The sequence below is a fragment of the Diabrotica virgifera genome, chromosome 1 (assembly GCF_917563875.1).
Source record: "Diabrotica virgifera virgifera chromosome 1, PGI_DIABVI_V3a".
Classification (NCBI taxonomy): Eukaryota; Metazoa; Arthropoda; class Insecta; order Coleoptera; family Chrysomelidae; genus Diabrotica; species Diabrotica virgifera.
Genome location: NC_065443.1, coordinates 35,580,285 through 35,825,952, shown reverse-complemented (window position 1 = coordinate 35,825,952; position 245,668 = coordinate 35,580,285). Strand labels below are relative to the sequence as shown.

At 33.0% G+C, this 245,668-nt stretch overlaps 2 protein-coding genes across 12 annotated transcripts in view; both read right to left on the bottom strand.

Moving 5' to 3' along the window:
* Nucleotides 1-14,915: 14,915 nt before the first annotated feature.
* Nucleotides 14,916-136,669, bottom strand: LOC126883082 (zinc finger protein 585B-like). Of its 10 annotated transcripts, none has more exons than XR_007697497.1 (5): nucleotides 136,124-136,669; nucleotides 129,068-129,115; nucleotides 49,498-49,545; nucleotides 17,916-20,540; nucleotides 14,916-17,859 (listed from the first exon to the last, which is right to left on the bottom strand). XR_007697497.1 is itself a non-coding variant. In XM_050648351.1 (4 exons), the coding sequence occupies exons 1-4, from the start codon at nucleotides 136,464-136,466 to the stop codon at nucleotides 19,171-19,173; spliced, it is 1,809 nt and encodes a 602-aa protein (XP_050504308.1). In that variant the 5' UTR covers nucleotides 136,467-136,669; the 3' UTR covers nucleotides 14,916-19,170. The 10 variants fall into 10 exon arrangements, 7 of the variants coding, with proteins under 7 accessions (XP_050504308.1, XP_050504433.1, XP_050504569.1 ...); XR_007697517.1 differs by lacking the exon at nucleotides 129,068-129,115 and adding an exon at nucleotides 62,248-62,398 and having other exon boundaries at nucleotides 136,275-136,669; XR_007697537.1 differs by lacking the exon at nucleotides 129,068-129,115.
* A 38,194-nt stretch (nucleotides 136,670-174,863) lies between these two features.
* LOC126882878 (sex peptide receptor) overlaps nucleotides 174,864-245,668 on the bottom strand; it is a 1,311,932-nt gene continuing 1,241,127 nt past the window's right edge. For both annotated transcript variants that reach the window (XM_050648043.1, XM_050647973.1), the window contains one exon: nucleotides 174,864-175,593. In XM_050648043.1, coding sequence (XP_050504000.1) covers nucleotides 175,000-175,593 — 594 coding nt within the window. In that variant the 3' untranslated portion in view covers nucleotides 174,864-174,999. The remainder of the gene's footprint in view (nucleotides 175,594-245,668) is intronic.

Sequence of the window (245,668 nt, the reverse complement as noted above, 5' to 3'; positions counted from 1 at the left end):
AGCCGAATGTTCCTAACTGCACCAATAGCTATTAAAAAATCTGAAATTCAAATCTGATATATTTGGATCATTTCTTCTTATATCTGCAATAAGAAATTGACCATCAGCATAATATAATACAGCAAAAAGTAATGGCCGTCAGTTCCTTTATAATTTCTATAGTATCCCTTCTGAGAGGTTGAAAGTTCACCATGTTTCCATCCATAGCTTCTAGACAATGTGAAAACTGCCATTTGTTATTAAATTTATTGCTAATTTAGAAAAATTATATGCAATTGTCGTGGAAAAGCTTACCCTTTTTAATGTGAGACCTGTGCCTACATAGCGTAAAGCAACAATTAATCTGTAAAGAACAATATTGTTTAAATATAAATACATACTGTTAATTCAATCTTTGATTCGTACCTGTTCGCACTGTTGATGCTTTCACTCATAGATGTATTTTTTCCCAATGTCTTCTTGTACACAATTTAGTTTTTATTAGGGCTTTCATTTCATGGAAAAAGTCCAGGTCTAGCCTACATTCTTTCTTTTCTATTTTTTCTGCCTGATATGCCCGAACAGTGGTAATAGGTGCCCTACTTAGTACTTGACAACAAAGTAAAGTCACAACTCCCTTCAGCACTCCTCACTCCAGCCTTTTCATTTCATTTTCAATTTTCATTGTGGATTAGATTAAGTTCAAACAAGTTAGACAACTCTTAATACAGAAAATTTGATCAAACTAGACTGATCGTGAGAACACCGATTTTTAGAATTTCAACAAACTGCAATTGTGACGTCACTTTGACGTACTTCCTCTCGTACGTCAAGTTTGCTCAAACTGTTTGATCAAATTATTTGATGGTGAGACGCGGCCTTCAAGCTGCTGCGGCCATTGACACAAGGAACATTACAATAACAATAAATAATTAAGTAAATTTACAGTAGGTGGTATACTTTACAATATTTAAGGAACTCTATCACATTACACAATTTGTTTTTAGAGTTTAAAGTAGTACACAAATTTCCGTGGATGCCATATTTGGTCCGTCCTGCTGCGTAGTGGTTGCACTCCACAAGTAAGTGCAGTACACTTAGTCGAGTGTTGCAGTGTTGGCAGTTTGGAGGTTCTTCGGGAACCATCAAATATCCATGGGTTAGGCGAGTGTGCCCAATTCTGAGCCTTCTGATGATGGCCTTCGGTTTCCTTTCCATTTTTACCAGTCTAGGTCCTAAAATGCTTGGTTGGATGGACTTTAATTGAGTAGTGCACTTGCTCCACTGATTTTGCCACATTGAGGTAGATAACTTTTTGATTTCAGTTGTTATGTCTTGAAACAACTGAATATTTTCATCTGTAAGATCATAGCGACGTGCTTCCTTTGCTGCGTGGTCAGCATTCTCGTTTCCTTTGATACCAACATGTGACGGATTCCATATAATCGAAACTGAAGTATTTGATTTAGCAAGTTTTTTAGCAACATTTTTCATAGATTTTAATAACTATTGGATTTGTTGTATAAATTTTTCTAATTGAATGTATGGATGATAATGAGTCTGTGCAGATTGCTAAATTTTTGGTACCCTGCATTGGAACCTCTAGAGCTTTGAGTATGACGTAGAGTTCAGCTGTGAAAATACTAGTCATCTTGGGTAGTCTACACATGGCTAGTGTATTATTTGTGGAAGTAACAGCACATCCTACACTTTCTTCATCTTTAGATGCATCTGTGTACATTATGTTATCAAACTTGCCTCTATTAATTATATCGTTAAAAGTTTGTCTCATGAGTATCGTGGAGGTTTCCATTTTCTTATATCTGCACAAATTTACGTTAAAGGCAGGTAATATTTTTAGCCAAGGTGGAGTATTGGGCTGAATAATGGGGGTGGTGAGATTAAGGTCAATATTTTCTAAGAGTGGCAATAGGAACTGTAGAGATGAATTGGAAATAGCTGAACTGTGTGTTCCCGTTAACTGAATATTTTTAATGAGTTGGCAAGATATATTATTAGGATTTGCAGAGACCTTGGCAAAATAGGAGTTTAATAGACGTTGTCTTCTAATATTTAAAGGGGGTTCACACGATTCGACATATACACTTTCTGTAGGACTAGATCTAAAGGCTCCGAGGCATATTCTTAATGAAGTGTTTTGAACTGTATCTAGTGACTTTAAATAAGTTTTAGGGGCAGTCATATATAATATAGATCCATAGTCTAACTTAGATCTTATTAGGGCTCTGTATACTCTTAACAGTATTTCTTCTCCGGCTCCCCATTGGCTTTGGTTTTTTCTATATGCCTCTTCCATGTTAATTTTTTGTCAAAAATTACCCCTAGAAATTTGTGGTTTTCAACTACTTGTAGTGGATACCCTTTTAACGTTATGTGTGGAAGAGTTTGCTTATATTTTTTGCTAAAGTTAATTACTTTAGTCTTTGTTGGTGAGAAGCTAAAACCAATTTTATTAGACCAGTGACATATGTTATCAATGGTATTTTGCAAAAGTGTACTAATGGAGCTTGTTACTTTACCCGAACAGTAAATGATTAGATCATCCGCATAGATATTATGTTTGACAGGAGCTTGTATTAAGGAACTAACGTCGTTAAGAAGCAGTAAAAATAAGGTTGTGCTAAGGACTGATCCCTGAGGCACTCCTGTCTCCAGGATATATGAGGGAGACATTTTACCATTAGCTGAGACTTTGAAACTTCTGTTAGTTAAAAAATTCTCAACAAACAGATATATGTTTCCAGATAAATTAGACTCTTGCAGTTTTTCTAGAATTGCCGGCCTTGATGCTGTGTCGAAAGCACTTTCTATATCGAGAGAGACAGTTACAAGATTATTTCTATTAGAGAATGCCTCTATGATGTCGAATTGAAGAGTGATAAGATTATCCATTGAGCAACGATTCGGACGAAATCCTGATTGGGCAGAACTGATAATGTTACGTGTTTCAAGATACCAAAGTAAGCGTTTGTTGACAATTTTCTCCAGGAGTTTGCAAAGTGTGCACGTTAATGAGATGGGTCTAAATGACGTAGTTGTATTGGTAGAAGTATCATTTTTTTTGAGTGGAATAGTTATAGCTTGTCGCCAAAATGATGGAAATTGGTTACCTAGCCATATGTTGTTGTAAAATTCTAGTAACTTTATTAGGGAATCTTCATGAAGATGTTTTAGAAATATCGATGGAATGTCATCCGGCCCTGCAGCACTATGTTTTAGGGAATTAACAGCTTCGAGTAATTCGTCGATCGTTAGTGGGAGATTGACAGGATGCTCATTGGAATAATTTGAATTCTTATGTGCAAAACATTTATTTGATATATTTATAGTTCCACACGCGCTGGTATTATGTTTTGTTTTACTTGAGAAGTATTTGGCAAGTGTATTTACAATCTGCTGATCATCAGTTATGACATTATTATCTTCTATAACGGCTGGAATTTTATGTGTTGTATATCTACCTTTCATCTGTTTTATTTTAGTCCATATTTGACTAGGAGGTGTGTCAGAAGTTATGCTACTGATGTATTTGTTCCATGAGTCCTTTTTGCTTTCTTTTACAATTCGCTTAGATTTAGCTCTTAGTTTTCTAAAATTTATTAGATCCGCTTGGTTTCTAGTTTTACGGAATCGGTTTAATGCTATTTTACAATCTTTTACAGCTAGTTTACACGATTCATTCCACCACGGAACACATTTTTTAGAGGGATCGATATGGTATTTACCGATACATTTTTCAGCAGAATTTATAATGCAATCAATCAGCATATTAAGATCTTCATCAGCAGAGTTCATAAAAGACATTTGATCTGTCTGTTCCTTGACAGTTAAACTAAATAGATCCCAATCAGCGTGAGCAATTTTCCACTTAATTTTGCTTTGTCTTTGTGAGTTATCATTGTTAGAAATTAAAATGGGAAAATGGTTGCTGCCATAGACTTTCCAGTGTTTTCCATGTAAGATGTGTAGATAATTCTGGATTACAGATGCTCAAATCAATGGAAGAGAGTGTACCCGTTTGGATATGAAAGTATGTGCTGCTTCCAGTGTTTAGAAAATTAAGGTTGGAATTGATTATGATATTTTCGATCATTTTACCTCTACCGAAAGTATTACCGGAGCCCCACATAGTGCTACGTGCATTAAAATCTCCAACTAGGATAAAAGGTTCAGGAAGTTGGTTAATTAGGCTTGTAATTTCCAGAGCAGTTAGGGTGTGATGTGGAGGAATGTATACGTTACAAATTACAATTTTATTTGGACACCAGGCAGTTACGGCGACGGCTTCTAGAGTTGTTGTTAAGTGGAATTCTTGGTGGAATATATCTGTAGAAATAAATATAGAGCTACCACCACTAACTCGTGCATGTGATGTTCGTATAAAGTGATAGGAAGCATAATTTTTAAGGTATGGGTTATGGTTACTAGTAAAATTGGTTTCTTGCAAACAAATGATATCTGGAGAAGTATCAGAAACAAGTAGTTGAAGATTTTCTAGATGAGGGTAAAACCCATCACAATTCCATTGAATTAAACTGAATGGGATGTATTAAAATGGGAGATTTGTGAGTGCTGCGACCTTTGAGATCGATCGGAAAGGTACTCATCGTCAGATTGTTCGCATGATGAACTTAAGTCTGCTAAACTTGCGGTTTCAGAGCTATCCAGTTCTAGTTGCTTTTTGATCTTTTTACTTAAACGGGTAAATCGGTTTTTTACGGTTCTATCTGAAAGGGTTGGGTATATAGCATGTAGGTTTAAAAGTATACTTTTTACATCATCCGTGAGCTTTTTCGCTTCCGAATAAGGATCAGGATGTCCGAAAGTATTTTCAAGGAAGAAAATGAAATTATCTATGGGTATCTTAAAAGTTTGTGGATTTTGTTTGTATGCTTCTTGGATTGTTCTCTTGGTTATTCTATATCTATATTCTATATCTATATTCGGTTGAAATTGTATTGTCAGTTGAAGGATTTGGGCAGTTGGAGGCTATATGTCCGGTTTGTTTACAGATAAAGCAATGTACTTTATCTGTAGAAAAGAAGATTCTGTGTTCATAATCTTCAAAGGAAATAAGTACTGATGTTTGTAATTCAAAATTTTCGGAGGTAGGGTAAACATAGACTTGGCGTCTGAAACTTAATACATGTGAATATTCGTCCCCAGGAATGCCTGCTCTTAAATAGGATAAAGGAGATGCGATGCGAAGTCCAAGATTTTTAATGCTATTTTCAACTAAGTCATGTGGTATGAACGGTGGAACGTTAGATATAATTATTCTTTTAGCAGGGGAAATTAGTCTTCGAATATTTAAAGAAACATTTCCTATCTGTACTAAGGGATGTGAATCTATAAGCTGGTCGACAAGGTTAGAGCTAGAAAGATAGATACAAATACGATTGTTTGGTATCCTAGATGCAAAAGAGACGTGCTTAGGGACTATAATATCACCTATAACTTTAACGTAATCATGCAATTTCAGGTTGTCTTCGGCATGCATCACAATGGCGTCATATTTGCTAGGGAGTGTTGGCCGCGGAATAGCTTTCGCAACTGCAGAATAGGATTGGTTTAATGTTTGAAACTGAGACATATTTTCTGTTAGTGTGTTTGCTACGCCACTGCTCATGTAGTCAAAAGCAATTGCGTTGTTAGCTTGAAATTATAATTTAGCTTCTATGTGTTACGGTAAAAGTTCGGTTTTTCATCCATTTTAAAATAAAAATAGATTGCCGCCTGTAAGGCAATCCTATTTAAATTTTTCTTTTATGTTTTTAACAGTAAAAACAAGAAATAAACCTCAACTAATAATGAATGAATTATACATACATCAATTTGTAGAAAAGGTTCACTAATGACACTGTTTTTTGTACTACGTTTTTAAAAGCACCATAAACTACACAACCTACTCGTTCAACGACTCGTTGTGGAATCCTGGAATGATTTAATGTGGGTATAATTTCATGTTTCAAAATGTGACGTCATCGAATGTGAAATGACAAGATAAAAGTTAAATTTAGTTAAACGAAATGAAATAGACTACGAACTAAACAATTAATGTACTGACGTGGAAGAATAGGAAGCTAAATAAACCAAAAATCGGAGTTTTGAGAGATTTTAATTAAAGTACTGTTGGTTGCCTAACAAGATGCTAGTGGTTGGAGTATTTAAAGATAGCAGTAGGTATATATATATATATATATATATATATATATATATATATATATATATATATATATATATAGTGATTTTTTGAATAACGGTCGAAAATATTTGTACAAATATATATATATATATATATATATATATATATATATATATATATATATATATATATATATATATATATATATATATATATATGCATAAAACAACTATTTTAGAGTTTAGTGTGATAAATTTATTAGCATACTATTGTACTGATTAATTATGTCTGTTAAAAGTGGGAGAGGAATTGTGGAAAATTAAAGTAACTAAGAATATAGATAGTGAATTAAATGTTGGTGTCAAAGATAAATATGATTTTAATAAAATGTAATGGAATAAATAAAAGTATGTAATACATTTCATAAAGGAAAGGGGAAATAAACTATGTGACAGCAAAATCTAATTGACTTTATGTTGTTTCGGATGGACTGAAAGAATTCGAGGAAATATACCTTGATAGGCTACCAGACGAAAAGATTAGTGAATGAACAAAGGAATGAGAGCTACTAATGTAGGTCAAATTGTGGGTTGATGTCAATATGGAAAGAAGAATCTAAATTGAATGAGTATCAGAAATAAAGAACTATGAGTTTGATTTCTATAGGTGGTAGTGGAGTGCACAGATTGAACCAAATGAAATGTATATAAGTACAGAAGTTTGTGAAAGTATATGGTAAATGTGTCCAACTGCATTAATAAACAAATGTAAAAAGCAAGATACTAATGTGAAATTTAAATTAGGATAACTGGATAATGGTGGTTGTCTGATATGAATGGAAATAAAAAAAAGATAGGAAAGAGATGAGAAGGATGGTATATATATATATATATATATATATATATATATATATATATATATATATATATATATATATATATATATACAGGTCCAGCGATATTTAAACGGATCATAGCCAATACATGTATTTCGGCTCTAGGCGGTTGGCCAACAAAATATTTTCAAATAATTATTATATTATACAAGTACAATACCTCAGTCGACTGCTGGATTCTGAACTAAGCTACGTAAATGCAAAAGCCCGCCTACATTTGCCATTTCATTCTGTTTTAAATCAACCGAACGAGTCTAGAGGTGGGCTAATTTACGATAGTGATATTTTATTCATTGTGATTTTTGTCTGTAACTGAATCAGTCATTGTGAAAACAATACATGTTACAATGTGTAAACTTTTAAGGAAACGTAAAAATATTTTCATTAATAGTTGGATATTCCGAGATAATACAATATTTTAAAAGTGAGCACGTAAAGGTTGGAATAAATTCATTTTCTCGAGAATGGACGATTTTGGTAAAAAATCCCAAAACAGGTCAATTTTTATTTTCAAATTGCGACTTTTTGACATATGTATCATACTGGTGACGTCACCCATCTGTACGTGATGACGTCATCTATAATTTTTTTAAATGAGAATAGGGGTCGTGTGATAGCTTATTTGCAAGGTAATTCAATTCTCTATTCAGTAATATAAACATTAACTAATTATTTATACAGGGTGTCCAAAAATTTTTTTTTTGAATTATGTAAATTTATTGACAAAAAGAAGAATTTGTGTAATATATTTAACTTAAAATACATTTTACTGCTGTCAGAAAAAACAGGAAAAAATGTTTATTTGACAAATAAATATTGTTTTTTGAATAAACTCAATATTAAAGCCGCCACCCACCTTCCTCTTAACAGTTTGAACATTTGATTTAAGCGAAAAGGAATGATTATTTTCCAAATAAACATTTTTTCTGTTTTCTGAGAACAGTAAAATGTATTTTGAACTAAATAATTACATTCATCCTTCTTTTTATGTCAATAAATTTAATTCAAAACAATTTCTTTTGGACACCCTATATAAATAATTATGTAAATGTTTATATTACTGCATAGAGAATTAAATTACCTTTCAAATGAGCTATCACACGACCCCTATTCCCATTTAAAAAAATAATCGATGACGTCATCACGCCCAGATGGGTGACGTCACTAGTATGATATATATGACAAAAAGTCGTAATTTAAAAATAAAAATTGACCTCTTTCGGGATTTTTTTCCAAAATTGTCCATTCTCGAGAAAATTAATTTATTCCAACCTTTACGTGCTCTCTGTATAAGTATTATGGGTTATAAATGAATCTTTCTGAAAGGCAAAACAAGTTTAAATGTTTATGTATATATTTATATGTAAATTTAATGGCGTTGAAAAGCGTCGTCATTTTACCCAAAATATGGTCTTAGATTGTTTTCGCAATGACCGATTCAATTGTGATTTAACAGAGCAACGAAATATTCGTATATTAAACTCCTAATAAAAAGTGTTACCACTGTGGACCATCGTAAAATTCTACACGTATTATTATTTTGTTTAGGTCACTATTACAAAATTGGGTTTGCTATTAGAACGCATACCATGCCATTAGTGCCAAACAAAAATAGAAAAATTTAGTAGTTTATGGAACGTTTTTATATAAGTGGATGATAATTATGCATCATGCAATATTTGTAAGATAAAGCTTTCTTATCAAACTTGGAGAACGTAGAAAACAAAATTTTAATACGTTATTGTTTCCTATAATGCACAAAATGTGTGGTACAAAATGATGTGAAAATGAAACATTTTGGATGCTTTGCACACACAATAAATAAACTTTATTGTGAACGATGCCTTAAAGGATGAGGAAATCAGCCACAATTTAACTTAAAAAAATGATTTTATTGACGTTTCAACTTCTACCTCAGATGTTGTTATCAAAAGTGATATAAGAAAATCATTAAAAATTTAACCAAAATAAAAAATACCATTAGCCACTTTAAAAAGAGTTCTACAAGCAACTGCTAAACTTTTAGATTTTGAAAAAATCCAGGAAACGGGAATCCTCTCAAATTACTGCAAGATGTTTCCACATGTTGTAATTCGACATTTTATATGTTGGAAAGATTTATTCAGCTAGAAGAAATTGTTAAGGCTATTATAAGCATAACAAATATGTACGTAAACACTAGTTCAACAATGTATGAGTATTTTATTCAACTGTCGATTTCAACTTTTCTTGGCAGAATAAGGTTTCGACTAATTCCTTTTAAGGATCCAACAAATGCGAAAATAGCACAGAAAATAGAATCGCTCTTATTCCAGAAAAACTTGGAATGGAACAAAAAGATAAAGGATTTACGACTCAAATTTTATTAGAACATGAGAAAACATCTGCAGATCCGGATGATATTATGGGGTCGCAGGATCAGCCACGAGGCACTACGACAAGCAGGGCAATAATAGAAATGCAAAGATTTAGGGAATGCGATCGGTTGCCGCGAAATGAAGATTCGTTAAAATGGCGGAGAGAAAATAAATATATATTTCCTTATCATGCACAAGTAGCTCAAGAACGAATTAGTGTCATTGGAACATCAGTGCATTGCGAACGGTTATTTCCAAAGCTGGTCTAATTATTTCTGATTGAAGGACTCGAGTTAATTATAAAAAGGCTAAAAGGCTGCTATTCTGAAATTTTAATTTAAAAGTACCAAATAGTAACTAATAAGTATTTGTAGCAAATACTGGTATTTAAAGTTTACTTTGTATTTCGTTTTTAAGAGGGTAGGCGCAAAATTTCGGGACAATGCTATTTATTTCTTTCGAATCCTAAGAAAACTAGTAAGTATTTTTGAAAAATTTAAAAGCAGAATAAAGAATTACATAATTACCGAGTGCTAAAAGTCCCTGAAAACTTCTATAATGTGTATTTTAATAAGTTACAGCGGTAAAAAGAAGAGAAAATTGAGTGTGATTTTTAATTTCAAATATCTCATTTAAATGACACTTTTTTATTCTAATGGACTTTCGGCCCTCGATAATAATGCAATCTTTCATTCCGCGTTTATATTTTTCAAAAATACTTATTATTTTCTTAAAATTCGAAAAAAATGAGAAGCATTGGCCCGAAATTTGGCGCCTATGCTCTTGTTAGATTTTCTAATAACAATTAAGACAATGAAAAAAATATGAAATTATTTATTAATGCAATATTATTTTCATTACAAAAACTACTTTTTGAATAAAATTGTTTCCTACCTAGACAAAATAATAACACCTGTTGAATTTTTTTGAACATTTTTAATTAGGAGTTTAAAATACGACTATTTTGTTGCTCTGTTAAATCACAATCACAGGTAAAAATTACGATGGGTTACCGTCACATGATTGCAAATACTTCTAGCCCACCTCTAGGTCAGAATCAGGTATAAGAATTATTATTACACGACCGGTTCCTATTTAAGGGTCCGCCTCGCGATCGCGCCAAGGAATAGAACCGAACCGACCGGCGCCGGCGACCTGACTACATGTAGAAGGCGATTGCAGAATTTGCAGATCCTTCTAGCTTTTTGTGTATACGCGGTACGAATAGATTATTTTATTTTTATAAGTTTAAGTTCATGGATACGTACCTATTTAAAACATATTTTTTCACCTAAAATATTGTCTGAAGCTATTTCTTTGTGGCGTTTATGTAATTTATTATTCTAAATACGAAATAAGCCACAATTTAACTTAAAAAATTATTTTGTTAACTTTTATTTCGAACGTCGTTGTCAAAATACAAAATATTAATAATTTAAACAAAAATGTTGTTGCTTAGTAAAAAAAATCTTCTAATAATTGCCGATATGAATGAGTTAGAATAAATGATATTATTAGAAGATATTTTTTTTACTAAGCAACAACATTTTTGTTTAATTTATTAATACTGTGTATTTTGACAACGACGTCCGAAGTGGAGGTCGAAACGTTAACAAAATCATTTTTTAAGTTAAATTGTGGCTTATTTCCCATTTAGAAAAATAAATTACACAAACGCCACAAAAAAATAGCTTTAGAACAATATACATAATATTATGTATAATGCCAATCATCATTATCCATAAATAGATACACATGAAATATTTAGCACTATAAATATTAAAAAAAATATTTTAGGTTAAATTATACGTTTTAAATACATATCCAAAAACTTATAAAAATAATAACCCATTCGTACCGCGTATCTGCAATCGCCTTGTCTGTGCATGTAGGTAGTGGGTTCGGGTCGGTTCTATTCCTTGGCGCGGTGCGGACCCTTAAGTCCGATTATGTACTTTCGGCTCATTCGGCTGGGCTCGCTATTTTAGTAAACTCCCAAAAAGAGAGATAAAAGTAGGAGGTTCTAGTTCAAAGATATTTTCTACATGCCAATGTTAATGTTGCTATGATTTCTGGTTTTAATGTCTGGAACTTTTATATTGGTCCACTATCTCAAATGCAGTTCAAACACTGTGTCTTAAAAAGCTATGTTCCATATTTCTTTCATTTATACTGTATATATATATATATATCTTTTGTTTTTTCATATATATATATATATATATATATATATATATATATATATATATATATATATATATATATATGGATTAAACTGAATTATTACAATCTGAAAGAACTTAAAATGAATGTGTGCTAATGGATTTTGGTGTGCAGTACCCTATTGTTAAGTAAAGTCTAAACAAACTAAAAAAGATGACAAGAATGTTAAGGAGAAAGGAGAGTGAGATCTGTCGCAGAACAGAGTAAATACAAACAAAGTGTTGTTTTTAAATGGAATGAATGAAGATGTAATTAACATAACAGCCAACAGGACAAAATGATTAGTGTGTTAAGGTACATTCTAACAAAGGACAATAAATCAGATCAAGAATTAAGGGTTATTGATAATCATAAAGAAGCAATCTAAATAAATTGTGAGAGAATTGGTGAGTCCAGATCTGGAGGACATGAAACTACAGAGACATGAGGCTCTTCTGCTTTCCATATTGACATCAACCCACAACTTGACCTATATTAGTAGCTCTCATTCCTTCGTTCATTTACTAATCACTTCGTCTGGTAGCCTATCAAGGTATATTTTCTCGAATTCCTTCAGTCCATCCAAAACAACATAAAGTCAATTAGATTTTGCTGTCACATAATTTATTTCCCCTTTTATGAAATTTCTTACATACTTTTATTTATTCCATTACATTTTATTAAAATCATATCTTTGACACCAACATTTAATTCACTATCTCTATTCTTAGTTACTTTAATTTTCCACAATTCATCTCCCACTTTTAACAGACATAATTCATCAGTGCAATAGTATGCTAATAAATTTAACACACTAAAATCTAAAATAGTTGTTTTATGCATATACCTACTGCTATCTTTAAATACTTCAACCACTACCACCTTGTTAGGCAACCAACAGTACTTTAATTAAAATCTCTCAAAACTCCGATTTTTGGTTTATTTAGCTTCCTATTCTTCCACGTCAGTACATTAATTGTTTAGCTTGTAGTCTATTTCATTTCATTTAACTACATTTAACTTTTATCTTGTCATTTCACATTCGATGACGTCACATTTTGAAACATGAAATTATACCCACATTAAATCTATAAAATCCATAAGTTTTTCTGAAATAGAGAGTTGCTAATTGAGACCTTACAATAGATTATAATATTTAAATAATTTAAATCGCATTTTCAGTTATTTAATAACAACTTTTACATTTTACTACAAATCCAAAACCAAACTACACTTTGTAAGCTTTAACCAAAAATTGGCTTTATCTTGTCATGTCATGTCAATCTTGTCATATTGAATGTCCGTTTCCTAATTTCTCAGTTGGTCTGTGCCCACTGTACTGGCAAGTACCTAGCACTTTCGAGCAGGGAACCATGTTGCCCTTTGAGCATGTGTTCTATTATATCTAATAACATCGACTTGTAGTCACCATGTTTTGTTAAAATAACATATTTAAACCATATATTATGGGGTTACCACTTTTAATGGTGTGCTAGTTTCAAACTACTCTGCAGTGTCCTAGATTTTAACAATATTTCAGATAATTTCAAATATCTTAAAATTATTCCACTGTAATATATTTAAATATATTAGTAAACAATCAAGCATGCCGAATGTTTAAGTAGTCTTGTAAACAAAACTTACACATGTAGGTATTAGTGCAAGATTGCATTTCTGTATATTATTATTGAAATAATAATCTTGACATACATATACGAAAGTATTACAAACATAGGTAATCAATAAGTATTCATACACAGAAATATTTAGGGCAGTCTAACAGTCTAATATTGGGGTTACTGTAGAGAGTGCCACCTCGACTAAGGACGTTCATTCCATCGTCAACTGGGTACTATTAACGAGTATTAAATGTACCTATAATAATAAAGTATTAATGGGAAATATAGTGTCTTCCAGTTAATCACCCCATCGTTAGGGTAGTAAAAACACGTTACCACCATAGCAGAATGTAAGTATTCCCACAAGTTTTTTCATTTTAACAGTCACAATTTTAACCTTTTTCTTTAGTCTAACGTGGAATTACTTCATTCTAGGCACTGAAGATGTTCTGAATTAGAACGAAAACGTTTTGCAATCCATTTGGATGACTTTTAGATAGTTTTTAAATAAACGATTTTATACCAGAATACAAGTTGAAGTTTTTACTTCTGTATGAGTTTTTTATCTTCTTCGATGTCTGCAACTATGACAGTATGGACGAACTTTTCTGCTCCAATCCCTAATTGTATCTGGATTTCTCCGTGGATGTTGGCATTTTCACCTGTGGTAGTCCGCAGTCGCAACCGAGTTAGCTTCTTACGACTGTTTATAACTGACGGTCGTATAATGGTCCTGGTTGCTCCGGTATCCACCAACAATGTATACTTTTTACCATTTATTCTCCATCTACATATACACTATCTTCACGACATTTCAAAGAAGCTATTAGTATGAGAGGGTCTTTAGAAAAGTTGCGGGTCGAAGCTGCCCCCTAAGGCCGACCCGTTCTTGTTTTCCTGCTGGTGAGTCTCTTGATTGCTATTGTACCTAGGGTACTTACATGAACTTCGTACGTGTCCTATTTCACCACAATTCCAGCACCTTATGGTCTTCGTTTTCTTGGATGCAATGTCGTTCATCATATTAACAAGCTGGTCAAGTTTGTCCTCATCCTGTTCCTCTTTCACAGTCCTAACTTTACTGTACCCACCAGAGGCTTGGGTAGCTGATTCGTATTCGAGGGCGGCTTTGATCTATGGGAACACTGAAACAGGGGAAGTATTAATTGTGGAACAGGTTAAAAATTTGGAACGTCAGACTACAAAAACATTCCATGTATTTTGTCGGACAGAACTTCCAATTGATTCGTTACCATTTGATTAAACTCTCATGCAAAAATCGGACTGGTGTTTATCACCAACTGGGCATTTTAATCGGTGAAACACGAAGAACATGTCAAATGACAGGAATAATGTTGGTTAGTAATATTTAGCAGTCTGATTTTTGCATGAGAGTTTAATGAAAGAGTAACAAATCGATTGGATGTTGTGTCCGACAAAAAACATGGGGCTTTTAGTAATCTACGTTCCAAATTTTTAAACTGTTACACAATTAAAACTTCCAGTGTTCGCGTACATCAAAGTTTGTCCCACTAGACACCGTTAAGCTATTAACAAATTTTCAACTTGCTATTAATCAACTTTTTTCGGTACGCGGGATCCAGGCCTAGCAGGGTAACATTCCCTGGTACTTACTGTATCCTGATGATGTAGTGTTAGTAGGAAATAGTAAAAGCTACTTAGAACGAAAACAAGAATTCATTTTATGATATAATATATTGAGGTACTAAACAACTAAAAAATCACTTAAAAAGTAAACTAAAAATACAAGTCTGACACACAAACAACTTGGTTTCACAAAATAATTATTAATATCATAACGATGGTTGCGTTCATCAAACACAGAGCTTGGAATCGGATTGCAATCGGATTGGAAGCTCTTTTACTAGTGAACGGTGCGCTGAATTAATCTGATTGGAAGCGCTCGCCATTTTATTCAGCCTTAAATTTGTTATTGTGCTGTGATAGCTGAATCCCGCCAACTTTAAAATTAAGTTCAAAGTAAAATGGACAATTTAATTAAAATTGAATATAAATACAATAATTATTGTATGTAATTTATTGTAAATATTTGTAGTTCTTATTTATATGTATCCTATATATAGTTATTATCTAAATTAAGTTAGAAATATTTGTGTTTTTTTATTTATATAGTTACTAGAAATATTAACACAATATGTGTAATAGTAAGTACCTACCTCATTTATTTTCCAACAATCCAGTTTTTGATTGATTCACAAATCTTATAAAAATTGGTATTGATTGCATACCAACTATTTGTAATTAATATTTACCTACAATAAAATTAAATTTAATATAGGTAGGAAGGTACCTATACAATAATACTCCATATTAGTTATTTTCAATATTTCCAATTTTTTATTCTTCTTCACCCACCGTTATATTATTAATTTCTTTATTTAGCATACCTACTCAGTATTGCATTTATCCAGAACATTATTGCCTTCTATATTATAAAATTGTGTAAAACACAATGTTCGTTAATCGAATATTTTCTGTATCAAATTTTAATCCTCTAAATTTGCATTTTATTAGTTCAAACCTTTCTACAGCTGACCGAATCTTTAATTTATTATCAAAATTTTCTTGTTCTTGTAGTAAACGTTTATTATTCTGGTAAGATTTCATTAAGTTAAGTATCTAGATATGCCGAATTTTGAATGAGATTTATATTCGCTGGTAAAATGGAATCTGCTCGAGTTAAATAGTTAATAGGCCTGGATCCTGCATACCAGAAGAAAGTTTATTAATAGCAAGCTGAAAATTTATTATTAGCTTAACGGTGTCTACAAACTTTGATGTTTTAATTTAAAACAAACACTGGAACGGGAAGTTTTAATTGTTGAACAGGTTACAGGTTTCGAACGTCAGACTACAAAAACGTCTCATGTATTGTGTCGGACAGAACTTCCAATTGATTTGCTACTCTTTCATTAGCATGCAAAATCAGACTGCTATTTATCACCAATATAATTCCTATCCTCTGACATGTTCTACGTGTCGGAATTATTAAAATGCCCAACATGGAGAGACATACTTTATTGATACAATGTACTAAAAGGCCATCGACCAAAGTCTTTCAGCCAACTGCCCAACATATTTTTCGGACAAAAATTTTTTCATATATTATAATATACAAAGTTTGCTATTGAATAAACTTAAAAACAACCTGCTAGTTTTCACAATCATAAACTTGTCAGGATGGCACGTTCCACAATTAAGGCTTCCCCTGTTCCAGTGTTTCTATACATCAAAGTGTGTCCAACTAGATTAAGCTATTAACAAATTTGAGCTTGCTATTAATCAACTTTTTTTTGGTATGCGGGATCCAGGCCTAGGTACGAAATTTTTAAAAGTAGACGTTTTAAAAAAAATTTAATTATAAACAGCTTTTTCAAAACTATTTACAATCATATTATTTGTTGTCATTTCATGGAATTAGGCATACTCCAAATTTAATATAAGTACTATGAAAAAAGAACTAGAGGGAGATATAATCTATTTTTTAATAAGATTCTTTGATCACAACCAACTAACTCTTGAGATAAACTGGGAATGCAGTAGACATCCCTTTATGATGCTCATACAGAAGCACATTTCCAAGCAATCTTACATTACAAAGTTGTTGCTGGCATCCTATAAAGGGAAAAAATAATTATTTTGCATGGTTACGTTATCTTGAAGCTATATTCGATAAAAAATTCTGAAACGAGAAAGCTCACTTTAATACTTATCCGGGTAAGACATTTTACTTCCATATAAAAGACATGGCGTTTCGGGCCTATTGAGACCCACTTGCCCGGATAAGGGTTAAAACAGTAAAAGAAAACGCAGCAGCATAAGGTACTGTCGGTTGGGAGCACTCTGAAGACCACCATGTGTTCGTTGTTCTCTGATAATACCATCAATACAGATAGAATTATTTCTACGAGTATGGCTATGTCAATCGAAATAAGGATTGAGAGACCTTTTAGATGCTCTCAGTGAAACAAATGCAATTTTAGAGCCACAACCAAATACTAGGAACGCTAAGGAAGAAATTCCTCTTATTAAAAAAAGAATGGAGGGACAATTCTTGTTAACAAATTCTGCTTAACAATGGAGGAGGAAGATATATGAAAGGTTGTGTTACAATACATTTAGTTTTTATCTAAGCATGAAAATAAATATTATAACCACATTTGTACTACATTTATTTTCAAACAAACCAGTTTTTTATTGATTCACAAAAAATTTTTATTGATTACGATTTACAATTAACCCATTCGCAGATACGACTATATATGCATGTACTTACAAAGGGAAATTACTGTCTGCATATGAAAATGTGTCCACAAATGTGTTAATACAATATTTACAATAAAATTATATTATAGAATATTTACAATAAAATTAAACTCAATATACACATTGATATTCAAGATTAGTTATTTCCAATTTTTTGTAATTCTATATTATTTGGGTGAAAATCTTATGTCCAGAGCTCTTTGGCAAACCAAACGTATCCCCAGCAACAAATTATCTGGTTTACTTAGCATCCACATCATAAACATTAATTTTTTCCAATAGAATTATTCCGTTCTCAAATTGGTGGATATGACCAATACAATTAAATAGTTCCTGGAAATATAACAATATAATATACATGATGTTATTAATTTGTTATACAATTTTACCTGGAAAGTAGTTCTGGACATACGAAAATGTTCTCTAAATTGGATATTGAATTATGGTTTATATATATTTAATTTCATCTCATCCTTCTGGAATAATTTGAGGTAGGTACATCTGCTAAATGTATAACGGCATTTGCTAATTTCGTCCCCAAACAAAAGTTCTTCAAGAATATTATCCATTTTAGTTTAGACAGTTTCAGTTTTATTTAAAATAAAAACAAAACTGTCTAAATAGGTTATAAATTATATAAACAAAGAATAAAAACATAAACAAATGGAACACAGAACACTCTCAATCGAATGTCAAACGTCAGTCGTTCACTAGTAAAAAAACTGTCAGCGTTTCAGCGCAAATTAATCGGATTGCACTCGGATTATTCTGGTGAACGCGACCAATAATAAACATAACCTAACTAAACGGCAAGTAATTTTAGTTTAGAAAAGTTTAAAAATTACGTTTAGGCGTGCGTTTACGTAAAAGATATTACATACGAAAGTAGGCAACCAGTTGGATAACGATGATACATCATACCGATTTTATATACATGTGTTATTGGAGATTACAGCCTGTAAATCGAGTTTACCGTACGTAATCACTTTACGTAAATGATACATATAGGGCCAATTTCTCATATCGAGTTCAACTCCAGTTTAACCTGAACTTTTAGTGAACGTCAGTTTAAAATCAGAATCGTCTTTCTCAATTCACGTTCTACCGATGGCAGTTAAAACTTGAACGATGCTTGAACGCTGGAATTCGGCCGTTCAAAGATTTCAGAACCCAGTTCAGATGATTTCATGGATTACGCATGCGTTGTATCAACACGAAACGCTGTCATAATATAAATATATCCTATTTTATTATATTAAGCCTAACGATACACGATAACAATATTTTTGTTTTTATAACATTTATTTATAATTATTAAAATGACTATTTGACTATAAATACTTAAATTTAACTTTATTCAAAAACAGCATAAAAATGGTCGTACAAAATGGCGATAGTTTTTTACCTTTTGCCATCTAATGCATTCCAAACAAAATCGAAGTTCACCGGTGAACTGCGGTCAGCTGAATCATAGATTAAGGCAGGTATGAGAAATCGACCCATAATAGGATTCAATATCTTTCATATAAAAGGAATCTTTAACGGGCCCCTTAAGACAGCCGTGCCGTCCGCGTCCTGTCCTGGGGATTGTAATTTAGTTAATTTTTTCCGATTTGCTTTCTGATATTTCAAGAATAATGGATATTAGAGATGCTCTAGTTTTTGGTCTTTGTGAACTCTTTCAAAATGGGCTATTAAATCGTCTTTCTGGATATATGATTTATTACACAATGCACAAATGTAACGTTTTCCTTCATGAGCACCTTGTACATGACGACATAAATTAGAACGGTATTTAAATACTTTGCCACAGTGTTTACATTCATGCTTCACGGTGCAGATATGGTTTTTAAAACATTTTATTCGATTGTATGATTTACTACACAAATTACATATATAACGTCGACTTTCATGATCTTTTATATGACGAACTAACATGTTTTTGTAAAGAAATTTTTTGTCACACTGCTTGCATTCAAAAGGATCTTGTTTATCTTGCATCATTAACTTCTTTCTTGTACATCTAGCGATATGTTTTCTTAAATCTGTTTTTCGTGTACATGATTTATTACACAAGTAACAAATATAACATTTTTCATTTTCACTTTCCTTTCTTACATATTCGTTGTTGTGGCTACGAAAGTATCTTACACCATTATGTACCGTACGAATGTGCACGTACAGACTCTCCTTCCTTTGATAACTCCTGGTGCACATGTTACATTTATAATTTTTGGACCCTAGCGAAACATGACCCTCTATATGACGATTTAAATGCCCCTTCTGTTTGAAGACTTTATAACAATGGTGACATTCAAATAGTTTTATTTCTCCACCCGTGTGACTATGCATATGTCTATTCAAATCTTGTTCATATTTGTACGATTTTAAACAATGTTTGCAATCATATTTCCTTTCACCGGTGTGAGAAATTAAGTGATAGCGGAGAGCATGCTCAGTAGCAAAAAACTTTGAACAAATATGACAGATTACACACCGTTTTGAATTTTGATTAAGTTCAAAAGTCTTGTAATCTTCTTTATGATTGAGCATATGAATCATTAGGTTTTTTTTCACACGATATTCTTTAGCGCAAATTTTACATTTGTATTTCTCATGGGTTTGATAATGTTGGTGTAACTCTGGTTTACTTGTAACTGATTTGCCGCATCTTCCACACGTCCTATAGTATCGTATTGGACTTGCAAATGAATTTTTGTTTGAAATTTTACTAGAAGATAATCGACATCCCAACAAATGCCTGTCACTGTTATCTACTTCAGTTTTTAGTTTCACTTTACTTTTAAATACATCAATGTCGTTCAAAGCACTATTAGATTGTGTTCTATTATATCCAATATTTCGTCGAGATTTAACATAATACTGTTGGCAATGACTTAAAATTTGTGTTTTGTTAATATGCAACTGCCCGCAGAAACCACAAACGAATATTTGTTTTCCAAAAAATTCATTGCTAGATCTGCTTTTTCCACTTTTCGTTTTCACTGGTATATCTGTAAAACAAAGTAAATCTTATATAACCTATATAGTCCGATTAGGAAACACAAAATTTTACGAAAACCTCAAAAAAAATAAAGGAAGGATGAAAATTTTAGGAATAGGTAGTTGAAATTGTCTATTATTATATAAGAAAGAGTTTACAATTCTACATCGGTGAATGGAGGGGAATACCCCTTCTCAGGGTGAAAAATATACATTCAAAATAAGTCCGAATTTTGATAAAAATAAACTTTTTTTAAACACTTTAAAAAGGTGTAATGAGTTTTCCAAGAAAATTGCTCCGTGTTTTGGTTATTTCACGTTAAAATATTCGATTTGAAATTTGACGAAGAAGAACCTACTTCTCACTAGCTACAACTCTGCTTCTACTGGGTCAACAGACTTCATGCGTCCACTATGTGCTTCACTTTTAATAGGCTAGATTTTTGTTAAGAATATTTTGTAACGTTTCAATCAGCCGATTGAACGCTACACCAAGCTCCGCTTGGTATTTGTCCCTCGGATTATATATTTCTAGAAGCGACCCTACTACCGTCAAGTCAATTAGTACATCTCTTCGAAGCTATTTAATGCGATAAAAATTTGTACTAGCTCCCTTTTGCCATTGCCACGTAAATCAGGCACAATATTGGCATACATTATCGTGTTTGTGTGTAGGCCGTTAAACAATGGCCCCTACCTCGGGAAGAAGATTTTAATCAAGCACCTGGAAAAGAAAACCTTCTACCGCTACCTTGGAGAGCGAATTAGCTTACAACCGTATCCTGATGCAGTAGAATAAATTAAACAAGACAGCCCTACAGAGACAAGACAGCCCAACAACGTAGCCCTAGACTTCCCTTAACTGGCGGCGACGACAAATTCTACAGGGATTGGGGACCTCCTTTAGGAACTGTGACGGAAGGACTTAAAGCTGAGTAAATTTTTACCTTTATAACTTTTGTACCGATTACCAGCGGGGTCTCGGTCACGGGCTTAGAAATTTAACTTGGTTATCAGTATACAATAAAAATGATTTTTGTTAAGTTTTTTTTATATTTCAATAAATAGCGTATTTAAAAATGATTAGGTAGACTTTTTATTTCCTGTACCTTTTCTGGGATGGGTGTGAAGGAAGAATGAATAGGGAACGAACCCAGGGCTAAGCAGTCGGGCAGAACACCATTCTGATGGATGGAACGGTGGACGTTTTTCTTTTGAATATCCTAAGGGATGTTCGAGGAATTCCTCCCATCGTTTCTCCCAACAGTGTGGTGTTGCTTAATGTCCTGGTCTTGTTATGATCAGGATGTTACAATTTTTTTCGGTAAAATACTTACTTAAGTTATTTGCGAAAAACCATCCAAAAACATGTTTTTTTTCTTAAAAATGAACACATTCACTCGTAAATAACTCGAAAAGTATTAACTTGGTGAAAAAACTCTATAGAACAAAAGTTGCTTAGAATTAGACATTTTATCCAAATCCGGACTTATTTTGAATGTATATCTTTCACCATTGAGAAGGGGGTATTCCTCTCCATTTTTGTAAAGTGGAGGGGGTGTCGAATTGTAAACTTTTTCTTATACAGGGTGAGTGGGGAGGAACGCTCCAAACTTTAAGACTGTATCATCATCATCATCATGGCTTATTCACTCCTGGCGGAGTGTTTGCCGCCCTTTTGGGCTCTCTGATTCATTTGTTGCGGAGAATCAGTCCGCTGTTGTCTTTTATTATTATAGCAGCGTGTGTGACTTGGCTTTGTCTACAACTTTTCTCCATTCTTTCCGGTCCTTACAACGCTCCTTCCAATTGTAGATTCTCAGCTTCTTTATGTCTCCTAAGACTTGATCTCTCCATCTTGTTTTGGGTCTTCCCTTTGGTCTCCCTGTTGTTGGTCTCCAGCCAGTTACTCGCTTTAGCGTAGAGTCTGGGTTAGCTCTTTCTGTGTGTCCCAGCCACCTGAGCCTCTGCGCCTTCACGAACTTGATTATGTCTTCACCCTGGATGACTTCTTTAATTTCTTCATTTGTTAATCTTCTAAATTCGCCTACACTTATCCTCACCGGTCCCATTATTCGTCGAATTATTTTTCTCTCTAAGATTTCTAATCTCATTTCATCTTTTTGTGTTAGGCACATCGTCTCTGCACCATAGGTGATCACTGGCCTGATTGTAGTCTTGTAAATTTTTAATTTGGTTGTCTTACTAATGTGTTTTTCTTTCAAGAATTTTTGGTAGTTCCAATAGGTTTTATTACCCAGTAGGATGCGTTCATTTATTTCATCCGTTCTATCATTTCTGCCATTCACCATCACTCCCAGATATTTGAAACGGTGTACTCTTTCAAATGTATATGCTCCAAGCTTAATTTCTTTCTCGATGTTCGTATTCTCTCTTGAGCACTTGAGGTATTTCGTTTTGCTTTGGTTTATTACTAGCCCTCTCTTCTTTGCTTCTTTATCTAGTATTAATATTATATTCTGCATGGTTTTTAAATCTCTAGTAACCAGTGCAATATCGTCTGCATACGCTATCAGTTGGGCTGAAGATTCGATAATTGTTCCCCTAATTTTGGCTGCTCTTACTGCACCCTCTATGGCAATGTTAAATAATGTTGTTGATAGGGAGTCTCCCTGTCTGACACCTACCTCCATTTGTACTTCATCTGACGGGCCTTCCCTTGTTAAGATTTGTGCTTTGGATTCCTTCATCGTCATTTTCGTGAGACTTACTAGTTTTTCTTGAATGCCTAGTTGCTTCATATCATTAATTAGCTCCTCCCTTATTACACTGTCAAAGGCTTGCTTGTAGTCAATAAACAGTATATGTAGATCTATTCCATGCTCGTAACTTTTTTCGACGATTTGCGTTACAATGTGTATTGCATCTATTGTTGACTTACCTTCTCTGAATCCATGTTGGTATTCACCTATTTTTGTTCTCGTTTCTTTTTCTATTCTTTGTCTGATCAAATTAGTTAATATTTTGTACATTGTATTTAATAGCGTGATTCCCCTGTAGTTACTGCATTTCGTCTTGTCACCTTTTTTAGGGATTGGTGTTATCAGACCGCAATTCCAGTCGTTCGGCATGCGTTTTTCTTCCCATATTCGTTCTATCAGCTTGTGGATTCTGTGGGCTAGTTCCTCTCCCCCTTTCTTGAAGAACTCATTTATAATGTCGTCTGGTCCTGCTGCTTTCCTTGTCTTTAATCTGTTTATGGTCGCCAATGCTTCGTTGTATGAGGGAGGCTCTGATTGTTCTTCATTCCTATTTACTATTTGTTCTTCATTTTCTGCATTTTCAGCATCGCCTTTCTTTTTGAACAATTCTCTATAGTGTGTTTCCCATTCCTTTTTTCCAATATTTGCCGGAATCTTGCCAAAAGTATTTTGATGGATCGTTTCTTTTCCTGCGATTTCTCTGTTCGTGCCTGCTTTCCCTATCTTTGCGTTAAAGTCTCCTAATAGGATTAGTATGTCGTTCTTTGGTATTTCTTCGTACAATTCTTCAAGTTTTGTCATAGAATTCATTCTTTTCTTCTTCGGGAGCATTCTCTGTAGGTGCATATATATTAACAAATGTTAAATTTGCTTGTTTATTTTTCATTCTTATATATGATATTCTTCCATCAACCGCTTTAAAGTTAATAATCTTGTCTCTTACGCTATTACTAACTAGAAAGGCGGTTCCATTGCGACCCTGTTTGCTTTCTCCTGCGTAGTACATTGTGTGGTTTCTTCTATTGATCATCCCTTCTCCTGCCCACCTTATTTCTTGTAGCGCTAGTATTTCCATCCTGTATTTTGTCATTTCTTTTGCAAACTCTTCCATTTTGCCTGGTCTTAGAAGTGTTTTAATGTTCCACGTTCCTATTCTTATTTTCCTGTTTTTGTCTTTTATTTTATTTGTTTTTGTTTTGTTTTTGCGTCTTTTCTTACAAATATTTTCATGTCCGTATTCATTGCCAACTCCGTTATACTGTCGCCGTCTTTTGTTATATGTTTTGTTAGTTTTTTGACGTCATTTTTATCAATTTTCCGCGTGGATCTATATCATCAGATAGGGGGGATCTGTCGTTTATTGTCCTAGCGTTACTCTTCTTCTCTTCAGGTTTCCTCCAGTAATTTACATCCATGCCTTCTAGTTGCTCCAGTGAGAACAGTTCACCATTTATCCATAATTTGTTGTATTTTAGTGCGGCTGTGTGTCCTTCCTGGCGTACCATTTTCATGTGCTGGAGAAGATGCTTCCTTTCTTGTAGTATTTTTTTCGGGAAGTCCTCATTGATATATATTTTAGTTCCTCTTAGGTTTTTAGCAGCCTTCAGAATTTCCATTCTCGTAGATTCCTTTTTCATTTCTAATAAGATGGGTCTGGGTACATTTTGGGGATCACCTTGTCTACCTATTCTTCTCATCTCTACCAGTTCTTCATCTAGGTTTGGTTGTACGTCGATTTTTTTCATTATCCCCTTTATCTTATTTATCATCTCTTGTTCGCTTTCTGTTTGGTTTTCTTCGACCCCCTGTATTATTATGTTTTTTCTTCTGGCTTGTCTTTCCAGTAATTCAATTCTAACTTCTTGTTCCGTGATTTTAGTTCTCATTGCTTGGTTATCTGCTTTCAACTGCTCGTTTTCTTTATTTAATTTATCCAGGTCTACTTGCATTTTATCTATTTTGCTTTCGATTCTTACATTTCTTTCATCCATTCTCTCTAATTTTTCTAATATCTGCTCCATTGTACCGCGGTAAGGGGGTCAGCCCAATCGACTTGGCGGAGCGTCAACCCTTCTCAGCACTTTAAAGTTTTACTCAGATATAGATTTTCGTATTAATGTTTCGGCTTTATTGCAGAAATTTTTCAATAGCCGGCAACGTCGCTTTTATTTTCGACGGAACTTCACCTCTTATCGGAATGTTTTTGTCTGTTGTTTATTAATTGTTTGAGAGGTTATTATGCTTTTTGCAATGCTTACTCACTGATTTCTGCTGAATTTTGACGAACTATTTTTATCGGGAGCACTGTCGTCTGTCTAAATTCACTATAGTTTGTTTGTATTAGTTTATTTTTCACTTTGTTACACTAAATTTTTATATTTTAATACGGAACGTATTTTGACAATATCTTTCAAGTTCAAGCCTCGATGCCAAGTCCTTAAGACTGTATAATATACGTAAAAATAATCAAAAATAACTCGTATGTTATTCGATTTTCATTTGTTTCCGAGATACGGGGTGTTAAAATTTTTCTTACAAACTGTCGGTTTATTTATTGTTCTAAAACCGATTGAGTTGTGCAAGTGAAATTTGGTGGTTTTTAAGACATAACTATTGCGCATGTTTTGACAAGCAATTAAGAATTTTACATTTACCATTGGCGCGTGTGCGGGTAATGGTCTGAAATTTTTTAAAGATAAAAATGGTACGCCACTGAAATATTCCAAATTAAAAATCTTTCTTGAATTCCTCGTTCAATTTGTGACAAAAATCTGTCTTCCTTTTTTTTTCATCCGACGCGACGCTTCGTTCTCATGCAAAATATAAAATATATTAACGCTTACAAAGTTTTCGACGAAGTTTCTGTATGAATGTGTAGAAACTTATTTCGAATAGAAAGGTAAAGTTTTCAATCCTAATAGCAACATTAATAACATTGAAAAATATTAAAAATATTACTAAAAGATTTTTAAATTGAAAACTTATTGGTCCATTTCCCTGGTAATACCTCCATGGCTTCTAAAATTTGCAAGCCAGATGGATGCTGCAGTGAAGACAAGAGGGAATTCTAAAAAGTTGCAATTCACAACCCCCGTCTGCAGCTTGGTAAAGTTCCTAAATTATTCTTCTATCTATAAGGCGACGCACAGTGGTTCCAAATGCCGAAAACGTGGTCATGAACTTTTAAAAGCGTATATTGTTTATACACTTTGGAATTACTTTCGTTCCTAAGGGTTTTTGGCATCGCTGATTACGAATCTGGCATTATTTTTTCTGAAAAACAAAATGGCGGATCCAACATGGCGGAAAGAAATTGAAAATGTCAATCAAAAAGAAAAATTTTTTGTCAAATTTTGTTGGTTAAGATCTCTGATTACAAATCTAACATTACTTTTTTTTAAACAAAATGGCGGATCCAATATGAACGAAGGAAATTCGAAAATTTTATTTTAGCCGCATTTTTGTTTAAAATTTTATATTATAAGTGACTTTTGAAACTGCTGATTACCAATACATTTTCTGTATGAAGTACAATATTCAAAACCTATTACTTATGTACGACTGCCCATACATACTGAACAATCGCCAGAATCATGTTATATACGTCATTTCCCACATTTGTATTCAAACAACTGCCAGCAATGCATAGGCAGTTATAGGCAGCTAAACCAAAGTGATTCTGTATCTCCTTACTATATGTTTTAAGATTAATAAACATTTTTCGCAGAATTATGCAGAATTTTGTACTTTTTGAATGCATCTTTACAAAATTTTAATTATTTCAAGTATATTTTTACTATTTATGTATTAACAAATTTAAGGCATTTGTTGTTAATAAATGTTGATTTAAGTTACATCTTACATTACTACATACTTAAAAAAAGAAGAATATGCTTTACAGCGATAAAATTGATAAACTAAAAAACGTTTTACAGCGTTTTCAATACACGCGTTCTTTTTCACTTTCTCTGCCGGCCAAAATAACCCCGGACATGGCCCACTTGTTCCTGAGTTGTGAATCAGAATACATCCAGTCTGATCCTCATACCTGCGTATTAGGACTCTACGATAGTATAAGAAAACAACTGTTAACATGAAAATCCCTAAATAGGGACTTTTTTTTCGCCTCATGACCACGTTTTCAGCATTCGGAACCACTGTGCGACGGTACAAAAAATTGTAAAGCGCTTTGAGGAAACTGGACGAGTAAAAAATAACATTCGGACAGCTAGACCAAAAACTGTTATAAATTACAACAAACTCTATAATGAAGTCACTGAAAGTTTTCACCTCCGATTTCGTTGAACCTTCATCGATTTTCATGAAAATTGGTGAGTAGTTAGCGGATACTACAAGGAACAAAGGTGACATGATGCCAACTTGCGCTTTTACCCTGGGGGTGGATGCCACTCCTTCTCGGGGGTAAACATTATTTTAATAAAAATAATACTAAATTCGACAGAGGGACAAATTTTAAGCAAAACTTGTTAGATAAAGTTATTAATGTAAATCAAGACTTTTTGAGTTATTAAAGATCAAAAATTTTATTTTTTCCTAAAAAAATGCATGTTTTAAAGCCGTTTTTCACGTATAACTCAAAAACTATAAGCTTTTACAAAAAAGTTATTATTGTCAAAATTGAAAATAATAAAAAATTAAATACACTCCTTACTTAAACAACTAAACTAATGTTAATTCAAAGTCAGTTATGGATAATTTAATGTATATTTTTTTCGACGAGTACTCAAATCTAAGTATTCACGCTTAAATAACGGGAAAATGATGCAATTTATAAAATATACCTTCTAAACACTTGTCAAAGCACTTCAAATACCTATCAAATGAGCTCCAGAAGAAGTTAATAGCATCAAAATTAAGCAAGTTACGATGAAAATAAGAAAAAACTTTCGATTTTGTAAAAAATGCAAAATAAAACATATGCCATTTCCACGAAAATTAAAATGTATAGTAATCCGTATAGGAATTTCTTTATATTAGCATAAGTTAATTATTTTAATAATTTTGATCGGTTTAGAATGCATATTTTTGAAAAAAAGATGTAATTTAAAAGAATCAGAATTTTTAAAATTATTGTAATTCGCATATTCTTTTGATAATAACTCTAAGAATACTTAATGTATGTAAAAAATGATATACATATAACCAAATTTTAGTTTTTTCTGTAGCAAATATTTTACTGTTTTTACTATTTCTCTAGGGTAAAAAATAACCGAGATAGAAATGTTTGAAACTTAAATTTTGCTGCGAGAATCATGCAAGCGGGGCCATTTAACCATTTATTATTAAAAAAATAAGGGGTTTAAAAGGTTAAATTCAACGCGGTTTAATAGCCCTTGGAATTAGTTTTCAAATGTATTTTAGGTGAACCTAATGTCATAAAAATTAAAGTTATTAAAAAAAACAATTTTAAAAGATAAATTTTTGAAAAATTTTTGAGTTTTAGTTTTAGTGCTTACGACTCGTTCGGGTACTCATTTTATAGATATTTCCAAATACTTTGACAAATGTTTAATAAGTTTATGTTATAAAATGCATCGTTTTCCCGTTATTTAAGCTTGAATACTTAGATTTGGGTACTCGCCGAAAAAATATACATTCAATTACCTATAACTCACTTTAAGTTAACATTAAAAGATTTTTTAGTAAAAGGTTTATTTCATTTTTCATTAGCTTCAATTTTGACAATAACAACATTTTCGTAAAAACTTATAGTTTTTGAGTTATTTGTGAAAAATCGGTTAAAACATGCATTTTTCTCATAAAAAATAATTTTTTTTTATCTTTAATAACTCAAACAGTTTTGATTTATTTAAATAATTTTATATAATAAATTTTGCTTAGAATTTGTCCCTCTATCGAATCATGGGGTTATTCCTAATAAAATAATTTTCACCCTCGATAAGGGGTGGCATCCACCTCCAGGGTAAAAGCGCAAGTTCGCACCATGTCACCTTTGTTCTTTGAGATATCTTCTAACCACTCACCAATTTTCATGCAAATATGTTCAACGAAATCGGAAGTAATAGTTCATATCCACTTTCAGTAACTTTAATGCAGAGTTTCGTCGAAGACCTATATACATCCTTACACAGACCTGCACAAATACTTGATGTTGGTTATTCTAGGGTATTACATAAGAATTCATTTAAACTCTACAAAAGGCAGCTGTTGCAAGAAGTAAATGATGATTGGTCGTCGATTACAGTTTAGTGATGTAATGATGAATAAAATAATAAATGACGGGAGCTTTGTTAACCCTTAAGATCCTGAATAGAAAATTTTATTTTATTTTATTTTGATGTATTCAGGAGAAGATTTTAAAAGAAAATACATATATTTTTTTTCTTAATTATTTTTGATTTTTTAGAAAATTGCCGTTACATATATATAACGCTAGGAAGATATAGGAGCAAACATATTTAAAATATTTACGATTATAAATTTCAAAATAACAAACAAATACAAAACTAGATAAATGAAAAATCATAATCAAGTTATTGTAGATGAAAATCTATGTTGCACTTGATGCACACTCCCACATTGCACTTGCATGGTACGCACATATGAACTACAGCATTCATCGGCAAAACGTCTCCTTTTCTTATCAGGAATATAGGTCAGGAGATGATCAATCTTATCATATTTTATATCTACGACTACTTTGGACGAAGATGGCCAGTCGACGAGATCTTTTGGTTTGATACCATATTTCGTAAGATACGATGTTTCGATACCTTCGAAATTCTAGTTGTAGGATCTATTATGTCCAGGTATGTCCAGCATAATGTAAATAGACCATTATGTCCATAGTTATGCCCAGCATCAATGTAAATAGACACCACCATAATTTTTTAGACCAAATTCCTACTTGGTATGGTATGGCACTACATTCTGGTCCATAAGATCAACTTCAACTTTCCTTTCACTAGTTTTTTAGCTTTTGCTGATGATCTGGAAGGCTGAGCCTCGTCAATACCATCATATTATATTTCGAAATCTTTCACTATTCGTAAAACAAGTTCAACATATGCTTTTAGAATTCTCTCGGACAGCCTGTTAAAATCATTATATTCCTCATCACCAAACTGCTCGTCTGTAAGCACATTCAATTCTGGGGTTTCAGTACCTATATGTATATAGCATCAACGTCTAAAGTTTCGACGGCATCAATCATCTCCAGCGCTTCTTGAAGAGAAAACCCCTTTTCTGGAACAAATAAAACGTTACAATTCCAAAAGTTCCGAGTTTTGCTCCCATATGTTCCTAGCGTTACATATATGTAACACCAAAAATTAAAGGCATTTTTTACAAAACCAGGATAAAATTTCTAAAAATTTATATTATCAATAAGAAAAGACATTAATTTATTCTCAATTGAAAACACTTTAAACAAAATATAATAACAAAAGAATAGTAAAAATATACTTACTCAAACTTGAGATCCATTTTTACCATAAATAACAAAAACCGTCACATAAAATACTCAACTAAACAAACAGGTTAGATCAAAACCTCGAACCCACTGCTGAAAACTAGTAAACAAGTGTCCCTTGAAAGTCTTGCATTATCATCTAGTTAAAATTAGAATCACTTCCCGAATTTAAGGCTTAAGATTTTAGCGGTTTCTGAGTTACATATATGTAACGCTAGGAGCTTAAGAGTTAATACAATATGCTTTCCGGTTTCCGACGAAGCAATATTTACACAGTGTGGGAATGTAAATCGCCAAAATTTAAGGTACTGGAGTGAGGTAAATCCAAACTGGATACCTGAAAACCATACTCAAAGACCAACAAAACCAAATGTATGATCGGGCATAGGGGTACTCAGTTAATTAAGTCGAAGACTATAGAAGGAATTTAATAAGCGATATTATGAAATGCTGCTTAGAAATAAAAATAATTGTACCTGTCGTGAAAAACAAGTTTGGAGCCAATTTCAATGAGATATGGTTTCAGGTTTCAGTAAGACGAAGCTCAAGCAGATTTTGGTGTAAATGTTCGCCGTTATTTAGATCAGACATTTCCCCAATTGGTAGATTAGGTAGTATTGAAAGGCCTCCTTGTTCGCCCGATTTGAATCCTAAAGATTATTTTATTGGTGATATTTGAAAAGTAGAATATATAAAATTAACCACCAACTTTGCAGAGCTAAAACAAAGAATCATCGATGAATCCATAATAATTTCTAGAAAAAAATGGAGAAATGTAACAGACGCATTCTATCATTTAGGATACTGTCAAATTAACAATGTAGGACATGTCGAACGTTTTGATTAGGTAGGCTATAAGCCTTGTAGTAAATTTTTAATTCTTATAAATGTATAAACATTCTCAATTTCTTTGCAAAACGAAAATGCAGCAGCTGCATAATACTCTGGTTAAAGCGGAGAGTGCAGGAAGAGTCTATACCGGTTTCGGAGATCTTTTCCCCTCATCAGTAAACCCATATCCTCTTCTCTCCGCTTTAACCACTTACCATAGCTTAGGGCCTTCCCGAATTGCAAAGAAAGAAATGTCACGGATGAACTAGGGCCATCTACCGGAAAACAAACTAAGTTATCAATCGAAGCAGCGCAGAAAACGACAATAAATATCGCCTCCGTACCACCAGATTGACAACAGGTGGAATACTTTCTTTGGTTACACCTCCTGAGACTTTTACAATTTATAAGTCATACAGATGCCGAGAAAATTAAGATGAGAGAATTTTAAATAATTCACAACTCATCTACTCAGCATGGTAAAGCTCCAACAAGAAAGATTCCTTAACCCGCCATTACACGCGCTATGAGGAAATCCCTCACCATATTTGTTTATAACCAATGAAATTGTGTAAACTAATACGATAACCTTAAGCACCCAGGAATGCCTTTAGCATGGTTTATGAGAGGGTATGAAAAAGTTATAGAATATTTCAGGCGGCCAGTGTGCTGTGTGATAGTTGAAAGAAGAGACATCCCTCTTCAAGTGAGGGAATTCCTCACTGCGCGTGCAATCACAGTGAAATCACGTTTCTATTATCTCAAAGAAACTTTTAGGTTTTTATTTAATATTTAGGTAGGTTTAATTAAAATATTATTGTTTGGATTAGGTTAGGAACAGTGGCACACCGAGGGGGGGTTTGGGGGTTAAACTCCCACCCAGAGCATATAGAAATATATATAAAAGAAAGTAGGAAAATGTAACTTGTCTTTCACAAATAATACAAAAAACTTTCGGTGCCTAAGCAAACCCCCCCCCCAGAGGAAAATTCTAGGTGCGGCACTGGTTAAGAACACATTTTTAAATTTACCTATTCTAATTGGGAAATAAGCTACAATTTAACTTGAAAAATTGATTTTATTGACGTTTCGAATTCCACCTCGGACGTCGTTATCAAAATACAAAATATTAATAGTTAGTTACATAAATGCCACAAAGAAATAACTTCAGAACAGTTTTTAATTTTATTTTGTATTTGTAGTTAAAATGAATTCGCGTAAAGAATGTTAATTTCTTCAGTGGCTTGCTGAAATTGAAAATTAAGAAAACTTGCTTTTGATCTATATTATTTTTACTTTTTTGTTAAATTAATAAAAAAAATTGGTTTACGAGACTTTCTATAATATGTGAGTACAACCCATTTTATATTTTTACATGTTGACATTCATTCTTCCTCGAAATAAGTCGAATTTATGTAGGTGAGGGCGACGCTCATACGCGTGCAACCACGTCACAATAGAAGACGCGTGTAACGGCGGGTTAATACTCAAAAGAGTAAATGAATTAAAAATGTATAAACATTCTCAATTTCTTTGCAAAACGAAAATGCAGCAGCTGCATAATACTCTGGTTAAAGCGGAGAGTGCAGGAAGAGTCTATACCGGTTTCGGAGATCTTTTTCCCCTCATCAGTAAACCCATATCCTCTTCTCTCCGCTTTAACCACTTACCATAGCTTAGGGCCTTCCCGAATTGCAAAGAAAGAAATGTCACGGATGAACTAGGGCCATCTACCGGAAAACAAACTAAGTTATCAATCGAAGCAGCGCAGAAAACGACAATAAATATCGCCTCCGTACCACCAGATTGACAACAGGTGGAATACTTTCTTTGGTTACACCTCCTGAGACTTTTACAATTTATAAGTCATACAGGTGCCGAGAAAATTAAGATGAGAGCATTTTAAATAATTCACAACTCATCTACTTAGCATGGTAAAGCTCCAACAAGAAAGATTCCTTAATACTCAAAAGAGTAAATGAATTAAAAATGTATAAACATTCTCAATTTCTTTGCAAAACGAAAATGCAGCAGCTGCATAATACTCTGGTTAAAGCAGAGAGTGCAGGAAGAGTCTATACCGGTTTCGGAGATCTTCTGGGATATGGGTTTACTGATGAGGGGAAAACGATCTCCGAAACCGGTATAGACCCTTCCTGCACTCTCCGCTTTAACCAGAGTATTATGCAGCTGCTGCATTTTCGTTTTGCAAAGAAATTGAGAATGTTTATACATTTTTAATTCATTTACTCTTTTGAGTATTAAGGAATCTTTCTTGTTGGAGCTTTACCATGCTGAGTAGATGAGTTGTGAATTATTTAAAATTCTCTCATCTTAATTTTCTCGGCACCTGTATGACTTATAAATTGTAAAAGTCTCAGGAGGTGTAACCAAAGAAAGTATTCCACCTGTTGTCAATCTGGTGGTACGGAGGCGATATTTATTGTCGTTTTCTGCGCTGCTTCGATTGATAACTTAGTTTGTTTTCCGGTAGATGGCCCTAGTTCATCCGTGACATTTCTTTCTTTGCAATTCGGGAAGGCCCTAAGCTATGGTAAGTGGTTAAAGCGGAGAGAAGAGGATATGGGTTTACTGATGAGGGGAAAAAGATCTCCGAAACCGGTATAGACTCTTCCTGCACTCTCCGCTTTAACCAGAGTATTATGCAGCTGCTGCATTTTCGTTTTGCAAAGAAATTGAGAATGTTTATACATTTTTAATTCATTTACTCTTTTGAGTATTAAGGAATCTTTCTTGTTGGAGCTTTACCATGCTGAGTAGATGAGTTGTGAATTATTTAAAATTCTCTCATCTTAATTTTCTCGGCACCTGTATGACTTATAAATTGTAAAAGTCTCAGGAGGTGTAACCAAAGAAAGTATTCCACCTGTTGTCAATCTGGTGGTACGGAGGCGATATTTATTGTCGTTTTCTGCGCTGCTTCGATTGATAACTTAGTTTGTTTTCCGGTAGATAGCCCTAGTTCATCCGTGACATTTCTTTCTTTGCAATTCGGGAAGGCCCTAAGCTATGGTAAGTGGTTAAAGCGGAGAGAAGAGGATATGGGTTTACTGATGAGGGGAAAAAGATCTCCGAAACCGGTATAGACTCTTCCTGCACTCTCCGCTTTAACCAGAGTATTATGCAGCTGCTGCATTTTCGTTTTGCAAAGAAATTGAGAATGTTTATACATTTTTAATTCATTTACTCTTTTGAGTATTAAGGAATCTTTCTTGTTGGAGCTTTACCATGCTGAGTAGATGAGTTGTGAATTATTTAAAATTCTCTCATCTTAATTTTCTCCGCACCTGTATGACTTATAAATTGTAAAAGTCTCAGGAGGTGTAACCAAAGAAAGTATTCCACCTGTTGTCAATCTGGTGGTACGGAGGCGATATTTATTGTCATTTTCTGCGCTGCTTCGATTGATAACTTAGTTTGTTTAATTCTTATATTCATATTTAGTTGTAGGTACATAGTTTGAATCAAAACATTTATTAAGACGATGAGGCCTTTTTAGGCATTTGTTTTAAGGAGTCTTTTTACGGAGTTCCCGACAAAATCGAAAGTATTATATATGGTTGAACTGGTATTGAACATTCGTGTCCAGCCGTTGACTTGATATCACCAGTCCATTTGGTTTGAGGTCTGCCTCCACTTGTCTTATTTGCTCTTGGTCGCTATTCAACAATTAGCTTTGTCCAACACTTGTCTTTTCAGTTACATTACAACGCAGCAATCCTTTTGAATACATCTACTACTTCTAGTCTAAGAGCTGGGAGCGGATTTTGTGCGTGATAATTAATATGGATAAACTATACGGGGATATGTTGAATTAGTTGTGTACAGTATTTCTCATGATCATCTTTCAGTGCGTCACAGTTTTTCGATTTCTTTCTAACGCATTAAATTGTATGTGACAGAAAAAAAGGCACGTCGGTGATTACATTTCGTCGGTGACATTTTTATAACATTTCTTCTAGTTATTCTAGTTGTCGATAGATGGCGCCATAATAAAAAAATATTTTTTTTTTAATTAGATAATAATACTACAAATATAATCTGTATAATTTATAAGACTATACAAATCAAAGAAAATACCATTTTATAAATGCAAGAAACACATTTGATTTGTTTTTATTCCAAATTGAAAATAAAATGTGACAACTGTCAGATTTAACTAAAATGTCATGTTAGAATAAATGTCATAAATGTGTATTATCACGGACTTACCCTTTTTCCTATCATTTGTTACGCACTGAAAAATGATCATGAAAAGGACAATACATGACTTTCCCCAACGGCCGGAAACCAGAGTGGGGGACGAGCTCAGTTATAAGGGGTCAAAGTCGCGGTTTTTATTAATTTTTTTGTGGCGCTCATGATCAAGATAGTGCACCAAAATTTGGGAATAAGTAGGTCATGACGTAACTAAGTAAAATCTCTAGGGGCGGAACGCTGCGTGGCCGACAAAGGGGTGGGGGTAGGGTTGAATTAAAAAAATATAAAGGGTATTTTGCGACGTTTGTGATAGTGCACCAAAATTTGGGAATAAGTAGACCATGACATAACTAAGTAAAATCCCTAGAGCCGGAAACCAGAGTGGGGGACGTGGGTAGTTATAAGGGGGTCAAAGTCGCGGTTTTTACAATTTTTTTGTGACGCTCATGATCGAGATAGTGCACCAAAATTTGGGAATAAGTAGGGCATGATGTAACTAAGTAAAATCTCCAGGGGTGGCACGCTGCGTGCCCGACAAAGGGGTGGGGCAGGGGTGAATATCACAGGGGAGCGTCACAAAAAAATTTGTAAAAATCGCGACTTTGACCCCTTATAACTACCCTCGTCCCCCACTCTGGTTTCCGGCTCTAGGGATTTTGCTTAGTTATGTCATGGTCTACTTATTCCCAAATTTTGGTGCACTACCTCAATCACGAATGTCGCAAAAAACCCTTTATATTTTTTATATTTACCCCTACCCCTTTGTCGACCACGCAGCGTTCCGCCCCTAGAGATTTTACTTAATTATGTCATGACCTACTTATTCCCAAATTTTGGTGCACTATCTCGATCATGAGCGTCACAAAAAAAATAATAAAAATTTTGACCCCTTATAACTACCCTCGTCCCCCACTCTGGTTTCCGGCCGTTGGGGAAAGTCGTGTACACAACTAATTCAACATACTCCCGTATAGTTTTTCCATATTACTTCTTCTTCTTAACGTGCCCTATCAAGTCCCCTTGACGTTGGCGATTAACATGGCGAAACTGTCTCTGTCTCGAGCTATTCTAAATAGGTGTTCTGCTTTCTTTATTCCTGTCCACTCCCGGATATTCTTCAACCAAGAGGCCTGCTTTCTACCAATTCCTCTACGTCCTTCGATTTTACCCATCATAATAAGTTGAAGAATATTATACCGGTCTCCCCTTACTACGTGTCCAAAATAGGCCATCTTTCTATATTTGATGTTATCAAGCAGCTCGCGGGTAGCATTTGCTCTCTTAAGGACTGCCACATTCTGTGCAGCCACATTTCAAAGGCCTCCAAACGGTTAATGGTGGATATTTTTAATGTCCATGCTTCGACACCATACAAGAGGACTGACCAAATGTAGCATTTAATTATGCGCTTTCGAAGTTGAACTTATATACTAACCATATTACTTATCACGCACAAAATCCGCTTCTATCTCTCCGACTATTCCGTTCCATAGTTGTCTGAGTCTACTAAAAATTATTTGGTATTTGGTTGATGGTCAGTTTTTCGCTGTCTATCGTCACATCTTCATAATATTCCCATTCTAAAGTTTGAAATAACAACATAAATAATCTGCTATGCACACGATGCAATACCAATCTCTCAAAGTGAAGATGATTTACAAAGTATGCTGCACCAATTTAATATAACCGCTTGAAAATTTAACATGTTAATTTCTCCAAAAAAGACAACTGCGTGGTTATAACAGAAAATCTAATTAAATGTCTAGGCATCACACTATCCAGCTATGGAAAGGTCCAGGTTCAGTGACCGTTTAAGACATCATGGGCTCCTAGGCGGCCATAAGAAGAAGGCCCCTTTATATCGACCATTTACTTAGAACAAATTTACGGATATTTATGTTGTTTTGGGAAGTAGTCACTCCAAAAATAAATTACGACAATGTAAAGAAGATCATTTTTCTTTTTTTTTACATTTCGCAACAACTTCTCATTAATATTCCATAGCTAATATGCCAAAGAAAAAAAGGGATATTGTGTCCATATGTGATTTTGTCCTGGATATGAGTGCCACCCCTTCAGGGGTGAAAAAACATACACTCAAAATAATGGATAACTAATTAATTCTAAGTAACTTTTCTTCTATCGAGTTTTTTCACTAAATCAATAATTTTTGAGTTATTTGCGAGTGAATATGTTCATTTTTCAACAAAAAAACACATTTAAAAAAAAATTGAGTATTTTATCGAAAAAATATAGCGTATACACAATTTAAAAAAATGGTGTATGTATGAAGTATGTAGACCCAGTATAAGCATAACTGGAGCTAATGAAAAGTAGATTCTTATTCGACAAATTCTAAATCAAATATGTCAACGTAAATTACCAAAAAATGTAGCACTTTTCGGTGAAAAAGCATTACAACTTTTTTAAAGTGTTAAAAAGTTTTACTTTTGTTTTTTTTTAAACAAGTTTTAAGTATCAAAATTAAGCAAGTAAAGCTTAAAATAATGTTGATTCCTTTTTTTGGCACAAAAATCTTGAAAATTTATGAAAATCTTGAAAAAACCTTTAACAAATTTTTTTTAAATTTTGAAAAAAAAATGTCTTTTTTTTAAATAACTATGAAATTATTAGTGGTACCAAAAATCTTAAAGAGTAAAAAATATAGGTTTTGATTTTCTGAACATTTCAGATTTTTTGCTTTTTGGAAGATAAAAATTGGTGAAGATATGACTGTTCAAAATTTGCATACCCTGGGTAGAGAATTTTTCATTTATTAAAAATTAATAAATGAAAATAGTTTCCATCCTTGTGCGATCGGTACTCACCGGAGGGACCGCAGACGTTTGGATACAATTAGCGCCTTTTTGCAAAAACAATGACGACTTTGCTAAGTAACAAGACATTTACTCAACACACACACTACCCACTACACTAGGTACCTGATTGGGAAAATCCACTGTACCAAGCAAATGGCCATTAGTTGTCGAGTTAAGCTAAATATAAAAAAATGCATACACTCGTGATTAGTGACTTGTTCAAGCCCTTTCTACTACAGCCCTTTTATAAATAAACACTTTATACCGACAAAACTTACAGAGCATATAAACAATACATAAGTAAAGTAGCTTGTGAAGCGGTAAGGATTAATTTCATTTGGGATACTAATGGAGTTATTTTCACCAGTTGTTTTTACCCAAAAATGGGATCAACTTTATTCTGAGCGTATCTTGCTTACCAAGTCATACAGACCAATAAGTCTATCCTCTTTCCTAGCAAAAACGCTGGAAAGATTGATAGACAGGTATATTAGGGACGATGTGCTGATGGAAAAACCACTTAGCGATCGTCAATATGCATACCAGCCAGGAAAGTCAACTGACTTGGCACTGGATGATCTTAACAGACTGCTCTCAAAGTCGCTAGATGACAAAGAGATAGCGGTGGCGACGTTTCTGGACGTGGAGGGAGCGTTTAATAACGTCTCCTTCGAGTCTGTAACGGAAGCGCTTAAAAGGAGAGGAGTTCCTGCCTTCATATGCGAGTGGACAAAGGCGACCTTAGCAAATAGGATCATGATGTCCTCGTTAGGTGAAGCCACCATTGAAGCGAAGGCAGTAAGCGGCTGCCCACAAGGAGGAGTTCTATCCCCATTACTGTGGGCTACGCTTATGGACGACCTACTTAACACGCTCTCCAGGGAGGGTTTTTACTGTCTGGGATATGCGGACGACTTGGTAATTGTAGTTCGAGGACGCTGTACCAAAGTAATGTCAGAGAGACTTCAAGTCGCTCTGAGGATGGTGGACAGCTGGTGTGAGGAAGAAGGCCTGAAGGTTAACCCTCAAAAAACATCCGTTGTTCCCTTCACCAGGAAAAGAGCACTGCAAGGCTTACAGCCACTAGCGCTCAAGGGAGTAGAAATCCCATTCACAAGTCAGGCCAAGTACTTAGGTGTAATATTCGACCAGAGGCTGACATGGAATGCACACATTCAAAAAGTCACACAGAAGGCCATTATGGCCCTGAACAGATGTAGACGAATGTGTGGCAAGAATTGGGGGTTAAATCCTAAAATGAACCTCTGGTTATACACAAGGGTTATAAGGCCCATGCTAACTTACGGTTCAGTGGCGTGGTGGAACAAAACGCAACAGTCCGGGGCGATTCGATTGCTCAGTAGCAAACAAAGATTTGCATGCTTGAGTGTTACATGAGCCATGAGAACAGCCCCAACGGATGCGCTAGAAGTTCTACTAAACCTACCACCTCTACATATATACTATTGTGTTTTCAATTTATCAATCAAAGGCAAAATGAAAATTAAATTAAATTTTTTTTATTTAATAACGCGGGCACATAAATTTGATACACCCTGTATATTGAGCTGTAAATATTTATTAGAATTTAGTTTGGATGTAAGTGGATTTCTCTTTTAATGAGCTTTCCGATGAACCATTAAAGACTTTTGTGAATAATTAAAGTGAAAAGGACGATGTATTTAGATTTAAAATGGAAATAGATTGTTTATTACGAGAACTATAGAACCCACAGGTAGATGTAATTATCACTTTCTAGAAAAGGTGGTTTAAAAGAAAGTTTGGAATTTTAATATTTGTTTCAACCCGAGTGAATGTTGTAGAGTTTCCCCGAAAGTAATTAAGGATGGTCGGAATAATTTTGAAAATGACTGTTTGTTTGTCGAATGGAAAAGATTGTTTCTGATTCTTGGCAAGTTGGAAGGGGAAAAGTGGGTTGAATGATTGAGAGAGTTTGAAAAAGAAGTCATTATGTTTTTGGCATCGCTGAAGAGCAGTTCGACGTTTTCGTGGATAGATAGTTAGCAAGTACCAGTGGCTGTTTGATAGTGGAGAATAGTGTTGAAAAGTGGAACGAGAGACAGATCAAATAGAGACGAAATACCTCTTTGATTCTGTATTATTGTGAGAAGGAGAGCAGAGAATTTTTGGAGTTTTATTTGAATCGAGTATGTGTCAAAAGAGGCCCGGCTTGTTGGAGAATTGGTGCTGGTATGCTGATAGTTTTGAAGCTGGAGAACGGAGAGGGCTTTGATGAGTAGCCTTTAACATAGTCAACGAGGGAGAGCTGTTTTGGGTCACGAGAAGACATCAGAGTGAGTGAAGCAAAAGGTCAGTCAATTTATGTGAAAGATATTTTTATGTTCGGAAACTAAAATTTTGAGTAAAAAGCATATGAATTAAAATTCCAATATTTCTAAAAGTAAATAGGAAGTATAGCTAATCTTGCGAATACATAAATTTGTTTTGTTTAGTTTGTTTTACCAAAGTCATCGGGAACAAACCGATAAATTGTTTTTTTTTAACTATAATAAATTTAAGTGGTAAAGATTTCATTCGGACATCTGTGTCCACAGGTTTTAGATTTGATAGATTTTAGAGTATTGATTTTGACAAATAAAAGACAATTCTGTATGTTTATTTTAATATTTTGCTTTATTTCTTTTCCCTATTTTATCCCGATTAGGATCAACTAAGAGATACTGAACCCACGAGAGAAGATAAGTATAACGTGAGATAATTTAGATTTTTTTTTAATAGTATAAAAAGGCACCCTGAGATTTTTATTCATTTTTATGTATGATTTGCGACAATTAAATAATTAATCAGATAAATAATAATTAATATAAAATTAATAAAAAGCAGATCATAACAACACGGCGCCCAACGTGGGGCATTAAAGTATCTCTGGTTGTGAATTTGAAGGGAATGGGAAACGGAAAAACAGGTGAAGGAAAATTTATTTGTCCGTCGGAAAAAGTTGATATATTTAAAATTTTTGAAATATTTGTTTGACTTAATTTTTTATCTAGGTACAGTTTACATGTTTATTTTATTTTTGATTGATTTGAATTTGAAATATTTAAAAATTTGTGGGATATATTGATTATATTTGGGGAGGAAAAAAATGTTTCGTCTCGACAGCATACAAGGTATTTTCGAATTTCATATTAGGCGGGGATAAAATTTTAACTACATGTCGATAACAACCAGAAGCAAAAGCAAAGAAAACAAAAAACAAGAAGAACATTTCGAACAAGAAGAACATATAGAACAAGAAGACATTTTCGAAACAACAATCATGGCATCAGAACAACAGGAATTATCAGGAATAGATAAACTATTACAACTGATGCAACTCCACTCACAAAAACTGGATGACAATCAAAGAGAAACAAAACAAGCAATGGATGAAGCAAAAAGGACAATGGATAAAAATCAGGAGGAAACAAAACAAGCAATGGATAAAAATCAGGAAGAAACATCAAAGAAAATGGATAAAGTGGATCAAAAAATGGATGAAACACAACAAAAATTGGATCAAAAAATGGATGAAACACAACAAAAAATGGATGAAACACAACAAAAATTGGATCAAAAAATGGATGAAACACAACAAAAAATGAAACAAGCAATAGAAGAGAACAACAAGAAAATGAGGAACGCATAGGAAAGTATGAAATGAGAATGAAGGACCACATGAAAGAACAAGAAATGAAAATTCAAAATAAAATGGAGGAGTTAACAAATTGCCAAAAAAAGGAACTAGAAAATTTGGAAACCAAATTTGAAAACGCATTACAAGAAGACAGGCGAGAAATAGAAAGACAAATGGAGGAAATCAAGAATCAACAGAATTTCGGAGAAAGAAGAGAAACGATTATCCATAGTACAGAGGATGTGAAAATAAGATTTGGCGGGGATGTAAAAAAATTACACCCAGTAATTTTCATAAACAATTTAAAAAAGAAAATACGACACATCGGTAACTTCGAGACAGCCAAACAAACGATAAGGAACCATCTTAAAGATGAGGCAAGTTTATGGTTCAATAGCAAAGAAGAAGAATTGGACAATTGGCATAAATTTGAACAAAAGTTCCTGAGTTATTTCTGGGGAAAAATACAACAGCTAGAAATAAACAAGGAATTGCAAAATGGGAGGTACCATGATAGAATGGGTATTTCAGAGAAAACATATGCACTACAATTATATAATAATGCAAAACATCTACAGTACAATTACTCATCCGAACAGCTAGTAGAACTGATAGCCAGACATTTTCAATATACCTTAGAAGATCACATAACTCTACAAAACTACAAAGATATCGACAGTTTGTGCCAATTCTTACAAATACGAGAAGCAAAAATGAGAGAAAGAGAAATAAGAAGATCGCAAGATAATTATAGACAACGCGAAAATCGAGACTATAGAGATAGAAGTCAGAACTTTAGGAGAGATTATACAAGAAGAGAAAACGAAAATAGAGACAATGGAAGAGGAAACTATGAACAAAGAAATCGGCAATGGAACGAAGACAGATATCGAGAAAACCAGAATAGAAATAACACCCGCACAAATCAAGAGGACAGAAATGATAATAGAAGGAATGAACAGGAAAATCGTGGAAACCGATACGGTTCCGACAGACAAAGAGAAAACAGAAGAGCGGTAAACAACACGCAAATATATGAATATGAGGATGAGAGACAAAGCGACGGAAGAAGAAGCGAAGAAGAACAGCAAGCGTTTTGTTCACGAAAGCGATCACTAAAAACAAAAGAACAAACAGGAATTTTTTGTCACCCGAAGGAATTTATTAAATTAGCAGGAAAAATTGATAAAAGTTAAAATTTGTAGATGGTTTTATCAATGAGAAACCGATTAAAATTATGATTGATACTGGGTCAGAAATTACTTTGATTAACAGGAAATTAATAGAAGAGGTTAATTTGACGAATTTAATTTACAAAATTCCCAGGGTAAAATTAGTGGGCGCAAATAAACGGACTTTGGCAACAATAAATGAAGGAATACGAATAAAGGTTCGATTGGGGAAGAAATTTTATGCACTACAATGTGCTATAATGCCAAACATGATTCATGATATGATCGTAGGAGTGGATGAATTGTCAGAAAAACATGTGGTGATAGATTTCAAAAATAACACGATGAAAATCACAGATGAAAAAGAAGAAGAACCGAACATTCTGGAAATGGACAAGGAACATGAGAAACGAAAAAAGGATAATGCAGACAAAAAACAAACGGTGGAAATGAATGTGGCAATGAAGCAAGGACATGGAAGAAAGAGGAGAAAGCAGCAGAAGATAAGTAAAAACAATGAAGCCTGGGATTCCTCGAAAAAAGAGATGAGCCCAGATGAAGAAAAAGAAGAAAAAAGAGCGACAAAAGAAATTGACGATTGGGATTCCTCGAAAAAAGAGAGGAGTCCAGAAGAAGAAAAAGAAGAAAGAAGATTGATAAAAGAAAATGAAGATTGGGATTCCTCGAAAAAAGAGATGAGCCCAGAAGAAGAAAAAGAAGAAAGAAGATGGACAAAAGAAAATGAAGCTTGGGATTCCTCAAAAGAAGAGATGAGCCCAGAAAAAGAAAAGGAAGAAAAAAGATTGACACAGGAAAATGAAGCTTGGGATTCCTCAAAAGATGAGATGAGCCCAGAAGAAGAAGAGATCAGAATAGAAAAAGAAGGCGGAAAAGATACAATTGAGACTGCGGCATTTAAAGAGGAAGTATGCAAAATGGAGAAGACAGAATACACAATAAACATGTGTAGAGAATTGGAGGAAAAAGAAAGAAAATTGATATGTGGAGAAGAAAAGGAGAAGGAACTGCGTGTAATATTGAGGGAATGTGAAAATTTAATAAATGAAGAAAACAGAGTAGCCAAAAAGTATGAAAATTCATTTGAGACTAAAGACTTAGGAAATTTTCGATCGAAAACTTACCCTATCCCATCTAAGTACAGACACTGGGAAAAAGAAAGCACTTGTTTTTCAGGTGGGACTCAATATTTTGACACAATAGAAAAGTGTTGTTGTCGAGAGAAAATCATATTTTTGTTGCACTTATTAATACTGATTTTATCTCAAAACAAGGCGGGAATGTTATTGTGTTTTCAATTTATCAATCAAAGGCAAAATGAAAATTAAATTAAATTTTTTTTATTTAATAACGCGGGCACATCAATTTGATACACCCTGTATATTGAGCTGTAAATATTTATTAGAATTTAGTTTGGATGTAAGTGGATTTCTCTTTTAATGAGCTTTCCGATGAACCATTAAAGACTTTTGTGAATAATTAAAGTGAAAAGGACGATGTATTTAGATTTAAAATGGAAATAGATTGTTTATTACGAGAACTATAGAACCCACAGGTAGATGTAATTATCACTTTCTAGAAAAGGTGGTTTAAAAGAAAGTTTGGAATTTTAATATTTGTTTCAACCCGAGTGAATGTTGTAGAGTTTCCCCGAAAGTAATTAAGGATGGTCGGAATAATTTTGAAAATGACTGTTTGTTTGTCGAATGGAAAAGATTGTTTCTGATTCTTGGCAAGTTGGAAGGGGAAAAGTGGGTTGAATGATTGAGAGAGTTGGAAAAAAGTCATTATGTTTTTGGCATCGCTGAAGAGCAGTTCGACGTTTTCGTGGATAGATAGTTAGCAAGTACCAGTGGCTGTTTGATAGTGGAGAATAGTGTTGAAAAGTGGAACGAGAGACAGATCAAATAGAGACGAAATACCTCTTTGATTCTGTATTATTGTGAGAAGGAGAGCAGAGAATTTTTGGAGTTTTGTTTGAATCGAGTACGTGTCAAAAGAGGCCCGGCTTGTTGGAGAATTGGTGCTGGTATGCTGATAGTTTTGAAGCTGGAGAACGGAGAGGGCTTTGATGAGTAGCCTTTAACATAGTCAACGAGGGAGAGCTGTTTTGGGTCACGAGAAGACATCAGAGTGAGTGAAGCAAAAGGTCAGTCAATTTATGTGAAAGATATTTTTATGTTCGGAAACTAAAATTTTGAGTAAAAAGCATATGAATTAAAATTCCAATATTTCTAAAAGTAAATAGGAAGTATAGCTAATCTTGCGAATATATAAATTTGTTTTGTTTAGTTTGTTTTACCAAAGTCATCGGGAACAAACCGATAAATTGTTTTTTTTAACTATAATAAATTTAAGTGGTAAAGATTTCATTCGGACATCTGTGTCCACAGGTTTTAGATTTGATAGATTTTAGAGTATTGATTTTGACAAATAAAAGACAATTCTGTATGTTTATTTTAATATTTTGCTTTATTTCTTTTCCCTATTTTATCCCGATTAGGATCAACTAAGAGATACTGAACCCACGAGAGAAGATAAGTATAACGTGAGATAATTTAGATTTTTTTTACTAGTATAAAAAGGCACCCTGAGATTTTTTATTCATTTTTATGTATGATTTGCGACAATTAAATAATTAATCAGATAAATAATAATTAATATAAAATTAATAAAAAGCAGATCATAGCAATACATACAGAGTGAAGCCAGATCAACAGTACATCGGTTGATCCAGGGCCAAGCTCCAATAAGTATGATGCAGGGAACTGATAACTTAAGGCTATACCAGGACATAAAGGCAGACCCCGTTCTAGGAATGCCTGTAGACCGAATGGTTACGAGGTATAGCTTTAACAAAAATTTTCAAGTCACAATACCAAAAAGAGAGGACTGGGAAACTGGTCCGCCGATAACGGCAAACTCAATATGGTATACGGACGGCTCCAAAACCGATATAGGTACAGGGGCTGGAATATATGGCTTAAAACCAAGGACGGAAGTCCGGGTATGTCTAGGGACATATGCGACCGTATTTCAAGCCGAAGTAGCTGCTATACAAAGGTGCGCTATGGAACTAATCAGTCGAAATCTAGATAACGACTCCATCGTTATCTATTCGGATAGTCAAGCGGCTCTGAAGGCTCTCAGTTCGGTACAGGTCGATTCATGGCTGGTATGGAACTGTTTGAGTGTCCTCTCTCAGGTGGGAAGTCGAAACAGATTGACACTTGCCTGGGTGCCGGGACATAAGGGTTATCGTGGCAACGAGAAGGCCGATGAATTGGCCCGAGAAGGCGCATCTACGCCACTGGTTGGTCCGGAACCCGTCTTTGGAATCGCAAATACGATAAAAAGAGCAGCTATACAAAAATGGGCGCAAAAGAGGTCTCTTGAATGGTGGAACAACTCCCCAGGACAGAGGCAGGCCAAACAGTTCATCAAAGGACATTCGGCTAAATTTACAACAGACTTACTTTCGCGCAGTCGAAGCACTGTCAGAATGATAGTGGGTCTGCTGACTGGACACTGTAGACTCAATAGACACTTGAGTCTCGTAGGCCTGACAGAAGAGGACACCTGTCGGTTCTGTCTGGAAGAAGAGGAAACCGCTCTACACGTTCTGTGTCATTGCGAAGGTCTCGCACGAGTGCGGTTTCTAGAACTCGGTGAGGAAAAACCGCAAGCACCAGGCTACATGAAAAGGCCACTATCAAGGCTGTTAAGTCTCATTAAGAGGACTAAGCTAGATGAAGTGCTTTAAAAGAAAGGGGAAACACAATAGATCTACTAAGGTCGCAGTGCATCAGGCTCTATTGGCCGCCCCATTTTCTACATTCTACATTCATTCATCTTGCTTACTTTTTATGATAGAATTTTTTTTTAAAAAACAAGAATAATGCTTTTTTAAAACATTTAAACAAGTTATGATGAGTTTTCCATGAAAAGTGCTTCATTTTTTGATTATTTCACGTTGAAATATTCGATTTGGAATTTGACGAATAAGAACCTAATTTTCCTTACCTACAACTCTGCTTCTACTGGGTTTACAGACTGCACACATACACCATTTTTTCAATTTTTTAAAATCTATATTTTTGCTAAGAATATTTTTTCGATAAAATAATTACTTTTGGAGTTATTTGCGAAAAACCGTCTAAAAACGTATTATTTTTTGTTGAAAAATGAAGATGTTCACTTGCAAATAACTCGAAATGTATTGACTTGAGGAAAAAACTCTATTGAACAAAAGAACAAAAGTTGTTTAGAATTAGTCAGTTTATCCACTTCCGGGCGTATTTTGACGGTATATTTTTTCACTCCCGAGAAGGGGTGGACTCAACCGTAGAGCATAAACACACATTGGCACAATATCACTCTTTTATTTGACATGTTAGCTATGCGTATACCAAATTTAAACACACATTGGCACAATATCACTCTTTTATTTGACATGTTAGCTATGCGTATACCAAATTTCATGTCAATCCAAGCTCTTGTTTCAAATCCAAAGGTTCTTTAAAACCCGGAGGTTTTGCAATATTTTACCGTGAGTGAATAATGCTTTTTTAAAACATTTAAACATATAAGGCCCATCGGTGGGTAGAAATTGAAAAAAAAAACGTACCATACCAAAATAATTACCAGCTTTTATCAAAATTTGCTTACAAAATTGATTACCATATTGAGGGAATGATTATAACATGGAATATAAAAATGCCTTTGAAGATAACTGCTTAATTTGTCTTGAAGTCGGTTGTATTTTTCTGATATTTGACAAAAGACAAAGGAAAAAACTGAGTTTGATTGAAAATCATAAATTAACCATTTTCTTTTTTTTATCTCAGTTAGCCCTATTTGATTTTTTTAACATTTTAATTTTTTTTTTAATAACTGCTTAAATAATTAAATATTAATTAATGCATTTGTGTGGGATACGGGCCCCATCAAGTGCCCGGGCCCTAGGCGGCCGCCTAGTCCGCCTAATGGTTAATCCGGCACTGCGCAGGTTGCCTTAATGAAGCAATATGGAGACAAAAATATCGGAAAAGAGGTGAAAGGCGGAATTTAAAAAACAATCATCATATCAATATGTAATGACATACGCGGCAGAAACACGACCTGAAACAGAAAGGGCAAAAAAATAATGCTAGAAAGAGCATAGATGAAAATACTTCGAAAAATTGATGGTAAGACACTATGGGATAGAGTTAGAAGTGCAGATATACGATGGAGATGCAAGGTGGACAACATTAATAACTGGGTGAAAAACATAAGAGTAGAATGGAACAACCACATAAGCCGAATGACAACAAATAGAGTAGTAAGGACGGAAGGTTCCCTAATACGAAGACGTTCAGTGGAAGACCACGAAAACGATGGAATGACAACTTACTGGAGGCCCATTGAAAAACAGACAGTCATGTCTACACAAAACGAAGAAGAAGAAGAGAAATTTGAAGTTCTAGGTCTGAAGTAAAGAGCTTGGGTCAGATACAATCTACTTGCTTAATTCTTTTCCGCAGTTTTATATTTTGTTTTTTTCTTGTGGTTTTACTTGTGATATTGCACCGTTGTATAAAGAGCGATGAGCGCGCTAATAACCGGCAAAATAACAAAAGATGGAAAACATTGAAGTTGTGAGATAAAAGAAATGAAACTAGTGGAGGTGGCAGATTTAGCGATAAAAACCTACAAACTTACATTCTATTTATTGTTTCCCACCTTTAGACGTATCAGAGGAGTATGTCAACTAAAACTGTCACTGTCACAGTTGCTAAACTCCTCCTATACGTCTAAAGGTGAGAAAGAATAAGTATAATGTAAATTTGTAGGTTTTTATCGCTAAATCTCCCACCTCCACAAGTTTCATTTCTTTTTACCTCACAACTTAATTTGTTTTCCATCTTTGGCATTATTTTGCCGGTTATTAGCGCGCTCATCACTGTATACATACATTATTTTGTATATTAATTGTTAACCAATAATGGCAAATTTAGAAAAGATACGAAATAATTCTTGATTTCAAATCATTTATCATTAGTATGAAAGGTTAGATGTTTAACAAACTTACCAAAATGTATACGTAGATGATTATTTCTTCTTCTTGTAGATGGGAATTCTAAAATTACAAAATTGTTTAAGATTATGTCAAAAAATGGGTTTTAAAATGTAAAAATTACCTTGCTGAAAACTTTAATACCTATCTGAAAACAGTTCAACTGCAGTAATTCTAAAGAATGGAGGGGAAAAACTACAAAAAGGATGCATACTATACCCTCATTAAGAGTATAAAATTAAAACGATCGAAAATATCTACCAGAACAACACAATAAAAGTAAAAGTAGATGAAGAACTAACTCACCCAATTGAAGCTGGCAATGGGATAAGACAGGGAGATTCCCTGAGTCTGCTGTTGTTCAACCTGATCATGGACGAAATAATAAAAAAAGTAAGAATAAAAAAAGGATACCAAATGGGAGAAAAACAACTTAAAATAATCTGATATGCAGACTACGCAATTCTAATGTCTCAAAGTGAAGATGATTTACAACGTATGCTGCACGAATTTAATATAACCGTTAGAAAATTTAACATGTTAATTTCCCCCAAAAAGACTAAATGCATGGCTATACCAGCAGATCTAATAAGGTGTAGATTAGAGCTGGAGGGTCAAATAATAAAACAAGTCATGGAGTTTAAATATCTAGGCATCACACTATGCAGCTACGGAAAGCTCGAAACAGAAGTGGAAGATCAGGTGAATAAAGCAAACAGAGCCGCAGGTTGCCTGAATGAAACAATATGGAGAAATAAAAACATCGGAAAAGAAGTGAAAGGCAGAATTTACAAAGCAGTCATCAGACCAATAATGACATACGCGGCAAAAACACGACCTGATACAGAAAGGACAAAAAGAATGCTAGAAACAGCAGAGATGAAAACATTGCGAAAAATCGATGGTAAGACGATGTGGGATAGAGCTAGAAGTGCAGATATACGAAGGAGATGCAAGGTGGACAACATTAATAACTGGGTGAAAAACAGAAGAGTAGAATGGAACGACCACATAAGCCGAATGACAACAAATAGAGTAGTAAGGACGGCAAGAGACGGTTCCCCAATAGGAAGACGATCAGTGGGAAGACCACGAAAAAGGTGGAATGACAACTTACTGGAGGCACATTGAAAAACAGACAGAGTAATGTCTATATAAAAAGAAGAAGAAGAAGAAGAAAGTATATGGGAAGAGGAAAATATGCCCAAAGATTGGACCAAAGCTTTTGTGCCCCCTATATGAAAAGGGGATAGATTGGCATGTGAAAATTACAGAGGTGTTACTCTGTTGGATATGTGTTACAAGGTATTAGTCAGGATGCCACGATAAAAATTCAACAGATTTGCTGAAGATAAACTAGGTGAGTATCAGACCAGTTTTAGAGTTAGAAGAACTACAAAAAAGGATATATAGCTTTTGGACCAAGAGGTAGCAACGTCGGAAAAACAAGTATTTTAAGACAACTGGTTTTTTAATATATTATTCCTTATGCTTCCTGGAACACCGTACCGGCCATCTGGCTACTGATACAGGTGCGTTCATTACTGAGCAGCACACTTGTACAGGTAAATATATTGAATTTAAAATTATTTTAAGACGATACATTTTTTGTCATAACTTTTTAAACATTATTAGAAATGAAACGACGAAACCCAAAAGACTCCATTTTCAAACAAATAAATATTTAAAAATAAAATCTTTGGATTTCTTAATTCGGAAACAGATTCTCTCTTATACAGGAATAAAGGGTGATGAATGCAGAGACATGGGGAGTCTATGTAGTTGCACTCCACAACACATCAATTCATGTGTTGTGGAGTGCAACTAAATAGACTCCCCATGTCTCTGTATTCATCACCCTTTATTCCTTGCAAATTTTAGAAGGATGGGTAATAGGTATAAGAGAGAATCTGTATCCGAATTTAGAAATCCAAAGATCAAAACAAAATAAAAAGAACAAAAGTTTGAAATGGTCCATAGAGAGATGGTAATTAAAATGACAACAAATTTTTCGTCTTAAAATAATTTTGAATTCAATATACAGGGTGATTGATTAGTGTGATAACGCTCAGTAGATCCGCTATAGTAAGAGATAGCAATAAAAGTTATAACAAAAATTGTAGCCAACTTTGAGCTTCATATTACAAAATTAGTTAGAATGTTACAGGGTGTTCGATAACATAGTGATAGACCAAACTTATGTTTTTTTTAATGGAACGCCCTATATTTTATTTTATATTCGAAATCCTCTTAACTTCCCCATCACAAAAATATAAAGGTTTGTTATGTTATGACCAAAGGGCTTTTACAAAGTTATAACCAATTTTCTACGAAAATGGTAACAAGTTCAGCTCCCTGTATCAATAAAAATAAGCACAACAGCAACGGTTTATTGGTGCCATATTTTTTTGCTGATTGTGAACATTTTTTAGAATTGTTGATATTGCTAATTTGCTTTATATCGAATACAGGGTAAGTCTAAATGCAAGTATATGCTTTTCTCGTAAATTTTAAATGGAACACCCTGTATTTTATATCACTATCGAAAAGTACTATTCCCATACTTTAATTTTTGTACAATATTCCCTATGTCTAAATTTGTTAGTTTTCGAGATATTTTCATTTTTCAGAGCAATTTATTAATTAGGGTGTTCTATTTATAGTTCTGAGAAAATAATGTACTTGCGTTTTGACTCACCCTGTATTCGATATAAAGTAAATTAGCAATATCAACCATTTTTAGCAATATCAACAAAAAAAATATATGGCACCAATATACCATTGCTGTTATGCTTATTTTTATTTATACAGGGAGCTGAACTTATTACGATTTTCATAAAACATTGGTTTATAAGCATTTTGCTTTTTTTCGCTTATAATTAGGATTTTTAGTAAAAATGGTTCTTTTAAAGATATGTTGCTTATCTTTGTTTATTTTAATTCTTATGATAAACTATAGTTCATGTAGTCCTGTCTTAAGTAAAATTCAATGAAGTATACAGAGGTATAAAATTGTAATAATTCAATAAACCATAAGAATTTTAATCCCTTATGCTTAGGAGCTAAATGAGAAAACCCATCCTTATACCTGTCCATGTAATAAACTAATACTTGTCTGCAAACAGCCCAAATTTATTATACTGTTTTGTAAAATACTTTTCCTTGTAAAATCACATATGTAGATGTTGAAAGAAGTTTTTCTACGTATAAATATATGCCTACAGATAAAAGACATAGCTTTATAAAAGAAAATTTTGAAAAACATATAATTGTTTTGTGGCCTAATGGCCATAAATAAAAAATATATTAATATGATAATTATTTTTCGATTTTTTTATTATATTATAGTTTAACACTTTTGTAATTTTTTATGTTAATAATACGATAATAAAAATAAATGTAATTTAATGTTAATGTCCGACTGGTATATTATTTGACAAATAATGACATTATTTCGAGGTCTGTTAAGTACGATATAACGCCCTAGGGCGTTATTTTGAAAAATAATGCCCTTGGGCATTAAATTTAAATAACGAGTTAGATACTGCCAAGTTGACAAATATCAACCTAAGTAAAACTATGGTTACCACAATTATTACATTACTACTGTTACTGGTAAATGTACTTATTTGAAAACTAATTAATTCAAAATTCATTGCACATAAAGAATAATTTAGTCGGGCTTTAAACGTTGAAGGCAGCACGGGTATTATAATAATAACGCTTTTGGTCAACGTATATCCCTCGGGCCGAAGGCCCTCGGTAAATACACCATTGACCTCAAGCGGTATTATCCTTATAATACCTTTGGTACCTTAATAACTATTATTCATATTTATATCATTATACCCATGTTTATTTACAGGTTTTTTTTCTTGAATGTTGCGTGTTTCATAAAAACTTTGCTTATTTTTGCGATATGTTTTGCTTATACGCTCTGAGCGTCGCTGGTGTCGCTCCTAGCGGATTACTAATGCAACTTTCACCGGTAATTTTTAAATTTATTATTTAATTGTTATCGCTTAATATTTACAACGCAAAAAGGTAATTAAATTGTAATCGATTTTTTAAAGATTTTGCTAATCATTTTAACGCTCTATTAATGAAATATTAATTTCTTACTTCAGATACTTTCACAATTATAGTGTAGTTGGCGCTAAGATTTATGGATTAATTTATAATTACATAATTACCGAATATTAAAAAAACTTAAATTCAGTATTTAAAACGTAAGTATATTTAAAGTAAAAATATACACCAGAGCTTTGACCAACTAATATTATTTCCTATTAATGTTTTTAATTTTAATGTTTTAAATTAATCACTTTGACATTTATGTCAAATTTCCGGTAAAGGTTTACAGACTTGTCACTACTCGCACTCGCGAATTTTTAATTATCCCCTTTACCTACGAGCTCATAGCGTATATAGTGATGAGCGCGCTAATAACCGGCAAAATAGCACAAAAGATGGAAAACATAATACGTTGCGAAACAATAAGAGATCAAACTAGTGGAGATGGAAATGATCGTTATAAACGTAAAAATTAACATTACATTACATCCCACCTTTAAGGCGGCGCCAGACATACGGTATTTGGCAAATACTGAACAAGTGCTTGCTAAATATCAAATATTTGACTGCTCATGAAAGTGTTCGTTAAACGGCAAGCACCTTGCACCACATATTCGAGATTTTTCATGTATAGAATCATTGTGGGAACAACAAATATATTGTAAACTAACAAAAAAGGTAGGTGTAGGTACATAACGGTCAGTGATACAGATGAGCTTTTTATAAATTTAGCCGCTTTTGTCATTAAGTCTGGTGGAAGTGTATTATCAAATAACAGAACAAAAGCCAAGAATGAGAAGATCGTGGATGGTGTCACTTAATCAAACCACTTTTTAAGCTTTGTTTTGCTTTTTGCGAACGGGCTCTAAATATGTAATGCCATTAATGATTCCTTTTTCTTTTTTAACTCGCTTATCGTGTATTTCTCACCGATCTTAACGTGTATTCGTTTTCGTGCATCGTAAACATCATTTCGATTTTTATGGTTTAAAAGATTCGCATTCCATATTATAGGTTCATTTTCATATATGTACATCCAAAAATTGTAAAATAATTTCATTGGTCTACTCTATATTTACTATTTTCAGTATTTTCTACATTCTGTAGCAATAAGTAAAATACTTCAATAAACGATATAAACTTTAACCCAACATTTAAAAACTTGCTTATGCTCAGGGGCGGTTTCTCCATTGGTTCACTTGTGCAGTGAACACCCAATCAAATTTCGTTAAACTACATATTTTTAAAAATCTCATAAATATCATTAAAATATTTTTTCTTAAATCTCATAAATATCATAGTACCATTAAAATATAACTGTATTTATTAATCACATAATTTGTTTGCACAACACCGCTACGCTAGATGCACGTGGTAAGTGCAGAATTCAAATTGAACCCAGCCACTATACAGTAACCCTATAGAAGAATGAGAGCTCTTAAATCCGTGAACCACGGATTCTCCTATCTTAAAACATTGACGATTTGTGCACTGCACACAGAGACCGGGGCGAAGCGTTTCGATTCACAGTTTGGCATTTTCTGTTGTGGGATTTTATTTAATACAATATTGGTAGGTAGTTTTTTTAGGATGGTGGAGCCTTATTCAGTGAAGTTTATAAAAGAAAATGCAAATAGTTTTGAAAATCGATTTCTTATAAAAAGAATGGACTAACTTGGCCGGAGATAAACTTGGTACAATAATGTGCAATAAGAAACAAAAAGTTTAAACATTGTTTTAAAGTTGAACAATATAGAAAAACTTAGTGATTACGTGGGTGTGATAAGCTACATTCTTTATTTAGTTTTCCATGTTTAGTATTTTCAAAGAATAAAACTATAATTTCAATCTCGGTCTTTGGATGCCGTTAAAATAAACGGATTTTTAAACAGTTTTGGCAAAGCCATTTCATTATTCGTAACTTCTGCCTCCACCTTCACCACCGAAGAAGCGCCATCATTCAGTAAGTATCATATTCTGCACAAAACAAAAAAGTGTGTGACATCCTGACTAATCGGGTCAAAAATAGGTTTCATTTTACAGAACATCTTTTGGCGAGGCCCCAAAAATTTTTCGCCTGCGGTGCTTATTCACCGTTTGTATAATTACATTCTTTAATTGAACACCCTCCTTAAATTACCACGAGCCGCCACTGCTTATGCTTGAACGAATATGTAAATGGCAATAAAAATATTCAAACGGCAAATATTTGTTTACTTTGAAGTGTTGAAAAGACCGACAACGTACGGGAACACGACAAATATTCGAAGTACTAAAATTGGTCAATGCCAAATAGCAAGCAACCCCTCCAGACTAATAGGCAAATAGCGAGCACTTGTTCAGTATTTGTCAAATACCGCATGTCTGGCGCCGCCTTTAGATGTATCCGAGGAGTATGACAACTGTCACTGTGACGGTAGAATTTTATAAAATACTCCTGTCACAGAGGTCTGAAGGTAGGAAACTATGTAATGTAATGTTATTTTATATGTTTATAACGATCATTTCCACCTCCACTAGTTTCATCTCTTTTTGTTTCGCAAGGTATTATGTTGTCCATCTTTTGCGCTATTTTGCCGGTTATTAGCGCGCTCATCACTGTATAAGTGCTTATTTTGACCTTTCTGTCATGCTTATAATCTGGACTTTAGTTATAACTTTGTAAATACCCTGTATAACATAACAAACCTTTATATATTTGTGATGGGGAAGTTAAGAAGATTTCGAATATAAAATAAAATATAGGATGTTCCATTAAAAAAAAACAAAAGTTTGTTCTGCCACTATGTTATCGAACATCCTGTAAAATTCTAACTAATTTTATAATGTTGGCTACAATTTTTGTTATTAACTTTTATTGCTATCTATTACTATAGCGGATCTACTAAGCTTTTTCACACTAATCAATCACCCTGATTTTGTATTTACCTGTACAGGTGTGCTGCACAGTAATGAACGCAACCTGTATCAGCAGCCAGATGGCCGGTACAGTGTTCCAGGAAGCATAGGGAATAATATATTAAAGAATCAGCTGTCTTAAAATACTTTCTCGAAACGTTGTTCTTAGACCATGTATCAAGAGGATATGGGAAGAGGAAAATATACTCAAAGATTGGACCAAAACTTTATTATGCCATATACACGAAAAGGGGGATAGATTGGCATGTGAAAATTGCAGAGGTGTTGCTCTGTTGGAAACTCGTTACAAAGTATTAGCCAGGACCTTGATTTTTGACCCTTTGTTTCATTATTGATCATTCGCTATCTGTACACTGTATGTGTTTACACTGTAAACAGATACGAAGCACATACGTTTGATAAGGAAGCGAATGGTCAAAAGTCGAGGTCCAGTATGCTAAGAGAGAAACTCAACAGATTTGCTGAAGATAAATTAGAGAGTATCACGCTCGTTTTAGAGTTAATAGATCAGATTTTTACACTAAAAGAACTCCAGACTACCGGCTATAAACATAAGGTAACCCTTCATGCATTGTTCATAGATTTGAAACAAGTGTATGAGAGAATAAGAAGGAATTAAATGTATAAAGCACTGAGCTCCTTGAGCATACCAAAACTGGTTAGGTTAGTAAGAATTACTCTGAATTGCACACAAAATCATGTAGTATGAAGATTTTCACCAAATGAATTTGAAATGAACAGTCATAGACAAGGAGACCTGTTATCCACGGTGCTTTTTAATTTAGTACTAGAATCAATAACCAGAAATCACTGGGTTAAAGCAACTGGATCCATCTTTAACAATGAATTTCATTGTCTGGCCTTCGCCGATTATCTTAATATTCTAATAAAAACAAGAAAAGAATTAAGAGATATTATAAAACGATTAGAAAGGGGTGGCAATATATTTTGACCTAGAAATAAACCAGGAAAGGTCAAAGCACATGATGCTCATATATACAGAGCAACAAAGAGGAGGAATAGTTTACTTTCATATCAAGGGCCCAATCAACAAAAGAAGGAAAGGACAACCCAGACAAAGATGGTTTGATAGAGTAAAGGAAGATTTCAGAAGGGCTTGAATTGATTACAAGTTTTGTAATATATACTCACGGACAAAAATATTTCATATTGCATGTGGAATGAAATTTTTTGTGCTGCCATCCTTAGCCCCCCTGTATCATAGGAATAGGATTTCTTTTCCGAATGCGATGTTTTAAAGTATCATTTAAATGTTATACTCGGATTTAAATCAGATCTGGGCTATATAAGGCTAACATGGAATAAGCACATCCAAATCAGTATCCATCTCTGTGATGAGCTAAATTAACACACATCACAAACATACAGCGATTTCAATCGAAAGTCCTTAGATCAATTATTGGCGCATCCCACTGGCGAAGCGTCCATGTAACCATTGGTAACAGTTAAAAATCTTGCAAATAAATATTTTATGACTACTATGAAATAATTCCATTTATATTTTTTACTAACAGAAATGAGAGAAGGTGATACGCCACTGTCAAGACAACAGCACAAATATAGGTGTTGCGATATTTAATTCGTTATCGGGTAATATCGAACTAAATTGGTGTAAAATTGTAGTGAAAGTGGTATTTAACGGGTAATGTATACTCAGAATTATAAATGGTTGTAAAAGAAACTGTTCTACGACGAATAACTTGATTTTTTAACAGTGGGTAGAAGTTAGTTATCCACAAGGTTGAATTGTAACTAACTTCTGCCGCTAGCTGTGCTCAGCTGTGTAGGCAACCAGTAATTCACACCGGACCCAGTGGTGTGGGAACTAGTAAGTACAAATTGTGAGAGTACTTCCTAAAGATTAGGCAACCAGTATTACAGTAGCATCCGTTTTAAATTGAATTTAGCACAGAAGCAAAATGGAACTAGAGTTTTGTAAAGAAATACTTGGCGAATTAAAAAGTATGAGAGCTGATTTCCAGGAATACAGAGAAGAAATGAAGGCAATTAGAGAAGACTTAAAACGATACAGAGAAGAACAGAGATGTTAGAAAAGAGAATGCAGAGCTGAAAAATGAGATCATGGAATTATGTGGAAAAATTGGTGAAATGACAGGTTTGGAACATACAATAGAACAAATTGAAAAAGAGAAGAGAGCAAAAAATATAATCATAACAGGTTTCAAAATTGAACCAAATAGTATAGAAAACAGTACGAAACAAGTTCAAGATTTTCTTCAGCAGAATTTAAATATAGACACAAAGTATTACAAGTGTTACCAAAATAAACGAACATAAATGTATTGCGCAAATTGAGAATGCAGCGCAAAAAAGGGAAATTATGAAAAATAAGCAAAAATTAAAACTAAAACGAGGAAAACAGATTTAAATCAATAATTACCTTACACAGAAAGAGAGAAAAATACAAAAAAGCATAAAGAACCAAGCAGAGGACGAAAAGAAAAATAAAAAGGTAAAAATAGGTTTCCAAAAATTATTTATAAATGATGAGAAATAAGTGTGTCAATTTAAAAACTTACAATGGCTATATCTCACGAACAAAAGCTGTTATCAAAAAATGCTTGAAACCGTTTCTAGGATAGTAAGGGGGAACTAAAATGACATGAAAGAGAACTCACCCCCATCAACCCCCTAGGCCCCACCCATCACAACCAAAAAAGTTTAAATTGCAAACCCCTACTTGTGATACATCATTGAAAAGGCTATAAAAAATGCTATCCAATGGTATAAATAATAATTATACAGGGTGAAGCAATAATTGTGAAACTTTGGCTTAAATGAAAAATTTACTAAGGTTTTGTTGAATTACAAATTGATTAAAAATGTCAATTAAGTAAATATTTAATGTGAATTCCGTTGTTTGGTAAACAATAATACAGCCTATTTTCAAATTATGCACGAAATTTGGCAAATGTTCTAGTAATAGGGCGACATGCTTGAGTAATTATTTCTCGCAATTCCCCAAGTGATGTAAGTTGAGTTTTATAAACAACTGATTTAAGGTAACCCCATAGAAAAAAGTAATATACTATCCTACTATAAAAAGTACCATCCAATGGTATAAATAATAATTATACAGGGTGTTAATATCAGCTGGCTTACTATGGCTTTTGTATTTGTAATGCTATCTCCCGGACTATTATTTTAAATGGTAAATTCCCGTTCGAACTTTTTTTGTTGAATTAAAACTTAATTTGCTATTTTTGCCTTAAATCAGTTGTTTATAAAACTTAACTTGCGTCACTTGGGAAATTGCGAGAAATAATTACTCAAGCATGTTGCCCTATTACTAGAAAAACATTTGCCAAATTTCGTGCAGAATTTGAAAATAGACTGTATTATTGTTTACAAAACAACGGAACCCACTTTGCACATTTACTTAATTGACATTTTTATCAAATTTGCAATTCAACAAAACCTCATTAAATTTTTCATTTAAGCCAAAGTTTCACAATTATTGCTTCACCCTGTATAATTATTGTTTATACCATTGGATAGCATTTTTTATAGCCTTTTCAATGATATATCACAAGTAGGGGCTTGCAATTTAAACTTTTTTGGTTATGGTAGGTGGGGCCTAGGGGGTTGATGGGGGTGAGTTCTCTTTCATGGCATTTTAGTTCCCCCTTACTATCCTAGAAACGGTTTCAAGCATTTTTCGTTTTCAGCTTTTGTTCGTGAGATATAGCCATTGTAAGTTTTAAAATTGACACACTGTATATATGGAATGATAAAGAAAACAAACTGATTAGAGATCATGAAAATCCTCCACGGGGGTCAAAAAACTGGCAAAAGTAGGCCTTTTACCAACGCCACAAGGAAATCTGACAACAAACCCGAGAATGGGTACATGGAATATAAGATCTATTAATGGAAAAGAACACGAACTTATTTATGAATTTAACAATGCTGAACTTGATATCTTAGTAATCACGGAAACAAAGAAAAAAGAAAAGGGAATCGTAGAAATGGAAGATGGACATATATTAATTTATAGTGGAGTTGCTGAAGGAGAACGAGCTGCAGCAGGTGTAGGATGTATAGTTAATCACAAATTGGCAGACAGTATCCAAAATTGGGAAGCGTGGTCAGAGAGAATACTGACAATAGAATTAAAAACTGGAGAAAACCAAATAAGTACAATTATAGCAGTATATGGCCCAAACGAAGACGATACAGTTCAAGTAAAAGATAATTTCTGGAATGAATTGAGTAATGTGACAGAGTTAGCTAAAGGAGCATTGTATATAGCGGGAGATTTTAATGGCAGAGTTGGTAAAAAAGACGATATATACCCAACAATGCTAGGTGTGCACGGTGAAGATATACGAAATAATAATGGGATCAGACTGCTGGATTATTGTTTATTAAATAATCTGATTATTACAAATTCATTCTTTGAACATCGATGGAAAACATGGGATGACGTGATTGGAGACACACTTAAGAAGAGAGGAAAAACGTGGACGGAAGCAAAAATTTTAGCAAGAGACAAAAAGAAGTGGGGAAAATTTGTACATGAAATTTAAGTGTAAACTCTTAAGGGTAACCCTGGGAGTAATTCTCGTACACCTTAGGGTAAAACGAGTAACTGATTATATATATACTAACAGAAATATTTATTAATAGTACCTAATTCAGTAAATAGCCAACTAGACGCACGAAAATATTGGCTAGATTATTTGAATCCATTGCACGATATTTTATTATATGCCGTTACCAAATTTAACTATGGTATTGTAAGAGAATACTCGCTGTCGCTCGAGACTAGCTCATTTATGAGAATTTTGAAGGAGCAGCAGCTTTAGAGACGGCGCTTTGGCACGCTGTGTATATCAGCATTGTAACCATAATTTGATTTGGTAACGTTAGCTTAGTACCTATTACAGATTACAGTGTGTGTGCATTTAAACATGGAAGAGTGTTGCTGTGTATTGCGTAATCGATCAACTACTTGAAAAGCCATTCTCCTTGTATATTTTTTATATATAAGTAATTTTGAAGAAATGGCATTATTGAAAATGGAAGACTTAAAATATAAACAATACCTAGTTTTCAAAATATGTTCTTTTTCCTACTTGTTCATTTTTTTATGTTAATTTTATGGTAGAATAATCTGTTTAGTTTGTTTATTATTTATTGGTATACCTATTACCGTTGATTGATAAAAATAGAGGGGTATATTCATCAATCAACGCTATTACATATACATAATTATATACATACATATAATTTGGTAATAGTGATTTGTTTAATTTTATCCCACAGGATTAAAAACAAAAACTTATATTTGGGAGGTTCAAAATCATTTTTTTAAATAACATTTTTTTACATCTGCTTTTGGTAACTTTCGAAAAAGTCATGGGTCGCCACTGGCTCATCCTGGTATGTCAGGTAATCTCACTATTCACAATGATCTGATAATTCCCTTTGTACCTAAGAGATGAAATACAGCTGGCAGCGACCAACCATAAAAGTCAAACAAGAAACCACAACAACGAACTAATTGAACATCTCTATCAGAACGGACTCCATGAAATATGACCACAAGATTTATTACAACAATGAAATAAACCTAGGTATAAGGCGAAGCAACATTGGATGCCACCATGCTTACAAACTCATTCACATTTACTTAAAACTCTCATGTAGAAATTAATTGTAAATAAAAGTTCAAAAGAAAAAAGCCATATCTAATTCAAATAAACTACATGTAATTTTACTACTTACTTTTTTGACATATCACACAAATATAGTATTTCTTTTTCTGTGATTTTATGTTTTTATTACGCCATATTTGCTTAATATCTTCAGGCTCAATTTTAAGCTCATCCAGTTCTTCCAACTTGATTTCAAAGTTGTCAATAATTTCTTCATATACCTTTTCCGATTTTATATTTAAGATGTTTTCATTAGTGTGAGAAATATTAATAGATAATGCAGTGTCTTCAGGATAAAATGGTGTTTCTTGTTTTATTGGCAGAAGTGCTTTTATTTCCATTGATTTTTCAACTTCTTCATCAAAAATATCATCCATATCATCTTCCATTTTAATGATTTTTGGTATCATAGCAACATCTCCATAAATTTTTTTGGCTTATTACATAAATATGTATGCTTATGCTTGTTTAACAGACTGGAGTTAAAATAATTATAATCGCATATTTTTGGCTTTTGATAAAAACAGCAATAAATATAACTGATAATAATAATAATACCTGTTGCTTTGAACTTTATTACACTTGACACTTCTCAACAGTCAACACGGATGGAATCATGGAATTGCGAATGAGATTCTGTCTAAATCCCGATCCACCACTTTGCACTGTGTAATTTGGGTTGCCTATATAAACTTGAATCGGCGAAATGGCGATTTTCATTTGTTCTGCTTTTCTTACTAACCGTAATGAAACTTCCAGCCCAAACATGATCATTTTTGGGTGCATTACAGCGGTCGGCAACATCTGCAGTATCACGAGTGATATTTTCTACACCGCCATTGTCATTATTTTGAGTTAAAAGGTTACGGTCAGTAACCTCTGCAGTCGCAAGTATGCTTGACCAAATATTTCGCTCATATCGTCACGACTTTACCAGGATTATTTCTTAGCCAATTCTGAACACCCTGACTATAATATTATGAACTCAACGGAAACATACACGCAACATCAAGAGGCTGCAAACGATGAGACGTGTGTGGGGGAATTGTAATAATGTGAACGTTACTTTTTCTTGCCATTAAAATCAAATCTAAATTTTTTACATGTATTGAATGACCGTCACAAATAAGTAACACTGGGTCTTCTTCTGTTGGCTTAGAATATTTTATAAAATGTGTCAACCATGTTGGTGCAAAAATATCACTTTGCATCCAAGCTGAAGGATGAGGAACTACTATACTTGCAGGTGGTAGACTCCCTGAGAAGTTGGGATTATTTTTTATAAGAGGGAATATCAGCAGAGGTGGTATATAGTATATATATTGACAGTGTAAGTATTTTATATCGTCAAATTATTTTATATTCTTTTCTATAAATAATAAAAACGTTTTATTATAAAACATACACTTACACTTACATACTTACACTTTTTTTTATAAAAGTATAAGTTTAACTGTAGATTCCTGGGCTTAAAATATTAAGATTTCATCCAAATCACCTGATCCCTAACCCGAAAATGTTCCCAATGAAGATAGAGCTCTTTGAAGAAGGCGTCTTGTAATTAGTTTTTTTTTAATACCTCCAGAACGCTTCTATTTAGAGAAACGAAAACTGGTACGCCTATTTAATCCGGTCAACTTACGACATCAAAATAGTTGGCAAATAACAAAAATGCCGGAGAGCCAAATTTTGGTGGAGAGCTAGAGTTTACCATAACAAATAAAGTTTTAAAAGTCCCCATCGATCCCATGTGTGCAACAAAAGTTATTCGGGGTCAAAGGTCAACATTTGAGATTTTTTGGATTTTTCTCGAAAACGGTAAGTTTTATCAAAAAAACACATCAAACCAAAGTTGTAGATCTTAACATTCTCTACAAAAATGGTCCGTACAATTTTTTCCTAAGAGTTACCATTCCTGAGATATCGCGATTTTAAAAGTTACTTTATACATTATATGCACATACAAAGCCACGTATATATACTTATAATGTGGCACTTAAGACAAGTGTAAATGCCTATTTGTGTCTGTTTTATATATTATACTATTCTGAAAATATTTCTTCAAAAGATAATCAGTCCCAAACTGAATTTCCTCTATCCACGTGGTCTTGAAAAACATTTGGCTATACCATTGTTTAAAAAAGAACAGATTGTCTATTGTAAACAATGGCTACAGTATTGTCCGTAGGTCTTGTTCATATTATCCGTTTCTTTTAGTGCTAAAGATTCAGTTCAAGTGAATATAAGTACTTAGGGACCGTCCATTAATCACGTGATGTTTTTTGGCATTTTTTAACCCCCCCTCCCCATTGGTGATACATGGTGAGGTTTAAGATTTACCCTCCCCCTCCCCCTATATCACGTGTATTATTAAAATTTAGTATCTACAAAAAATCTATTTTTTAACATCTATAAAATACACGTATAGGTAGGGTTACCATACGTCCGGATTTCGTCCGGATATGAGAAATGTCCGGATTTTTTCTTTACTAAAAAAATACCAAACACTTGGCCCAACGGTGGGAAATTTCATTCTGTGCAGCACCTACTTAAGTTGGTTACACTGCTTGTCAACAGCCCACGAGCACGAGCAGACAATAATTGTAATGTAATATTATTTTCTAGGTCTAAAATATGTTAAAACATAGGTATCAATACATGTATTTTAAACTGACAGAGATTGTCGACGTTAGTTGCATATTGTAGCGAAACAGCGCATCTATTTTTTTTATAAAAAATTAAAGACTACAATAATAACGTTTAGAGGTAGACAGAAGGGTTGCAGGTTGTTTTTGTCTGACAGAAAAATAATGAAAAAAACGCGAAAAACATTTTTGTACTAAATTAGTAATAAATACTAAATGTATTATACATAAACATTATTTAATGTAAAGTATCCTCGGATCAATAATGAGCAAGAGTTTCTTCAACACAAATAACTGGATAAGCATCTAGCAAGTCAGTTGTTGGCACAATGCTTTGTTGAAGATCAACATCAGTTTCATCAAGCCACTCAGCGTCATTATTTTCGCGCACTAAGGCTACGGCTCCACGGGCGATAAATTTACGCTAGCAGTAGCCGTAAAACGAACTTAAGGTTCCGCGGAACGGAATAGGAATAGCCGAACTAAACCGACTACGCACAAGTCCTGTAGTCGCAACTGGAAACAGCTGGCGCAAAATAGACTGGATAGACAACACTGGATTGAATTGGGGGAAGCCTATGTCCAAAGTTGGATTACTGAAGGCTGAAGAAGAAGAAATAAGAGTCTTTAACGTGCCCCGTAAGACAGCCGTACCGTCCACGTCCTGTCCTGGGGATTGTAATTTCGTTAATTACTCTTCCGATTTCCTTTCTGAGATCTCAAGAATAATGGATATTAGAGATGCTCTAGTTTTTGTTCTTTATGAACTCTTTCAAAATGGGCTATTAAATCAACTTTCCAGATATATGATTTATCACACAAGGCACAAATGTAACGTCTTCCTTCATGAACAACTTTTACATGACGACATAAATTAGTACGGTATTTAAATACTTTGCCACAGTGTTCACATTCATGCTTCACGGTGCAGATATGGTTTTTAAAATGTGTTTTTAGATTGTATGATTTACTACACAAATTACATAAGGTAAGTGAGCTAAATATTGCCAGGCTAAGACTTATTATTTTTTATTAAATACAAATTTATTTGAAATAACCTGTAAATTTATTAAACAAGTAACAAACATGTTTATAGTCTAATTTCTAAACAATTATAAAAATAAAACAATCAAAAAAATATATATTCTTCTTTTTTTAAACGATTGCCAACTGGCAATATTTGGAACCTATACTCTTAATATTGCCACAGTACTGGCAATAAAAGGAACAGGTATTTTGTTAATAAAAATAAGTAATAATATTGAACCTTAACATTTTAAAAACTATTCTTGAGACATATATTAAAAGACTATTCTTGAGAACAATTGGGGCATATGAATTTATCCTTATCATGTTTAGTAAGGCCCACACACTCTTCATGCACGTATTGACCACATGCAAGACATAATCTCATATCAGCCTGGCGGTCTTCATTACATACATGACAGAACCATGATTCACTACTTTTTAAATTCTTGTTTATTTTCTTTTCTTTATTTTCTTTGTTCAGATTGTCTTGTTCTTTTTGATCTGTGTTTATTTTCTTTTCTTCCTGTTCTTTGTTTTTGTCTTTTGATTTTTCTTGTTGTTTGGAAGGTTCTTTGTTACTTTTACCTTTGGGTGGTTTTACTATCGCTGTGGAAAATAAATCCTTCGTAATTTCTTGAGCTTTGCTATTAATTGCTGGTTTTCGCTTTGTAGCAGTTATCTTGATTAGGGGCGAAATTAGTAAGCCCATACCTTTAAAAGAAGTGTCTGGTTCTGGAACTTTTTCGGGAGTGAATGGTACCATATTTTCATCTCCGCTGTTTATAGGTTTGTTCCAACACGACCAAGAACCGTCAGATTACCGTTTCGTTACTAGATAATTAACGTTCTATGGGTTCCATGGGACCGAAATAATACGTTCCATGGTACTGCGCAGGACGGTGATCGTTACATGTACGGTTCTCAGTCGTGTTGGAACAAACCTTATATCATCGGATGTACTATCATGAATACTGAAATCTGATTCAGAATGAGACGACTCGCTATATAAACGAAGACGTTTTGTTGATTTTTTTTTATTACTTATTCCACTTGTGGAGGGAGCGTTTTCATCAGCTGTAGAAGTTGATGGATTATTTACGTTGTTATCGTCGACGTCTAGTGGTTCTAACACATTTTCTTCAATATGCGTTATAAGACTGGGTGCAAATGCTGATTCAGGTATGATGTCTGGGTTAAAAGGAAATATTCCAGTTGATTTGAACCCAGAGATGATGTTAGCTGGTGTCATCGCTTTTAACCAAACTTTACTAAATATTTCACCAAATCGCATTTTGGTTAAATTTTTCCCAGGTTAAGTTATCAAAAAATTTAAAACCTCCTGATCCCAAAAAGCCTCATAACTTTTGAAGACTGCTTTATCCATAGGCTGCAGTTCATGCGTGGTGTTACTTGGAAGACAAAATAAAGTAACACCATAATTTTCTGCAGCTTCAACAATACTTATGTCCAGATGCGATTTTGCACCATCGAATATCAGGAGTGTGGGTCCTGTATTCTTATACTTTGCAAAATGTGCTAACCATGAAATAAACGCCTCATTTGTCATGCTCCCTTTCTGTGTCATCATTACAGTTGATCCTGGTGGTAGATGATCATTCCATTCAGGCTTCAATCTTTTCCCTTTGAAAAGAATGAACGGTGGGATGGCTTGCCCCAGGGCATTTCCACAACCCACAATACTAACATTTTCACCGTGCTCAGGGGCTGTCAAGTGGATACGTTTAGCACCTTTCTTGGCCAATACGGTTTGCTGTTTATGGATCGTTAGACGGCAACCTTTCTCGTCTATATTGTAAACGTTTCCAGGTTTATCAAACAATTCCAATTTAATGAATACTTCCTCCAATTTCTTAAAATAATCCTTCACAATAAATGGATTCATTTTCTGTGCTCTTGCTGGATTCATTTGCTGAGCCTTCCTTCTAGCCACATCGGGATGTCTTGCAAAGAATAATTTCAGCCATTTCCTTCCTGCTAATTTAGATGTATCAGAAAAGGGATTAGGAATGTTCATTATCATCGCATACGAAAATACACTTCTTCTTACTATTTTACTGGTTATTGGCATGCCCACCTCAGCTAGTTTATGAATTCTGCGAACTAGATCTCTTTCTTGTTCAAAACTTAAAACACTTTTCCTTCCAAGTCGTTTAACCGAATTTTGGCTGCGATAATGTAGTCCAAGTGTTGTTCGAGGTATTTCATATCGTAATGAAGCTTGGCTTATACTGCTTCCAGCTCTTATTGCTTCTAACGCTGCAACGAGATTCGCCTCAGACCACATGGCTCTCTTTCTATTCGGCATTCTGCTGAAAAGAAAGTTTTTATTAATAATAAGTAAATTTTCATGTTAGGTTCCAAATATTGCCATGGCAATATTAGGAACTATCTCATGTGGCAATATTAGGATCATTACTACTATGGAACAAAAATGGCGATTTATGTTTTATTCTGTATAATATTGATTAAACACGATATGGATTAATAAAGTACTTGAATGTACCTACCTGATAACGTTCTCACCCTTCTATAATCGATATTAGCAAGCTTATAACAATCACTACAGTTTTCCCACGTTTTTATAAACAAATCGTACGAAATACAAACTGCTTTGCCGTGAACAACAATAGTGACTGGTTCCACCTATAACGTGTTTAGAGTGGTTGTTTTAATTCGATATTTGAGCTTACATTGCCATCTGTGACTCAAGGGACAAATTAATAAATTTATGGGGAGTGGCAATATTAGGAGCATGGCAATATTTGGTGCACTTACCTTATGTAACTTCGACTTTCATGATCTTCTTTTATATGACGAACTAACGTGTTCTTGTAAAGAAATTTTTTGTCACACTGCTTGCATTCAAAAGGATCTTGCATCATTAGTTTTTTCTTTCTTGTACATCTAGCGATATGTTTCCTTAAATCTGATTTTCGTTTACATGATTTATTACACAAGTAACAAATATAACATTTTTCATTTTCACTTTCCTTTCTTACATATTCGTTGTTGTGACATGCACCATTATGCATCGTTCGAATGTGCACGTACAGACTCTCCTTCCGTTGATAACTCCTGGTGCACATGTCACATTTATAATTTTTGGACCCTAGCGTCAAATGACCCTCTATATGACGATTTAAATGCCCCTTCTGTTTGAAGACTTTATAACAATGGTGACATTCAAATAGTTTTATTTTTCCACCCGTGTGACTATGCATATGTCTATTCAAATCGTGTTCATATTTGTAGGATTTTAAACAATATTTGCAATCATATTTCCTTTCACCGGTGTGAGAAATTAAGTGATTGCGGAGAGCATGCTCAGTAGCAAAAAACTGTGAACAAATATGACAAATTACACACCGTTTTGAATTTTGATTAAGTTTAAAAGTATCTTCTTTATGATTGAGCATATGAACCATTAAGTTATTTTTCACAAGATATTCTTTAGCGCAAATTTTACATTTGTATTTATCATGGGTTTGAAAATGTTTTTTTAAATCTGTTTTATTTGAAAATGTTTTACTGTTGCACCTTCCACAAGTGATGCGTCGTGATTTACTTCTATATGAATTTTTGTTCGAAATTTTACCAGAAGATAATCGACACTCCAACAAATGTATGTTATTAACACTGTTATCCCCTTCAGTTTCTAATTTCACTTCACTTTTAAACACATCAATGTTGTCCAAAGCACTATTAGTTTTTCTATTATATCCAATATTTCGTCTAGTTTTAACATAATACTGTTGGCAATGACTTAAAATTTGTATTTTGTTAAGATGAAACTGCCCACAGAAACCACAAACGAATATTTGTTTTCCAAAAAATTCACTGCTAGATCTGCTTTTTCCATTTTTCGTTTTCACGGGTATATCTGTAAAACAAAGTAAATCTTATATAAACTATATAACCCGATCAGGAAACAAAAAATTTTACGAAAACCTCAAAAAAAATAAAGGAAGGATGAAAATTTAGGAATAGGTAGTTGAAATTGTCTATTATTATAAAAGAAAAAGTTTACAATTCTACATCCCGTCCATTTTACAAAAATAGAGGGGAATACCCCCTTCTCAGAGCTGAAAAATATACATTCGAAATAAGTCCGAATTTGGATAAAACTAAACCTTTTTTTAAATACTTTAAAAAAGTTGTAATGAATTTTTCCCGAAAATTGCTCCGTTTTTTGGTTATTTCAAGTTGAAATATTCGATTTTAAATTTGACGAAGAAGAACCTACTTCTCACTATCTACAACTCTGCTTCTACTGGGTCAACAGACTTCATGCGTACACTATTTGCTTCACTTTTTATAGGCTATATTTTTGTTAAGAAATTTTTTTTCGATAAAATCCTTACCTTTTAAATTATTTGCGAAAAACCGTCCATAAACATGTTTTTTTTTTCTTAAAAATGAACACATTCATTCGCAAATAACTCGAAAAGTATTGACTTAGTGAAAAAACTCCATAGAACAAAAGTTGCTTAGAACTAGTCATTTTATCCAAATCCGGACTTACTTTGCATGTATATTTTTCACCCCTGAGAAGGGGCTATTTCCCTCCATTTTTATAAAATGGAGAGAATGTCGAATTGTAAACTTTTTCTTATAAAGGGTGAGTGGGGAGGAACGCGCAAAACTTTAAGACTGTATATATACGTAAAACTAATCAAAAATAACTCGTATGTTGTTATTCTATTTTCATTTGTTTCCGAGATACGGGGTGTTAAAATTTTTCTTACAAACTGACGATTTATTTATTGCTCAAAAACTGCTTGAGAAATTTTTTAAAGATAAAAATGGTACGCCACTGAAATATTTCAAATTAAAAATCTTTCTTGAATTCCTCGTTCAATTTGTGACAAAAAATCTGTCTTCCTTTTTTTACGCGACGCGACGCTTCGTTTTCATGCAAAAAATAAAATATCTTAACGCTTACAAAGTTTTCGACGAAGTTTCTATATGAATGTATAGAAACTTATTTCGAATAAAAAAACTAATAAGTTTCGAAACCGGTAGAGGTGCTTGGTGCACTCTCTGATTGGATTAGAATAATGATGCGGCTGTAGTTTCGTGTTGCAACGAAATTAAAAATGGTTATTCATTTTTGATTTACATGTTTATTCTGATTGGAGTACGAAAAGAACCATTCTCGTTGGAATTTTACCGCGCTGAGCAGATGGGACGTGAATTATAAATTGTAAAATTCCCTCATCTTTTTTAGTCTCAGCATCCGTTATGGCTTGCAAATTGTAGAAGCCTCGGAGGTGTCACCAGAGAAGGTTCCCATTGTTTTCAATCTGGTAGGATGTAGAGTCACTTACGATATACTGACGATATTGTATTAATAACAGAAAGAAGTGAAGAATTACAAAGCATGATGGAAGAACTAGATAGAGAATCGACAAAGATAGGACTGAAGATGAATTACAGTAAAACAAAAACCATGACCAATCAACAAGAAGAACTAATAATTACAGTGGCACAAACAAGAATAGAACAAGTAATACAGTGCTGTTTTTGTGACGGTACGCGCCGGTACGCCGTACCGGTACCTCTTGGGACAAAGGATAAGAAAAAACAACAAAATTATAGACAAATTCCTGAATTTTTTCCTTGCTCTCAAATAGCATTAAAACTACCTTATTGAGGCTAAATTTAAAAAACTTTCCCGGGAAAGGACCCTTTTTTGAACACTCCCCAGATCCACCGGAACATTGCGTACCGGAACCTATATTGTTACAAACACAACACCGAGTAAAAGAGTATAAATCTAGGACAAATCACTAGATTAAATAAAGAAAATGAAACTGAAGAAATAAAGAGAAGAATAAGATTGCCCTGGGCATCATTCGGAAAACTGTCTAATATTCTAAAGAACAGAAAATACCCGCAATACCTAAAAACAAAAGTATTCAATCAATGTATACTCCCTGTTCTAATATATGGCTCTCAGACATGGACGTTTACAAAAGAAAATATGGAAAAAATAGCAAAGACAGAAAGATCCATGGAAACACAAATGCTGAACATTAAACTATCAGACAGGAAAAGAAACGAATGGATCCGTAACAAAACAAAAGTGAAAGATGTCTCTACCCAAGTAGCAAAGCTTAAATGGAAGTTCGCCGGACACACCCTACGGCAGAACGATGAAAGATGGACTAAGATGATTATAAATTGCAGACCGTGGAACCATAAACGAAAAAGGGGAAGGCCACAGATGCGATGGTCGGATGACCTGAAGAAACACACTGGGTCAAATTGGATGCAAATTGCCCAAGATAGAGAGGCATGGAAGAAGGAAGAGGAGGCCTATATCCAAGGATGGATGTTTAGGGATGATTAGATAGACAGATAGATAGGATGTAGAGTAACATCGTTTGGTGTTGTTTTATGTGCTATTAGATTGAAAACTTAGTTTTTGCTAGCAGTTGCCGCTAGGGCATCCCTGCCATTTCGTTCGTTGCAATCCGTGACTGCACGCCGGGGTTTGTCCTAGCTGGGTCAGAGAGAGCAGCAGATGTGCCTTCTGATGAGAGACTAATTAGTTTCGAAACCGGTAGAGGTGCTTGCTGCACTCTCTAATTGGACTAGGACTGGAATAATGATGCGGCTGTAGTTTCGTGTTGCAACGAAATTCAATTTTGATTTTCATGTTTATTCTGATTGGAGTACGAAGGGAACCATTTTCGTTGGAACTTTACAGCGCTGAGCACATGGGACGTGAATTATAAATTGTAAAATTCCCTCATTACCAGAGAACGGCAGTTCTCGTCAGTGGCGCACAACCATAACAACAATACACCTACAAGCGACACTATATATACACGAAATTTTCGATTTTCTAAATCTGACTGAATTGAAAATTGGACCAAATCCCATCTTAAAGTTTAGGAAAAAACTCACCCATCCATATGTCAACTCTTCATTTTGGTCCAAGGGTGTGGATTTTACGACCCTTCCCATTTAGGGTCTGTTTTTTATTCTCGTCCCCAAAACTCCCAAAAATTTCAAAAATTTATGTCCGACCTTTACGGCTTCTGATAGTACTGATCATTACCTTTCCAACGGATGTCTAATTTTGAAAATCGGTTATACCATTCAAAAGTTACCGAGCTCAGAAGTATGACTCAATTTTTATTTAAAAAGGGGAAAATGTTTGTGGATATGTTTGTATGTATGTATGTTTGTATGTGTGTGGAAAAGTTACACCGATCTGAATTTTTTTTTCTGTGTTTCAAGAGGTTTTGAGGGCCTACTCAGAACCAGTGTAATTTTTGACTTCTTACTACCCGTAAGCCAGTTAGAGGGCTAGGTAGATACAAAATAGCATATTTTTTGGGCGTATATATCTTAGGTTCAAGGAAACACAGGAAAACCGCAAATGCACCAAATCAATAGGGTTGAGTTAAACTTTCAAACGGCGCCTAAGCTATCAAGCTGAGACATATACACTGCTCACCATAGCCGAAAAACTAAAAAATTAAACTTTGAAAATTTTGGTTTTTCGACAATTACTAAAAATTTCAACCTACGAATTGAGCCAATAACTGAGCGTTTGTAGAAGGTCTCTAGACGCATCTAACGGTGTATACCTCATATCTGGGAAAATTCGAATTTTTACGTTATAGACTTCAAAAGTATGATTTAATCTATTTCTTATGGGAAAAACGGGTTCTCACGCTCAATAATTCCTGTAATACGTTTAGTTATCATACTTAATCTTAGATGCATCAGATACTACTTGTCAATACGTTTCAAACTCATGTTTATTGATCAAAATCAGTTAAGCCGTTCAAAAGTTATAGAGCTCCAAAAGTATAATTAGTCCTTGATTCAGTGAATTTGTACTATACGAGCTCCCTAGTGGGAAAGTTTTGGGGTAGTTCTGATCTCTTTCATTATATATGGATTTTGGGCTGCTGAATCCGAATATGAGGTTTGCGGACAAAATTTCTTGCCGGAACATTGAAAAACTCGCGAGAAAATCGAAAAATTTCAGCTTTTTTCCGCTTTTTTGCTCAAATCTCGAAAACTATTAACTTTTAGTAAATGGTATGTTAACAGAAATTAAAGTACTTAGAATTATCTACAAACAACACTATTTACTTTTTTTTCAGACGAACCGTTCGGTCTAAAGTGCAAGTTGAAAATTGCCAATTTTTAACGGTCTCGGAAAAACCCACTTTTTACATTCCAAAACTTTAGTTTTTATTAGAATGCTGTCATTTGATAAATTTCTCCTAGTTTTCTGTACAAATAATAAATGTTAGTTCATAATATGAATATGGTATGTCTCTTCTCACAGCTTCAATGAATCCATTCCATCCTAAAATACGGAGAATGTCCCTGCTTTTCCCTTAGAGCCACAGAAGATCAGGCACAGATGGAGTCACAGTTTCAGTTGGTGTAAACATTCCCTTCGGATCTTGATTTCTGATAAACCTTGAGGTTTCGACCTTTCAAAATGCATAAGTTGAACAGCTCTCTACCTTCCATAAACCTCAGGTGCGGCTTTAGTTTTTAGCCGAGGAATGGACTGGTTAGGAGCTACTGCGTTTCGGTGCAATACAAGAAATGCCACCTATAACGTAAAAAGTGTGGTATCCGTCGATTGTACATACGTTAACCCTTTCTGTCCCAACGCTGCATATATATGTTTTTGAAAAAGTGGGTCTGTATTGCCAGCCGCCGTATATATACATTCAAGGTGTAATGGTCTCAATTTACCAAAGACGAAAATATATACATTGCCGTATATATTTGTTCACATATTTTAGATATATGCTATATTGTAACACTGGTGGCAACGCTTATAGGTAGCTGCTAGAAGGTGAAGCGTTTGTAGCCACAGAAAAGACAAAAAGAAGCGAATCGAGATACATGTGTGCAAGATGAGGAGTCGGCCTTTGCGTAGTGTCATGTTTTGAGGAGTACCACACAAAAGAAACTTTTAATGTTAATTTACATTACATTATTTTTTTTAAGTTAGTTACATTTTTTCAAGTGGTTTTGCTCTCTTATGAGTACTTTTGAAAAGATAACGTTTAAGTTGGTTAAAAAAACTCATTAAAAAATATGTTTTGGTCATTTATTTGTTTATTTATATGCGACGTTTATATACGGCAATGGGACTCTAAGCATGAAAAAACCGTTGGGATTGAGGGACCAACATGCAAATTAAGGCCTGGCATAGAAAGAGTTAAAATCAGCGTTTTCGTAAACCCATTGTGTAAAGCATGGCTGGTCAATTTTCTGCGGATCGCCTGCGATTGCTGACACTTCCAGATAAGCAACGCGCTTGCTCAAAGACTTGTAGCGGCAGTAAGGCCAAGATAGTTGGTCTCACCATTCCTTGCAGGGTTGGCCGTTTTCTCTACAAAAAGTACAGCTCAAGAAAATAGGTTGATGTAGTTTCCTCTTTGGAGTTTTGTTCATTTTATACAGAAGCTGTTCGCCTGGAAGTGTCAGCATTCGCAGGCGATCCGCAGAAAATTGACCTGCCGTGCTTTACACAGCAGGTGTACGATAACGCTGATTTTAACGTACATACAATCGACGAATACCACACTTTTCACGTCATATGTGGCATTTCTTGTATTGCACCAAAACATGCAGTAGCTCCTAAGCAATCCATTCCTCGGATAAAAAAGAAACCCGCGCCTGAGGTTTATGGAAGTCAGGGAGCTATTTAACTAATTCATTTTAACAGGACAAAACCTTAAGGTTTATCAGAAATCAAGATAACAGATCCGAAGGAAATGTTCACACCAACTGAAACTGTGACTCCATCTGTGTCTGATTTTCTGTGGCTCTAAGGGAAAAGCCCGGCCTCTTAGGACGGAATGGACTCATGGAAGCTGTCACAAGAGACATACCATACCAATGAACTAACATTTATTATTTGTACAGAAAACTAGGAGAAATTTATCAAATGACAGCATTCTAATAAAACATAAAGTTTTGGAATGTAAAAAGTGGGTTTTGCCGAGACCGTTAAAAATTGGCAATTTTCAACTTGTAGTTTAGACCGAACGGTTCGTCTAAAAAAAAAAAAATAGTAAATAGTGATATTTGTAGATAATTTTAAGCACTTTAATTTCTGTTAACAGACCATTTACTAAAAGTTAATAGTTTTCGAGATTTGAGCAAAAAAGCGGAAAAAAGCTGAAATTTTTCGCTTTTTTTGCGATTTTTTCAATATTCCGGCAAGAAATTTTGTCCGCAACCCTCACATTCGGATTCAGCAGCCCAAAATCCATATATAATGAAAAAAATCAGAACTACCCCAAAACTTTCCTAGTCAAAACACAATTTTATCGAATCACCAGGAACTGAAGCTTTTCACTTCGCAATTTATACAGAATGGATCGATTTGCCTGAAAATTTGACAATAAGTAGTGGAAAGTCCAAGGATCAAAATCTATATGATGCCGAACGACGCTTTTACGATGGGGTGGCTACCACCCCATCTTGGGGGTGGAAATTTTTTATTATATTTTGACCGCAAATGTTGGTAAAAACATTAATTGTAAGCAACAAATGTTTTATTCATTTATAGTTTTATAGTTCATAGTTTTCGATTTATTGGTTATCGAAAGTGTTAGTTTCATATCGAAAAAATCAATGTTATTAATCAGTATTCTGCTAATAAATCAAAAAGTTTTTGTTTTATCAAAACAACTTTACTTAACGAATATATACCTTTTAAAAAAGAAACAAAGTGTTTTTTTTAATTTTCTTTAAGACCAATAGTAATCGAGCTGTACTTTATTATGTTAGCTTTTCTTCGTCAAATACTAAATATTATAGTTTCAAAGTCAAAAGACGGAAAAACTATGCATTTTTCGAGGATAGCTTATAGAAACTAATTTTAAATGTTTAAAAAGATCTATCTTCAAAAATAAAAAATAAAGTCTGTAGCTTAAAAATTAAGTGACTTATAATGAAAAGAACGTCAGTCCCTATGTTTTCAGTCAAAAAGTTATCGAAAACAACCCCCTAATTACCACCCTAATTAAAATTAGTCATCGATCTTATTCCGTATTTTTTATTTATGTATTTTTAATAGATTACAGAAGTTTTACCTGCTTAAAACAATTAGTTTTTAAAAAACTGGAGTTAAAAGCGAATAATGAATTTTTGTAGTTTGGTAAAACATGCCCTTTTCTTCAGAATAGAAAGATTATTATCAGAGATGCGCAAAAATGTTTACATGTGAAAATGTAGCTTGTTTATGAATTGTAATTCTTAAGAACTTGGTTTACGAACATTTCTTGTTTCTTAAGAACATTTTTTCTACGACAAAAATTGAGTGAGCTACAGACAATTAGAACTTGTAATAACATGCAAAAACCACCTTTACCAACCCTTTCAAAGTCACCTCTTTTTGCGACTGAGGATTTTAAAAGGATTTAATATTAATAGTCTTATAGATCTTATAAAAACCTACAAAAAAATTTTTTAACAAACTTTCTAATCGAGTTTGTAATATTTTTTTTATGCTTTATTTAACAATCAGAATACATTAGCATCCTATAAGTTAAAGTGTTGGCTTGGAAGCTGGGCCCCTCATTGGCGTGAAGGGACTCCCTCCAATGAAGGAGTCCTAGATAGTCTTCATGTCAGCTGGCCATAATCTCTTCAACCTTCTGGCAATTGGAGCTTGTACTAGCGGCTGTAATACTGCGTTGGGGTGTGTTTCCACTTTCTCGTGGTGTTTGTTGTACCTATCTTTAATGACATCTGTGATGAATGGAACCTTCAGATCTTCATGTAATGTTAAATTCGACACGAACCAAGGTGCATCTGTGATCATGCGTAGTATTTTTGACTGGCTCCTTTGGATGATAGCAATATTAGATTTGCTTGCACATCCCCAGACTTCGATACCATACATCCATATTGGTTTGATTATGGTGTTGTATATCAGCAGTTTATTTTCCAAACTTAGTTTTGATTTTCTACCTATCAACCAGTAGAGTTCTTTGACTTTCATGTCTATTTGTTTTCTCTTCTTTGTTATGTGCACTTTCCAAGTAAGTTTAGAGTCTAGATGTATGCCGAGGTATTTGGAAGAGTTGTTTTTAGCAATAATTTTGTTATTTATGTATAGTGATGGACACTGATCTTTTCTTGTAGTAAAGTTGACATGGACGGATTTAGCCTCATTTATCTTAATTGTCCATTTTTTTACCCAATTTTCTAGGTTTGCTAAGTCATTTTGTAGGATGTTGGAAGCTTCTACTGGATCTTGGTGAATTGCTAAGATGACGGTGTCATCCGCAAAGGTTCCTATGACAGTGTGTGGAGACGTAGGAATATCTGATGTGAATAATACATATAGAACCAGGACACTGCCTTGCGGAACTCCGGCCTTGATTGGGAATTTTTGCGAATATTCATCATTCACTTTTACAAGAAACTGTCTGTCGTGAAGATATGATTCGAGCAGTCGATAGAAGGATAGTGGAAAGATTTTAGATATTTTGTATAAAAGTCCATCATGCCAAACCTTGTCAAAGGCTTGGCTAACATCCAAGAATACTGAGGGGCAGTATTGTTTTTGTTCTATTGCTAAATTTATTGAATGTGTTATTCTGTGTATTTGCTGAACTGTTGAGTGGCCTTGTCGAAAACCAAATTGGTGTGATGGAATCCAATCCTCAGGGAGTACTTCCTTATTTATTCTTTGAAGTATGAGTCTTTCTAGTAGTTTTGACATAACTGGCAATAAGCTGATTGGCCGATAAGATGAAACTTCGTTTGGGTTTTTGCCTGCCTTCAGTATTAAAATTATTTCTGCTGTTTTGAGTTGCGTCGGCCAGTAGTTTAGTCTCAGGATAGCATTGAAAATGTACATCATGAGTATGACTCCTCTGCGTGGCAGTTCTTTTAACATTTTGGAGGTTATTTTATCGATCCCTGGAGATTTTCTTGGATGTAGGAAGTTTAGTTCATTTTGAACTTCCTTTACAGAAAGTTGTTTGGTTGCGGGTATGTTGTTTGGGATATTTGAGAGATGTCTAGCTATTTCGTCATCAACTACATCACAGTTCGGTGTGAATACATTGGCTAAGTATGCACCAAATAGTGAAGCCTTTTCTTTATCGCTTCTTGCCCATATAGCTGCAGGATTGCTGGAGTCACGTACAGGAGAATTCTGCATTTGAGGCTTGTTTTTGAATTTGCATGGTTTCCAGATGGAGTTATCACTTCGGTTAAGACCCTTCAAATATTCATTAAATGAACATTCACGCAATTCTTTAATTTTTGCTTTTAGTCGACTACTGGCTCGGTTGTACACTGTTCTGTCAACAGGGGCTTGCGTGCTTTGTAATCTAGCTCTTGCTTTTCGTTTTAGAGCTATGAGTTCCTTCACTTCTTTAGGTACAGAAATGTCTTTCTTTTGGATGGTGGGACGAGGAGTGGCTTGTTGTACTGATTCAATTAGGAGGCCATTAAAAGTTGTGATCGCCCCTTCGACTTCATTGGGTTCCTTTAGTCTGATGTCGAGTTTTACTTTTTCTTTAATTCTGGTACGATATTCTTCCCATTTGGTTTTCTTATTATGTAGTCTTGTGGGAGTTTTTCTATGTAACGCTGCTGTTCCTATTGAAGCTATTATCGGAGAGTGGTCAGAAGAAAGATCATAGCTTGGTATTACGTCTAAGTAAGGAGCTGGTAACCCATTTGTCACAAAAAAGTCAAGCAAGTCAGGAGTTTTAGCAGGATCAGTTGACCAGTAAGTTGGAGTTCCTGTTGACAGGTATGCGTAATGCTTCTCTTGAATCACTGATGCCAATTCTCTACCTTTGGTTGTTGTAAGCCTAGACCCCCATAAAATGTGTTTGCTATTGTAATCACCGCCCGCAATAAATTTGGATCCTAGTGTATCGAAAAAATCACTGAAATGCTCCTTTTTTACGTTGTGTCGTAGTGGACAGTAGACGGCGGCAACTTTTAGATTATATGAGTCCATGCAGACGTTGACAGTTGTGGCTTGTAGAAAATTTTCAGCATATTTTGGCATTTCATGGTGCTTTATTGTGTTTTTTATTAGGATAGCAGTACCAGCATGTGCAGTGTTGTCTGGGTGATTGCTGTGATATGTTGTGTAATGTGGAATGTAAAAGTAGGATCTGTCAGTGAAGTGTGTTTCGCTGATGAAAAGCAGGTCTATGGAATTGTGTTTTAGAAATATTTCAACTTCTTGTTTGTGATGTAGAATGCCGTTGGCATTCCACAGTGCTATTCTAATGAACTTAATGAATTTTATTTATTAACGTAGTAAGCATATTCATCACCATGGTGTTTTGATGAATAAGTTGCTGAAACATGGCTTTGAATTCGTCTAAGAATCTATGTAGCATATCTGTTGTGGTGTCACATTGATTCTGCTAAGAATAATTGTTGGATGCTACATTTGCATAGGTCACATTATTTCTTACCGGCGTTGTTGTTGGCTTGGTGGTAAGATTAGGATGGGCATTTGGGCAACCCTGACTGGCTGTACATTTTGCCTATTATTTTGATTATTAGGGCGTCTCATTATGTTGTGATAGTAGCTACAACCTTTATAGTTGGCTGTATGGGCACCTCCACAAAGTGCACATGTTGCTGGAGTGTTTCTTGTTTTTGTGCAGGTTGATGTACTATGGGCTCCCCCACACTTAACGCAGACAAAAGGTTTATAACAGTAACCCTTGGTGTGTCCATATTGTTGGCATCGCGTGCATTGAGCTGGTCCATAGTTAGGTTTTGGAGGTTCTACCTGTATGATTAAATTTTGCATTTTTTGTATTTTATATACGTCTTTGTTATTTACCACATGCTCTAAATCCACAAAAAACAGATTAAGAATCTCCTTAGTTCTTTTGTCCTTGGCATTGAGGATATTTCTGACTTGATGGCCTTTTGCGTTGAGTTCTTTCACTATTTCTTTTGTATCCATAGTGTGGTGAAGGTGTCTGATCACTACTCGGAATGCACGTTCTTCTTTGAGTTGGTATATGTGGTGTACAATTTTTTTCTCACGCATATACGTTACTAGATGCCTGTAAGACTCAACAGTATCACTAATTATTTTAATTGTATTATCTGCAAGGGTTTTTGTACTGTAGTGCACATCATCAATGGCATCTCTTAAACTTAGTATCATTTTCTGGTAATCTGTTACTCCGTACACAAATATTGGAGGAGGTTTTATAGTTTTAGCTTCGGTGATATCTATTTGTTGGTCTGTTTGACTCTCTTCTACAGTTTCTTCTACAGGAAGCTGACTATATCTATTGCTTATATCTATGTCGGAGTTTTGTGAGTTGCTTCTTCTGATCTTCCTTCTTTTTGTATTCGTTACTTGTTGCCATTCGTTCTCGTTGGCTGCGTGTTGTTCTAGCTGCTCATCGTCACTTGTAGAGGACAATCTGTGATAATATTTCTGACTGGTTGATGGTATATGTTGTGATTTTTGGATCATTGGTACCTGATGTATGTAATTTTGTTGATTAATTGGTACCTGCTGAGTGGAATTTGCTTGAGAAGCATCAAAATGTTGTTGAGATAAACAAGAATTATTATTATTCAATGCTGCTTGAGTTATTGGTTGAGAATTAATAAATTGTTGTACTTGCATATTTGTATCTGCTACACCCTGTATGTTGGTTTGCGAAACTGGCTGGCTATAAGAATCTCCAGGTCCATTACTAGCTGGTAACACATTCATCTTTTTATTTCACTTAAATTAGCACTGGGTTCAAAAACTCATTAAATTTCAATGTAAATGAAAATAAATATTTCATTAATTGTTTTTAAATTGTAGGTATCGGTTTTTAACAAAAATTCCGGTTCGAAATTTTTATCGTGGCGTACGTTGCTTGATGATTAAGGCAATACATCCGCACAGCACGAGAGGCGATTCGGTACTGAGTTTCTAATATAAAAAATAAAAAAGTTAGGGTTAAAAAATCAATAATTTAAAAAAAAATGGAAAAATCCAATTGGAAGCATAATAATGTAAGTTAGCGGTGTTTTTTTGTATGATGTACGTTAAAAACTTATTACCAGAGAACGGCAGTTCTCGCCAGTGGCGCATAATATCGCTACATGCGACACTATTTATAAAGCTTAACGTGTATTCGATAAACATTGCATTCAACTTCATACATTTAATTTATAAATAGCTTTGAAAAACTCCTGATACAAGAGTTAAAAACCGCTATACGCCGTAAAAATTAGTGGCGCACACAATATTCCAGCTACAAAAGAGCTGATATGAATATTACGTGGCGCGATCATGTATTTTCATTTTGATGGAAAATAAAATTATAGTTTTATTTTAGAAGATTTTTCCATAATATTTGCTAAATTTGAAGTAAAACGCGCCACAAAAGAGCTTTAAATGCAAACTGTGTCAAAGTTATCCTTTTGTGGCGCGTTTTACTTCAAATTTAGCAAATATTATGGAAAAATCTTTTAAAATAAAACTAGAATTTTATTTTCCATCAAAATGAAAATACATTATCGCGCTACGTAATATTCATATCAGCTCTTTTGTAGCTGGAATATTGTGTGCGCCACTAATTTTTACGGCGTATAGCGGTTTTTTACTCTTGTCTTTCTTAGTCTCAGCATCCGTTATGGTTTGCAAATTGTATAAGCCTCGGAGGTGTTACCAGAGAAGGTTCCTATTGTTTTCAATCTGGTAGGATGTAGAGTAACATCGTTTGGTGTTGTTTTATGTGCTATTAGATTGAAAACTTAGTTTTTGCTAGCAGTTGCCGCTAGGGCATCCCTGCCATTTGGTTCGTTGCGATCCGTGACTGGACGCCGGGGTTTGTCGGGTCTAGAACGTTTCATCGCCGCCGTTTCGATGCCGCCAGTTCATCGCCGGCCGTTTCGATGCCGCCGGTTCATCGCCAGTCAGTTAATCGCTAACTGATATATTTCCGAATTTTCGACCAATTTTCGACAGTTACATTTATTATTTATTTTTAGTATTAATTACGAATTCTAGGAAATGCGAGATATGACCATTCCCGTTGCCATACTTAATATTTTAATAGACTTTTAAACTTTTATAATATAAAATATATAATTTAACACTACAAATTTAATACTGTTTAGTATCAAATTTAGGGGAAGTAAAAGTAGAACAGTAAATTAATATAATAATATTTTTTATCTATTTATTTGTCATAAGTTTTGAACTGAATTTAACGTCGTGTCGTGTCATCTCCCATAATACAAGATCAACTGACTAACTGGCGATGAAACGGCCGGCGATGAAATGGACTGGCGATGAAACGGCTGCATCGAAACGGCGGCGATGAAACGTCCCATTCCGGGGTTTGTCCTAGTTGGGTCAGAGAGAGCAGCATATGTGCCCCCTGATGAGAGACTAATAAGTTTCGAAACCGGTAGAGGTGCTTGCTGCACTCTATGATTGCATTAGAATAATGATGCGGCTGTAGTTTCGTGTTGCAACGAAATTGAAAATGGTTATTCATTTTTGATTTACATGTTTATTCTGATTGGAGTACGAAGGGGACCATTCTCGTTGGAACTTTACCGCGCTGAGCAGATAGGACGTGAATTATAAATTGTAAAATTCCCTTATCTTTCTTAGTCTCAGCATCCGTCATGGCTTGCAAATTGTAGAAGCCTCGGAGGTGTTACCAGAGAAGGTTCCCATTGTTTTAAATCTGGTAGGATGTAGGTAGAGTAACATCGTTTGGTGTTGTTTTATGTGCTACTTACTTACTTAGTCCTAAGCCTTTCTACCGTTAGGTGTAAGGCTGGTGGAGTTGAGTTTGGCATTGTAGTCTCCATGCTTTCAGATCTTGCGTTAGGTTTCTTGCACTTTCCAATGTCAATCCCTTCTTCTCGACTTCTTTCCTGATTCCATCTACCCACATAACTCTAGGTCTTCCTCTTTTGTTTTTCCCCTGCACTCTCGTTTCGAACACTCGTTTTGTAAGCCTCTCGTTCGACATTCTACACACGTGCCCGAACCATCTAAGTTGTTCCTCCACTATTTTTTCATTGATTGGTTCTAGTTTTAGGTTTTGTCTAATTGTTTCGTTTCGTATTTTGTCTGTCCTCTTTCTGTTTGCTATTTTCCTCAGGAACCTCATTTCCATAGCATTGACTCTGGATTTTTGTCTCTCCGTCAATGTCCATGTCTCGATGCTATACATGATTGTTGGTCTAACTACTGATTTAACGACTGCCGTTTTTACTTTCTCCTGTATCTCTTTTTTCCCCAAAAATGTTGTTTCATAGCGTTAAATAAGCTTCCTGTTCGTCCCATTCTCTCGTTTATTTCCATGTCTTGTTTACCATTTGATTCGATTATTACTCCTAGGTATTTAAAATATTCCACTTGCTCTAGTTGTTTCCCGTCTAATTCTATTGCGTGTGTCTTCCTCGTATTTGAAATTATCATTGTTTTTGTTTTCTCTGTATTAATTTTCATACTTATGTTTGATAGTTCTTCTAGGATTTCAAGATTGTTCTGTAAGTCTTCTCTGTTTTCTGCTATCAATACCATGTCGTCTGCAAATAGTAGCTCCGATAGTTGAGTCCGTTTCATTTGCCAGTATCCTAATGTTAGTTTTCTCATTCTTCTCTTGGCTTTATCGCTTCATCCAGTACCACTGAGAATAGCAATGGGCTCAGCACGCATCCCTGTTTGACGCCTTGACTTGTAGTAAATTCTCTGGATTCCTCGTTATTGGTTCTTACTGTATTTGTATTATTTTTTTATATATCCTTTATTACTTCTATTATGTGTCTGTCGACTCCCCTTTCTTTTAGTGTCTTCCATACGTCCTTTCTTCGGATTCTGTCAAACGCCTTTTCCAGGTCAATGAAGCACATATGTATTTCTCTATTCTTCTTGATTACCTTCTCACTTACTTGTCTTAATGTGAATATTAGGTCTTGCGCGCTTCTGTCCTTCCTGAATCCACACTGTGTGTCTTCCATAGTTGTTTCTATTTGGGTTTTTATTCTTGTCTCTATTATTCTTGCGAATACCTTCCCAGGGATACTTGATATGGTGATACCTCGGTAATTATTACAGTTTCTCTTGTCTCCCTTTTTGTGTAGTGGTATAGTGTCTTTCTTCCAGTCCTTTGGTAATTCTGCTCTATTTATGATATCATTCATTAGTTCTTTCATGCTATCCATTCCCTCTGTCCCCATGAATTTTATCATTTCCGGGGTGATATGATCCTTGCCTGGTGCTTTGCCCAATTTTACTCTTTCTATTGTTTTCTCTAATTCCTCTCTTGTTATGGGTTCCACTTGTTGTTCTTCATTCCTTTCTTGTATCTCCCCTATGTTGTCCGTGTCTGCATGGGTTAGCTCTTTGAAATGATCTCTCCATCTTTCCATTATTTGTTTTTCTTCTGTTAGTACGTTTCCATTCTTGTCTTTTATATTCGGCATCGTGTGCTCTTTCTTTTGTCTGAGTTTTTTTTTTAATTTTCGCTTGTATTTTCCTTTCCTTTCTTGTTAAATCTGATTCTATATACACCTTTTGTCCCTGTAGATTCTTCAGTTTTCCTTTGTTTTTAGTACACTTAGCTTATCCGTTAGGTTTTCCATTTCTGCTATAAAGTTTTGGTCTCCTATCTTCACCGCTCCTCTCAGTTTGACCTGTAATTTCAGATTTCTTCCTATGAAGTGTTCTATTGACTCCTTTACTGGTTATCTGTCGTTAGGATCCAGTGTTAGGCCCTTTAATACTATATTATTTCTCCGTTTATCTTTTTCCAATTGTTCTATTCTTTTGTTTGCCATTTTTAAACCTTCCAATTTTTCGTTTTTTTCTTTTAGCTCCTTAATATATTCCATCGTTTCTTTTTGGTCTTTCCGTATGGTTCTTATTTCTGCCATCATTTCATCATTTTTCCACATAACTTCCCGCATCATTTTTATCATCTCTTCGTTTGTGTCGTTGCTTTTATTCGGTGTTCGTCTCGTCATGTTACTCTTTTCAAAATACAATTCATCTCCTTTATATTTTTTATTCCTAGATTCTTCGTCGCTAATATATTCGTTCCTTCTATTGGTTTCCTTTCGGATTGTTCCGCCACTGCCCATTTTAAATTAAATGTTAGATATTATCCTCAGCACTAATATAAATATTATTATATACACTTTAAAGTTTATTTTTATTTCGCACAAGTACACTTTTTAACTTTTACGATTATGGATAACGATAGGTCTTTTTAAAAAACCGGTATTTTTTATTGTGATAGGTCTCGATTCCGAAATTCCTTATCGCCAACACACCGGCTCACACAACCTACCGCTTTGCCTGCCAAACTCGAACTCCTGTTTTATGTGCTATTAGATTGAAAACTTAGTTTTTGCTAGCAGTTGCTGCTAGGGCATCCCTGCCATTTGGTTCGTTGCGATCCGTGACTGGACGCCGGGGTTTGTCCTAGTTGGGTGAGAGAGAGCAGCATATGTGCCTCCTGATGAGAGACTAATAAGTTTCGAAACCGGTAAAGGTGCTTGCTGCACTCTATGATTGGACTATAATAATGATGCGGCTGTAGTTTCGTGTTGCAACGAAATTGAAAATGGTTATTCATTTTTGATTTACATGTTTATTCTGATTGGAGTACGAAGGGGACCATTCTCGTTGGAACTTTACCGCGCTGAGCAGATAGGACGTGAATTATAAATTGTAAATTTCCCTTTTCTTTCTTAGTCTCAGCATCCGTCATGACTTGAAAATTGTAGAAGCCTCGGAGGTGTTACCAGAGAAGGTTCCCATTGTTTTAAATCTGGTAGTATGTAGAGTAACATCGTTTGGTGTTGTTTTATGTACCATTAGATTGAAAACTTAGTTTTTGCTAGCAGTTGCCGCTAGGGTATCCCTGCAATTTCGTCCGTTGCAATCCGTGACTGCACGCCGGGGTTTGTCCTAGTTGGGTCAGAGAGAGCAGCATATGTGCCTCTTGATGAGAGACTAATAAGTTTCGAAACCGGTAAAGGTGCTTTCTGCACTCTCTCATTGGACTAGAATAATGATGCGGCTGTAGTTTCGTATTGCAACGAAATTGAAAATGGTTATTCATTTTTTATTATTTCGAATACTTTGTAAGAGTTAAGATATTTTATTTTTTGCATGAAAACGAAGCGTCGTATGAACAAACGGGAAGATAGAATGTTTGTCAGAAATTGAACAAGGAATTCAACAATAATTTTTAATTTGAAATATCTCATAGCGCACTATTTTTTTTCTTTAAAAAATTTCAGACCATTACCCGTACGCGCGCCAATGGTGAATATAAAATTCTTAATTGTGTGTCAAAAAATGCGCAATAACTATGTCTTAAAACCAACCAAATTTCATTTGCACACCTCAACCGGTTTAGAGCAATAAATAAATCGTCAGTTTGTAAGAAAAATTTTAACACCCCGTATCTCGGAAACAAATGAAAATCAAATAACAACATATGAGTTATTTTTGATTATTTTTACGTATATTATACAGTTTGGTGCGTTCCTCCCCACTCACCCTGTATTGTATAATAATAGAAGATTTCAACTACATATTCCCAAATTTTCATCCTTTCTTTATTTTTTTTTGGGTCAGATTGTTCTTTGATCGGGATAATAAGCGATTAACAGTTGACATCAGTAAATGATATTACAATATTTTATACCTATGGTACAGTTTAACGCTAAAGAATTTTCACTCTCGAATTTTGACAGTCCCAATTTTGCAATCAACTCCAGAGACAAAATTTTGAATGCGCGACGGTAACGACCAATCACGGCAAACGTAAGACGCCGTACATACGTTGATTTTCAATAATTAGCCGGCCAAAAGTTAAATTTCAAAAGTGATGTTAAAAATTCAAGACACATCCTAGAGACACTTAATGGTTTGTCTTAACAAAAACTTACCATCCCCACTTCAGAACTATTCTCCGCGCACGTGTGCACGTGCAAATGCATGCGCATGTGTCTGTTTAGAGAGCATTTAGTAGCATTTGTAGAAAATCAAAAACAAGCCGTTTATGTTTAAAAAGACATTTAGTTATACAGTCGAACCCGCTTATTAGAATCCCTGTTATAGGAATATCCCGGTTTATGGAATATAAATTCAAGTTCCCGAAACATTTCCATTTACTCGTTAATAAATTTATCTGTTTATTGGAATAGGATCTATAGTATTTTTACTACAAAAACGTTATTACGTAGGTCAAAATTTTTGACGTAAGAGAACTGTCAAAACATTAGAATGTGACTTTTCATTATTGCTATGTTTATTATAAACACGGCAATAATGAAAAGTCACATTCTAATGTTTTGACAGTTCTCTTACGTCAAAAATTTTGACAATTTTAACTATTTAGAATGGGAAATAAGCCACAATATTATTAAAAAATGATTTTTATTAACGTTTCGACGCCCAAATTTAAAATTTGTAAGATTTCTCCATTACGACTAGGTCGAAGCGCGTGAAGCGACATTCTGAGTGAAATAAAAAAATGTAAAAGAAAAAGATAAAAACTGAAGACGCGATTCAACCCTACGTGAACTACAGTAAACGCAATTTGAAATAGAGAAATTCCTCTCAAAATTTTGTGTTTACGATCCTTGAACAAATAAATATGGTTATTTATGGTGAGCGTTGAGTGACATGGGTTGGTGGTACAGGTATACATTTCAAAAACCCTTTCAGCTGGGCAAACCAGGGAATACATCAGTGTCGTCGTAATTTTGTGGTCTAATTACGTTGGGTTTTAATTTTTATCATTGTGTGAATTAACCAACTACTAATATTTTTAACGGCCCCACTGGCGCGGTGTAATAAATATTCTTGAAGGTAGGATGTCCAACCATGTGTCTGACCCATCTTATCACAAAGTAAATATTACTAATTTTACAGCCCTGTGGAGTTGTACTGTGCTCTCTGTCGTTCTCACTATTAGGTGTTTTCGTGGTGCACATCCTGAACGTGTTCAGAGGAAGAACGCTTGCGCATTAGAATTTTGGCTGTTCGCGGTGTTCAAAAATCCTCCTCTGAAAAAAAAGTTCTCTGTTCGCGGAGCGCAACAACTTGTCTTGAACGTATTCGGAATGCGTTCAACAAGTTCTGGGATTAAAGAGATGATTTATTGTCCGCACATGTGCAGAAGTTGATTTGATGAATTTATTTATTTTGCTTAGAGATTCGAGATTCTATTTCTAACCTAACAGATTTTAAATTGTTGTGTTATCATAAAAATTTTGTAAAAGGTAAGGTTTTTTTAAATTGTATTATGTATTTCAGTTTCTTATTTTTAAAACCTTTTTAGATGATGAACCTCAGGTCCAGTGATGAAGATTTGGAAGAGATTGTAGGAGTTTTAAATGTTCCAAAAAATGCAATTTTTTTTTAAATATGTAAAATTACTTTTCCTGTCACGGACGTGTCGATTGTCGATGCTATGTCGTAGATAAAGATAAAGAATTAGGCAATTGGCATAGGCAACCCAAAAAACATCCGGAAATTGTTCGTGCAGAAACAAATTCAGAATATATTCGGAGACACGCTTGCGCATATATTTGTATCCGGGTTAAGTTCAGAGTACATTCAGGATGTGCACCGCGAAAAGACCTATTATATATATATATATATATATATATATATATATATATATATATATTATTATCTCTCTTTGCCGACGTCTAAATTTTTAAATACCTGAAGCTCGTATCAACACGCGCTTCGACCTAGTCGTCAGATTTCTCCAAAGCAGTTTATTTAGAATTCACTCAGAGAGTACCTACTTGTTTGCAAGATGCGAATTATGGCTTTGTTAAATTCGAAGAGAAGGGAAAAGAACAAGAATGTAACAATCCATTTCCTGACGCCAATAAAACTAACGGATTAACAACGAAAAAGCTATAATTACCAATAATTTCTCAAGAAAAAAAAAGTAATTTTGTTATATGTATATGCATTTTAATAAGAAAATATTTACATATCTACATATTGCATACATTTCATATTAATTACCTAATGTATTCATTCACATACATGTAATGTAATTTGGTATTAACACATACATAGATAAGTACTAGTTACACTACTGTATTATTGACGTAAAAAGACCTAAAACAATTTACATACACTGATTATGTAGGTACATATATTTTATGATATACATATTGGCATAGTATGTAATAAAACTACATATTGGCATAGTATGTAAAACTACACATTGGCATAGTATGTAACTAATATTATTACTTATATTCGGTAACACTTATTTCGACTAGCCACCAATGATCGGTTATTAGAATATCCCGGTTATAAGAATATTTTTGCTTTGCACAAAGGCTATTCCAATAAGCGGGTTCGACTATATTATCGCCTCCGATCGAGCAATACTATTTATTTTATATCATACTGAATATATTTGGCTAATTAATGGCGTACAATGTATAGCGGCGGATGCCCGAAATACAGAGGTTTTTAATTTTGTTAGAAAGGATGACGTCACAAAAATAAAAGTGCCTACTTATTTGTTTTAATTGTAATAAGTTATATTTTTTTTGTTTTAGCTACATCTGGTGCCTCTGCTCTGGCGTAAAAATAGTGATCCGTAAATAGAGCAGGACGAATCTGTGAAAAAACGTCTATTTTTGGATGTGAGAGGTGTAGTCCTGTCGCCAGGGGGGGTACAACGGCCTTCTTAATTCAGATGGACTTACCCAAGTTTTTTTTATGTATTTTAGCCCGTAGAACACGAATTTTTTGGGTAACAGTTGATCCGGATGTCGATAAGATTGTTATAAACCAAGAAGTTGAGGAATTGCTTAACAGCGATTTCTCGCAAAACAAAACATTTTTTTGTATTTTTTGGGCCATTCTAACCTAAAATGTTCCTACAAGTTTTTTCGTAGGATGCATAGTTTTCGAGATAAACGCGGTTGAACTTTCAAAAAATCGAAAAATTGCAATTTTTGAACCCGAATAACCTTTGAATAAAAAATAAAATAGCAATTCTGCTTACCGCCTTTAAAAGTTTGAGTCAAATTATGTCTGTTTTGAATATTTGCATTGCTAAAAATTTATTTTTTGATTGTTAAAAAAAGCTATAAACAGATAGTGTTTCCCGTGCCTAATACATGCGTTTTAACGCATGCTACGTAGAAATAGCCCCGCTTGCACTTTTACCTCTTCTACCTACTCGTTCGATTTTAAATGAGAAATCATTGAAAACATCACTCAAGCACTAGGTGTTTATAGCTTTTTTTAACAATAAAATAATAAATTTTTAGCAATACAAATAATTAAAACCGATATAATTTGACTTGAACTTTCAAATGCGGTAAGCAGAATTGGTATTTTATTTTTTAATCAAAAGTTATTCGGGTTCAAAAATTGCAATTTTTCGATTTTTTGAAAGTTCAACCGCGTTTATCTCGAAAACTATGCATTCTACGAAAAAAATTGTAGAAACATTTTTTGGTTAGAATGGCCCAAAAAATACAAAAAAATGTTTTGTTTTGCGAGAAATCGCTGTTATGTGATTCCTCAACTTCTTGGTTTATAACAATCTTATCGACATCTGGATCAACTGTTACCCAAAAAATTCGTGTTCTACAGGTCAAAATACATAAAAAAAAACTTGGGTAAGTCCATCTGTATACAGGAGGCAGTTGTACCCCCCCTGGCGACAGGACTAGTGACATTCGGATTTTTGCAGATAAAGTTAGGTGACACCTTCAATAATAATAATTGACTTATGCTCCTTCTCAAATATGCCCGGAACGTTAATAACAAAAATTAAAATATATAAAAATTTTGAAAAACATCGATTTTTTCTACTTTCTTTGCTTATAACTTTAAAACGATTCATTTTGGAAAAAAGTCGTAGGGAAATAAAATAAAGATAATTGAATTTTGTATCATATTCGTCCAGTTAAAAATGTCTTACATTATTAACCTTTGTGTAAAACAGCAATAAATACAAAATACGGGGGCAAAATAAGCCTGTTTTTATTAAGTGTTTTTCAACCACTTTGGTTGTATTTAGAACCTTCGTAATTCGCTTAGAAAATTATTACAACATACTTAAATTGTCCACCAAATTTCATTAAAATCGACTTAATAGATTTTGCATAATAATTTTGCAATCTAAATTTTTTAAAAAAAGTTAAAATTTTTTAATAACTCTCTGAACAAAAAGTAGACCATTTAGAAGTTTGCTAATTTTTTTACATATAAAGAGGCGCTCTACCTATCTAATACACTTCACAGAGCTAAAATTGGATTATTTAAGCGGCCTCCGCACTGTTATAAAGTTATAAACAATTTTTTGGCTTATAAACAAATACAGTGAGGACGTTTGAGTTGGAATAAATTCATTTTTCAGTTATTTATCAAATGAACATTTTTTTCTGTTTTAGGACAACAGTAAAATATATTTCGAATTAAATAAATTATACACTTTTTTCTTTTTCTCTCAATTAATTTAAAAAAAAAAATTGAAGGCACTCGTGGGAGTGCCGACAGAAGTGAAAACTTCTTATTGGGACCGTGCAAGTTCGGCAAAGCGACCTCTATTTCTACGCTCTCTACTTTTATTCGCACTTTTAATTATATTGGCCAATTATATTAGTCCTGGTTGCTGGATAATTGTCAAGACCATAGTCCAAAAAAATAATAAGAAGAAAAAATAAGATGCAGGTTATGTTTAGCAAACGTAAACAATTGTATGTAGTAAATAAAATCAGTTATTAAAATGCAGTACTGCAAGCAAAATACAATTAATTAAATTTACCTTTATATAATAATTGCATATTATATCAATATTGTGGAGCAATATATAATTTTTCTGCGTCAATGACAGAAGGTATGAAATATACGTCAATTTGACAATTTCAATTGACAATATGAATTATTTAAGATAGTTGCAATATTTCTCCGCGACTCGCGCACGGTCGTTTCTCGTTTCCCTTTCCAAGTACTTGCACACCGCGAATAGTAAATAAATTCCGAGCTCAATGCTTTTTCCCCATCCAAAAAGAAGTGCTATATCATATACGCGATGCGTATACCCTATATCATATACGCCATGCGTATACCCTATGCTATTTTTTATACATACACATAATTTATACGGAATGGGACGTTTCGGCGTCGCCGTTTCGGCGTGGCCATTTCGGCGTGGCCGTTTGGGCGTAGAGCCGTTTCGGCGTAGGCCGTTTCGGCGTAGGCCGTTTCGGCGTCGGCCATTTCGGCGCCTGCCGGTTCGGCGCCCGCCGATTCGGCGCCCGCCGATTCGGCGCCGGCTGATTCGGCGACAGATACTTTGGCAAAGTGAGAGAGAAAAAAAATAGTTGTTAATGTATGATAGTCTGAAATTTTCTTTAACAAAAAATGTAGAGTCAGGAGAACAATTTTCGACATTTTAATTTTAGAAGGTGTAAAATAATACCCGAAAGTTAGGTTTGGACCGAAGGGTTAGGTCTTCCTCCTTTGAAAATTGTACTGTATAATATATAATATATATAATATATTAATTTTTTAATTAATTATGTGCAATTAAATAGCTTACATTTACAAAAGTTGGAAAAAATAACATTTAATATATTTTTTTAGTGTGGTATAGATATAAATCAAGAGCCTCTTAAATTTCTAAAAAAGTAACGTAGGTATAATCTAATGTCTTACTAATAGACTCCAATGTAGGTATTTAGTCAACTAAAATAAAATCTCTGACGCCGAAATGGCCGACGCCGAAACGGCCTACGCCGAAACGGCTCTACGCCCAAACGGCCACGCCGAAATGGCCACGCCGAAACGGCGACGCCGAAATGTCCTAGACCCTAATTTATATACCTACGTACAAAATTTATTTCAGCGAAGTGATGATGGTCGCAAATTCAATACTTTTTCCCCATCCAAGGAGTGCACAACGTTCCTAAAGAAATTTTCAATTCAAAAATGTATTTCGTCGAAGCGATGACATTCTCTAATTTAATACTTTTTCCCCATCCAAAAAGTGCACAACGTCCCTCAAGAAGTTTTCACTTCAAAAATTTATTTCGTCGAAGCAATGACGGTCGCTAATTTAATAATTTTTCCCCATCCAAAAAGGGCACAACGTTCCTCAAGAAGTTTTCACTTCAAAAATCAATTTCACGGAAGCGATGACGGTCGCTAATTTATTACTTTTTCCCCATCTAAAAAGTGCACAACCTCCCTAAAGAAATGTTCACTTCATAAATTTATTTCGTCGAAGCGATGATGGTCGCTAATTTAACCCAGATATTACTGAAACTTTTATTGTTAACATTTTGAATTAATTTCGAATTTTCATGGAAATTATAGCATATGGAACCAAAAAACACAATCACATATTTTTTTATGACGATACCTGTCAAGTTTTGACATGTTCTTTTAAAAGGACGGTAGTAATATACGGTACCAGATATCATATATATTTTATTAGTATCAATTTACAAAGAATGAAACGATTTAAAACAAAATTTTGGATGTAAAGGTATTTTGCACTTTTCACACAAAAACTGGACTTTTTTGTGACAATATCCACATCGCGATTGCTTTTCTTGATAAAGAACCAAGTGGTTAATACCGTCATATCTTGAATTGGCTACCGAATTCGAATTCCGCTTAGAAGGTCCGCGTTTTGTTTCTTTTTTAAAAGTTTCCAAAATATTAGTTGCAATAGATCTTCTAAATTCAAGTTGATCCAGTTTACCGTCTTGAGTTTTGTGAATCTGCCACGCATTTTGAATAGCCATATCAACGCAATGAGCAAAACGGGGAAAATACCATTTCTTTCCTTTTATGGATACTCGATATAAACTGATGTTCTGGTCACTGCGATCAACGCCGCCCATGAAGTTGTTGTATATTCTAACAATATTTGGTTGAGGAACTTGAATATGTTTTTTCTCTGCTTGTGAAAATCTCTTTACAGAGAAGCAAGGTATTACTGGTACAAAATTGGAAGCAATAGAAACGATATTATTATCATGCCAGCGGCAAACCACTATTCCTGTATTTTTATCAAGACGATACTCGTATTTACCACGTTCAGTTTTTTTCATAATAGATGAACGGGGTAAAGGGCATTTCATGGTGCGATTTTCCCTTACAGTGCCTGTACCAAATATGCCTCTTTGTTTTAGCTCATGCAGTAAATGAATAGAAGTAAAATAATTATCAAAAATAAGATGGAATCGCCTTTGAGGCCATACTTCATTCAATCTGTCTGCATAGGATAGAACTACTGATGCACCCAATCCAAGGACTTTATATTGTTCAGGTATTGTAGTGGAATTACCTTGGTAAGGAGAAAACCAAACTATGTATCCCAGACGAAGGGCTCCTACCCACATTTTGTACCCCCAACGGATTGGTTTTCCCCTGATGAATTGTTTTGTGGGATGGCGACCAAAATACGCAACCATTGCCTCATCTATGCTGTGATGTTGTTCTAAAGGGGAAAATTGTATAAATTTTTTGTTTATTACGTCGAACAGGGGTCGCATCTTGGCAAATCTATCAAATTTATCTAATGACAAGTTATTGCAAACATGCAAAACTTTCATTATGTGGGAAAATCTATCCCTAGATATAGCAGCTACCACCATTGCGTTGTGCGAATCGTCACGATTTTCCCAGTACATGTACCTTTTCGGCACAACCACATAACCACTCAATACAAGAACGCCTATAAAACATCGAATCTCATTTTGAGTAATGTCGTTCAAAAGATTTCTTTGTCCTGCGTAGATGTTAGTGTATTCGGTAACCAAATTGATGACTTCATCATCAAAAAACAAATTGAAAATTTCCATCGGCGACTGAGTCATTTTCGGTCCAAATTGAGTTTTCCAGTAAGTACAATCAGGGTGTTGATACAAGTCTCCTTGAATCCAGTGTGCAGATATTCTCTTCTCTAATTGATGGGGCAGCTTTTCCTTGGAAAGAAACAAAGCCAATGGTATATTGTCATCATCCGAATCTTCTTCTGGTAGGCTGGAATTCACAGAATCTTGTGGTAATTCAGTCGCGTTGTCAAAAACAAGTTCTACATCGTTTCTCAACTGACTACCCGGTAAATTATTTATTGTAGTTAGTTCTTCATCGCTGGAGTCGCAATCGGTGACATCATCATTGGCATTTTCTGGGGGAAATATGATCAAACCATCTGGAGGGACTGGGATTTCATCAGAATCAAGCTCTTCTAATAGCTCATGCAATTTGAGAGGCCTCCTGAAACAATACGCACGTTGGTAGTACTAATTACTACCGTCCTTTTAAAAGAACAAAATGAAATCCCAAGCGGCGAGCCTTTGAAACAACGTGACAACTATTCGAGCCAAGAATATACGTACATAAGTCCCTATTATACAATAATCCACATGCCAATGCCGTGAAATAACAGTTTTTTAATTCTAGACTTACCTCCAATTATAAGCATCCATTTTGTAGTCCAAAACCTGGCAATTTACACAGATAACCTCACAATTACAGCATGTGCGCGCACTAAAATCGTTAAAACTTGTCGAATGCTGGCTCTTGAAAACACTCCATCTAGAGCCATCTATCAGTTGGTAGCTGTACTAACCTAAATTACGCATAATTTACACTGCCTTTTAAAAGCACGGTAGTAATATCTGGGTTAATACTTTTACCCATCCAAAAAGTGCACAAAGTCCCTCAAGAAGTTTTCATTTTAAAAATTTATTTCTTCGAAGCGATGACGGTCGCTAATTCAATACTTTTTTCCCATCTAAAAAGTGCACAACGTCCCTAAAGAAATATTCACTTCAAAAATTTATTTCGTCGAAGCGATGACGATCGCCAATTTAATATTTTTTTCTCATCCAAAAAGTGAACAACGTCCCTCAAGAAGTTTTCACTTCAAAAATTTATTTCTTTATTTAAGAAACGGCTTAGATATTGGAATTCCATCATTGCAAAACCAATAGGGAACTTGCATAACATTTTAAATTCGAAGAAAATGTTATAAATCACAACAGAACATAATTTAAAACATGTATCAAAGATAAAAGAGTTGTTTTTTGCTCCGTTTGGCCCCTAAAGACGATTCTAAATTCAATAGGGGAGTGCAATTAGAACGAGAAGATACAATGTTTCGGAAAAAATCAAACAAGGTTATATTTTTCTAAAACTTTTTTTGTTAGTTTATAAATATGTTAAAGTAAAAAGTTCTACTCACAAATTTCGCCGCTAATTGTTTATTAATTGTTTAAACAATAACAATTGTTTTGTATAAATAATGTTAAGAATATGGGTGAATTCAACATTTTATTTTGATAAAAAATGTTTCTATTTTAGTTTTGATTATGCTGAACCCGAATCTGACATTACAATTTGCAAATTCAAAATGGCGGATTCAAAATGGCGGATTTTTTCCTAAAATTCCTTAAAAAGCAGTTGTAAAATCCGATTTTTTTTTATAAAACGTGTTTGTTTACATATATGTGGATATTTTTGAGAGGTTGCTGAACCTGAATCAAATTTTGATAATTTAAATTATAAAATGGCAGATCCAAAATGGCGGATAACTTAAAAAATAGTTGTAAAATCATAATTTCTTTACAAAATGTATTTATTTCTACATATATTTATTTTTGAGAGCTTTGATAAACCTAACTTAAATGTTAACATTATAAACTATAAAATGGCGGATCCAAAATGCGGATTTTCTAAAAAGAACATAAAAAAGAACATTTTTCTAAAACAGTTATTGTCTTTATTTTTAACAGGTTGTTGAATCTGAATTAAAGATTAAAAGTTAAAATTTCAAAATGGCGGATCCAAAATGGCGGATATTTAAATGAAAAACAAGTAGAATCCAATCAAACAAATATGGAATTTCATTCTTAAAAAAAGATAAACAAATAATTTTCACAATAATATTAAAAATTAAAATGTATTAGAAAGAAAGAACAAATTATTCAAAATCTATCTCTTCAATATTCAAAAAATTGTTGCAATGGGATCATAAATAAAAAGTTATTCTTAGTAAAATGCTCTGCATATTCTAAAACTTTAAATGCAATCATAAAATATCAATTTTTATTAATTTTGTACAAGATATGTCAATAAATAAAAATTTCAGTTAGTAGTAAAATACCTATCCGCTGTGAGCTCGTACGTAGAGGGGATATTTACAAATTCGCGAACGCCAGTAGTGACAAGTTTGTAAACGTTTACTGGAAATTTGACATAAATGTCAAAGTGATTAATTTAAAATTAAAAACATTAATTATAAACAATATTAGTTGGTCAAAGCTGTGGTATATATTTTTACCTTAAATATACTTATGTTTTAAATACTGAATTTAAGTTTTTTTAATGTTCCGTAATATCTAATTATAAATAATCTATTATAATCTTAGCGCCATCTACACGATTATTGTCAAAGTATCCGAAGTAAGAAATTGATATTTTATCAATAGAACGTCAAAATGATTTAGAAAAATCTTAAAACAATCGATTACAATTTAATTACTTTTTTGCGTTGTAAATATTAAGCGATAACAATTAAATAATAAATTTAAAAATTACCGGTAAAAGTTGAATTAGTAACCGCTAGGAGCGACACCAGCGAAGCTCAGAGCATATATTTTTCATAATACTGAAAATTGTTATTATGGAAAGTTGTTCAGAATTAAAAACGATGTGTCAATATGCAATTACACTTTTATGCAATTTTTTTACATAATACCTCGTATAATATTGATAAAATATAATATTTTATATTTGCATATTAAGTGTTAGACCATGCACATCTATTTATGACGAATAACTTTCTTCATAAAATTAATTATAACTCAGTTATCATAAATAATAAGTGAAAATTTAATGATGTTTGGTATAATTAATTTGAAACAATATTAAAAAAAAAACAAATTTTCGATTAGAAGGATATAATTACATATTGGAACATAGTTTTTAATTCCAAACAACTTTTCTTTATCACAATTTTCGATATTGTGAAATATAAAGGTACTTTACTCTTGAGTGAAATTCATATTTTTTGACATACCTCGTACAAAATTAACAAAATTTGATATTTGATGGTTGCATCTTATGTTATATACGATGCAGAGTATTTTATAAAGAATAACTTTTTTTCGTAAAACTGATATTAAAAAAGTTATCAATAGGTTCCAAGTTACGCAGACATACTGTATAAGAGCTAAAAAAATTTTTTTGTTGACCATTTATTATTGTTGAAGCTTACTATTAAATTAATTTTAGGTAAGTTTTACAGAAAAAAGTTTTGATCACTCTGTATATACATTTTTTCAGCTGGTAATTTTCGGTTGTTGTATTACATTTTTGTTATCTTTCTTAGGTTTCTCAAAAAGAAATTGTTTATTTCATTTTTAAACTAAAATAATTCAGTGTTTTTAAAGATTACATCCTAGGCTTTAAAAAAATATCAAAAAAATTGTATTAGATTTATTCAAACTTGAGTAATACCGTCTTAAAGTGGTGGGAATTCTGTAGAACTACGAAGTTTTCAAAAATTACATTTTTTGAGACAGCGTATTATTTAAATTAAATTTTTGAGATTTTTTTTGAATGAAACATCGTTTAGTAAGATGATTGAGAGGTAAGTTGTGCAAATTTGAGAGCTTTATAAGTAAAATTGTATTAGTTACAATGAAACATCGTTTAGTAAGATGATTGAGAGGTAAGTTGTGCAAATTTGAGAGCTTTATAAGTAAAATTGTATTAGTTACACATTTTTAAATCATTTTTAAACAAAATTCATGTAAGTCTCATTTTCCGCCCACACCGTACATATGTCCATATATTTTATTTCTTTTTATTACAACCATAAGATAGCTTATTTCATCTTCTTTCATGCCCAATTTGTAAAATTCTTTTTGATCCATTAGTTAAAGAATTACATTAAAAAAACTCAAGCGTGCACTTCTTCCAACGCTAGTTTACAGTGACCCTTGCGTGTGAGAAGGGTGACTTTAGCGTTATAAATAAAAAAATACAGAAGCTAGAGATTTAATTTTAGAAAAATCTTTATATAAGGTTTTTTTTGTAAAATTTTCTGAATTTTTCAATGGTCAAGTCAGTTTTTTTCTAAAGATTATATTTTCGGAGTTATTTAAAAAAACATCTAACTTCGCTGTTCATTTGTTTAATAAAAAATGAAGCACCCACTTCTCGAGTAGAACTTTTTGATATGTTGTTTATTAAACATTTCTTAATGAAATTACAAAAAGTTTTATCTTGTTTGATTTTTTCCGAAGTGAAAATCTAAATGCACTCCCCTACAAATTAAAGCAGCTAGCCCAAAACGCGTCGTGACGTCATATGGTTGTGTGTTTACATTCTGCACCAACAAAGTAAACAAAATTGTATATAATTTTAAATTAGACATTATAAACGTCAGTAGAAAATACGTTTGATCTTTAGAACTATTTTAATTACATAGAAAACTTGTACTTTGACTAAATGGCACTAATCAACACTTATAGTGTTTTCTTTTATTTTCCATAGTAAATCTTCTTTTCTTTCTTTTAAAAACTGTATCAAACTCCAATCTCAACAAACTGGTATATATTATTACAATGACATAGGATAAATGGCATTAGAATATAAATATTTTTCCCTTATTCCGCGACCATGAGCTGACCAAATACCCAAGTAGGTGGAGGCCAATAAACTAAAGAATAAGAAGAAGAATATTCCTAAACATAACCATAAATATAAATATAAACATAAAGTTCAACTATGTGACGTCAGGGGTCGTTTGAATTATTTTAAATAACAGAAGACTTTAAATTCGTACTTCTAAGTTACAGTGGAACCCCGATATGTCGGCCCCCGATAACCCGGACCGATTTTCATCAAACATTTTAACAATAAAAATGTATGTAATATATAATATTTGAGAGATAATGTGTATTTGTGTAATTTGAACTATACGATAGTAAAAATGACTCATGCCACCCGGCGGCAGAGCCACGTTCTTTCCTCGGATTATCGGAACCAACAGGCACCTGTAGTATTCCTTTATTTATTTAACATTGTTTAAAAAAGTCTAAAAGACTATTTAAAAAAATCTTTTCAATGGTCTTAGTTTTCACTGTTCTTAAATAACATATAACATCGTTCCGATTGCGACTGTATTGTGTGTAGTACAGAGTCTTGTATTGTTCGCTTCCGTTTGCTTATGGAAGCGATGACGGTCGCTAATTTATTACTTTTTCCCCATCTAAAAAGTGCACAACCTCCCTAAAGAAATGTTCACTTCATAAATTTATTTCGTCGAAGCGATGACGATCGCCAATTTAATATTTTTTTCTCATCCAAAAAGTGAACAACGTCCCTCAAGAAGTTTTCACTTCAAAAATTTATTTCTTCGAAGCGATGACGGTCGCGATGATGGTCGCCAATTTAATACATTTTCTCATCCAAAAAATGCACAACGTCCCTAAAGAAGTTTTCTCTTCAATAAATATACGTACAAAATTATTTCGTCGAAGAGATGACGGTCGCGATGATGGTCGCGAAATAAATCCTTTTTTCCCATCCAAAAATAGGTTTTACATTTATTTTAAATTTAAATACTTCTATACAATTTATGTATACTGTTATGATCTGTTTCTTATTAATTTTATATTAATTATTATTTATTTGATTAATTATTTAATTGTCGCAAATCATACATAAAAAATGAATAAAAAAATCTCAGGGTGCCTTTTTATAATATTACAAAAGGTCTAAATTATCTTACGTTATACTTATCTTCTCTCGTGGTTTCAGTATCTCTTAGTTGATCCTAATCGGGATAAAATAGGAAAAAGAAATATAGCAAAAATATAAAATAAACATACAGAATTGTCTTTTATTTATCAAAATCAATACTCTAAAAATCTATCAAATCTAAAACCTGTGGACACAGATGTCCGAATAAAATTTTTACCACTTAAATTTATTCTAGTTAAAAAAAAAAACAATTTATCGGTTTGTTCCCGATGACTTTGGTACAACAATATAAACAAAACCAAATTATGTATTCGCAAGATTAGCTATACTTCCTATTTACTTTTTGAAATATTGGAATTTTAATTCCTACGCTTTTTACTCAAAATTTTAGTTTCCGAACATAAAAATATCTTTCACATAAGTTGACTGACCTTTTGCTTCACTCACTCTGATGTCTTCTCGTGACCCAAAACAGCTCTCCCTCCTTGACTATGTTAAAGGCTACTCATCAAAGCCCTCTCCGCTCTCCAGCTTCAAAACTATCAACATTATAGCACCAACCGAGCCAAAGCCTCTTTTGACCAGTACTCGATTCACACAAACTCCAAAAATTCTCTGCTCTCCTTCTCACAATAATACAGAACCAAAGAGGTATTTCGTCTCAATTTGATCTGTCTCTCGTTCCACTTTTCAGCACTATTCTCCACTATCAAACAACCACTGGTACTTGCTAACTACTTATCCACGAAAACGTCGAACTGCTCCTCAGCGATGCCAATAACATACTGCCTTCTTTTTCAAACTCACTCAATCATTCCAACCACTTTTCCCCTTCCAAATTTCCAAGAATCAGAAACATTTCTCTTTTCCATTCGACAAACAAACAGTCATTTTCAAAATTATTCCGACCATCCTAATTACTTTCGGGGAACCCTACAACATTTACTCGGGTTGAAACAAAGATATTAAAATTCCAAACTTTCTTTTAAACCATTTTTCTAGAAAATGATAATTACCTCTACCAGTAGATTCTATAGTTCCCGTAATAAACAATCTTTTAACATTTTAAAACTAAATACATCGTCCTTTTCACTTTAATTATTCACAAAAGTCTTTAATAGTCTTTAATAGAGATCGAAAAACTCATCAAAATAGAAATCCACTTACATCCAAACTAAATTCTAATAAATATTTACAGATCAATATACAGGGTGTATCAAATTTATGTGCCCGCGTTATTTAAAAAAAAAATAATTTAATTTTCATTTTGCCTTTGATTGATAAATTGAAAACACAATAATACATACACATAATATAGATACGTACAAAATTTATTTCGCCGAAGAGATGACGGTCGCGAAATAAATCCTTTTTCCCATCCTAAAATAGGTTTTACATTTATTTTAAATTTAAATACCTCTATACAATTTATATATACATACAAATAATATATAGCATAAGCGATGACGGTCGCAATGACGGTCGCGATGACGGTCGCGATAACGGTCGCGATGACGGTCGCGATAACGGTCGCGATAACGGTCGCGATGACGGTCGCGATGACGGTCGCGAATTCAATGCTTTTTCCCCTATCCAAAAATCGCACAAGGTCCCTAAAGAAGTTTTCACTTCAAAAAATTTTTGGGCACCCTGTATAAATAATTATGTCTATATTAATGAATAGAGAATTAAATATCCTTCCGAATAAGCTAGCACACGACCCCTATTCTCATTTAAAAAAATCATCGATTACATCATCACACCCAGATGGATGACGTCACTAGTATGATATATATGCCAAAAAATTACAATTTAAATATAAAAATCGACCAGTTTCGGGATTTATCTCCAGAGTCGCTCATTCTTGAGAAAATGAATTTATTCCAACTCAAACGTCCTCACTATATTTGTTTATAAGCCAAAAAATTGTTTATAACTTTAAAACAGTGCTGAATCCGCTTAAATAATCCGATTTTAATTCTGTAAAGTGTATTAGATAGGTAGAGGGCCTTTTGATATGTAAAAAAATAAGCAAACTTCTAAAAATGTACTTTTTGTTCAGAAAGTTTTTAAAAAATTTAAACTTTTTTAAAAAAATTTAGATTGCAAAATTATTATTCAAAATCTATCATGTCGATTTGAATGAAATTTGGTGGACGGATTAAGTATGTTGTAAGAATTTCTTAAACGAATAAAAACATTGAATAAAAACAGGCTTATTTTGCCCCCTTATTTTGTATTTATTGCTATTTTGCAGAAAGGGTAATAATTAAGGACATTTTAAACCAGTTGTATGTCATACAAAATTCAATTATCTTTATTTTATTTCTGTACGACCTTGTTCCAAAATGACTCGTTTTAAATTTATAAGCAATGAAAGTTGAAAAAATGGATGTTTTTCGAAATTTTTAGACATTTTAATTTTTTTTATTAATGTTCCGGGTATATTTGAGAAGGAGCATAAGTCAATTATAATTACCGAAGTTGTCACCTAATTTTATCTGCAAAAATCCGAATGCCACCTCTCACATCCACCTCAAAACAGATCCTTCCTGGTCTAAAATATTTGCGACCAAATGGAGCTACAAGATTTTCCTAACCTAGAGGACAAATTAAAAATTTAGAAATTAACTTATTGACCTCTTATATCTTGATGATAGAGAAATGGCTAAAGACTCACGAAAAGATGCGGTATTTCTACAAATAAATAAAGATTGGTCAGATGGAACAAACTGGTAGAAAACAAGTAAATGGAAAAAGGCCGTCTTCCTAAATTATTTGAGGGCTCCAGTGAAAGGATGATAAGAAGAAAAACAAAGAAAAATACGTTTTTTGCTTGAAGAGAAAGAACCCACCATTGAAGATAATTCAGGTCCCGAAATCCTACCAGAAGAAGTAACCACAGCCATCAGACAAATGAGGGATGGAAAGGCGCCGGGACTTGATGAAATACCTGCAGAACTGCTAAAGCTATTAGATGGAGCACAAATAAAAATAATAACTGAAATATTTAATGACATATACAAAGCAGGAAAAATACCAGCAGAGTGGCTCAAATCTGAGTTTGTACCGTTGCCCAAAAAACCAGGAGCAAAAGTTTGTGAAGACTATAGGACCATAAGCCCAATGAGCCATCTTCTCAAGCTGTTTTTAAAAGTAATCCATAATAGAATTTACCGAAAATGCGAAGAACAAATTGCGCCCAATCAGTTTGGATTTGTGAACGCCGTTGGTACGAGGGAGGCTTTATTTAGTGTGCAGGTGTTGTTTCAGAAATGTAGAGATGTCAGCTGTGATGTTTTTACATGCCTGATTGACCACAAAAAGGCTTTCGATAGAGTCCGACATGAACAAATGATGGAAGTGCTGAAGAGGACAGGGATTGACGGAAGAGACCTGAAAATAATAGCTAACCTGTATTGGAATCAATCAGCAGTGCTCCGAATAGATGGAGAATATACAGATCAGGTCAAAATCTTAAGGGGAGTGAGACAGGGATGCTTAATTTCACCGGATATTCAATCTGTACTTAGAGCACATTTTTGAAGAGGCTCTAAAATATATTGATGAAGGCATCTCAATAAATGGAGTCAAGCTCAGTAACCTGCGATATGCAGATGATACAATAGTGTTTTCCAATACCATAGAAGGGCTGCAAAACTTAATGAATAAAATAACTGAAACCAGTAGAACATATGGACTAGATATAAACACCAGCAAAACCGAGCTAATGATCATCAGCAAGCAAAACATAACTAGAGTAAATCTGTATGTGAACCAAGTGAGAATTGAACGTGTCTCACAATACAACTATTTGGGCACTATAATCAATGAGTCGTGGGACAATACTCAAGAGATTAAATGTCGCATCGGAAAGGCAAAGAGTGCATTCTTGACTATGAGCTCTGTGTTCAAGAGCCACGACATCACTCTAAAAACCAAAATTAGGCCCCTTAAATGTTACGTGTACTCAGTGCTTTTATACGGAGTAGAAACGTGGACATTGAAGGTGGAAACTCTATCGAAACTTCAAGCTTTTGAGCTATGGTTGTACAGAAGGATCCTGAAGATACCATGGACAGACAAAGTCACCAATGAAGAAGTACTACGGAGGATGAACACAACCGCAGATTTAGTCAACATCGTGAAGGGCCGTAAGCTGCAGTACTTAGGGCATATAATGAGAAATCAAGGCAGATACGAGCTACTCCAGTGCATTTTACAAGGTAAAATTGAAGGAAAAAGGGCCCCAGGACGAAGAAGAATATCCTGGCTTGCTAACCTGAGAGCATGTTATAGAAAGACCTCAACACAACTATTCCGTATAGCAACTAACAAAGTCATCATAGCCAGAATGATCGCCAACGTTCGGAACGGACAGGCACCCTAAGAAGAAGAAGAAAGAAAAAGGAATGCTTCAAAAATACTAGAGATCTCAGAGATCCCAGCTAGTACAGGGAAATACAGAGATGCTTACAGGAAATTAAACTTCTTTTAACTTCTGACCCACTATTAACAATTTTAAGCAGCAAGACGTGTAGAGAAAAGGGCCAAACCAGGGTAATTTTTCTTTGAAACAATTCAAATGCTATTACCTACCGGGTGACCCAAATACTGAGTCCGATATGTCAGATACCGACTGAAGTATTAGTAAAAACCCGCATATTTTGTATTTATTTTAAATTTTGATTTTTTCTATGAAAAATACAAGTCAATTTTCAAAAAGCAATATTTTTCTTTGATTTGTACCAATTTTAGTAGAAATATGCTGTAAAATAATTTTGGCCGCGTAAATCCATTAAATCGACGTATGTGCGCCGTTAGCCGTCATTCATCTGCCCGAAGGACTAAAATTTTTGATGTGCCGTAACCAAAATGGAACATAGAGAACAAAGGATTTTCGCGGAGTGACCCTACTGATTCTTTAGTATTATACTGTGCTTATGGTGCCTACACCTTATATACAGGGTGTAACAAAAATATAGGTCATAAATTAAATCACATATTCTGGGACCAAAAATAGTTCGAATGAACCTAACTTACCTTAGTACAAATATGCACATAAAAAAAGTTATAGCCCTTTGAAGTTACAAAATGAAAATCGATTTTTTCGAATATATCGAAAACTAGTAGAGATCTTTTATTGAAAATGGATATGTGGCATTCTTACGGCAGGAGCATCTTACAGAAAAATTATAGTGAACTTTGTGCTCCCCATAAAAATTTTATGGGGGTTTTGTTCCCTTAAAATCCCCCAAACTTTTCTGCACGTTCCAATTAAATTATTATTGTGGTACCATTAGTTAAATTCAATATTTTTAAAACTTTTTTGGCTCTTAGTATTTTTTCGATAAGGCAGTTTTTATCGAGTTGCGGCCTCTTTTTTAATATGTTTACATACAAATTTTATGGGGGGTTTGTTCCTTTAAACCCCCCAAATGTTTGTGTACGCTCCAATTAAACTATTACTGCGATACCATTAGTTAAACAAAATGTTTTTAAAGCTTTTTTGCCTCTTTGTATTTTTTCGAGAAGGCAACTTTTATCGAGATATGGCTTCTTTTTTAATACGGTTCAAAATATACCTAAAAATGTAAATCATACATAAATTTTCCTATTTTTACCAAGTCTCCATAATCGTACTTAACCATATACAAATATGTGGTGGATTTGACAAATATTCAAAATATCTCGATAAAAACTGAATTTTCGAAAAAGTACTAAGAGCCAAAAAAGTTTTAAAAATATTGTGTTTAAGTAATGGTACTACAATAACAATTTAATTGGAACGTACACAAAAGTTTGGGGGGGGGGTTTAAGGAACTAAACCCCCATAAAATTTTTATAGGGTGTCCAAATTTCACTATAATTTTTACTTAAGATGCTACTGTCATAAAAATGCCATGTGTCCATTTTCAATAAAAAATCTTTAATAGTTTTCGATATAAAAAAGGGTTTAAGGCAGGTTTTGTTTATATTCGTTTCAGAGTTGGACTACCATCTCCATATAGCAACTATTTCAGCATCCTTATGCATCATCAGTGAAGTTTATGCAGTCACAACTCTGAAGGGAATATAAACATTCTGCCTCTTTTAAGGCAAACCATCGCGATGCAATGAACCCACCTTTTGAGACGCAATCTAGCGACATCTCTCGTATTACGAGGAAAACAACGAAAAGCCCCAGATACAAAGTTTACTACTTTTTAAACAATTAGAATAATTGAAATAAAAATATAATAAACAATATTTTAAATCTAAGACTTTTCGTTAATAAACTGCTTTCTGGCTGCATCCCATATCTCCGGATTTTACAATATATAATCACGTAGAGACGACGAAAATAGGAGAAAGCAAATAGAGGACACTTAGGCCACGCATTTACCTTCTCTTCGTCTAGGAAAAGGACCGAAAGACAGTTTCTAAATACTCAAAAACTGAGTAAAATGAAAAAGATAAAAAAGGGTTCAAGGCAGGTTTTGTTTATATTCGATTCAGAGTTGGACTACCATCTCCATATAGCAACTATTTCAGCATCCTTATGCATCATCAGTGAAGTTTATGCAGTCACAACTCTGAAGGGAATATAAACATTCTGCCTCTTTTAAGTCAAACCATCGCGATGCAATGAACCCACCTTTTGAGACGCAATCTAGCGACATCTCTCGTATTACGAGGAAAACAACGAAAAGCCCCAGATACAAAGTTTACTACTTTTTAAACAATTAGAATAATTGAAATAAGAATATAATAAACAATATTTTAAATCTAAGACTTTTCGTTAATAAACTGCTTTCTGGCTGCATCCCATATCTCCGGATTTTACAATATATAATCACGTAGAGACGACGAAAATAGGAGAAAGCAAATAGAGGACACTTAGGGCCACGCATTTACCTTCTCTTCGTCTAGGAAAAGGACCGAAAGACAGTTTCTAAATACTCAAAAACTGAGTAAAATGAAAAAGATAAAAAAGGGTTCAGGCAGGTTTTGTTTATATTCGATTCAGAGTTGGACTACCATCTCCATATAGCAACTATTTCAGCATCCTTATGCATCATCAGTGAAGTTTATGCAGTCACAACTCTGAAGGGAATATAAACATTCTGCCTCTTTTAAGGCAAACCATCGCGATGCAATGAACCCACCTTTTGAGACGCAATCTAGCGACATCTCTCGTATTACGAGGAAAACAACGAAAAGCCCCAGATACAAAGTTTACTACTTTTTAAACAATTAGAATAATTGAAATAAAAATATAATAAACAATATTTTAAATCTAAGACTTTTCGTTAATAAACTGCTTTCTGGCTGCATCCCATATCTCCGGATTTTACAATATATAATCACGTAGAGACGACGAAAATAGGAGAAAGCAAATAGAGGACACTTAGGCCACGCATTTACCTTCTCTTCGTCTAGGAAAAGGACCGAAAGACAGTTTCTAAATACTCAAAAACTGAGTAAAATGAAAAAGATAAAAAAGGGTTCAAGGCAGGTTTTGTTTATATTCGATTCAGAGTTGGACTACCATCTCCATATAGCAACTATTTCAGCATCCTTATGCATCATCAGTGAAGTTTATGCAGTCACAACTCTGAAGGGAATATAAACATTCTGCCTCTTTTAAGTCAAACCATCGCGATGCAATGAACCCACCTTTTGAGACGCAATCTAGCGACATCTCTCGTATTACGAGGAAAACAACGAAAAGCCCCAGATACAAAGTTTACTACTTTTTAAACAATTAGAATAATTGAAATAAAAATATAATAAACAATATTTTAAATCTAAGACTTTTCGTTAATAAACTGCTTTCTGGCTGCATCCCATATCTCCGGATTTTACAATATATAATCACGTAGAGACGACGAAAATAGGAGAAAGCAAATAGAGGACACTTAGGGCCACGCATTTACCTTCTCTTCGTCTAGGAAAAGGACCGAAAGACAGTTTCTAAATACTCAAAAACTGAGTAAAATGAAAAAGATAAAAAAGGGTTCAGGCAGGTTTTGTTTATATTCGATTCAGAGTTGGACTACCATCTCCATATAGCAACTATTTCAGCATCCTTATGCATCATCAGTGAAGTTTATGCAGTCACAACTCTGAAGGGAATATAAACATTCTGCCTCTTTTAAGGCAAACCATCGCGATGCAATGAACCCACCTTTTGAGACGCAATCTAGCGACATCTCTCGTATTACGAGGAAAACAACGAAAAGCCCCAGATACAAAGTTTACTACTTTTTAAACAATTAGAATAATTGAAATAAAAATATAATAAACAATATTTTAAATCTAAGACTTTTCGTTAATAAACTGCTTTCTGGCTGCATCCCATATCTCCGGATTTTACAATATATAATCACGTAGAGACGACGAAAATAGGAGAAAGCAAATAGAGGACACTTAGGCCACGCATTTACCTTCTCTTCGTCTAGGAAAAGGACCGAAAGACAGTTTCTAAATACTCAAAAACTGAGTAAAATGAAAAAGATAAAAAAGGGTTCAAGGCAGGTTTTGTTTATATTCGATTCAGAGTTGGACTACCATCTCCATATAGCAACTATTTCAGCATCCTTATGCATCATCAGTGAAGTTTATGCAGTCACAACTCTGAAGGGAATATAAACATTCTGCCTCTTTTAAGTCAAACCATCGCGATGCAATGAACCCACCTTTTGAGACGCAATCTAGCGACATCTCTCGTATTACGAGGAAAACAACGAAAAGCCCCAGATACAAAGTTTACTACTTTTTAAACAATTAGAATAATTGAAATAAAAATATTATAAACAATATTTTAAATCTAAGACTTTTCGTTAATAAATTGCTTTCTGGCTGCATCCCATATCTCCGGATTTTACAATATATAATCACGTAGAGACGACGAAAATAGGAGAAAGCAAATAGAGGACACTTAGGCCACGCGTTTACCTTCTCTTCGTCTAGGAAAAGGACCGAAAGACAGTTTCTAAATACTCAAAAACTGAGTAAAATGAAAAAGATAAAAAAGGGTTCAGGCAGGTTTTGTTTATATTCGATTCAGAGTTGGACTACCATCTCCATATAGCAACTATTTCAGCATCCTTATGCATCATCAGTGAAGTTTATGCAGTCACAACTCTGAAGGGAATATAAACATTCTGCCTCTTTTAAGGCAAACCATCGCGATGCAATGAACCCACCTTTTGAGACGCAATCTAGCGACTCAAAAGGTGGGTTCATTGCATCGCGATGGTTTGCCTTAAAAGAGGCAGAATGTTTATATTCCCTTCAGAGTTGTGACTGCATAAACTTCACTGATGATGCATAAGGATGCTGAAATAGTTGCTATATGGAGATGGCAGTCCAACTCTGAATCGAATATAAACAAAACCTGCCTTGAACCCTTTTTTATCTTTTTCATTTTACTCAGTTTTTGAGTATTTAGAAACTGTCTTTCGGTCCTTTTCCTAGACGAAGAGAAGGTAAATGCGTGGCCTAAGTGTCCTCTATTTGCTTTCTCCTATTTTCGTCGTGTCTACGTGATTATATATTGTAAAATCCGGAGATATGGGATGCAGCCAGAAAGCAGTTTATTAACGAAAAGTCTTAGATTTAAAATATTGTTTATTATATTTTTATTTCAATTATTCTAATTGTTTAAAAAGTAGTAAACTTTGTATCTGGGGCTTTTCGTAGTTTTCGATATATTGGAAAAAATCGATTTTCATTTTGTAACTTCAAAGGGTTGTAACTTTTTTTATATGCACATTTGTACTAAGGTAAGTTAGGTTCAATCAAACTATTTTTGGTCTCAGAATATGTGATTAAATTTATGACCTGTATTTTCGTTACACCCTGTATAAGATATCGGAACGAGACAAGAAAAAAATCAATAGTGCAAAAAAATTATTTAAAGCGAACAAAATACACTGCGCGTCAGAGAAAACGGGCACCCCAAAAAACGGGTAATTTTTTATGTCTCGTATCGAACCTTTCAGAACCATCAGTTTGTTAAACCATTTATTGAAAATGTTTCTGAAGGTAATACATGGTCGTATCTACAATAAATGCGAGGAATACCTGGATGACACACAGTTTGGTTTCCGTAACCGGTTTGGAACGAGAGAGGCATTTTTTGGAATGAACGTACTTGCTCAAAGATGTCGAGATATATCTGTAGACATATACTGTTGTTTTATTGACTTCCAAAAGGCATTTGATCGTGTTAAGCACTCTATATTGATCGAAGCTCTAAAAGACATAGGCTTGGACGGCAGAGATGTTCGAATAATTGCAAATTTATATTGGAATCAAACAACATCAGTTTTAGTAGATGGTGTGGAATCACAGGCTCTTAATATTAAAAGAGGAGTACGGCAGAGATGCCTCTTGTCACCACTGCTTTTCAACGTTTACTCCGAAAGAATTTTCAGAAAAGTTCTTTCTGAAAAACAAGAAGGAATACTTGTGAATGGTGAAGTCATCAATAATTTGCGATATGCGAACGATACAGTACTCCTAGCTTCTAATCTAGAAGATCTGCAAACACTACTTGATAGTGTCGTTCAGAGTTGTAAGGAGACAGGTCTGGATCTGAACATACGGAAAACCAAAATACTCGTAATAAGTAAACAGCAGCGTATAAAACCGTCTATATATGTAAATAATACCAAACTTGAGCAAGTTGATAAAATCGTTTACCTTGGACAGCAACTAAATTGTAACGCAGAAAGTCACGGCGCAATTAGATCTAGGATAGAGCAGGCTAGAGCCGCTTTTAGAAGGATGTCCAAGGTGTTATGTAACAGAGACCTAAAATTGGCATTGAGGATCCGCCTACTTCGCTGCTACGTGTTCTCGGTCTTACTTTATGGCGTCGAGTCCTGGACTGTGAATAAAATCGATCTAAATCGCCTTGAGGCTTTCGAAATGTGGTGCTATAAAAGAATTTTAAAAGTTTCCTTTGTGGAGAAGATTCGAAACTCCACAATACTAGAACGTCGCAGCAAGACTACTGAGATCATAAAAAGCATCAAGGAGAGAAAGCTGAAGTACTTCGGACATGTAATGAGAGGTCCCAAATATAGGTTGCTACAAATTATCATGCAAGGAAAAATGCCAGGCAAACGCAGTCCAGGACGAAGAAGAACCTCATGGTTGAAGAGATTGCGAGATTGGTACAAGCATGCTATTTAAGGTGGGAGTGAATAAAATTAAGATAGCTATGATGGTAACCAACGTTCTGAAAGGATATGGTACATGAAGAAGAAGACCGAACCTTTGTCCGATTTAAGTAATTTTTTAATATATTATAGCCTTATTCTTTAACAATATCGCTGTAATAATATTGTTGGTAAACAGGTAAATTTTTATTGTATACCGGGTGTACGAATCAAACTGTGTTTTTTCTCAAAGTTCGCAACACCCTGTGGAATATTATAGCATTTATAAAATACTGAAATTAAACCCAACTATAGCCACAGGTTTTCTTAACATTCTGATTTCTGATTCATTCTCTTATGTTAGACATAAATACAAAAGTTAGGTACTTTAACAAGTAGCCATGTTCTTCACCAGTACAGGGTGTTTAAAAATAAGTGCGACAAACTTTAACGGGTAATTCTGCATTAAAAAATAATGGCCGTTTGCTTTATAATCGTATGTCCGCAAATGCTTCGTTTCCAAGATACGGGATGTTGAATTTTGTCTTACAAACTGACGATTTATTTATTGCTTTAAAACCGGTTGAGATATGTAAATGACATTTGGTGGGTTTTAAGACGTAGTAATTCAACATTTTTTGACATACAGTTAAGAATTTTATATTCACCATTGGTGTGCATACGGGTAACTTGATCGGTCATATTACCCGTATGCGCGCCAATGGTGAATATAAAATTCTTAATTGCATCTCAAAAAATGCGCAATAACTATCTCTTAAAACCTACCAAATTTCATTTGCATATCTCAACCGGTTTTAGGGCAATAAATAAATCGTCAGTTTGTAAGCAAAAATTCAACATCCCGTATCAAGGAAACGAAGCATTTACGGACATATGTTTATAAAGCAAACGATCATTTTTTTCATGCAGAATTACCCCTTAAAGTTTGTCGCACTTATTTAGAAACACCCTGTACTGATGAAGAACATGACTAGTTGTTAAAGTGCCTAACTTGTGTATTATCCAACATAAACGAATGAATAAAAAAACAGAATGTTGAGAAAACCTGAGGCCGTAGTTGGGCATTAATTTCAGTATTTTATAAATGGTAGAATATTCCACAGGGTGTTGCGAACTTTAAGAAAAAAACACAGTTTGATTCGTACACCCGGTATACAATGACAATTTACCTGTTCAGCAACAATATTATCACAGCGATATTGTTAAAGAATAAGGCTATAACATATTAAAAAAAGAATGTGTGTATTTTGTACGCACGTAAGAAGTTATTCTTCTATTATATAATTTCAACGAAGTAAATATTACTTAACAGGTTATTTGTATTTTATTTAAATATTAAACTAACTTTCTTATCTACCACTTTTAAAATTTTTTTATTGAAACAACCAAAAATTAAAAAAAATATGAATCGTCCAGGATTGGAACCCGCGACCTTCCGATCTCTGACCCAACGCTCTACCAACTACACCACGGAGCTTCTTTTAACTGACACGTAAGTTTCAGATATACATAATTACATGTAATTACACAACACGGTGACAAATAGACATATAAAAATGCTATACCTACATAATATTTTATTATCTTAACTACAGAGAAAGACAAATCCAAAAATTATAATAAATAATACATTTACTAAAAAATACCAAGTTTTTTGTAAAAGGTATATATTAAAATACCCTAAATAAGGGTCACAATACAAAACGTTTTCGGATTAAGGAATCCATCATCAGTGTTTAAAAGCCCTAAAATTAAGTATAACCTAATTAAATGAGATAAAAGTTAAAATTGACAGAGGTTTTCAAGAACAAGAGGCCATACTTACAAAATTTGCATGCCTGAGCCACCAAAATGTATAGGGTAAAACCCTTTAAATGTAAATCAAAAAGTTATTTTACATATTTATATAAAATTCATCGGATGTTATAGATAAACCTGGATGTTACCCAGGGCAACACAGGACTCTCCCCACGTGGTTGGAAATTTTTTTGGAGAAAACCTCACATATTGGATTTCAATGGCCACAGTGGCGGCTCGTCAGGGTCGGCAGTGCCGACCCACACATTTATGGACATATATATTTTTTAAATATTTGATTTAATCGGAGTTGATGATATTCGTTTCTGTGAAATAAAAAATATATCTGAGATAATACAGACTAAATTTTATTCATTGTTTTTTTAAAAGAATTCGATCCCGATACGTTAGTTAAGTGATCCCTGTGCGCTGTGCGTAAGAGACTTTTCAAATTAATGATCCTATAGCCATGCACCCGCACCCGATTGCGATTGTGTGTTGTGTGAATTCTTATTATAAAGCCCGGCTCGGCATCGGCATGCCGTCCCCAGATCGAAGATTTGCTTATAATAAGGAGCTATGGAATATTAGCCGACAGGCAACCAATTATACATTCCCTGTATTTATTTGAATGGCAAGTACGGCAGCGGGTACCTCTGCCGAGCGGTGATCTGCAAACGGCAGAAAGGCACTTACGTAGCCACGTATTGCCTTGCTTGCGCGCCCGGGATAAAATTATGAAATAGGTAAGTAGTTTTACGTCGTTTAATTATTATTGATATTGTAATTCTTTTAAGTTGTTAGGAATTACCATGGGATGTACCGGACAGGATGTATCGGAGCATTCGTTAAATCAAGTTAATTATAGAGAACAAATAAAATTGTTTAACAAATACGATCTGGAGTTTTCTAATTTATTTTCTGACTCGAAGAATATAGCGGCGTACCTAAAACAGCACAGAATGAAAGAATCAATTAGTAGTTACATTTTGATCCTTTTCGGTAGAAGTAGACGAAACTACTGATAGAGGTAACATGTCATTCACAAGTATGAATAATTATTGTTCTTCGATATGCGTTACGTCTAATATTTATGAGAGGTTGTTAGGTTTTCAGACGTGAGTAGAAGCCATAAGACAGAATATATTTTTGGTGTTTTAATTTAAAGGACAGATTAAAATTTTTTGATATCAAAAATAAATTGGTAAGGCAAATTTATGACGGGGCTGTTTTGATGTCCAGTGAATTGTATAGTCTCCGGACAAACGTTAAAACAATTGCAACAGGCAAAACTATTATTTACTCACTGTTATAAGTCATTGACCTCTTTGACTATTCAAAATTTAAAAGTTATGCCAAAGAATTTTCAAAATATCTATTAGACAAGTTCATTAAAAATTATCCATCATTTTTTAATCAAATAAAATAAGAAAATGGATTAACAGTTTAACAGTGGGATAAGTTACAGACTATGTATGATTTTATATACTGCAATTCATTAGGTACAACAAACTGTTCAAAAATTAATGTGGGCAAATTCTGTCTCAAATGAACGGGATTTCTCTTGTCTCAAAAGAGTCAAAGCTTATTGTCGAAACACCATGAAACAGGAGATAATGTCAAACTTGTCTCAAATGTCGATAGAAAAAAAACTTTTAAAATCCCTCCAAAACAATAATAAATTTTACAATTACGTTATAACCCATTTTGCTACTTCGAAACAACATAGACTAGAATTAATTTATAAACAGGTATAACTTCTAAATTTATAGGAAAAAAACAAAAAAAAAAATAAAAAAAAAAACAAAAACCAAAGGTCTCCTATGAAATTGAAGCCTTTGGAGACAAAACCTTGCCGACCCTGTCCCTAAAGCCACGAGCCGCCACTGAATGGCCAACTGACAACTAAATTCAAGAGCAACCCAAAATGACATTAAGAACTGTCAATGTAACCTAGTTGTAATATTACTTCAGCCACAACGTTAAAGATTATTTTGAATGTTTTAAGATAAAAAACAGTATCAAATTTACAAATATTAAAAATAAAAGATGTTCACAAAATATGAAAAATTTTGCCCTTGAAATAATGCATTAATTAAGTATTCAAATAGGGAAATAAAATGTTTACGTTACAGGAAGTTATGCAGTCAACAATACCAATAGGTGTTGTATTAGTGGTATGAAATTATCAATACAATTAGACAAATAATGGTAAAGGCCTTATACTAGGAACACAAAATAGTATGTAACGTGTACATATGTGTACGATTTTAAGAGTAATGATTAAATGATAATTGTTTAATGACTGATAACTTGCTTGGTAGTCGATCCAACATAAATTAGAAAATGATGGAAAAAGTGATATGATAATTATAGAAATACTGTTTTGTTTTTATCTGATTGAAAATGAGACTAGAGTAACTTGATAAAACTGAGTCCTCCAGAGACCTGACATCAAATTGGTTAAAAATGAAATGATTGTAAAATATGGGGGGAAGTAGGAAGGTATGAGAAGTCTGACAGAGTATGTTGTGATATTGGACCATGGAAGATGTGTAGTGTGTTGTTATGAAATGAGAGTTATCTAATCTATAAGCTATGAGATGAGGCTAAGAAGACAGGTGGCTGGAATGAGACTCAATTCTGATAGATGTGGTTGTATATGTGATGTAGGAGCTAAATTTTGGAAAAGTAAAGCTGGTGTGAAATAATGAGAATGTAGGAGGATGAAGTACAAATGAATATTAGAGAGTTAAAGAAAGATGTTGCTTATCGACAATTGGGAGTGAAATAGATGTAAGTGGTAGTCATGAATGGTGTAGCAAAGAAGAGAAAATTGTATCTGATGTGGTTTATGAAAAAAGTTGACGGTGTAGGGGTAGACGACCATTTCGATTTCAGTATCTATAGGAAACCAACACAGACTGATCATGTCATACCTTTATCTTCTAATCACCCTATGTCGCATAAATATGCAGCTTTCCATAGTTATATCCATAGACTTGAAACTATTCCTTTATCACCATCAAACTATGACAAAGAACTTAATATTCTTCGTCAAATAGCGTTTAACAACGATTACGATCCTAATCTTGTCTACAAACTTATTCAAAAGAGACACCTTAGAGTCTTGAGAGAGACTGCTTTCCCTAGAGACTTGACCATCAAACCCTCATATGCTTCCTTACCATACCTTCATGAACGTCTTTCTGGAGACATTAGATATATTCTTAAAAGAGAAGTTGATAATACTCATATTTCTTTCAAAGTACCCAACAATCTGGGACAGTGTCTTACCAATTCCAAAGACCCAATCAACTACATGGATCGTAGTGGTGTGTATAGATTACAATGTTCTGATTGTGACGCTACATATATAGGTAGGGCCTGTAGATCCCTATCTTCACGCTCCTTAGAGCACACCAAAAGAGAAAACACTTCTACTTTCTCACAACATCTTGTACAAAACAAACATACCCTTAATATCCCAGAAGATGTCTCGTTATTACATAATATTTCACAAAAAAAGTTCCTAAAATTGGACCTGTATGAAGACTTAGAAATAGTTACAGAGAAGCAGAGAAGTCCTAATTGTATCAATCGCCATGTGTCATTTAACCGAGATTTTCAACCCCTACACCGTTAACTTTTTTCATAAACCACATCATATATAATTTTCTCTTCTTTGCTACACCATTCATGACTACCACTTACATCTATTTCACTCCCAATTGTCGATAAGCAACATCTTACTTTAACTCTCTAATATTCATTTGTACTTCATCCTCCTACATTCTCATTATTTCACACCAGCTTTACTTTTCCAAAATTTAGCTCCTACATCACATATACAACCACATCTATCAGAATTGAGTCTCATTCCAGCCACCTGTCTTCTTAGGCTCATCTCATAGCTTATAGATTAGATTCATTTCATAACAACACACTACACATCTTCCATGGTCCAATATCACAACATACTCTGTCAGACTTCTCATACCTTCCTACTCCCCCCCCCCCATATTTTACAATCATTTCATTTTTAACCAATTTGATGTCAGGTCTCTGGAGGACTCAGTTTCATCAAGTTACTCTAGTCTCATTTTCAATCAGATAAAAACAACAGTATTTCTATAATTATCATATCACTTTTTCTATCATTATCCAATTTATGTTGGATCGACTACCAAGCAAGTTATCAGTCATTAAACAATTATCATTTAATCATTACTCTTAAAATCGTACACATATGTACACATTACATACTATTTTGTGTTCCTAGTATAATAGACCGGGCAGTATCGTCGCCCCCGCTAGCGCAATTATTCCGATTCGATTTTTTTGCACAAACTTACTCAAAAAGAGGTCTTTTTAACATATCCACAGGGTGCCGGGCGGTGCCGTGATCGAAACATTTTTTAAACAATTTTTTTTAAACAAATTCACAAAAATAATTTTTTTATTTCCAACAATTTTTTTTTTAGATAATTTGGGTCATTCTGAGCAAAAAAGGTTTCCTCTCATTTTTCTCTAAAACTGACTGTTGTCGAGTTATACGCGATTAAAAATTTGAAAAATGCGAAAATAGCCATTTTCAAGGCTTCATAACTCGATTAAAAACGATTATTATGAAATTCAAAAAGTGACAAAATCAAGATACAAATACCTTCTTCAGCGTCCTGAAGAGATTTTTGTCACTATTTTATTACAAAGCTGTTATTTTTAGTTATTAACAATTAGCGGTATAGTCCAACTGTATCGTCGCCCCCGTTAGCGGAACTATTTCGATTCGATTTTTTTGCACAAACTTACTCAAAAAGAGGTCTTTATAACATATCCACAGGGTGCTGGGCAGTGCCGTGGTCGAAAAATTTTTTAAACATTTTTTTTTAAACAAATTCACAAAAATAATTTTTTCATTTCCCATATTTTTTTTTAGATAATTTGGATCATTGTGATTAAAAAAGGTCTTTGGTCATTTTTCTCTAAACTTGACTGTTGTCGAGTTATACGCGATTAAAAATTTGAAAAATGCGAAAATGGCCATTTTCAAGGCTTCATAACTCGATTAAAAATTATTATTATGAAATTAAAAAAGTGACAAGATCAAGATTCAAATACCTTCTTCAGCGTCCTGAAGATATTTTTGTCATTATTTTATTACAAAGCTGTTATTTTTAGTTATTAACAATTAGCGGTATAGTCCAACTGTATCGTCGCCCCCGTTAGCGGAACTAATTCGATTCGATTTTTTTGCACAAACTTACTCAAAAAGAGGTCTTTATAACATATCCACAGGGTGCTGGGCGGTGCCGTGGTCGAAAAATTTTTTAAACATTTTTTTTAAACAAATTCACAAAAATAATTTTTTCATTTCCCACATTTTTTTTTTAGATAATTTGGATCATTGTGAGTAAAAAAGGTCTTTGGTCATTTTTCTTTAAACTTGACTGTTGTCGAGTTATACGCGATTAAAAATTTGAAAAATGCGAAAATAGCCATTTTCAAGGCTTCATAACTCGATTAAAAATGATTATTATGAAATTAAAAAAGTGACAAAATCAAGATTCAAATACCTTCTTCAACGTCCTGAAGAGATTTTTGTCACTATTTTATTACAAAGCTGTTATTTTTAGTTGTTAACAAGTAGCGGTATAGTCCAACTGTATCGTCGCCCCCGTTAGCGGAACTATTTCGATTCGATTTTTTTGCACAAACTTACTCAAAAAGAGGTCTTTATAACATATCCACAGGGTGACGGGCGGTGCCGTGGTCGAAAAATTTTTTAAACAATTTTTTTTAAACAAATTCACAAAAATAATTTTTTCATTTCCCACAATTTTTTTTTTAGATAATTTGGATCATTGTGAGTAAAAAAGGTCTTTGGTCATTTTTCTCTAAACTTGACTGTTGTCGAGTTATACGCGATTAAAAATTTGAAAAATGCGAAAATGGCCATTTTCAAGGCTTCATAACTCGATTAAAAATTATTATTATGAAATTAAAAAAGTGACAAGATCAAGATTCAAATACCTTCTTCAGCGTCCTGAAGAGATTTTTGTCATTATTTTATTACAAAGCTGTTATTTTTAGTTATTAACAATTAGCGGTATAGTCCAACTGTATCGTCGCCCCCGTTAGCGGAACTATTTCGATTAGATTTGTTTGCACAAACTTACTCAAAAAGAGGTCTTTATAACATATCCACAGGGTGCCGTGGTCGGAAAATGTTTTAAACAATTTTTTTTTAAACCAATTCACAAAAATAATTTTTTCATTTCCGACAATTTTTTTTAGATAATTTGGGTCATTGTGAGTAAAAAAGGTCTCTGGTCATTTTTCTCTAAACTTGACTGTTGTCGAGTTATACGCGATTAAAAATTTGAAAAATGCGAAAATTGCCATTTTCAAGGATTCACAACTCGATTAAAAATTATTATTATGAAATTCAAAAAGTGACAAAATCAAGATTCAAATATCTTCTTCAACGTCTTGAAGAGATTTTTGGCATTATTTTATTACAAAGCTGTTACTTTTAGTTATTAACAATTAGCGCTATAGTCCAACTGTATCGTCACCCCCCGTTAGCGGAACTATTTCGATTAGATTTTTTTTGCACAAACTTACTCAAAAAGAGGTCATTATAACATATCCACAGGGTGCCGGCCGGTGCCGTGGTCTAAAAATTGTTTAAACAATTTTTCGACCACCGGCCGGCACTCTGTGGATATATGTTATAAGGACCTATTTTTGAGTAAGTTTGTGCAAAAAAAATCTAATCGAAATAGTTCCGCTAACGGGGGCGACGATACAGTTGGACTATACCGCTAATTGTTAATAACTAGAAATAACAGCTTTGTAATAAAATAATGACAAAAATCTCTTCAAGACGTTGAAGAAGGTATTTGAATCTTGATTTTGTCACTTTTTGAATTTCATAATAATCATTTTTGATCGAGTTATGAAGCCTTGAAAATAGCCATTTTCGCATTTTTCAAATTTTTAATCGCGTATAACTCGACAACAGTCAATTTTAGAGAAAAATGACAAGAGACCTTTTTTGCTCAGAATGACCCAAATTATCTAAAAAAAATTTTTGGAAATAAAAAATTATTTTTGTGAATTTGTAAAAAAAAAATATTTAAAAAATTTTTCGACCACGGCACCGCCCGGCACCCTGTGGATATGTTATAAGGACCTCTTTTTGAGTAAGTTTGTGCAAAAATATCGAATCGGAATAATTGCGCTAGCGGGGGCGACGATACTGCCCGGTCTATAAGGCCTTTACCATTATTTGTCTAATTGTATTGATAATTTCATACCACTAATACAACACCTATTGGTATTGTTGACTGCATAACTTCCTGTAACGTAAACATTTTATTTCCCTATTTGAATACTTAATTAATGCATTATTTCAAGGGAAAATTTTTTCATATTTTGTGAACATCTTTTATTTTTAATATTTGTAAATTTGATACTGTTTTTTATCTTAAAACATTCAAAATAATCTTTAACGTTGTGGCTGAAGTAATATTACAACTAGGTTACATTGACAGTTCTTAATGTCATTTTGGGTTGCTCTTGAATTCAGTTGTCAGTTGGCCATTGAAATCCAATATGTGAGGTTTTCTCCAAAAAAAGTTCCAACCACGTGGGGAGAGTCCTGTGTTGCCCTGGGTAACATCCAGGTTTATCTATAACATCCGATGAATTTTATATAAATATGTAAAATAACTTTTTGATTTGCATTTAAAGGGTTTTTACCCTATACATTTTGGTGGCTCAGGCATGCAAATTTTGTAATTATGGCCTCTTTTTCTTGAAAACCTCTGTCAATTTTAACTTTTATCTCATTTAATTAGGTTATACTTAATTTTAGGGCTTTTAAACACTGATGATGGATTCCTTAATCCGAAAACGTTTTGTATTGTGACCCTTATTTAGGGTATTTTAATATATACCTTTTACAAAAAACTTGGTATTTTTGTGATTTATGGTATACAGCCAGCTACAGGAAGTTTATTTTCCTCGTGGATTTACTAAAAACACTAATATATTCTTTTAATGACTTATTTGCGCTGATACAGATACATACATACCTACCTACCTTGAAAGATTAGCAAGGAACTACATACTGTCTATGTGCGCATGCGCGCAGATTTATGAAATTTTACTCTCAATCGCGCCTAAAGAAGAATAACTTCAAAAATTGCTTACTGTTAACTAATAAACTCAACAGCAAGTGACAGTAAGTGACTTGCTGTTGCGTTTAGTAAATTTCAATTTCCGACTTATCATCGACTTATTTCGTATCCTTTAAATGATGACGCACGGGTAAAGATTCCCGGACTCAACTGTAGTTATGGAAAGCTCGAAATAAAAGTGGAAGTACAGGTGAAGAAAGCAAAAAGGGCCGCAGGTTGCCTTAATGAAGCAATATAGACCAATCAAGTTAGTAAAAAATAAGCCGTTTTTCGACATAATTGAAAAGACGAGGTTTGACAGTTGAAATGTGTAGTATGAGATATTACAAAAGGGCTACCATCTTGGGATTCATCAATTTTTTAGTGGAACAATTTTTAAATAAACAATCAAAACGTCAAACTTAGTTTTGTGCTCATAACTTAAAAACTTGTTTATTTAGAGATTTGACGTTCACAGGTAACTTTTTTAGAATAAAAAGATACATCGAATGAGATACGCTAAATGAAAATCGGTTAATAAACAAAAAAGCTATTGCAAAACAGACAACAAAATCATTGTTTTTTAATATTGTTAATAACAATTTTATTGTTTATTAGAATATGTTTAAATAGACCTAAACTTGAGGGCATTATGGTGTTTGAATGGTGTGCAAAAAATGGTCCAGATCTGTTTAATAGTTTTCGCAAAATTGAATTTGTTTATAAATTTTTTTGAAAAACGAGCTAATTTCTGAGGCTGGTCCAGTTAATATAGCTGAATGTATCTCAATAATCCGGAGCTCATTTCCTTCGTTAAGATGTATACTAATAGCTTATGAAAAAAAAAGTAAAAAAAAAATTACATATACGTACACAAAATTATTTGTTAATAAATAGCAGTTTTTAAGCTTATAAACAATTATAATAATTTCGTAGAAATTGATCAAATTAAATGGCAATAAAAAATACGGAAAGCTGGTTAAAATACACAACTTCTAAAAAAAAATTTTAGGTCGTACGACCCTTGGGGTCTGAGATAGCCCCTTTTTTTGAAAAAATCACTGTTACGTTAATTAACAACACTAAGATCTGAAATTAAGCAATATTTTATAAGAAAAGTCAAAGTTTTTAACAAAGTTTTTAGCAAGAAAAAATGTTAAAAATTGTTTAAACAGTGGTGTTATAAACAAAAAGTATTTTGCGTTCCAATTAAAGTGAAAAATAGCGGGCGTAGTCGACTGACTGAATAGTGGGCGCGGTTGGCGACCGGCAGCAACTCCTAAAATTACGTTATACCGACCACAAAAATCAACTTTAAAGTGAATAACAAATTTTCATCATTCCTTATGTTTTCGAGGTCTCCGAATATGGAGTTTATTTTTTTTCTAGAATTAGTGGAACATGTTCAAAAATCAAATTTTATGCCAAAATGCGATAAATCAATTTTGATGATTTTTCAATTTTAACTCACTGTATTTTTGGTCGCTGTAAATATTTCCTTTTGAAAATTTTACTGTGCTATCTTTGAAGCATTTAGATAACAATGAGATTTGTCCAAAATGATTAAACACATTAAAAGAGAAGTTGTTAATTTTTAAACATTTTGTCGTCAGATTTCGTTAGTTTCATGCTTACTTAAAAAAGTTGAGTGACAAACTTTTAAGTTTATAATTTTAACTAACACAGAAATAAAATATAATTCATGAAGAAGTTTTCCAAAAAAAATTAATTTAAAATATGCAATAGGAAAAATGTTATGTGACTTTATAAACGAGCGGCACACTGGCACACCCCAAAAAAAGCTTATTTCTCGAGATACTGATACTAATTTTGGTAATACTTTATATTTTTGATGGTGCTGAAAACGAAAATTAGGGTTGTTTTGAAAAAATGCCCATTTTTTGAAAAAATCACTGTTACGTTAATTAACAACACTAAGATCTGAAATTAACCAATATTTTATAAGAAAAAAACAAAGTTTTTAGCAAGAAAAAATGAAATTGTTAAAACGGTAGTGTTATACACAAAAAGTATTTTGCGTTGCGACTAAAGTAAAAAAAATAATGGGCGTAGCCGATTGAGAATAAATTCGCGGACTACCATTCGCTAGCGCTAGACCGTTGCAGCCCATTTTTAACATTGACAGTATACCGGATTTGAAGCTTAATATTATATTTATATATTTTGGTAGAAACTAGCATTTTATGAATATTATTATCTTGCACATTTATTTAGTAAAATTATATTTTAAATAAATAAATTTAAAAAATGACAATAAAAAGGCCACTTAAAAAAGGTTTATACATCCCATTAGCTGCTTTGTTTTGGATAATTTTGCAATGAAAATAAGATAAACATTATTATTTTAATGTGGTACCATAGATAAAAAAATAGTAATCTTGGTACAGTAGAACCCGATTGGTAGGTATAGGCCATTTTTTATTCTCTATTTTGAATCCGTGTGTAGTCCAGGCTGTATCGTCGACCCCGTTAGGTAAATTATTCCGATTCTTATTTTTTGCACAAACTTACTCAAAAAAAAGTTCCTTATAACAAATCCAAATGGTACCAAGAGCTACCGCGGCCGGAAACTTGTTTAAACAATTTTTTCATTAGTTTTCTGTTAACTTATAAAAGTTGGGTGACAAACTGTTTAGTTTATAATTTTAATCAACGCAGCATTAAAACATAGGTCCTGAAGAAGTTTTCTGGAAAATTTCAAGTCAAAATATGCAACAGAAAAAAAGTTACGCGACCTTATAGACGAGTGGTACTCCCCAAAAAAAAAACGCTCATTTCTCGAGATATCAACCACACTGTGGTGAATGGCTAATTTTGGTCTTACTTTATGTTTTTCATGGTGCTGAAAACGAAAATGAGTTTTATTTTGAATTTTAGATGGGGAAACATTGTCAAAATCGAAATTTTACCCTAAAAATAAAAAAAAAATGAAATCACGTTTTTCTTAAAATTAAAAGTTACACCACCTTTTTTCTATAAAACATTTTGTTCTCTGTACTCTAGATTTTAACATAAAATTAATTAAACAGCTAAATTTCAAATTTTGTCACTCAACTTTTGCGATTAAACTTTGCAATTCAAGAATCTGCACCTTTTACTTCAAACAATTTATAACTTTCTTTGTAGCAAGACAGAAATATTGAAGCAGGTCCCATTGTCTTCAGAATGGTGAGAAATAAATACTATAAAAATTTCAGAAAAAAATATTACAATGGAACTGAGTTGTAGCAAGTTAAAGGCAAAAAACGTGATTTTTATTTATAAGGTAAAGTTGCAATTTTGATAATATTCAAAACAACCCACGTAAAATTCAAAACAACCCTAATTTTCGTTTTCAGCACCATCAAAAATATAAAGTACCTATTACCAAAATTAGTATCAGTATCTCGAGAAATAAGCTTTTTTGGGGTGTACCAGTGTGCCGCTCGTCTATAAAGTCACATAACATTTTCCCTATTGCATATTTTAAATTAAATTTTTTTTGGAAAACTTCTTCATGAATTATATTTTATTTCTGTGTTAGTTAAAATTATAAACTAAAAAGTTTGTCACTCAACTTTTTTAAGTGAGCATGAAACTAACGAAATCTGACGACAAAATGTTTAAAAATTAACAACTTCTCTTTTAATGTGTTTAATCATTTTGGACAAATCTCATTGTTATCTAAATGCTTCAAAGATAACACAGTAAAATTTTCAAAAGGAAATATTTACAGCGACCAAAAATACAGTGAGTTAAAATTGAAAAATCATCAAAATTGATTTATCGCATTTTGGCATAAAATTTGATTTTTGAACATGTTCCACTAATTCTAGAAAAAAATAAACTCCATATTCGGATTCGGAGACCTCGAAAACGTAAGGAATGATGAAAATTTGTTATTCACTTTAAAGTTGATTTTTGTGGTCGGTATAACGTAATTTTAGGAGTTGCTGCCGGTCGCCAACCGCGCCCACTATTCAGTCAGTCGACTACGCCCGCTATTTTTTACTTTAGTCGGAACGCAAAATACTTTTTGTTTATAACACTACTGTTTAAACAATTTTTAACATTTTTTCTTGCTAAAAACTTTGTTAAAAACTTTGACTTTTCTTATAAAATATTGGTTAATTTCAGATCTTAGTGTTGTTAATTAACGTAACAGTGATTTTTTCAAAAAAAGGGGCTATCTCAGACCCCAAGGGTCGTACGACCTAAAATTTTTTTTAGAAGTTGTGTATTTTAACCAGCTTTCCGTATTTTTTATTGCCATTTAATTTGATCTAATTTCTACGAAATTATTGTAATTGTTTATAAGCTTAAAAACTGCTATTTATTAACAAATAATTTTGTGTACGTATATGTAATTTTTTTTTACTTTTTTTTTCATAGGCTATTAGTATATATCTTAACGAAGGAAATGAGCTCCGGATTATTGAGATACATTCAGCTATATTAACTGAACCAGCCTCAGAAATTAGCTCGTTTTTCAAAAAAATTTATAAACAAATTCAATTTTGCGAAAACTATTAAACAGATCTGGACCATTTTTTGCACACCATTCAAACACCATAATGCCCTCAAGTTTAGGTATACAGTGTAACCCCGATAAGTCGGCCTCCGATAACCCGGAAGTCCGGCTAACCCGGACCGATTTTCATCAGACAAACAAACATTTTTTCACTTTGACTGAGTTTTTTACCAAGAAATAAATAATACTGTATACAACTGTACGTAATTTAGATGTACTGTGCATATGTATTTCATGTTTTTGCAATTATAATGAAGTTTATCTGTAAGTACACAGTATTTTATCAATTTTTACCATATTCTCTGGTTAACCCGGATTTTCGATAACCCGGATCGGCCGCGGTCCCGATTAATCCGACTTATCGAGGTTCCACTGTATTTAAACATATTCTAATAAACAATAAAATTGTTATTAACAATATTAAAAAACAATGATTTTGTCGTCTGTTTTGCAATAACTTTTTTGTTTATTAACCGATTTTCATTTAGCGTATCTCATTCGATGTATCTTTTTATTCTAAAAAAGTTACCTGTGAACGTCAAATCTCTAAATAAACAAGTTTTTAAGTTATGAGCACAAAACTAAGTTTGACGTTTTGATTGTTTATTTAAAAATTGTTCCACTAAAAAATTGATGAATCCCAAGATGGTAGTCTTTTTGTAATATCTCATACTACACATTTCAACTGTCAAACCTCGTCTTTTCCGTTATGTCTAGAAAAAACCTAACTTGATTGGCCTAATATGGAGATATAAAAATATCGGAAAAGAGGTGAAAGGCAGAATTTAAAAAACAGTCATCATATCAATAATGACATACGCGGCAGAAACACGACTTGATACAGAAAGGACAACAATAATGCTAGAAACAGCATAGATGAAAACACTTCGAAAAATTGATGGTAAGACACTATGGGATAGAGTTAGACGTGCAGATATACGAAGGAGATGCAAGGTGGACAACATTAATAACTGGGTGAAAAACAGAAGAGTAGAATGGAACAACCACATAAGCCGAATGACAACAAATATAGAGTAGTAAGGACGGCGAGAGAAGGTTCCCTAATACGAAGACGTTCAGTGGGAAGACCACGAAAACTATGAAATGACAACTTACTGGAGGCACATTGAAAACAGACAGTCATGTCTACACAAAAAGAAGAAGAAGAGAAATTTGAAGTTCTAGGTCTGAAGTAAAGAGCTTGGGTCAGATACAATCTCCTTGCTTAACCCCTTTCCGCAGTTTTATATTTTGTTTATTTTCTTGTGATATTGCACCGTTGTATAAACAGCGATGAGCGCGCTAATAACCGGTAAAATAACGCAAAAGATGGAAAACATTTTAAGTTGTGAGATAAAAAGAAATGAAACTAGTGAAGGTGGCAGATTTAGCGATAAAAACCTATAAATTTACATTCTATTTATTGTTTCCCACCTTTAGACGAATCAGAGGAGTATGTCAACTAAAACGTCACAGTTGCCAAACTCGTCCGATACGTCTAAAGGTGGGAAACAATAAGTAGAATGTAAAGTTATAGGTTTTTATCGCTAAATCTCCCACCTCCACAAGTTTCATTTTTTTTACCTCACAACTTAATGCGTTTTCCATCTTTTATTGGAAATTATTAATTGTCAACCAATAATGGCAAATTTAGAAAAAATAGAAATAATTCTTGATTTCAAATCATTTATGTATCATTAGCATGAATGGTTAGATGTTTAGCAAACTTACCAAAATGTATACGTAGATGATTATTTCTTCTTCTTGCAGATGAAAATTCTAAAATTACAAAATTGTTTAAGAGTATGTCAAAGAATGGGTTTTGAAATGTAAAAATTACCTTGCTGAAAAGTTTAATATATATCCGAAAACAGTTCAACTGCAGAAATTCTAAAGAATGGAGGGGAAGAACTACAAAAAGGATGCATACTATACCCTCATCAAGAGTACATGGGAAGAAGAAAATACGCCCAAAGATTGGACCAAAGCTTTATTGTGCCCCCTATATGAAAAGGGGGATAGATTGGCATGTGAAAATTACAGAGGTGTTACATGTATGGATATATGAGGTGGATATGTGTTACAAGGTATTAGTCAGGATGCCACGATAAAGATTCAACAGATTTGCTGAAGATAAACTACGTATCAGGCCAGTTTTAGAGTTATTAGAAGAACTACAAAAAAGGATTTTGGACCAAGAGCTAGAGCTTCCAACATCGGAAAAACAAGTATTTTAAGACAACTGGTTTTTTAATATATTATTCCTTATGCTTCCTGGAACACCGGACCGGCCATCTGGCTACTGATACAGGTTGCGTTCATTACTGCGCAGCACACTTGTACAGGTACCTAAATATATCGAATTTAAAATTATTTTAAGATGATACATTTTTTGTCATTACTTTTTAAACATTATTAGAAATATGAATTATAATTGTGGTTTACATTTCTGTGGTTTAATAATGACAACAAATTTTTCGTCCTAAAATAATTTTGAATTCAATATACAGGGTGATTGGTTAGTGTGATAAAGCTCAGTAGATCCGCTATAGTAAGAGATAGCAATAAAAGTCAATAACAAAAATTAGACAGACCAAACTTTATCATCATCACAAAAATATAAAGGTTTGATATGTTATAAGTATAGGGCTTTTACAAAGGTATAACCAATTTCTACGAAAATCGTAACAAGTTCAGCACCCTGTGTCAATAAAAATAAGCACAACAGCAATGGTTTCTTGGTGCCATTTTTTTGCTGATTGTACAAATTTTTAAGAATTGCTGATATTGCTAATTTGTTTTATATCGAATTATGGGTGAATCAAAATGCAAGTACATTCTTTTCTCGGAAATTTTAAATGGAACACCCTGTATTTTATATCACTATCGAAAAGTACCATTACCATACTATAATTTTTGTACAAATGTCTAAATTTGTTAGTTTTCGAGATATTTTCATTTTTCAGAGTAAGTTATTAATTAGGGTGTTCTATTTAAAATTACTGAGAAAATAATGTACTTGCGTTTTGACTCGCCCTGTATTCGATATAAAGAAAATTAGCAATATCAACCATTTTTATAAAGGACCCCGTAGAAACCTTATGGGAACTGGCTCTCTGTCAAATGCTCTGAAACTTTGGGTTCTGGTAGTCCTTGATGTGTATAACAAAAGACGCAACGGGCGCGTAGCTCCAAAAAATCATGGTTTTAAGATATTGGGACCGTGCAAGTTCGGCAAAGCGACCTCTATTTCTACGCTCTGTACTTTTATTCGCACTTTTAATTATATTGGCCAATTATATTAGTCCTGGTTGCTGGATAATTGTCAAGACCATAGTCCAAAAAAATAATAAGAAGAAACAATAAGATGCAGGTTATGTTTAGCAAATGTAAACAATTGCATGTAGTAAATAAAATCAGTTATTAAAATGCAGTACTGCAAGCAAAATACAATTAATTAAATTTACCTTTATATAATAATTGCATATCATATCAATATTGTGGAGCAATATATAATTTTTCTGCGTCAATGACAGAAGGTATGAAATATACGTCAATTTGACAATTTCAATTGACAATATGAATTATTTAAGATAGTTGCAATATTTCTCCGCGACTCGCGCACGGTCGTTTCTCGTTTCCCTTTCCAAGTACTTGCACACCGCTAATAAGCCTCTGAAGTTATAAGTACAGTGAGGACGTTTGAGTTAAATTAAATTCATTTGCTCGAGAATGGGTGACTCTGGATATAAATTACGAATCAGATCGATTTTTATTTTTTAATTATAATTTTTTGGCATATATCTCATACTAGTGACGTCATCCATCTGAGCGTGATGACGCAATCGATGATTTTTTTAAATAAGAATAGGGGTCGGGTGATAGCTCATTTAAAATGTTATTCAATTCTCTATTCACTAATATATACATTAACATAATTATTTATACAGGGTGCCTAAGAATGGCACCAGAAATGCCAGGGATGTTATTTGAGACAAAAAGAAGAATGTATATAATTTATTTATATACTTTATAATTTATTTATTTAATTATTATTTATTTGATAAATAAATATTATTTCTCGGTTAAATTAAATATTAAAGCTGCCACCCACCTGCCTCTTAGCAGTTTGAACATTTAATTTAAGCGAAAAGCAATGTTTATTTTTCAAATTAACATTTTTTCTGTTTTCTGACAGCAGTAAAATGTATTTCGAATTAAATAAATTATACTTATACATTCTTCTTTTTGTCTCAATTAATTTAATTAAAAAAAATTTGGTACTTTGTATAAATAATTATATTAGTGAATAGAGAATTGAATAACCTTTCAAATGAGCTATCACACAACCTCTATTCTTATTAAAAAATCATCGATTGCTTCATCATGCCCAGATGGATGACGTCACTAGTATGATATATATTCCAAAAAATTATAATTTAAAAATAAAAATCGACCTGATTCGTAATTTATCTCGAGAGTCGCCCATTCTCGAGAAAATTAATTTATTCCGAATCAAACGTTCTCACTGTACCTATAACTTCAGAGGCTTATATCTTTAAACCATGATTTTTTGGAGCTACGCGCCCACTGAGTCTTTTGTTCTACACATCAAAGACTACCAAAATCAAAAGTTTCAGAGCATTTGACAGAGACCGAAAGCAGTAGACCGAACTCATTAGACCGAAAAGCACTTTACCGAACTCTCACTAGACCGAAAAGCATTAGCTACATAATACAGGGTGCTCAAAAAGAATTGTACTCTGAGTAAGGGTAACATCAACCTCCCTTCACCCTTTATCCATAATGGTTGTTGTCATAATCATGAAATTCAAATTAGAAGCAAATAAAATTTACCCTTAATTTCTTTTTACTTGTAGCAGTAAAAGAGATAAGACAAATTTAATTACAACTAAATGTCATTTGGATGCTTATTATTGTCCTTTTCATGATCATTTTTCAGTGCATAACAAATGATAGGAAAAAGGGTAAGTCCGTGATAATACACATTTATGACATTTATTCTAACATGACATTTTAGTTAAATCTGACAGTTGTCACATTTTATTTTCAATTTGGAATAAAAACAAATCAAATGTGTTTCTTGCATTTATAAAATGGTATTTTCTTTGATTTGTATAGTCTTATAAATTATACAGATTATATTTGTAATATTACTATCTAATTAAAAAAAAAATATTTTTTTATTATGGCGCCATCTATCGACAACTAGAATAACTAGAATAAATGTTATAAAAATGTCACCGACGAAATGTAATCACTGACGTGCCTTTTTTCGCCACATACAATTTAATGCGTTAGAAAGAAATCGAAAAACTGTGACACACTGAAAGATGATCATGAGAAATACTGTAGAAATAGTTAAAATGGTGTTGTTCTGAAGCTATTTCCTTGTGGCATTTTTATAATTATGTATTTTTTATGGGAAATAAGCTTATAATATGGTTTATATAATAAATATGGCTTCGAAACGTTAATAAAGTCATTTTTTAGTAAAATCGTGGCTTATTTCCCATAAAAAATACATAGTTAAAATGGTGTTAACGTCACTCTACCCTTAGTTTATTTTTACCTTCACTAATTTGTTTAACGGATGAAAATTATTTCATATCAGACTATACAGTACAGTACTGTACTGTACACAGCCTATAAAATAATACAAAAAAAAACACAATAAAAAAAAGACAGATATACAAAATCTTAGCATAATTTACTGCCAGTCTTTTTTAATTTATGTACCATTTCGGTCTAAATGCTGTTCGGTCTAGTGAGGTTTCGGTAAAGTGCTTTTCGGTCTAATGAGTTCAGTCTACTGCTTTCAGTCTAATGATTTTGGTCTAATTGTCGTGTACCATTTCCCATAAGGTTTCTGCAGGGTTCTTTTGACAATCAACAAAAAAAGATATGGCATCAATGTACCATTGCTGTTGTGCTTATTTTTATTTAAACAGGGAGCTGAACTTATTACGATTTTCATAGAACATTGGCTATAACTTTGTAAATACCCTGTATAACATAACAAACCTTTAAATTTTTGTGATGGATAAGTTAAGAAGATTTCGAATATAAAATAAAATATAGGATGTTCCATTTAAAAAAACATAAGTTTGGTCTGCCACTATGTTATCGAACACCCTGTAAAATTCTAACTAATTTTATAATGAGAAGCTCAAAGTTGGCTACAATTTTTGTTATTAACTGTTATTGTTATCTATTATTATAGCGGATCTACTAAGCTTTTTCACACTAATCAATCACCCTGATTTTGCATTTACCTGTACAGTTGTACTGCGCAGTAATGAACGCAACCTGTATCAGCAGCCCGATGGCCGGTACAGTGTTCCAGGAAGCATAGGGAATAATATATTAAAGAATCAGCTGCCTTAAAATACTTTCTCGAAAACGTTGCTAGCTCTTAGATCATGTATCAAGAGGATATGGGAAGAGGAAAATATACTCAAAGATTGGACCAAAACTTTATTATGCCTGAAAAGGGGGATAGATTGGCATGTGAAAATTGCAGAGGTGTTGTTCTGTTGGAAACTTGTTACAAAGTATTAGCCAGGACCTTGATTTTTGACCCTTCATTTCGTTATCGATCATTTGCTATCTGTACACTAAACAGATACGAAGCAAATAAGTTTGATAACGAAGCGAAGGGTCAAAAATTGAGGTCCAGGGTGCTAAGAGAGAAACTCAACAGATTTGCTGAAGATAAATTAGGTAGGTGAGTATCAAGCTGGTTTTAGACTTAATAGGTCAGTGACAGATCAGATTTTTACACTAAAAGAACTCCAGACTACCGGCTATAAACATAAGGTAACCCTTCATGCATTGTTCATAGATTTGAAACAAGTGTATGATAGAATAAGAAGGAATTAAATGTATAAAGCACTGAGCTCCTTGAGCATACCTGCAAAACTGGTTAGGTTAGTAAGAATTACTCTGAATTGCACACAAAATAATGTAGTATGAAGAAGATTTTCACCAAATGAATTTGAAGTCAACAGTCATAGACAAGGAGACCTGTTATCCACAGTGCTTTTTAATTTAGTACTAGAATCAATAACAGAAATCACCGGGTTAAAACAACTTGATCCATCTTCAACAATGAATTTCATTGTCTGGCCTTTGCCGACTATCTAAATATTCTAATAAAAACAAGAAAAGAATTAAGAGATATTATAAAACGATTAGAAACGGGTGAAATTCGAAATTCAGAAACTTGGACCATTAAAAAATCCGACTCACGACGTATAATGGCCTTTGAAATGTGGGTATATCGTAGAATGATGCGCATACCCTGGACAGCACATGGCACAAATATCTCAATATTATCAGAACTCGACATCAACACTAGGCTTACCACCATCATCAACCAAAATATATTGAGGTACTTTGGACACATTACCAGACGAAGAGAAGGCATGGAGAGGTTAGTGGTTAAAGGCAAGGTAGAGGGTAAAAGAACTCGAGAAAGATCGCCACTCCCATGGTCAGACCAAATAAAATGCGCCACCGGTTACTCTCTGTCTGAGGCAGCACACCGCGTCCAGGAGAGAGAAGAATGGATAGCAACCATTCGTCAAATACCATAACGTCACCACATCCTTACGAAGGATAATGGACAGAGGAGGAGGAGAAAGGAGGAGGAGGATATTTTGACCTAGAAATAAACCAGGAAAGGTCAAAGCACATGATGCTCATATATACAGAGCAACAAAGAAGAGGAATAGTTTACTTTCATATCAAGGGCCCAATCAACAAAAGAAGGAAAGGACAACCCAGACAAAGATGGTTTGATAGAGTAAAGGAAGATGTCAGAAGGGCTTGAATTGATTACAAGTTTTGTAATATATACTCACAGACAAAAATATTTCATATTGCATGTGGAATGAAATTTTTTGTGCTGCCATCCTTAGCCCCCCTGTATCATAGGAAAAGGATTTCTTTTCTGAATGCGATGTTTTAAAGTATCATTTAAATGTTATACTTGGATTTAAATCAGATCTGGGCTATACAGTGAGCACGTAAAGGTTGGAATAAATTCATTTTCTCGAGAATGGACGATTTTGCAAAACAATTCCAAAACAGGTCAGTTTTTATTTTTAAATTGCGACTTTTTGGCATATATATTCCTATTTAAAAAAATCATTGATGACGTCATCACGCCCAGATGTATGCCAAAAAGTCGTAATTTAAAAATAAAAATTTACCTGTTTCGGGATTTTTTTCCAAAATTGTCCATTCTAGAGAAAATTAATTTATTCCAACCTTTACGTGCTCTCTGTATAAGCCTAACATGGAATAAACACATCCAAATCGGTATCCATCTCTGTGATGAGCTAAATTAACACACATCACAAACATACAGCGATTTCAATCGAAAGTCCTTAGATCAATTATTGGCGCATCCTGGTATGTCAGGTAATCTCACTATTCACAATGATCTGATAATTCCCTTTGTACCGAAGAGATGAAATACAGCAGGCAGTGACCAACCATGAAAGTCAAACAAGAAACCACAACAACGAACTAATTGAACATCTCTATCAGAACGGACTCCATCAAATATTATGACCACAAGATTTATTACAACAATGAAATAAACCTAGGTATCAGGCGAAGCAACATTCGATGCCACCATGCTTACAAACTCATTCACATTTACTTAAAACTCTCATGTAGAAATTGATTGTAAATAAAAGTTCAAAAGAAAAAAGCCATATCTAATTTAAATAAACTACATGTAATTTTACTACTTACTTTTTTGACATATCACACAAATATAGTATTTCTTTTTCTGTGATTTTATGTTTTTATTACGCCATATTTGCTTATTATCTGCAGGCTCAATTTTAAGCTCATCCACTTCTTCCAACTTGATTTCAAAGTTGTCAATGATTTCTTCATATACCTTTTCTGATTTTATATCTAAGATGTTTTCATTAGTGTGAGAAATATTAATAGATAATGCAGTGTCTTCAGGATAAAATGGTGTTTCTTGTTTTATTGGCAGAAGTGCTTTTATTTCCATTGATTTTTCAACTTCTTCATCAAAAATATCATCCATATCATCATCTTCCATTTTAATAATTTTTGGCATCATAGCAACATCTCCATAAATTTTTTTGGCTTATTACATAAATATGTATGCTTATGCTTGTTTAACAGACTGGAGTTAAAATAATTATAATCGCATATTTTTGGCTTTTGATAAAAAAAGCGATAATATAACTAATAATAATAATAATACCTGTTACTTTGAACCAATGCTTTTCACAACAATAGGGCTTTTCATTCACAGTAAATTGTTTCGAGCTTCTGTCATATGTCGTATAATCCGTGTATATTAATATTATACACAGATTATTCAACATATGACAGAAGCTCGAAACAAATGACAATCGATGAAAAGCCCTATGAACTGTCAACAGTCAACACGGATGGAATCCATAGAGGTATATATTAGGTTTGTTCCAACACGACTGAGAACCGTACATGTAACGATCACCGTCCTGCGCAGTACCATGGAACGTATTATTTCGTTCCCATGGAACCCATGGAACGTTAATTATCTAGTAACGAAACGGTAATCTGACGGTTCTTGGTCGTGTTGGAACAAACCTATTAACATAGAGTATAGAGGGAGCCTACCTTCCGCGCTTCCTGACGACAAGGATCTCATGGACTGGTTTGCTGCATCTCTTTCTAGAACATTGTATAGAAAATCTATGATGACATTCAGTGTGATTATAGGCACGGAAGAGGAGGACAACTGTAGCAGCTTTACTATGCGTAAGAGTGAAACAGCACTAATCCAAATTAAAAAAGATGGTGTCGTCACTTCGCTCTGAATGACACTCTCTCTATGCTAATATATAACTCTATGATGGAATCATGGAATTGCCAATGAGATTCTGTCTAAATCCCGATCCACCACTTTGCTCTGTGTAATTTGGGTTGCCTATATAATCTTGAATCGGCGAATTGGGTCTTTGAGTAAAAAATATTACATATACAAATAGAAATTGGAATTAAATAGAAATGGGAAAATTATTAATTTATAGATATTACAAAAAAGGTATCTAAATGGTTTTCGAGCAAGTCTGTATGAAAGAATTTTAAAAATAATAAAATTTTTTAATCAAATATTTATAATGGGAAATAAGCCACAATTTTACCAAAAAAAGATTTTATTAACGTTTCGAAGCCCAAATCGGGCTGCGTTGTCAAAATACAAAATACTACTAAAATAAACAAAAATGTTGTTGCTAAGTAAAAAAATTCTTTATTAATCTGACTCATTTATATTGGCAATTCAGAAGTATATTACACATTTTAAAGTAGAAGACTTTAAAACGATATCGTCAATATTTATGAGTTGCGTTCCTGGGACGACTTTACTATAAAAGATAGTTCATTCGATTACATGAAATCAATCCCAACTCAAGAATATCCGTCACAAAAAATATGATAGCATGTGATATGTCTTTAAAAAGACAACCAAATGCAACGATGACAGTAAAATTCTCGCGCTAGAGATTCCATAGTAAATCACGAGGGAAAACCAGGAAAAAAACCTCGTGATACTATCCCGACATCGTAACCCATATAGCACACAACGTCCGATGTACGTCCATATAACGTACATTTAAAGTCCAAACGTCCATGGACCAAAACTGGACGTACTATGTACGTACATTACGGGACGTCCATTGGACGTTTGAATTCAACGTACATTGGACATCCATTTGTAGTCCATGGATATTTTACACAAAACGCCACTATTATAGTCCCAATACAAACTAAATGAGAATCTTCTTGACAACGTTGTCGCTCTTCGCGCTATCGGTCGTGAAAGGTAGTATTAGGCAGGTACTTTTAGGGGATTATCGCTGTTAATTGTTGTGGAATACTGAAGGAGGGTTTATTTATGATAATTCACAGAATGGCAAACCCGCTTGTAATATACAACAACCGTACTGACTCTAAAAATAGTTTGGAACAGAAACAGAACAGAGATTAAACCTCTTTTAATGTGCATGCTTCCTAGGGCGTCATTATCTGAATCTCGTCTTTATGAAAATACATCCTGTAATATATTTGTGTTTTCTGTTTATCGTGCAAGTGCAGTCGTGCATTAATGAAGTTCCTAGTTCCTATAATAAAGTATATACTATAATGAAGTTATAGTAAAGAGAAATAAAAAACAAACTGGAACATGAAGTAAAAAGGTAGGGAACTACCCCTTTTTAGAAATAAAAAAGGTCTTTTGTGTAATATTTTTAAGAATAAGTTTAGTATTATAGGGAACTATTTCCTATAAAGGCTTTTTGCTATGTATTCACAAAATTATGGATACTAGATTGCTTTCTGAAAAGTGCCCTACAAATGTCCATAAGACGTAAATTGAATGTACATAAGGTGTACACTGAAAGCTCCAATACAACGTACAATGTACGTTTGTAGCGTACGTTCTATGGACGTTCAATTTTGTGAACTCTGGACATTCGTTGGACGTCCATCGGATGTCCATTGTAACTTAGCGGGGCGTCCATTGGACGTTCCAATGTACACATATGTACGTCCATTGGATGTCCATAAAACGTACTTGTGCTATCTGGGAAGTATTTGGTCTTACATTTAATTTACTTTCAAAAAACTAATACCAAATTCTGACTTTAATGTTTAAATTATAAATAGTATTTAATAATACATAGATATACAGGGTGTCCCAAAAGTAGTGGAACGGTCGAATATTTCGCGAACTAAACATCGGATCAAAAAACTGAAAAATATGTTTTCAATAATTTTCAAAAGTCTATCCAGTGACACCAAACACCAACCCCCACTACACCCCTAGAGGTGGGGTGGAGGGTAACTTTAAAATCTCAAATGGAAACCCCTAGTTTTTCTTGCAGATTTGGATTCGTTACGTAAAAGTAAGCAACTTTTATTCAAGACATTTTTTCGAACTGTGGATAGATGGCGCTATAATTGAGAAAAACAATTTATCCTGATACCATAGGTAAATTATAGAAACGGTCTAATATCTCGAGAAATACACTTCCAAATGAGAAACCAAAAAAAGGTTTTTAATACTTTTCGAAAACCTATCGAATAACACTAAACATTACCCTCCAACCCACCCCCTGGAGGTGGGGTGGGGGGTAACTTTAAAATCTTAAATAGCAACCCCCACTTTTTATTACAGATTCGGATTCATCATGAAAAATTAAGCAACATTTATTCGAAACATTTTTTAGAATTGTTGATAGATGGCGCTTTAATTGGAAAAATACGATTTATTAGCGCCATCTATCAGCAATTTTAAAAAATGTTTCGAATAAATGTAGCTTAATTTTCATGACGAATTCGAATCTGCAATAAAAAGTGGGGGTTGCTATTTAAGATTTTAAATTTACCCCCCACCCCGTCTCCACGGGGTGGGTTGGAGGGTAATTTTTGGTGTTTATCGATAGGTTTTCGAAAAATATTGAAAACCTGTTTTTTGGTTTCTCATTTGGAAGTGTATTTCTCGAGATATTAGACCGTTTCTATAATTTACCTATGGTATCAGGATAAATCGTTTTTCCCAATTATAGCGCCATCTATCCACAGTTCGCAAAAATGTCTTGAATAAAAGTTGCTTACTTTTACGTAACGAATCCAAATCTGCAAGAAAAACTAGGGGTTTCCATTTGAGATTTTAAAGTTACCCCCCACCCCACCTCCAGGGGGTGTAGTGGGGGTTGGTGTTTGGTGTCATTGGATAGATTTTTGAAAATGATTGAACACTTATTTTTCAGTTTTTCGATCCGATGTTTAGTTCGCGAAATATTCGACCGTTCCACTACTTTTGGGACACCCTATATAATAAGTAATACTAAATTGAATAAAATTTGTCAAAATAGCAACCATTTTTATAAATGTTGACAATCAACAAAGAATATGGCACCAATAAACCATTGCTAACTAAACTAACAAATTTAGACATAGGGAATATTATACAAACATTTAAGTACGGTAATGGTATTTTTCGATGGTGATATAAAAATACAGGATGTTCCATTTAAAATTTCTGAGAAAAGAATGTACTTGCGTTTTGACTCACTCTGTATTCGATATAAAGAAAATTAGCAATATCAACAATTCTTAAAAATTTTCACAATCAACAAAAAAATATCGCACCAATAAACCCTTACTGTTGTGCTTATTTTTATTTATACAGTGAGCTAAACTTGTTACGATTTTCATTGAAAATTGGTTATAACTTTGTAAAAGCCCTAGGGTAAAGTCGGGTAATGGCAGACATGCGGCTAAATCCGGACAGATTATATTTTGGCCAGACTAACTCTCTAATATTTACTTTGCTGCGCTAAGTGTAGCAATACACAAGGTCAGTCGTCTGACAAGTTTTGAATTGAGTAGTGCTACGCTTGTAAATTTCTCAAACGAAAAGTGATTTCTTGAGTGTGCATTACAAAAAACTGTGTTTTTTAGCGAGCTCGCAAACCAAAAGCGATATCCCCCTACATCGCATAACATACATTGCGGAAAGATATGCACTGAGTGTCACATCTGGTTTTCGGTGAACCTTCGGTGACTTTCGGTGGAATTTCGTTCACCGAAAACCAGATGTGACAGTCAGTGCGTATCTTTTCGCAATGTATTTTATGCGATGTAAGGATATCGCTTTTGGTTTGCGAGCTCCCTTAAAGGTAGGTAAATATTTTTAAGTATTGCAATATTTGTCTCTCCAGTGCAGGTATTTGAATGTGATTCTTTAGTGAGCATTTGAACATAATTATTTTCATTAATTCCTTATGAGATCACCGTTATAACCTAATATTTTTGAACATGAATTTCGGCTAATACCGGACACATGATTTTGGTTAATGGCGGACAAGCGGGTAATTGCGGACTGACCCCTGTTCTTACCTGCAGCGACTCTGAATAATAGCAGACCAAGCGAAGAGACCGAAAATAATTTAAATATTACACGTGTTCAAAAGGAGAATAAAACAACTCCTGAAAAATCATCAACTGAAGTCAAATGCCGTTCAACAACTGAGAAATCTCCCATTCCTTCGACTTCAACTAACAATGAGAACAAAGCGCCAGCTGAAGTAAATAAGACAGAAAACGATGCTGTAGGAACCAGTTTTGCAGAAATATTAGCATTGCCTTGTACATCAGAAACAAAATAGAAGACTCGAAACAGCAAAAAACAACACTCTAAAATTTTTACTTAAACACCATTAATAGTAGGTACTAGAAGAAAAATGTCTAAAAAAAGTTGACTCTTCAAAACGAATTATTGCCAAAAGAAGAATTGTGGAAGAAAAGCAATCCGAGAAGCAAGAAAAATCTAAGAGAAACAAAGGTTAAGTGGACTATGCGGACGAAACTGATCAGGAAAAATTTTTTGGGACAGTGAAGAAGATAGAGATATTAATGAAGATATTTGCTTAGTCTGAGGAGAATTTGGAAAAAACAACGAGGTATGGATGAGATGTACATTATGTGCACTTTGGGCTCATAAAGCATGTACTGATGCACAAAAAAATATTTGTGTGTGACTTTTGCCAATAAAATTGGGATACGGCTAATAGCGGCCCTCTGACACCATTACCCGACAAGCATGGCTAAAACCGGACACAACTGTATTTTTTTAATGTTTACTACATTAATTTTATCGTTGTTTATGCTGTTTTTTAAATAAAGTATCAATACGTAGTCTTTATCATTTAATTTGCTCATGTTTTAAATACATACTATGAAGTAATAATTATTGATATTTTTATAAGTAAAATACCTTAAGCGTCCGCTATTACCCGCCTTTACCCTATATAACATAACAAACCTTTATATTTTTGTGATGGAGAAGTTAAGAGCATTTCGAATATAAAATAAAATATAGGGTGTTCCCTTTAAAAAAACATAAGTTTGATCTGCCACTATGTTATTGAACATTCTAACCTGTAAAACATTCTAATTAATTTTGTAATATGAAGCTCAAAGTTGGCTACAATTTTTGTTATACCCTATTCCTCAAACATACGCCTATTTTGGATTACTTCGACAACTAATATTTTACTGTGCAAAATAAGAAGAACGAAAGTAAATTGCAAATTACATTGTTGTTTATTGGAATAATTACTAGCGCCATTTACTTTCGTACTTCTTATGTTGCACACTAAAATATTCGTTGTCGAAGTAATCCAAAACAGGCGTCTGTTCGTGGAATGGTCCATATTAACTTTTATTGCTATCTATTACTATAGCGGATATACTGAGCTTTATCACACTAATCAATCACCCTGTATTTTGAATTTAAAATTATTTTAGCCGAAAAAATTTTTTGTCATTACTTTTTAAACCACAGAAATGTCTGGCAATTATAATTCATATTTTTAATAATGTTTAAAAAGCGATGACAAAAAATTTTTTGTCTTAAAATAATTTTAAATTTGATAGCTCGAACAGAAGCTCGAACCAAATGACAATCGATGAAAAGCCCTATACAGTAGGTGTAAGACGTCTTCGACTTGGATGCGATCGAAAGCCATTGTCAGGTCCATAAAACATAAATATGCTGGTTTATTGTACTCGATAACCTTTTCTGTGATTTGTCTTAGTACAAATACTTACGTCGTCTACGCAGGATCTTCCGGATCTGAATCCTTGTTGTTCATCTGATAAAGTTGTTAGTTGATTGATTTTTTTGATTATAGAGTAGATGTATACCTCTATAATTGTTGGGGTATTCTTTATCTCCTTTCTTGAACATTGGTACTTATCATTGTGCTGTTGTGGTAGCTTGCAGTGCAATATTAGTTTTTGTATAAGTTTTGCCATCTCTAGGGTTATACTTCCTCCTCCGTATTTTAGAAGCGCGTTCGTTATTCCGTCTGATCCTGGTGAATATCTATTTTTGAGTGAATTTATGGCTATCTTTACTTCCTGAAAACTGATTTATATTTCGTGTCTTAATTCAGGTACCTTATTGTGTCCTTTATTATTATTCTCCTTTCCTTTACACAGTTCCGTCAGTTATCTTTCCCATTCGTGTGCTGGTATGTTATCGTTTTCCTTAAATTCTGCCTTTTCTTTCCGTTTATTTTTTATGAATATTTGTTTTTGTGTACCGTATAGAAGTCGCTCTCCATCCTTTTTGTAAACTGTTCGCAGTGTTCATATTTTGTTCTTCCTACCAACTGCTTTGTTTCATTTCGCATTCTTCTATAGATGTCTCTGGATTCTGGAGTATTTGATGTTTTATACTTCGTGTAGGCCTTCCGTTTCTCTTTACATTTCTTTGTATTTCTTTTCTGAACCATATTGTATTGTTGTTTTTTTGTTCAGTATGACTTTGCGTTTTCCTAGAGCTTCTGTTGCTGTCCCTTCAATGTTGTTTTGAATTTCCTCCCAGCTCGCGTTTATATCTTCGATGTCGTCTATTTGTTTCAGTTGTATCTTCTGTGCTAGCCTCCTTTGGTACATTTCTCTTGTAGAGTCGTTCCATAGTGATTCTATAGTGAATTTTTCCTCGGTGGTTTCCTGTAGAAAATGTGTTGGTGTTATTTTCATTCTTATTTATTCTAGGACTAGTTTGTGTTCACTCCATGCGTCTGCTGAGTTTAAAGTTCGAATATCTGGAATCTGCTTTGGGTGGATTTTTCTATTAGTGACTATAGAATCAATTATAGGTTTGTGCTCCTGGAGTTTTCAAACGTATATTTATACTGAAGATAAGAGCCGTTAATAAAATTTCATTATCTATTTAATTTTGAGAGGCAATATAGATTTCTATTTAAATAATTAATGGATGACGTCACCAGGACGTCATAGTAAAGTCATAACAGTTGCTGTTATCCAAAATAAAAACAAAACTCAATTTGAAAATCGACCTGAACGAAGTGTGTACGCAACGCATTAAAGAAGAAAACGAACAACATGTAAACATTTATTTTACATTTATTTTTACATAACATTGTATTAAAAAAAAAACTACAAAATAAAACCTAGCTATGTTTATATTTTTACATCTAATGAAATGTCTAATACCCTGCAAATGATATTGTCAGTCATATTCAAGTTAGGGCTCGGGTTTTGAAAATGACTGACAAATAATTGTAACGCATGCCATAGTGCCTATAAATAAACAACAATATAGAGTTTAAATAAGTTAACAGCTTGTAATATACATAATAAACTACGTAATAGACAGGTGGGTTATCTTGTTACAATCGTTCAGGTATTTTATACAAAAATACTAGGTGATTATTTAAATTAGAACAAAAAATCTAGACCCGGAAGGAATAAACACTTAAGTCTTAAATTGAAAATAAGAAAAATTTTACAGGGGAAGGTTTTAAGTTTCTGGCGAAAAAGTTTAAAGGCACATATTCTCTTTGGCAATGTATTTGTATGATATTATTTATGAGCCTTTTAACTGTGCTATCCATATTAATGCATTATCATTAAACAATAAAATAACTGACTTAAGTTATTATGTTCAATTGGAAAATTTGACTTAAGTATTTAAGTCAGATACTATTTAGGGAACCTAAATACTTACAGTTCAAGAAAGGTACTATGAGTAACAATTTTTATTAAGTCTTCAATATACAAAATCAATATTTATTAAATAAACATTATTATAAGTCACTCTTGTCTCTGTCCAAGTCCGGATCTACGTCTCTAACATCGGCAGCAGTCTTTAGATTTTCGTAAAAGTGATGAAAGTATTCCGGTATTAAAGGTAGCAAAGAAATGAAATCTCGCTTTTTCTCTTCACTTATTGCCAACTGTTGGTCCGTAATCGGCTGCAATATAAAATTTCTTGTTTGTCTTGTTCTTTTGAAAGAAATAGTTTTGAACGACTCATTTTGCTGAAGGGATGTTTTATAATTAATACTACCGAAATCACGTTCGTCAGAAAGCCATTTAACGTCAAACCGCTTAAAATTATTACCACCGCAATCTTTTTTTCTCATAATAAGAGGACCTTTAAGCAAAGCAGCAAAATCAAAGAAATCAGCCTGTTGCATTTCAACAACCTCAAATTTATTACTGCTTGTACGAATCAGTTGCATCCAGTCATGTGGATGATAAACTTGTATAGCCGTTTTTTTTCTTTTTTTCTATTATAGCATAGTCAAAATCTATTTCCACATGTGAGTGACCAGATACCATAAACTTGTGATGAAAAACTTGTAACGTTGGTTTAGCCTGCAACAACAAATATGTAAACATTGCTGCGACATGCGAATTTTTATTTTGTCCCCCACATGTATCTGAATACAGAATAATTTCTGTGACATCATCAGGTATCGCTAGCATGTACTTATACAACAGACATTATGCTACTTGATTAGCACCTCTTCCTGATATAGCCTCATGCCACATAAATGTGTAGACAAACCAGTTGCGTTATCGTGGACTGTTAAATTAAACGTTCATAGTTGTCTCTTATAAAAAGCAACTGATGTCTCTAAAGCAGGAGTCGGGAGACATTGCTGTAAATCGAACGTGAGACAACGAATTTGATTCTTGTTAGCAGCTAATTTTTTATCAGCTATCTTTTCACTGTATGCTAAATCAGCGGCATGTTGGTGACACTCACGTTCTAAAATTATTGTGTTTTTCGCGGTTTCATCTTTAGCTATGTCGAGCTTCATCTTAAACACATCACATGCATTGCAAGTATCTACGTTTGGCTTTTTAAATTTTAAATTTAGTTTGTGAAATTTTCTTCTGTATATTTTATCACTGACAGGTTGAACGTCCTACTCGGAATATAATGAATACATTTTAGAAATAGTTAAATAGGATGGCAAGTATTTACATGTGCTCCTTCGTCTGGTATAATGACTTTCATAAAGTGGAAAAGAATTAATATGGTTTATTACTCCCAGTAATTTATCTGCAGAATGTTTGCTTGAAGGTGGTTTCCCTCCACGTTGATCTGGTTCCACGATGCCGCTGGAGCTGCTTCTCCTCTTTGGTCCAATAAGTTTAACGAAATTATCTGTGACATCCAAGGTTATGAAAAAACATCCTTGACAGACTGTTATTCGGTTAGAGTTAATTTCGAAATGATATTTGTATGTATACATCTTATATCTTTGTTTGTCTGGATCGTCTACACGTCGTCTTTCAGTTTGTTTCTCGTGTATACTCATTATTGAAGAAACGAACATTACCCTAAGATCATATGACCCTAAGTTCCAAAAGTCTGCAAATGTTTGTTGTCTTTGTTGTTCACTTACCTTCTCACGACATTTGTTACGACAGTTGGTCAGGGGCTTCATGATACGTTTTTCTATAGTTTTATCTGCTGCAGTCACATATTCCTGACCAAAATTTCTTTTAGTTTTTCTTTCCCGTTTTTTCTTTCTGTTTTCTGTAACTGTAACTGGTTGTGTAATATCATCGGAAGAAGAAAGAATCTCAAGAGGATTATTAACTTCCAATTATATAATTCTTCCGTCATTAACTTCCAATTATATAATTCTATAATCAATAACAATATAATATTTTAGAAACAAATTTGACGAGCATAAATAACTATATCTACTTACATAAGTGCTTTAAAACGCCGTTTCACATCGAACTCGCTATATTTGTTATGACTGAGTAAAAGTACTTAAGTCGAGTTAAGTGTTTATTACAGCCACCGTTATGAAATAAAAATAAAGAGTTATAAAGAGCACGATAAAATACTTTGATATATAAGCAGTATATGACTTAGGTGTTTATTCCAGTTGGTGTATTACACAAATTTGGTTAGTTTGCGAAATTATGTATTTTTCATAAAAAAATGACTTAAGTGCTTGTGACCGCCGAGTCTAGAAATATAGCTGTTTTCACTTAAAAATTTTATAATTTATTATACCTATTCCACTATTCTCTACAGTCTTTCCTATTTTTCACATAATTTTAAATTATGTGAAATTTATGTGCTAAATTTTATCTTCTTTTTTCTATTTACTCCATAGTCTTGGTCTATTTTTTCTTACATTTGATCTGGTTATATTCCGTATATTGCAGCTCTTAATTAGTTCGTCCTCTTGTTTCTTACTTTAATTTTTCATTTTTTGATTCATTCCGGGGATCACTTCGTTTTATCTATTGCCTTATTACTTTTCTTTTATTTTTTTTCTAGTTTTATGTGACACATCTCTTTAATACAGATTAGAAAATTCTAAAGAGAAGTTACGATTGGTCTTAGAAATCAATTTTTAATAGCGACATTTGTCATTGAGTTCTCCCTTTTGGATCTACTTTTCCAGTTTTTCTACCAAAGTTGTGACCTTACTGTTGTTAATATTTTAACTGAGTAAGTTATTATATTTCCATTAAAACAAAAAGGTTTCTTTCGATTTTAAAAGACTGCAGCACAAAGTTTTATGTTATCGATTTTTATAAAGTTTATACAGTAATTTTGGAATAACCATTTGGAATAAGAATTTTTTATTTAGTACATATTTATGCGTATAAACTTTTTTTGAGCGTTACTTCAGTAACAGACCCTGCAGCGCCACAAAGTAGCTTCCGATGATTAAGGCCGGGACACACCAGTGGCGTGCTGGAACTTTTCAAGCGGCCCGGTGATTTTATAGAAAAGCTGCCTCCCATCCTTATTTTATCTTCTATTATCAGAATTTTATTTCTTATTTATAAAACAAAAATACTTCTTCCTCTTTCTCTTGTTCTTCTTCTTCTTCCTCTTCTTCTTCTTCTTCTTCTTCTTCTTCTTCTTCTTCTTCTATTTGTATAAACATGACTCAGTGTGTTTTTTCAATGTGCCTCTAGTAAGTTGTCGTTCCATCGTTTTCGTGGTCTTCCCAATGATCGTCTTCTTATTGGGGAACCGTCTTTCGCTGTCCTTACTACTCTATTTATTGACATTCGGCGTATGTGGTCATTCTATTCTATTCTTCTATTTCTTATCCAGTTATTAATATTGTCCCCCTTGAATCTACGTTGTATATCGGTACTTTTAGCTCTGTGTTCCATAGAGTCTTACCATCGATTTTTCGAAGGGTTTTTGTCCTGTTTGTTGTTATTCGGCTTATGTGGTCATTCCATATTCCATTCTATTCTTCTGTTTCTTACCCAGTTATTAATGTTATACACCTTGCATCTCCGTCGTATATCTGTACTTCTAGCTCTGTCCCATAGAGTCCTACCATCGATTTTTCGAAGGGTTTTTGTCCTGTTTCTGTCCGGTCGTGTAAAGACAGATCTATCTCTCAAAATATCAAGATGAGACTGGTGAATGCCCTTCCCACATAACAATTATGTTCGCATCATGTTCTAAGCATATCCCACCAACATTCGTCGAAGTATATTCTTTTTAGTATATGCGTAGTATAAGCATAGCATGTACCATAAAAAACATTCTAAATTTCATGTTCTTTGCACGTGCTTCAAAGAATATCCTTGCACCGAATATACTTAGCACATTCGTGTACGTAGTATCTCGGAATGTTCGTAAAAGTTTATTCTTAGAATATACCTTAATCGAATATTCTTAGTATATGCGTAAGTATATGCAAAAGTATATGCTTAACACATACTTGTATATATACTTTTAAAATATCTTAAAAAGAATATACTGTATGTACCTATAGGAAGAAGATTATCAACTTCGCGTTAAGAATAATTAATAAAATTTAGGTACAGTCGGAAAAATGAAATAATACCCATGAACGAACATATTAAAACACTCTGTATTTTCCTGTCACCGTGTCACAAAGAAAATTGTCCAACGCAAGTACATGTAATAATAATTCTTACATGTACTTGCGCTGGAAAATTTTTTGTGTGACACGGCGACAGGAAAATACAGCGTGTTTTATATGTTCGTTCATGGGTATTCTTTCATTTTCTTACTGTATTTTGGTAGGTACTACTGAACTATTAAATTCATTTTTTTAAACCGTTTTAATTGTATGGTAAAAAAGTTTAAAACTTAATTCTATTGAAGAAGAATGAGAAATTCTCGTTTCGTTTTTAATTGAAATGAATATACCATTTTTATTTGAGTTTATACCATAAGTATTTTTACCTATAATTTTCGGGAATCCGGAAACGGCCATTCATTGTCATTCTGACCTTTGCATTGCATATTTTATACCTGCAAGGGAAGGGGGTAGATATAACAAAAGGGCAAAATATGAAAATAGTTTCCAGTACAGTTATGTCTACGCTGTTAGGACGAAGTATTTCTAGCTACAAGGACTAAAACATTTTTAAGAACATAAAAAGCAGCTTGAAAATAATAAATTCATATTGGTACTTCAATATTTCTTAAATACCTAGTAAGTAAAAGTATGTACAGCCGGTTCCTAAAAAAACTGATACGACTCTTAGTAAGATTTGATCATGTTGAGCAGTGTATTTGATTGATCTGACATTATATTTATTATGACATACAAATAATAAAATAAACAAACAACAAACAACTAATTATTAAGGTCTAAATGTTTATATTATTTTAAATCTATCTAAACTTTTATATTAACTATCTAAATGATAGTTTTTACATCAAATAGATCACATAATTATTGTAAACGTGGATTACCTATACAACAAAACAAATTAATATTCAATTCAGCCCTGTAACTTATTAAAATAAATATTATAGAAGTTTTCAGAGACTTTCAGCACTCGGTAATAATGTAGTCTTTCATTCTGAGTTTAAATTTTTCAAAAATATTTATTAGTTTTCTCAGGATTCGAAGAAAATGAATACAATTAAAATACATTGAGAATTTTGACATGCGTCACAATTTTGCATTAACTCAATGTAAAATTCTAAACTGTTAAATTCCAGCTTCCCTAATTATTTGACATCAAAAGACATTAGAAACTATTTGTAGAGGATTGAAATCTGTATTGAAAACAACTGTTAAAATTGGTCTACGTAATTAAACATATTCCAAAATTTTGTAAAAATGTAATACATTTCAGTTTTCAGCCCAAACTTAGGCCACACACAATGCAATAATGTTCACATTTTTGAACTGTTAATATTTTTATTTTATCATCTATTGTTTAAAAAAAACCCAGTTGATAAGATACTCTCAGTTGCGGAGAAAGTATTAATAATAAAGATTAATAATAAAGTCTAATAACCGTGGAACAGAATAAGCTATCTGACAAATTTTAAGATTTGGCAGTGACATTGACAGTATGTAAATATTAAGTATTTATCCTTCAAAATACACTGCTCAATTTTCTACAAAATACGCTTCAAGAGTCGTATCAGTTTTTTTTGGAACTATAGTATTTTTACTACAAAAACGTTATTACGTAGGTCAAAATTTTTGACGTAAGAGAACTGTCAAAACATTAGAATGTGACTTTTCATTATTGCTATGTTTATTATAAATACGGTAATAATGAAAAGTCACATTCTAATGTTTTGACAGTTCTCTTACGTCAAAAATTTTGACCTACGTAATAACGTTTTTGTAGTAAAAATACTATAGGTGTATAATGTAATACGCTGTGAGCTTCGCTGGTGTCGCTCCTGGCGGATTACTAATCAACTTTCACTGGTAATTTTTAAATTTATTATTTAATTGTTATTGCTTAATATTTACAACGCAAAAAAGTAATTAAATTATAATCGATTTTTTTAAGATTTTGCTAATCATTTTGACGTTCTATTGATAAAATATGAATTTCGTACTTCGGATACTTTCACAATTATCGTGTAGATGGCGGTAAGATTAATATATTAATTTATAATTAGATATTAGGGAACATTAAAAAAACTTAAATTCAGTATTTAAAACGTATTGTATATTTAAGGTAAAAATATATAACACAGCTTTGACAAACTAATACTTTTTATAATTAATGTTTTTAATTTTAATTTTAAATTAATCACTTTGACATTTATGTCAAATTTCCAGTAATCGTTTACAGACTTGCCACTACTGGCGCTCGCGAATTTGTAAATATCCCTTCTACGTACGAGCTCACAGCGTATAGATACCTATAAATTTTAGTAATTTACATACATATTATATATATTTGGCTATTATATAATTATTATATAAGCAGCATTTTTATTTTAATGTGCACATAATAACTAAATATATTACTTATATTTTATATATAGGCTACTTACCCATATAATATTAATTTATTATACATAGGTACCTATATAACTAACTAAAGTTTATATATTTTATACTTACTTTTTACGTAATATTGTAGAATGTAATAACTTAATTCTCATATGCAATTAGAATATGTAAATATAATATATTAGTAGAACCTAGGATGAGATTAGGTGATGTTGAAAACATACTTCTGAGGAATATAGCACATCCTTGGAATATTCTTCCCATATACTAAAAATATGTGCGATAGTACATTCTAAGTATATACATAGAAGATATATAGCACTTCCTGGGAATATTCTTCCCATATACTAAAAATATGTGCGATAGTACATTCTAAGTATATAACTAGAAGGTATATAGCACTTCCTTGGAATATTCTTCCCATATACTAAAAATATGTGCGATAGTACATTCTAAGTATATAAATAGAAGGTTTATAGCACCTCCTTAGAATCTTCTAAAAAGTATGTTCTTGGTATATACTGAAAAGAAGTGCGGTAGTACATTCTAAGTATATACATAGAACGTTTAAGTACTGTAATGTAGTATATACTCAGTATATGCTCTGCACATTCGCAATGGTAATTACGCATATTCTAAGTATATACTTTTTCTGAAAAGTATGTTCTATGAATCTACTAAGAACATGAAATTGTTATGTGGGTTGTATTCTCAATACTTCTATACGAGGCAGAGACTTGGACTCTTTGAGTCTAAGTGTGAGAGCGGATGCCTTTGAGATGTGGTGCTGGAGAAGAATGCTGCGCATACCTTTGACAGCTCATAGGACAAACGTTTTCATTCTAAACCAACTCGAACTAAAAAAAAGGCTGTCCACAATATGTCTGCAACGAATTCTGCAATTCTTAGGTCACGTGCTTCACAGAGGTGACGACAGTTTGGGGATATTAATTGTTTCTGGAAACGTTCCTGGGAGAAGATCAAGAGGACGATCACCAACTAGATGGTCCAACCAAATTAAGAATTCAGCTGGAAAGTTATTCTACGAAGCACTCAGAGCAGCTGAAGATAGAGACCAATGGAATAAAATTGTTAGGAATATTGGAAGAAATCACGATCCTCAGTAATGGGAAAACGACAAGAGAGAGAAAGATACGTTGTAAATCATCTTCACATTGAGACATTAGTCTTGCATCGTCTGCATAGCAGATTGTTTTAATTTTTTTTTTATTTATATAAAATATCTACTCAGCATTGTCTACTCAGCAAAACCAAAAACCTCCAAAATAGTTAACGAACTTCTCCCAGAAACACATATAGTCCATGTGGTGAGACCGCTCCCGTCTGGAAACATTTCTGATTCTGTTTCTTTGTGGATTCCTATTCAAAAATGTCCCCTTTAAACAAATCTGAAGGGTGCCGGGAGGAATTTTTGGGCAGAAATTGTTTAAACAATTTTTTTAAACAAACACAAAAGATCATGTTTTTTTGCTCTAGAACATATATTTTTAGATTTTTTGAGTCAATCTAAACAAGAAAGGCATCTTGTAATTTTTCTCAGAAATTGATAGTTTTGGAGTTATAGGCGATTTAAAATCTGAAAAATCGAAAATACGCATTTTCGAGGCTTAAAAACTCGTATTTAAATTAGTATTTTTGAGGTTGTCAGATACTTAGATTGAATACTGAACATTCAGCTTCAAGATTCTGAAGAGTGATCGCGTCTAACTTTATTTTATACCGATATTTTTTAATTGTTAAATATGCGTGTTTATCCGATTTTTTTGCCGGTGCGGCACGGTGCATTTCAAAAATCTCCTATTTTCCTCCGAAAAATATGTTTTCTAGATTCTTTGTGATATTCTAAATAAAATATGTTTCTTGCGTTTTTTCTCAAAAGTTAATAGTTTTAAAGTTATAAGCGATTTAAAATCCGAAAATGCGTTTTTTTGTCGTTTTTCGGATTTTAAATCGCTTACAACTTAAAAACTATTAACTTATGAGAAAAATGACAAGAAACATATTTTATTTATAATGTCACAAAGAATCTAGAAAAAATATTTTTGGAGGAAAATAGGAGATTTTTGAAATGGAGCGCGCCGCACCGGCAGAAAAATCGGATAGACACGCATATTTAACAATTAAAAAATATCGGTATAAATTAAAGTTAGACGCGATCACTCTTCAGAATCTTGAAGCTGAATGTTCAGTATTCAATCTAAGTATCTGACAACCTCAAAAATACTAATTTAAATATGAGTTTTTAAGCCTCGAAAATGCGTATTTTCGCATTTTTCAGATTTTAAATCGCCTATAACTCCAAAACTATCAACTTTTGAGAAAAATCACAAGATACCTTTATTGTTTAGAATGACCCAAAAAACCTGAAAAAATATTCTTCGGGTCAAAAAAGGTGATCTTTTGTATTTGTGTAAAAATATTAACAATTTCTGCCCAAAAATTCCGCCCGGCACCCTTCTGATTTGTTTAAAGGGGACATTTTTAAATAGGAATCCACAAAGAAACCGAATCAGAATTTTTTTTCAGACGGGAGCGGCCTCACCACATGCACTAATATATGTATAAAAAAATATACATATACAATTATTGCTGAGTCGTATTTTGTGTAAAAGTCTGTGTTTATATTATCAGCCGAATAATACCTATTCATGGCTCAAGTGAGCGTCTTAATTTTAACCGTTTTGAAATACAGGGTGTGTATATAACAGACAACTGAAATTAATGCAATATTATTCAAATGGCAAATACTATGTATGCAAATAAAATATTTTTGAAATGTTTTAATATCATTCGATTAGAAATATAAAAAAAAAATTGATACATCCAAAATTTTTCTGAAAAAAACTTATTTTACCGGCCTTAATAGGCCGCGGCCTCTCGGTGATTGCACCGATTCATTTATATGGCCAGCCCGCCACTGGGACACACATATCCGCACCGAGTCCGAGCCGACACACGGCAGAGTGTGAGACGTGCTACGGTGAGAAAGAAAAAGTAAGGTATTTTATGTGTGGGCAGGGTCCCCGTAAGGGTAACTGGCGCCTGTGTGCAAAAATGGATTTTGGCGCCTCTTAAGGCATTTTGGATCATGTTTTTCTATTTATTTTTTGAAGGTAGGTCGGTAGGTAGGTAGGTGCTTGAAATAAAGCAAAAACTGAACCTTAGAAGTCATATTTATAGTCCAGTCACTCACGGTAAAATATTGCAAAACCTCCGAATTTTAAAGAATTGCTTGCATTGACATGGAATTTGGCATACACATACCTAACATGTCAAATAAAAAAAGTGATATTGTGTGGATGTGTGCTTTTGTCCTGGATGTGAGTTTCACCCCTTCTCGGGGGTAAAAAAACATAGAAATGTTCAAAAAAGGAATTGGATAAAATGACTAATTTTAAGTAACTTTTGTTCGATAGGGTTTTTTCAGTAAATTCAGTAAGTATTTTATCGAACAAAATATTGTTAGCAAAAATAAAGCTTATAAAAAAGTGAAAGTGAAACATTTTTTTTGTTTTTTAAATTTATAACTTCAAAAGTAAGTAAGTTACGCTAAAAATAATGATGGCCCCTTTTTTGATAAAAAAAAATCGTGAAAATCACCCCCTAATTAGCGTCCCAAATGAAATTATTAATCGTTACCGCTTCACTACAAGTTACTTATGTATTGTTTGTATGATCTGAAGTTTCATCGGTTCAAAGGTTTTTGAAAAGACTGTTCTGGTTAAAAGGGCTTGAACGAGTCGTTAATCACAGGTGTATCCAAATTTTAAACAGCCATATTTTAACAAATTTTTGTTTTACAGGAAAACAAAAAATCCAAAATATTCAGAATTGAAAAACCTACATTTTTTACTGCTTGAAATTTTTGGTATCAATAATAATTTTTAAGCTATTTAAAAAAAGCAATTTTTTTCAAGATAAAAAAATTTTGTCCAAAAGATTTCTTTTACCAAAAAAGGGACCAACTTTATTTTGAGCATAACTTACTTACTTTTGATGCTAGAAACTTATTTAAAGAACAAATATAAAGCTTGTTATAAACACTTTTGGTTATTTCACGTTAAAATATTCGATTTGAAATTTGAAGAATAAGAACCTACTTTTCCTTAGCTACAACTGTGCTTCTACTGGGTTTATAGGCTTCATATGCCAGCCATTTTTAAAACTTTTTGTAAGCTATTTTTTTGATAGGAACATGTTTTTCGATAAAATACTTACTTTTTGAGTTATTTTGGAAAAACCGTGTAATAGGGTTTTTGTTAAAAAATGAACATATTCACTCGCAAATAACTCGAAAAGTATTAACTTATTGAAAAAATTCTATAGAAATAAAGTTCCTTAGAATTACTCAGTTTATCCAATTCCAGGCTTATTTTAAACGTATGTTTTTCACCCCCGAGGAGGGGTGGAACCCACCCCCAGTGCAAAAGCACACATCGGCACAATATCACTTTTTTTACTTGTTAGCTATGTGTATTATGTGGTACCTATGCCAATATGTATTTCATATCAATGCAAGCGGTTCTTTAAAATTCACAGCAAAAACCGTGAATAAATGGACTATTATTTGTAAATTAAAATATCAAAATGAAACAAACACAATAAAATCATAACAAAATAAATTAAAATGCCTGACTTCCCACATGGTCTTGCATGTAGGAATCGGCGGTAACTGGATGATATACCTACTAATAAAATTTTGTGTGTATTTATTATACCTTCGTCTTCTTTATCTAATATTTCACGACCATAAAAGTTAATTTCGACCAAACCATCTCTTTCCCTCCACTTATTATTGTATTATAAGGCGAAGTAGATGGAATTTAGGTCCTCTAATTATTATATGGCCGAAGTATTCTGTTTTTCTCATGTTTTTCTTCTATTTATACGTAATCCTATTTAATTTCTCAACTTTTATGTTAAAATTAATTTTTGTTTTTTTTTGTTTGTTTTTTTTTTCCAAATTTTTTGCAATTTTTTACCCTGGGTTTTGGCGCCCCTAAAGGATGGCACCCGTGTGCATTGCACAATTTGCACATATGGTAGCGGGGGCCCTGTGTGTGGGGACATAATATATAGGGTTAGGCAGATAACTGGCCTATTAGAAATATCTCGAGAACTAAAGGCAACAGAATCATGAAAATTGGAATGAAGAGGTTTTAAAGGATGATCTAATTAATGAACATATTTTTATCTCTTTTCAACTTCCGGTTATACCGGAAGTTGCTTATAACTTCGTTTTTTTAAATGGGACACCCTGTATATTTTTACATTTTTGGATTCTCCTCAATATCTTATTTTTTTAAAATATGAGATTTTGTAATATTATACAGGGTATTTTAAAAGTTATTTAAGTTTTTTTATTAATTTCGTAGCAATATTCACACCCTGTAGAATTGTTACAGTTTGACATTAAAAACTCTGCTTATGTTCAAGTGATTTTTAATATAGTCTACTATTGCTAAGAATCATTAGTATAGCTAATTTTGAAATTTTAGTATACAGGGTTCGTCGAAACTCGGAATGAATATTTTCTGAGTTTTCTTAAAAGGAACACCCTGTATTTTAGTATTGTAATGAAATGATATTTCATGGTACTTTTTTATTTTATAAGTATTCCCTATACCTAATTGCTTTAATTTGTGAGTTATTGGTGATTCAAATTAAACATTAAATGCAACAAAAAATACGTAAAATTTTATTAGGTTGGCCGTGAAAAAATTTAATCACAAATAGTTTTTCAGAAATAAATACATATTAATCCAGACTGATCCTTAAAATTACCAATAATGGTTTAGCTATCAAAATACCTACGTAGTTAAGATTGTTGGTGCGATTAACAATTAAGCACAAATTAAAGCAGTTAGGTATAGGGAATGCTTAAGAAATAAATAAGTACCATAAAATATCATTTCATTACAATACTAAAATACAGGGTGTTCCATTTAAGAAAACTCAGAAAATACTCATTCCGAGTTTCGACCAACCCTGTATACTAAAATTACAAATTTAGGTATACTAATGATTCTTAACAATATTAGACTATATTAAAAATCATTTGAACGTAAGTAGAGTTTTAGATGTCAAATTACTACAATTCTACAGGGTGTGAATTTTGCTACGAAATTAATAAAAAAGCGTAATTATCTTTTAAAATACCCTGTATAACATTACAAAACATCATATTTTAAGAAAAGACATCGAAGAGAATCCAAAAATGAAAAAATATACAGGGTGTCCCATTTAAAAAAACGAAGTTATAAGCAACTTCCGGTATAACCGGAAGTAGCAAATAGATGAAAATATTTTCATTAAATAGATGAGTCTTCAAAACCCCTTAATTCAAAGTTTCATGATTCTGTTGCCTTTAGTTCTCGAGATATTTCTAATAGGCCCTTTATTTGCCTCACCCTGTATAGTAGCGCACCGCGACAGCACCGTAGCCATGCTCCGTCACCGCATCCATATCGCTGTCTCTGCTCGGTGCGGGCGCGGTACGGACGCGGTGCTGGCTCGGTGCGAATATGTATGTCCCGGTCTTAAGCCGTAAATTAAATGTGTAATTCCAAACGAGTGACAGTGGCCAGCCATTGTCGCTAATTCTCGCTGCTAGTGGCATCCTTTACAAAATCATTGGCGCTACAAAATCGCCTGTCTAACTAAGCCTGGGTCACTACAGGAAGAAATAAAACGTAGATGTGATCTAGCAAAAGTCACCACCGCAAAAATGACCACAATATGGAAAGACTGTCAAATTTCAAGAGCGTTAAAGATGATGCTGATCAACTGCTTAATATTCCCAATACTGACCTACGGATGTGAATCTTGGACTCTGAGAAATTTGGAAAGAAGAAAGATAGACGCCACTGAAATGTTCTGTTGGAGATCTGTATCTCTATGTTCTGTATCTTTAATTTGCAATTTGCAAAAATAAAATCGATTAACTACCACGGCGTCAGGAATTTTTTTAAATAAACATTAATTATTGGTGCTATGCGCAGGACAGCGGATAGTTTGCTCTGATTGGACATTCCAATGACCTTTGATAATGATTGATACATTTTAAATTTTAGTAAATTTCGATATAAATAAATAAATTTGTTTATTGCAAAATAAAAACTCATATTCTGTCCTTTGACATAACACTTTTTTTAGCAAAAGCTTTCTTTAATTTTGCAAATTGCAAATGAAAAATACAGTACTCTTCTATATGTAAAAAAAAATTCAACTTCATATCTGCTTTATTTTCAGTCCTGCAAAATTTTGAAAAAATGAATTTTTGTTGCGAAAGCTGGATTGAAAAAATTATTTTGCAAAATCTAATGAACCGATCTTAATTAAATTTACAGTATGTATTGTTTTAATATATCATATGGTTTTTCTGGGTAAAATATGAAGGTCCTAAGTGTAGCATAAATAGTTGAAAAACGTAAAATGCGAATACTTGCTTTTTTATGGTTTTTTTCGCAATTATTGCTATTTTGCAACAAGGGTGACTATTTTTTAAATTTTTAACCAATTCTATATTGTAGGAAATTTAATTGCTCAACATTTATGTCAGTACAACTTTTCTTGAAATGAATACTTTTAAAGTTATAATCACAAAACGAAGAAAAAAATCGAATTTCTCCTTCATATTTTGACATTTTGATTATTTAAACAATGTTCCGGACCTTTCTGGGTGGAAGGATAACTCAAATATTATTATTTGAGTTATTTTTAAGCCATTTCTGCAAAAAAAAATTGAGTCACCTCTCAACGTCCATCTCAAAACAGATGCGCCCTGGACTATTATTCGAATATTACATCGAATATAATAAAAAGATAACTAGGATGACTTAAAATGAGTTAAAGAGTCAAAAAATCGAGAAACTTGCTGAAACTAGATGATTTGATCATATATTCTTCTTCTTATAGTTTCCTCGCCTCAATAGAGATTGGCTATTATAATTACAAACTCTTTTCTGTCTCCTTCTCCTTATTAGCTTTTCAAACTGTTCTTATTAGCCCTTCAAAATTTAGCCCTGTCCATTGTCGGATGTTTCTTAGCCACGATAGTCTTTTCCGTCGAACTTTCCTTTAACTATTAGTTAAGCACATTATTGGTACTTACTAATTCGCAGTATGAGGCATAGGTATGCTTCATCTTCATACACACAGGCACAGGCACAGGTTCACTGTGTTGAAAAGTTCTGGTTCTTGCCTATTCTTCGTTTGAGGTATGCGAAGTCCATGAAATATTAAATATTCTCCGGTAGATCCAAATTTCAAAACCTCAAATTTATTTACGGTTGATATTTTAAGGGTCCACGTCTACGTTACAACTTAATAGAGGAGTCGACTCGACGTAGCATTTGGATAAACAGTCAAATTTGAGATTTATTCGATAACCATATAGCAGTATTTTGGATTTTTCTAAAGGATTTTCTTGCCTGTTCTATTCTCGATTTTATTTCTAGATAAGGATTTATAGGGGAGTGCAATTAGAACGAAAAGATACAATGTTTCGGAAAAAATCAAACAAGGTTATATTTTTCTAAAACTTTTTTCGTTAGTTTATAAATACGTTAAAGTAAAAAGTTCTACTCACAAATTTCGCCGCTAATTGTTTATTAATTGTTTAAACAATAACAATTGTTTTGTATAAATAATGTTAAGAATATGGGTGAATTCAACATTTTATTTTGATAAAAAATGTTTTTATTTTAGTTTTGATTATGGTGAACCCGAATCTGACATAACAATTTGCAAATTCAAAATGGCGGATTTTTTCCTAAAAATCCTTAAAAAGTAGTTGTAAAATCCGAATTTTTCTATAAAACGTGTTTGTTTACACATATGTGGATATTTTTGAGATGTTGCTGAACCTGAATCAAATTTTGATAATTTAAATTATAAAATGGCAGATCCAAAATGGCGTATAACTTAAAAAATAGTTGTAAAATCATAATTTCTTTACAAAATGTATTTATTTCTACATATATTTATTTTTGAGAGCTCTGATAAACCTAACTTAAATGTTAACATTATAAACTATAAAATGGCGGATCCAAAATGCGGATTTTCTAAAACGAACATAAAAAAGAATATTTTTCTAAAACATTTATTGTCTTTATTTTTAACAGGTTGTTGAATCTGAATTAAAGATTCAAAATTTAAATTTCAAAATGGCGGATCCAAAATGGCGGATTTTTAAATGAAAAACAAATAGAATCCAATCAAATAAATATGGAATTTCATTCTTAAAAAAAAGATAAACAAATAATTTTCACAATAATATTAAAAATTAAAATGTATTAGAAAGAAAGAACAAATTATTCAAAATCTATCTCTTCAATATTCAAAAAATTGTTGCAACGGGATCATAAATAAAAAAGATATTCTTAGTCAAAAGCTCTGCATATTCTAAAACTTTAAATGCAATCATAAAATATCAATTTTTATCAATTTTGTACAAGATATGTCAATAAATAAAAATTTCAATTATGAGTAAAATACCTATATTTTTCATAATACTGAAAATTGTTATTATGGAAACTTGTTCAGAATTAAAAACGATGTGTCAATATGCAATTACACTCTTCTAATCGAAATATTGTGAACTATAAAGGTACATATTTATTGCGCGAAATATATTTTTTTTATATACCTCGTATAATATTGATAAAGTATAATATTTTATATTTGCATATTAAGTGTTCGACCATGCACAGCTATTTATGACGAATAACTTTCTTCATAAAATTAATAATAAAACAGTTATAATAAATAATACGTTATATAATATTTAATTTATTAATATTAATATAATATTAAAAAGACAAATTTTCGATGAGAAGGATATAATTACATATTGTAATACAACTTTTCTTTATAAAAATTTTCGATATTGTGAAATATAAAGGTACTTTACTCTTGAGTGAAATTCATATTTTTTGACATACCTCGTACAAAATTAACAAAATTTGATATTTGATGGTTGTATCTTATGTTATATACGATGCAAAGTATTTTATAAAGAATAACTTTTTTTCGTAAAACTGATATTAAAAAAGTTATCAATAGGTTCCAAGTTACGCAGACATACTGTATAAGAGCTAAAAAAAAATTTTTTTTGTTGAACATTTATTATTGTTGAAGCTTATTATTAAATGTATTTTAGGTAAGTTTTACAGAAAAAAGTTTGGATCACTCTGTATATACATTTTTTCAGCTGGTAATTTTCGGTTTCTGTATTACATTTTTGTTATCGTTCTTAGTTTTCTCAAAAAGAAATTGTTTATTTCATATTTAAATTAAAATAATTCAGTATTTTTTAAAGATTACATCCTAAGCTTTAAAAAAGTATCAAAAAAATTGTATTAGATTTATTCAAACTTGAGTAATACCGTCTTAAAGTGGTAAGAATTCTGTAAAACTACGAAGTTTTTAAAAATTACATTTTTTGAGACATCGTATTATTTGAATTAAATTTTTGAGATTTTTTTTGAATGAAACATCGTTTGGTAAGATGATTAAGAGGTAAGTTGTGCAAATTTGAGAGTTTTATAAGTAAAATTCTATTAGTTACACATTTTCAAATCATTTTTAAACAACATTCATGTAAGGCTCAATTTCCGCCCACACCGTACTTATGTCCATACATTTTATTTCTTTCTATTAAAACTATAAGATAGCTTATTTCATCTTCTTTCATGTCCAATTTGTAAAATTTCTTTTGATCCATTAGTTAAAGAATTACATTAAAAAAACTCAACCGTGCACTTCTTCCAACGCTAGTTTACAGTGCGCCAATGTGTGTGAGAAGGGTGACTTTAGCGTTATAAATAAAAAATTACAGAAGCTAGAGATTTAATTTTAGAAAAATCTTTATATGAGGTTTTTTTTGTAAAATTTTCTGAATTTTTCAATGGTGAAGTCAGTTTTTTTCTAAAAATTATATTTTCGGAGTTATTTAAAAAAACGTCTAACTTCGCTGTTCATTTGTTTAATAAAAAATGAAGCACCCACTTCTCGAGTAGAACTTTTTGATATGTTGTTTATTAAACATTTCTTAATGAAATTACAAAAAGTTTTATCTTGTTTGATTTTTTCCGAAGTGAAAATCTAAATGCACTCCCCTATTAGGTTGCTATCGATCCAATATCCCAGGTACTTGAACTTCTTGATATGTTTTAAAATGTATCCGTTTATTGTGCAAGGTTGAGATAGATTTTGATTTTTTAGGATTGACATCACTTTGGTTTTCTTAATTTTTATTTTCATACTAAATTGCTCATAGACCAAGTTATTCCTGTTAATAAGACGTTGGAGATATGAGTACAAATACGCAATTAACACTATATTATCGGCGTATATGACGCTTCATTAACTTCATTCACCTTGACACCTCGACATTTTGGAATCCTCCAGCAGGGCCCCCGTAAGAACTACTGGCGCCTGTGTGCAAAAAATGATTTTGGCGCCCCTTAAGACATTTTGATAATTTTTTTTATTTATTTTTTTTTTGAAGGTAGGTAGGTAGGTGCAAATAAAGCAAAATAGGAACAAATAACACCATAACAAATCTTAATTAAATAAAGTTTAAGGGGCTTTATTGAATCAATTCTGCTGGACCATCTTGTCACACATAGAGGGTTTAGACTTAACCCGAGAACATTTTTGCTCATCTCACAACATCCCACCTTTTTGTGGATGGCGAACCCAGAGTAACGCGATTTTTAAATTTTGTCCATTTGGTACGTTTCTACTGCAGCGGCTGGCTCGTTAATCGCTGAAAGATCGTCGCTGAATCTGAGCATTGATTGCGGTATGGTATACTGCTTGTGTGATTTGTTGGCGGTGCGTGTTTCGGAGTTTTGTATTTGAGAAATTTTTGTGAAGTGAAGCTTGTTTTTATAAATATGTATCATTTCATAATTTCTTAATAAATGGTTGTTTATCACAATTTTGAAGTATCCTTCTTCATGTCTTCTTTTAAATATTGCATGTTTTTCTAATCTTGTAGCATGGACAATTCTTTCTTCATCCTCTATTTCCTCTGCTCGCATGTATTTTAACAATAATTGTTTTCTTTGAATAATAATATTAATATTGTCCGTCTGTCGTCTGTCCGTCCGTGCGTAAACATAACTCCTCATTATACCAGGTAGAATGAAAATGAGGTGTCCAATGAAAGCTTATGATCCAAGGATACTACTACAGGTGAGAAAATTTGACCTAAGACTTCCGCTTTTAGAAATGCAACCGCAAGTACTATTTTAAAGTCAATAGTACAAGCGATGTAATATTCGACGCGCTATAGCAAGATGAGAACAAATATATACCTACTTCTGGTTTCATGACTGTCTGCCCGTCTGTTCGTCGTCCGTGAAAATAACTCCTCCGTCATTCCACTAGGTAGAATGACAGATGAGATGTCGAACGAAAGTTTATGATTCAAGGATGGTACTAAAGGTGAGAAACTTGACCTAGGACTTCCGGTTTTAGAAAGGCGACCGGGAGTACTGTTTTAAAGTCGCCGGAATAATAATATAAGCAATATATTATTCGACTCGCCTTAGAAACACGAGAGCAACTGTATACTTCCGGTTTTCTGACTATCTGTCCGTCTGTGAAAATAACTCCTTCGCCATGGCACTAGGTATAATGGCAAATGAGATGTCGAATGAAAGCTTATAACACAACGATGGTAATAAAAGTGAGAAATTTCACCTAGGACTTTCGGTTTTAGCAATTCGACCGAAAGTACTGTTTTAAAGTCGTCGGAATAGTACAAGTGATATATTATTCGACGCGGTTCAGCAATACGAGAACAAATATATAATTCCGGTTTCATGACTGCCTGTTTGTCTGGCCGTCAACGAAATACGCCACTATAACCGCCCAGTGTCTACGATTTTGTCTGCTCTCATACTCTCAGAGCAGTCACCAAAAATCGACACTTGCTGCCCCTGGGTACAAAGGTTATAGACGCTTCAGTCAAAACGGCTCCTACAATCCACACAACCACACGCACAATCAGATACACCGCATTCCCTGTTCAGCTACAGAGTTGCCAGATGTGATTTTATAAATCTCCCACTTAGAAACTGAAATTCCCTCAAATTGAAGCTCAAATCTCCCAAATTTAAATTTTTGGCACATTTTAATGAAGTAGTAGTCATATGTAAAGAATAGTAAACCAAAATTATACTACTTATTAACAGAGGCCCTGGAAATAATTCATAGGTCCTATCGTCTTGGATTATATGAGAGTATAATATACAGTTCTATGTACATTCGCAAATTTAATTCCCCTAGACGGTTTCAAATTACCAAAAAATTGTGGGAAAATACCCCAATCTGGCAACCCTATTCAGCGACGATCTTTCAGCGAGCCGCGCGCGCCAGTAAAAACGTACCTTTAGACGGGACTTACCATAATACTTATAAATCCACAGGGTACCAGGCGGTGCCGTGGTCGAAAAATTGTTTAAACAATTTTTTTTAAACAAATTCACAAAAGAAAATTTTTCATTTTGAACAAATTTTTTTTAGATAACTATGGTCATTCTGAGTAAAAATGGTTCCTTGTCATTTTTCTCTAAGATTGATTGTTGTCGAGTTATACGCGATTTAACATTTGAAAAATGCGAAAAAATGACCATATACCAACTCGACAACAATCAATTTTAGAGAAAAATCACTAGAGACCTTTTTTGCTCTGAATAACCCAACTTATCTAAAAAAATTGTTCGAAGTGAAAAAATTATTTTTGTGAATTTGTTTAAAAAAGTTGTTTAAACAATTTTTCGATCAAGGTACCTGGAACCCTGTGGATTTGTTATAAAGACCTATTTTTGAGTAAGTTTTTGCAAAAAAAACCATCGACATAATTTCGCTAACGGGGGCAACGATACAGCTTGGGCTATAGCGCTAATTGTTAATAATTAAAAACAACAGCTTTTTAATAAAATAATGACAAAAATTTCTTCAGGATCTTGAAGGAGGGGTTTTAAACTTTGACTTCGTCGCTTTTTGACTCTCATATTAATGATTTTTAATCAAGTTATTAAGCCTTAAAAATGGCCATTTTAGCATTTTTAAAGTTTAAATCGCGTATAACTCGACAACAATCAATTTTAGTGAAAAATGACAAGAGGAATTTTTTACTCAGAATGACCCAAGCGACCTAAAAAAAATTGGTTCGAATGAAAAAAATTATTTTTGTGAATTTGTTTTAATAATTTTTCGACCAAGGCATCGCCTGGCTCTCTGGATTTGTTATAAAGACCTCATTTTGAGTAATTTGCAAAAAATCTAATCGAAATAATTTTGCTAACGGGGACGACGATACAGGCCGGTCTAATTAGTTATTTGATGGGTACGCGATTATCAAATTATTGTCGATTCATCATTTGAGTGTCACACAATCGTTGGCTTATAGATGAGATAGAATTACCGCCCACACACTACTACTTACATGTTTAGAATTTTTCCACGAAATCAGGGCTTAGTTAGGTATTTCTTATCTACAGTTTTGTCTACTGAATGGGTGTTTGTTATTTCTATAGCAGGATTTTTTATTTTATATCTATAGAAAAACTAATAATGTCATCCAAACAAAGTAAAACTGATCTATTTAATTTCTCAACTTTTATTTTAAAATTAATTTTTGCTTTTTGATTTTTTTTGTAAATATTTTGCAATTTTTGATCCTCAATTTTTGCGCCCCTAAAGGATGGCGCCCGTGTGCATTACACACTTTGCACTTATGGTAGCGGGGGCCCTGTCCTCCAGTGCTTCCTTAAATAGAAACTCGAATAAAAGAGTGACAAAACACATTCTTGTGTAACTACTCTCCTAATTTTTACTTCTGCATATGTAGAATCTTCGATTTTAACACTGGCGTTTTGGTTCCAGTACAAGTTTTTTAGTAGCCTGATGTTCTTCCCTAAACTCATCTCATCTCCCTAAACTCATCTAAACTGACTTCTTGCCATGTATAATTTCGATATTCAGAATTTCTGGTCCTTTGTTGTTATTGTCCAGTATTCCTGGTTCTCCTACTATGTCATTAGAAATATTTTAATATAGTTTTCTGTTTCGTTAAGTTTATCTTCGGTCTAATCTAGCAGTTTACTCTTTTAACTTTTTAAATAAGTTAAAGTAGTTGCAGTTTTTTGTTACAGTTCTTCTATTTCGATGCATTTTGTTTCCAGCCATTTCTCCTTTATCCGTCCTTGTTATCTATTCTCTCTTCAGTTATCTATTCCTGTTTGTTATTTTTGGATGTTGGATTTATGTATTTTCTTATTACGTTGTTCATTTGCTCTTTAATAGTTTTCCATAGGATGCTCACGTCATTGGACTCGATAATTCTATGGTGACAACATTTCCTAAACTTTCGTTTAATTCGTTGTATACTGAGTGTTGTATGGTGTCGTTTTTCAATAATTGGATCTCTAGTTTTTCTTGAGGTGGGTTTTTTGTTTATTTATTATTGTCCATCTTCATAATTCAACCCGGACATTCAGTGCTGTATATATGTCTCCCTCAGTCTAAACCCGCCAAAGTGGCGGGTTTTATTACTTTTTTTGTGACTCTCATGATCGAGATAGTGCACCAAAATTTGGGAATAAGTAGGTCATGACGTAACTAAGTAAAATCTGTAGGGGCGGAACGCTGCGTGGCCAACAAAGGGGTATTGGTAGGAGTGAATATAAAAAATATACAGGGTTTTTTGCGACGTTCGTGATTGAGATAGTGCACCAAAATTTGGGAATAAGTAGACCATGACATAACTTAGTAAAATACCCAGAGCCGGAAACCGTAGTGGGGGACGAGGGTAGTTATAAGGGGTCAAATTCGCGGTTTTTATTATTCTTCTTGTGACGCTCATGATCGAGATAGTGCACCAAAATTTCGGAATAAGTAGGTCATGACGTAACTTAGTAAAAATCTCCAGAGGTGGAACGCTGCGTGGCCACCAAAGGGGGGGGGGGCAGTGGTGAATAAAAAAATTAAAAGTGATTTTTTGTGACGTTCGTGATCGAGATAGTGAACCAAAATTTGGAAGTAAGTAAATGATGACGTAACTAAGCAAAATCTCCAGGGGCGGAAACAAGAGTTGGGGATGAGGGTAGATTTAAAGGGTCAAAGTCGCAGTTTGTATAATTTTTTTGTGAGGCAGCACAACATTTGTTCGCATCAACACAACGCAGCGTTCCGCCCCTGGAGATTTTACTTAGTAATGCCATGATCTACTTATTCCCAAATTTTGATGCACTATCTCGATCATGAACGGCAAAAAAACCCCTTATATTTTTATACTCAGCCCTGACTACCACCTCTTTGTACCCCAAGTAGCGTTTTGCCCCTGGAGATTTTACTTAGTTACATCATGACCTACTTACTCCCAAATTTTGGTGCACTATCATCATGAGCGTCACAAAAAAAATTATAAAAACCGCGACTTTTACCCCTTGTAACTACCCTCGTCCCCCACTCTGGTTTTCGCCTCCGGGGATTTTACTTAGTTATGTCATGGTCTACTTATTCCCAAATTTTGGTGCACTATCTCAATCACGAACGTCGCAAAAGATCCCTTATACTTTTTATATTCACCCCTGCCCCACCCCTTTGTCGGCCACGCAGCGTTCCACCCCTGGAGATTTTACTTAGTTACGTGATGTCCTACTTATTCTCAAATTTTGGTGCACTATCTCGATCATGAGCGTCACAAAAAAAAATAATAAAAACTGCGATTTTGACCCCTTATAACTACCCTCGTCCCCCACTCTGGTTTCCGGCCGTTGGGGAAAGTCATGTACACAACTAATTCAACATATCCCCGTATAGTTTTTCCATATTACTTATAACGCACAAAATCCGCTCCCAACTCTTAGCCTAATACTTTAGGGTCATAATTCTTTCTGTGACATCTGTAACATCTGACTGATGCCATTGTCCATCTTACTTGCACCTTTATAACAGGAATATGATCGGCATTGATGTCATTTCCTGGACATGTTTTTGCACTTGTGATAGCGTTGTGATGTCTTTTGTTGACCAATAGATCATCTAGTTGGTTCCAAATTACTCTTATTTCATTATATTGGATAATATACAAATTGTGACAGGATTGCCTACTTCTTTCCAGACTCGATCTACCTATGTATTTCAGTTTTCGGTAATGCCCTTTTTTGTTTGTTTAGTTAACTTTTCCAAGATATAATTATGCGTTCATTTGCCACAGAACAATTTCTTATAAATAAATCGTAAGATTGCTTCAAATTGACAAAGGATAGTTTTAGGTTTAACTATTGCTGGTATTGTAGACCAGAGCGGATCTGTAAAAAAACGTCTATTTTTGGATGTGTGAGGTGGCATTCGGTTTTTTGCATATAATGTTAGGTGACAACTTCAATAATAATAATTGACTTATGCTCCTTCTCAAATATGCCCAGAACATTAATAAATAAATTAAAATATTTAAAAATTTCGAAAAACATCGATTTTTTTCTACTTTCTTTGCGTATAACTTTAAACCGATTCATTTTGGAGCAAAGTCGTAGGAAAATAAAATAAAGATAATTGAATTTTGTATGATATACGACTGTTTAAAAATGTCTTAATTTATTAGCCTTCCTGCAAAATAGCAATAAATACAAAATAAGGGGGCAAAATAAGCCTGTTTTATTAAATGCTTTTCAACCACTTTGGTTGCAAGAACCTTCGTAATTCACTTAAAAAATCCTTACGACTTACTTAAATCGTTTACCCAATTTTCATTAAAATCGACCTGATAGAATTTGCATAATAATTTTGCAATCTAATTTTTTTTAAAAAAGTTCAAATTTTTTAAGAGCCTTCTGAACAAAAAGTAGACCATTTAGAAGTTTGCAAATTGAACAATTCGACGTAGATCTCAGGATCGAATTGTTTTGTAATGCCCCTTTTTCCGCTTCTTCTCGATCGACGATGGTAAATAAATGTTTGAGTGTGGAGTAAAAATATGGTTTTATTGACAGCTACGTATAATTACACTATAATAGATGACAGATGATGTTCAGGTAACTTTCTATGATAGACTGCCCTTACTTACAGCTACTGATAATAATTACACTCGGCGTAACTTCTAACAACGACTTACACACTTGTTAACGAGGTACATAACTATTTCAATTAGACTGCAACCCAAAATAGTCCCTTTGGTAATTTATAATCTCGTCAAAATATACAATTCATCAATAAGTTGCATGACAACCGAACTACGGACTTGCATGTTGAAAGATTGCAACTACAGTTTAAAGGAAGCTATTGCAAAACTTATAAAGTTCAATTGAAAAATATATTATTTGGCAATTTATTAACTTTGCAGGTTGAATTGACTCTAATTATTAAAATATTACTCGATGTTTCCCAATGTTTCAATCATACCCGGTGAAAATATAAAAGTTTAGGAAGTTAAGAAAAAATGTGAAATTACAAATTAAGGGATTAATTTGAGATTGAACACAAATTATTTTACGTATGAAGAGGCTCTCTACCTATCTAATACACTTTACAGAATTAAAATTGGATTATTTGAGCGGCCCCAGCACTGTTTTAAAGTTATAAACAATTTTTTGGCGTATAAACAAATACAGTGAGGACGTTTGAGTTGGAATAAATTAATTTTCTCGAGAAGCAGCTTCTCTGGAGATAAATCTCGAAACCGGTCGATTTTTATTTTTAAATTCTAATTTTTTGGTATATATATCATACTAGCGACGTCATCCATCTGGGCGTGATGATGTAATCGATGATTTTTTGAAATGAGAATAGGGGCCGTATGATACCTCATACGAAAGGCTATTCAATTTTGTATTCACTAATATAAATATAAACAATTATTTATACAGGGTGTCCAAAAAAAACGTGTTTGAATTAAATTAATTAAGACAAAAAGAAGAATGTAGGTAATTTATTTAATGCAAAATACATTTACTGCAGTCAGAAAACAGAAAAAATGTTTATTTGAAAAATAAACATTGCTTTTCGCTTAAATTAAATGTTCAAACTGTTAAGAGACTGGTGGGTGGCAACTTTAATAATGAATTTAAGCAAAAAACAATAGTTATTAATCAAACAAACATTTTTTCCTGTTTTAGGACAACAGTAAAATGTCGGAATGAGACGTTTCATCTCCTCCGTTTCGATGCCGCCGTTTCGATGCCGCCGGTTCATCGCCTGTCCATTTCATCGCCATCATATCTCGCATTTCCTAGAATTCCTAATTAATACTAAAAATAAATAATAATTGTAACTGTCGAAAATTCGGAAATATATCAGATAGCGATTAATTGACTGGCGATGAATCGGCCGGCATCGGCATCGAACTGGCGGCATCGAAACGGCGGCGATGAAACGTCCTGGACCCGTAAAATGTATTTCGAATTAAATAAATTATATACATTCTTCCTTTTGTCTCAATTAATTTAATTAAATAAATTTTTTACAGGCACCCTGTATAAATAAATATGTTAATGTTGATATTATTGAATATAGAATTGAATATCCTTTCGAATGAGCTATCACACAACCCTATTCTCGTTAAAAAAATCATTGATTATGTCATCACACCCAGATGGATGACGTCATTAGTATGATATATGCTAAAAATTATAATTCAAAAATAAAAATCGACCCCATTTTTGAGCCCACGAGTTGCCCATTCTTGTGAAAATGAATTCATTGCGACTCAATCGTTTTGACTGTATTTGTGTGTAATCCAAAAAATTGTTTATTACTTTAAAACAGTGCTGAGGCCGCTCAGATAATCCGATTTTAATTCTGTAAAGTGTTTAGATAGATCAAGTACCTCTTTATATCTAAAAAAATTAGCAAACTTCTAAATGGTCTACCTTTTTTTCAAAAAGTTTTTAAAAAATTTGAACTTTTTTAAAAAAATCTAGATTGCAACATTATTATGCAAAATCTGTTAGGTCGATTTTATTGATATTTGGTGGACGATTTAAGTATGCCGTAAGGATTTTCTAAGCAAATTACGAAGGTTCTAAGTGCAACCAAAGTGGTTGAAAAACATTGAATAAAGGATTATTTTGCCCCTTTATTTTGTATTTATTGCTATTTTACAGGAAGGCTAATAATTTAAGGCATTTTTAACCAGTCGTATATCATATAAAATTCAAATATCTTTATTTTATTTCCCTACGACTTTGCTCCAAAATGAATCGTTTTAAAGTTATAAGCAAAGAAAGTAGAAAAAAAATAGATATTTTTCGAAATTTTTAAATATTTTAATTTTTTTATTAATGTTTCATTAACTTTATCTGCAAAAATCCAAATGCCATCTCTCACATCCACCTCAAAACAGATACATCCTGGCCTATTGGTATTCTAATAATAATATATTTATCAATAAATAGCATTGGCGTGACTCGCGTGACTTCTTCTTGATGTACTTGACGAATGTCGATCATCAATGACGATCATTGATCGCATAGATGTTGTGTTGAACTAGGTTCTGATATTCTTCAACCAGGATGTTCTTCTTCCTCGACCCCTCTTTCTAAATATTTTCCTTGCAGGATGGCTTGTATCAGTCATCCCTATGTATGATCCATATGTAGGAGATTTCATATCTGGATTCATTTCGCATAATGTGTAAAGTATTTTAACTTTAGAGATTTAATGAAGTTGGATATAGCTTTTCCGATTCGGGTTATTATTTCTTGGTTGTTGGTCTATTCATCATTTATTATGGTGCCAGATAGTGTAGTGCTTCACTCTTTCTACAGGGGTTCGGTAGACATAGAGTTGACCTTCTGTTATCTTTTTCTTGCTAATGATCATAAGCCTTGTCTTCTTTACGTTTATATTGGGTCCATATTGTTGACTGTAATACGTTATTGTTGACTGTAATACTTTATTTTGTATACAGTACGTAAATCGTTCTGCTGGACATAGGGAATATACATAGAGATCATTGTGGCAACTGCGCTAACCTGTGTTAGTTGAAACTTCTGTTCGAGTACGAGTTTCTGGTGCAATAGAGCTGTTAGAACGAATAGAATGAGTGATTTTGCATGAAAGGCAGTCCATATAAATCAAAAACAAAGATTATGACTTACGAACTAATAATTTTAGTTTAATTTTTAAAATATCTTTTGTTTAAAAATTAATTTCCAAATTAAACAGACACAGTTTTCCCATTATGTCAAAAATAGTTCTACTACAATGTCATGTTTTGACGTTTATTTGTGTCACCCAATTTTGAGGTTAATGTTAACAACTATATTGTAATTGAAATAGCGAAGTTGCCACAGTTATCTTAATATAATACAAGGTATGTATTTATGTATCTAAATATATAAAATGTATGATCCCTATGTCCAGCTGAACGATTTACGCACTGTATAAGGACTTGTAGGTCTTCTAGGTTGTCCGCAAATATTATAGTGTCATTTGCATATCTTATGTTGTTTAACCGGTACCCGTTTAGTAGAATACCTTTTCCAGTGTCGTTCAAAGCTTCGATAAATATTCTTTCAGAGTAGAGATTGAAGATTAGAGCGAGACAAAATACAGCCTTGCTCACTCCATGCACGATCTTCACATATTCGATGCGTTCACCTTCAACTTTGAGATTTGAGGTCTAATTCAAGTAAATGTTTCTAATTATTTTCAGATCTTGGTTGTTAATTTCTGCTTTTTTTAGTATTTACAACATCTTGGCGTGCTGTACTCGATCAAACGCTTTCTCGTAATCAACCAGACATGCGTATGCGTCGCAATTGACGTCTCTGCATCTTTGGGATAAGATTTGTATTTATAACAAAACATTTATGGACCCAAAGCATTTATGGTCTCAAACTGGTTGGGAAAATTTGTAATTCACAGAACTTGTAAGTTCTCTTATGGATTTAGATAGAATAAAAGTGTGAAAACACATCTTTATTTTATATTTTAGACAAAGCCAAAACGGCGGGTTCGTTGGAAAAAATATTCCCATGAGATTTTTTTGCATAATAACATTCGTGAGACATCCCAGAATAAAGTTCAAGAAGTCGCCCACGCGAAAAGTGGTCCAAATTTTTTTGAAAAATTCTTTTTTGTTCAAATTGCAAAAATCAATATTTTCGGTCCGGACTATTTTTTTTAAATTTTTTGGACCATTCTGGACAAAAAGTATATCTTATAATTTTTCTCTAAAGTCGATCTTTTCGAGTTATAAGCAATTTAAAATTGAAAAAAAACGAAAAATGGCGATTTTCAAGGCTTAATAACTCGGATAAAAGTTATTATTATGAAAGTTAGAAAGTGACTAAATCAAAGTTTAAAGCCCCCCTACAAGATCCTGAAGAAATTTTTGTCATTATTTTATTACTAAGCTATTATTTATAAGTAATAATAATGAGCGGTAAGATCGTATTGACGCGGCTGTAAATGTGAGTGCACAAGAGATGACATTCCGGCAGTCCAATCGTGCATCTTACTCGCACTCACATTTACAGCCACGTCAATACGATCTTCCCGCTCATTATTATTACTTAAAAATAATACTTTCGTAATAAAATAATGACAAAAATTTCTTCAGGATCTTGTAGCGAGGGCTTTAAACTTTGATTTAGTTACTTTCTGACTTTCATAATAATAACTTTTAACCGAGATATTAAGCCGTAAAAATCGCAATTTTTCGTTTTTTAAATTTTAAATTGCTTATAACTCGAAAAAGATCAACTTTAGAGAAAAATTATGACATATGTTTTTTGTCTATAATAGTCCAAAAAACCTAAAAAAAAATTGTACGGGCCGAAAATATTGATTTTTGCAAGTTGAACAAAAAAACTTGTTCAAAAAAATTTGGACCAATTTTCGCGTGGGCGACTTCTTGAAACTTATTCTGGGATGTTTCACGAATGTGATTATGTAAGAAAATTTCATGGTAATATTTTTTCCAACGAACCCGCCGTTTTCGCGTTGTCTATTTACTGTTATACCAAAATAATTAAGTATTTCGTAATTTATTGTTTTCCGTAAAATCTTTCGAGTGAAATATTTAAATTTTCAGATGAAACTAAGAGCACGATGGGTCTATTGAATAAAAAGAAGTCTTTGCTTTTACTTCCTCGTATTTAAGTATTTATTAAAAGTAATTGAATAAAGTATTAAAGAAATGATTTCACACAATTAGTATTAAGTAAATACTTAAATAGTTGTAAGTAAAAGCAAATACTTGTTCTTATTCAATAGACCCAATGTAATATGATTCATAAAATTAAACATAAAATTATTATTGATGTTGTGAAATACTTACATATTAGTAACAACCAATTATTCTACGAGGAATATAAATACCTGAACTATTGTACCCATGTTCATATATCCTACCATTCAAATATATTACCTATTTATATACAGAGTCAATAAGAACATACAAATATACATTTTGTACAAAATATAATTAAAGTCCATTTTCTAAGCGTCATCTTTTACAATTGAGTGTGCTGTAGCCTCTTACAGGACAGTTTCGTTGGTGCATGTCCTGGGTCCATTGACTATGGAATACTTCGAAGAACCATTACGAGCATTAGCTGCATTTTTGATAAATAGTTCTTTAAAAGTCTCCCTGAACTGCCTGGACATGCCGCAGTAAATAGCGAAATTAATAGGGTAACTCAGGATTATAAAGAAGTTTGTAAACAATATCAAGGTGTTTGCCACTTCGTAGTCAAGAAACTCGCAAAGAGTACTTGAAATAATATGCAGGATGGTAACTACCACCAAAGGTATTTCTACTACCAGAAAGACAGTGACTACTACTATTAGCATTAGAGTTGTACAGTTAGAGTCTCTCAGCTTTTTGCATTCATTTTTCTGACCCTTTTTCGATGACAACAAGATGTCTCTACGTTTTTGTGCTTCTCTTAAAGCTCTAAATAGCAGCAGATTGAGAATGACCAGGGAAATACATGGAAGGAGATGGACAAATAGTATTCGAAACATAAAATACGTAACGAAATAAACATCTTCATTAATATATTCGTTAACCCACTCGGCTCGTCTTCTTATGCAGATTGGAGTTGTCGTATTTTCCCATGGGATATCGATCTACAACAAAAAAGTATATTACCTATAAAATTAGTGCATTTTCAAAGTAAACAACATAAGATTTTAGAAAAATGTAACGAGACTATTAAATGGCGTAAGGAAATTTTCTTATGGTAGGGGAACCTGAGATGCTAAAGTTGCAGTTACTAAAGCGCCATGGGGACCTATTGGGTTGTGAAGATTAGGTCCTAAAACAGAAAACAGTTAAGTTTTCCATTTTAGTGGGGGAGGGGGGTTTGAGCGGGTACACAAATTTTTAAAAATCGTTTTTTCCTAATATAGCGCCATCTATCCACAATTCGAGAAAATGTCTCGAATAAAAGTCACTTATTTTTTCGTAAGGAATCCAAGTCTGCAATAAAAAATGGGGATCATATTGAATATTTTAAAGTTATCCCCCACCCCATCTACAGAGAGTAGATTGGGGGGGGGTTATGTTTGGTGTCATTCGATAGATTTTTGAAAAATATTGAACACGTGTTTTTCAGTTTTTCGATCTAATGTTCGAAATATAGACTATGCTATTCCGGAGTACTGCAGGGACAAAGAGCAAAAGAAGGAGTCGGTATAATAGTGAATAAAAAATAGAATCAAGGATAACAAACTACGAAGCAGTATCATCTAGAATTATTACAGCCCAAATAGAACTAAAAGACAAGATAGGGATAATACTATATTGGACCAACAGAAGGTAGTGAAGAGGAGGCAATGATAGAATTCTAAAACGAACTCCAATATACATTAGATAAGTTAAGTGAGGCAAGATAAAAAAAAGAATGTGCGTGTACTTTGTACGCACGTAAGAAGTTATATTTCTATTATAATATAATCTAACTTCATATTATGATTTCAACGAAATCAATATACCTATCTACTTTAAACAGTTTTTTTGTATTGTATTTAAATATTAAACTAATTTTAGAAAGAACAAAAAGAATACCAAAATTAAAAAAAAAAGGATATGACTTTGTCATAATTCGAACAGGGGACCTCTCGATCTCTAGGCGAATGCCCTACCGATCAGCTACCAACGTTTTTGTATAGGGCTTTTCATTCATAGCCATTTGTTTCGAGCTTCTGTCATGTGTCACATAATATTAATATATATACGTCATACGTTATTGGTATATACCATGATACAAACCAAAGACGTATGACGTAGATATATTAATATTATATGACAGAAGCTTGAAACAAACGACAATCGATGAAAAGCCCTATTCAGTCGATCATTTCTCGGACATAATTACAATCACGGTGACAGATACATTAATTAAAAATAAACATTTTCAATAATACTTATTAGGAGGAAGACAAATCCATAGACATAAAAATTATAATAAATATATTTACTAAAAACACTAATATGGTGTATTCCACGAATATACGACTGTTTTGGATTATCGCGACAACGAATATTTTAGTGTGCAACATAAGAAATTCGAAATTATTTTGCTCTAATAACTACTCCAATAAACAATATAATTTGCAATTTACTTTCGTTCTTCATATTTTGCACAGTAAAATATTCGTTGTCGCGATAATCCAAGAGAGTCGTATATTCGTGGAATGGGTATATATTCTTTTCACGCACACTATATTTGCGCTACATAACTTAAAAAAGATGTAGCGACTACTACCATACTGTCGGTGTTCGCATGCGCGTAGGAATGTAAAAATTCACTCTCGTGCCTAAAGGAGTATAACTTCAATAATAATTTTAGGAGATTGGAACTCTAGAGTTAGGTAAGGACGTTAATAGGGGATTAGGATGTATTGGACAGTATGGGGAAGAAACATTAAATAGAAACGGAATTAAAATGCTAGAATTCTGCCAAACGAACGACCTAATAATAGGAAACACATTCAGTGAACAAACCATTGAAGACAAAAGTATACATTTGTGGCTGAAGAGAGAAATGCAAAGAGCTTAATCGACTATATAGTACATACGAGAAATTTAGAAAAAAACATACAAAATATCTTAACGGAACAAGAACCGGAGCTGTTCACACAACACAGGCATGTCACTGCAAAACCGAAAGATGAAAAAATAGAGGAGTTGGAAAGAAAAGAGTACAAGAAAGTAAAAGTAATCAAACTAAAGATAGAACTTGTGCAAGAACTTTACAAGAAGGAAACCAATAAAAGATTGAGGCAGATAGAGTGACAAAAAGGAACATGGACAATGGAAGAAAGATGGAATACTTACAGGGAAGTATTAAAGAAAACAGCAGCTGAAGTTGGTATGTGAAATCAAAAAATGTAATAATCAAATAAAAAGGAAAAGGTGGTGGAATAAAGAAGTGAAAACAAAAAAAAAGAAGAAAATGGCATGGAAAAAATACATCGAAACGGGATTAGAAGAAAATAAAGAAGAATATTACTGGCAGAGACGATTGGTAAGAAAGACCAAATAGCTAGGGTATGGAAAGAATATTATGAGAAAAAATTTGATACCGAAGTAATAAAGGAAGATAATGTAATAAATGAAGACGAAGAAAACACAGAGATAGAGCAAATAAGTAGAGAAGAAGGAGAGGAGATTCAGGAGGAGATTATGAAATTGAACCGGAAATGGTAAAATACATGGGAGAAGAGGGGATATACTGGGTATGGACAATATATAAAGAGGCGTGGGAAAAACAAGGAATCCCTAGAGACTGGCAGAAAAATATCATCGAACCAATATACAAAAAAGGAGAACATATAAACTGCTATAACTATAGAGCTATATGTCTGTCATCGGTATTCTTTAAAATGTATACGAAAACAATAGAGAAGAGACTAAGGCAAGAAGTAGAAATAAAATTGGGAGAAGAACAAGCGGCCTTTAGACCAGGAAGACAAACAAATGACAACATTATATATCATTAGGTACCTAATCGAAAAAAGCATAGACATGAGGGGAAAACTGGTATTAGCGTTCATAGACCTAAGAGCAGCATTTGACACGATAGAAAGACAAATTATAGGGGAATGCTTGAGGAAAATAAGTGTAAAAAATAATTTGATAAAAGCTATAGAAAGTACTTACAAAGAGGTAAAAGGAAGGGTACAAATAACAGGGGAACGATCAGAAGAATTTAATTGGAAGAGAGGTATTAAACAAGCAGATAGTCTCAGCCCTTTGCTATTCATAATCATAATGAATGAGTTAATAAGAAAAACTGAAGTAAGAACCAACCAACTACAGACAATAATAGGATACCATAGATTACAACCGGTAACAATAGAGACCTTAATGTATGCGGACGACATAGTACTAATAGCAGATTCCGAGAACAAAATGCAGAAACTAATGGATATACATTTAAAACGGATAGTGGAAAGACAAAATGGGATAGATTAAGGAATGAGACTATTAGGAGAATGGCCAACCAAGAACCAATAATGAATAAACTGAAAAAGAGACAAATGAACTGGTATGGGCATTTGATGAGGATGCAACCCAACATAATTACAAGAAAAGTCCACGAAGCAAAGAACATCGTAAAAAGATAAAGAGGCATACCAAGAAAAAAAAATGGATACAGCAAGTAGTAGAGGCAGGAAAAGTTAAGGAAAAATCACTACAGGAACTGAAAATAATGGCAGAAAACAGAAAAGAATAGAAGAGATGGGTGAATGGAAATTAAAACAGCGATCTCAAATTCGACACCCTGATAGGGTAAAAGGAAGGAGAGAAAGAAAGAAGAAAGACGATCTGATGTTCATTTCGCGAAATATTTGGCCGTTCCGTTACTTTTGACACACCCAATAATATAGCTTTAGCTACATCGCCTCAAGAAAATCGTCAGATTATATTTTTTTCGTAATCCTTAAGGGACTTCGTTCAATATTAAAAAATTCAATCGCTCTTGAGTATTTCATGATGCCATTTTTTACAATTTTGTGACCCGCCCATTTACTGTTCTTCATGTATCTACTTAACTTAATTTGTCTTAATCTGACGCGCTCGAGTTTTTCTGAGGATAGTACGCTCCTATTTAAGAGCCCATATGGTAGCGGTACATAATAGGGTCCAAGATTTCTCCCCATGTGATTTTCTTAAGGCCGCGTCCCACCATCAAATAATTTGATCAAACTGGTTTCAGCAAACTGAAAGTGACAGTTAGTGACGTCACATCCTGAGTTTTCATTGTGGATAATAATGAAAAATTTTAATTTTAAATAAAGTACAAACGAGTTCTTCTTCTTTGAGTGCCTCTCCTATCGGAGATTGGATATCATTAGGGCGATTCTAATTTTATTTACTGCTGTTTTGAACAATTCGTTAGTGGTACAGCCAAACCACTCTCTCAAATTTCTCATCCAGGACATTCTTCTACGGCCTGGATTTCTTCGTCCTTGGATTTTTCCTTGCATTATGTTTTGTAGGAATGTGTACTTTTGTCCCCTCATCAGGTGGCCTAAGTATTCAAGTTTTCTCTTTTTTATATTCAGTAGAACTTCTGGCTTGTTATTTATTCTGCGTATTACTTCTTCATTTGTAATTTTATCCACCCAACTTATTCTTAGTATACGGCGGTAGCACCACATCTCAAAGCTTTCAAGATTTTTAATATTCCTCTGTTTAAGAGTCCATGACTCAACACCGTAGAGCAAAGTACTGAATACATAGCATTTTAACATTCTAGTTCGTAGATGAATACTAATATCACGATTACAAAATAATTTTTTCATTTTTATAAAAGTAGACCTGGCAATTTCAATACGTCTTTTTATCTCGTGATTTTGGTCACCTGTTTCATTGATAGGGGTTCCCAAGTATTTGTATTCGTTTACTTTTTCAAGTTGGGTACCGTTTATTGTGATACTAGTGTCATTTATTGGATTCTTACTGAAGGTCATATATTTGGTTTTTTTGACGTTCATCCTTATGCCGTAGTTATTACATATCTCATTCATACTTTCAACTAGATGTTGTAGATCTTCCGCTGTTCTTGCCATTATCACAGTATCGTCAGCATATCGAATGTTATTGATAACTTCTCCATTGACTATTATCCCTTCGTTTGCATATGAGAGAGCTTCTTGGCATATTTGTTCGCTGTATATATTAAACAAGAGCGGTGACAATATACAACCCTGTCGTACCCCTCTACGTATTTCTATTTCGTCTGATGTTTGGTCTTCTATTTTTATATTAGCTCGCTGATTCCAGTACAGATTTAATATTATTTGTATGTCTCTGGTGTCAATGTTCTTACTCTCCAGGATTTCTTTGAGTTTACTGTGGCGTACTTTGTCAAAGGCCTTTTCAAAGTCTATAAAGCAGGCATGTTCCTCTTGGTTAACATCTAGGCATCTCTGTGTTAGAACGTTCAGGGCAAAGAGAGCATCCCTTGTACCTAATCCTTTTCTGAATCCCATCTGTGTATCGTTAATATCGATGTCTAGTTTTTGATAGATTCGGTTGTGGATGACTCTAAGAAATATTTTAAGCAGGTGACTCATCAAGGAGATTGTTCGATGATCTGAACATTGCACTGCCTTAGTTTTCTTCGGTATGGTGACAAACGTAGACAGCAATCATTCTTGTGGTATTATACCAGTACTGTATATTGTATTGAATATATGCAATATTATGGTTACGGATTGAACATTCAAAAGCTTCAGCAGTTCTGTAGGGATTTTATCAGGTCCGTTTGCTTTTCCATTTTTAGCGTTTCTTATTGCGTATTCTACTTCTTCTTTCAATATGTCTGGCCCAGTTGCATTGATTATCTGAGTTAAGTTGTTTCTATCGTCTTCAAATAATTCATTCAGGTATTCTGTCCATCTTTTTATTTTATTCTCTAGATCTACAATAAGATTTCCATCTTTGTCTTTAAGTTTACCTATTTGGCATTTCTTTATGCTTCCTGTTATCTCTTTTACTTTTTTGTGCATATTGAACGCATCGTACTTTTTCTCGTAGGTTTCCATTTCTTCACACTGTTCTTTAATCCACGCCCCTTTGGCTTTTTTATTCTCTTTTTTATGTGTTTGTTTATTTCTTTGTATTTTTCTAGGTAATTCTTCATCTTTCTTCTTTGTTCCATCAAGTCTAGTATGTCCTATGTCATCCACCCCTTGTTCTTTGTTGTCTTTTTGTCAGATGTTTCTTTCCTGCTGTTTGTATAGCTGTATTTATGTACTTTAATTTTTGGTTAACGTTATCTGTATCGTTTTTGTTGTTGCACTGAACTGAGGTTTTCATTTATTTCTTCTCCTGTTTCTTGTTGTATATTTTTGTTTCTAAGCTTAACTAAATCTAGTGTCTTTCTTTGTGGTCTCCTTATCTTTTTTGGTCTCGCCGCTATCACAGTAACTACCGGGTTATGATCTGAGCCTATATCAGCTCCTGGGTACGTCTTAGTACATTTAACAGCATTACGATACCTCCTTGCTATCAGAATGTAGTCTATTTGATTTCTCACTATTTTTTCTTTGGTATGTTGTGGAGATGTCCATGTATATAATCGCCGAGGAGGTAATTTAAAAAGGGTGTTTGTTATTACGAAGTCTTCGCTCTGGCAAAATTGAATCAATCGATCTCCTCTGTCGTTTCTGTTTCCAAGTCCATAGTTTCCTACATGTTCTCCTACCTCACCTTGACCGACCTTGGCATTAAGATCGCCCATTATTATGTTAATGTGTTGCTTTTTTATTGCTTTCAGCATTTCTTCTAAGTCGTTGTAGAATTGTTCTATTTGATCGTCACCTTTATCTGCTGTTGGTGCATAGGCTTGAATAAGATTTATTAAGTTATGTCTTTCTTTAATTTGTATTAATATTAAGCGTTCTGAGTAAGGAGTACAGGTAATCAGAGAATTTTTCCATTTCTTTGAAATGATGATTCCAACTCCGTACCGATGGGTGTTGTTGTCGATTCCGGAGTAATAAAATACGCCATCATTTCGTGTTGAACATTTCCCGGATCCTGGCCATTGTGTATCGCTGATTCCTAAAACATCGATGTTAAGTCTATTCATTTCTTGTTCAACATTATCCAGTTTTCCTGCAGAGAACAAACTTCTCACATTCCACGTTGCAACTCTTAAAGTTGTTGGTTTCTGCATTTTTGTACAAGGATTTTGCAGGTTTACGACCGAGTGAGCCTTGTAGTCTTGTGCTTTTCTCTCTCTGCCGGATCTTGGTATCCGATTCCCATGATCAGTAGAGTTTCCACTATTTTTGGTGTACACCGTAATGACTTAACTAGGGGTACTCTATGAGTCTTTAATGCAGTGGTTCCCCGTTGCCTTCTGCATCCTTCCACCGTTGACCATCCTTGGTTCATCCGCCTTCGAGACCGATTTCTCGATCTCAGGACAAAAGAGTGCCCCTCCACATACTAGCTCATCCGCTCGAAGCCGTTGGCCAGTAAGTGGTGGGATTGCATATACCGGCAATCATTCGGTAGATTTCACCATATCTGGTTACCCTCACTTAGGCTACGGCTCCACGGGCTGGAAATTGACGCTAGCAGTAGCCGCAAAACGAACTTAAGGTTCCGCAGAACGGAATAGGAATAGCCGAACTGTACCGACTACAGGACTTGTGCGTAGTCGGTTCAGTTCGGCTATTCCCATTCCGTTCCGCGGAACCTTAAGTTCATTTTGCGGCTACTGCTAGCGTCAATTCCCAGCCCGTGGAGCCGTAGCCTTAGTTTAGCCTGCAGGCCAATGCAGTTGCCCGGAATGTGGCACGAGGAGCCATAAATGAGAGTTGGATGTCTTATGGGGACCAGTTATCAAGAACCATCTCCCGTCCATGACGCTCGATGTGGCCGTTCCGATAGAAAGGTACTACCCCTATAATACATCCCATACATCCCACAAACAAGTTAGATAACTCAATACAAAAAATTTGATCAAACTAGACTGATAGTGAGAGCACAGATTTTTAGAATTTCAAAAAAACTGCAATTGTGACATCACTTTGACGTACTTCCGTAGTTTGCTCAAACTGTTTGATCAAATTATTTGATGGTGAGACGCGGCCTTTATGCGCTCAAGTAACGCGCAAAATCCCCGCTTGTGCTTCCCTACCATTACAATGCTCATGTTTATTGTAAAATTTCGGTCTTGGTAAAAGTACATATTTTTCATATTTTAGTAACACATTTCAATATTCTAAACTGTTAATAATAAAACGTTCCATATAATATTATGAGTTATTTTTCAATACTATTTTTCTGCTTTAAAAACTCTAACTAAACCATACTTGTCTCTTATACACGTTGGCCGGACGAAAACTAAATAGAGGCATTATGCATCACGATGTCGTAACTACGTATCAAGATCCAAGCCATGGAAATGAAGTTCCTGAGAAGAATAAAAGGCGCCACAGAATTAGACCGACTGCGAAATGAAGACACAAGAAGTGAGTTGAAAATATTATCCATATTGGAGTATATAGAGCAAAGACAATTATATTGGTGGGGACATCTACAACGAATGAAAGAAACTAGACCATTTCGGAAAGTGTGGGAAGCAAAAATAATAAAGAACAGGAAGAGAGGAAGACCCAGACAAACATGGGATAAGACAATAGGAGCCATTCTGCAAAAGAAAAGATTAAACTGGATAGATGCCAAAGCAATAGCACAAGACAGAAAAGAGTGGAAAATTTTGTGTATACAGATAACTGATATTTTATTTATTTATAGAATTAATGAAATTAATTAGAAATGTAAAATTAGATGTAAAGGTGTAATCTGTATATTTGTAAGTATGTACAACTAGATATGTTAAGTTGGTAGATGGAAGTTGAAACCCTACACCATTGCACGGTAGAAGGGATATGATTATATATCGCACATCCCGAACAAAAGTGTCATAACTCAAAAAATTTTCAAACCGCACTTATTTACGGAAATATGATACATGATATCAAATCTACTAACCAACAAAACCGTAACAAAGTTACTTTAAAAATTACCTCACAGATGGAGCTAAAAGCTATTTTACTCGGAAGATGTTTCAGGAAATTTTCCGTTAAAAACAGTATCAATTCGTGATGCGTAGGTGAAACACCACTCGTTCCGAGTAAAAGCGTATTATTTTCGATTAAAGTTCAGTAATCGTTGCGTAAATTCGAACAAAAGTGCAGTATTTCGTGATACTCTTATTTTGCATGGACGACTATGATATTCATTGATCTATTTTCCCGACAAAAGTAAATCATCTGGAATTTATTGGAATTAAGTGTTGTTTAATAGTGGTATGGTTCCGGTCAATAAAGTAATATTTCGAGTTGCTACACTTTTGCACGGAAATTTGTAAACAAAAGTGTTTAGTATATCTGTCCAATAGAGAAATTTTTCGAGTTATTACCGTTTTGCGTTTTAATTAAAAATTTTCCGAGCAAAAACGTATCATCTCAAAAAAATAATCAATGATTTAATTAAAATTTGCACAAAATTCATTATTTTCACCATTGACGTTAATGGGGCTTATATATAATTAATATTGACTTCAATTTGCAAAGAAATAAATTTTAAATTTTCTATTAGGTGTTAACTTAACTCCAAATAAAGTACGGGTAAAATTTTCTTTTGCTGCTCCTGTAAAATTAAGTATTTTTGAGTTACAACAGTTTTGTTCGGGATGTGCGATATATGTATCACGATGTCGTAACTACGACAATATTTTTGAAAAAGCCAGTGACAGGTCAATTTTTGATTCAAGGGTGATACATTTTTCAGATATTTTCGATTATCTTACTTCCACCCCTAAACCAGGATAAGAATCACCTCAACAGTCTTATAGTACAGTCAGTGAGGGTATTTGGCTCCGAATTCCATCCTACTGCATCAATTTACCTGATATTTTCACTGTAAGTAGGAAATAGCTCAACAAAGAAAGTCTACCCTATATCTTATACCGCTTTTATCTTGAGGGTAGTTCCCACCCCTTCTCGGAGGTGGAAATTGGAAGGTTGGTTAAGACTCTTAATTTTCAATTGAACGTACTTTTTCCGAAAATTGGTCAGGAATATAGACATTTTTGACAACATTTTTGAAAGAAACGTTCGATATTTACTTACACTTAGCCGATGCCTGGAAACGAAAAATAACTGTACGGAAATGTTACGTCCTTACTGTAAGAAAATATTTTTTTCTACGGCCGTGCTAAAAGAGCCACTTTCCCGCACTCATTTCGTTTCCGAAAGTTGTTTCCCGCACGCCGTGCGGGAAAGTAAAATACCTTGTAATATGTCAATAATATATTATAATACATGGAATAAACTAATATTTAGATATTATTTACTAATTTATTTCAAATTTATCTTATTGTGTTCATTTTTAATAAAATTAGCGCGATTATTTCATTCATAGGAAATTCTGACCAATAGAAAGCTACATAAATCTAAATTAAATCGATAATTTTTGATAATTTCCCGTCAAGTATATTAAGCAAGATGCCCTTCGTTGCTACGAAAAAAATACATTCAGTGACATTAATGACAATTAATGTTTTAAAAATTATAAAAGTGATGACTTTCAACCGTAAAATATTTATAACAACTGGGTGTTTAATTGTACTAATTTGTACTTACATAAATGAATTAAAATAAAATTTTGGTTTTGAACAGTTTTATTCATGAAATAATCGCAACAAATTGCACTCGATCTCTAAAATTAATATAGAACTTTTGCACTCGTGACACTTTTGACATAATTTCACTCGCCTTCGGCTCGTGAAATTAAAACTGTCACAGTGTCACTCGGGAAAAATTCAATAATTTTAGAGCTCTTGTGCAATTACTACTGATCATTCGATGAAATAAAATTATTTTGACAGAATATTTAAAAGTCAGATTAGTAGGCAATAGGTTTGTTCTAGCATCCGTCTAAAACGGTTTGAAACCATCAGCGAATAGCGGACCAGCGCGAGTAGAGGGGATAGCACTCGTGACTGTATTAACTGTTCTCTCACTGACCAACTGTTTGTTGACGGTTTCTGACTAGTTTGAGGGCCGGTTGTTTGAACGCTAATCAACAATGATCACTATCAAATATTTAATTACTGTCACAACTGTCAATGTCAACTTTGGTTGAGTTGCTGAAAACATAATTGATTATAATTATGAGATTAGTTAATTAATTGACATAACAATTATTAACATAATTGATTAACTAATTTCATAATTGTAATCCACAATTATGTTTTCAGCAACCCAAACGAAGTTGACATTGACAATTGGTGACAGTAATTAAATATTTGATAATGATCATTTTTGATTAGCGTTCGAACAACCGACCCTGACTGTTTGCTAGAACAAACCTAATTATAATGGTTTTGAATTATCGTCCATGGAAACCAATATCGTCGACGTGGTAACCCATTATATTGAAAGTTTGGTTTTGACAACCTTGTCAAAGAATTAATTTGTGTATTTTCACTTCTAAATAAAAATTGATGTAACTCTATTTTTTGTGGCTTTTTTCAAACGTACGGCCCTAGAAAAAATATTGTTCCTAACTCATGCGGAAAGTGTCTTCCCCGCACTCGACTGCTTGCCCGAACTCCACTATCGCGTCGTTCGGGTCAACGGCAGTCTCGTGCGTGAAAGTATAACTTTCCGCACTAGTTAGGAAAATATATATTTCGAAGATTCAGCAAAAATTGATTAAACTGCCTAAAATAAGCAAATGCGTCAAATTTGATAATTCAATATTTTTGTTTCTATAGTTACAACACCTGTATTTGGTGGCATCACGAATATTTGAGTCAAAATAATAATATGTCTATTTGAAAATGTTAACATGTTTCTTTTAATATAATTTAAATGTTCGATTTTCGGAAAAATAGTATCTATGCCTTGTAGGAAAAGCCACATTCCCGGACTCTCTATTGTCTTGTCTCGGCTTGCGCCGCGACGGCAATCTTTACATCGTCCGGGAATGTTAAGCTTTTCCTACTAGGTACACAATGCACTAATATTTAATTAATAAAGATTGTCGATCCCTTGTCCCACAAATCTACAGCCTCGTTTCGTTAGTCCGACAACGTAAATATGTTAATGACGCGGGACGCGGAAACGCGTCCAACGTGCACTCTGAAATTTTTCAGAAAGTGGTAGACTCACTGAAACGAAGCAGTTAAAACCATTTTTAAGACTTTCGTAATCATCGTCCAAAAAGGTCGATGTACTGTGGACTATATAGTATTACTTCTATGTTCAAAAACTTGGACGGGTTTAAAATGAATGGTTTTTGAAAAAGCTAAGATCAAATTATAGAGCGCATTTTTAATTTTTTTTTAAAATCTTCCTTATTCTCCATGTAACTAGAAAATGATAAGAGATACGAAAAAAGGATACAGTACAAAAAGTAGGGTTTTTTCGGATACCAATTTTGTTTTATCTTTCATTTCTATATCTCTAGATTGTTTTGGAGTTATATGAAAAGAAAGGAAGATTTTTAAGAAAATTTAAAATGCGCTCTATAGTTTGATCTTATATTTTTCAAAAACCGTGCATTTTAAACATATACAGAGTGAGTTTTTCATGGATTTTGGTTGCTAAGGGTCTTCTAATGCGGCCGATATTATAGTCGTAATTACATTGTTGTCAGATCTTCCGTTTTTCTGGAATTCTAATGAAATTTCTTATTTAAAATAGAACACCATGTATATTTTTTGCGTTTTGAAGTCCTTAAGAAATACTGATTATTTCTCATATAATACTCCCTATACCTAAATGCCGTAACACCCTGTATATTTTTTGTGTTTTGAAGTCCTTAAGAAATACTGATTATTTTTCATATAATACTCCCTATACCTAAATGGCGTAATTAACCTCGGAGTCATTGCTACATTTATTTAAAAACCATTAATTTTTAAACAAATTATAAAAGGCATTTATTTCGACCCAGGTAGACATTTTAGATTCTTTAGATCATTGGGAACAAAAAAAGTTTTTTGTAATTTTTCTTTTTGCTAAAGTTAATCGTTTTCGAGTTATAAACAATTTGAAACTGAAAATAAAAACGAAAAAATAAGGACATTCAAGATTTAAAAATACAAGTAAAAAATATAACTTTTGAAATTACGAAGGGTCTATATTCAAGCTCAATCAAGCTTCTTCTATCAGTTCCCTGTAAGAATTTTTGGCATGTTTTATCCTAAAACACTGTTTTTAACTGTTAATGAAGCGCTTATGAGAGGACGGGCGATCGAGCAGCATTAACAACTAAAAAACAATTTTTTAAAATGAAATAAGCCCACACTACTTTTGGAAACTGATAAAATAAGGTTTGAAATTCAATTTAAATCCATCATCATTTCAAAAATAATATTTTTTAATTGTGTTTTGAGCCTTAAACATCGAGATTTTTCGATTTTTCTCCAGTTTTGTAGGTAGTTTTAAATTGTTTATAACTACTGGTAAACGATAACCTTTATAGTCTGGGCTGATTATCGGAGAATAGGCCATTTTTGGGAAAAGTTATTTACCAGCAATTTTATTGCTGGAATCGAAGCTTATGATTATATATATTAATAATATAGGTATGCAAAGTCCGCAGATAGTGTGCTACTTTTTTTATTAACAAAATGGCGCCCCCAAATCGTGTTTTTTTCAATTTTTGCTCCATAACTCCGAACATTTTAACTCTACACCAAAAACATCCTAATAAAAATTCACCGAAATTAAATTCTGCATATAGACGTGCTTTTCCCGATCTGCTACGACGAAAATTTTCCTCGGAAAATGCGGGTTTTCCCAACAAAATCTTTAAATTTCAAATAAAGTTTTAGATAAGAAATTATGTACCAATAGTTAAATAACTCGGTGACATAAAAGTTTTCTTGGTTTAAATTATAGATTCAGAAGCCGGTGAAAATTAAACGAATATTTTAGCAACAATTCAATTGTTAATTAATAATTTACGGTCGCAATAATAACCAAAATAATTATGATACACTGATCAAACTTTGAAATCTTATAAATATAAGATGCCTATTTAATATTTTGTCAACAAAATATAAATTTTTAATTTTTTTGAATAATTTTTGAACGTTTAAAAAAATAGTTATAAACAAATTAACGTTTCTCAGAAAGTTTTTATTATATTCTAATTTAAAAAAATAGGTAAAACGCGTATTTTAAGGATCTTGAAAATGAATGCTTTAAAACTTTTTTGCAACCATTTTCAAATAAGTTATGAAATAGCAAAGTAAACATAAGATTACTATGTTGTTTATAATTTTTTTTTAATTCTTTCAAAGCGTAAAAGTTAGTTTAAAATACAAGCTAATTACTTACAAAAAATATCGATTATTAGTTTAATGGTTACATTTTAATTAAAGATTATAAATATTTTTTTTTGTAATTTACACGCGCGAAAGCAGACTAATACAGTACCGCAGCTAATAACATTTTCACTCGAAGCGACAACCACCCGCGACGTACAGTAGTTAATAAATAAAATTAAGCTTCGGCTCTGTATCAAGCCTATTTTCGCGTTAAAAATTACAAAAAAACATTTTTAATCTTTGATTAATATATAACCATTGAACTAATGTTTGATATTTTTTGAGAGTAATTAGTTTGTACCATAAACTCATTTTTAACCTTTGAAACAATTAAAACAAATTATAAAAAACGGAGTAATCGTATGTTTACTTTGCTGTTTCATAACTTTATTGCAACTGGTTGGAAAAAAATATTAAAGCATTCGTTTTCAAGACATTTGAAATACGCATTTTAAGCATTTTTTTTAATTATAATATAATAAACAATTTCTGAGAAATGTTAATTTGTTTATAACTATTTTTGTTAAACATTTAAAGATTATGCAAAAAAATGAAAAATTTATATTTTGTCGACAAAATATTATATAGGCATCACATATTTATAATCTTTCTAAGTTTAATCAATGTTTCATGATTATTTTAGTTGTTATTGCGACTGTAAATTGTTAATTAACAATTGAATTGTTGCTAACATATTTGTTTAATTTTCACCGGCTTTTGCAGTTATAATCTATACCAAGAAAGCTTTTATTTCACCAAGTTATCTAATTATTGATACATAATTACTTGCCCAAAAAATTTGTTTGAAAATTCGAGATTTTGTTGGGAAAACCCACATTTTCCGAGGAAAATTTTCGTCGGAGCAAATCGGGAAAAACATGCCTCTATGTAGAATTAAATTGGGGTGAATTTTTATTTTAGTGCTTTTGGTGTAAAGTTAAAATCTTCGGAGTTATAGACCAATAATTGAAAACAACACGATTTGGGGGCGCCATTTTGTTAATAAAAAAAGTAGCACACTATCTGCGGACTTTGCATAGCTATATTATTAATATATAGGATCATAATATTCGATTCCAGCAATAAAATTGCTGGTAAATAACCTTTCTTTGTACTTTACTAATTAGACCAGCGTATTATAACTATTTTTTTTTTCAAAATTTAAAGATTATGCAAAAAAACGAAAAATTTATATTTTGTCGATAAAATATTAAATAAGCATCTCATCTTTATAATCTTTATAAGTTTGATCAATGTATCATGATTATTTTGGTTATTATTGTGATCGTAAATTGTTAATTAACAATTGAATTGTTGCTAAAATATTCGTTTAATTTTCACCGGCTTCTGGAATTACAATCTATACCAAGAAAGCTTTGATCTCACTAAGTTATTTAATTATTAATTAATAATTACTTACCTAAAACTTTATTTGAAAATTAGAGATTTTGTTGGGAAAACCCGCATTTTCCGAGGAAAATTTTCTTCGGAGCAAATCGGGAAAAACATATCTCTATGCAGAATTTAATTGCGGTGAATTTTTATTCGAGTGTTTTTGGTGTAAAGTTAAAATCGTTGGAGTTATAGAGCAAAAATTGAAAAAAACACGATTTTTGGGCGCCATTTTGTTTATAAAAAAAGTAGCACGCTATCTGCGGACTTTGCATACCTATATTATTAATATATAGGATCTTATAATTCGATTCCAGCAATAAAATTGCTGGTAAATAACTTTTCCATGAATTTTGCTAATTAGCCCAGAGTATTAGAGAAAAATTATATAAACCTTTTTTATTTCCAATCATCCAAAGAACCTAAAATAATGTCTGTCCGGGCCGATAAAAATAATTTTTATAATTTGTTTATAAATTAAAAAGAAAAACAAATGTGGCTATAACTCCGAAATTACGGCATTCAGGTATAGGGAATATAACATGAAAAATAATCACATTTCTTAAGTATAACAACATGTATTATAGAAGTAAAATGATGCATTTAAATCTGGTGGATGAGGGGTTAAATGTACTTCGCATTTTATCCTAAAATAAATTAATCATCAATTTTTTTTGCACCATATCTCGCTTAGTTTGAATGTAATCGATATTTAACAGTGCTCGTTTAAAGGGTTTTTCAAGCACTACAAAAGATATTTGTAGCATTATACCCTAAAAATCGACCATTTCTCTGTTATTTTAAGTTGAACACACTGATCTCAGCATGCACAAAAAAAATCCCTTTTCACCTACCATATTCCTGTTTGTATTAAACCTAAAAAATTTATGAAGAGACGAATCTCTTTGATTTTTCACAAGCTACAAAAATGTTTTATATAGTTTTTTTCGTTAGATGCAAAATTTTTTAGGTATTCGCAAAAAACCGTCCGAAAAGGTGACATTATTCAATGAAAATGACAAGTTTTCATCTACGAATAACTAGAAAAGTATTAGGCCTTGGGCCCGCATATACAATAATTATTTATGACCACACCGTTGAAACTTTTTGTACTTGTTATTTGGGTGGAGTCGGACAAATTTTGAGCTTGGCGCATTATGGTAGTGGGGCGTTTGTCTGTCAAGCGGTGACGAAGTTGTCAATTTTATGCAAGAAAAAAATTTATTACCACATTGGTCATTCTATTTTAATCAATGGATTTTATCATATAAACAACGAAAACAATTTTGTCGGACAAAAATATTGGGGCATATGACGCGTCGGACACGCTAAATATGTCAAATTTATGAAAATAATAAATTTATTACCACATGGATAATTTTAACGGTATCTACCATAAAGCATTTTTACAATAATGTGGTAACCTTGTCGGACAATTTTCACGGGGCATATGCGCAGTCGGACGCGCCGAAGATGTCAATTTCCTGAAATTTTTTTATTTACAACCATTTTTCCGACAACATTAGTAGGTTATAAGTAATTATATTCTTAATCAAAAAATCAAAGTGTCGGACAAAAATATTGGGGCAACTCGACAGTCGGACAAAAAATTTAATTTTTATTAGTAAACTATACTTTCCAATTATGCTGGGTTCGTGCATCCCTTATTTTACAACCATTTTTCCGACAAAAGTAGTAGGTTACAAGTAATTATATTCTTAAACAAAAAATGTAATTGTCTGACAAAAATGTTGGGGCAAACGAACAGAAAACTTAATTCTTTTAGGCTATCGACGAGGAGGTATTATCAAAAAAAAATTTTAAAACAGAGTTTCTCGGTTACTTTTGAATCGATTTAGCTGAAAATTGGTACACACACTAATTAAAGCATTTAAAAGGGTATGACGTAGGTCGTAACCCAAAATTTTCTTAAAAAATTTTCCGACAAGAGGGAAAATTTTAGAAAAATTGTGATCTGATAATGTGTGTATATACTCCTTGAACAACGACAAACATCGTTCTGTATTTTTTTCTCGAATTAAAAAAAAAATTTTCAGCACATGTATCAGGTTATAAGTAGTTATATTCCAAATCAAAAAATCTAAGTGCCCGACATAAATAGTGGGGCACATCCAAAGTCGGACAAAAAATTTAATTGTTATTAATAAACTATACTTTTAAATTATTCTGGGTTCGTGCATCCCTTATCTTTACAACCATTTTTCCGACAAAAGTAGTAGGATACAAGTAATTATACTCTTAAACAAAAAATGTAATTGTCTGACAAAAATGTTGGGGCAAACGAACAGAAAACTTAATTCTTTTAGGCTATGGACGAGGTGGTGGTATTATCCAAAAATATTTTAAAACAGTTTTTCTCGGTTATTTTTGAATCGATTTAGCTGGAAATTGGTACACACACTAAGTAAAACATTTAAAAGGGTATGACGTAGAGCTGTACCCAAAGTTTTCCCAAAAAAATTTCGGACAAGAGGGAAAATTTTAGAAAAATTGTGATTTGATATTTGCGTACATACTCCTTGAACAACGACAAACATCGCTCTGTAGTTTTTTTTCTCGAAATAAAAAAAAATTTCCGACACAAGTATCAGGTTATAAGTAGTAATATTCCAAATCAAAAAATCTAAGTGTCCGACAAAAATATTGGGGCAAATCCAAAGTCGGACAAAAAATTTAATTTTTATTGATAAACTATACTTTTAAATTATGCTGGGTTCGTGTACCCCTTATCTTTACAACCATTTTTCCGACAAAGGTAGTAAGTTACAAGTAATTAGATTCTTAAACAAAAAATAAAATTGTTTGACAAAAATCTTGGGGCAAACGAACAGAAAACTTAATTTTTTAGGCTATCGACGAGAAAGTAATATCAAAAAATTTTAAAAGAGTTTTCTCGGTTATTTTTGAATCGATTTAGCTCAAAATTGGTACACACACTAAGTAAAACATTTAAAAGGGTATGACGTAGAGATGTACCCAAAATTTTCTTAAAAAATTTTCTGACAAGAGGGAAAATTTTAGAAAAATTGTGATCTGATATTTGCTTATATACTCCTTGAACAACGACAAACATCGTTCTGTAGTTTTTTTTTCCAATGAAAAAAAATTTCCGACACAAGTATCAGGTTATAAGTAGTTATATTCTAAATCAAAAAATCTAAGTGTCCGACAAAAATATTGGGTCAAATCCAAAGTCGGACAAAAAATTTAATTTTTATTAATAAACTGTCCTTTAAAAAATACTGGGTTCGTGCAACCCTTACCTTTAAAACCATTTTTCCGACAACATTAGTAGGTTATAAGTAATTATATTCTTAATCAAAAAATCAAAGTGTCGGACAAAAATATTGGGGCAACTCGACGGTCGGACAAAAAATGTAATTTTTATTAGTAAACTATACTTTCAAATTATGCTGGGTTCGTGCATCCCTTATCTTTACAACCATTTTTCCGACAAAAGTAGTAGGTTACAAGTAATTATATTCTTAAACAAAAAATGTAATTGTTTGACAAAAATGTTGGGGCAAACGAACAGAAAACTTAATTCTTTTAGGCTATCGACGGGGAGGTATTATCAAAAAAAAATTTTAAAACAGAGTTTCTCGGTTACTTTTGAATCGATTTAGCTGAAAATTGGTACACACACTAAGTAAAGCATTTAAAAGGGTATGACGTGGGTCGGAACCCAAAATTTTCTAAAAAAATTTTCCGACAAGAGGGAAAATTTTAAAAAAATTGTGATCTGATAATTTGTGTACATACTCCTTGAACAACGACAAACATCGTTCTGTATTTTTTTCTCGTATTAAAAAAAAATTTCAGCACATGTATCAGGTTATAAGTAGTTATATTCCAAATCAAAAAATCTAAGTGCCCGACATAAATAGTGGGGCACATCCAAAGTCGGACAAAAAATTTAATTTTTATTAATAAACTATACTTTTAAATTATTCTGGGTTCGTGCATCCCTTATCTTTACAACCATTTTTCCGATAAAAGTAGTAGGATACAAGTAATTATACTCTTAAACAAAAAATGTAGTTGTCTGACAAAAATGTTGGGGCAAACGAACAGGAAACTTAATTCTTTTGGGCTATGGACGAGGAGGTATTATCCAAAAATATTTTAAAACAGTTTTTCTCGGTTATTTTTGAATCCATTTAGCTGAAAATTGGTACACACACTAAGTAAAACATTTAAAAGGGTATGACGTAGAGCTGTACCCAAAATTTTCCCAAAACAATTTCGGACAAGACGGAAAATTTTAGAAAAATTGTGATCTGATATTTGCGTACATACTCCTTGAACAACGACAAACATCGTTCTGTAGTTTTTTTCTCGAAATAAAAAAAAAATTTCCGACACAAGTATCAGGTTATAAGTAGTTATATTCCAAATCAAAAAATCTAAGTGTCCGACAAAAATATTGGGGCAAATCCAAAGTCGGACAAAAAATTTAATTTTTATTAATAAACTGTCTTTTAAAAAATACTGGGTTCGTGCAACCCTTACCTTTAAAACCATTTTTCCGACAACATTAGTAGGTTATAAGTAATTATATTCTTAATCAAAAAATCAAAGTGTCGGACAAAAATATTGGGGCAACTCGACAGTCGGACAAAAAATTTAATTTTTATTAGTAAATTATACTTTCAAATTATGCTGGGTTCGTGCATCCCTTATCTTTACAACCATTTTTCCGACAAAAGTAGTAGGTTACAAGTAATTATATTCTTAAACAAAAAATGTAATTGTCTGACAAAAATGTTTGGGCAAACGAACAGAAAACTTAATTCTTTTAGGCTACCGACGAGGAGGTATTATCAAAAAAAAAATTTAAAACAGTGTTTCTCGGTTACTTTTCAATCGATTTAGCTGAAAAGTGGTACACACACTAAGTAAAGCATTTAAAAGGGTATGACGTAGATCGGAACCCAAAATTTTCTTAAAAAATTTTCCGACAAGAGGGAAAATTTTAGAAAAATTGTGATCTGATAATTTGTGTACATACTCCTTGAACAACGACAAACATCGTTCTGTATTTTTTTCTCGAACTGAAAAAAAATTTCAGCCCATGTATCAGGTTATAAGTAGTTATATTCCAAATCAAAAAATCTAAGTGCCCGACATAAATAGTGGGGCACATCCAAAGTCGGACAAAAAATTTAATTTTTATTAATAAACTATACTGTTAAACTATTCTGGTTTCGTGCATCCCTTATCTTTACAACCATTTTTCCGACAATAGTAGTAGGATACAAGTAATTATACTCTTAAACAAAAAATGTAATTGTCTGACAAAAATGTTGGGGCAAACGAACAGGAAACTTAATTCTTTTAGGCTATGGACGAGGAGGTATTATCCAAAAATATTTTAAAACAGTTTTTCTCGGTTATTTTTGAATCGACTTAGCTGAAAATTGGTACACACACTAAGTAAAACATTTAAAAGGGTATGGCGTAGAGCTGTACCCAAAATTTTCCCAAAAAAATTTCGGACAAGAGTTAAAATTTTAGAAAAATTGTGATCTGATATTTGCGTACATACTCCTTGAACAACGACAAACATGGTTCTGTAGTTTTTTTTCTCGAAATAAAAAAAAATTTCCGATATAAGTATCAAGTTATAAGTAGTTATATTCCAAATCAAAAAATCTAAGTGTCCGACAAAAATATTGGAGCAAATCCAAAGTCGGACAAAAAATTTAATTTTTATTGATAAACTATACTTTTAAATTATGCTGGGTTCGTGTATTCCTTATCTTTACAACCATTTTTCCGACAAAGGTAGTAAGTTACAAATAATTATATTCTTAAACAAAAAATGTAATTGTCTGACAAAAATGTTGGGGCAAACGAACAGAAAACTTAATTCTTTTAGCCTATCGACGAGAAGGTATTATCAAAAAAATTTTTAAAACAGTTTTCTCGGTTATTTTTGAATCGATTTAGCTCAAAATTGGTACACACACTAAGTAAAACATTTAAATGGGTATGACGTAGAGCTGTACCCAAAATTTTCCCAAAAAAATTTCCGACCAGAGGGAAAATTTTAGAAAAATTGTGATCTGATAATTTGTGTACATACTCCTTGAACAACGACAAACATCGTTCTCTATTTTTTTCTGGAATTAAAAAAAAATTTCAGCACATGTATCAGGTTTTAAGTAGTTATATTAAAAAATCAAAAAATCTAAGTGTCCGACATAAATAGTGGGGCAAATCCAAAATCGGAAAAAAAATTAAATTTTTATTAATAAACTATACTTTTAAACTATTCTGGGTTCGTGCATCCCTTATCTTTACAACCATTTTTCCGGCAAAAGTAGTAAGTTACAAGTAATTATACTCTTGAACAAAAAATGTAATTGTCTGACAAAAATGTTGGGGCAAACGAACAGGAAACTTAATTCTTTTAGGCTATGGACGAGGAGGTATTATCCAAAAATATTTTAAAACAGTTTTCTCGGTAATTTTTGAATCGATTTAGCTGAAAATTGGTACAAACACTAAGTAAAACATTTAAAAGGGTATGACGTAGAGCTGTACCCAAAATTTTCCCAAAAAAATTTCCGACAAGAGGGAAAATTTTAGAAAAATTGTGATATGATATTTGCGTACATACTCTTTGAACAACGACAAACATGGTTCTGTAGTTTTTTTTTCTCGAAATAAAAAAAATTTCCGACACAAGTATCAGGTTATAAGTAGTTATATTACAAATAAAAAAATCTAAGTGTCCGACAAAAATATTGGGGCAAATCCAAATTCGTACAAAAAATTTAATTTTTATTGATAAACTATACTTTTAAACTATGCTGGGTTCGTGTATCCCTTATCTTTACCACCATTTTTCCGACAAAAGTAGTAAGTTACAAGTAATTATACTCTTAAACAAAAAATGTAATTGTCTGACAAAAATCTTGGGGCAAACGAACAGAAAACTTAATTCTTTTAGGCTATCGACGAGAAGGTATTATCAAAAAAATTTTTAAAACAGTTTTCTTGGTTATTTTTGAATCGATTTAGCTCAAAATTGGTACACACACTAAGTAAAACATTTAAAATGGTAGACGCAGACTTGTACTCAAAATTTTTCCAAAAAAATTTCCGACAAGAGGGAAAATTTTAGAAAAATTGTGATCTGATATTTGCGTACATACTCCTTGAACAACGACAAACATAGTTCTGTAGTTTTTTTTCTCGAAATAAAAAAAATTTCCGACACAAATCGGGTTATAAGTAGTTTTATTCCAAATCAAAAAATCTAAGTGTCGGACAAAAATATTGGGGCAAATCCAAAGTCGGACAAAAAATTTAATGTTTATTAATAAACTATACTTTTAAATTATGCTGGGTTCGTGCATCCCTTATATTTACAACCATTTTTCCGACAAAGTAGTAAGTTACAACTAATTATATTCTTAACCAAAACATGTAACTGTCTGACAAAAATGTTGGGGCAAACGAACAGAAAACTTCATTATTTTAGGCTATCGACGAGGAGGTATTATCAAAAAAAATTTTAAAACAGTTTTTCTCGGTTATTTTTAGATCGATTTAGCTGAAAATTGTTACACACATTAAGTAAAAAATTTAAAAGGGTATGACTTGGAGAATGGAGAAGAAGACACAATGATGAACTCCAGACAATATACGGAGATGAAAACATAGTACGCTACATTAAATCAAACAGAATACGATGGGCGGGTCACGTACTAAGATCAAGTGACGAAAGACTTCTAAACGCCACATTCTGGGAAAGGCCCGATGGAAAAACGTCAGTTGGTCGCCCAAGAAAGAGATGGAAGGACGCAGTAGCCAGCGATCTACGCAAAATGGGAGTACAGCAATAGGAAATAGCTGCTCAGGACCGACAACAATGGAGGGAAATAGTAAACGCGGCCAAGACTCACATAGAGTTGTAGAGCCAAATGATGATGATGATGATGATGACTTAGAGTTGTACCCAAAATTAATTTTGGGTATTAACTACAGTTACATTATTAACTACATTTTTTAACTACAGTTAAGAATTTAATATTCACCATTGGCGCGCATACGGGTAATATGAGCCGAAAAATACGTAATTTAATATGAAGTCAAAAATGTATAAAAATTAATTTTTTTTTAAATTGTACCAAAACGCCCCATTATTTTTCTCCGACAAGTGATCCAATATGCATTACACATGTAAAAAAACAGTACAAAATAAAAATAACATCTGTGGTAATAAATAAAAAATTTTCAGGAAATTGACATTTTCAGCGCGTCCGACTGCGCATATGCCCCGTGAAAATTGTCCGACAAGGTTACCACATTATTGTAAAAAGGTTTTATGGTAGATTTCGTTAAAATTAGCTATGTGGTAATAAATTTATTATTTTCATAAATTTTAAGTTATTTTTCGGGTGTAACTACAATGATATTATGCTAAAAATGATGGTGTATCGCATATTTAAAATGCGTTTATCTCGAAAACGGTTGAGTTTAGGAAGATGAAAGAAGTATACCTTTTTTAAGTAAAACTAATAGGAAAATAAAAATTTTAATGTCAAAATTATACAGAGTGAGGGATAAAAAAAATTGAACGTAATAAATGAGTGCTGAAAGGCATATGTGGCGCCCTCTGGGCAATGCATAATTTTTGGTAAGGAATATAGATTTCTCGACCCAAGAAACCCCCAGATATAAAATTTCATGTTGTTATCTCATACCTATCAGGAAATATTCAATAATAAATAAAAAAAAAGTTTAACTTTGACACCCTGTATCTCGGCTATTATAAACTTTGTACTAAGGTAAGTTAGCTTAAATCGGCCTATTTTAACCTCAGGGACCTGAGGTTAAGCTATGGCCCATTCTTTACCAAACACCCTGTATGCATAAAAATTACTTTTTATTTTAATTGTACCAAAACGCCCCATTATTTTTGTCCGACAAGTGATCCAATATGCATTACACATGTAAAAGAACAGTACAAAATAAAAATGACATCTGTGGTAATAAATAAAAAATTTTCAGGAAATTGACATCTTCGGCGCGTCCGACTGCGCATATGCCCCGTGAAAATTGTCCGACAAGGTTACCACATTATTGTAAAAAGGTTTTATGATAGATACCGTTAAAATTATCGATGTGGTAATAAATTTATTATTTTCATAAATTTGACATATTTAGCGTGTCCGACGCGTCATATGCCCCAATATTTTTGTCCGACAAAATTGTTTTCGTTGTTTATATGATAAAATCCATTGATTAAAATAGAATGACCAATGTGGTAATAAATTTTTTTCTTGCATAAAATTGACAACTTCGTCACCGCTTGACAGACAAACGCCCCACTACCATAATGCGCCAAGCTCAAAATTTGTCCGACTCCACCCAAATAACAAGTACAAAAAGTTTCAACGGTGTGGTCATAAATAATAATTGTATATGCGGGCCCAAGGCCTATATTGAGTTTTCAAAAAAAAATTATAGAACAGTTTTTGCTTAGAATTAGGTTCTCTAGCCACTTCTGTGGTTATTTTGACCAAAAAATTTTCCACCCCCGAGAAGGGCTGGGAAACACCTCCAAGATAATAGCGCACATCGGCATAGGAGATAAGTAGAGGCTACTCCCAAAATTTCATTAAAATCTATGCAGTAGGATAGAAGTCGGAGGTAATATCCTGTTTTTGCTCTCATTGACTGGCGTATTAGTTCCTTATAACTGTACCGTAGAGGTAAAGGGTAGTAACTCTATTTTTTTCTAATTTGGACATAATACTTTTGCTAAGCTTAACATGTTCCAATTTTATTTGTGGCAAAAGATGGTATGCGAAGTATTACTGGTAGCCAATATATTCTTATAAGAAAAAGTAGTACATATATCCTTTGGAGAACGAGGTAAAGTGTGGTAACTCCATCAGCTGTCGGATTTGTTTATCGGGCGCGCTATTTTGCGCGTGGAAAACAGCAGTATCTCCATACAAATGTTAGTCACTTTAATTGACACGAGACTTTTACTTTATAGATAGTTGACAGCAACAAAAAATAAAAGCAACTGCGACGAATCTTACAGTTTTTTATCTGCTGGTATATGCTGAGGCAAAAGACCTTAAGTCTCAGTATTGTCAAATGGGTGATTCGCCAAAATAGACGGCAATTTCGATGTAGAGAAATTTAATTTAAAACATGATTTAGAATTAGTTCATTTTTAAATATTTTTTATAAAATGAGCTAATCAACTTAGCCATGATACCAGCAGAGATCATTTTTAAATATTTTCCGAAAAACGGAAATATTGTGACTTCGGAGTTGACAAGTGTCCACGGTGTTGACGTAGTTCTCTGTTAATTGAAATTTATGATCGTAACAATTAAATAAAAACTGGTATGTAATAAAACTATACAAAACACTTCCATTTTGATATAAAGTCCTACAGAAAAGCATGAAAAATAGGTAAAATATCAATTGCGTCGGAGTTGATTTAGACCGGCCTTCGTGTTGGCAAAACTTTCCAATATTTAGCCGTGCTTTTTCCGTTAAACTTCAAAAATCTAATCTGATTTTGAGCACAATCTTGGCATTTCCTTTCTACACATTCTTCTGTCTTTTCTCCATTTTCTCCATGTCAATATAATTATTTGTTATCCGTTCCACACATGAGCTCCATGTTTTCACATAATGTGCCTACATAGACAGCAGATGTCTCTTTTATCAACATTAGAGAAGACTACCCAAAATGGTATATTCTTACAGAAATAAGCATAGCTGCATAAAAAATTACTTTCTTTCATAAAATCTTTATTTAACGATTTTGAGGGTTTCGACTTCATTTTTCCGTCGTACTCCAATGTATACGAGCCATTTTCTATAAAAATTAGATAATTACCAAACCGACCGAAACATCTTGACAGCTTACCCAGTAACCCTTTTCCTATATCAGACTAAATTTAAATTGTATTTTTTTAGTTTAAGAATGACTCTTCACACACTTTAAACAACTCCGAGGCACGTTCGTCAACTCCGGGGAACGACTAGGCTTCGGAGTTGATTGCTTCGGTGTTGATGATTTCATACATTTTTAATTCTACTTTCTACAAAATATTAAAAATAATTCTGCTTTATTCATCGTGTGTCAAAAAAACTTTATAGCGCATACTTAGAAGAAAAACATATTAAAAAATTAGAAAAATTAAACTTTTACGAAGGCTTCGGTGTTGACTGTATAAAAACATACGCTTAGCTTAAGACACCTTGAAAATTTTTCTATCGCTTAACGATATTATATTCGTCCACTTTCTTCCACAATTTGGGTTAGACTGAAGCGTTCCCCTCTTGTCAAGCTGCCTGCCATACAGTATAAGTGCAGTTTGGCCTAAATTTTCATATATTTTCATGAGGCCTCGGTGTTGATGCACAAAGTTGGTTACAGTTTTTAGTAGTAGATTTTTATGTATAATTTTAAAAATGAAAATGATTAATTTGACAGTTTTAAATTACATTGGGTTTTTAATTAATTATTGATAAAATAATCTGCACTTTTGTAACTTTTCAGTGTGTAATACTATAAAACAGATCAAAAACCAAGGTGAGTTACAGCCTCGGAGTTGATATTTTGACATTAAAATTGCATAGAATGCTTGTAAAAATACAATTTTTTTAATTAATGTTAAGTGGCGTACATTCATCTATTGCATAACTTAACTTTGGCAACACAATTTGAAACACAGTATGTAAAGGACTTAAGAAAAAAGCGAGTTACACAATATGCCGCTTATTTTGGCGAACCACCCAAATATATAAACAAATTTTTTTATCACAGTAGGACAATAATGTTTAACTAACATACAACGTTACAATTATATAAATACATAATTTTCTAGAATTCATCTTATTTCCCCATTATCTCAAAACTTCTTTAGATGGATATACTAGGTACTACCCTTTACCTCTACGGTACAAAAAGACTGTTTCGTTTATGTCCGACCACCGTGTATGTTTAATTTTCTGTCTACTTATGTTTGCGGCGTCCTCTTTGAATTTTACGGAATAATATAATTACATATAAATCAGCATTTCTATATAGCTTTAAACCTAACATATTTCTAATTTATCTCTACCTACAAAGTGTAATATTTTAAATTGATCAGAATTGATCTAATCAGATTTTTATGTCATTCAACATAAAAAATATATTCTGAAATATCCTATTGACATATTGAGCTGCTTCTTTAGTTAAATTATATTCCCTTTTTAATGGCAGTTAGAAAGTTAATTATCCCTTGTTTGTGAAAATTCTCAAAAGTTCCGTAGGGTTGAAAATGCCTTTGTATTAGAAATTTCTCAAGCAAAATAACCAAGTGATTCGCCGACGGCATTGAAAAAATGTCTTTGGAAATTCCAGCAAAAAAATAATTTTTCGGGTAAAAAGTTAACAGGTAATATTTTTTTGTATGTATAAAATATGTTAATAAAGACAATTAAGATTTAATTTCGAATCAGAGCCCCCCACCATCTGTTTACGTACATTTCAACCTCTTGATCTCATCAGAACAGCATGTGGTGTGATCTGAACTGAACAACGAACTATCAATACGGATGTTCACAAAAAATTAAAAAGTCATTTCAAACATGTAAAACGATTAAGAAACACCCTAGGAATAATTGTTCAAAATTTCAACAAAATTGAAAAAGCCTTTCTATAAAAAATCTTTATTAGAAATCTAGCATTATTTTAAATTTCAAGAACGCTTCTCTATTGGCCTGACGTCACTAGTTGCATACCCCAAGCGCGCATCATTCTCATAGTGTTACTGTTTACCTGTTTGACGTTTCAGGCCATTTTATTTTGTTCTTTTCTTGTTTTATCAGGGTTAAAGTGGAGTCTTATAGTGAATTTGTTTAGTTTAAAGTGAATAGACTGTTTGTAAGGACATATTTTGGGTTTTACAAAAATAAACAAATAAAATGGAAGAAGGTTTTCAGAAAGCCGATTCGTATAAACTACCGACTGTAGTGTAGATTTAACAATGGTGTATGATTTATTGGCATCTTGTAAAAAAATAAATCTACCACAGCTTTACTGAGTGTATATTCCATATAATTTTCCATGTCTTCTTTAAGCTAAAAAAATAAATGCTTAATACTCCACAAAAAAAAAAAATTGAGCAAGTTGTATGCATGCATTGTACGCATGCATATTGTATACATACATTGGCTGGTTATTACTTTACCTTGGTTAGGTGTATTAAAAATATTTTTATTCTTCTTCATGTACCTTGTCCGTTGTGGACGTTGGCTATCATCATGGCAATTTTAATTTCATTTGAGGCGTTTCTGAATAACTCGATCGATTTTTGTCCAAATCATTGGCGTAAGTTTTTAAGTCATGAGTGTCTTTTCTTCCGGGTCAGCGTTTGCTCTCTATTTTACCTTGCGTTATCAGTTGGAGTATACGATATTTATCATGCCTCATGATATGACCGAAATATTTAAGATTTCGTTTCTTAATTGTAAAAGAGATTTCTTTTTGTTTTCCCATTCGACGCAATACCTGTACGTTGGTGTGGGTCGCCCAGGATATTTTGAGGATACGTGGGTACACCCACATCTCGAATGCCTCTAGCTTTTTCATTAATGTTTCCATTATTGGAATTTCCTGCGCCATATAGCAAGACCGGAAATAATAACATTTTAGCAGCCGCATTTTTAGTGGGAGAGATATTATGTCGCAATGGGTGAAAATATTTCTCATGCATGTTGATAAATGTTGCTATGTCCTTTTCAACTCTAGATCTTATTTCGGTTGTTTCGTATTTCCAGTTGACAACTGTTCCAAGGTAAAAAATATTTTTGAATTTGGGTATTATACATTTTCATTTCAACCAATCTTTTCACTAAATTATTAATGATTTTAATATAATATAAAGTCATACCTACATCCACATGTAATTATTTCAAGGTTTACTTTTACTGTATGTATTATTAGAATCCCGTTTTTAGGAATATCCCAGTTTAAGGAATACAAATTTGAGGTCCCGAAACTTTTTCAATTACTCTTTAAGGGCGTAGGTGCAAAATCCTGGTCCAATGCTATTTAAATCAATTCATTTTTTTCGAATCCTGAGAAAACTAATAATAAGTATTTTTGAAAAATGTAAATGCAGAAAGAACAATTACATTATTACCAAGGGCCGAAAGTCTCTGGAAAACTTCTATAATGTTTATTTTATTAAGTTAGTTCTTTAAGTTAGTTATATTAAGTTCTAGCTGCAACAAACCATTAGTTTTTCTGTTTTAAATTGGCTGGAACGGTAATAAAAACCTTGTCAGAACTGTTTTTTGATGTATTTACACACCCAGGAACAAAACACCACTTATTTGGCTTTTTTTAAATAATTAAATACGTAAAAAACTGCGCACATTCAAATACACTGAGTAAATAAGTATACAAAACTAGTCGTCGATCAAAGACGTTACGACTGCTGACGTCACAGACCGTAGCCTCGCTGCAGGGTACCGTTTTTCTAGCCTCCAAGAAAATCAACATTATGAACTCATTTATCTTAAAAAATATACATTTTTAAACAGTTTTATGATTGTTACGTTTTTATATACCTTGTAATCTATTGAATTTGACTATATTTAAAAATTAGTGAACATCCCAATACGGATGGAATGGGCAAGAAGTGAATTTAATGCGGCCAGGATGAGAGAGTATAGTCAGGGAAGGATAGAAGATAATCGCCATTTTTCGTAAACAATAAAATTGATAGTGGCAGTCAGGGTTCCCAGCTTGGGTTATTTTCCCATAATTTTGGATTAATTTAAAAGTATCTAGAGGAATTTTTCTAAGCAGAAATTGTTGGGGGGACAATTATGAGAGATTTTAAGGGGCCATGGTAAATTAAATTTGCGTATATAAATAAAACTGTATCACACAGTAAAACCTCTTCCATGTATATATTATTGTATACAGGGTGTCCAGAAACTCTACCGACAAACGAAGACAGGAGATACCTCAGATAATTGTAAGATAATTTAATCCAATTCACCTAGTCCGAAAATGCTTCCTAAGGGAGCTAGAGCTCTTGAAGATGGCGTCATGTAATTAGTTTTTCTTAAATACCTCCAGAACGCTTTTATTTAGAAAAACGAAAATTGGTATGCTTATTTACTTTCCAGAGATAGATCGATTTCATCCATTACGAATTTATAGTACCGGTCATAAGCGTGCGTTTTGGGTAGGGCAACGGTTATTTTAATGTTGTTCTGAAGCTACTTCCTTGTGGCATTTTTATGATTAATTATTTATATGGGAAATAAGCCACAATTAAAATGAAAAAAATAATTTTATTAACGTTTCGACGCCCAAATCGGGTGCCGTTGTCAAAATACAAAATACTACTAATGGAAACAAAAATGTTGTTGCTTAGTAAAAAAAAAAAAAAATTCTTCTAATAATTTATTTAATTTGACTCATTTATATCGGCAATTCAGATACATATGATACATTTTAAAGTAGAAGACTTTAAAATGATATTGCCAATATTTATGAGTTGCGTTCCTGGGACGACTTTACTGAAAGATAGTTCATTCGATTACATGAAATCAACCCCAACTCAAGAATATCCGTCACAAAAAAATCATAGCATGTGATCTGTCTTTAAAGAGACAACCACATGCAACGGTGACATTAAAATTCTAGTGTTAGAGATCTCATAGTAAATCACGAGGGAAAACCAGGAAAAACCTCGTGATACAATCCCGACATCGTAAGTATTTGGTCTTACATTTAAATTACTCTCAAAATTAATACCAAATTCTGACTTTACTATAATTTTGTTTAAATTATAAATAATATCAATAATATATGGATACATAAGTAATACTAAAATATAAAATATGTACTAACTCGACTATTGACTTACTAATTGTGGTATTTTCTTTCTATTGACTTCCTCTTTCAGTATGGGTATCCACATCCTACTGCATTCCACCGAGGAATTTGCGACACAATTGGTTTCGTTTAGCATAATTAGAGCCGCTATGAGATCTCTAACACTACAATTTTAATGTCACCGTTGCATGTGGTTGTCTTTTTAAAGACAGATCACATGCTATGATTTTTTTGTGACGTATATTCTTGAGTTGGGGTTGATTTCATGTAATTGAATGAACTATCTTTCAGTAAAGTCGTCCCAGGAACGCAACTCATAAATATTGGCAATATCATTTTAAAGTCTTCTACTTTAAAATGTATCATATGTATCTGAATTTCCGATATAAATGAGTCAAATTAAATAAATTATTAGAAGAATTTTTTTTTTACTAAGCAACAACATTTTTGTTTCCATTAGTAGTATTTTGTATTTTGACAACGGCACCCGATTTGAGCGTCGAAACGTTAATAAAATTATTTTTTTTCATTTTAATTGTGGCTTATTTCCCATGTAAATAATTAACGGTTATTTTATCGCACAACTTTTTAACCTTTAGCTTTTAGGCATTTCTGACACTGTATTATTAAATTGTGAGGCATTATAGTACTAAAAGGTACTCCTGATTTAAGTCGGTAGGACACACCGTTTTCTAGAAAAATCGATTTTAAAGTGTTTCGTTTTTGGCATTTGAAAAGAAAAAATTGAATTTTTTCAAAAAAAAAAACGATGTATTTTACCAACTTAAAGCAAGAGTAACTTTTAGTACTCGAATACCTCATAATTTAATAATCTAGTGTCAACAATGCTTAAAAATTATAGACAAAAAAGTAATGTTATAAAATAACTGTTGACCTATCCAAAACGGACGCCTATGACCGGTACTAGAAATTCGCAATTAATGAAATCGATTCATCTCTGGAATATAAATAAATGTACCAGTTTTCGTCTTTCTAAATAGTTTTTTTTTAATTTTTTTTTGATATTTAAAAAACGGAAAACTTTGAAATCGATTTTTCTAGAAAACGGTGTGTCCTGCCGACTTAAAACAATAGAATCTGTTAGTACTACAATACCTCATAATTTAATAATCCAGTGTTAAAAACGCTTAAAAGTTAAAGACAAAAAATTTATGCGATAAAATAACCGTTGCCCTACCCAAAATGGACGCCTCTGACCGGTACTAGAAATTCGTAATGGATGAAATCGATTTATCTCTCGACGATTAATACGCGAAAAAATTTTCGTTTTTCTAAATAGAAGCGTTCTGGAGGTATTTAAGAAAAACTAATTACATGACGCCATCTTCGAAGAGCTCTAGCTCCCTTAGGAAGCATTTTCGGACAAAGTGAATTGGGTTAAATTATCTTAAAATTATTTGAGGAATCTCCTGTCTTCGTTTGTCGGTAGAGTTTCTGGACACCCTGTATTATACTCTCATATAATCCAAGATGATAGGACCTATGAATTATTTGCAGGGCCTTCTGTTGATAAGTAGTATAATTTTGGTTTACTGTTCATTTGACTACTAATTTATTAAAATGCGGCAAAAATTTAAATTTAAGGGGTTTGAGCTTCAATTTGAGGGAATTTCAGTTTTTAAGTGGGGGATTTATAAAATCACATCTGGCAACTCTGGTGGTAGTTGTAGCAAATTTTCCCTGGCATGCTCTGTCCCTCTCTCTAGGACCTCTCACTTGTATATTGGCCGCAATCTCGCTTCGCTATTTAAATGGGACGGGGCTATTCCATCCGTATTGACAGTTCGTTGGATCTGAATCAAAACTAAATTTAACTGTCGAGAAAGCAAATTAATATGAAATAATTTGCAAATAGACGCTACAGCGATATCTAGCATAAAATAGGCGAAACCTAAGAGACACCATTTCTAAATAAATAATATTTAAAAACAAAAATATAAAAGATTTCTTAGGTCAGACACAAATTCTCACTTTCACCTATACCATATCCTCCTATAATTTGCAAGGGAAAAGGGCGATAAATGCATAGACATGGAGAATCTAAAATATGCATTCCAAAACACATCACTATACACTCGGGTGCAAAAAACCGATCCACTGAAAATTTGGTCATTTTTGATGTCTCGAATTTCCTAAACCTGTTTTCCGATTTAAGTGATTTTTTTACCGCGTATAGCCTTATTCATTAACAATATCGCTGTAATAATATTGTTGGTAGACAGGTAAACTGTCATTGTATACCGGGTGTACGAATCAAACTGAGTTTTTTTTCTCAAAGTTCGCATCACCCTGTAGACTATTCTAGCGTTTAAAAAATACTGAAATTAAAAACCAACCATAGCCTCAGGTTTTCTTAACATTCTGTTTTTAGATTCATTCGCTTATGTTGGATAATAAAAAAGTTAGGTATTTTACAACTGACGCAGTTTGCTTTACAATCATATGCCCGCAAACGCTTGGTTTCCGAGATACGGGATGTTCAATTTTTTTTTACAAACTGACGATTTATTTATTGCTTTAAAACCAGTTGATATATGCAAATCAAATTTGGTGGGTTTTAAGAAGTAGTTGTTTATTTGACATATAATTAAGAATTTTACATCCACCATTAGCGCGCAAACGGGTATTATGACCGATCATGTTACCCGTATGCACACCAATGATGAATATAAAATTCTTAGGGCCGGTTGTTCGAACGCTAATCAAAACTGATCATTATCAAATATTTAATTACAATTATATTTGATTAAGCGTACTTCTGACAGATGTCGCATTTTGAGGTTATGTTGACTGATTTATTTTATTATTTTGGTTTTAATTGAAAATAAAACATAATTAAACTCTTTCTGATTTCTGATGTTAATTTCTTGTTTTTACTTACAAATCAATAATAATAATAAGCAATTTTTAATAATTTAAGAGCTGCGGCTATATTTTAATTACTGTTTTACCTACAATCAATAACTGATTAGTGTTTTACATGTATTTTTCATGTCGCGATTTGATTCCCATCAAGAAAATTGATTACAATAAATGATTGATAATAATCAACTTCTTGATTAGCGTTCGAACAACCGGCGCTTAATTGTATGTCAAAAAATGTGCAATAACTACGTCTTGAAACCAACCAAATTTGATTTGCATATCTTAAGTGGTTTTAAAGCAATAATAAATCGTCAGTTTTTAAAAAAAATTGAACATTCCCTATCCTCGGAAACGAAGCATTTGCGGATATATGATTATAAAGCAAACTGTTATTATTTTCTCATGTAAAATTACCCCTTAAAGTTTGTCGCACTTATTTAGAAACACCCTGTACTGATGACGAACATGGCAAGTTGTTAAAGTACAGTGGGACCCCGATAAGTCGGCCCCCGATAACCCGGAAGTCCGGCTAACCCGGACCGATTTTCATCAAATAAACATTTTGATTTTCAATATTTTGTATTTTGACAACGACCCGATTTGGGCGTCGAAACGTTAATAAAATTATTTTTCAATTTAATTGTGGCTATTTCCCATCAAAATAGTTAATTATCAGACAAACCTTTCAACAATAAAAATGTATGTAATATAATATTTGAGAGATGTGTATGTGTGTAATTTGAACTATACGATAGTCGATAGTAAAAATGACTCATAGCACACGCCGCAGAAACAACAGGCACCTGTCTGTAGTACATATTCCTTTTTATTTCAAACTATCTTAGCATTGTTTAGGAAAGACTATTTAAAAAATTTTTTTATAAACAATGGTCTTTAGTTTTCACTGTTCTTAAATAACATTACATCGTTGTGACTGTATTGTGTGTCTTGTATTGTTCGCTTCCGTTTACTTACGTTTGTAATTGATGGATTCGACCGTTACTTGATGGAAGTTCATTTTATCTAACAATAAAACACTGAAAACGTTTGTTTTCTATACTTCCACAAAATTTATTATAACTAAGTGACTACAGCTGTTTCGGCGGAGTGCCTTTCTCAAGTGATATAGTTTACAATGTGTTTGCCTTTTTAAGTCTTCAACTGAAGAGGTTGAGGAGTGGGGAGCTGTTTGTCTCGAGTTGGTCATTCAGAATTATATCTGTATTTTTCAGTTTATTAATTTCCATAGATTCTAAAAAAGATAGCTTAAGGCCTTTATTTTGAATATGTAGAATTTGAAACTCTTCATTGAAAGAATGATTATGATCTAGAAGGTGAAGTGCGTATGTAGAAGTGTCTGTTTTTCTATTGTTGAATGCCCTTTTGTGTTCTGCTATCCGTTTGTCAAAAGTTCTGCCAGTTTGACCGATGTACGTTTTTGGACAGTCACCACAAGTTAGTTTGTACACACCACTCTGTAGTTGCTTTCTCTTTCGGCTTTTATTGTTCTTAATATATTTGCTTAAGTTGTTGTTAGTTCTGAAAGCTGGTGTTATTCCTTTCTTTTTTATGTATCTGGCTATTGTTGTTGTTATCTTGCCAGTATATGTGAGAGAGCAGAAGGTACTGGGTTCTTTCTGTGGTGGTGGATACAGTAATTTCGGGGCTTTCTTATGGAGTTTTTGGTTTAAAATTTTGTTAACTGTTTGTTCGTTATAGCCGTTGTTTACTGCTATTTGTTTAATGATGTTTAGTTCTATCTTGAATTTATTTTTTGTCATGGGAATTTCTGTCAGTCTATGTATCATGCTATGGTAGGCTGCTAATTTGTGTTGTGTAGGATGGGATGATGAATTGTGTAGAGTTGTGTCAGTATGGGTAGGTTTATGATATACGGAGAACTCATGTTTGTTGTGTAGTCTGGAAATCGTTACATCTAGAAAGTTTATGGAGTTATTCTGTTCTGTTTCTATTGTAAACTCAATATTATTATGAAGTGAATTAATATATGATAGAAATTGGTCAAGTTGTCTGTTAGTTCCTGTAAAGCATACTAGTATATCATCCACGTAACGTAACAGACAACTTGACCAATTTCTATCATATATTAATTCACTTCATAATAATATTGAGTTTACAATAGAAACAGAACAGAATAACTCCATAAACTTTCTAGATGTAACGATTTCCAGACTACACAACAAACATGAGTTCTCCGTATATCATAAACCTACCCATACTGACACAACTATACACAATTCATCATCCCATCCTACACAACACAAATTAGCAGCCTACCATAGCATGATACATAGACTGACAGAAATTCCCATGACAAAAAATAACTTCGAGATAGAACTAAACATCATTAAACAAATAGCAGTAAACAACGGCTATAACGAACAAACAGTTAACAAAATTTTAAACCAAAAACTCCATAAGAAAGCCCTGAAATTAGTGTATCCACCACCACAGAAAGAACCCAGTACCTTCTGCTCTCTCACATATACTGGCAAGATAACAACAACAATAGCCAGATACATAAAAAAGAAAGGAATAACACCAGCTTTCAGAACTAACAACAACTTAAGCAAATATATTAAGAACAATAAAAGCCGAAAGAGAAAGCAACTACAGAGTGGTGTGTACAAACTAACTTGTGGTGACTGTCCGAAAACGTACATCGGTCAAACTGGCAGAACTTTTGACAAACGGACAGCAGAACACAAAAGGGCATTCAACAATAGAAAAACAGACACTTCTACATACGCACTTCACCTTCTAGATCATAATCATTCTTTCAATGAAGAGTTTCAAATTCTACAAATTCAAAATAAAGGCCTTAAGCTATCTTTTTTAGAATCTATGGAAATTAATAAACTGAAAAATACAGATATAATTCTGAATGACCAACTCGATACAAACAGCTCCCCACTCCTCAACCTCTTCAGTTGAAGACTTAAAAAGGCAAACACATTGTAAACTATATCACTTGAGAAAGGCACTCCGCCGAAACAGCTGTAGTCACTTAGTTATAATAAATTTTGTGGAAGTATAGAAAACAAACGTTTTCAGTGTTTTATTGTTAGACTTACGTTTGTGTTTGGTGTTTTTTTTTCAGTAATTTTGATGTGTAGGTACTGTGCATATTTATAAATATATTTCATGTTATTTCAATTCTAACGGAGTTTATCTGTAAGTATACCGTATTTTATTAATTTTTACCATATTCTCCGGCTATCTCGGATTTTCGATAACCCGGATCGGCCGCGGTACCGATTAATCCGAGTTATCGAGGTTCCACTGTACCTAAATTTTTTATTATCCAACATAAGCAAATGAATCTAAAAACAGAATGTAAAGAAAACCTGAGGCTATAGTTGGGTTTTAATTTTAGTATTTTATAAATGCTTGAATAGTCCACAGGGTGATGCGAACTTTGAGAAAAAAACACAGTTCAATTCTTACACCCGGTATACAATGCCAGTTTACCTGTCTAGCAACAATATTATTACAGCGATATTGTTAATGAATAAGTCTATAACATGGCAAAAAAATCACTTAAATCGAACAACAGGTTTAGGAAATTCGAGACATCAAAAATGACCAAATTTTCAGTGGATCGATTTTTTGCACCTGAGTGTATATAGGCAAAGATCAAATGAATTTTGATTCCCAGTAGGTACTTAATTCGTAAATAAGAACGAAGGTAAATCAAGAGTTAAGATTTAATTACGATTTAGAGACTTACATGTTTCACTTTCTTAATCTCATCAGAGCAGCATGTGGTGTGCTCTGAACCAAAACCAAATCTTACTGTCAATTAAGCAAATTAATATAGAATAATTTACAAATAGACGCTATAGCGACATCTAACAAAAGATAGGCGAAACCTAAGAGGCTCCATTTCTAAATAAATAATATTATATTTAAAAACAAGAATCTAAAAGATTTCTTAGGCCGGAAACAAATTCTCACTTACATCTACAACCTATCCTTCTATAATTTGCAAAGAAAAAGGGCGATAAATGCATCGACAGAAGGAATCTAAAATATGTATTCCTCAAATATACATTCCAAAATTTTGATCCCCAGTATTCAATTCCCAATACTCTTGAGTTAGGTTAGGATCAAATTTAGCGTCCTAACCACTACAACTACATTTCGGCGATAATGGTTCAATGAATTATACTTGTGAAGCTCGATAACTTCTAAACGGCTTAACCGATTTTGTCGACTAAACATGATAGTCCTGTCGCCAGGGGGGGGGGTACAACGGCCTCCTTAATTCAGATGGACTTACCCAAGTTTTTTTTATATATTTTAACCCGTAGAATACGAATTTTTTGGGTAACAGTTGATCCGGATGTCGATAAGATTGTTATAGACAAAGAACTTGAGGAATTACATAACAGCGATTTCTCGCAAAACAAAACATATTTTTGTATTTCTTGGGTCATTTTGAGCAAAAAATATCCCTACAAGTTTTTTCGTAGAATGCATAGTTTTCGAGATAACCGCGGTTGAACTTTAAAAAAATCGAAAAATGGCAATTTTTGAACCCGAATAACTTTTGACTAAAAAATAAAGTAGCAATTCTGCTTACCGCATTCGAAAGTTTAAGTCAAATTATATCGGTTTTGATTATTTGCATTGCTAAAAATTAATTTTTTTACTGCTGAACAAAGCTATAAACACATAGTGTTTCCCGTGCCTAATACATGCGTTTTAACGCTTGCTACGTAGAAATTGCCTCGCTTGCACTTGTAGCTACTCTACCTACTCGTTAGATTTTAAATGAGAAATCATTGAAAACATCACTCACGCACTAGGTGTTTATAGCTTTGTTTACCAATAAAATAATAAATTTTTAGCAATGCAAATAATCAAAACCGATATAATTTGACTTAAACTTTCAAATGCGGTAAGCAGAATTGCTACTTTATTTTTTAATCAAAAGTTATTCGGATTCAAAAATGGCAATTTTTCGATTTTTTGAAAGTTCAACCGCGGTTATCTCGAAAACTATGCATCCTACGAAAAAACTTGTCAGAGCATTTTTTGCCTACAATGACCCAAAAAATACAAAAAGATGTTTTGTTTTGCGAGAAATCACTGTTATGTAATTCCTCAAGTTCTTTGTCTATAACAATCTTATCGACATCCGGATCAACTGTTATCCAAAAAATTCGTATTCTACGGGTCAAAATAAATAAAAAAAACTTGGGTAAGTCCATCTGAATTAAGGAGGCCGTTGTACCCCCCCTGGCGACAGGACTATGAGTTTGAAAGGTATGGACAAGTAGTATGTGACGCATTTAAGGCCAAATATGATAACTAAAGGTATTCTAGGATTTAGTTTGCTTGAAAAACCGTTTTTTTTTTAACAGGAAATAGATTTGATCATATTTATGAGACGTATATCTTGAAAATTTGAATTTTCCCAGATATGAGGTATGCACCGTTAGACGTGTCTAGAGTCCTCCTACAAACGTGCAGTTATTGGTGCAAGTCATAGGTTCAAATTTTGAGTAATTGTCGAAAAAGCAAAATTTTCAAAATATAATTTTTCAGATTAAAAAGGGTTCAAGGCAGGTTTTGTTTATATTCGATTCAGAGTTGGACTACCATCTCCATATAGCAACTATTTCAGCATCCTTATGCATCATCAGTGAAGATTATGCAGTCACAACTCTGAAGGGAATATAAACATTCTGCCTCTTTCAAGGCAAAACATCGCGATGCAATGAACCCACCTTTTGAGACGCAAATCAGCGACATCTCTCGTATTACGAGGAAAACAACGAAAAGCCCCAGATACAAAGTTTACTACTTTTTAAACAATTAGAATAATTGAAATAAAAATATAATAAACAATATTTTAAATCTAAGACTTTTCGTTAATAAACTGCTTTATGGCTGCATCCCATATCTCCGGATTTTACAATATATAATCACGTAGAGACCAGTGGTGTCATGGCAAAATTAGCAGTGCGGGAACGCAGTGCCGGAACGCACTGCTAATTTTTGTTTACAAAACCTAAATTCTCTATTATTTTTAACTTTTGTTAACCAGTGCGGGAACGGCGTTCCCACGCGTTCCCACACCATGACACCACTGGTAGAGACGACGAAAATAGGAGAAAGCAAATAGAGGACACTTAGGCCACGCATTTACCTTCTCTTCGTCTAGGAAAAGGACCGAAAAACAGTTTCTAAATACTCAAAAACTGAGTAAAATGAAAAAGATTAAAAAGGGTTCAAGGCAGGTTTTGTTTATATTCGATTCAGAGTTGGACTACCATCTCCATATAGCAACTATTTCAGCATCCTTATGCATCATCAGTGAAGATTATGCAGTCACAACTCTGAAGGGAATATAAACATTCTGCCTCTTTTAAGGCAAAACATCGCGATGCAATGAACCCACCTTTTGAGACGCAAATCAGCGACATCTCTCGTATTACGAGGAAAACAACGAAAAGCCCCAGATACAAAGTTTACTACTTTTTAAACAATTAGAATAATTGAAATAAAAATATAATAAACAATATTTTAAATCTAAGACTTTTCGTTAATAAACTGCTTTCTGGCTGCATCCCATATCTCCGGATTTTACAATATATAATCACGTAGAGACGACGAAAATAGGAGAAAGCAAATAGAGGACACTTAGGCCACGCATTTACCTTCTCTTCGTCTAGGAAAAGGACCGAAAGATAGTTTCTAAATACTCAAAAACTGAGTAAAATGAAAAAGATTAAAAAGGGTTCAAGGCAGGTTTTGTTTATATTCAATTCAGAGTTGGACTACCATCTCCATATAGCAACTATTTCAGCATCCTTATGCATCATCAGTAAAGATTATGCAGTCACAACTCTGAAGGGAATATAAACATTCTGCCTCTTTTAAGGCAAAACATCGCGATACAATGAACCCACCTTTTGAGACGCAAATCAGCGACATCTCTCGTATTACGAGGAAAACAACGAAAAGCCCCAGATGCAAAGTTTACTACTTTTTAAACAATTTTTATATATAATTTTTCAGTTTTTCTGCTATACTGAGCCGCGTATAAGTCTGATCCTGACCAGTTAGGCACCGTTTGAAAGACTAACTCAACGCTATTGATTTGATGTATTTGCGGTTTTCCTGTCTCTCCTTGAACCTAAGATACATGCTTCCACAAAAATGCCGTGTTGTACTTACGCAGTCTTATAGCTGGCTTATGGGTGGTAAAAAGTCACAAATTACACCGGTTCTGAATCGGCCCTGACCCCCTCTTGAAACATAGAAATTTTTTTTGATCGGTGTAACCTTTACATTCACATACATACACACACATACCCACAAACATTTTCCCCTTTTTAAATAGAAACAGAGTTAAATTTCTGAGCTCGGTAACTTTTGAATGGTATGACAGATGAGGGCTCCTACTCTAAGGGTACGAACATGCCGAAGATACATGAATGAGCGCGGTGTAGGTCGCGATCGCGGTCGAGGTTTACATCGATGACGGGCAGAACATACCGAAAATACCTTCTTTTCAGTGTTCCTTGCGGTTTCCATCTAACCAAAACTTGTCGCAACCACGATACACAGAGAACCGGTATGCCGATTGTCGTCGCTAAAGGGTACCCCCCGTTAAGATAGGCAAAATGCCCTCACTCCCAGAATTCAATTTTATAATTTTTTTTACGTTCTATGCAACTAAAAAATGAGATAACGCGGATTTTTAGCTCGCCACCCCCCCTTACCCCTCCCCCCACAGCCAAAAACGTAGATTTTTAGATTTAATTTTTTTTAGTTGGGTTGCAATCGATTTAAAAATTTCAAAAAATTCACACGTGTAGCTGAGGCTTTTACAAAACATGTCTATTTTTTATGGACCCGTAGGTCGAGTGTACATAACCTCAAATTTTTTTTTAACTTTTTTAAAACCTATAACTTTTTTTTGGAGGGGGCTACAGGTCCAGTTTTTTTTGCATTTTGTGTATTTTATCAAAGTCTATCTCTCTGATTTTTTTCAGATTTTTCCGTTAGGTGCGCCATCTTGAAAAATCAGGAAAACTGTATTTTTAGGGGGTTTTTAGGGATTTTCTCCATTTTATAGACTGCAACATAGATCAACTGAAGGTTTTTTTAATAGATTATGTATAATTTGAAATTCCTATTTTAGGATTATCAAAAATTGGGCAAACCACCTTTAAACCCCCCCAAAAACCATGTTTTTTTAAGTTATGTAAGGGTTTTTGCGGGCTTAATGATATTTTTTGAGATCGATACAGCCTGAATATTTTTTTTCATTTTTTTACGTTATATGTGATTAAAAAATAAGACTAATCGCATTTTTAGCCCACCACCCCCTCCCCTGCCCCCACAAAAACGTCAATTTTTCTATTTTTTTTTGTTTAGTAAAGTTGCAATTAATTTAAAAATTTTATGAGGCTTCTAAAAAACACATCTATTTTTTTAGACCCGTAGGTCGAGTGTACAATACATATAACCTTTTATAACGAATACATATAAACTTTGAGTTGGTCACTTTATGACTTTCATAATAATAATTTTTAATCGAGTTAAAGCCTTGAAAATGGCTATTTTCGCGTTTTTCAAATTTTAAATTGCATGTAACTCGACAACAGTTAATTTTATAGAAAAATCACAAGAGGCCTTTTTTGCTCAGGTTGATCCAGAGAATCTAAAACAAATTTGTCCTAAGTGAAAAAATTGATTTTTTGAATTCGTTTAAAAAATTGTTTAAACAATTTTCCGACCGCGGTACTGCCTTTCACCTTGTGGATTTGTTATAAGGACCTGTTTTTGAGCAAGTTTGTGCAAAAAAATGAATCGGAATAATTTACCTAATGGGGACAAGCATACAGCATGGACTATTTGCAATATGAGCCAAACGAAGATGGTTTGGAAAACATTAAACGATAGATACTGTTCAGTTGTAGATGTGAGTTGCGGAAACGGCAACATAACCATAGGCTGTTGTTCGCATGTAGCTGCCATAATATGATATTTATCGCATGGAAGATATTTTACAAAAATCATCAAGCCAGCAGAATATCTTACAAAACTCTTTGACAATACAGATGTTATACCTGTAATAGACGAAGACAGCGATGAAGACTTTAGAACTGTAAAGTGTAATACCAACGAATATACTCTCCGAATACGCTAAGGGTATATACGAAGCTATATATTCTTTGGTAATACATTCTTTATTCTTTTTATGGTGTTTTACGTGGCAGTAAACGTGAAGCAAAATGACATTTTAATAGGCAGAGCAGAGATATAGGTTATGTAGATGGTACAAGCACATATTTGAATAATTACAATATGTATAATGTAAGGTAATATTAGGGTACCTACTAAATACAAACTAATGAACAAAGAACAAAATGTTTTGATTCACAAAACGACAAGAAGTATGATATATTAAAATAATGTATTTTTCTTAAATTGATTATTCTGTTTTATTTTGGTTTTTTGTATCCTACCTAAAAGATATCACAATGACATATTTACTTTATACAAAAATATTGCAAAAATTTGAAATTATTTTGTTAAATGTAGTTTACTTGAGGACAAACTGAGCAACAGATATACTGAGAAAAAAAATGAAAACGAAAAAATGATGATTTATTGGGCAGGTTGAGAGGGAGGAGGGCTAAAATTGAGCTAAGGCTTATTTTTAAACACATCAAACGTAAAAAAAAACGAAAAAAAGAATATTCAGGCTGTATGTATCTCAAAAAATATTAAGCCTGGATCCCGCGTTAATGGTATCTAGTCGGACAAACTTTGACGTAGGTATGGAAACAGGGGAAGTTTTAATTGTAAAACGTAATTTTAATTGTGGAACGTGTCATCCTGGCAAGTTTATGATTGTGAAAACTAGCAGGTGGTTTTTAAGTTTATTCAATAGCAAATTATATAAAATATACCTAAAAACTCATTTATTTCAAATTATTCCTACATAACCTATAAAAAAAAACCTTGAGTTAATCTATTTTGAAGTATATAAAATGGAGAAAATCCCTAAAAAGCACCGAACAAATCAGTTTTGCGGATTTTTGAAGATGGCGCACCTTACGGAAAAATCTGAAAAAGTCAGAAATATAGTTTTTGATAAAATACACAAAACACAAAAAATAGACATGCAGCCATCACCAAAAAAATATACGTACCTATTAAAAACAAAAAAAAAGAGGTTATAATATGTACACTCGACCTTCGGGTCCATAAAAATAGATGATCTGTAAAAGCCTCAGCTTGTGCGTGTGAATTTTTTGTAAATTATAATTTAATAATTATTAATTATTAAATTTACACAATTTAACTAAAAAAAATGACCATTTAGAATAGTTAATTACAAAAATGCCACAAAGAAATAGCTTCAGAATAACATTTGTAATTGCAAACCAACTTAAAAAAAAATAAAATCGAAAAATTGACATTTTTGGCTGTGGGGGAGGGGGAATAGGGGAAGTGGGCTAAAATTACAGTGACTCCTATTTTTTAAAATCATATAGAACGTAATAAAAATTAAAAAAATATTCAGGCTGTATCGACCACAAAAAATATAATTAGACCCGCAAAAATCCTTACAAAACTTTAAAAAAACATGGATTTTGGGGGGTTTAAAAGTGTTTCGCCCAACTTTTGAATATCCTAATATACTCAGTTATTTTAAATTATACATAATCTATTAATAAAACCTTGAGTTGATCTATGTTGCAGTCTATAAAATGGAGAAAATCCCCAAAAACCCCCTAAAAAAACAGTTTTCTTGATTTTTCAAGATGGCGCACCTGACAGAAAAATCTGAAAAAAATCAGATACATAGCTTTTAATAAAATACACAAAATGCAAAAAAAATTGGACCTGTAGCTCTCTCCGAAAAAAAGTTATAGGTTTTAAAAAAGTTAAAAAAAAATTTGAGGTTATGTACACTCGACCCATGGGTCCATAAAAAATGGACATGTTTTGTGAAAGCCTCAGCTACACGTGTGAATTTTTTGAAATTTTTAAATCAATTGCAACCCAACTAAAAAAAATTACTTCTAAAAATCTACGTTTTTGGCTGTGGGGGGAGGGGTAAGGGGGGTGGCGAGCTAAAAATCCGCGTTATCTTATTTTTTAGTTGCATAGAAAGTAAAAAAATTAATAAAATTGAATTCTGGGAGTGAGGGCATTTTGCCTATCTTAACGGGGGGTACCTTTGATTCGGCCGCGCAGCACGTCACGTGGGAACCTAAAGTGCACTTTAACATCAACAATAAATTGAACAAGAAATTGACCAACTTCTTCAAGGTCAAATTTGACTTATACAAAACACATAATTTTGCCGTGAATAAAAAGAAAATAAAGAAATTTGACAAAATAAAACATATCCAATTGCTCTATTTCATCAAATTCCTTCATTTTCTTTTACAAACCATACATTTTGTACAGGCAAATTTGGCCTTGAATAACTTTGTCAATTTCTTGTTCAATTTATTGCTGATGTAGAGTGAACCTAACAGATATTTGCTTATTGTTTGGATGCATTATTTCGTATGTGGTGGCGTTGAAAGTGAATAGATTAAAGCTGTTTTAAAATATTAAGCTGTTAACGATTGAAGTAATTCTATATTATTTTATAATCAAGTATATTCAAATGGGAAATAAGCCACAATTTTACCTAAAAATGATTTTATTAACGTTTCGACGCCCAAGTCGGGTGTCGTTGTCAAAATACAAAATAATACATATATAAACAAAAATGTTGTTGCTTAGTAAAAAATTCTTCTAATAATTTATTTAATCTGACTCATTTATATCGGCAATTCAGACACGTATTATACATTTTAAAGTAGACGACTTTAAAATGATATTGCCAATATTGATGAGTCGCGTTCCTGGGACGACTTTATTAAAAGATAGTTCATTCGATTACATGAAATCAATCCCAACTCAAGAATATCCGCCACAAAAAATCATAGCATGTGATCTGTCTTTAAAAAGACAACCAAATGCAACGGTGGCACTGAAATTCTCGCGTTAGAGATTCCATAGTAAATCACGAGGGAAAACCAGGAAAAACCTCGTGATACTATCCCGACATCGTAATTATTTGGGTTTACATTTAGTTTACTCTTAAAACTAATACCAAATTCTGACTTGATATTTTAAATTTTAAATAATACTAAAATACTAAATATGTACTATCTCGATATGTTACTGATTTACTAATTGTGGTATTTTCTTTCTATTGACTTCTTCCTTTAATATGGGTAACATATTATTTTATTTCTATATTATTTTAGTTACAAATTGTTGTTTATTAGCATAACTGTGTATTTTCAAAACTATTATAATATAACTATTAGTTTTATAGTAATTTATTAAAACTGAGACTATAATGCCATTTGAGGTGATATTACGCATGTTCAGAACACGAACATACATTAGAATGAGGGATATTAACAGAAAAATAAGTTATAAAAACAGCCAGAGAGCACTTGACAAAAAAATCTAAATTTTCTAATTTAAAAAAATGATTTTAATTATAGTAATTCTAATATTATTAGTAAAACTTTTCCCGCAAATTTGTTTTTTTTATTAATGTACATAATATGTATTAATATGCATAATTGATTTAAAGTTAAACTAGGTTAGGAATCTAAAAATTTAAAGTGCGAACATTTTATACATACATATATAGAGTAAGCCAAAGAAAACAGTCCACCTCGATATTTGGCAGTATTTATTAGATTTTAAGGAAATGTAGAAACAGGTCGATTTTTGATCTAAGGGGGACACATTTTTACGGTACATATACCTGTCATTTGTCAACCACCTCCCTTCCATTTCCCCCACCCCTTCCATTTCCCCCACCCTTTCCATTTCCCCTACCCCTTTCATTTCCCCCACCCCAAAGGTTATTCAATTCTCTATTCAGTAATATTAAAATTGACAAAATTATTTATACAGGGTGTCCAAGAAAAATTATGTTGAATTAAATTAATTGACACAAAAAGAAGAACGTTTGCAATGTAACCAACAAATTGTAACCAACTTTGATTACAGATTGATTATCAGTAATCTTAAATTGTAAGTTTTAGACAATTATTCAGTCATGGCTTAATTAAAATTTGATGACATTGAAGTAACATTATGTTGTTTTACATGCCATTAGATTGAAGACTTAGTATTTTGCTAGCAGTTGCTGCTAGGGCATCTATGCCATTTCGTTTGTTGCAATCCATGACTGCATGCCGGGGTTTGTTTTGGTTGGATCAGAGAAAGCAGCATATTATGTGCCTCCTGCTGAGAGACTAATAAGTTTCGAAAACTGTAGAGGTGCTTGTTGCACTCTATGATTGGACTAGAATACGATGCGGGTGTATTTTCGTTTTGCAACGAAATTGAAAATGGTTAATTATTTTTGATTTACATGCTTACTCTGATTGGAGTACGAAGGGAACCATTCTCGTTGGAACTTTACCGCGCTGAGCAGATGGGACGTGAATTATAAATTGTAAAATTCCTTCATCTTCCTTAGTCTCAGCATCCGTTATGGCTTGCAACTTGTAGAAACATCGGAGGTGTAACCAGAAAAGTTTCCCATTGTTTTCAGTCTGGTGGGATGTGGAGTAACATTATGTTGTTTTACATGCCATTATATTGAAAACTTATTATTGAAACCTTTTGTAATTAATTTAATTTAAAGTACGTTTTTGCACGATTGATCATTTTTGACTGTTTACCGTGACAGATTTTACGTCAGTAGGTGACATTTACTAGCAACTCGACGGTAAGTAATCCAACTCGATGGTAAGTACTCCAACTCGACGGTAAGTAATTCACTTACTGTCGAGTTAAAAAATCTTTTAATTTTAATTTATTTGCAGAATTTATAAGGGTCTAGGACGTTTCATCGCCGCCGTTTCGATGCCGCCAGTTCGATGCCGATGCCGGCCGATTCATCGCCAGTCAATTAATCGCTATCTGATATATTTCCGAATTTTCGACAGTTACAATTATTAGTTATTTTTAGTATTAATTAGGAATTCTAGGAAATGCGAGATATGACGGCGATGAAATGGACTGGCGATGAACCCGCGGCATCGAAACGGCCGGCGATGAACCGGCGGCATCGAAACGTCCCATTCCGATTTATAAATATGGAATTTTATCGTCTGGTTTATTAACGACTGTAAAAGTACGCTGGATGTTCGTTTTTGTATTGGGTACTTTTACAGTCATTAAACCATCGGTTTGTTGGATGTCATTCATAGTAATATTATATAATTCTTCTCTTCTACAGGCACCAGATATTCCCAATATCATTGCGACCTACAAATTATGAAAAAATCTTCATTAGAGTATTTCTTTTACCTAAACTAGCTTATATTACCTTGTGAACTAGAAATTCTTCATCCGGTGCTTCCATCAGAAATTTTTCAAATTGCTCCCGTGTAAAAATGCTCGCTTGCTTAGGCCTATAGCCAATATTTTTTCTCTTCAAATACGCGATCAAAGTTGAAAACTTGGAAATATCAATGCCATCATAAAGAAAAACGGTGGATTTAATCATTGAATATTCTGCCCAGAGGCTTCCAGGAGCTTTCAACTGCATATGTCTTTGAACGAAATATGCCAATAGAGTCTTTTCTTCGATTCTTAAATTCTTGCCTTCGCACCATTTTTTAAAACTTTGGTAGGTATTTTGATAACGGATTTTAGATTTTTCGGGAATAATTGCGGAACACCCTTCTTCCCAAGCCCGTTCAATTTCTTCAAATTCACTTTCGCTCATATTTTAATTTATAATAATCAAAATTGTACTTAAAATTATTGACAACTAAATAAAAACTCAATTCTCCATTGTTGTTATGCACCCTAGTTACTACCTAACAACCAAAGTATCTATCTTGATAAAATGAATGAAACTAGTCACTATGACGAAAATGTTTAATTTTATAATTTATAATGGTATCAATCGTGCAAAAAACGTTATAAGCATGTCGAACGTTAAGGGTAACCGATCTCAGACAATAATTGGAGTCGTCGCTCCGCTCTTCCTCCAAACAATTGTCTTCGATCGGTATAAAACCCTTACCGTTCTCCATACTTAATATACTATTTACTGCTGTCTTAAAACAAACAAAAAATTATTTGACAAAAAAGCATTGTTGTTCTGAAGCTATTTCCTTGTGGCATTTTTATGATTAACTATTTAGATGGGAAATGAGCCACAACTAAATTGAAAAAAAAAAATAATTTTATTAACGTTTCGAAGCCCAAATTGGGTTTCGTTGTCAAAATACAAAATACTACTAAAATAAACAAAAATGTTGTTGATAAGTAAAAAAAATTCTTCTAATAATTTATTTAATCTGACTCATTTATATTGGCAATTCAGACGCATATTATACATTTTAAAATAGAAGACTTAATTATCGCCAATAATTATGAAAAATCGGTAAAAAAATTATTTTTTTCAATTTAATTGTGGTTTATTTCCCATCTAAATAGTTAATCAAAAAAGCATTGCTTTTCGCTTAAATTAAATGTTCAATTTTCCAAGAGGCAAGTGGTTGGCGGGAGCTGGTTTGAACATTGAATTTAAGCGACAAACAATGTTTATTTTTTAAATAAACATTCTTTTCTGTTTTCTGACAACAGTTAAATGTATTTTAAATTAAATAAATTACATACATTCTTCTTTTTTTGTCTTATTATTAATTAATTTAATTAAAAAATTTTTTTGGACACTTTCTATAAACAATTTTTATATTTCTGAATACAGAATTAAATATCCTTTCAAATGAGCTGTCACAAGACCCCTAGTCTTATTTAAAAAATCATCGATTACGTCATCACGCCTATATGGATGACGTCACTCATTATATAGGACAAAATATCATAATTTAAAAAGAAAAATCAACCTATTTCGGGATTTTTCCTTAAAGTAGCCGGTTTATGAAATATCGAATTTATTCCAAACATTTGCACCATACTGTATGATTATTATTATATTTTGAGTTAGATTTTGTCTCTTCAAATTCCGATTCCATTCGAACGGGAAGCTTTAAACATACTTAAAAAATTAATTAACTAAAAATATCCAAAAAATTTAAAAGAAGCTGGATTAAAAATAACCCTTTTTTAATTAAAGAAAAAATTCTTATACCTAAAGTTTAAATAACTTTAATGATTACAGCATTTTCTGATAAACCATATGCCCAACGTTACAAATTCCTTAAATATTAACGCGAATACTTACAACAACAACTAATTAAATTGTGGAAATAACTGTTCGCTGTTATAGTAGAATCCTTTGAAATAGAAGTCTTTAATTTTAATTAATACGGAGATGAGAAATTTTCCTGTTCAAGCATCGTGCCTTGAAAAACAGTAGATTAAGGTGATGATTGTTAAATACAGCATGATCGTCGTAAACTTATCCTCTTATAACTTTTAAGACTTCTTAATTATACAATTACTCAAAAACTTTCGGAAGTACTTCTCAATATAAAAATGCAGAGCTATATTTTTTACATTTCGTTTTTTATGTCTTTAATTACCATTTACTTAAGGAGATGGGTACGCACTTTCGGCTTTAATGCTATTCAAATGGGATTCATTTTTTTCGAATCCTGAGAAAACTAATAAGTATTTTTCAAAAATTTAAACGTAGAATGAAATATTACGTTATTACCGAGGGTCGAAAGTCCCTGAAAACTTCTATAATGTTTATTTTAATAAGCTACAGGGGTGAAAATCTAAGAGAAAATTTAGTGTGATTTTTAATTTCAAATATTTCATTGAAATTAAACTTTTTATTCATTCTAAGGGACTTTCAGCCCTCGGTAATAAAGTAATCTTTCATTCTGCGTTTAAATTTTTTAAAAATACTTATTAGTTTTTTCAGAATTTGAAACAAAAATGATTACATTTAAAATACATTGAAAATTTTGACATTCGTCAAAATTTTGCATTTTGTTCCTTTCCCCCCTTATTAACTTATTTATTTTTAACACATAACATATAATCAATATTTTAACTTTAATTTTTTAAATTATAACTTTAATTTTATTAAATGGGAAAGTACATCATAATCTGATATGTACCTTATTTAAAAGCTTTTGAAATACTGATTACAAAAAAGTATAACACTTTAATCATTTTTAAGAGCATAGGCGCAATATTTCGTTCGAATTATTTTTAATTGTATTAATTTGTTTCGAATCATGAGAAAACTAATGATATTTTTGAAAAATTTTAACGTAGCAGAATGAAATATTACAGCACTGTCAAGGGTCGAAAGTCCCTGAGAAATTATATTGATTATTTTAATAAGTCACAGGGTTATAAAGAAGAGAAAATTTAGTCTGACGTTTTTGTTTCAAATATATCATTAAAAAAAACTTTTTGTTTACTCTAAATGACTTTCAGATCTTGGTAATAATATAATCTTTCATTCTGCGTTTAAATTTTTTAAAAGTACTTATCAGTTTTCTCAGGATCCGAAAAAAATCGCTTTCAAAAAGGATTAAAGTATTATACATATTTGTAATTACTATTTCAAAAGCTTTTAAATGAGGTGTCACGTCATGTACTTTCCCATTTAAAAAAATCAATGTTGTGCCTGTCACCTGAAGGGGTATCGTGTAAAGTTCGAAACATTGATGCTATAATATACTATGATTATTTTAAAAATAGACCTTTCCGAGCATTTTGCTTATGTGCTAAATAAGTTGTAATAAATAAGTTAATAAGTGGAGTAACACCTTAGATTAGACCATAGCTTAACCTTAGATTCCTGAGGTTAAAATAGGTCGATTTAAGCTAACTTACCTCAGTACAAAATTTGATAATAAACGAAATACAGGGTGTCAAAGTTAAAAACTTTTATTTTATTTATTTTTGAATATTTCCTGACAGGCATGGGACAACAACACTAAATTTGGTAAGTGATGCTGGTACTGTACACCCTACTAAATTATGCTAAACAAATGTTTCTAGCTACTACCAGATGCGTACGACGGGGGAACGTGACTGGTTGATCCTTCCCAAATTTTCTTTAAATAATATACTCTTTATTCGTAACGATAGAGCCATTAGTTCCCGAGATATTTGAATCTAAAAACGAAGAAGCATAATACATTAATCAAAATAAGTGTGCCTTTTTATTTTTAACTTCAAATATCTCGAAAACTAATGGCTTTATCGTTACGAATGAAGAGTAAATTATTTACATATAAAGTATTGGAGAATCTAAAAATTATGCTAAAATATCAGTTTCATCAGTGGCGTAGAATTTTAGAAGGATCAACCATTCACTTTCCCCTGTCGTACGCCTCTGGTATTAACCAGAAACGATTATTTAACATAATTTAGTAGGATTTACAGTACCTACACTTTCTGCCAAGTATCATAAGGATATGTCAAATAGTTTTATAGTACCGGGCACACATACTTCTTAAAGTTTTAAATAAAGAATAAATTATAAAAAAAAGAATACTTTAAAATAATTTAACATATCCGTGTCATACTTGGCAGAAAGTGTAGGCACTGTACACCCTACTAAATTATGTTAAAAAATGGTTTCTGGCTACTACCAGAGGCGTACGACAGGGGAAAGTGAATGGTTGACCCTTCCCAAATTCTACGCCACTGATGAAACTGCTATTTTAGCATAATTTTTAGATTCTCAAATACTTTCTATGCAAATAATATACTCTTCTTTCGTAACGATAAAGTCATTAGTTTTCGAGATATTTGAAGTTAAAAATGAAAAGGCACACTTATTTTGATTAATGTATTATGCTCCTTCGTTTTTAGATTCAAATATCTCGAAAACTAATGGCTTTATCGTTACGAATGAGGAGTATATTATTTGCATAGAAAGTGTTGAGTAATCAAAAAATTGCACTAAAATAGCAATTCCGCCAGTGGCGTAGAATTTGGGAAGGGTCAAACATTCACGTTCCCCCGTCGTACGCTTTTGGTAGTAGTCAGAAACGTTTGTTGTTTAACATAATTTAGTAGGGTGTACAGTACCAGCACCACTTAACAAATTTCGTGTTCTTGTTTCATGCCTGTAACGAAATATTCAAGAATAAATAAAATAAAAGTTTAATTTTGACACCCTGTATTTAGGTTATTAACTTTTGTACTAAGGTAAGTTAGCTTAAATCGACCTATTTTAAGCTCAGGAATCTGACATCAGTTATCCAAGTTTGTTAATTTTATACGAGGTGTATCAAATAGTATGAAGTTAGAAAGAATTCTTTCTATATTCTTTCTAAATTCATATTATTTGACACACCTCTTATAAAATTAACAAACTTGGAAAACTGATGGTTTTATCTTGAGGTTTAGACCATGCACAGATTTTTATGAAGAATAAGTTTTTTTCCTAAAATTATTAATAAAAGAGTTATTACATGTCTAATAAATAAAAATGATGTTCGGAATCGGTAATTTAGGAAAATCTCAGAAAGTTTTTTTTCACGTAGAAGGCCGTTATTGCATATTTGACTATGGTTTTTAATTACAAATAACTTTTCATAATAAATTTTTTTGATATTTTGAAGTATAAAGGTAGTTTGCTCTTGAGCGAAATTAATATTTTTTGACATACCTCGTATACTGTTGACAAAATTTGATATCTGATGATTGCATCTTAGGTTTTAGACTATGCAGAGCACTTTACAAAGAATGACTTTTTTTCGTAAAATTGATATTAAAAAAGTTTCCCATATGGTGCAAAGTTACGCAGACACCCTGTATATTGCAACGACCCCCTTACTAATCACAAGAAAAATCCAGGTCCGGATTAACAAGAAAATATAAAATACTAGTGACTTTGAAACAATACCCTGTATATTGAATTTTTCAAAATCCGTTTGAACATTTAAAAAGAGCACAAAAATTAAGTTTATTGGCTCGCTTCGATAATTCCTGCGTTTTAACCTTATAGAGTTCTTAATTTCAATACAATTTCAAAATTAAAGTCATTACATTGTCTGGCTAAAAAATTGAAGTGAACCACTAAACTTAGTTTTTTGTGCTCTTTTCAAATATGCAAACTGATTTTGAAAATTTCAATAATCAGGGTGTTGTTTCAAGGTTACAATCAATTTATAATTTTTTTAGTCCGGACCTGAATTTTTCTTGCGATTAGTCGTTTAGGTTTGGCTTATAAATGAGACATATGTGTACCAAATATCAAACAAATATACAAGGTGGTTCTAAAGTTATGGGTCCAGAAAGAAATGGGCAAAATCGATAAAACCCCCTGTAACTCAGTTATAAAAATCGGGGAGGCAATTAATATATTATATCTAGAACCGTCTCAGTGACGTCTATTCATCATTATTTCCATCATCAAGTATTTCCGTTTCCCAATGAACCACCCTGTATAAATCATATCCTTTTTTGAATATACCCTTTATTTTCAACATTAATATCACAAGATAGTGAGAATAAATTGACAATAATGCGACAATTTTTCGAAAACTTGTTGCCTGGCAATAAAAACGAGAGTCCGGAGAGCGCGAGTGACGATTGCCGATTGGAAACAAGTTTAAGAAAAAACATGGAGCATTATTTTCTTATTTATTCTTACTATCGTGTGATATTCGACAGATTATTTTTTAATGCTTACATATAAAATTCAAGTCTTTAATGTGACACATACTTTTCAACTTGTCAAAGTGAACAGCACAGTTTAGAAAGTATTCACACGAATATACCAATAAAATATTAGTTAAAATTATTTATAAATACAATTTTATTCATGAAATAATTTTACAGAAGTACAATCGAGCGCTTAAATTTGCCGATTTTTGTTGTCCTCGTGATAATTTGACATTATACTCTGGGCTAATTAGCAAAATACAAGGAAAAGTTATTTACCGACAATTTTATTGCTCGAATATGATTGTATATAATAATAGAGGTATGCAAAGTCCGCAGATAGACTGTTTTTATAAACAAAATGGCGCCCGAAAATCGTATTTTTTTTAATTTTTGCTCTATAACTCGAAAGATTTTAACTTTTCACCAAAAACACCCAAATAAAAATTCACCGTAATTAAATTCTGCATAGAGACGTGTTTTTCACGATTTACTCCGACGAAAATTTTTCCCGGAAAATGCGGGTTTTTCCAACAAAATCTTTAATGTTCAACTAAAGTTTTAGATAAGTAATTGTTCATCAATAATTAAAAATCTTGGTAATATAAAATCTCTTTTTGTATAGATTATAATTCCAGAAGCCCATGGAAATTGAAAGAACAGTTTAGCAACAATTGAATTGTAAATCAAAAATTTACGGTCTATAATAACCACAATAATTATGTTACATAAGAAGAACTATGATTCTTGTATAAAAATACACTGTAACTATCTAGTGTACTTTACAGAATTTAAATTGGACTATTTAAGCGGCCTAAGGAATATTTTAAAATTATAAACAATTTTTTGGCTTTTAATCAAACATAATATCTGAGGAAATATTAAATTAAATTAAATCATGAAAACGGTATTGGAAAGCAAGCTGCAGAACGCTTCTTTTAAAAGAAAAAACGTTTAATTTTGATAAGTGGTTCCTGAGATACAACCGGTTAAAGTTGACCGACATTTACGGCAAAGATATAAACAATAGGATCATAATTTTGGAACATTTTTATTTTAATCCTTTTTTTCACATCAAGTTTCATATCTTTAAAATAATCATAACATATGTTATTATAATAAAAACTATCGATATTGCGAGTGAAAATTGCCAAAAATAGCAAAATTCCAATCAAAAATCAGGTTGGAGAAAATGTAATCTCAAAGTTCAAAATCGGTATACGTTAAAAAAATGTATTTTCTCGGCTTCCCAAGGAGCAATTTTCTTCATTCTGTTTTTGTTCCCAAGTAACTCGAGTAAAGCCATCTAACTAACGCATTACTAAATGTCAAAGTTGCTTTTGTTTTGTTATAATAGATTAATTTATTTATAAGAAAAGAAAACTACAAATTTTTTCCAGTTGTAGACTTTTTTTAGATAAACTTACCACAAGTGTACACCTTTTAACGTTAAAAACACAAATATTCTCATTTAAAAACTGTATAATTATTTAACCAATCTTTATTTAAACAAATTTAAACAAAAAAAAACGGACACGAAAATGGCAAAGGTAAAGGATCTGAACAGATTAGATAAAATAAAACACACGAACAGAAAAAAATATAATAAAAAAACGAAAAAATGTGATCAAATAAAAATAAGTACGTGGAACATCAGAACAATGCTTGAACCAGGAAAAATGCAGGAGATCGTCTCAGAACTAGAAAGATACCAAATTGATATTGCAGTGATTCAAGAAATTAGATGGGCAGGTCAAGGAGAAATAAATAAAAAAAACTACACACTACAGTACTCGGGACATGAAAAACAAGGTCAATATGGAGTTGCTTTCATAATTATGGGAAAAATAAAAAATAACATTATGCAATTTAAACCAATAAATGAACGCATGGCTCACCTGAGAATTAACGCCAAACCATTTAATATATCAATCATAAACGTATATGCCCCAACTGAAAGTACTGCTGCGGAGGAAAAAGACAAATTGTATGAGGAACTCGAACGAGAAATAGAGAATTTACCTAGAGAAGACACAATACTGGTAATGGGAGATTTTAATGCCCAAATAGGTAAGGAAGACTACATTAACCAAGTAGCAGGTAAGCACACAATACACGAAAAAACTAATGACAATGGTCAACGATTATGTAACCTAGCAGCTAGTACCAATATGATTATCGTTAGTACAAAATTCGAACATCCTAAATATCATACAGTAACGTAGATTTCCCCAGACCAAAAAACATTGTCACAAATAGACCATATACTGATTACAAGAAGGAAGCAGACATCGGTAACAGACGTGAGAACCTACAGAGGTGCACATGCAGACACAGACCATTTTATGGTGACTGCAAAGGTAAGACAAAAAGTCAAAAGAACTCTAAAAAACACGACAACAAAAAATAAATGGCACGTAGAAAAACTGAATGCTCCATACATAAGAATTAAGTATGCTGACGACATGAACAAAAAACTGAAGGAACAATCTAAACCTACAAAGGATATAGAAACAGATTCGAGAAATATAAAAAAATGTATAAATGAAACAGCGGATGTACACATCGGGATAAAAAGAAACAAAAAAAGACAAGAATGGTATAACGAAGAATGCCATAACATGCTAAAAAAGAAGGTAGAAATGAGACAAATGTGGATAAGAACAAATAGACAGGATTATAGGGAAGAATACAATAGAATAAGACATGAATGCAAGAAAAAAATAAGGAAAATTAGACGTGACTGGTTGGATGATAAGATAAGAGAAATAGAAAAAGAAAGTAAGAACAGAAACACAAAAGAATTCTATAAGAAAATTAGTGAGCAGAACAAAACTTTTAAAGGAAAGATAAAAGGCATAAAAGATAAAAATGGAAAAGTATCAGAAAACGATGAAGAGTATAAAGAAATTTGGACTAACTATTTTAAAGACTTATTAACAGAACAAGAAGATCAAGACCTAAATGAAAACATAGAAGAAGAGATGATGATGTTAGGAAACCAGCTAGAAATACCAACAAAAGAGGAAGTTGAGGAAATTATTAATAGCAGCCGTAATGGTAAAGCCTCAGGATCGGACTGTATCAATATGGAGCTTATAAAATATGGTGGTGAAGAATTAAAAGATAAATTATACAATTTAATAAAAGACATATGGAACGAAGAAAAAATGCCGGAAGAATGGTACAAAGGACAAATTATCACGATTCATAAAAAAGGAGATCAGCAGATGTGCAATAACTACAGAGGACTGACGCTATTAAACACAGCATATAAAATCATGTCCGCCTTAATACAACGAAGACTGACCGAAGCTACCACGAATATCATAGGACACTATCAATGCGGATTTGTTAAGGGAAAGTCTACAACAGATGCCATACATACGATTAAACAAATTATGGAAGAAGCACATGGATATAAATTAGAAATTGAACTGCTTTTTATAGATTTTCAGCAAGCATTTGATACAATAAAAAGATCAAAATTAATGATAGCTCTGAAAGAAATGGGAATACAAAATAAATTAAGAAGATTAATACAAATGACAATGAGTAGAACTGTAGTTAGCATAAAAACTCAAGTAGGCGACACAGAAGAATTTGTCATCAATAAAGGCGTGAGACAAGGAGATTCATTATCAGCAACTCTGTTTAATCTTGCCCTAGAATACATCGTCAGGAAGATCAACAAAGGCACCCTCCGAACGAGAGAAGGACAAATAATAGCATACACTGATAATATTGTTCTAATAACAAAAAATAGAAAAACAATGGAACGAATGTTAAACGAATTGGTAACAGAAGGAAAAGTAATGGGATTAAAAATAAACCAAGAAAAAACCAAAATAATGAGATTTGACAAAAACTTCGAAAAGAGAAAGGTTAGAGTAGGAGAACACACTTTTGAAGAAGTCGAAAAATTTAAAAACTTAGGAATATTAATAACAAACAATGGAGAAAGAGAAACCGAAATCAAAGAAAGGATTATTACAGCAAATAAGAGCTTCCATGCAAATAAAAAATTAATTAAAAATAAGTTATTGAGTAAGAAATCAAAAATGAAAGTATACAAAACAATAATTCGACCGACGATGATGTATGCAGCAGAAACTCTTAGCATGACAAAAAAACAAGAGGAAAACCTTAGAATACAAGAAAGAAAAATACTAGGACCAATAAAAATAAGTGACAATGAATTTAGACAAAGAACGAACCGTGAGCTACTGGATGAAATTAAGGAAGATATAGTGTGTAAAATAAAACAGCAAAGAGCAAAATGGCTAGGACACATATGGAGATCCGGATCAACTACGACCATATTCTCAATATTGGAATGGACACCAGCTGGCAAGAGAAGATGTGGAAGACCAAGATCTACATGGTTACAAGAAGTAGTAAGTGATCTCAACAAGGCGGGCATACGACATTGGAAAGAAAAAACCAGAGACAGGAAAGAGTGGAGAAAAATAACCGAGAAAATTAAATAACGAACATGAGGACTGATCTACCTCAAACCATAGATCTAGAGAGCGTAAGCGGCGTAACCCTTAAAGGGGTGTTTAGCCACTATATATATATTTAAACAAATTAAAAATTTTGTTATAATAAATGAATTAATTTATTATAACAAAAAAAACCAATAATAATATAAAAATGTATACCATTTTTATTCATTCAGTTGCGGTGCGAAACCAAAACTGTCTTAATTTTCACTTAGATCAGAGAGTGCAGCCAGCACTCTTATCGACGATTTCACCTCTTTTTAGAGGTTCATCAGAGACTGCATAGTAGTGCATAGGCTGCTTTTCTCTGGCCCAGGTAAAAATCTTCGACATATCCATCTCCCACCGCAACTGACGAGATGGTAGTAGGTGCCTAGCGGCATCTGCTAAATAAAAGACTAAGTTTTTCAACCTAATAAAAATATTTGTAAATTAAATATTTTTAAAAGATTTTTAATTGAAAAACTTTATTGGCCCATTTCCTGGTGACAACCTCCAAGGCTTCTACAATATGCAAGCACATGGATGCTGCAGTGAAGACTAAGGGGAAGGAATTCTACACTATGCAATTCACAACCCCCGTCTGCAGCGTGGTAAAGTTCCAGCGGAAAATGGACCTAGTTACTCTATAGGAGTAATACTAATAAAAATAAAAATGTATACCATTTTTATTCATTCAGTTGCGGTGCGAAACCAAAACTGTCTTAATTTTCACTCAGATCAGAGAGTGCAGCCAGCACTCTTATCGACGATTTCACCTCTTTTTAGAGGTTCATCAGAGACTGCATAGGCTGCTTTTCTCTGCGTGAATTGCATAGTGTAGAATTCCTTCTGCATGCGTGAATTGCATAGTGTAGAATTCCTTCCCCTTAGTCTTCACTGCAGCATCCATGTGCTTGCATATTGTAGAAGCCTTGGAGGTTGTCACCAGGAAATGGGCCAATAAAGTTTTTCAATTAAAAATCTTTTAAAAATATTTAATTTACAAATATTTTTATTAGGTTGAAGAACTTAGTCTTTTATTTAGCAGATGCCGCTAGGCACCTACTACCATCTCGTCAGTTGCGGTGGGAGATGGATATGTCGAAGATTTTTACCTGGGCCAGAGAAAAGCAGCCTATGCAGTCTCTGATGAACCTCTAAAAAGAGGTGAAATCGTCGATAAGAGTGCTGGCTGCACTCTCTGATCTGAGTGAAAATTAAGACAGTTTTGGTTTCGCACCGCAACTGAATGAATAAAAATGGTATACATTTTTATTTTTATTAGTATTACTCCTATAGAGTAACTAGGTCCATTTTCCGCTGGAACTTTACCACGCTGCAGACGGGGGTTGTGAATTGCATAGTGTAGAATTCCTTCCCCTTAGTCTTCACTGCAGCATCCATGTGCTTGCATATTGTAGAAGCCTTGGAGGTTGTCACCAGGAAATGGGCCAATAAAGTTTTTCAATTAAAAATCTTTTAAAAATATTTAATTTACAAATATTTTTATTAGGTTGAAAAACTTAGTCTTTTAAAAAAAACCAACTTTGACATTTAATAATGCGTTAGTTAGATGGCTCTACTCGAGTTACTTGAGAACAAAAAAAGAATGAAGAAAATTGCTCCTTGGGAAAATGCATTTGGGAAAATGCTCCTTGAGCCGAGAAAATGCATTTTTTTAACGCATACCTATTTTGAACTTTCAGATTACATTTTCTTCAACCTAATTTTTGATTGAAATTTTGCTATTTTTGGCAATTTTCACTCGTAATATCGATAGTTTTTATTATAATGTTATGATAACGGTATGATAACGGTATTTTTATTATAATGTTATGATATTATAATGTTATGTTATGATAACTTTAAAGATATTAAAATTGGTGTGAAGAAAGAGGATAAAAATGAAAAGGTGATGGTTTGAAAACTATGATCCTATTGTTTATATCTTTGCCGAAAATTCCGGTCAACTTTGACCGGTTGTATCTCAGGAACCACTCATCACAATTAAACGTTTTTCTTTTAAAAGAAGCGACCTGTCGCTTTTGTTCTAATAAGCTTTTCATGATTTAATTTAATTTAATATTTCCCGAGATATTTTATTTTTTTTATGCCAAAAAATTGTTTATAAATTTAAAATATTCCTGAGGCCGCCTAAATAGTCCAATTTCAATTCTGTAAAGTACATTAGATAGGTAAAGTGTCTTTTTATAAAAAAATCATAGTTATTATTATGTATCATAATTATTGTGGTTATTACAACGACCGTAAATTTTAAATTAACAATTCAATTGTTGCTAAACTGTTCTTTCAATTTTCATCGACTTCTGGAATTATAATCTATACGAAAGGGGCTTTTATATCACCAAGTTATTTAATTATTGATGAAGAATTACTTATCTAAAACTTTAGTTGAAAATTAAAGATTTTGTTGGAAAACCCGCATTTTCCGGGTAAAATTTTCGTCGAAGTAAATCGGGAAAAACACGCCTCTATGCAGAATTTAATTCTCGTGAATTTTTATTTGGGTGTTTTTGGTGTAAAATTAAAATCTTTGGAGTTATAGAGCAAAAATTGAAAAAAATACGATTTTCGGGCGCCATTTTGTTTATAAAAAAAAGTAGTATACTATCTGCGGACTTTCCATACCTATATTAATAATATATACAATCATAAGATTCGATTCCAGCAATAAAATTGCTGGCAAATAACTTTTCCCAAAAATGGCCTATTCTCCGATAATCTGCCCAGACTAATTACATGCAGACCTAAAAGTTTATTATGGGTCATTTTCTTAACAGTTGTCAAAACTAGGAAATTCGTTGTAAATAAACTGAAACAATCTGCCTAATGTCGAATAGATTCCAGATACAGAATGCTAATACATAATATATATAAGAAAGCAACAATGACAGTACAATTGGAAGAAACCACAAAACCCATACCAATTAACAGAGGAGTGCGACAGGGAGATGCTATTTCTCCTAAACTATTTACATTAGCACTGGAAGATGTTTTCAAAACAATGGAATGGACAAACATGGGAATAAACATAAATGGAAAGAAACTAAACCACCTAAGATATGCAGACGATGTAGTAGTCATAGCATCAAGTTTTGAAGAACTTCAAACCATGCTAACCGAACTAGCAAATGAATCCGAACAAATAGGTCTAAAAATGAATTTTGCCAAAACAAAAACAATGACAAACACACAAGACAATAGAAACGTAATACTAAACGACACCACAATAGAAGCGGTTAATGCTTATTATCTATTTGGGACAGATTATAAAAATAAATAAGGAAAACCAAACAGCGGAGGTAAAAAGAAGAGTCAGATTAGCCTGGGCAGGATTTGGAAAATTAAAATGGGTCCTAAAGAATAAAAAAATACAACAATACTTAAAAACAAGAGTGTTTGACCAGTGCATACTCCCAATTTTTACATACGCATGCCAAACATGGACCTTGACCAAGGCAAACATGGATAAAATAATAAAGACACAAAGAGCCATGGAGAGAGCAATGTTAGGAGTAAAATTGACAGACAAAAAGCAAAACAACTGGGTCAGAAATAGAACAAAAGTCAAAGACGCAGGTCAACATATAACCAGGCTAAAATGGAGCTTCGCAGGTCATAACGCTAGACAAACGGACAATAGGTGGAATAGCACGATACAACAATGGAGACCATGGACAGGAAAGAGAGCAAGAGGACGACCCCAGATGAGATGGGGAGACGACATTAAAAAGATAGGAGGAACGCACTGGAAACAGAAAGCACTAAACAGAAGCGAATGGAGGAAACTAGGGGAAGCCTATGTTCAGAATTGGACGAATTAAAGGGCAAAAGAAGAAGAAAGAAGAATCTGCCTAAAAATAATATTCCCACTGTAATAATCTAGGTAGATAATTCCCACTATAATTATAATAATCATCTGATTGAACAGAATTAAACACGTGATGAAAAATCTTACTACACGATTGGAAATTGAAACGATTAAAAAATAATTAGTAGTAATTGCACAAGCGCTCTAAAATTATTGAATTTTTCCCGAGTGACACGTTGACAGTTTTAATTTCACGAGCCGAAGGCGAGTGAAATTATGTCAAAGTGTCACGAGGGCAAAAAATTCTATATTAATTCTAGAGATCGAGTGCAATTTGTTGCGATTATTTCATGAATAAAACTGTTCAAAACCAAAATTTTACTGTAATTTATTTATGTAAGTACAAATTAGTACAATTAAACACACAGTTGTTATAAGTATTTTACGGTTGAAACTCATCACTTTTATAATTTTTAAAACATTCGTTGTCATTAATGTCACTGAATGTATTTTTTCGTAGCAACGAAGGGCATCTGACGTAATATACTTGACGACGGGAAATTATCAAAAATTATCGATTTAATTTAGATTTCTGTAGCTTTCTATTGGTCAGAATCTCCTATGAATGAAATAATCACCTTAATTTTGATATAAAATTTATTCCAACTTGTACGGAATTACGGTGTGATTTTATGTTATTTCATCAGACAGACATTTTAAAGTTGTTTCATTCATTTACAAGAATCCTATAAATATTGCAGACAAAAGAAAGGAATTGCTTTAAAATTTTCAATCATTCTATTCTACTCTTTTAAAGTCAAATAAAAAAATATCGCTAAAAAAAGTAAGATATTGGATCTTTTCCATTCCCTTAAATATTCAACTCTGTGTGCCTATGGTACTCTTTACAAAGGGATTCTAACGATTAGACAGTAGAGTGATTGTTCATATGCTTTAAGTGGATAAAGAGTCCTTTTGACCTAGTTTCTTTGCGCTGAAGGGATGTCGATAATTTGTTGGTGTAAAAACGACGAATTTATATGTAGGAGTAAATGGGAAACTGCCGAATTAAGTCTTAAATTGATTAAAACAAACAATATTTCGAGTATGAACACTCTGTTTACGGTTATCTGGAAATAATAAATATATGCACATAGTATTTTATGGTAATATTATATTCACTTAATGGTTTGTATATATACAGGGTGATTGATTAGTGGCGTAAAGCTCAATAGATCCGCTATAGTAATAGACAGCAATAAAAGTTAATAACAAAAATTTTAGCCACCTTTGAGCTTCACATTACAAAATTAGTTAGAATGTTACAGGGTGTTCGGTAACACAGTGGCAGACCAAACTTATGTTTTTAAATGGAACACATTTTATTTTAAATTCTAAATCCTGTTAACAAAAAAAAATATGAAGGATTGTTATGTTATATAGGGTATTTACAAAGTTATAACCAATTTTATATGACAATCGTAACAAGTTCAACTCCCTGTATAAATAAAAATAAGCAAAACAGCAATGGTTTATTAATGCCATATTTCTTTACGTATTGTCAAAATTTTCAAGAATGATTGATATTGCTAATTTTCTTTATATCAAATACAGGGTGAGTCAAAACGAAAGTACATTAGTTTCTCAGTAATTTTAAATTAAACGCCCTGTATTTTATATCACTATTAAAAAGTACTATTTCCGTACTTTAATTTTTAGATAACATTCCCTATGTCTAAATTTATTAGTTTTCGAGACATATTCATTTTTTAATGGACCAGTAGCGTGGCCATCCAAATCACCAGAATTCAATAAACTGGTTTTTTTGGGGATTCGTTAATAATGAAGTTTATAAAATACCTCCAACAACAAGGGAAGAGATGAAAAATAGAATACAAAGTGTATTTCGATGTGTTAATTTACAAATGCTTCGTAGAGTAAGTAGCTCATTCAATAACCATTTTTAGGCGTGCATAAATGTGTTAGAGGTACTTTTGAACACCTTATGTAACTAAATATTAAAAATATTTTATTAGAAGTAGCTTCTAATTATATTCAAACATGTTTTTTTGCAAAATGTATTACTGATAAATTATTTTTCGTTATTTATTTGTTACATTGTTACATTTACATACAAAAGTAGTGTTTAATTGACTTCACAAAATGTTGTATTTTGTATTTGTGTGTTTTTTTTGTAAAATTTATAACTAATTTTCTTTTATTTGTTACATTTACATAAAAAAGTAGTTTTAAATTGTTTCAAAAATGTTGCATGTTTTAGTTGTGTTTTTTTTTAAATGTATTATTAATAAATTATTTTTATTTTTTTATTTGCTACATTGTTACATTGATTACCAGATTGATAATCAGTAATCGTCAAAACATAACAAACCTTCATATTTTTGTGATGGAGAAGTTAATAGGATTTCGAATATAAATTAAAATATAGTGTGTTCTATTTAAAAAAACATAAGTTTGGTCTGACACTGTGTTATCGAACAACCTGTAACATTCTAACTCATTTTGTAATATGAAGCTCAAAGTTGGATATAATTTTTGTTATTAACTTTTATTACTATCTATTACTATAGCAGATCTATTGAGCTTTACCCCAATAATTAATCACCCTGTACATACAGGGTAGGGGTCGACAAGACAAGAATTCTTGTCTTGATAACAACTTCTTTTCTTGTCTTGAGAAACAATCAAGATATTTTAAATAATCTTGTCTTGACGTTTTCGTAACATCTTATATCTTGTCTTGACTCAAGAAATTGGCCAGCCACTATCGCCAATCCTCGCTGCTAGTGGCGTCCTTTACAAAATCATGGGCGGTACAAAAACACCTGTTTAAGCCACTTTGTGGATCCACAAAGTAGCTCTGCAGAGTGGCTCGTCCGTTTCTGTTCTTAAGTATAATGCGGAGGAAAAAGTGGAAACTGATGACATTCTAAACGTTTATTTATTGTATAAAGGTTTATTTTAAACGTTCTTCCATATTCCGACGCATTAGCGGAGTGATCCATAGGAATTCGTTGACGTAAATTTTCTTATGATACGGGTGGTACTCCTTAGATTCTACGTTTTAGGTGTTCCTACAAAAAAATCCAAGGAGACAAATCGGTGACCGAGGTGGCTATTCAATGCTGCTTCTCCTTCTATTCCTCTTCTTCTTCAGGTGCCGTGTCTGTATTCAGACGTTGGCCGTCATCATGTTTACAATTTACTGAAATCTCTCTCTATCGGCTGCTGCGCGAAATAATTCTTCTACTGTGTAGCCACATCATTGTCTAATATTACGCAGCCATGAAAGTTTATTTCGAACAATCCATCTCTTTCCCTCCACTTTTCCTTGTATTATAAGGCGAAGCAGATGGTATTTAGGTCCTCTAATTATATGGCCGAAGTATTCTGTTTTTCTCCTGTTTAGGATGCTTATGAGCAGACGTTCTGAATTCAGCATTTGAACAACATCTTCATTGGAAGTGTCCGAAACCCACAATATCTTTAGGATTCGTCGATAGCACCACAATTCGAATGCTTCTATTTTGTTTAGCATTGTGGTTTTTAACGTCCATGTCTCACAACCATACAATAGGATATAACACACATGACATTTCAGCACCTTCTTTCGAATATTCATCGACAGGGTTCTGTTGCATAAAACTGGTTTCCAGGTCATAAAAGCCTTCCGTGATATTTCGATCCTAGTTATTATCTCTTCATCAGAGTAACAATTTACATTTAACCAGCTGCCAAAGTACTTGAAATGATTCCCGTTCTAACTCCTTTCCATCAAGAGAAAGCTGACCTTGATCTATATTATTCTTTCCAACTGCCATTCTTCTGTTCCAATGCCATGGAAAATGTTGGTCTAAATATTGAGTAACAAGAAAAGCATAACAAGGAGAAGCACCGTCCTGTTGAAAAGTCTAATGATCATCATATTGTTGATCCTTTTTAGTAATATCAGTCAACATAGGATTAATAACTTCTTCCACTAATTATAAATACATTTTGCCAGTAAAAAAAATGGTTAAACCAGTGGATCACCAAAAATACCAGATGTTTAATTTTTGAGATTGTGCCGCAAATTTTTACCCTAAGTGTATTTTATATGGATGGAATTTGCTCCTTAAAAATGCCTTGGACGCTACTTTTGTTGATTTCAGGTACAACTGTTACTTTCCTCGTACTCAATATGGAATCTAAGTGAATGTGCCTTAATACTGCAACTTCACTAGGTTCATTAGCTACAGGTCCTTCGACTCTGGGCTAACTAGCAAAATACAAGGAAAAGTTATTTACCAGCAATTTTATTATTCGAATCGAATCCTATGATTCTATATATTAATAATATAGGTATGCAAAGTCCGCAGACAGTGTGCTACTTTTTTTATAAACAAAATGGCGCCCGATCGTGTTTTTTTCAGTTTTTGCTCTATAACTCCAAAGATTTTTAATTTACACCAAAAACACCCAAATGAAAATTCACCGTAATTAAATTCAGCATAGAGACGTGTTTTTCCCGATTTACTTCCACGAAAATTTTCCCCGGAAACTGCGGGTTTTTCCAACAAAATCTTTAATTTTCAACTAAAATTTTAGATAAGTAATTGTTTATCAATCATTAAATAACTTGGTAATATAAAGGCTCTTTTCGTGTAGATTATAATTCCAGAAGCCAATGGAAATTTAATGGGCAGTTTAGCAACAATTGAATTGTTAATTAAAAATTTATGGTCGCTATAATAACCACAATAATTATGATGCATAATAAGTCCTATGATTTTTGTATAAAAAGAAACTGTACCTATCGAATGTATTTTACACAGAATTGAAATTGGACTAATTCAGTAGCCTCAGGAATATTTCAAAATTATAAACAATTTTTTGGCTTATAAACAATTTTTTGGCTTATAAACAAATATAATATCTCGGGAAATATTACATTAAATTAAATAATGAAAACGGTACTGGAAAAAAAGGATGCTTCTATTAAAAGAAAAAACGTTTAATTGTGATGAGTGCTTCCTGAGATACAACCGGTCAAAGTTGACCGGCATTTACGGCAAAGATATAAACAATAAGATCATAATTTTTAAACCATCACCTTTTTGTTTTTATCATCTTTCTTTACACCAATTTTCATATCTTTAAAATAATCATAACATACATTATTATAATAATAACTATCGAAATTACGAGTGAAAATTGACAAAAATAGCAAAATTTCAATCAAAAATCAGGTTGGAGAAAATGTAATCTCAAAGTTCAAAATCGGTATACGTTAAAAAAATGCATTTTCTCGGCTTCCCATGGAGCAATTTTCTTCATTATTTTTTTGTTCTCAAATAACTGGAGTAGAGCTATCTAACTAACGCATTACTAAATGTCAAACTTGCTTTTGTTTTGTTATAATAGATTAATTTATTTTAAATAAAGAAAACTACATATTTTTTCCAGATGTAGACTTTTTTTAGTTAAACTTACAACAAGTGTACCTTTTAACTGTAAAAAGACAAATATTCTCATTTGAAAGCAGTATAATTATTTAAACAATCTTTATTTAAACAATCTTTTTATTTCTACAGCTGGTCGAGTCGGACCAATATTTCTACTTACTTACTTAAGCCGTCCTCTTGTACCTTACGGTGTCGAGGTACCAATATTTCTATTATTATTATTAATTGGTAGAGACGGAAAATCTTTTTCATTATTATTTAAACCAGAGAAAGAGTTGGGCCTGATGAGTGCCGAAAAGGAGTTTTCACATATTAATCTAGCTTCCACAAAAGTAGTTTTTTGTTCTATCATAATACTTTAAATTTTCTGTGGTTTTTCGTAAAATGGACATTTTTTTGATATTGTCACATGTTCGTTATTTTTGCAATGTATACAGAACATACTTTTTTCACAATGATGATCTTTATTTTTAATTTTACCGCACTGTATACATAGTTCCTGTGTACTACGGCATTGTTTTGAAACATGTCCAAATTTTAAACACTTATAACATTGTACAACTCGGCCAAAAAACTGTTCAACAGGAAAATATACTCTATTAAAGGCAACATAATTCGGTAAAATATTGCCTTCAAAAGTAGTAATTATAGTTTTTTTGTCCACATACTCAATTTTGTCTTCTTTTTGTACTCTACGTTTAGTCCTATATATACTTAACACATTAGAAGGAGTTTCGATGTTATCCATAAGATATTTAACATCATATCTAGTGTCAACGTCTTTCACCACACCTTTTATTTCTAATAAATGATTAGGAATATATGTTTTCAAATTTTGTTTTTTAAGTGAGGTGTTATTGACGAGGTTATTTGCTTCTAACCGAGAAGTAAGCAAAACTTTTACACGATTCCTACCTATACTTTTAGTTTCTCGAACATTCGTAAGTTTTAATTTCTTAAAAATAAGGTGACCAATTGTCATTGCATGTAATTTTCCCAAATTAAGATCATCACCAATCCTTTCAATATAAACCCAAAGATTATCAAGATTATACTTATCTGAAAGCAAATTGAATTGTTTAATATTCGATCTCGCGTTTTGACCATCGTCTTGCATATATTCAATTCCATTTCACTAATACGAGTAATATCACCATTGTCCGCAGTCACTCGCGTCAAAAGAGACGAACCTGACTCACTTTTAT

Coding starts and splice junctions, on each gene's coding strand:
- LOC126883082 (XM_050648351.1), bottom strand. CDS start 136,466: ATGATGCCAAAAATTATTAAAATGGAAGATGATGATATGGATGATATT. Junction 129,116..136,123: donor TTGTGTGATATGTCAAAAAA/GTAAGTAGTAAA, acceptor TTGTAATTTTAG/AATTTTCATCTGCAAGAAGA. Junction 49,546..129,067: donor TCATCTACGTATACATTTTG/GTAAGTTTGCTA, acceptor TTGTAATTTTAG/AATTCCCATCTACAAGAAGA.